This window comes from Oncorhynchus kisutch, linkage group LG25, assembly GCF_002021735.2.
Source record: "Oncorhynchus kisutch isolate 150728-3 linkage group LG25, Okis_V2, whole genome shotgun sequence".
Classification (NCBI taxonomy): domain Eukaryota; kingdom Metazoa; phylum Chordata; class Actinopteri; order Salmoniformes; family Salmonidae; genus Oncorhynchus; species Oncorhynchus kisutch.
Window position 1 is genome coordinate 17,884,752 of NC_034198.2, and position 288,358 is coordinate 18,173,109.

At 42.9% G+C, this 288,358-nt stretch overlaps 15 protein-coding genes, 1 long non-coding RNA gene and 1 pseudogene across 31 annotated transcripts in view; 9 read left to right on the plus strand and 8 right to left on the minus strand.

Annotated features, from left to right (window-relative positions):
* The first annotated feature begins 56,550 nt into the window (after positions 1–56,550).
* Positions 56,551–57,806, plus strand: LOC109869997 (urotensin-2 receptor). Its single transcript, XM_020460315.2, has one exon. It carries the CDS (start codon positions 56,674–56,676, stop codon positions 57,766–57,768), a length of 1,095 nt encoding a protein of 364 aa, XP_020315904.1. The 5' UTR covers positions 56,551–56,673; the 3' UTR covers positions 57,769–57,806.
* A 4,422-nt stretch (positions 57,807–62,228) lies between these two features.
* Positions 62,229–97,674, minus strand: ogfod3 (2-oxoglutarate and iron dependent oxygenase domain containing 3). Its single transcript, XM_020460636.2, has 9 exons — positions 97,116–97,674; positions 96,344–96,567; positions 95,795–95,870; positions 95,654–95,696; positions 92,105–92,169; positions 90,525–90,581; positions 84,123–84,276; positions 79,494–79,617; positions 62,229–63,432 (listed from the first exon to the last, which is right to left on the minus strand). The coding sequence occupies exons 1-9, from the start codon at positions 97,181–97,183 to the stop codon at positions 63,284–63,286; spliced, it is 960 nt and encodes a 319-aa protein (XP_020316225.1). The 5' UTR covers positions 97,184–97,674; the 3' UTR covers positions 62,229–63,283.
* Positions 97,675–102,495: 4,821 nt separating this feature from the next.
* hexd (hexosaminidase d) lies at positions 102,496–106,475 on the plus strand. Of its 2 annotated transcripts, none has more exons than XM_020460637.2 (13): positions 102,496–102,667; positions 102,941–103,042; positions 103,127–103,242; positions 103,395–103,482; positions 103,681–103,845; positions 104,022–104,205; positions 104,343–104,414; positions 104,515–104,713; positions 104,891–104,973; positions 105,068–105,146; positions 105,239–105,349; positions 105,530–105,619; positions 105,782–106,475. In XM_020460637.2, exons 2-13 carry the CDS (start codon positions 102,953–102,955, stop codon positions 105,981–105,983), a joined length of 1,479 nt encoding a protein of 492 aa, XP_020316226.1. In that variant the 5' UTR covers positions 102,496–102,667; positions 102,941–102,952; the 3' UTR covers positions 105,984–106,475. The 2 variants fall into 2 exon arrangements, with proteins under 2 accessions (XP_020316226.1, XP_031661132.1); XM_031805272.1 differs by having other exon boundaries at positions 102,528–102,667; positions 103,368–103,482.
* LOC109869998 (cytochrome b-245 chaperone 1 homolog) lies at positions 106,179–108,773 on the minus strand. Its single transcript, XM_031805273.1, has 4 exons — positions 108,256–108,773; positions 107,884–108,024; positions 107,490–107,632; positions 106,179–107,253 (listed from the first exon to the last, which is right to left on the minus strand). The coding sequence occupies exons 1-4, from the start codon at positions 108,341–108,343 to the stop codon at positions 107,251–107,253; spliced, it is 375 nt and encodes a 124-aa protein (XP_031661133.1). The 5' UTR covers positions 108,344–108,773; the 3' UTR covers positions 106,179–107,250.
* A 55-nt stretch (positions 108,774–108,828) lies between these two features.
* LOC109870233 (nuclear prelamin A recognition factor) lies at positions 108,829–121,300 on the plus strand. Its single transcript, XM_020460638.2, has 11 exons — positions 108,829–109,332; positions 110,792–110,875; positions 111,064–111,273; positions 111,505–111,637; positions 111,812–111,946; positions 112,467–112,585; positions 112,745–112,874; positions 117,044–117,116; positions 118,880–119,017; positions 119,137–119,294; positions 119,601–121,300. Exons 2-11 carry the CDS (start codon positions 110,819–110,821, stop codon positions 119,858–119,860), a joined length of 1,413 nt encoding a protein of 470 aa, XP_020316227.2. The 5' UTR covers positions 108,829–109,332; positions 110,792–110,818; the 3' UTR covers positions 119,861–121,300.
* Positions 121,301–122,747: 1,447 nt separating this feature from the next.
* On the plus strand, positions 122,748–127,629 carry LOC109870581 (uncharacterized). Of its 3 annotated transcripts, none has more exons than XM_031805275.1 (6): positions 122,748–122,879; positions 123,554–123,646; positions 123,820–125,008; positions 125,147–125,518; positions 125,987–126,117; positions 126,633–127,629. In XM_031805275.1, exons 3-6 carry the CDS (start codon positions 124,942–124,944, stop codon positions 126,720–126,722), a joined length of 660 nt encoding a protein of 219 aa, XP_031661135.1. In that variant the 5' UTR covers positions 122,748–122,879; positions 123,554–123,646; positions 123,820–124,941; the 3' UTR covers positions 126,723–127,629. The 3 variants fall into 3 exon arrangements, with proteins under 3 accessions (XP_031661135.1, XP_031661134.1, XP_020316737.1); XM_031805274.1 differs by having other exon boundaries at positions 123,554–123,622; XM_020461148.2 differs by having other exon boundaries at positions 123,554–123,622; positions 123,947–125,008.
* A 2,110-nt stretch (positions 127,630–129,739) lies between these two features.
* fdxr (ferredoxin reductase) lies at positions 129,740–153,057 on the plus strand. Of its 2 annotated transcripts, XM_020460436.2 has the most exons (13): positions 129,740–129,819; positions 130,292–130,501; positions 130,713–130,813; positions 136,166–136,261; positions 136,392–136,514; positions 136,622–136,735; positions 138,433–138,534; positions 140,333–140,440; positions 141,194–141,278; positions 142,219–142,418; positions 142,629–142,800; positions 143,138–143,311; positions 148,352–153,057. In XM_020460436.2, exons 2-13 carry the CDS (start codon positions 130,411–130,413, stop codon positions 148,480–148,482), a joined length of 1,497 nt encoding a protein of 498 aa, XP_020316025.1. In that variant the 5' UTR covers positions 129,740–129,819; positions 130,292–130,410; the 3' UTR covers positions 148,483–153,057. The 2 variants fall into 2 exon arrangements, with proteins under 2 accessions (XP_020316025.1, XP_020316024.1); XM_020460435.2 differs by having other exon boundaries at positions 129,806–130,501.
* A 60-nt stretch (positions 153,058–153,117) lies between these two features.
* On the minus strand, positions 153,118–160,719 carry LOC109869999 (39S ribosomal protein L38, mitochondrial-like; annotated as a pseudogene).
* Positions 160,720–161,353: 634 nt separating this feature from the next.
* On the plus strand, positions 161,354–187,025 carry trim65 (tripartite motif containing 65). Its single transcript, XM_020460812.2, has 8 exons — positions 161,354–161,456; positions 165,541–166,015; positions 166,290–166,385; positions 176,126–176,356; positions 181,004–181,172; positions 182,081–182,170; positions 182,397–182,614; positions 182,748–187,025. Exons 2-8 carry the CDS (start codon positions 165,581–165,583, stop codon positions 183,054–183,056), a joined length of 1,548 nt encoding a protein of 515 aa, XP_020316401.1. The 5' UTR covers positions 161,354–161,456; positions 165,541–165,580; the 3' UTR covers positions 183,057–187,025.
* On the minus strand, positions 176,696–191,382 carry LOC116357463 (uncharacterized). The gene is made up of 2 exons (XR_004205447.1): positions 190,839–191,382; positions 176,696–176,927 (listed from the first exon to the last, which is right to left on the minus strand). It is a non-coding gene; the product is annotated as an uncharacterized LOC116357463 (long non-coding RNA).
* An 18,738-nt stretch (positions 191,383–210,120) lies between these two features.
* wbp2 (WW domain binding protein 2) lies at positions 210,121–218,359 on the minus strand. The gene is made up of 8 exons (XM_020460816.2): positions 218,116–218,359; positions 215,135–215,243; positions 214,875–215,013; positions 214,240–214,332; positions 213,988–214,131; positions 213,718–213,840; positions 213,436–213,506; positions 210,121–210,875 (listed from the first exon to the last, which is right to left on the minus strand). The coding sequence occupies exons 1-8, from the start codon at positions 218,172–218,174 to the stop codon at positions 210,828–210,830; spliced, it is 786 nt and encodes a 261-aa protein (XP_020316405.1). The 5' UTR covers positions 218,175–218,359; the 3' UTR covers positions 210,121–210,827.
* Positions 218,360–221,025: 2,666 nt separating this feature from the next.
* LOC109870336 (protein unc-13 homolog D) lies at positions 221,026–236,039 on the plus strand. Of its 7 annotated transcripts, none has more exons than XM_031804895.1 (34): positions 221,026–221,186; positions 222,124–222,156; positions 222,280–222,330; positions 222,561–222,617; positions 222,767–222,871; positions 223,051–223,110; positions 223,204–223,270; positions 223,477–223,657; positions 223,844–223,888; positions 223,983–224,054; positions 224,288–224,357; positions 224,587–224,691; positions 225,031–225,123; positions 225,200–225,318; positions 225,402–225,519; positions 225,608–225,729; positions 228,868–228,958; positions 229,060–229,116; positions 229,257–229,354; positions 229,498–229,549; positions 229,633–229,763; positions 229,892–230,012; positions 230,870–231,022; positions 231,182–231,277; positions 231,469–231,675; positions 232,216–232,290; positions 232,416–232,501; positions 232,668–232,782; positions 234,347–234,418; positions 234,568–234,651; positions 234,734–234,854; positions 234,944–235,067; positions 235,243–235,460; positions 235,536–236,039. In XM_031804895.1, the coding sequence occupies exons 1-34, from the start codon at positions 221,124–221,126 to the stop codon at positions 235,643–235,645; spliced, it is 3,372 nt and encodes a 1,123-aa protein (XP_031660755.1). In that variant the 5' UTR covers positions 221,026–221,123; the 3' UTR covers positions 235,646–236,039. The 7 variants fall into 7 exon arrangements, with proteins under 7 accessions (XP_031660755.1, XP_031660759.1, XP_031660756.1 ...); XM_031804899.1 differs by having other exon boundaries at positions 234,613–234,651; XM_031804896.1 differs by having other exon boundaries at positions 232,416–232,495.
* unk (unk zinc finger) lies at positions 235,658–246,990 on the minus strand. 3 transcript variants are annotated; one of them, XM_031804902.1, is made up of 15 exons: positions 246,172–246,990; positions 244,504–244,828; positions 243,787–243,996; positions 242,877–243,053; positions 242,596–242,726; positions 242,349–242,484; positions 242,102–242,219; positions 241,836–241,923; positions 241,354–241,721; positions 239,467–239,680; positions 238,522–238,617; positions 238,251–238,436; positions 237,913–238,094; positions 237,480–237,740; positions 235,658–237,333 (listed from the first exon to the last, which is right to left on the minus strand). In XM_031804902.1, exons 2-15 carry the CDS (start codon positions 244,650–244,652, stop codon positions 237,181–237,183), a joined length of 2,469 nt encoding a protein of 822 aa, XP_031660762.1. In that variant the 5' UTR covers positions 244,653–244,828; positions 246,172–246,990; the 3' UTR covers positions 235,658–237,180. The 3 variants fall into 3 exon arrangements, with proteins under 3 accessions (XP_031660762.1, XP_031660763.1, XP_031660765.1); XM_031804903.1 differs by lacking the exon at positions 246,172–246,990 and having other exon boundaries at positions 244,504–245,156; XM_031804905.1 differs by lacking the exons at positions 244,504–244,828; positions 246,172–246,990 and adding an exon at positions 244,234–244,443.
* A 412-nt stretch (positions 246,991–247,402) lies between these two features.
* LOC109870335 (histone H3.3) lies at positions 247,403–249,717 on the plus strand. 2 transcript variants are annotated; one of them, XM_020460818.2, is made up of 4 exons: positions 247,403–247,554; positions 248,353–248,518; positions 248,671–248,824; positions 248,952–249,717. In XM_020460818.2, the coding sequence occupies exons 2-4, from the start codon at positions 248,391–248,393 to the stop codon at positions 249,078–249,080; spliced, it is 411 nt and encodes a 136-aa protein (XP_020316407.1). In that variant the 5' UTR covers positions 247,403–247,554; positions 248,353–248,390; the 3' UTR covers positions 249,081–249,717. The 2 variants fall into 2 exon arrangements, with proteins under 2 accessions (XP_020316407.1, XP_020316406.1); XM_020460817.2 differs by having other exon boundaries at positions 248,387–248,518.
* Positions 249,718–249,756: 39 nt separating this feature from the next.
* Positions 249,757–260,436, minus strand: si:ch211-250n8.1 (uncharacterized). The gene is made up of 16 exons (XM_020460814.2): positions 260,173–260,436; positions 258,628–258,735; positions 258,463–258,538; positions 258,158–258,314; positions 257,951–257,996; positions 257,427–257,485; positions 257,204–257,239; positions 257,035–257,087; positions 256,723–256,855; positions 251,929–252,146; positions 251,184–251,229; positions 250,949–251,014; positions 250,807–250,866; positions 250,603–250,688; positions 250,053–250,147; positions 249,757–249,909 (listed from the first exon to the last, which is right to left on the minus strand). Exons 1-16 carry the CDS (start codon positions 260,207–260,209, stop codon positions 249,875–249,877), a joined length of 1,311 nt encoding a protein of 436 aa, XP_020316403.1. The 5' UTR covers positions 260,210–260,436; the 3' UTR covers positions 249,757–249,874.
* Positions 260,437–260,716: 280 nt separating this feature from the next.
* On the plus strand, positions 260,717–285,299 carry LOC109870333 (butyrophilin-like protein 9). The gene is made up of 9 exons (XM_020460815.2): positions 260,717–260,874; positions 264,853–264,937; positions 265,466–265,564; positions 265,638–265,745; positions 265,929–266,087; positions 272,382–272,522; positions 272,864–272,915; positions 282,912–282,938; positions 283,039–285,299. The coding sequence occupies exons 2-9, from the start codon at positions 264,875–264,877 to the stop codon at positions 283,623–283,625; spliced, it is 1,236 nt and encodes a 411-aa protein (XP_020316404.1). The 5' UTR covers positions 260,717–260,874; positions 264,853–264,874; the 3' UTR covers positions 283,626–285,299.
* LOC109870234 (integrin beta-4) overlaps positions 284,758–288,358 on the minus strand; it is a 30,219-nt gene continuing 26,618 nt past the window's right edge. For 2 of the 3 annotated variants that reach the window (XM_031804893.1, XM_020460639.2), the window contains 5 exons: positions 288,241–288,358; positions 287,617–287,772; positions 287,315–287,479; positions 286,809–287,117; positions 284,945–286,706 (listed from right to left, as the gene is read on the minus strand). The exon at positions 288,241–288,358 is cut by the window's right edge and continues 71 nt beyond it. In XM_031804893.1, coding sequence (XP_031660753.1) covers positions 286,558–286,706; positions 286,809–287,117; positions 287,315–287,479; positions 287,617–287,772; positions 288,241–288,358 — 897 coding nt within the window. In that variant the 3' untranslated portion in view covers positions 284,945–286,557. Of the gene's footprint in view, positions 286,707–286,808; positions 287,118–287,314; positions 287,480–287,616; positions 287,773–288,240 lie in introns of all 3 variants that reach the window. The other variant, XM_031804892.1, reaches the window with a different exon arrangement.

Sequence of the window (288,358 nt, forward strand, 5' to 3'; positions counted from 1 at the left end):
GGACCTTCAAGGCTGCAGTAATTTGTTGGTACCTTCCCCAGATCTGTGCCTCAACACAATCCTGTCTCAGTGCTCTACAGACAATTCTTTAGACCCCATGGCTTTCCAAATCATGTCCAATAAATTGAATTTACCACAGGTGGACTCCAATCAAGTTGTAGAAACATCTCAAGGATGATCAATGGAAACAGGATGCTCCTGAGCTCTATTTCAAGTCTCATAGCAAAGGGTCTGAATACTTAAGCTATTCAGACCCTTTGCTATAAGGTATTAATAAGGTATTTCTATGTTTTTATTTTTAATACATTTGCATACATTTCTAAAAACCTGTTTTTGCTTTGTCATTATTGGGTATTGTGTGTAGATTGATGAAAAAAATAATATTGAATACATTTTAAAATAAGGCTGTAACGTAACAAAATGTGGAAAAGTCGAGGGGTCTGAATACTTTCTGAATGGACTGTAAATCTTTACTCTACCCTTCTCTAGAGCTTACTTAAGTGATGACCCCAAAACCATCTTCTTGTCTTCCTGCTCTGACTCCAGATCTTCATGACAGGCATTCCTGTTGAGTGTTTCCAAGTTAAATATACATGTTTCAAAACAATACATGAACACAAAAAAAAACTAAAATAGAAACAAGCCTCCATTTTTTAGCAGCTCACAGAAGCTAGCAAATGGATTGATCAAAGCTAGCCTGTGCTTGTACATGTAATGGGGAGGCGGCTACTTGCAGTCTAGATCCTGATAGGTGACTAGGTCATATGTCTTTGTGCGCTTGAGGACATAAGCGATGATTTGGCAGTCTTAGTACTACACTTCGGTCTTCTCAATGACGAAAACCTTCAGCTCATTGACAACAAGAATGACACTTCATCCACATATCCAAGTCTCAGACAAGAGTTTTTCAGGATGTCGTGGCCTATAGGACGCGGACAGACTGTCTGATAAATGCGAATGTTCTCGATTGCAGCAATTGCCTGTGAAAGAATGGTACCTAGTCTAGTCTGGAGGTCTAGGTATTCATCAGAAGAGGTGACGTCATGTCCCTCTCTCGTAGTGTCTCCAGAACACAGAACATTTAACGTGACGAAATGTCCGAAAGTTCCGTAACAGTCAGTACAAACATGTCAAACGATGTACTCAATCAATCTTTAGAATGTTGTTTACATATATCTTGAATAACGTTCCAACCGGAGAATTAGAATTACTTCAGATGAGCGATGGAACGCAGGTCCTTCATCTGTGAACGCGCCTAGGGAAAGCATGGTCCACTCATGGCTGTGGTTACTATTTCCTGTGTCAATCGACCCCCCTTCACATTAGAGTCATCAGACAAAGTTCTACTGACTGCTGACATCTAGTGGAAGGTGTAGGAAGTGAAAACTCATCCATATCTCACTGTAATTTCAATGAGACCTTGGTTGAAAATCTGCCACCTCTAGAAAAAAATACAGGAAGTGGAATTTCTCAGGTTTTTGCCTGCTATATGAGTTCTGTTATACTCACAGACATAATTCAAACGGTTTTAGAAACTTCAGTGTTTTCTATCCAACACTAATAATAATATGCAAATATTAGCAACTATGACTGAGGAGCAGGCCGTTTGATATGGGCACCTTTCATCCAAGCTACTCAATACTGCCCCTGCAGCCATAAAAATTTAAACTATTGTTGGAAAAAATACTTGTGTCATGCACAAAGTAGATGTCCTAACCGACTTGCCAAAACTATAGTTTGTTAACAAGAAATGTGTGGAGTGGTTGAAAAACTAGTTTGAATTATTCCAACCTAAGTGTATGTAAACTTTCGACTTCAACTGTATATAGGTCAAATAGAGGAGAGATGTTGCTTTATCTGTTTTTTAAAACCAGGTTTGTTGTTCATTTGAGCAATATGAGATGGAAGTGAGTTCCCATACAATAATAGCTCTATGTAATACTGTTAACTTTTTTGAATTTGTTCTTGATTTGGGGACTGTGAAAAGACCCCTATTGGCATGTCTGGTGGGGTAAGTGTTAGAGCTGTGTGTATGCTGACTATGCAAGGATGAGGGCTGCAGTAGATATGGAGGATGAGGGCTGCAGTAGATATCTCAGATAGGGGGAGTGAGGCCTATGAGGGTTTTATAAATAAGCATCAACCAGTGGGTCTTGCAATGGGTATACAGAGATGACCAGTTTACAGAGGAGTATAGAGTGCAGTGATGTGTCCTATAAGGAGCCTTAGTGGCAAATCTGATGGCCGAATGGTAAATAACATCTAGCCGCTCGAGAGCACCCTTACCTGCTGATCTATAAATTATGTCTCCGTAAACTAGCATGGGTAGGATGGTCATCTGAATCAGGGTTAGTTTTGCAGTTGGGGTGAAAGAGGAGCTATTACGATAGAGGAAACCAAGTCTAGATGTAACTTTAGCCTGCAGCTTTGATATGTACTGTCTAGCCATACTCCCAAGTACTTGTATGAGATGACTACCTCAAGCTCTAAACCCTCACAGAGGTAGTGATCACACCGGTGGGGAGAGGGGTATTCTTCGTACCAAACCACATGACCTCTGTTTTGGAGGTGTTCAGAACAAGGTTAACAGTAGAGAAAGCTTGTTGGACACTAATAAAGCTTTGTTTTTTATTTATTTATTTATTTCACCTTTATTTAACCAGGTAGGCTAGTTGAGAACAAGTTCTCATTTGCAACTGCGACCTGGCCAAGATAAAGCATAGCAGTGTGAGCAGACAACAAAGAGTTACACATGGAGTAAACAATTATTAAGTCAATAACACAGTAGAAAACAAAGGGGGGAGTCTATATACAATGTGTGCAAAAGGCATGAGGAGGTAGGCAAATAATTACAATTTTGCAGATTAACACTGGAGTGAAGAATGATCAGATGGTCATGTACAGGTAGAGATATTGGTGTGCAAAAGAGCAGAAAAGTAAATAAATAAAAACAGTATGGGGATGAGGTAGGTGAAAAAGAGTGGGCTATTTACCAATAGACTATGTACAGCTGCAGCGATCGGTTAGCTGCTCAGTTGTAGAGCATTCAACACAAAATCCGGGGAGGGGCCAGCTGAGTATAAGACTGTATTATCTGGATGGATGAGAGAGCTTCCTACTGCCAGAGCTATGTTTGTTGATGTAAATTGAGAAGAGTGTGGGGCCTAGGATTGAGCCTTGGGGTACTCCCTTGGTGACAGGCAGTGGCTGAGACAGCAGATTTTCTGACTTTATACACTGCACTCTTTGAGAGAGGTAGTTAGCAAACCAGGCCAAAGACCCCTCAGAGACACCAATATTCCTTAGCCGGCCCACAAGAATGGAATAGTCTACCGTATCAAAAGCTTTGGCCAAGTCAATAAAAATACCAACACTGCTTAGAATCAAGGGCAATGGTGACATCATTGAGGACCTTTAAGGTTGCAGTGACAAATTCATAACCTGAGCGGAAACCAGATTGCATACCAGAGAGAATACTGTAGACATCAAGAAAGCCAGTCCGTTGATTATTGATTATTGAAGTTTTTCCAACACTTTTGATAAACAGGGTAAAATAGAAGTAGGCCTATAACAGTTAGGATCAGCCTGATCTCCCCTTTAAATAAAGTATGAACCGTGGCTGCCTTCCAAGCAATGGGAACCTCCCCAGAAAGGAGAGCCAGGTTAAAAAGGTCAGAGATAGGCTTGGCGATGATAGGGGCAGCAACTTTAAAGAAGAATGGGTCTAAACCATCTGACCTAGATGTTTTTTTGGGGTGAAGTTGCAGGAGCTCCTCTAGCACCTCGGACTCAGTGACTGCCTGCAGGGTGAAACTTTGTAGCAGGGTAGAGGAAGAGGGAGAAGCATCGTGGATAGTCACATTAGGGCTGGGAGACGAGGAATTGTTGGACCGGCAAGGAGGCATGGCTGAGTCAAATAGGAATCCTGACTTAATAATGAAGTGGTGATTAAAGAGCTTAGCAACAACCACATCATCAACTTTAAGGGACATGGGCAGCTGTGAGGAGGAGGGTTTATTCTACAGGTCTTTAACCATTTTCCAGAACTTCTTGGGGTTAGACCCACAGAGAGAGAACTGCTCCTTAAAGTAACTAACTCTAGCCTTCTGGATAGCCTGAGTGCACTTATTTCTCATTTGCCTGAACGAGAGCCAGTCAGCCTGAGTATGCGCGTGCCGAGCCTTTCGCCAAATGCAATTCTTGAGGTGGAGTAACTGCAACATCACGGTCGAACCAGGGGCTAAACCTGTTTATAATTCTCATTTTCTTTATGGGTGCGTGTAACAATACCACTGAAAATATCAAAAAAGAAGATCCAAGCGTCTTCGACAGAGCTGATTCTATACCATTTTACAGAGGCCAGTTCATGAAGGAAGGCTTGCTCATTAAAGTTTTTTAGCAATCGTCTATGACAAATCAGGACAGGTCATTTCACTGAGCAGCCATTACGAACACAGTCTGTAAAACAGTGATCACTACGATCATTACAGAAAACCCCAGACTGATACCTATCAGGATTATATGTGAGGATAACATTAAGAAGAGTAGCGTTTTTCTGGATGTTTGGAGTCATACCTTGTGGGATTGGTAATAATCTGAGAAATATTTAGGGAGTCCCATTGCTTTGGGACTTGGTCAGGTAGTTTAACCTATCTAGGACTGGGGAACCCCCGCAACAGCTAGTGAAAGTGCAGGGCCAAATTCAAAACAACAAAAATCTCATAATTAAAATTCCTCAAGCATACAAGTATTTTACACCATTTTAAAGATAAAATGCTCGTTAATCCAGCCACAGTGTCTGATTCCAAAAACGATTTACAGCGAAAGCACCACAAACAATTATGTTAGGTCACCACCAAGCCACAGAAAAACACAACCATTTTATCCAGCCAAAGAGAGGAGTCACAAAAAGCAGAAATAGAGATAAGATTAATCACTAACCTTTGATGATCTTCATCAGATGACACTCATAGGACTTCATGTTACAAAATACATGTATGTTTTGTTTGATAAAGTTCATATTTATATAAAAAACTCTGAGTTTATATTGGCGCATTACATTCAGTAGTTCTAAAACATGCAGTGATATTGCAGAGAGCCACACCAAATTTACAGAAATACTCATAATAAACATTGATAAAGATACGACTATTATACATGGAACTTTAGATAAACTTCTCCTTAATGCAACCGCTGTGTCAGATTTCAAAACAACTTTACAGAGAAAGCAAACCATGCAATAATCTGAGTACAGCCTTTAGACAACAAAGCAGCCAAAAAGATACCTGCCATATTGGTAGTCAACATTACTCAGAAATAGCATTTTAAATATTCACTTACCTTTGATGATCTTTATCAGAATGCACTCCCAGGAATCCCAGTTCCACCAAAAATATTTTGATTTGTTCGATAATGTCCAACAGTTATGTCCAAATATCTTCTTTTGTTCTGTTATACTCACAGACATCATTCAGAGTGTTTTTTATCCAATGCTAATAATAATATGCATATATTAGCATCTGGGACAGAGTAGGAGGCAGTTCACTCTGGGCAACCTATTCGTCCAAAACTGAAAATGCTGCCCCTATCCCAAAAAGGTTAAGCATGTCCCAGTTTAGGTTACCTAGCAGGACACATTCAGACTTGGTGTAAGGGGCCAGGAGAGAGCTTAGGGCAGTTAGGGTACAGGCTGGTGCTGATGGAGGACGATAGCACCCAGCAACAGTCAACAAAGAGCTATTTGAAAGTTGTATACTTAAAACCAGCCAATCAAATTGTTTGGGGGCAGACTTGGTGGAGACAACCAAGCTCTGAAATAGCAAAATGCACAATAAGAAAAATTAAATGTACTGTATAACGACTTGGCTAGCCATTGTAAGTTCAGAGTCATTCGCCCCAACAGTGAATGTGGACTGGAAGTGAGTGTTCGCTCGGGGGAGAGAGAGAAGATGGGGGTGGGGGGGGTACCTGTTCCAGAGAGGGAGAGGGAGACAGGCCAAGGCAGACGGTGAACAGATCGCCAGGTGGAATCCAAGCAGCAGTGCAGCAGGCAACAGGAGTAGGTGTCACCCACTTGGGAGAAGCTTTTATTTCTGGAGGCAGATTTCTTGTAGAAAATGCCAGTGGATGGTCTTTGAACAGCAGGGGTGGGGTTACCTGCCAATTGTTGGTCTCAAAGGCTTCGACACCTCTCGTTTCACACGTCAGTGCTAATTGAAGTTGTATCTCTTTGTCCTGGCAAAACTTGGAAGCCTGAGCATTCAGTCATTATTAAGTAAAATATATCATTGTAATGTATTTTTATTCTTGGCTTTTGAAAGTTACATTTTTTTTGCTTCGGACTAAGCATTAATCACTCAGCTCCAGGTTGGATGGGGTTTTCAGGTCTCTGCTTGTTTGCCAGAGCATTTGATGTATAGTTTGAGAATAATAATCCTTGAATGGAGGAAGCCTTCCAAGAAATTCTGTCAAAAATCAGGTTGTAGGTTTGGAGTTTCGATTTGGAGTGAAGGTTATGTTGATTAGGGTAGCATCCTGTCCATCTCAAAAACTCTAAGTTTGTCTAACTCTAAATCTATCTATTTTTAAAAACATGGTGAAAAATGTGGGAGCTCATCTGCTCATGACCGGTCTCTCACACATGTCATCTGACTCCCTCTTGGTGCACCTTTCCCTTTAGCGGGATAATTGTCATCAACTTCCGCTGAATTGCAGAAGGCTTCTAATGTTAACATGCATGAAATCAAGGCTTTTACGGTTACAGAAGTCAACAAATGAGAGCACCTGCTGAGTGGGAGTGGAGCTAGGCACTGCAGGACCTGGATTAACCTCCACATCACCAGAGGAAGAGGAGAAGTAGGATAAGGGTACGGCTAAAGGCTATAAGAACTGGCCGTCTAGCACGTTCGGAACAGAGAGTAAAAGGAGCAGGTTTCTGGGCACGATAGCATAGATTCAAGGCATAGTGTACAGACAAAGGTAAGATAGGATGTGAGTACATTGGAAGTAAACCTAGGCATTGAGTAATGATGAGAGAGATATAGTCTCTATATGCCAAGGGGGGTGAGACGTTTAAATCAGGTGATGTCATCGCATATGTAGGAGGTGGAACAACATGGTTGGTTAAGGCATATTGAGCAGGGCTAGAGGCTCTACAGTGAAATAAGACAGTAATCACTAACTAGGACAGTAATGGACGAGGCATATTGATTATTAAAGAGAGGCATGAGTAGCCAAGTGAACATATGGGTCCAGTGAGTGTTGGGCTGACTGGGGACTCGTTGATTCAGACAGTTAGCAGGTCGATGCTAACAAACTAACAGTTAGTTGGCCGGGGCTAAAAAAGCTAGCAGTTAGCAGACCGGGGCTGGCAAGCTAGCAGTTAGCAGGTCAGGGCTCTGTGCAGGCCAATCTGGACCTTGCTTTGTGCACGGGGGGATTGTCGTGCTAAAAAAGGAAAGGGCCTTTCCCAAACTGTTGCCACAAGGTTGGAAGCACAGAATCGTCTAGAATGTCATTGTATACTGTAAATCAAGTCAAATCAAATTAGCATTAAGATTTCCCTTCACTGGAACTAAGAGGCCTTGCCTAATCCATGAAAAACAGCCCCAGACCATTATTTCTCATCCAACAAACTTTACAGTTGGTACTAAGCATTCGGGGCAAGTAGCACTCTGCTGGCATCCACCAAACCCAGATTTGTCTGTCGGACCGCCAGATGGTGCGGCATGATTTATCACTCCAGAGAACTGGTTTACACTCTTCCACTGCGCATGGTGATCTTAGGCTTGTATCCGGCTGCTCGGCCAAGGAAACCGATTTCATGAAGCTCCCGACAAACTGTTATTGTGCTGATGACGTCTTGCTTACAGAGATAGTTTGGAACTCGATAATGAGTGTAGCAACCGAGGACAGACAATTGTTTTCACGTTGCACACTTCAGCACTCGCCGGTCCCGTTCTGAGAGCTTGTGTGGCCTACCACTTTGCGGCTGAGCCGTTGTTGCTCCTAGACGTTTCCACTTCACAATAACAGCCCTTACAGTTGACCGGGGTAGCTCTAGCAGGTCAGAAACTTGACAAACTGACTTGTTGGAAAGGCGGCATCCTATGACGGTGCCACTTTGAAAGATACTGAGCTCTTCAGTAAGGCCATTCTACTGACAATGTTTGTCTATGAAGATTGCATGGCTGTGTGCACGATTTTAAACACCTGTCAGGAATGGGTGTGGCTGAAATAGCAAAATCCACTAATTTGAAGGGGTGTCCACATACAGTGTATGTGGTCCATGTTTCTGACCAATACAGTAGGGTGAGGAGCACTACTGCTTTGTAGACCAGGATTTTAGTTCTGGATGGATGTTGCGATCATCGAAGACTCCTTTCCTCAGTCTTGAGAAGGCTCCACTGGCACAGCTTAGACTGTCGTGTATTTCCGCATCAATGCCAGCTTTGGAGGAGAGCAGGCTTCCAAGGTAGAGAAAGTGGTCCACATTTTCAAGAGAGGTATTGTCAACCTGTATTACAGGGACCGGTATATTTTTGTCAGGTGGTGGTTGGTGGAGGATTTGGGTCTTTTTTATGTTAAGGGCCAGTCTCGGGAGCATGTATGCCTTTCCAAAAGCATCCAGGATGCACTGAAGGCCATCTTCCGAGTGGGCAGGTGTGGCATTATCATCTGCATACTGAAGATCCACGATGAACGTTGAAAAGTTTGCTGTGAAGGATTTGGACTCCCTGAGGCAGATTTTGGCTTGTGAGGTGGAAGTCTCCAGTGATGAAGATAGAAAACAAGGTGGGCGCAATGATGGTGCCTTGTTCAACTCCAGTGTACACCTTGCAGGGTTCCAATTCAGCGCCAGTGTTACAGCGCACTGTAGCTGACATGTTGTCTAACACACACACACACCAAATGTCAGCCACACATTGAGATAGAAAACCAGTGGTAGTCCAGAACCTCGTAGGGTAAGATTTGAATACCCCTGCTCTAGAGAATAGCATGTCATGACTTTGACTCTGTTCTACCGGATTATTAATTGCATACACCTGGTGTCCCACGTCTAAATCCGTCCCTAGTTAGAGGGAAAGAATTAAAGAAAATCAGTGGAACTGGCTTCTAAGGTCCAGATTTGAATTTCAGGTCTGTAGACATACAAAAGGTCTGTCCTTTTATTCTAAAAACAATTATTTATATTAGTGCTCACTCTGGCCTAAGGGTACATGCACATGCAATGTATGTGGGACAAAATCATTTTCAACCCATTTGCCTGAAGACACACACTGTGCCCAAACCAAAGTGAGTTAAAATCAAACAGAACTGAGATGAAACAGGGTCCAGGGATGACAACAGATGGGACAGGAAATGAACTGGACATTCAGACAAATCACCCAGACTTTCCATCTCACGTCGAGACTTAGTAAAGGTAGTTAGTTAGTTAGTTAGTTACACTATTTACCATGTCAAATTCTCTCACCCAAATAGTGGGTGCACAAGTGGTAACTTAAATACGGCATAACTTCCTTATACTTGATAATTACATAGGCTATAATTCCACTTGATTTAACTATTGTATAAAGGCCTATTAAATGGATCAAACGAGCCAAAGACTTGACCACACATTATTTTATAGGTTTTTATCTGAAAGCACACTTTGTACCCAAACACAGATGTGTGGGTGTGATGAGAGTGAGAATAGTAACACACACATACAGGACTAGAAGCACTGTTTCCAATCAACTAAGAACTGCATATTAGCTAGAAACTTCACCACAAACTTCAGACATCTGCTTATAAATTTGGAGCTGGGTACCAAATAGTTGGGAAAAAGATTTTATCCATGGCTGGAACAATTTTTTTCCAAATACACACCCATATATGCACACACCCACATGCAAATGCACACACACACACACACACACACACACACACACACACACACACACACACACACACCTCATCCATAATCACCACAAGATAAAGGGAATGTGTTCCTCCAATGAAAAATATTATTACAAGTGCTATCGGTTTTGCCATGGAAGTAAAACATTTTTGTCTTGCAACTCTTAAAGTCACAGACCAGGCATGCAATACTCAGGCCCTTGAGTTTCAGTTATGCTGTTTTTTTCCCTCAGCATGTACCTGATGTTACTGATTAGCAGGGGTGTAGGAACATCTGGTTTCATAGGTAGAAATCTGTCTCTGGGTAAAAAGTGTTGATGGAAATCAGCACGACTGTGGCCTTACACTTACTACACTCTTACGTGATCAGCACCCTAAATTAACAATTGAGATCCGCTTTTTTATGTTGTTTTGGTCCACCCATAATTGCCCTCTTCTTAGCTACAGTGAATTGCTTGAGAACACAGCTATTTTGCCTTTAATCATTGAGGCAGCGTTTTAACCTAAATAGATATTGGAGATACATTTTTCTTAATAATGATTTCCTCTTCAATTAAGACCATGACAGTAGAAGAAAAGACTTGGACATCAACTTTCTTCACTCTCCAATAAGAGCTGCCCTAGGTTGATTAACTTTGACAAGGTCATCCATTTTAGACAGCTTTCTGGCTCCTCTTCAAAATGGACAGTCTGTTCTCCAACTGAAATATATATTATTGTAAAGTCCAATGGGAGAATCATCATTTAAAGGGTAACTAGTTGAAAAGCCTTATGTGGCATGGATATGAGTCAGATTTTTTTTGTTCTGGTGTCAAAATTTACTACAAAGTGTAAGTAGGATAATTTTGGGCATAAAGTCAGTCTAGAGCGATGATTAGGATAAATTGTAATCCGGTTTGTAGGCTACCTATCCCTCCCCCCTCCGAAGCATAGGCTACAGTAGGCTACTGACGTTACAAGTATTAGAGAGATTTTTTATAAGATAAGAATGGATTAACTTTTTCAATGCTAATTAAGGATACTATAGTTATCACGTTTCACATTGGCTTTATTCAGAGACATCATGCCCATGGGGGGCATAGGGGCGCGGCCCCATCAGATTTATCCTGTTTAAATCAAATTAAATAAAAATATATTTAATAATACTATTTGGGTTGTTGTTTCTCTGTAATGCTACTAGCCACGTGGCACTTTTATGAAGTTGAATTTAGCCAAACTAAATAGGTTCCCAATCGCCCAAGATCATAACTAGCTTCCAAGAAACCACATCAGGCTATCAATCAAGTTAGAGTGGCTAGCTTGTCTAACTATCTTAGCTGGCATGCCTGCTGGCAAGGTTGGTCGACTTAAGAAAAACAAGCAATATCTACATGTACTGAATGAGACAACCTTTTACCCAGATTTTAGCAGAGATGCAGAGAAGCATAAAGCTGAGAAGAAATCCAGAAATCTGAGGTTTGTCGATTTTTCAACCCAGGCCCTATTGAATTCACAGTGGGATGTGGATGAAATTGCACTTCCTAGGGCTTCCACTAGATGTCAACTGTCTTTAGAAACGTGAATGAGGCTTCTACTGTGTTGTGGGCCTGAATAAGAGCTGAATAAGTCAGGTTACTGGCAGAGAGCCATTTCCTGGTCATGCGCATTCCACATGATATTGACCTGTGTTCCATTGCTTCTCTAGACACAAAGGAATTCTCCGGTTGGAACTTTATTAAAGATTTATGATAACAACACCCTAAAGATTGATTCTATACTTAGTTTGAAATGTTTCTTCGACCTGTAATATAACTTTTTGAAGTTTTTGTCCAAAGTTATGCGGGACCTGCACGAGCGTTTGGATATGTCTACCTAACGTGCTAACAAAAGTAGCTACTTGGACATAAATAATGGACGTTATCGTACAAATCAAGCATTTCTTGTGGAACTAAGATTCGTGGGAGTGCATTCTGATGAAGATCATCAAAGGTAAGGGAATATTTATAATGTGATTTCTGGTTTCTGTTGACTCACACATGGCGGAATGTTTTTGTTTTTTTCTGAGCGCCGTCTCAGATTATTCGATGGTTTGCTTTTTGCGTAAAGTTTTTTTGAAATCTGACACAGCGGTTGCATTAAGGAGAGGTATATCTATAATTCCATGTGTATAACTTGTATTGTCATCTACATTTATGATGAGTATTTCTGTTGAATCGATGTGGCTATGCAAAATCACTGGATGTTTTTGGAACTAGTGAACGTAACGCGCCAATGTAAACTCAGATTTTTTTATATAAATATGAACTTTATCAAACAAAACATACATGTATTGTGTAACATGAAGTCCTATGGGTGTCATCTGATGAAGATCATCAAAGGTTAGTGATTCATTTTATCTCTATTTGTGCTTTTTGTGACTCCTCTCTTTGGCTGGAAAAACGGCTGAGTTTTTCTGTGGCTTGGTGGTGACCTAACATAATTGTTTGGTGCTTTCACTGTAAAGCCTATTTGAAATCGGACACTGTGGTGGGATTAACAACAAGATTACCTTTAAAAAGGTATAAGATGTTTGAGGAATTTTAATTTTGAGATTTCTGTTGATTTGAATTTGGCGCCCTGCACTTTCACAGGCTATTGTCATATCATCCCGTTAATGGGATTGCAGCCCTAAGAAGTTTTAAGAGTCTATTGATGCACCTGCGTGTCAATCTACTGTAAGTAACATAATAAAAAATCCACATCAAAATCTGTCAGTATAAGCTGGAGAGATCTGCTCATATAAATGTTTTGTATGAGCTGCGTCTCAATCCACCGGTCTTCCGTATCTGCGGTGGAAGCTGGCCAAGCTACAGAGGTGTTTGTCAGACCAAGAGACATCCCGGTCTTCTCATGGAAACGTGTGCAGCGTCCGAACAGTTTGGCTTACAACCACTCTATGGAAAATGAGACTTTCACAAACATGATAGTGCTCTCCGTTTTGCTCTACGACTCCCACAACTGTCACGGAACTCGTCTGAAGGTAACCCATACAAATGAATGGGATTATGGAGGTAGTTTTGTTTCCAAAAAACTTTAATATTTCGTGAGCTTTCTTATATCTCCAAAATATAGGTCAGACACATCAAAACCTTATTCCTTTTTACTGTCTTTTTTTGTCATTAATGAAGGTGTTATTCAATGTATTTCTATGGGTAAAGGACAAATTCAATATTTAATCAAATATATTTAAAACATATTTTTTAATACCTATATGGGTCCTAAAATTCCAAATAAAGTGCCTAAATGATCCATGGTACGACCATCTTAAAATAATTCCATATGTTAGCTTAACTCCGCCCCTTTATTAACTATAAAAATGTAAGACTTGATTTTAAATCTGGTGTGCTGCTCTGCACACACAAGCTTGTTAGCTATCATAGGTTTGAAGACATTCAAATTTCCTCCATAGAATCTGTTAGTAGCGTATAAATTCTGTGGGCCTAATTCAGTTAATGCATGTCATAACAAGATGCCCTGTGCCTCAAGCAGCCTCCACCCTTTCTCACTCTCTCCCAACCCACCAAATTTCAGTCGCATCTTACGCCCTACACTTGTCTGTCCATTACGTATGTGAACAACTAGCTTGCCCGCTCCATAGTAAGCTGCTATATCTGCAATGATTGGTGTAGTAATTTAATGAGCTAAACGTAAAAAAAAAATGTTGATTTCATAGGTTAAAAAAGGAAAAGAAAGGAACGATATAAACTGTTAATTATTTGGGTTCGAACTGGTTCAGAACTTTATATTGCAGGTCGGAACAGTGGAACGGAACAAAAAATGTTTTGGTTCTGAACAGAACTAAATTACTAAAAGTAATTTTAGTTCCAACCCTTGGGTGTGATGTTTGAGTTTGAGTTTCTTTTTGTTTTTTTACGGGGACAGTGCACATTAATCAATGTTTCAGTAAAAGTGTCAGTTTTAGCCAGCAGGGTAATTTTCAACCGCAGTCCCTGTACATTTCACTTGTGAAAACGGGCGTCAATAAAGTTTGTGCAAACTTCCAATGAATTTCAACAATATTGGCAGATGGCCAGGAATCGATTATATCTGACGCTACCACTATCTGTCAACTGTCAAACCTGTGAATGGTGTTAGTGAGTAGTTAAGTCGATAGCTATCAGCAAGTTTTGGTTATACATTGTATTTGATAGTTAATGCTAGCAAGCCAAGCTAGATATGATACCACAGATGAAAGTAGAATGATACTTTAGCTAACTAAATACATCAAGCTAACATGAATGTGAAAGGAATATGTGCATAGCTAACATTAGCTAGCTACCTTGCTAACAACAACTAACTGTAGCCTAGTTTCCATTGGCATTTAGGGTAAATGCAAGGTAGGCATTTGGATACTAGCTAAAGATAGCTAACTAATCATAGGATGTAGCCAGCTTGCTTTCAATGATGTTTAAAGTCGAACTGGCTAGCTAAGATCCCTAACGTTATTTCAACCGGACAAAGATATTAATAGCACACTTACCACGATTTTAATTCGGGGGCTTTGTCTACTAACCCAAAACAACATTCCTTACTGTTTTCATAAAAGTGTATTGATCATTTTCTAAGGCAAAAATAAATGAAGGATGGTACTTGCCTACTAATAACATTATGACTCTGGCAGCAAAGAGCAAAATGTGTCAGCAAGCATTCAGTAACATATACAGCTGGTTCCATAGTAACAGCTTCACCGCATGAATCTATTCTGTAATTACAGTCCTTCTACAACAGGGGTTTTCAAACCTATCCTCGGGGACCCCAGCCATTCCATGTATTTTAAATATTCCACAGCTAGCACACTTGATTGAAATGGTCAATTAATCATTAGGTCCTTGACTAGGTAAATCAGGTGAGTTAGTTCAGGGCTACAACAAAATTGTGAAACGTATGGGGTACCCAGTGCTCTACAATGCATATAATTACTTTCAAACTAGAGCTATATGTTTTTTTGAGTGATGATATTACATTTAATTCACAGGCTACGTATAAAACCTTGTTCAACGGTGTTGTGAGAACCCCCCCTACTATATTAGGACCTGTTACAGAAGATGAGGCTAATGCAGTGGCCAGACACCAGTCCCTCTTCAGAGTAATGAAGGACACTTGTATCAGGTTGGTCACATTTGATTTGGTCAAAATACTCACTTGTCTGTCCAGGAATTCACCTAACCACCATTGATAATGTAATGTGTGTGTGTATTCGTATGTATATCTTGAATGTTGTAAGGAGGTTCCCCCTTACTCCTCCTAGGGCAGAGTGAGTAATGCCAACCAGTCAGTGCCATGCTGTCACGTGCCCCTTGTGAATGACCTGTGAATCAGGATCTCTGATTGGATATGTTCAACTGTGTATTTACTGATGGCTTCCATGACTGTATGGTGACAATCTTTCTGTCTCTCCCTACCTCTGTAAGAGCTGAGTCAGATCTGTAAGTCAGGCTCCTTCATGACCAGTATCAGTGATGAAAGAGGCCTGGAGCCGATCTACACTGCCATGCCCATCAGACGCTTGCAAACACCTCAGAAGGGACAGGAGGTGATTACTGATAAGACAGTACATCACAAGTGTTTAATAATATACCTGTCAATCATCATACATGTCACTTTTCTAAATCAAAACCAATTGTATTTGTCACATGCTTCGTAAACAACAGGTGTAGACTAACAGTGAAATGCTTACAGGTCCTTTTCCAAAGATGCAGACTTAAGATTAAAATACAACATTTAAATAGAAATAGTGACACGAGGAATAAATACACAGTGAATAACGAATAACAATAACGAGTAAATGTAGCTTGGATATTAGCCCTGTCGATAACAAGGCTTATCTAAATGGGAAGCCTGGGGAAGTCCATGGCACAAAATCAGCTAAAAACAGGTGTAAATCAGTGATGCCTCGCAACATTTCAAACCAATCAAATGCCTTGTGTGGGCGGAGCATCAAAGGTGCTCACTAGATAAGTGTCGTAGGTGCAACAGTGCGTGAGAATGGCCGTGAAATTGCCATTTAAAACCCAGTGGTGGAAAAAGTACCCAAAAGTCCTACAGCCTCACATTTGTAGGCTACATTTAATTATACAGTATCTTAAGTTGATCATAGTGAATTGTAGCCTAGATCATTTATACATAGTTTCTTTTTTCCTTGACAATGAAGTAACCGATAAAGTTCATTTTATGTGGCACATACAAAGTTTATCATAGCAAATTTGTTGCATAATGCAGGGATGACAGTCTCAGATATTAAAACCTTATTTTCCTTTTATTTCAGGTGATGGTTACAACTATTTCTGGTACAAAGTCACGAATACTTAGAGGTCCTTTGGAAAGAAATTTAGCAGAGCATATTCAGAAAGGAAATCCTTTTCAGAAAGGAAATCCGCCTCAGCTGACGCATCAGCTGAGAGAGAGCACCAATTAGAGGCTAGTATCAATCACACCTACCTTATTGGGTGGGTATTTAAGCTTTATGGATCTGCTCTCTCATCCTGCTGCCGTTTGCTGCTACTGCTACTATGCGCTGGCTTCTTGCTCTGCATCAACGCTTCTGTGTAACTAGATGTTTCTCGCTATGGTGCTGTGTTCTGATATAATATTTTTTGCAAATGCTCGCTAGCTGTGTTGAACCTCCTCTGTGTCGTTCAATATGCTCATGTTGCAATGTGTGGCTGTTGCGAGGATGTCACTGATTTCACTGCACTTCATGCAGCTCATGAGAACGCTGGAATTATGCATACTATCAGTGATGGGCTATATTTTACAGCTCATCCCAGTCACATTAGTAGTGACTTGCGCCTGCAGTCACACCTTAAATGTTGTAAAAATCGTTATTATTACTATGGTTATTAGTATTGGAACCCTATTCCTTCACATACTGTAGTTTAAGATAGAATGCATTCAACTTAACTTGCAGACTGTTCTGCATTATTGCGCTTGTATAGCTACACTCCTGCTGGTTTCTGCTCTGAGCAATCAGGGTATCTGCATTCATTAGTGCATATTTGTTGCATGAATCACACTATTAACATACATTTACCATTGGAGGCTCCTCAGAGGAGGAAGGGGAGGACCATCCTCCTCAGTGAATTTCATACAAATAAAATAGTGAACATAAAAATTAAAATAGTGAAAAATGAAAAAGTTATCTTTTTAAGATACAACTATACTAAATATATTTACGTCACCAAATAATTGATTGAAACTGTTTTGCAATGAAGGTCTACAGTAGCCTCAGCAGCACTCTGTAGGGTAGCACCAAGGTGTAGCCGGAGGACAGATAGCTTCAGTCCTCTTGTGGGTACATTGACTTCAATACCAAACCTAGGAGGCTCATGGTTCTCACAACCTTCCATAGTCTCCATAGAGAGTAATTATGACAACTTCAGGAGGATGTCCACCAACCTATCGGAGCTCTTGCAGCATGGACTGACATGTTGTCCACCCAATCAAAAGATCAGACAATGAATCCATTACTGAAAGAATAAGCTAGCTAGCTAGCTAGCACTGGAGTGCATACATTTTGGTGAGTAGTTGACTCAAAGAGAGAGAAAGATGTTATATAAATATTCATACACATAGCTCATATATTATACAGCGCTAAGCTAAACCGCCTGACTCAAGTCATCTTACGTACCCTTGCTAAAACTAGCTCACACAGCCAGCAATAAAACTACCCCCCTAAAACTATCCCCTCAGCTTGGTTGTCTCCCGACCCCAGGAAACAAAGACATTCCATCGCATGAACACATACACCCAGCCATAAAAACTGCCCCTCTACCTCACGAACCCCTGACACAAACATCTCCTAGTATAAACACACATCTCACCCCCTCTACTGGTCGGGAGGTCAGAGAACAGGACTTTGCTGTGCATCAATGGGGCCCGCTCTGGCTAGAGCAAGGCCCGCCTCCAACCCTTTGTTACCAGTCAGAAGACCAAAACGACAAGACTCCACCTACTTTATTCTATGTATAAAAATGAATGTAACCTTTGTATAAGGCCTCTTTTTCACCTGACTCTTTGCCGAGTTGTATGAACTAGATCCGTGCACGTAAAACTGCGGGACAAGATATCATTGACTCATTAAAACTGCCTTTTGTTACTGAAATCAACTCTGTCCAGAGTCCGTGATTTGGTCTCAACTCTCCAATATATAAACACTAACAAAGACAATAGTTGAACAGTTTTGAAAAAATGTATTTCTTCCAAAATTAGCAAACGAGAGAGAGAGAGATATTTGGTTGTATATGGTTTATTTTCACTTAGCTAGATAGTTTACCCTACTCAAACACCCAGCTCAAACAGAGAGTGATGATATTTTGGTTTTATTAATTTATTGCCATCAGGGCCCACCGGTGTAACTGTGAAACTGCTTTCTGACTGTACTCTGTACTGCATGATTGTGTCAGGTTTACTAACGCGTTAGTTCTAGTAGCTATGTTTACTATGACATGACAACACTGTAGGCAGTGTGTAGCGGTCATGATATGAAGGTTTGGCTTGGAAAGGTTTGTTCGCCTGGTTACAGACAGCTGATCTGTTGTGCACTGAAGTCCACAAGCGAAGGGAAAGGTGATACAACGAGCAAAGTGATCATGCAGTTTTTATGTGGATGCTATAAAAGTGAACTGTGTCTTTGTGTATGATCAGGGGTGTATTCATTCTGCCGATACTTTAAAAAAAGTTTCTTAAATGGAAGCAAATGGAATGAAATTGGGATAAACATAATTGAATTTGTCCAAAAGTAACTCTCGTTTGCAACTGTTGGACTAATGATTACACCCTAGATCAGCTAGATGCAGACGAGAGTGTGCAAGAAGGTATTGAATGTGGCACTGTCTTTCATCTTGATTAATCAAAATTATCTCAACTTTCATTCATGGGCTTGTGTCACAACTTCCGCCGAAGTCGGTCCCTCTCCTTGTTCGTCATCGGCTTTCTAGCCATCGCCGATCCACTTTTCATTTTCCATTTGTTTTGTCTTTGTTTTCTACACACCTGGTTTCTATTCCCCAATTACATGTTCATTATTTAACACTCTGTTTCCCCCATGTTGGTGTGCGTGTTTGTTTATTATGTTCAGGTTGTATCTTTATGGCAGGTATTGTTTACCGGGTGCGTTATTATGCCCGTTATTTACGAGTGACAGGTATTTTCACGCATATTTAGTATTTGTTTTATACTGGTACAGTTCGTGGAATAAACTACCTTGTACACTCATCTCTGCTCTCCTGCGCCTGATTCCATACACCAGTTACCCACAGCCTGACAGCTTGGTTGTAGCAACCTCATGATGCGTACAATTCGAGTGGGACCAAGTCTCAAGTCACAAGGTCCGAGTCTCGAGTCCCAAGTAGAACGGATCAAGACTCCAGTCAAGTCCAAGTCGTGGATTCTATGAGCAAGCAACTCAAGTCACAAGTTTTCAAGTGAAAATATACATACAACGACTTGTTCAACTACAAATCTTTGTCCTTTTATTGAGGCTACCAGACAGCCCTTTCACACATTTTGATTAGCCTATGTAATTGTAAAATAGGGACCTTGTAGCAGTCATAAGGGCATGACATCAGCAGAGTGTAGATGTATTTACAGGTCTTGGTGAGCCAATGGTGAAAGCGCCATATCATCCAAAATATACAAGTATATTTATCAAATATACATGGGAAATAGCCCAAAAGAAGTAGCCTCTGTATCAGGCTTAACCTGTCCTATCTGAACGGACACAGGTAGAGGGCAACACTGTACAGCCTTTCCCCATCCATTGGTACATTTGTCTTAATCAGACTTAATTATTGTTAATGATATTTCAACACCATGCCTACATGAAACAATCATTTTCTCTTATTCAATGTCCTGACTCCAAATTGTGTAGCACAGGCTATGCAGCCTATTTCTATATGCACTTTTAATGCAAGTTAGTGCTAGTTTGACCACCAGAGGTCATCTTTGAGAAGCATTTGATAGCCTTCAATAGTGGCTGTATCAGAGAATGCAGGTACGTGGGAGACCGGGGTTCAATTCCCCGACAGGGAGGAAGGAGTAGGCTGTCCTTGAAAATAAGAATTTGTTGTTAACTGATTCCATGTGTGTTATTTCATAGTTGTGATGTCTTCACTATTATTCTGCAATAGCAAAAATAAAGAAAAACCCTGGAATGAGTAGGTGTGTCCAAACTTTTGACTGGTTCTTGCTTAAAACCTCTTAGTGCGGAAATCCCGTTAACGGGATCAAATACGACAACATCCGGTGAAATCGGAGCGGGCCCAATTCAAAATACAAAACCGTAATATTAAATATTCATGAAAATAAAATTGTCTTACATCGTTTAAAATCTTAACTTCTTGTTAATCCAGCCGCTTTGTCAGATTTCAAAAAGACTTTACAGCGAAAGCATACCATGCGATTATCTAAGGACAGCGCCCTGCATACAAAAGCATTACAAACATTTAGCAAACAAGTAGAGGCGTCACGAATGTCAGAAATAGCGATAAAATAAATCACTTACCTTTGAAGATCTTCCTCTGTTTGAAATCCCAAGGGTCCCAGCTACACATCAAATGGTCGTTTTGTTCGATAAAGTCCTTCTTTATATCCCAAAAAAATCAGTTTAGGTGGTGCGCTTGATTCAGAAATCCTCCTGTTTTCGTCGTTCAAAATGCATACAAAGGAATCCCAAAAGTTACCAATAACCTTTGTCCAAACAAGTCTTACAACGTTTCTAATCAATCCTCAGGTACCCTAATATGTAAAGAAATGATCCAATTTAAGACGGAGAATAGTATGTTCATTACCGGAGATAAATAACGAAGTGCGCACCCTCATCCTAGCGCGCCACAATACTACAGTCAAAATGGGAGCCACCTAGAAAAACTACAAATTCTAGCTCATTTTTCAAAAAACAAGCCTGAAACTCTTTCTAAAGACTGTTGACATCTAGTGGAAGTCCTAGGAACTGCAATCTGGGAGGTATTCCTTTGATTTTCCCAAAAAGGATTTGAATGTGCAGACACCTAAACATTTTTTATTCCGGATGGATTCTCCTCTGGTTTTTGCCTGCCATATCAGTTATGTTATACTCACAGACATTACTTTAACAGTTTTATAAACTTCAGAGTGTTTTCTATCAAATACTACCAATTGTATGCATATCCTAGCTTCTGGGCCTGAGTAACAGGAAGTCTACTTTGGGCATGTCAGTCATCCAAATTTCCGAATACTGCCCTCAAGAAGTTGCTTAATTTGTATATGGTGTTTCTATTCCAAGAAAAATGAAAACCCCTCTGGGTTTCACGCTGTACAACATGACAGTCGGGAGTACAGAACTGGCCTATTTAGCTAAAGAATCCCTGTTTCATGTGCGCACAGGGGAGGGGGAGGAAGGAGTAGGCTGTCCTTGTAAATAAGAATTTGTTCTTAACTCACTTGCCTAGTTAAATAAATAAGACCTACACCATTTTTAACAGCATATTACTCAACACTAGTGAGACTCATGTTCCCTACGGTAGGCCGAGAGTATATCGAAAAATATGACATGACGCTCCACCAATAATTATATATAGAGGAGTAGAGGATGTTTCTGAAATTCAGTAATATTTATTCCCATGGTAATTCATTATGGATCCATAACTAAATAAACATCAGCATTTTGAAAGAGTATTTTTAAGCATTATTTTATTAACGAAAGCATAAAGATGCCATTATTAGTTACATTGTTTTAGTTTGAACGTGCAGACTGGCACTAAGAATAGAACAGGGGGAACGTTTCCCTAGTCAGCGCCATTATTAGTGCAATGCCCCTTAAAGTGTTGCCAGTGTGGTGGCGTGGGGATCCACGCCCCTCCCCCTTCCTCCTACACCATTCCCCCTCCTCCCTTCCCCATGAACTAGGTCAGTATTCTGTGCACGGCTCTGCGACTCACCTTTTGCCCCCTGCCCTCCCTTAAACCTCGTACGCTTTCAGTGGATACAGCTGGAGAACTGCAAGGCAATCCCATTGTGCGCCACTTGCGAGCCATGAACAATATGACTAATATATATTGTCCTGCTAATAACAGGGTTAATAATATATCTGTGAAAATATCGAATGGGCTTTTATATAATTCTACATTAATCACAATAATAATCGCTTTGTTTAAAAAAATAACAATATTTTGGAGATTATTTCGTTTTCAAATAAAGTAAAATTTGTGAGAAAAAGGCCATTCTTGAACACGCGGTGAGACATTGTTACTAATTTGTAAATAAAGCCAGTTTGTTATTTAGAATGATTTATTTATGTTTTTAGAGGGAGAGAAACCAAAAACCTACAATCATCTCATGGGTCTCCCAGTCGAGGGTGGCACGGGAATTAAACCAGCATCTGTAGCAACACAGCTTGCACTGTACAACGTGACCGGTTGGGAGTGGCCTACAGTACTACAGTAAAACCAAAATAATACTATCATAATCAAATAATAAAAACCTCAGTGTAACAACAGTTTTAGTAAGTAATACTGAAGTCGTGCACAATTATCTGTTTCTATTTAGGTTTATGTCGCCCATTGTCAGTTAGAGACACAGTAGGACCCAAAAGCATAACCAGTGCTCTAACTCCCCCTTGTGCTGGTCTGAAGCAATGAAGTGGTAACGCAGGGTACCGTATCAAACCCCCAATTACCTCTATGTCCCGCAGCATAATCGCAAAACTTTTAGTGGAGCAACCACTGTATTGTAGTATTAGATAGAATATATATTTACCACATAGGGCCTATGGATTTAAACATGGGAAAGCAAGAGCAAACATTTCAAAAAGAGAAAAAATGTATAAATAAATCTCCACTCCACCTATGGTGCGTATTTGCCACAGTAATAATTCATTTTAAACAAATTCCAAATGCAAGCTTCATACAGGGGTTCTTCCTTTGAAAGTTGCAGCATACTACAGCACAGCTTGTGGGGTGCAGCAGAATTCTATGGCACTTCATTTAAGTGTCAGCCATTGTTGCCAGAATGACGCTATTTCCCACAATCTGCCACCATCCACCACAAACGGTCGAGGCATAAGCTCAAAACATTTAAAGGAAGAACCACTGTAAGTAAATAATACATTTCAAGCTATTGTTACAAACCAAAATACCAATAGGCCTATGCTAGAGGTAGATTTAGGCTGTTTATTATCATATCTAATCATATGTCATGCATTTTACATAGGATGGTCCTCCCTGTCAGTTCATCTTGTATTGTAGTAGTTTTATCTAGTGACAGGTCTTTTATATCATATGATATTGTATTGTATGCTATAGCAATCACTTCATTCTAGTCATCATGTATTAGTACTGGTATTAATTAATTTCCCATTCATTTTGTTATTTTACATACTGTTATTTTACATACTAGCTATATTATGTGTTGACTCACAGCCGTGCGAGTGGTTAATACCATCAAAGTTAATAACAATGGTTTCAATGGCCAAGGTGAGAGAAAGAAACGGAGGGAAAAGTAGTGAAAAAACATCAAAGGTTAGGGCAACAGTAGGGTAGTACTGGAGCCTACAGCACCTGCTGCATTTGGAGGGAATGCTGTGATGCAAGCGTTTGCATTTTTGACAAAAGAACAGCAGAAAATACTCTTGAAAGCAGCAGGGCAGGAAACTTTCGTTGTATGGCCTCGTTTCGATCAATAGTGGTTCACAGAGATGACAGTTTCCATGTGGAGGGAGACGTAGGAGTAAGGTGACCAGATTTCTGAAATGAAAACTGGGGACATTTCCAGTTTGGAGGACAAAATATAATTAAAATATCCAATGTTATTGTTTATGAAATAAGAAAGGGGGATAATTCCGGAGTTCATGTATTTCGTCAGGCACAGGCACACTGTGACAGACACAAAACAACTATATGACATAAACACTACAGGCAAGAGAGAACTGTCCAATCTGAACAGCCACTCGGTGGTCCTGGTAGTCTGGGTAGATTACGAGCAGAAGAGAATATGAGCAAAATTGAAAAAACAGAGACCATAGTATATGTGAAATACTTAACAACATAATAAAGAAATAAGATGATGATGAGATTGGTAACTACATAATATACATATACCAACATATTCTGTATATTTCTCAGAAGAATGTAATTTTCTTCAGGATTGCTCTGTCTTTGGTCAGCTTCTCCATGAACTCCTGGCAGGGGAGGTTGAAGTTTGTCTTCACAATAAGCATGGCCTTGATGGTAGGAACAGTCAACCTATTTCTTGCTGCTGTCCATATGTCATTCATTTGGGAGAACACTCTCTGACGGTGAAAATATGAAAATATCCAAATATCTTTGTGAGCAGGTACTCAACATCAAGGGGAATCATATCCAAAGCTGTTCTGGCCATGTTATGAATGATGTGGTCAGGACAACCTAAGCCAATCGCCTCCCGCTGCAGAGCATTTTTGACTTTGGTATGGACATTGACCCTCCCCAGCCTATTCAGTTCTCCGAAGTTGGTATTTGTGTTGTCGGCAGAGAATTCCACGACTGTTTTCCAGGTAAAATTTTGGGATGACAACCAGGACCTCAGCTGCAATTTCCTCTGCTGTTTCTCCGTTCAATTCAACAAAATCAAGCAGTTTTGTTTCCACAGGTGTGCTGCCATCATACATCTTACAATATGTAAGATATGATGTGTCCATGATTGGACGCATCAATGGACAGGGACACAAATTCAACCTGGTCTAGGTCCTATGTTACCAACATAGTAGCCCATGGTGCTAACACGTTACTCACTATGGTGTCACATTTTGTCCTAGCACATGTAAACTTTGGCTCATAAGCTTCCGTGTCAGTTGTGCTACCACTGTTGTGTCATCAGAAAACTTAATGATGGTGTTGGAGTCGTGCCTGGCCGTGCAGTCACGAGTGAACAGGGAGTACAGGAGGGGACTGAGCACGCAACCCTGAGGGGCCCCTGTGTTTAGGGTCAGCGTGGCGGATGTGTTGTTACATACCCTTACCACCTGGGGTCATCCCATCAGGAAGTACAGGATCCAGTTGCAGAGGGAGGTGTTTAGTCCCAGGGTCCTTAGCTTATTGATGAGCTTTAGTGTTGAATGCTGAGCTGTAGTCAATGACTAGCATTCTCACATAGGTGTTACTTTTGTCCAGGTGTGAAAGGGTTAGTGTGGAGTGCAATAGAGATTGCATCATCTGTGGATCTGTTGGGGTGGTATGCAAATTGGATTGGGTCCAGGGTTTCTAGGATAATGGTGTTGATGTGAACCATGACCAGCCTTTCAAAGCACTTTATGACTACAGATGTGAGTGCTACGGGTCGGTAGTCATTTATGCAGCTTACCTTAGTGTTCTTGGGCACAGGCACTATGGGGGTCTGCTTAAAACATGTTGGTATTACAGACTCGGACAGGGAGAGGATGAAAATGTCAGTGAAGACACTTGCCAATTGGTCAGTGCATGCTCGCAGTACACGTCCTGGTAATCCATCTGGCCCTGCAGGCTTGTGAATATTGACCTGTTTAAAGGTCTTACTCACATCGGCTGCAGAGAGAGTGATCACACAGTCTTCCGGAACAGCTGGTGCTCTCATGCATGTTTCAGTGTTATCTGCCTCGAAGCGAGCATAGAAGTAGTTTAGCTTGTCTGGTAGGCTTGTGTCACTGGGCAGCTCTTGACTGTGCTTCCCTTTGTAGTCTGTAATGGTTTGCAGGCCCTGCCACATACGACGAGCATCAGAGCCGGTGTAGTACGATTCGATCTTAGTCCTGTATTTACGCTTTGCCTGTTTGATGGTTCGTCGGAGGTCATAGCCGGATTTCTTATAAGCTTCCGGGTTAGAGTCCCGCTCCTTGAAAGCGGCAGCTCTAGCCTTTAGCTCAGTGCGGATGTTGCCTGTAATCTATGGCTTCTGTTTGGCGTATGTACGTACGGTCACTGTGAGGACGACGTCATCAATGCACTTATTTATGAAGCCAATGACTGATGTGGTGTAATCCTCTTGCCATCGGCGGAATCCCAGAACATATTCCAGTCTGTGATAGCAAAACAGTCCTGTAGCTTAGCATCTGCGTCATCTGACCACTTTTTTTTATTGATCTAGTCACTGATGCTTCCTGCTTAAATTTTTGCCTGTAAACAGGAATCAGGAGGATAGAATTATGGTCAGATTTGCCAAATGGAGGGCGAAGGAGAGCTTTGTATACGTCTCTGTGTGTGGAGTTTTTTTTCCTTTGCTTGCACGTTTAACATGCTGATAGAAATTTGGTAAAACGGATTTAACTTTCCCTGCATTGAAGTCCCCGGCTACTAGGAGCGCCACCTCTGGGTGAGTGTTTTCTTGTTAAATTATGGAGGAATGCAGCTCATTCAATGCTCTCTTAGTGCCAGCCTCTGACTGTGGTGGTATGTAAACAGCTACGAAAAATACAAATGAAAACTCTCTAGGTAGATAGTGATGTCTACAGCTTATCATGAGATACTCTACCTCAGGCAAGCAATAGCTCAAGACTTCCTTAGATATCGTGCACCAGCTGTTATTTACAAAAATACATAGTCCACCACCCCTTGTCTTACCAGATGCCGCTGTTCTATCCTGCCGGTGCTGTGTATAACCAGCCAGCTGTATGTTGATAGTGTCGTCATTCAGCCACGACTCCGTAAAGCATAAGATATTACAGTTTTGAATGTCCCGTTGGTAGTTTAATCTTCTGCATAGGTCATCTATTTAATTGTCCAAAGATTGCAGATTTGCTAGAATGTAACGCTCTGGGCGTAGTGGGTGAGAAGTCAGGCGCAGGAAGCAGAGAGTACAGGGTAGTGCTTTTAATTGCACACATGGCGAACATAAGCAACCCCACGAAACACAGGGCGCTCACACAACAAATGCCCCAAACACGGGGACTCAAACAGTCCGGAGAAAAACCCACGAACGAAAACACGTCAACCTCAAACGTGCACAGTAGCAACACAAAACAATCCCGCACAAAGAGCAGGCGGGCCTACTGGCTAACATAGCCCAACTAATCAGCCTACACACAAAACAGGTGAAATCAATAAACAGAAAGGGGGAAAGGGATCAGTGGCAGCTAGTAGGCCGGTGACGACGAGCGCCACCCGAACAGGAAGGGGAGCCACCTTCGGTAGGAGTTGTGACATAGAAAGAATGGAATGAAGTGTGTGTTTATTCGATCGGCTACGAATTCTCAGAAGGCAGCCCGCCTTCTGGACCCTTTGTCTCCGCCTCCTCTTCACACAAATCACAGGGATCTGGGCCTGTTCCCAAGAAAGATGTATAGCATTCGCATGAGGCTCGTCAGTCTAATTAAAGGAAAAAAGGATTCTGCCAGTCCTTGGTGCGTAATGGGAGTCCTGATGTCCAGAAGTTATTAACGGTTATCGGAGATGGTAGCGGCAACAATATGTACAAAATACGTTTAAAAAAGAATTTACAAACAACGCAAATAAACAAACAAAGAAACATAATCGGTTTGGGGCACGTAAAATGTCTGCCTTCTTCTCTGGCAGCATTTTACAATTTTAATTGTTAATAGAAGTATTTGTCAGTTAGTAGTAGAATTCTTAGTAGAGTTTTGAAAAAGCTATTCTGTCGAGCGACAGAATTGGGGTAACCGAACTAAAAATGACCTTTTAACATTTTTGTTCATGAACATGAAGGGCATGGTAGGACAGTGGTCTTATCATTATCATGTTTTGTTTGTAATTAAAACATTTGTGTTGCTGATTAAGATTAGAATAGTGAATGCTAACGAAATGTATACTTTCTCGTCCAGGAAAGGATGCGGTGTCATTATCTATCTCTTTGAAATGTTTACAGAGACTGTTGTCTTGGGAGAGCAGTTAGTGAAATTCTGCAGTTTTATAAAGGGATCCGGACGTGAAGGGAGCTCCCAGATAAGTAAGAGCTGGCCACTTGTGTGTTTTTGCAGCACATTTTTTTCACACATACCAGCGTGCACACACACACCCAACAGTTGAATACTTGTTAGTGGTGTTAATACCATGTTTGATTTATTATGTGGGGTCGTTTGAATTTCGTTGTAAACCGGGTAAGCAGAATGATGGAAATGTTTGAAATGGTTTGAAAAGGTTTCTGAAGTACAGTTAAAGAAAAGGGAAAGAAAGACTTATTGAGGGAATGACCTTTGTCCTGACTTTCTGGTGAAGCCTGGTCAACCTCACTAGAAAGGATAAGAGACATTGGGTGAGATTTACATATAATATGAAGAAGTGTGTAGCTGTTATTGTTCTTGTTTTTGTCTTTGTTCCAATACAAATCTCGCCAGATTGGATCTGCCGTATATTCTGGATTTCTCCCTAAGGGTTAGTTCTCGATCTCCCTTACCCGGTAACTCTGCGGTGAGGTCGGCAGTATGATAAGGGAGTTTGGAAAATGGAAAATGGTTTCAACAGTGTGTTGGTATGCTCTTTGACATTTGTCTTAGGAATTGTGTATTAAGAAAATTGGGAAGGTAATAATTAATCATACGGTAAATAGTTTGGATTTTCTGAATTAGACATTCCTTTAACTGTTGTTTAGGTCTGTCCTTTCTCAAAGTTATGGCGATAGTGACTACAGATGGTATTTTGATACATGGAAGGAATAAATCAATGTTAGCAGTGTGAGCTTCACCCACTAACTGGCTGAAGAAATGGAGGAAATGGTGTTCATTACGGCCCTCTCCTGCACCGCTTCAACTGAGACCTGAGTCCGAGCCAGCAACCTGTACACAGCATCCAGTCTAAGCTACCAACTGCCTTTTCTCTCATGCCTTTTTATTCTCAGAGGTGCGACATGAGTCCACGTGGAGTGAGCATGGAGAGAGATCCCGAACTTCTTTCATGCAGCTGGTGTACTGGTAGGAAAATGGACAAGACATAATGGATTGTAAAGGACAGTGGGGGGCTCAGGTGAGAGACATTATCAAGGGCCAGCCACTTTGAACATGTGCCATTGGGAGGACAAACTGAAACACTATCAAAAGCAGAACATGAAGAAACACCAGAAGAAGAGCGCCGGGAAGGAGGTAGTCAACTGTGCCGGTAAATTGATGTAGGTTTGCCCTAAACTGTTCATTTGGGGTATCATGTTGATTTTGGAGGTCTACACACTGGGAAGCTTATTGTAATTTAGATTCAAATGCTTTGAGATACCGATATGTCATTAACATGCCACTCGCGACAGTAAAGCAGGAACAAACAGGGGCTGTAATGAGAAAAGATAATACTTTTTTTTACAATCTATCTGCAGTATTAAAGCTGATCTACCCCCTAAACATTTTTTTTTAAATAATTGTCTGTGGACTCTCTTCTGAAACACATGAAAGTGTTGGCAACCGATGAATGGATTAAAACCGGGGAAAGGCTGGCCGTGTTCTCAAATGGGAGAGGAGAGGTCGCGTTTGATTAAGGATTAAACATCAGCAGCAGGCTAACTGCATCCCCTTACCTTCTATAATCCTTTTGAATGGGCAATCCTTGAGGAATAAAACATACCAGTTGCAGGCAAATTTTAATCATCTCCATGAGTACAGAGGTACCTGTTTTATGGCTTTTACTGAGACTTGGCAGACTGACTCAGACATGGACTCGTCTTTGGAGATAAACGGATTTGGGTGTCCGTTCTGACTGTACCAGGGACAGTGATTCGACTGGGAAATCACAGGGGAGTCTACTTGCACATCAATCACCAATGGTGCAACAATGTAACTGTCTGTGAGGATAACACAGTACCACCGACACAGCCCGCTCCCAAGGACTGTGGGCTCTCTTTCTTCGTGGCTGACATGCGTAAGACATTTAAGTGCGTAAACCCTCACAAGGCTGCCGGCCAGACTATATTTTTGTTTACGGCCCCAATATTTATTTATTAAAAAAAAAAAAAAATTACCGCCCCAATAGATCCACAGATGATGCCATCGCACTGCACACTGCCCTATCCTATCAGGATAAGAGGAATACATATGTAAGAATGCTGTTCATTGACTATAGCTCAGCCTTCAACACCATAGTACCCTCCAAGCTCATCATGAAGCCTGGGGCCCTGGGTCTGAACCCCGCCCTGTGCAACTGGGTCCTGGACTTCCTATGGGCCGCCCCCAGGTGGTGAAGGTAGGATACAACACCTCCATTTCACTGATCCTCAATACAGTGGCCCCACAAGGGTGCGTGCTCAGCCCACTCCTGTACTCCTTGTTCATCCATGACTGCATGGTCAAGCACGCCTCCAACTCAATCATCAAGTTTGCAGACAACACAACAGTAATAGGCCTGATTACCAACAATTACAAGACAGCCTAGAGGGAGGAAGTGAGGAACCTGGCGGAGTGGTGCCAGGAAAATAACCTCTCCCTCTACGTCAACAAAACTAAGGAGCTGATTGTGAACTTCAGGAAACAGCATAGGGAGCATCCCCCCTATCCACATTGATGGGACCGCAGTGGAGAAGGTGAAAAGCTTCACTGACAATCTGAAATGGTCAGACAGTGTGGTGAAGAAGGTGCAACAGCGTCTTTTCAACCTCAGGAGTCTGAAGAAATTCGTCTTGGCGCCTAAGACCCTCACAAACCTTTACAGATGCACAACTGAGAGCATCCTATCAGGCTGTATCACCGCCTGGTAGGGCAACTGCACCACCTGCAACCGCAGGGCTCTCCAGAGGGTAGTGCGGTCAGCCCAACGCATCACCTGGGGCACACTGCCTGCCCTCCAGGACATGTACAGCACCCAATGTCACAGGAAGGCCAAAAATAATCAAGGACATCAACCACCCGAGCCACGGTCTGTTCACCCCGCTATCATCGAGAAGGTGAGGTCAGTACAGGTGCATCAATGCTGGGACAGAGAGACTGAAAAACAGCTTCCATCTCAAGGGCATCAGACTGTTAAATAGTCATCACTAGCAGGCTACCACCTGGTTACTCAACCCTGCACATTAGAGGCTGCTGCTCTATACACATAGACATGGAATCACTGGCCACTTTAATAAAGAAACACTAGTCACTTTAATCATGTTTACATACTACTCATCTCATATGTAAATACTGTATTCTATTCTACTGTATTTTAGTCAATGCCACTCTGACATTGCTCGTCATAATATTTATATATTTCTTAATTGCATTATTTTACTTTTAGATGTGTGCGTATTGTTGTGACTTGTTAGATACTACTGCACTGTTGTAGCTAGGGACACAAGCATTTCTCTATACTCACAATAACATCTGATAAATATGTGTCTGTGACCAATACAATTTGAGAGACTATGTCTAGCTGATATTGAACTTCTGTCAGTGTCGGTAAGACCTATCTCCCAAGAGAGTTCCCCCAAATATTTATCTTGGTTGTTTACATTCAGGCCAATGCGAAGAAGGCTGCTGATCTTATTTATTCTTTGACACAGAAACTGCAATCTGTGTCTCCTGATACCCCCAATATTATTTTACGAGATTTGAATCACTGTAACACAAAGAAAACTCTGAATAACATATTTCAGTATGTCACCTGCCCAACACACTTCAACAAGGCCCTGGACTATGTTATGGCTCCATCAGAGGGGGCTACAAGTCTATAGCGAGAGTCCTGCTCGGCTCATCTGACCACAACACAGAACATCTTCTACCTCCCTACAGGACTGTGATGAAGAGCGAGAAAGTGCAAAAGTGGGAAGTGAAGGTTTAAAGCAATCCGGTGTTACAGGGCTGTTTTGACTGCACAGATTGGGCTGTGTTTCAAGACTCTCCCGACAACATCGATCAACTCACTGATGTGGTGTGCAGTTATATCTCCTTCTGTGAAAGTACAGTGATCCCTAGCAAAAATTGAACTATTTATCCCAACAAGCCTTGGGTCACCAAGTCATTGAAGGGCTTATTGTATAAAAAAAGAATACTGCTTTCTATGAGGACAATGTGACTGCTTAAAGGGAATCTAGAATTAAGGTGAGATCAGAAATCAAGAAGGCCAAACTGAAATATAAGGAGAAGATTTGGGGTGAATTCAGTAGCAATAATCTTAGGGCTGCCTGGAATGGAATGAGAACTATGGTTGGGCTACAAGACAAGGGAAACAAGATGATACACGTTGATGGTTTTAACTCAAGCAAAGGACTGGCTGATGAGCTAAATGGTTTTTATCTCTAATTTGACAGAACAGTCAGAAATGACTGAGATGCGTATGAGGACAATTGCTACTCCCAAGATGGAATTTAGCACCCAGTGTCACCAGCCTATTCAGAGACACCAAAGTTAAAAAGCCCAGGACCAGACAACATTGGAGGACAGGTACTTAAGTAATGTGCAGAAAAACTCATTGGCATTTTTCATCACATTTTCATGCTGTCATTACTTTAGGCTAGTGGCACTGACATCCTTGGTGATGAAATCATTTGAGAAGCTAATCAAGAAGGATGTACTGATGCTGAGAATTCCATGGACCCCCTGCCGTTTGCCTACAGGGCCAAGCGGTGAGTGGAGGACGCCACTCTAACCCTTCTCAACTTCCTCCTTAAGCACCTGGACAGCCCAAAATCCCACGCGATGCTTCTGTTCATCATCTGCCTTTAATACTATCCAGCCTCACATACTAGCAGAGAAGCTCCTATCCCACTTCAAGCTGAACATGAGTGTTTTGGGCTGGATAGTGACTTCCTTACCGACCGGTCCCAGCCAGTTCGAGTAAATGGTGTCATGTCAAAGCAGCTATGCTCCTCCACCAGATCCCCACAGGGGTGTGTGCTCTCTCCTGTACATACTAAACACTAATGACTGGCGTAGCGAATATGAAAACATGCACATCATCACGTTTTCTGATGACTCTGTCATCGCCAGTCTACTACAACTACAGGATGGAGAGTCGGTGGCCAGCAAGGTCATCGGAGTGCAACAGGCACAGCTCTCAGTGACATTCAGAAAGCAAGTGGTGAGGAGAGCTAACACTATCCTAGACTCTCCGGATCACCCCCTCTTCAACGATTTTGCTCTTCTCCCCTCAGGTTGTCATAGACTTCCCAAACTCAATAGCAACAGATACAACAACTCTTTTATCCCAATGAAATGTCTATTTATTGCTGCACTTTCGCACAATAATTACTCCCTTTTATCGATCTCATTGTTTCATGTTATGTGTATATCGGTTGTAGGGTTGTCACTGTTTTTAACGTTGTTATTTTATATTGTTGAACCCTGACTGCACAACAAATTTCCTAATTGGGACAATAAATATAACTTGAACTAATGGCTTCCCACAACAAGTCAAAAACTTCTGGTGAAAAAAAATGGGATTAATAGATACAACAGCTAGAACTTCACAGACGTTTAGTAAAGGCTGGTCAGGTGCAGCCAACGGACATCTCCAAGTGTCCCCTCAACCTCTTCAAATTGTATGTAGATGAGGTAATTCCACTGCTATTACACATTGAATAAACCTAAAGTTATGGGTCATGATAACATTTCTACAATATCAACCGCTCTCAAACATTGTGGTGGTGTCAGGGGACATCCAGGGGACATCCAAGTGTCCCTTCAACCTCTCCAAAGTGTCCTAATTTGGCAATTCCACAGCTATTACACATTGGATAAGCCTAAAAGTTATTGGTCCCACATTAATAAGAACTATTTGCAAGACATTTATAAAAACAGATATATATTAGCAATGTAACCCAGACTCTTGCGAGACGTGGAAGCCATCGTACCCTGCAGTCTCTTTCTTGTCATTCTCCTCATCCTTTTGTGGGTCATGTCGCAATTCCCCCCCCCCCCTCCTGCTTTTTCTAAGCCCGAGTCATCTTGGCTCAGGTCGCTCCCAGCATCTGTGTCTGACTCACTAAGAATTTCCTCCAAAGCCTCTTTCTCAGTATATCTGGATTTTGTCATCTTTTTACCCCCTGTTGGTTAGTTGGCTTGGTTTTTCGATATCTTTTTACCCCCTGTTGGTTAGTTTGCTTGGTTTTTCGATATCTTTTTACCCCCTGTTGGTTAGTTTGCTTGGTTTTTCGATATCTTTTTACCCCCTGTTGGTTAGTTTGCTTGGTTTTTCGATATCTTTTTACCCCCTGTTGGTTAGTTTGCTTGGTTTTTCGATATCTTTTTACCCCCTGTTGGTTAGTTTGCTTGGTTTTTCGATATCTTTTTACCCCCTGTTGGTTAGTTTGCTTGGTTTTTCGATATCTTTTTACCCCCTGGGTGGTTAGTTTGCTTGGTTTTTCGATATCTTTTTACCCCCCTGTTGGTTAGTTTGCTTGGTTTTTCGATATCTTTTTACCCCCCTGTTGGTTAGTATCGATATCGATATCGAAAAACCAAGCAAACTAACCAACAGGGGGTAAAAAGATATCGAAAAACCAAGCAAAGTAACCAACAGGGGGTAAAAAGATATCGAAAAACCAAGCAAACTAACCAACAGGGGGGTAAAAAGATATCGAAAAACCAAGCAAACTAACCAACATCTTTTTACCCCCTGTTGGTTAGTTTGCTTGGTTTTTCGATATCTTTTTACCCCCCTGTTGGTTAGTTTGCTTGGTTTTTCGATATCTTTTTACCCCCTGTTGGTTAGTTTGCTTGGTTTTTCGATATCTTTTTACCCCCTGTTGGTTAGTTTGCTTGGTTTTTCGATATCTTTTTACCCCCCTGTTGGTTAGTTTGCTTGGTTTTTCGATATCTTTTTACCCCCCTGTTGGTTAGTTTGCTTGGTTTTTCGATATCTTTTTACCCCCCTGTTGGTTAGTTTGCTTGGTTTTTCGATATCTTTTTACCCCCCTGTTGGTTAGTTTGCTTGGTTTTTCGATATCATTTAACATCCCTGTTAAGCCATTTTTATCCCAAAGCGATGAAAGAATGGTAAAAAATACTATGATGCGTTCTGAGTGTGTCCTTTCACAATGCAGGTAGCAATGGACCGCATTATGCAAAAGAGCTACTCAAGTCCTAGTTAGTCCCACTTAGGTCATCTGAGGTGACTGTAAATCTTATCTTATTGACACTTAAGTAAATGTAATATTTGAAGTGGAAACAGTGTGCTTCATACATTATTTTCTCAGGGCGAACATTACAATTTTTTCCAAATCAGAATCCCAGTCACACATTCCAGTCACAAATATCTCCTCTTATCATTACCATTTCATAATAGATTTCAAAGCCAATTAGAAGCCAATGCACAGAATCCCCACAAATATTTTGCCAATGTTTAACAAAATGCAGTAACAAAATACTGTCAGAAAAGAGAAAGGAAGAAAGAAAAGCATTTATCCATCCTATTTGCATGAAGCCTAATTGATGTAATAAGCGTTTATGAATGGAATTCATGCCCAACAAAACACACACAATGTCCTGTTTATTTGATTCCATGAGTGTTGGAGGAAAACAAACATGGTTAAATAGATTCCTAATATCTTTCCCCAGGGCTTTTGTTTGCCTGTTTACTGCTATTTGTTTGTGTGTACAAACAAACACGCACGCGCAACACAGAGACACGTGCGCAAACGCGTGCACACACAGAGACACGTGCACACACGCGTGCTCACATGCAGACACACACTTTACAAAACAGTAGTGTAAGCTGGGTTCGCTCCTGGAAGCGTACCATGGTTTAGACAGCTTAGGGAGGATAAAGGAGGAAATTATTTTGCCAAATGCGAGTGTTTAGAGAATGTATGAACAGAAGTCTGTTTAGCAAATGAATGCCTGTATCTATATAGATAGATCAATTCATGAACCAACCAATGGACAGAAAAAGTGAAAAATAAAAAGGTCAGTTACACCTCACATGATTAGGGCACCCAACAATGAACCAATCACCATCCAGCATAGCAGGATGTGTCTCAGAGTGTGAGCCCAATGAACATCTAAATAACCTCTTTCTTATCCCTTCATTCCAGCTAATTTAGCTTATCGCCCTCTGACCTCGTCCCTTTTATTATACAGTATATAGTGCACACTCCACATAGGGTCATGTTTATCCCTGCACCCTAAATAATGATTAAATGACCTCAGACCACATATCTCTGCTTTGATCATGTTTAACCACCCGTATTCCCCTGTTACACAGCTATTATGCAATATCTTTTAAAAAGACAGCACTTAACCCCACCTTGTAACTATCCTATCATTACTGTCATACCGTCAGTACAACTGTACTCTGTGTCACATGCATAGGATTGGAATGGGAATATTTCTGCATCACTAATGCTAATTATGGAATAAATAAAGGGAATGGGAATATTTCTGCATCCCTGATGCCAATTCCAACCTTCGGGCATTTTGTCTGCATAGTTCTGTAAGAAATGGCACTGTATTTTTCTCAGTACGTCTGTAAGAAGTTGCATCATCTTTCGGTAATGATACACTAAGGTCATGAAAGGTGCGTGGTCTGACGGGAATGGGGTAAAATTATGAAAAGAAAGTACATGCCTTACAAGATCTTTTAATGAAAGCTGGTGTCACAGCAACAAGGTTTTGACCATGACAACCGACCATCATTTTAATCATCTTTAAATCATTTCATTTCAGTCTTAATGACCCATGTTCACCTCTTCATTGGTCACCAGCCCACCAGATCAAGAAGGGGTGTCGTAGCTCTGCCTGTGTAATCTGTTACGGCTTCTTTATCATGGGTGGGTGGGTGGCATGAAGTGATGGGAATTATTTTGTACCTCACTCCAGTCTCATTGTTATTATCACAGAGTAGGAACCACTGCTTTCGGATTCAACTGTAATTAATGGAGATGACATTAAAAAAATTGACATCATACTTTTAGAGGCAGAATTACTGTACAAGTACATGCTTAGCAGGGGCTGGCGTTTGGCTCGACTTGCAGAGATGCCCTTACTTGCCAGCGGCTTGAACTTTGCAACACGCACCACATTAAATGTTCTATTTCTAGGCTAACGTGTGAATAAGTGGAGATTGCGAATGCACGACATGAAGCATGTTTGCAAACTACTGTGAACAAAATCTGATCTACTAGTCAATTATAATTGACAACCAGAAGAGAAAGCCAGAGTGAGCTGTCAATGTTTAATACCATAGCTTCTCACATTGTCAGTTTCCCCCCAGCAGTCAAACAAACAATGTATAGATACAGATCTCAGTATACCACCAGTACACCAGGATTAGGGTTACAAAGCTACCAGTAATTTAACAAAGTTACCGGAATCTTTGGTCATTTTCATAGTTAACAGTTCATCAATGTTATCTTGGGTAATAAATATTTCAATAACTTTTTTAAATGCATTGCATTCGGATGGTATTCAGACCCCTTGACTTTTTCCACATTTTGTTATTTTACTGACTTATTCTAAAATGGATTACCATGTTTTTTTCCTCATCAATCTACACACAATGCCCCATAATGACAAAGCAAAAACAGTTTTTTAGATATTTTTGCAAATTTATAAAAAAATAAAAACATTTACATCAGTATTCAGACCCTTTACTCAGTACTTTGTTGAAGCACCTTTGGCAGTGACTACAGCCTCTAGTCTTCTTGGGTATGACACTATAAGCTTGGCACACCTGTATTTGGGGAGTTTCTCCAATTCTTCTCTGCAGATCCTCTCTGCACAGCTATTTAAAGGTCTCTCCGGAGATGTTAGATCGGGTTTAAATCTAATTGTATTTGTCACATGCGCCGAATACAACAGGTGTAGACCTTACAGTGAAATGCTTACTTACAAGCACTTAAAACCTCTTCAGGATTTGCCCCTTTTTTCCCACTTTCGCCTAAAATTACATACCCAAATCTAACTGCCTGTAGCTCAGGCCCTGAAGCAAGGATATGCATATTCTTGATATCATTTGAAAGGAAGCACTTTGAAGTTTGTGGAAATGTTAAATTAATGTAGGAGAATATAGCACATTAGATCTGGTAAAAGATAATACAAACCAAAAAACATGTGTTTTTTGTACCATCATTGTCACGCCCTGGTCTAAGTATTTTGTGTTTTTTCTTCATGTATTAGGTCAGGCCAGGGTGTGGCATGGAGTTTTTTGTATTGTGGTGTGTTTTGTCCTGCGGTTTTGGTGTGTAGATATTTGGGATTGTAGCTAGTGGGGTTTTCTAGCAAAATCTATGGCTGTCTGGAGTGATTCTCAATCAGAGGCAGGTGCTTATCGTTGTCTCTGATTGGGAACCATATTTAGGCAGCCATATTCTTTGAGTTTGTCGTGGGTGATTGTCCTATCTGTTCAATGTGTACTCTTTGTTAGTTTTACACAAGTATAGGCTGTTTCGGTTTTCGTTTCGTTCTTTGTTTTGTAGTGTTTGTGTTTATTTCGTGTTACGTTTTGTAAATAAATATGGATCGCAATCGACACGCTGCAGTTTGGTCCAACTCTCCTTCATCACCACTAGAAAACCGTAACAATCATCTTTAAAATGCAAGAGAAAGGCCATAATGTGTAATGCCAGCCCACGTGCAATTTAGATTTTGACCACTAGATGGCAACGTTTTAGACTGATCCAATGAACCATTGCACGTCTGTTCAAAATGTTCTATCAAGACTGCCCAAATGTGCCTAACTAGTTTATTAATGCATTTTCAAGTTCATAACTGTGCACTCTCCTCAAGCAATAACATGGTATTATTTCACTGTAATAGCTACTGTAAATTGGACAGTGCCGTTAGATTAACAAGAATTTAAGCTTTCTGCCAATATCAGATATGTCTATGTTCTGGGAAATGTTAGCTCCTGTAGAGGTTTTAAAATCTGTCACTGTTTAAAGTCACCATTGTCCTCATGTGAAATCGCTGAGCGGTTTCCTTCCTCTTTGGCAACTGAGTTGCTGTATCTTTGTAGTGAATGGGTGTATTGATACACCATCCAAAGTGTAATTAATAATGTCACCATACTCAAAGAGAAATTCAATGTCTGCTTTTACATTTTTACCCATCTACCAATAGGTGCCCTTTGTTGCAAGACATTGAAAAACCCTGCTGATCTTTGTGGTTGAATCTATGTTTGCAATTCACTGCTTGACTGATAGACCTTACAGATAATTGTATTTGTGGGCTACAGAGATGAGGTAGTCATTCAAAATCATGTTACTGTAGCATAAAGTAATGAAAATGCTATTGTGTTATTTGAAAGAATACATTGTAGGGATTCTAATGATACCCTAGACCTTCATAAACATAAAGGATCATTTTTTCAATAACATGTATTATATATTATATATTTATTAGACTGTTAAAATGTTGGAGTCAAATGTTTGGGTCCAACGCGGCCAGGCCATCCTAGTGTTAAGGGGGTAAATGCAAACTAACCTTAGATCAGTCCATAGGGGCAGCTCCATCCTAAAGTATGATGCAAATAGCTGTGCAAACTGCCTCCAGCCTCCCTGTGAGGAGAATATAATTAGCAGTGGTGTTAATGTGATTGATGTATCCCTGCGAACAGACTGTTCCCCCGGTGTGGACTGTTAAAGTGATTACCTAATACACCTGCTGACCAGGAAGAACATCACCAAGGAGACAGGACCCCGCATGACTCGGGATATAGGGATGGAGAGAGGGAGAGAGGGCTAAGAAGAGAGAGGAGAGAGAGAGAGTTGACAAGGAGGAATATGAGGTAGCTGGTAAGAGAAAGAAAACTAAAGTAGATGAAGAAGAGAAGGAAGTGATAGTGGAAAACAGATTAAGAAAGAGGAACACGTTATTTGTATGATGAACTTCACAAAGTACAGAAGGAATATTTCCAACCCACTGCAGAGCAAATTCATACACACAGAGTACAGTAGAGAAGGACGAAGGCATTTAAACCAACAGCTCACCCACTGTTCAGCAACCACTGCTCGCCGCTATTAAAAGAATCGCCTTCATTCCATCTCCATATGTAAGCATTTGAAAAATATAAAATATACATGCTGTACTTGTACTGCTTCACAATGTGGAGCACTTTGAAGCCGGACCTTGTTTGAAGCCTGACCTTGCTCAGTCCTTATCCTCCTCTCCTCCTTCCCAAGCTAAAAGTTCAGTCATTAAATGTCAGTTGGTTATTTCAACGCATGGCAGAAACTACTCATTACCCATTGAGACAAGTCTCATGTGGAGTGATTATGCAAAAATAATCTCACAACTTCCGTTTGTAGAGCTCCCATTATAGGCCCCGACTTGTTTTCGGATTCACAATAGTTTTAAAGTGTTTAAACTTTTCAAAGCCAGCAGCAGCAAATAATACATACTGAGTTTCTAAAAAAGAGGCAAAAAAGTCACTATCTCCCATTGATTTGCTGCCCGAAGCAAAGTGTTCACACGATGTGAGAGGTTGAGTCCTTGTTCAGAAATCCATAGTCTAATCGTCCACTGGAAAGAGATGAATGGTCACCTTAATCATCCAGGCGAATATAACACTTTGTGTGACAGTGATAGTGCCATTGAAAGTTGACAGGCATAATGATTAGATCTAGTCAATTTCACATTAGTTCCACATACTGTGTATCCAGGCTCAGACCAACAGACTCCTAAACAGCTTCTATCCGCTGGCCATAAGACTGTTAAATGGCTAACAACTACAGCTCTCCCTCTCCCACAGTCTATTCACACTGACATACTCATCCACAGGTCTCTACCCACTCTGACACACACACACACACACACACAAACCTCCACTGTCACTCTTACTCACAGACACACACATACTCACTCATTACTGATGCCACACACTTACACCCACAAACACACACCCTAATGATTATTGATTAGATGTATTACTACCATTATGCTGCTGTTCACTGACTATTGATTGCCATCACCATTACTGTCTATTTATCCTGCTACTGGTCACCATTACTCCTGTTTACATTAGTATATTACCATAAGTATTTATATATTCCTGCTACCAGTCATTGTCAGCCTTGTTTACATGTATATCCTACTACCTGCACATTGAATAAGGTAATGGCACTGACCTGTATTGTAGCGTATACGCTTGGAGTCAGAAAGCAGGTGCAGAAGGTAAGTTTAATGATAAGAAAAGGCAGAGAAACAAAACAGGAGAAGTGTACTGAACGTGAACAAAATCAATGCTGCCTGATGCTACTGAGGGCTAAATAAAGGGAGAGTAATCAAGGTGATAATGAGGTCCAGGTGTGCGTAATGAAGATTGCCAGGACCGGTGGTTAGTAAACCGGCGATGTGGAACGCAGATTCGGGGGAGCGGAAGTAGGTGTGACAGTACCCCCCCCTCCCCCACGAGGTTGAAGAGCGGGCTGGTCCGGACGGCTGGGATGGATATCCTGGACGATGTTGGGGTCCAGGATGTCGGCCGCCGGGACTCAACAGCGCTCCTCTGGGCACATACGGAGCAGGAATTGACATAGCAGGCAACGTCCTGCGCCAAGGTGGGCCACCAGTACTTTGTGGATATGGATTGAATGGTGCGGGTGATACCTGGGTGTCCAGTGGCAAGGGATGTGTGCGCCCAGGTCAACAACCGATCCCTTACATCTGTGGGGATGTAGGTGCACTCCGGAGGGTAGGTAGCAGGTGTGGGTACCCTCCAGAGCCTGGCCGATGTCTACGTCCCAAAGCACGGGGCAATGATTCGGGAGGGCGGAATAATGGCGCACTCAGGACAGGATCGGGACAGGGCATCGGCTGTGATATCCTTTGAAACTGGGCGATTTGATTCGGTGAAGTTGAATCTGGTGAAGAAATGGGCCCTGTCCGTATGTACTCCAGTTTCCGATGGTCAGTGAAGATGAGAAATGGATCCTTGGCACCCTCCAGCCAGTGTCTCCACTCATCTAATGTCAAATTCACCGCCAGGAGCTCCCAGTCACCAACGTCATAGTTCCTCATAGTTCCTCTCTGCAAGATACAGTTTCTTAGAGTAGTATGCACATGGGTTACCTTAGTGTTGGGACAGGACGGCCCCCATGCCCACTTCTGAGGCATAGGATCTTGGTGTTTCAGCATCAAGGCGGAGGTGAAATGTCCCTTCAGTAGGCGGAAGGAGCAAAGTACAGAGAGATCCTTGATGAAAACCTGCTCCAGAGCAAAATGTCTAAATGTCCTTGAGTAGCCCAGCCAAAACCCAGACTTGAACCCGATCTAACATCTCTGGAGAGACCTGAAAATAGCTGTGCAGAGACGCTCCCCATCCAACCTGACAGAGCTTCAGAGGATCGGCAGAGAAGAATGGGAGAAACTCTCCCAAATAAAGATGTGCCAAGCTTGTAGCGTCATACCCAAGAAGACTCGATGCTGTAATCGTTGCAAAAGGTGCTTCAACAAAGTACTGAGTAAAGGGTCTGAATAAACTCAGCAAAAAAGAAACATTCTCTCACTGTCAACTGCATTTACTTTCAGGAAATGTAACGTGTGAATATTTATATGAACAACACAAGACTCAACCACTGAGATGTAAACTGAACAAGTTCCACAGACATGTGACTAACAGAAATTGAATAATGTGTCCCTGAACAAAGGGGAGGTGTCAAAATCAAAAGTAACAGTGTGGCCACCAGCTGCATTAAGTACTGCAGTGCATCTCCTCCTTATGGACTGCACCAGATTTGCCAGTTCTTGCTGTAAGATGTTACCTCACTCTTCCACCAAGGTACCTGCAAGTTCCTGGACTTTTCTGGGGGGAATGGCCCTAGCCCTCACCCTCCAATCCAACCGGTTCCAGACGTGCTCAATGGGATTGATATCCGGGCTCTTCGCTGGCAATGGCAGAACACTGACATTCCTGTCTTGCAGGAAATCACCCACAGAACAAGCAGTATGGCTGGTGGCATGGTCATGCTGGAGGGTCATGTCAGGATGAGTCTGCAGGAAGGGTACCACATGAGGGAGGGGGATGTCTTCCCTGTAACACACAGCGTTGAGATTGCCTGTAATGACAAAAACCTCAGTCCGATGATGCTGTGACACACTGCCACAGAACATGACGGACCCTCCACCTCCAAATTGATCCCGCTCTAGAGTACAGGCCTCGGTGTGATGCTCATTACTTCGACGAGAAACGCGAATCCGACCATCCCCCCTGGTGAGACAAAACTGTGACTCGTCAGTGAAGAGCACTTTTTGCCAGTCCTGTCTGGTCCAGAGAGAGTTGGTTTGTGCACATAGGTGACGTTGTTGCCGGTGATGTCTGGTGAGGACCTGCCTTACAACAGGCCTACAAGCCCTCAGTCCAGCCTCTCTCAGCCTATTGCGGACAGTCTGAGCACTGATGGAGGGATTGTGCGTTCCTGGTGTAACTCGGGCAGCTGTTGTTGCCATCCTGTACCTGTCCTGCAGGTGTGATGTTCGGATGTATTGATCCTGTGCAGGTGTTGTTACACGTGGTCTGCCACTGCAAAGACGATCAGCTGTCCGTTCTGTCTCCCTGTAGCGCTGTCTTAGGCATCTCACAGTACGGACATTGCAATTTATTGCCTTGGCCACATCTGCAGTCCTCATGCCTCCTTGCAGCATGCCTAAGGCACGTTCACGCAGGTGAGCAGGGACCCTGGGCATCTTTGTTTTGGTGTTTTTCAGAGTCAGTAGAAAGGCCTCTTTAGTGTCCTAAATTTTCATAACTGTGACCTTAATTGCCTACCGTCTGTAAGCTGTTAGTGTCTTAACGACCGTTCCACAGGTGCATGTTCATTAATTGTTTATGGTTCATTGAACAAGCATGGGAAACAGTGTTTAAACCCTTTACAATGAAGATCTGTGAAGTTATTTGGATTTTTACGAATTATCTTTGAAAGACAGGGTCCTGAAAAAGGAACATTTCTTTTTTTGCAAATGTAAATGTGTATGTGCTTTGTCATTATGCGGTATTGTGTGCAGATTGATGACGGAAAAAACAATTGAACCTATTTTAGAATAAGGCTGTAATGTAACAAAATGTGGAAAAAGTGAAGGGGTCTGAATACCTTCTGAATACTTTATGAATGCTCTGATTAGTTAATAGGACAGGGATCAATGTCACAGACATCTATTACGCTCTACTGAATCTGCACAAAACAGAAGAGAAAAAAAGAAAGGGGTTAAAAGGTGAGTTAGCGTGTGAACGTGGGTCAAAGAGACGGAACGGAACAAGACTCTAGAGAGAGGGAGTGTGGGTGTGGATTAGAGAGAGGGAGAAAAAGTGTGTGATTAATCTGGTCCACAAGACTGTAAAACAACAGTTTCAAATACCACCTCATGGTCCGATCTCATATACCTTTTCAAAGTGTATCAAATAAGACATCTCAGTCTTAATTCTTAATCCCCCCCCCCCCCCCCCCCCCCGCCCCAACTTCCTTATTGTGTAAACATTTACTTACTACGACTGTGATATGTGGTTGTCTCACCTAGCTACTGTATCTTAAGAGGAATTAACTGACTGTAAGTCGCTCTTGGATAAGAGTGTCTGCTAAATGACACATTTGTAAATGTATAGCTGATTGATGTCCAATTTCAAATAATCCGCTCCTTTCCCAATTTGGCTCGGAAAAATTAACCATGGCAAATCAAAACACTCAATATTGGATTGGAGAGAAACCCATTTCTTTGAGATATACTGTATGGAATATTAATGACACATGCATAACCTTCACAATCCAGTACGCCGTGCTATTTTCCTGGTTGGATAAGGGGTCTCCCAAGGCTGGATTCCCAGTGTAGCTGTTCTCCATGGTATAAGAACGGAGAAGGAAACCCAGAAATAAATATTAGTGGAGGAATGAGAAAGAGGAAGATGGAGAGAGAGAAAGAGTTTTGTCTTGTCTTCCATCAAACCTGGTTCCAATTCCATCAATTCCATGTTGTGTATTTAACCCTCTGTTCCCCCCCCATGTCCTTGTCGGTAGTTGTTTTCTTGTTGTGCTTGTGCAACGGTATGCTGGTATTACCGGGTTTTGTTTGACCCATTTATTTGTATTGTTCTGTTGACGGTGGTTTATGGATATTAAACGACACCGTTGTGAATCAGTTTTTGCTCTCCAGCGCCTGACTGCTCTGCCACCAGTACGCACCACACTACAAAGACATTACAAATGTCCTATTATGTATATATACAGTGTTGTAATGATGTGCAAATGGTTAAAGTACAAAAGAGAAAATAAATCAACATAAATATGGGTTGTATTTACAATGGTGTTTGTTCTTCACTGGTTGCCCTTTTCTTGTGGCAACAGGTCACAAATCTTGCTGCTGTGATGGCACACAGTGGTATCTCTCTCTCTCACTCTCTCCAAAATGTAATTCCTTCATGCGGACAGGATAGAAGAGAGAAGGTCTTCAGGTCCTCTTCAGCTAAGCCCACTGGGCTACAGTATATTGTATGAATCAGAAGGGAGAAGAACGCACTTCATGCACTTGCATTTTTTTCTCTCGAAATGTCGTCTTGAAGAATAATGAAATAAATCTATAAACTGTCAGGAACAGGAGATCTTGCATGTGTATGTGTGTACAAAAACAGTGTGTGTGAAAACTGTGTGGAGTATGATAAAACGTACAGGAAGCACCTCTACTCTCCTCCTTACTTTCCTTCTCGCCTGAATTCCCAAAACAGCCCTAAGCTATGTCATTGTGCTGTCCTTACATCACCCCTACTATCGGCCCTTCATGTATATCAGGGCTACTCAATTGCAGTACTGCGGTTGTCAGTCTCTGGGTTTGTACAACTCTGATTTTTCTACACCCCTAAGTAGTGGTTCCCAAACTTTTTATAGTCCCATACACCTTCAATCAACCTCCAGCTGCGTACCCCCTCTAGCCCTAGGGTCAGCTCACTCTCAAATGTTTTTTTTTGCCATTGTAAGCCTGCCACACACACTATACGATACATTTATTAAACATAAGAATGAGTGTGAGATGTTGTCACAACCCGGCTCGTGAGAAGTGACAAAGAGCTCTTATAGGACCAGGGCATAAATAATAACATAATAATAATCAATCATTTTGCTCTTTATTTAACCATCTTACACCATAGTTTAATGGGAAAGTTGTGCTTGAAAGGATGCACATAACTCTGTAACACATCTTGACCACCAAAGCCTATTTGATGTCACAAAGCTGTCCAGCACTTTAAGAATATCCTCTCCTGTTGTCCTGGTTTCCAGTGGTTTGCAGAAGAGGATGTCTTCCTTAATTGACCCCCATAAACGTCTTAATTCTCGCTCCAAAAACTCCCATGGCTTATTTTTCAAATTGGCTTGTTTTGTTTCTAAATGTCTCCACAAGGTTTCATTGAGTTATGAGACAGTACTTTTTCACATACATGTATAACACACTGTGGCTGAGGAAAGGCACTACTCACAATATAGGTGAACCCCAAATCAATGTAGTTCTCATCATATTGGTGCCTCTTCGATGGTCCAACGTCCCTGTCTGTTGTTCGGTGCTTTCCCGGGTAAGGGGGCAGTAGCTCTTCGGCTGCATCAGATTCACAACTGTCAGTGTCAATGCTTGCTGGGCTAACAACAAATGTAGAATTACTGATGCTAGCATTGGATGTGCTCGTGGAGGCAGAACAACTTGTGTCATGACAGGTGCCGGTGTAGTACTGCTGGTAGTAGCATTACTACCAGTGGGGCTGGTATGTGTTTCTATGGATGCGGGCCTTACTTTTTCAAAACAATTTATCCATTTTCGAATCATTGGAATGAGTAGCAGCTACGTTTGGCTACACATGGATTGTTAGTGGAATTTCCGTGATAGAGTAACGGTTAATGTGATTGGATGTTAATTATTTGACCAGGCTACCTGTATTTGACTTTGCTGAATCCAAATCTATTTCGCTGAACCCAAATCTATAGCCCTGTTGGAAAATATAAATGGACCGTTTGAAAATGTGAAGATTTAAAAAAATATTTTTAAACATGACTCACATTTTTTTCTACCTGCTGTAGAATAAAAACATTCTGAATGTTCTTTTCAATCTCTGCAAAAAGCTCCCTAGGTTGAAGAGCTGTTATTTCAAAGGTCATGATTTTCAGTAAGAAGTTTAGATTTTTAAAGGCAGGTGAGAAACTTCCTGGAAAGCATCAGGTGAGAAACTTCCTGGAAAGCCTCAGGTGAGAAACTTCCTGGAAAGCCTCAGGTGAGAAACTTCCTGGAAAGCCTCAGGTGAGAGAACATGACATGTCCTCCAACACAGTACAACTAACAGAGTTAAGAATGTACCATAAGCTCTCTCCACCGCTAGTTTGTAATATCGCAGTTGGAGCTTTCCAACTGGTACCTTTCTTGTACAGCTCAATCGGTTTGCACGTTGTCAAAGAGGGCGGTCACGTGTGTTGTGAAGCAGAGGATCACTGATTTGAGCCAGGTATGGGGACAGGGACAGTGGAGGAAGCTAAACTGTTTGCAGCACACTAACATCGGTTGCACAAGCACTTGACATTCAGATTGTAAAAGGCATGAAGGCAGCCATGCCAGGCCTCTGCCTGTCTGCGTGTTGTGCTCCTGTAACTGGCTAAGCCTGCCTGCTTTCTGGTTTACTGCTAATGATCTTCACAAAGGGTTTCCAATAGGTCGATGGAGATGCTCTCAGCCCACCTAAGAGTAGCTTGCCAAACAGCATGTATTTTTCACGTGTTCCTCCACAAACTGACATAAACCAATCTCGCAGGTATCAGACAACTCAAGGTCCCGTCTACTATCCATTCAAATCCACATTGACATTATCCCACCACTAGTTGGGCACAATTGGCTTCAAACGCCAAACGTACCACAATACCTGCCATTTCATTTCCAGCTAAATTGGCACTGTATCTCTGTGTGGTACCCGCGTTTGTCTATCATTCACTTTGTGTAGCCAGTTAGTTACACACATTTATGTATTTACATTTCAAAATGTTAACTTCAAAGTAGGCTTTGCTGGCAGAATTATATCATGATTATGTATCAATTAAGGTAGCCTTTGTTTAGCAAACTCTGTCATTACGCCAGCAAAAACATTGCTAGCACAAAAGAGATATTACACAAAAAAAGATAAATGTTATAGATATTTTTCTTCCAGCCCTCAAATATTGTCTTCTGATGTCATTTAAGCATTGACACGGATTCAGAACATCCAAATTCATTGTTTCTCTATGAATAATTGTAATTTAGTAAATACATTCCATAAATAAATCTGGGAAAATAAAACTGAGAACCAGATTTCTGGAAAATACAAAGAGTGCCTATTTGAAAGCTAGGGGGGGGGGGGGGGGGGGGGGGGGAGTATGAGAATTTAAAAGTAGCTCTCATGCTAGAAAAGATTGGAGACCTCTGATCTACACCATGGCTACCTGGTGATTCTGAAAAGGCATTTGCACTTAATAAAAGCTAGAAGGTTAGATATGAGACATTTCAGTGAATTTTATAACTCACGCACAGGTACGCGTTCCCACACATGCACACGCACACACTCACACATTCTCCCGAGTGGCGCAGCGGTCTAAGGCACTGCATCTCAGTGCTATAGGCATCCCTACTACTACCCTGGTTTGATCCTGGGCTGTATCCCAACCGGCCGTGATTGGGAGTCACATAGGGCGGCGCACAATTGGCCCAGCGTCGTTAGGATTTGGCCGGCGTAGGCCGCCATAAATAAAAATGTGTTCTTAACTGACTTGCCTAGTTAAATAAAGGTGAAATAAAAAACACAGAACATTTATTCTGAGACTGTTATCATTAAGCTGATTTCATCTTCATCTCCCCTCTCTCCCTCCCTATCCTTTTTTCTTACCACTTTAGTAGCGAGAAACCGTGAAGACTGTGCAAATGTAAATGTAATTATCTTTATTATGAAGATCAGTAAGGTCGCTTAGTCATTTTCCATATTGCATATTAATGGAGGCGGATGTAACAGTGCATTTTGGAAAAAAATGGCATACAACCATAGGAAAAGCATAGCGTTAAAATGTAAAAACAAATCAATTAGGTAAATGTTCATTCCAGTCTGACCGCTGCATGTGGTTGATATCAGATCTCCATAACATCCACAGGCTTCATATACTGTAGGTATCACGTACCTGATATACAAAAGTATGATTAGTGGAGGCTGTTATAGCAGCAAAGGGAGACCAACTCCATAATAATGCCCATGACTTTGGAATGAGATGTTTGATGAGTAGGTATTCACGTCATATAGTAAGCCTTTTAGCTACGTCAAAAACTTCAAAGAACACAACAAAAAAACAACACTCAGGTAACCTTGACTCTCTGTCTGACTCATCTCATTTCAACATCTAGATGAATAAATACAAAACAATGCCCACAAACCATGTGTAAGCGAAATACATCTGACAACTCTAGGGGCATAGGAAGATGAAAAGAAAATGCTCGATATGCACCAATAACAACACGTGCGGACACGTGAGTAAACTAGATGAGAACACAGAGGGGGAGTGCAAAGCATGCTCTGTACAAGTCACTGCTCCTCAATATTCCTGAACAGCCAGCTACATGCAGAACTGATAGAGAATCAGAAAATGACAGATCATATACACTGAGTGTAAAAAAAAAAACGTTAGGAGCACCTTCCTAATATTGAGTTGTACCCCCTTTTGCCCTCAGTACCGCCTCAATTCGCCGGGGCACGGGAAACTGTTGAGCGTGAAAAACCTAGCAACATTGGAGTTCTTGACACACTCAAACCTTACCCAATTGAAGGGCACTAAAATATTTTGTCTTGCCCATTCACTCTCTGAAAGGCACACATACACAATCCATGTCTCTCTCAATTGTCTCAAGGCTTACACGTTGTTCGTTAACTGGTCTCTTCCCCTTCATCTACACTGATTGAAGTGGATTTAACAAATGACATCAAGAAAGGATCATAGACTTACCAGGTGAAAGCTATGTCATGGAAGGTTTTGTACACTCAGTGTATAATAGGTATATCACGACTGAGGATATTACCCAGTCAGACACAAGAGGCGGATAGTATGATTATCAGAATATTTATTATAACAAAGGGGCCGGCAAAGGGCAGGCAGAGGTTCGTAATCCAGGGGAGAGTCAATCAGGGACAGAACGGAAGGCGAGCTCAGGGTCAGGACAGGCAGAAAGAGCAAAACCGGGAAGACTAGAAAATAAAACTTGAGAACATGGAAACACACTGGTAAGACCTGACATTACTAGACGAACTGTTAACAGACAAACAGAAAACACAGGTATAAATACACAGGGGATAATGGGGGAAAATAGGAGACACCTGGTGGGGGGTGGAGACAAGCACAAGACAGGTGAAACAGATCAGGGTGAGACACAGAACTTTAATGAAATTTAACTGTTTTACAGAACATTTCATTGCTTTTTGCTTTTAACCTGATGTGTTAGTATTATGTCCTGTTTCTATTGATTTAAACTCAATAATTGATCTTGGGGTGATTTGTTTTCATGAATATGGTTTTCATATTTTCAAGGCAAACTTCCTCCCAGAGGGGAGAGGCTTTTTCAATTCAACTTTCTGTCTTTCTCAAAGAGTGTAACTTACAATAATGCATTTCGTGGCCTTTTATTCCATTTTATATCCATCGGATTCATACTTGGTAAATGTTGAGGATACCATTGATCAGACCAGCCAATCTGACTAACAAAAGTCGAACAGTGACTAGTAACTCTTGACTATAATAATGTTTCATCAAGTGTTGAGAACTGATCTTCCTGCCGTTAACAAATAATCATGTTTTGTTGAGCTTGGTTGAAGGAATGTGTACCTAGCAACATTTGCATGTCAAAAGCACATTTTTAACGCTCCCCGGAAGACACTCCTGATGTCATAGGACCAAGAACTAGAAGTTGGGTTCCATTAGTTGGACTGAAGACTCAAGAAGGAACTCTCTTATGGTACGGGCTGTTTCTTCCTATATTGGACACAGGCTGTCATGTACAGCTTCTGTCCAGGGGGGATTTGTAGGCTCAGCCCTAGTTTATGTGCACAATAGTGTCTCTACTTCCTAAGGCGGCTGATGAAATGTGTCATGCCGCCCTGAGTCCTCTCCAAATACTACCGCTGCATCATCAAGAACATCCTGACTGTTTGATTCACAGCCTGGCATGGAAAATTGCTCCGTAAACAAACGCAAGGCCCTCCAGCGGGTGGTGAAAATGTACTGGGACCGTGCACCCACCCATCTGGGACATCGCCTCGAAACGGTGCCTGAGGAAGGCACACAGCATCATCAAGGACCCCACACACCCCAGCCTCTAGCTGTTCTCTCCCTTACTGTCAGGCAGACGGTATCGGAGCATGAGGTCTGATACCAACAGGGTCAGAGAAGGTTTCTATCTACAAGCTATCAGACTGCTGAACACTTGAACTGGACTGACCACCTGCTCTGATTCTCCACAACGTAGCACACATGCACTCACTCATGCACACCCCCACAGAGACACACACACATACATATACACTCATGCTACACGCACATCACTGCTGCTAACAAACTCTTATTATCCTGCTCAGTTTATACATTTTGTTACGTTACAAACTATACACAATTCCCATAATGGCAAAGCAAAAACAGGTTTTTAGTCATTTTTGCAAATGTATTAAAAAAATATGGAAATATTATATTTACAAATGTATTCAGACTTATTACTCAGTACTTTGTTGAAGTACCTTTGGCAGCAATCACAGCCTCAAGTCTTCTTGGGTATGACGCTACCAGCTTGACACGCCTGTATTTGGGGAGTTTCTCCTATTCTTCTCTGCAGATCCTCTCAAGCTCTGTCAGGTTGGATGAGGAGCGTTGCAGCACAGCTATTTTCAGGTCCTCTTCAGAGATGTTAGATCGAGTTCAAGTCCAGGCTCTGGCTGGGCCACTCAAGGACATTTAGAAACTTCCGAAGTCACTCCTGTGTTGTCTTGTCTGTGTGCTTAGGGTCGTTGTCCTGTTGGAAGGTGAACCTTCGCCCCAGTCTGAGGTCCTGAGCGCTCTGGAGCAGGTTTTCATAAAGGATCTCTCTGTACTTTGCTTCGTTCATCTTTGCCTTGATCCTGACTAGTCTCCCAATCCTTGCCATTGAAAAACATCCCCACAGCATGATGCTGCCCCCTCCATGCTTCACCGTAATGATGGTGCCAGGTTTCCTCCAGACATGAAGCTTGGCATTCGGGCCAAAGAGTTCAAACTTGGTTTCATCAGACCACAGAATCCTGTTTCTCATGGTCTGAAAGTCCATGAGTCCTTTAGGTTTCTTTTGGCAAACTCCAAGCGGGCTGTAATGTGCCTTTTACTGAGAAGTGGCTTCCGTCTGGCCACTACCATAAAGGCCTGATTAGTGGAGTGCATCAGAGATGTTTGTCCTTCTGGAAGGTTCTCGAATCTCCACAGAACTCTAGAGCTCTGTCAGAGTGGCATTCAGGTTATAGGTCACCTCCCTGACCAAGGTCCTAATCCCTCGATTGTTCAAGACTAGGAAGAGTCTTGGTGGTTCCAAACTTATTTTGGTACCCTTTCCGAGATCTGTGCCTTGACACAGGATGTGGAACTGGAGACAAGTGGGAGTGGAGTTGCTAGGCAGGGGATAAATGACGGTCAAAGATAAAAGTACTAAATAAATTCAAAATAAACACAAAAGAAGTTAGTTTGAATGACACTGTTGTTTCAGCTAATGCCTGCTTGCCTGAGGCTGATGCCGTGGAGGTGTTTGTGCCCGTGTACACATGCATATACACACACTCTCATTCAAATGCAGACACGTGCTCATACACGGACACACACACACATCAAATCAAATCAAATCAAATGTATTTATATAGCCCTTCGTACATCAGCTGATATCTCAAAGTGCTGTACAGAAACCCAGCCTAAAACCCCAAACAGCCACAGCAATGCAGGTGTAGAAGCACGGTGGCTAGGAAAAACTCCCTAGAAAGGCCAAAACCTAGGAAGAAACCTAGAGAGGAACCAGGCTATGTGGGGTGGCCAGTCCTCTTCTGGCTGTGCCAGGTGGAGATTATAACAGAACTTGGCCAAGATGTTCAAATGTTCATAAATGACCCGCATGGTCGAATAATAATAAGGCAGAACAGTTGAAACTGGAGCAGCAGCACGGTCAGGTGGACTGGGGACAGCAAGGAGTCATCATGTCAGGTAGTCCTGGGGCATGGTCCTAGGGCTCAGGTCCTCCGAGAGAGAGAAAGAAAGAGAGAAGGAGAGAATTAGAGAACGCACACTTAGATTCACACAGGACACCGAATAGGACAGGAGAAGTACTCCAGATATAACCAACTGACCCTAGCCCCCCGACACAAACTACTGCAGCATAAATACTGGAGGCTGAGACAGGAGGGGTCAGGAGACACTGTGGCCCCATCCGAGGACACCCCCGGACAGGGCCAAACAGGAAGGATATAACCCCACCCACTTTGCCAAAGCACAGCCCCCACACCACTAGAGGGATATCTTCAACCACCAACTTACCATCCTGAGACAAGGCTGAGTATAGAGCCCACAAAGATCTCCGCCACGGCCCAACCCAGACAGGATGACCACATCAGTGAATCAACCCACATACACACATGTAAATAGTGCCATACTGTACATGCACTCAAACATATTCAGTTGGCCTTGCTGTTGTGATTTTTGTTGTCCTTGATGTTCTTTGCTTTGTTGTTTTCTGTTTTCCTTTGTCTTTTTTCTCTTTTGTTCATTTAGTTGGTTGTTGGTGCATTAGGGGATAGGTGCTTGGGGGGGGGGGGGTGGAATTATTTAATTTTATTATGATTTGTTATAGCAAGCCTAAATAAGTTCAGGAGTAAAAATGTGCTACAAGTCACATAATAAATTGCTTGGACTCAATATTTGTGCAATAATAGTATTTAGCATGATTGTTGAATGACTCTCTGTTACCTATACATACAATTATCTGTAAGGTCCCTCAGTCGAGCAGTGAATTTCAAACACAGATTCAACCACAAAGACCACGGGGGATTTCCAATGCCTCTCATACAAGGGCACCTACTGGTAGATGGCTAAAAATGATATACAGTAGACAGGTGTGTGCCTTTCCAAATCATATCCAATCGATTGAATTTACCACAGGTGGACTCCAATCAAGTTGTAGAAACATCTCAAGGATGATCAGTGGAAACAGGATGCACCTGAACTCAATTTCGAGTCTCATAGCAAAGGGTCTGAATACTTATGTAAATAAGCTATTTCTGTTTTATAAAAAAATGTTTTTGCTTTGTCATTATGGGGTAGTGTGTGTAGATTAATGAGAAATGTTTTTATTTAATCATATTTAATTTAATATTTAATTTAATTTTAGAATAGGGCTGTAACGTAACAAAATGTTAAGGGGTCTGAATACTTTCTGAATGCACTGTATACTGTATTCTAGTCAAGGCTCATCCTATATAACTACTGCTGTACACAACTTTCCTATTCATATACTGTCCCTACTGTCTATACACATCATTATATATATGTGTGTATATACTGTACCAGTCAAAACTTTGGACACACCTATTCATTCAAGGGTTTTTCTTTATTTTTACTATTTTCTACATTGTAGAATAATAGTGAAGACATCAAAACTATGAAATAACACATATGAAATCATGTAGTAACCAAAAAAAAAAGTGTTCAACAAATCAACATATGTTTTATATTTGAGATTCTTCAAAGTAGCCACCTTTTGCCTTGATGACAGCTTTGCACACTCTGCACACTGGCATTCCCTCAACCAGCTTCATGAGGTAGCCACCAGTTTAAAACCGAATGACCATGCTTTACGAGAGAGAGAGAGAGAGAGAGAGAGAAAAACACAGAGAGAGAGAGAGAGAGAGAGAGAGAGAGAGAGAGAGAGAGAGACAGAGAGACAGAGAGAGAGAGAGAAAGAGACAGAGAGAGAGATGGAGAGAGAGAGACAGAGAGAGAGAGAGAGAAAGAGACAGAGAGAGAAAGAAAGAAAGAAAGAAAGAAGAAAGAAAGAAAGAAAGAAAGAAAGAAAGAAAGAAAGAAAGAAAGAAAGAAAGAAAGAAAGAAAGAAAGAAAGAAAGAAAGAAAGAAAGAAAGAAAGAAAGAAAGAAAGAAAGAAAGAAAGAAAGAAAAAGAAAGAAAGAAAGAAAGAAAGATGGAGAGAGAGAAAGTTCCCCAGTCCCTGCCTTGAAGTGAGTTCCTCTCAAAGGGTGATGTCCTCCTCACTGTCTCTCTACTCTCTGTGACTGGGGCAGACCTCATGACACATTAACAGTGACACAGTAACTTCTGTTAATGATACAGTGACTTATGAAAGTGTTCACCCCCTTGGCATTTTTCCTATTTTGTTGCCTTACCAGCTGGAATTAAAACTGATTTTGGGGGGGGGGGGGGGGGTTGTATCATTTGACTTGCACAACATGTCTGCCACTTTGAAGACGCTAAATATTTTTTTATTGTGAAACAAACAAGAAATAAGACACAAAAAAACAGAAAACTTGAGTGTGCATAACTATTCACTTCACTGGGCTTTGACTAGGCCATTCCAAGACATTTAAATGTTTCCCTTTAAACCAGGTGAACCTCCGTCAAAGGGGGTGAATACATATGCACTCACTACTTTTAAAAATTTCAGTCATTTTCTTTAATTTCACTTCACCAATTTTGACTATTTTGTGTATGTGCATTACATGAAATCCAATTAAAAATCTATTTAAATTACAGGTTGTAATGCAACAAAATAGGAAAAAACGCCATGGGGGTGAATACTTTTGCAAGGCACTGTATGCTTCCTCTATTCTGTTCCCCTCCCATCTTGCAGACATCTTTTATCTCACATAACACAGTCTCTCTTGTGTGTTTTCTCTTAACACACACATACATACACACACACACACACCTCCTGTGCACTTGTTATTGCACTCTCTATCCCGGAAAACAGCATGGCCCACTCTCATCAGAAGAATTACCCATACAGACACCTGGCCTGTCTGCCCTTTCCTGAAGGAGCTTTTAAAAGAGGGCACTACTTGGAAATGTAATAATAACAATTTATCAATTTATCAAATCTATACTTTGGGACTGGAATAAAGACGTTACACCTGTGCTTCTTCAATGGGGCTGTATCTGCACACACTTTTTCCGTAAATTGCTCACTTAATCTATTTCTCAAACCTCAACAACTTCTTTATGCACAAAATCGAGAGAGTGGTATATTATTATATGGCCTGTGTAGCGTCATTAGTCTAAACGTTTTTGAGGAAATGGAAAATATATTTTCACCTCTTAGATTATACAAGGGAATTAAATCGAACGTTTTTTTTGTGCCAGAAGCAGGGACGTTTGATTTTTCCTAATACCTACGCTTGTGTAGGTCCAGGTGAGAAAGATGAATATCACAATACCCTTTTTATGCGTAAAAGTGTCCCGCTCTCTTTCCTTGAAATAACGGGAATTCTAAAATTTTTAAATTAACATATTAATCTGTAGGAAATCCATACTCAATCTTTGTTCATTTTTTTGCAGGCAAAGTAAATTATTTATGTAAGAAACGCACCTTCTTATTTCTCTCAGTCCCTCTTGTTTGGCATGTGACTTATTTTGTCACAGCTCAAAATTAATGAGTTCATGAATAAATTCAGAATTAATTAAATATAGTGTACTATATATAGTGTTATGTTTGTATATGTTATGCAAGATCCATGAGAGTGTGACTGGGGAAGAGTTCAGTGACTGACGTCAGGAGAAGCTGAGAGGAGCAGCGGCAGCGCGCGCAGACAGATATCGCTAAAGTCAACACACAACCTGCACTGGTGCGCTTCACTGACCAGTGACCAACTAAACCTAGCTGCATCTTTTAGAACTTCTTCACCATAAACAATACATCGGAACAAAAACGGAACGACACCAGAGAGGCTCCACACAGACAGTGCGATGAACCACAACAAGACTGTTAACCATAATGTCAGTCTGCCAGCTCCAAACAGCGGCTCCGGGAGCAGCGTGGACGAGCTGGTTATCACCTCCACTTTCGGGACCTTGTTGTCGGTCGTCTACATAGTCGGCGTGTCGGGGAATGTGTACACTCTAGTAGTGATGTGTCATTCTATCCGCTTCGCCACCTCCATGTACATCTCCATCATTAACCTAGCGCTAGCGGACCTCTTGTACCTCTCCACAATCCCGTTCGTGGTGTGCACCTACTTCCTCAAGGACTGGTACTTCGGAGATGTGGGCTGCCGCATCCTCCTCAGCCTGGACCTGCTCACCATGCACGCCAGCATATTTACCCTCACTGTGATGTGCACGGAGCGCTACCTGGCCGTCACCAAGCCCCTTGACACGGTACGGCGCTCCAAGAGCTACCGAAAAGCCCTGGCCTGGGGGGTATGGCTGCTCTCTCTGGTCCTCACCTTACCCATGATGGTCATGGTCACAGAGACCACTAAGAGTGCGCCCAACGGGGGGGTGAAGAGGATGTGCGCGCCCACCTGGGCGCCCCGGGCGTATAAAATCTACCTGACCGTTTTGTTTGGCACGAGCATCATGGCACCTGGGTTGATTATCGGCTATTTGTATACGAAGTTAGCCCGGACTTATTTAGAGTCCCAGAAGAACTCAGTCATCAACAAAAGGAACAAGCGATCCCCGAAGCAGAAAGTCTTGGTAATGATTTTCACTATAGTTCTGGTGTTCTGGGCGTGTTTCCTTCCGTTCTGGATATGGCAACTGTTCCCGTTGTACCAGCACAAACCGTTAGGCCTGGCATCTCACACACACACCTGTATTAACTACCTGGTGGCCTGTCTCACCTACAGCAACAGCTGCATTAACCCCTTCCTCTACACCCTCCTCACCAAGAACTACAGGGAATACCTGAAGAACAGACACAAGAGTTTCTACCGCTACACCTCGTCTTTTAAGCAGCGCGCTCCCAGCTTGTATTCCTGCGGGAAGTCGGCATCCTCATCGAATCAGTTTGAGTTTAACTCGGAGACGCTGGTGATGGGGACTCTGCAGGGACAGTGAGCCCGTGCAAAGAGAGAGTGATTCTGGAACTGCAACAGGTAACAGGTAATCATTATCCCTTTTACGCATCTGTCAAATGCACAAAAGTAGATTGCTAAGATATGCATTTGTCATATGGCTGGGTATATTATTCTTGTATTATCCTTCCTTCCTTCTTCCTATCCCTCAAATTAGATATGACTTGACAGTGTACAGGTCAATCAGGGCTAGTTTCAATTCATGGCAGAGCAATGAAGTGTGTGGAGGAGAAACTGGTTTGACTTCTGTTTGACTCCGAGTCTCCTGTGCTATATTCTACTACACTTGTATAATCTATCTGACTCCCACCTGCTGTCTTTCAGTGTTTAGCATCCGTGGCTACAGTGAATGGCAGGTAGACTCTAATAACGACGTCCACTGAATACCACAGCAGGTGGGAGGAAGATTCGCCATGGAGGTGGAAAATATAGCAGACAGATGTGAAAGTTACACAGTAAAAGCATCTCTTCCCTCTGCCCTGGTTTGTCACCGTCTGGATGAGAAGAATGGGTTATCAATAGTCCAAAATATACTTTCCTCTCCTTCATTTGCACTGCGGTGAGGAAACTGTGTAGGCCTTCCGGTCTTTATCCTCCGAGTGCAGAGTTACTTCATTCAGTGTAAGCACCTGAGTGATGGTCGCTATCTACTGTCATGTGGTGCTGACGGTCGGAACTTTGGAACACTAGTATGACCGCTGGCCATGGTGCTGAAATCTCTGCTATTAGCTTGGCTTGTTTACATCGGGCCTTCTACAAGTGACAGTCACCACAATTCTCATTAATCCTGATCATATATCAGTGTTTCATTGATCATTAATGGAAACCTATCGGTGTGTGATCCATAATTAATCAGACTGGATCAATATCATAGTTTGATACAGATAACATTATATATTTGTTATTTTGGACAGGAATGTCTTTTCCGGTTGTGCTGTCCTCTTGGCGGCTAATGAACTATCGCTAAATCAGCCCTCATGTTTTATGTAGAGTCTATAACGGTGATTAAGATGGCCTCCTGTGCTGGGCAGAAGCTTGTTTAGTCTAATCTGCTCCAACGGGAACCGTATCAGTGTCACGTCAGACCACCATCTGCCTTCACATCTCCACCTCCTCAAACTCACCTCTCACCCACGCAGATAAAACACAGCCAAATGGCAGGAAATTGGTTTTATACACTTCCTTTCACACACACGCACCCGGGCACACACCAAGTCCCAGGTGGCCTGCGCATATCCGTAACATTGACATTTGCCGGTGAAAAAGCTTAGACGGTGTACCTCGCTCTCTCTCCTAATTAGTCCCAGATAATAATAAATGACTCCAGCAGATAACACCGGAGCCTAGTTGAATATTTCACATTCTCTCTGATGTTCATCATACTCTCAGATTGCATTCTGGGTCTAAAATGGCACACTTCTCCCGATATAGTGTACTACTGTTGACCAGGGCCTATAGGATGCCATTTGGAATGCACAGCTTGTGTGGAGCTGAGCAGAGCCGAGCGGATTCCTATCCCCATCTGTTTTTTTCAAGGCGGAGGATGGTAAATAGGCAGTTTAAGGAAATTATAACGCAACGCAGCCTCTTCAAGTGTAAACACTGGGCTGCGGTTTATCAGCCAATGAAGGCTTGTATTACTCAGAGCGCTCCAACAGGCGCTGGGCTATGCCCGTTACGTACGTGGAGCAGGAATGAGAGACAATTGGAGGTTTAACCGTTTGAAGTTTGTTTTAACGAGGGATGACATGTTAGGAAAATTAGGTGAATGGCACTGGACCTTGACTTTCCATTTGCGTCAAGTAACCGCAAGAAAGTCTTCATGTGCCGTTTTTAACTACGGAACTTCTTTAATAGTGAGGAAGCGGAAGACAGTGTTCAGCTAAATCTACCAATTCATTTGATATTTCACAATGGAAAAATGATGTGATCAGAAGAGATCAGCAATGTGGACAACTGATATAGAAGGGTGATCGTGCTAGTAGGTGAGTGTCGCTTTGGAGTTGAGACTTGGTCCTACAAGGTCCTCTTTGAATGGTCAGAACTTGTTCAAGGCACTCTTATCTAAAGGAGGTGAGAAAAAAAGTTTGTTTATCAAGCCTGTATTTTCTTGGTATTGATCGGAGTCCCTGTGACTCATTGTACTATTTTTGAAGAAATCTCAAATGATTTTCAATACACACAAACAAGAGTGCCTCGAATCCCACAGGTTTCCTGCGTTTCAACGGTTTTTGTTACCCAAAAGATCGGTCCAACAGCTTTGAATTAAACACTTCCCGTAGTGGGAACCAGAACTCTTATGCACAGCACTCCACCAACACGTGTAACAGACTTTCCACCGTTTCTTGCACAGTTTATTTTACATGTGTGCTCCATCGTGTGTGTTCCATTCTGTTGTTTCTACCTCCCCTCTCCTAATTTCACACTCTTCCATCCTCCCACCCACTCCTCGTCTCATCCCTTTCTTCTCCTCCTCCTCCTCATCCTTCTCTCCTCAAAGATGAAAGCTGTCTAACAGGCCCCATATGAAGTGCCTGAGGAGATGATCTAGGTAACACACTTGTACTCACATGCACTTCTGAAAAGTTCATTTCTATCCTCACTAAAGATAAGCTATTGGGCTCACTCACAACTAATATTCCCCCTCCAGACAGAACTGAAGGGAGGGATTTAGTTCTGTGTGTAACAGATACTGAAGCTAAAACAAATGAACGGAACATACACAGACTCTAACAGGACTTGTCATGCATTACAATCGCTCAAGGCATGCTGTTCTTGTCAATCATCACTTTGATGTTTTCAACATGGCTTCCTGACAAAAGACTCAGTTATTAATATGCATCCGATGTCCAAAAAAAGACTGATCTGATTGAGGGTGAAATAAACTGACCGACATGGAGCTGACTGAGGCTTTAAAGATCAGGTAAAGACATAATAGGATTTCAACTCTGCCAACTCACTGGCATGGATTACAGGGCACACTGGTCCTGTGTGCCAGCCGTCTGATACCCAACCCAACAGATAACAGTCCCTAGGGCTACCTCTCCTCGTGTCCTTTCCTTCGCCAGCACTGGAAAAAAATAGCACAGGTGAAAGCAATATGGCGATGCCTTATTTTGAATTGGTGTGTACAAAGGAGAAGAAGCCACTTTTGACTATTGTGATGCAACCCCTGCTCCAATATGTAATGTGGTTCCCTCCCACAACCACAGAATCTAACCACTCAATTGTCATTCTGTGACAAAAGTCAGTTGATAATCAATGCATTGGCAATTTAAATATACACTGAGTGTACAAAACATTATGAACACCTCTTTCCATGAGACTGACCAGGTGAAAGCTATGATCCCTTAGTGATTTCACCTGTTAAATCCACCATCAGAGTAGATGAAGGGGAGGAGACTGGTAAAAGAAGGATTCTGAAGCCTTGAGACAATTGAGACATGGATTGTGTATGTGTGACATTCAGAGGGTGAATGGGCAAGACAAAATATTGTAGTACCTTTGAACAGGGTATGGTAGTAGGTGACAGGTGCACCGGTTTGTGTCAAGATGTGCAACGCTGCTGGGTTTTTCACACGCAACAGTTTCCTGTGTGTCAAGTTGGCTGGATGTCCTTGGGGTGGTGGACCATTCTTGATACACATGGGAAACTGTTGAACGTGAAAAACCCAGCAGCGCTGCAGTTCTTTACACACTCAAACCAGTGAGCCTGGCTCATACTACCATACCCCATTCAAAGGCACTTACTGTAAATCTTTTGTCTTGCCCCCTTCACCCTCTAAATGGCACACATACACAATCCATGTCTCAATTGTCTCGGGGTTTAAAAATCCTTCTTTAACCCGTCTCCTCCCCTTCATCTAAACTTTTGTCTCGCCCATTCACCCTTTAAATGTGGTAAGCATTGGAGTCAACATGGGCCAGCATCCCTGTGAAACACTTTCAACACCTTGTAGAGTCCATGCCCCGACAAATTGAGGCTGCGCTGAGGGCAACAGGGTGCAACTCAATATTAGGAAGGTGTTCTTAATGTTTTGTACAAAATAAAACACTGTACTTGCTGCAAGGGGGAACACGCTCATTCATTTTCTACCAATAATATTTTATTTAAAATTGTTTGGGAGTAAGTGGGTAGAGAGGTTAAGAATAAAAATGCATTTGTCACAGTATGGATGCCATGAGCATCCTCCCGATTCGTTTAGGGAAGCAGGCTTCATAAGCAGACGCATGGACCATGTCCTTAGCTAGAAATTGCAAACACCATGCCTTATCCTGAGTATCAGGGCGTAAAATGGCTGAAGGCTCGTACAATGACTTCCTGAGGGGCTTAGTGTGTTTCAGACAGCCAGAGGTGGTGAGGTGATGCCACAACTTTCTAAGTCATAAGCCCAATTCTGCACTTGCCCCCCCCCCCCATTCAATGATTTTGTTGTCCAAAACTAGGTTACTTCGGGTTCTTTTATTTCTTCCAAATCCCACAGACAATCTTCAAATAATATCCCATTTGATCAAATGATAAAGCTTGACACATAAAAATACTAATTACTTTTCAACTGTGGGGTTTCTTCTCAGAAGAAAACACATTGTCACATTCCCTATGTAAGTGAGAGTGAAGAAAACACATTGTCACATTCCCTATGTAAGTGAGAGTGAATGGCATGGAAGTGCCCTTTGGTGCTTCGACAGGTTGATACTTTCACATGAGGGAATAGGAAAGTTGTCAAGAGGTGTACAAATACCACCACTCCACCTCTCCAAAGCCCATTTCTCTGAGACCCGTTTGTGTTTTGAGCCATTCAGTTTCTAGTGGGGCAGAAACCATTGGCGCACAAATATTGAAAGAGAAACAAACAGAGGAATAAACAAGGCAAAGTTGAAATTAGATAGAAATAGAGGGCACAGGCATTTGACCTAAGCTTAAGTACCGGTCTCTTTCGCTAACATTCCACACCTTGACACTCTTTGTCATTGCCAAGGAGGAGTGGCGAGGAGTGGAATGGTAGCTGAAGAGACTGGTACCCGGACTACATTTGACAGTATAGAGACAACCATGGAATGGAAATGTGACAAAGAAAAGAAAAAAGGCTAAACATTGTATCAAAACAATTTACTTTTAAATCACTTAATTTATATTGTGAAGAACACACTGTGTAGTAAGTGGAATCCTATTGTCAGAAAGCAGTACACGCTGTTTACTTTGGCACTGATAAAACTGATCTTAGACCAGTGTGTATTATCCTTTGTCCTTCTCCTTGCCTCTACCATCAGTGATGTGATCAGCACCACATAGAAAAGTAAAAAGCATTCATTTCTGTTTAAGTATAAGATGCTGATATAGAAAATATTATTTCAGGTGTTGCTGAATTATCAGGGAAAAATCACGTATCTGCCCCCCCTTTTCTCTCCTCACCACCCTTTTCTCTCCTCACCACCCTTTTCTCTCCTTCCCTTTCCTCCCCCATCTCTGGGTTGCAGGAGTCCTCCGGGCGACACTGTCACACAGAGGTAATGGGCATGGCGGGGTCTGAAATGGCATGGGCGGGGTCACAGGTGAAGGAGACTGTGATGGCGTAGCGCGTTCCCCACGAGACCTGCTCTACGCGGTGAAGGTTTTCCGACCCTGAGGAAAAGAACGACACTCGCCCTGGAAGAGAAGAGAAAGAGGGGTCAGAAGATGGGTTGACGTCTCTCTGACCCTGGAGGGGAAGAGAGGTTAGGAATGAGGGGATCGATATGGGGTGGTGATCATCAGACCTTGGAGGGACCTTGGAGGGAGAGAAGAGAAGATTGGGGGTTAAAAAGAGGGAGAGCACAGAGAATGTACAAGTGTTCAAATCTCGGTGTTGAGGTAAAAAGTGTTGAGTATTATATCAGAGTGTTGATTCTAGTGGGGTTAACACCAGTGGGATTGAAATGGAAGCTATCTGCAGTGTTATTTGAATCACAGTGGAATCAACACGGTATGGTGTTGTTACTCAACTGTGTGGAGTTAATTTCCGTTAACTCCGAGTGCTTAGTTTGTTGCTGGTGGATTTTCAGAATAGATTGTTTTAACATCTATGTGTCTGCATGAACATTGATTGATGAATTGATCTTATGCTATACAAAGATAAATTACTGAAATTGTTCTAAACTTATCCAAAATGGAAGTGGTTGGACTCCTTGCACCTATTACTGAGATAGTTTAGGTAGTCTTATTTATCAAGTTCTTTACCATAGCAGTCATTTTGAACGCAGGTTGTAGGTGATACAATTGTTGAATATCCTCCCTTTGGCTGGATTCCAATAGGAATCACAAATCACTTTGGGGCAGCAGGTAGCCTAGTGGTTGGAGTGTTGGGCCAGTAACCAGAAAGGTTGCTAGATCGAATCCCTGAGCCAACAAGGTTAAATATATATATATAAAAAATAAAAAAATAAAAATCGGTCGTTCTGCCCCTGAACAGGCAGTTAACCCACTGTTCCTAGGCCGTCATTGTAAATAAGAATTTGTTCTTAACTGACTTGCCTAGTAAAATTTACACATTTTTGAAAGCCAGCATATTGTGACTTGCAGGTCTGATGTGGCCCATGAGCCTGGACTTTAAGTCCATATCATTAAGGAATACTAGGCCATAACTATTCATTCAAACACGTTCACTTAGGCAGTCACTTGGTGAAGGTGTCAGCACTAGAAGTTAATTAATGCACAACCATGTCACTGTCACTAACAAACACAGTCATGGCTGGATAACTAACATCCAGTCAAAAGGCACTCTGGGAAATATGCAAATATGGCTTTACACCCTATAGTGTTAAAACACCCAAACAAATTACTGTGACACTACATGGTTATTCACTGAGAAAGTGTAACAAAGTCTAATAAAAAGTGTTACTTTAAGTCAGAATTAGAAACAACCACGGTTTTAGGGACCAAACACCCTGGGGGTGTTAAACTAACACCTTTTTCTTTCTCGGTGGGTCACAGACACACTAAGAAAGTGTTACATTTAACACTGTGGTTGTTAAAAATCTGATTTCAAAATTGCTGTGAGGAAAGAAGAATGGAAGAAGTAGTGAGTTATAAGGGAAGGGAGAGAAATCGAGATAAGGGTTGAGAGGACAAGGAGACATGGGCTAGGTAAAAGATGTTATAGGAAAAAAGAGTTAGAGAAAGACGCAGCGGAGCCAGATATATACAAAAGAACCGACAAGGTGAGAGAATGAGAGATAGAGAAGTGAGGGAAAGAGACGAGGTGACACGGCGTAACAGAGAGGAGAGAGAACAATCAAGGGACAGTAACACATTGGCAGTATGGAGACACAAGAGCTGGTGCAGAAGTGAGCTCCAAAGCCAACAGACAGAGATGTTATTGAGATATCGGAACAAAACAAATATTAATAGGCAGTCACACAAACTGGTTTAAACCAATGAAGCATACAAACCCTGGATTTCTGATGCTATGCATTGGCCAATAAGAGGCTTTGAAGCCACCGGGCAGCCATGTTGGCACTCCCCAGAAGGAGCAGTCCTCCATAGGAATGAATGGAGTGCAGTGGGGACAGTAACAATAGAACTTTAAATGATACTTTAAGGATCATCTTTGTATATATATATATATATATATATATATACACACACATATATATACACACACACACACACACACACACACACACACACACAAAGAATATGTTTAGCACACATAATATAATGGTGTCTGTAATCAAATGTTGACATTAATAAATGCATTTCTATAGCTACCAAAATATTTGTTACAACAGTGGGGGTGCCAATATGGAGGTGCGGTGGCTTCAAAGCACCGCCACAGTGTATATATGAATCATTGGTTGTAACCAAGTTCTTTGCCTGACGACTCACCCCGAATGAAATTCCGTTGCTGCTATCGATCGCTACATCCATTCGGTCTGAAACTACCATCCTAGAAGTCGTTTGTGTGACTTCAAAATGAGGGGCGTTGTGCGAAACAAAACTCATCAGCGATTCGATCGATAAGGATGGGTAGCCAGGCAACCAGGTTCTAGTGTCTAAGGCCAACTTTTTTACTTAGACATGACTGTTGAGATTGGCTAGGTCAGCTAAGAAAAAGTCGCTGCAGGATAAAGTAAAAGGATTCAAAAGCTCCTTAAAAAAAGTATATCCACTTCTACACCATTTCTGCTACGCACTGCTGTTCCAATAAGCCTTCAGTATTACGCTCAACTGCAATAGCAACGTGTCTTTCTAGGGCAGACCCCCCCCCCCCCTTTTTTTCTGTGAGTGTTTTTGTCATACCATTTAAATATAAAGCTGGAGTTGTTGTCTGTTTTTTTTATAGAGCATTATCTGGGAGGAAAAGTTGTGTGTGATTTATATAAGTCCCCCTAGCTGTCTGCTAGCAGAGGATGGCAGGGGAAATCAGCGTGAGGCGGTAATAGAATTTACACTTTGAAAAACTAGACAATGGGGGGAGAGAGAGAAACAGTAGGGTGACAGCTAAACAAAAGACAGAGAGAGCGCTAGTGGAAATGACAAGAGCTATAATAGACAAACGGTTGCTTTTCCCTTCACTGAAGAGGAGGGTATTTCAGGTATTAATAAATTAATGGTATTAGTCATTAGGTAACGGTAAAGAACACTTCATTGGAGAATAATTCTTCTCGAGCCTGGGAAATGTCAAATATTTGAAACGTTTATTGGGAAAAGGCACTATTGTTGATAATGTGAATGTCAGCTACTACAGTCAAGTTCAAATTTATTGACACCCTTGATAAAGATGATCAAAAAAGACACAAAAAAGAATATAAATACTGAGCTATATTGTATGCAACAAAAAAAAGCTAATTATATTATTTTATACTAATAGAATTGCCCAGAGAAAGAGATTTAATATTTTCTACTCAAAAAGATAGGGGTCAAAATGATTGCCCGTGTTTTCAATACCTCACAAGTATAAAGACACAGCCTTTTTCTCAAATGTTTTATGAGACTGAAGAACACTTTGGGAGGGATCTTAGACCATTCCTCCTTGGTTTCCTTCGTCTGAGCTTAAGGACATCCCTCTTCAATTTAAACCATGTATTCAATGGGGTTCAAGTTCAGAGACAGATGGCCATTGCAAAATAATGATTTTGTGTTTAACTACCCAATTTTTTGTGGATTTGGGGCCTCAGGACCAGCGTGAGCAAAATAACCACATAAAGATCCACCACCATATTTTACAGTAGATATGGGGTTCTCTTCCACCATCTCTCACCACTGGTGTGCATGGCCAAAGAGCTCTATTTTCATGTCATCTGACCATTGGTTCAAATCCAAGCACCGGTTTGAATCCAAGTGCCAATTAGGGCTGTTAATGGTGACCGTATTACCACCACACCGATGGTTACGAGTCATGACTGCATTCAAATTCTACATGACCGTTCAGTAACTAGGCTTCTCCAAGCTCTGATGCTGTTGATGGTAATTAGTAGCCTACCAAACTTGCTAACTGCCTGGTACTCCGCTCTCTATTCTCCCTCTAATCACTCAGACATTAATGCAAATATAATCGAAAATCAAATCAAACACAGTGCCCATAGCTCATGTTGCGTAACATTTCAATAGGCTATGCAATTGCGTGAGAAAGTTGAGATTGCCTGTATTACAAAGAGGATCCCATCCACTTTCTATAGGCTAGGTTTACAATATTTATTTCTCACCTTTTCTAATAGACCATTCCTTCGCTTCACACATTGCTTCGCTTTACAACAGCAGTATAGCCTACCTGGCTAGAATGAAAATGAACCTTGGCAAAAGCATCCTCCATTCCCTATTTAACGTGAACTCACCCCATTCCGTACAAATGTGCGCAACCGCAACATTCAAACGAGGCTGTAAAGAAAACTAATGGGACTGTAGCGACTGTGTGGACTTTAAAATCTGGGGTGTGAACTACGTTTCTATTCAGGCGCTATTTCTGTCTTACAATCTCTCTCCACCAGGTGTAGCACTTCTCTCATCCTTTAAAAACAAGAAATGGACAGTGATAAGGGGGGGATACCTAGTCATTTTTTGCATCATCACTGCAAGCTATCATGACTCTCAAAACCACTGTTACTTCTGAAGATCACTTTAGCACCGCCCTAAAAACCAGATTCAAATTCAGCACAAACCTTCCAATAGGTATGTAATGACACATTATATAAACTCTTTATAGTGTTTTATTTACATTTTAGAGGCGATAAGGTGATAAGTTGGACAGATCGAGTGGAAAAAAAGCAGTTTCCCCACACATCTCCTCTCCTTCTCACTATCACGCATTAGTTTCACTTCCCCACCCGCCATTTATAAAAAGACCCGACGGAGCTCATTGCCTTGTTGAATTATGCAGAAACGGGCAGCGTGGAGATCTCGGCATGGATTTTGGTGGAAAGTGGAGAAAATGTGCTTTACATTGGTAATGACATTACAGTTGATTTGGAAGTATTACGTTTTGGGGGCGCTAAAATAAGGTCAATTGTACAGACCAAGGTGATGTGCAAAAGTGAGTGAGTTTACGTTAAGTGCATAGATGACATGTATTGTTTCCCCTGCCCCTGTTCTGAGACAGATGCATGATAGTGGTCCATTCTAAATCAAAAACTAATTTCACACATATAATATTTAGTACATGTAAAGACAACATTAAATTAAGAATAGTCTGATCACTTGTGAATGATGCCCGATGTGTGCAGTAAGGCAAGAAACAGCACATGCCTTTTCTTTGCGCCTTTTTTAAATCATAGTCGCACACCTCACGTAGCCTAGCCTATAGGCCTATATATTTTGATACGGCTTGTATCACTACTAAATTGGCCAAATCTACTCCTGTTGACCAGAAGGGGGGGTTTGAGGAGGCCCAAGCGAACAGGGGTGCAAGTCCACCATTTTGAGCACAGTTACTCCGGCCCGCCATCGCTGACATTCAATGCAAGTGTATTGGTGCTTGCAAAGGACTCCTTGTCCTCCAAGTATCCGATGCTACGAAATCTCTACTGAGCCAACAACAGCTCTCCCTGACCCAGCACAATCCCAAACACTGCAGGATCTGATCACCGCCACCAACCAGACCTCAGATGGGGTGGCTTCCATACCCACCTCCCTCACTGCAGAGACACTCCTCCTGTAGTATGCCCAAGCAGTCAGCTTCCCTGAGGAGCTAAAACCTCTGAAAGCCGGTAAGGAAGTGGCTAAGGACAGCAGTCTTCTCTCACTTGCCCCAGAGTACGACCAAATACCCGGAATGATCAGCGTTGGAGGGAGGCTGCGCCAAGCATAAGTCTTGGATCCTGATGCTATCCATCCAATTATCCGAGACTCCAGACACCCTCTCACCAGCCTCCTCATAAAGAGTTACGAGAAGCTTCTCCACCGGGCCAGAGAGAGTATATGGGGAGATGAGGTGGAAGTACTAGATACTTGGAGGATGAGGAGCCCTCGCAAGCACCAATAGCGGCCGGAGCAACTGTGCCCAAAATTGGGGACTTGGCACGTGCTCGCTTGGCCTCTTAGCTGACCATTTCTGGGCCCAATTCATTTGGGATTACTTACCAATCCTACAGCACAGAGGGAAATGGAGGAGGGAAATGGCCAGCCTGGACATTGGCCAAGTAGTAATGATAATGGACCCTCTACTCCCTTGAGCCTCCTGGGTGGTGGGCCATATCACCAAGACCATGCCTGAGACCGATGGTCGTGTTCGTTCAGGGGAGATCCAGGTAAAGAACCTGACGTATATCTGGTTATTTGCCCAGATAATTCCTCTCCCTGAGATAACAGAGGACGTGGAGGGATGAGCTTTATGAGGAGTGTGGAATTCAACAAGATCCCAAGGTGGCTGTGGAAAAGGCCAATGGAGTTGGTGGAATCGCCCTTTAATTCATGGCCGCTTGCGCAGCTGGGCAAGAGTTCTTTAATTAGGTCGGGTGGAAATGTCAGACAGATCTCAACTCATTAAAAGGAGAAAACGGCCACCGCCACGACCTCGCTGCTTTCTCTCCCCCAACTCCTTCTAATCCAGACATTATGTGTGTTGACAAATCAACATAACAGAGTCGGGAGAGCGGACCATCAGATATTGTTTATAGTTATTATCGCGGAGCGCAGATTGCCGAGCACGCTTCAAACCTATTGTGTTATATCAATGGACAATGATCACGGCCGTACAAATCATCACGGCACAATTAAACCATTGATATATGATCAAATGTAACGGAGTCATACAGTATGTACGTAAGACAAATCTGGAAGTATGAAATATGAAATGTAATTATTATTTGCAAAATTGATCATCCTGAGATCAAATTGATTGAGATTATAGATTGAGTAATTGATCGATTTATTTGCATTATGATTATGATGAACGGTTATGATCCTAAATGACTCAATCATGCTTCATATTGAACTGAATTGCTGAACTAATTCATTATGTAAATAATGAGAATGATTGTTATTATGATTTGACTTTGGGATTATGAATTTGATACATGTTGTTCTGTTTCCTTTGTTATGCAGCAAACAAAAAACTAACCATTAAATATACCACTTTGTGGTTAACGTAATTTCTGCTTCAGTCTCCTCAATTCCTCTCAGTCATCTGACCCGTGACCACCTGTTCACCTTCACTATTGTCAGCCACCCTACCTGTCGGCTACACACACAGATTCCAATAATCTTTCAAACTTCTTCAATTTAAGCACATTAATCCACTTTACAACCGGTGTATAGCCTAACTGGCATACATACAGTGCTGTGAAAAAGTATTTTCATATTTTTCTGCACATTTGTCACACTAAAATGTTTCAGATCAAACAAATTGAAATATTACACAAAGATAACCCAAGTAAACAAATAAATGCAGTTTTTAAGTGATGATTTTATTTATTAAAGGGAAAAAAAATCTATCCGAACCTTCATGGCCCTAAAAAATAAGATATTTATATGCATAACATTCACGTGAAGAAATATCCTAATAGTTTATCAACATTTTAAGAAACATTCTGATCGGTTGCATCAGCCTAATTGCTTTTAAAATGTTGGTTGTTTTTATGCGAGTGGTTGTATTCATTTGGGATCTATCGCATCCCACAACTGTCCCAGAGTATGTTTGGAATATTTATTTATTGCACAGAAGGACAAGTTGACCAATAAAAATGTCAACTTTTGTACTATGGGGGATAGTAGATTGACAGAGGCTTTTGCTGTTCGTTAGTCCTATTCATCTTGTTGGCTGACAAAAAGTAGGCTAAATGTGGAGAGTTCTTCTAACAGCTTCAATATGAAACTCGGAATTCGATGAGGGACGCACGCAGCTGCTTCCCGGATGCATTTGTCTTCACTTGTAGCCTACTTCGGAACTGAGATTCCTGTGAGAGGGACCCGATCACCTGACAGGCATTTGCTAATAACAATTGAGATATCTGAGAGAGCCATGTGAGTGAGAGGCGCTTCGGAACACAGCAGCCGGGAGAAGTGAATTCTGATTATTATATTCAGCCCAAGGGCCCAGCGGCCACTTTGGTCACAAAAGGCTCCGAATTCTAAGCAAATCTTGTCTGCTAAATTAACTAGTGTAGCCCACAGCCATATGGCATGGCCATATCAGGGCCTAACATAAGATAATGCTATTCTGTCCTTCTGAAAAATACTATATTTTCTTCATATCATGTTTATTTAGACCCGACTTAAATAATGGGTTTATTGTGATAGTGTAGGCTATAGTAAATGGATTTATTACACTTTTTAAATCGAATTTCGAAAGGTCTGCATCAATGGCTTGTAGGCTGTGCGTGGAAGCCAGGAGATACCAAATGTGTTTATATTAAATAGCAGTTATTTGCTTGACAATCACTGGCTGACAAAAAAAAATAAAAAAAAGACATGAAAATAGTTATTTGGCCACAGTGGTGGGTTTGGCTTAGAAATCAAGGTTCTGAAAATATTCTGTACGAAGGAATGGTCAAAGATCTCTCCCAATGTGTTCTCCAATCTCATAAAATATTTTAGAAAAAGGCTCAGTGGTATTGAAAACAAGGTATTGGTATTGAAAACAGGGGAGCCAATAATTTTGTCCCCTATCTTTCTGAGAGAAAATAATTTTATAAGTACACATTTTTATTAAAATCTTACTCTGAGCAATTGTATTAGTATAAAATACAATATAGCTCAGTATTCGTATTATCGATTGTGTAGTTTTCTTTGCTCATCTTTATCAATGGTGCCAATAATTTTGGACCTGACTATATATCAAGCCAATGGATTAGTGATACAATAAGAGACGGTAGAAAAAGTATCTAATCTGAGAAAGCTTTAAATCAAATCAATTATAACATGGATAGTTCCAGTCTTGCCTCACAATTGGTCAATGAGTATTCCAACCATTCATGTTCTTCATGACACAGTCTCAGTTGAATGAATAGAATTCACATGCCCCTGCTCCTCCTCTAGCTTAGCGGCTTACAGATTTATGGAGCAGTGCCAACATTCAGGAGGATATACAGCAAGTTATCTTTGCATGCATAATCACGTCAGTGAAGCTCAAGCGTGGCCATGCACATTTCTCCATGAGACCAGATACAAAGCTAAGACGCTGCTAGTGAGCAAATCCAAATCAGACTCCTATCCGCCAGACTCCAAACCAACCCACTGATATTGCTGTGCCCATGGCCCCACAGGCTATTGTATTTTATGAGGCTATTTAAACCTCGGCTGAGTTTCAGTTGGTAGAGGGGAAGGGAGGGAGAGAGTTAGGGTTAGTAGCTTTTGCTAGTCTGCCCTGGCTACAAAGGCAGGCCAATTGTGATCTTTTGCCAAATATTTGTCAAAGATCTGATCTGATTTGTCAAATGACCAATAACTGGGCAAAATATCAGAATTGGGCTGCCTGTGAAAATGGAGACAGAGAACACTTATCTCTAAGTTAAAGTACATCTCAATCATGTTTGCAGCTCAATAGTGGCTGTAGTGGCATTCCCTCCTTAGTTTCCTCTCCTTTATCTACACTCATATGAAAAAACAGGATAGGAGAAAGCAGTGTGGTAGAAAAATAATGGATGAAGCTTAATCAATTCTTTGAAACAGCCGTGCAGGGCTAGAACAAAAGCCTGCACACACAGTAGCTCTCCAGGATGTGAGTTGGAGACCATTGATGTAGAGAGAGATGAGGCAAGAAGGGGAGGAGGAAAGGAGGCTACCTCAGACTATTAATAGATGCAGGTGTATGACTCATCCAGCCCTGTAGACAGTAGAAGCTGCTTAGCCTACAAACTTTACACCACCCACTCTCTCATCAGCAGAAAAGCATCCCTATCCTCCAGACCATTAATCTACTCCTCCCACACCAACATAATTAATGATCCACACTGTCACTTTCTTTCTCCCCAAACTGCCAGGTGTGTTATGCATGAATTAGTAATCTGATTTTAAACTGTATATCTCGGAGTTTCATAAATATATTAAAGTGCCTGGGTTGATTTCTGTGCAAAGCCCTAGTGTTAAAGTAACAAACTCCTGCGTTGTGGATGTAAAGAACCCTTTGTGTCTGTAAATATTCCGTTTGTACATATTGATATATCCTTGTATGATCTGCTAATAGGAGAACAATGGAGATCGTCTACAGCAGGGGTAGGCTGAATCACATCCGATAGGGTGGCACATAATAATTTGTTCTTAACTGACTTGCCTAGTTAAATAAAAGGTCAACATTTTTTTTTGAGATATTCACCTGGTCACCTGGGGGTCCGCAGCCCGCTTAGGGGTCCACATAGGTACTGCAGGGAGGTCCAAAAATATTTAACACAAAATTATTTAAAAGAAAAATAGTTATGTTTTTAGGAATATCGCTAGAAACAACTAAATATTTTTTGATTTCATAAACTACCTACTGTAGAAAATATGAGAATATCTTGCGGCAAGTGCTGCTTTGTAACCTTTCTTGACTTTGACATAGATTTTTGTCAACACACGGCTAACCTTTGTTAAACCAGCTTAACAACTGCTCTGAGCAAAAATGTGTTTGGAGTTACCTTCTAGCTAACAGGCTGGTAAAAATTACACTTCCTCTTCCAACTATAATGTAGGAAGGTCAAAATAATGAAAAACTATCTACCAAATCTATTAATTAATAAAAGTACAAAAAAGATTACTTCTCCTTGCCATTATCATTCACACGAGGTTGGCTAATATATGATGGTGGTCCCTGGGTCACGGTTTGCCTGGGAGGGGGTCCCTGGGCAAGAAACAGTTGAAGACCCCCAGTTGAAGAGCCACAGAGGGACGACTGGGATTCGTGGTCTTAAAAGCACCAATCAGACGAGCCACCTGTATAGAATCCCCCTGGTCCTACAGGCCCATTAATTCCTGTGACTTGACAGACATGCCCTTTTCGCCACTTCCTCCGATCCCTAGATCTGCATCTCTCCTCCTATGCCTCTGCCTCAATCTCTCCTTTCCTTCCTGATCGGTTTCTCCCCTTTCAATCTCTCTCTCCCTCCCTCCCTCTTCAAAATATTTGTCTCTCTCCCTCTCCCCACTGCTATCTCAAACAGCCCTAATTATCTCAGTGTGGGGTTCACTGCATCATTAGACCACAGAAGCGGGGTGATCTTCATTCAATGATACAGTGCACACGTCTCTCCCACGTCTCCCACTTGGCTGCAACCTGGAAATAACTTCTCCTGAATAATATCATGAATTATGCCGGAGTTTCTTTCACTCAATCTTCATAAGCAACTGATACTGATACTCCAAACCCCAGCGGATCAGTTTTAAGCTCTGCTCCGTCTTCTCTCTCATATAATAATGTAATGTGGCTCAGCGGAGGACTCCGAGGGCTCTGAAAATGGACACATGTTATTCCCCTTTTTAAGCCATTCAGGCTCACCCTCTCCTTCTTTCTTTTTTCATCACCTGCCTCCCTGTCATATATACAGTACCAGTCAAATGTTAGGACACACCTACTCATTCAAGGGTCATTCTTTATTTTTACTATTTTCTACATAGAAGAAATAACACATATGGAATCATGTAGTAACCAAAAAAAGTGCTAAACAAATCAAAATATATTTTATATTTAAAATTCTTCCAAGTAGCTACCCTTTGCCTCGATGACAGCTTTGCACACTCTTGACATTCTCTCAACCGGCTTCATGAGGTAGTCACCTGGAATGCATTTCAATTAACAGGTGTGCCTTGTTAATTTGTGGAATTTCTTTCCTCCTCCCAGTTGCCCACTGCACTGAGGCTAGGAAACACTGTTACCACCGATAAATCTACAATTATTGCGAATTTCAATAAGCATTTTTCTACGGATGGCCTTGCTTTCCACCTGGCTACCCCTACCCCGGTCAACAGCTCTGCACCCCCCACAGCAGCTTGCTCAAGCCTCCCCATTTCTCCTTCACCCAAATCCAGATAGCTGATGTTCTGAAATAGCTGCAAAATCTGGACCCCTACAAATCAGCTGGGCTAGACAATCTGGACACTCTCTTTCGAAAATATTCCACCGAAATGGTTGCAACCCCGATTACTAGCCTGTTCAACCTCTCCTTCGTATTCTCGGAGATCCCCAACGATTGGAAAGCTGCCGCGGTCATCCCCCAAGGGGGAGACACTCTAGACCCAAACTGTTACAGTATTATATCCATCCTACCCTGCCTTTCTAAGGTCTTAGAAAGCCAATTTAACAAACATTTCGAATCCCACCGTACCTTCTCCGCCATGCAATCTGGTTTCCGAGCTTGTCATGGGTGCTCCTCAGCCATGCTCAATGCCCTAAGCGATATCATAATCGCAATCGACCTGGCCAAGGCTTTCGACTCATTCAATCACTGCATTCTTATCGGCAGACTCAACATCCTTGGTTTCTCAAATGACTGCCTCGCCTGGTTCACCAACTACTTCTCAGATAGAGTTCAGTGTGTCAAATCGAAGGGCCTGTTGTCCGGACCTCTGGCAGTCTCTATGGGGGTGCCACAGTGTTCAATTCTCGGGCCGACTCTTTTCTCTGTATACATCAATGATGTCGCTCTTGCGGCTGGTGATTCTCTGATCCACCTCTATGCAGACGACACCATTCTGTATACTTCTGGCCCTTCTTTTAACATTGTGTTAACTAACCTCCAGATGAGCTTCAATGCCATACAATTCTTCCTTGGCCTCCAACGGCTCTTAAATGCAAGTAAAACTAAATGCATGCTCTTCAACCGATCGCTGCCCGCACTTGCCCGCCCACCCGCCTAGCAACACTACTCTGGACAGTTCTGACTTAGAATATGTGGACAACTACAAATGCCTAGGTGTCTGGTTAGACTGTAAACTCTCCTGTAGGTGATCAGGCTGCTGTGTCATCGGCAAACTTAATGATGGTGTCGTGCCTGGCCGTGCAGTCCTGAGTGAACAGGGAGTACAGGAGGGGGCTGAGCACGCACCCCTGAGGGGCCCATGTGTTGAGGATCAGTGTCGCGGATGTGTTGTTACCTATTCTTTCCACCTGGGGGGTGGCGCGTCAGGAAGTCCAGGATCCAGTCTCTCCTTCCAGACTCACATTAAGCATCTCCAATCCAAATGTTTTATCTAGAATCGGCTTCCTATTTCACAACAAAGCATCCTTCACTCATGCTGCCAAACATACCCTCGTAAAACTGACTATCCTACCGATCCTTGACTTCGGCGATGTCATTTACAAAATAGCATCCAAAACTCTACTCAGCAAATTGGATGCAGTCTATCACAGTGCCATCCGTTTCGTCACCAAAGCCCCATATACTACCCACCACTGCGACCTGTATGCTCTCGTTGTCTGGCCCTCGCTTCATATTCGTCACCAAACCCACTGGCTCCAGGTCATCTAAGTCCTTGCTAGGTAAAGCCCTGCCTTAGCTCACTGGTCACCATAGCAGCACCCACCCGTAGCATGCGCTCCAGAAGGTACAGTAAATTTCACTGGTCATCCCCAAAGCCAATTTCCCCTTTGGCCGCCTTTCCTTCCACTTCTCTGCTGCCAATGACTGGAATGAATTGAAGAGAGAAAAAAAAAAAAAAAAAAAAAAAAAAAAAAATCGCTGAAGCTGGAGACTCATATCTCCCCCTTAAGCATCAGCTATCAGAGCCACTTACAAATCATTGTACCTGTACATAGCCCATCTGTAAATAGCCCATCCAACTACCGCATCCCCATATTGTTATTTATATATATTTTTTTTATATACACAAACACATAATTTATTTGTATTTATTTTGCTCCTTTGCCCCCCAGTATCTCTACTTGCACATCATCTTCTGCACATCTATCACTTATTTTGCCACTACGGCCCAATTGCCTTACCTCCCTAATCTTACCACATTTGCACACACTGTATATAGTCTTTTCTATTGTGTTATTGACTGTATGTTTGTTTATTTCTTGTGATTGTTTATTCAATGTGTAACTGTGTTGTTGTTTGTGTCACACTGCTTTGCTTCATCTTGGCCTGGTGGCAGTTGTAAATGACAACTTGTTCTCAACTGGCTTAATAAAGGTGAAATAAAATAAAAATGTATTAATTAATGCATTTGAGACAATCAGTTGTGTGACAAGGTAGGGGTGGTATACAGAAGATGGTCTTTTACCAAATAGGGCTGTGTCCATATTATGGCAAGAACAGCTCAAATAGGCAAAGAGAAATGACAGTCCATCATCACTTTGAGACATGAAGTTCAGTCAATCCGGAACGTTTCAAGTGCAGTCGCAAAAACCATCAAGCACTATGATGAAACTGGCTCGCAGGAGGACCGTCACAGGAAAGGAAGACCCAGACTTACCTCTGCTGCAGATGATAAGTTCATTAGAGTTCCAGGCCTCAGAAATTGCAGCCTAAATAAAAGTAATATACACATCAACATCAACTGCTCAGAGGTGACTGTGTGAAATCAGACCTTCATGGTTGAATTGCTTCCAATGAACCACTACTAAAGGACACCAACAATATAGACTTTCTTGGGTCAAGACACATGAGCAAAGGACATTAGACCGTTGGAAATCTGTCCTTTGGTCTGATAAGTCCATGTTTTCGAGAGACGCAGAGTAGGTGAAAGGATAATCTACGCATGTGTGGTTCCCACCGTGAAGCATGGAGGAGGAGGTGTGATGGTGCTTTGCTGGTGACACAGTCAGTGATGTATTTAGAATTCAAGGTACACTTAACCAGCATGGCTACCACAGCATTCTGCACCGATACACCATCCCATCTGGTTTGCACTTAGTGGGACTATCATTTTTCAACAGGACAATGACCCAACACACCTCCAGGCTGTGTAAGGGCTATTTGACCAAAAGGAGAGTGATGGAGTGCTACATCAGATGACCTGGCCTCCACAAATCACCCGACATCAACTCAATTGAGATGGTTTGGGAAGAGTTGGACTGCAGAGTGAAGGAAAAGCAGCCAACAAGTGTTCAGCATGTGGGAACTCCTTCAAGAGTGTTGGAGAAGCTGGTTGAGAGAATGCCAACAGTGTGCAAAGCGGTCATCAAGGCTACATTGAAGAATCTAAAATATATTTAAAATTTGTTTAACACTTTTTTGGTTACTACGTGATTCCATATGTGTTATTTCATAGTTTTGATGTCTTCACTATTATTCTATAATGTAGAAATGGTACAAATAAAGAAAAAACATTGAATGAGTAGGCATGTCCAAACATTTGACAGGTACTGTATATTCCCTATTTTAAAAATAAAGGGCTTCGGTCGTGTGCTGAGAAGATTCACAGCAGTCCCTCTTCAAAAGCCTTCACGGTCTTTCCTTCCTTTCTTCCCCTTTCTCTCAGCAGTCACATACAGTCATACGTGTCATTTGCATATCTTCGGTCATGTGTATTCTGAAGGTCTGTCAGATGAAACACTGAACTCAATTCCATGAGACCACAGAACTCAATTCCATGAGACCACAGAACTCAATTCCATGAGACCACAGAACTCAATTCCATGAGACCACAGAACTCAATTCCATGAGACCACAGAACTCAATTCCATGAGACCACAGAACTCAATTCCATGAGACGAGAAAGAAAAATACATAGTAGAGGAAAGAGAGAAGGCCACAAAATAGATCTGAAACTACAAGAGGCGGATAAAATCCATAGCCAGAGAGCCAGAACAGAGAAAAAGTGAGAAAGGGTGAGCCCAGAGTCTCATGTGGAGAGGACTGAATATGGACGTCATACACTTCCACTCAACCAGTGGTGTCAAACACAAGGCACAGAGAGATAATATGTAATCCCATCACGTTTCTCTTGAAACTAAACAGTTTACACATAATCACCATACTTTACAATCATCTATAAATAAATGCAGACTATTAATTACCAAGAGGATAAGAGTGAGAGTTAACATGATCAACAGTGTTACCTAATACAGCGACTGACAACAGCATTAGCCGAGGCCCCCCAAGGACGATCGCGGCTAATCCTGCAGCATTTACGGCCTTACTTCCACACAGTCACCCATTTACAGGGGATTAGAGCTCATTTAGACTACACATAAACACTACTTTAACCAGAAAGAGAGTGGACACTTAAAAAGAACTGCTAAACGCTGATTACAATGTACAGCCAAAGGCAATAGTAATAATGTTATAAATAATAATAAAGGGATAGTTAAAATGAAAATCATTTACAAAGAGTTTTCCACTACATTTTGAACTGTTTTACATTGTATGGAGACGTACCTGCTCGCGGTTCCACAGTGCGGTTGCCATTGGAGTCCATGAAGATGAACCTGCCTCCGGTGAAGTCTGTTCCGTAGTCAGAAAGGTAGAGCAGAGAGGTGTAGTCAAAGGATCCGTAGGTTACCTGTTATGTTGGTAAACACACAACAGGTTTTTAAATCTCTGCAGACAAAGTATACACTCACTTGTTGGCAGTAATACCGAGTGGGATTATGTTTTTGTTCATACCTATATGCCTTAAATTTTCTCAGCACCACATGACAATTTGGGAAGTTTTGTCTTATTCAAGTATTTTCATCAAACAACATGTCCCGAAAAGGAATAATGCCAGCAAGGGAGATTTAAGGAGCTAAAAATCAATACAATCTAATTGGGTGATGTTTGATTAGACTATATGAAAGATTAACTGTTGCGAGTTGTCATGTCAAGTCTACAATAGTGCTTGTTTAGCCAAGGGGTTTGATGAAGAAAAAAAAAAAATCAATATATATATATATATATCCTTTATGTATTAACTAGGTAAGTCAGTTAAGAACAAATTCTTATTTACAATGACGGCCTACCAGGGAACAGTGGGTTAACTGGCTTGTTCAGGGGCAGAATGACTGATTTTTACCTTGCCAGCTCGGGGATTCGATGCAGCAACCTTTTGGTTACTGTCCCAACGCTCTAACCACTAGGCTAACTGCCGCCCCGAAACACAAATAAAACATCTAAAAACCATCTAAATCAGAACAAATTACATCAGGGACATAACTACAATTTTCTTCAATTTGGGAACATACTCCCACAATAGTGTTTCAGTCCTCACTGGGTGAGCATGGCCATGGCAAGGTTATTTAGCACTGTTTTACATAGCAGTTTTTCCCCTTATATGCATTTAACAGTGGCACACTAGCGCTGCAAAACAGTATATAAAAAATATCTAACTTTATTTGGATAGTTCATCTGTAGATGGTCATACTATCAACAAACCAGCTGTTGATAAGCAACTGCTAAGGTTACGGTTAGGTTTAGAATATGGGTTAGGCTAAGGGTTAGGGTTAAGTTAAGGGTTAGGATAAGGGTTAGGGTTAAGTTAAGGGTTAGGATAAGGGATAGGGCTAGCAGAAATGTTACTGGTAGTCTGTAGAGCATCTACAGATGGGCTACCCAAATAAAGTTACCAAAGAATCCTAGGGGAAACTGCATTAGTTTCCCACGTCTTCATGCCAGACATTATGCCGATTCGTCCTGGGCGGTACAGAGAACAGACACGTTGCAGCAGAGGCCAATTGTGTATGAAACCATCTCGGCAGTATGATTGATGGGGTGGAAACCAACCCCAGACACTTAAAACAATTTACATTTAAATGAGGGCCTGGTTGGGCCAATTAATCCTGGTGGAGGGGGAAGGGGCAGGGTGGAGAGGACAAATGGGGGAGAGAGCTGGTGTTTTTGGATTACATTTTCCCAGCTGTCGAGGAACCGAGAGACAGAGGATAAGGTGACATTAATTTATATTGTGGAAGACTCAGAGGAGATATGATGAGCTTTTGGGGCACTGTAAAATAAATCATGATCAGAGATACCCAGAATATCTAATACGTGCACAGGCACAGGCAGAAGGCGCACACACACACACACACACACACACACACACACACACACACACACACACACACACACACACACACACACACACACACACACACACGATGGAGCATCAGCAAATGAACAATGCTCAAAGATACGAGAACACACACACCTTAGCGAACAGATAAGATTCTGACATATCCTTTGGGACCTTTGTCTGCAGTGTTCAATGTGTACAAACATCTCTTACAGTCTTAACGTCTCTTACAGTCTTAACGTCTCTTACAGTCTTAACGTCTCTTACAGTCTTAACGTCTCTTACAGTCTTAACGTCTCTTACAGTTCCAAAAAGTCTGCTTTGCCGAGGTCCACAGTCGAGACATCACAGGAAGATGGAATGGGAGGAATCATAGTCTGGTATGAAATAATCACTACATTCTATTGCCCTGCTGGCTAAACAATAATGAGATATATTCATGTGTGATCAAAGCTGCATTCAATCTCACAGAAAATACGCAACTTTCAATTAACCATGAACTTACCCTCAAGACTATTTCAAAATCACTTTTTGGAGAGAAAAAAAGTTTTACTTGCCCCAATGTACATCCAATAGGTTTTCCTGTTCCATACTGTACTTTTTATGGAGTCATTGATGTATAACTACTGTACAAAAGTTTCATACTTGAATATGAAATCTTTTTCATAAATATTAAAGGGGATATTTAAACACAGATGGGAGGAAGTGTATGCTTTACACGATTCTGACTACAGTCAGAGGGTCTGCTGCACTGTGAAACAGGAGAAGGGGATATTCATTGCATTTGGTAAGCTAGGAGGCTTCAAAACATCTTGACTACACAACTAAAGTGAGGTGAGTAAGACCTTTAAAAAAACAGGTAAACATTCACAAGGCCGCAGGGCCAGACGGATTACCAGGACGTGTACTCCGAGCATGCGCTGACCAACTGGCAAGTGTCTTCACTGACATTTTCAACCTCTCCCTGTCTGAGTCTAACCAACATGTTTCATGCAGACCACCATAGTTCCTGTGCCCAAGAACACTAAGGTAACCTGTCTAAATGACTACCATGAAATGCTTTGAAAGGATGGTCATGGCTCACATCAACACCATTATCCCAGAAACCCTAGACCCACTCCAACTTGCATACCGCCCTAACAGATCCACAAATGATGCACTCTATTGCACTCCACACTGCCCTTTCCCACCCGGACAAAAGGAACACCTATGTGAGAATGCTATTCTTTGACTACAGCTCAGCATTCAACACCATAGTACCCTCAAAGCTCATCACTAAGCTAAGGACCCTGGGACTAAACACCTCCCTCTTCAACTGGATCCTGGACTTCCTGACGGGCCGCCCCCAGGTGGAAAGGGTAGGTAACAACACATCTGCCACGCTGATCCTCAACACAGGGGCCCCTCAGGGGTGCGTGCTCAGCCCCCTCCTGTACTCCCTGTTCACTCATGACTGCACGGCCAGGCACGACATCATCATTAAGTTTGCCGATGACAACAGTGGTAGGCCTGATCACCGACAATGACAAGACAGCCGATAGGGAGGAGGTCAGAAACCTGGCCGTGTGATGCAAGGACAAGGGTAGTGAGAGGGTAGTACGTATGGCCCAGTAAATCACTGGGGCTAAGCTTCCTTCCATCCAGGACCTCTATACCAGGCGGTGTAAGAGGAAGGCCCTAAAAATTGTCAAAGACTCCAGCCACCCTAGTCAGACTTTTCTCTCTGCTACCCCATGGCAAGCGGTACCGGAGTCAGTCTAGGTCCAAGAGGCTTCTAAACAGCTTCTAACCCCAAGCCATAAGACTCCTGAAGATCTAATCAAATGGCTACCCAGACTATTTTCATTGCCACCCCCCTCCTAACCGGTGCCCCAGCACATTGATTCTGTCCCTGTACCCCCTGTATATGGTCTCGCTATTGTTATTTTACTGTTACTCTTTAATTACTTGTTACTTATTTCTTATTTTTTAAATGCATTATTGGTAAAGGGCTTGTAAGTAAGCATTTCACTGTAAGGTGTACCTGTTGTATTTGGTGCATGTGACATAACATTTGATTTAATTTAAAGGTAATCTCGGTGCCCCTGTAAAATGTATCACACAGGATAATGCAGAAAGAGGAAAAGTTTAAACGTTTGTGTGTGTATACTCTGTGTATATGTGTATATTTAAGGGATAATCAACGAGAGGCTATGCGTTCTATAGAAAAAAACGAGGTGGAAGGTATGTTCCGCGACGCGCTAGTGCAGTGGAACTGACCTTCCACCTAGTTGCATTATTTTCCAGAGAACGAATTGAGCCCCGAGTTGATTATCCCTTTTATGCTATGGCTATAATTTAACAGATTTGCCAGTAGAAATGTGTTCATTTGCTGGTAGAAATGTGTTCAACATCCACTGAAGTAGCTAGGAAGTTTACTAGATAGATACAGTAGTTGCCGTGGTAACCACACAAACAGACTTGCTAGTTTAGCTAACCAAACCATCAGTCCTAGCTTGCTATTATGAAAATCGAATTCAACAATACCAATACTGTTTTCAATTTGACTGTTGCTTTCAAAAGCAGCTGAAAACACAACATGTAAAAATGAACTATAGCCATTGAATTCAACCGTGCAAATATACCATGCGTTATAGGGAAATAATGCACGTTCTAGAATGCCCTTCAAGCCAATCAGAAAGCAGTATTCAACACCATAGCATAAAACATATGACACCTTTCTTGATGTAATATTAGAAACTGGGTGGTTTGAGCCCTGAATGCTGACTGGCCGAAAGCCGTGGTATATCAGACAGTATACCACGGGCATGACAAAACATGTATTTTATTTTTACTGCTCTAATTACATTGGTAACCAGTTTATAATAGCAAAAAGGCAGCTTGGGGGTGGGGTTGTGGTATATTGCTAATATACCACGGGTAAGGACTGTTTCCAGGCACTCCACGTTGTGTCGTGCGTCAGGGGCCTTATTGCTTAATTATATTATGACACCTTATCTTTTATAAAATAATCTTACCTTGTCTATGTGAGGGTGCCAGTACTCATCATGCTGTGTCTTGGCCAGTGTGCTGTTGATGCGTGAGAAGAAGGTGGGCTTGGTGAGGTACAGAAGAGATGGGTCCAGGTCAAATGTCTCCGCGATCACTGCCTGAATACGACCACGTACCTCCCTGGAGGGTGGAAGTAATCAATCAACCAATTCATCAATCACTCCATTATTAATGAATGAAAATTGAGTCACAGAGGGCATCTTACAATTGTGCTCAACAGTAACTTGGGCCTGTAAATATAATTCACACAGAGAGAGAGAGACACACACGATTAATACAAAATATCTAATAGCGATTTTTTTGGGGGGACAGATATTGCAATTGCGATTACGAAGTGAAAACTTGGTAATTCCATCAGACATGGTTAGAACATCTGTCAGGGTAGAGAACGTCACTTCTAAAATGAGATTGTAGAATTAATACATACTGTGCTAACTGAATAAAAAACCAAGTGAAAATATTTTTCAACATATATATATATATATATATATAACAGTGATAGGATTATTACACCTACATATTAACAGTGATAGGATTATTACACCTACATATTAACAGTGATAGGATTATTACACCTACATATTAACAGTGATAGGATTATTACACCTACATATTAACAGTGATAGGATTATTACACCTACATATTAACAGTGATAGGATTATTACACCTACATATTAACAGTGATAGGATTATTACACCTACATATTAACAGTGATAGGATTATTACACCTACATATTAACAGTGATAGGATTATTACACCTACATATTAACAGTGATAGGATTATTACACCTACATATTAACAGTGATAGGATTATTACACCTACATATTAACAGTGATAGGATTATTACACCTACATATTAACAGTGATAGGATTATTACACCTACATATTAACAGTGATAGGATTATTACACCTACATATTAACAGTGATAGGATTATTACACCTACATATTAACAGTGATAGGATTATTACACCTACATATTAACAGTGATAGGATTATTACACCTACATATTAACAGTGATAGGATTATTACACCTACATATTAACAGTGATAGGATTATTACACCTACATATTAACAGTGATCGGATTATTACACCTACATATTAACAGTGATCGGATTATTACACCTACATATTAACAGTGATCGGATTATTACACCTACATATTAACAGTGATCGGATTATTACACCTACATATTAACAGTGATCGGATTATTACACCTACATATTAACAGTGATCGGATTATTACACCTACATATTAACAGTGATAGGATTATTACACCTACATATTAACAGTGATAGGATTATTACACCTACATATTAACAGTGATAGGATTATTACACCTACATATTAACAGTGATAGGATTATTACACCTACATATTAACAGTGATAGGATTATTACACCTACATATTAACAGTGATAGGATTATTACACCTACATATTAACAGTGATAGGATTATTACACCTACATATTAACAGTGATAGGATTATTACACCTACATATTAACAGTGATAGGATTATTACACCTACATATTAACAGTGATAGGATTATTACACCTACATATTAACAGTGATAGGATTATTACACCTACATATTAACAGTGATAGGATTATTACACCTACATATTAACAGTGATAGGATTATTACACCTACATATTAACAGTGATAGGATTATTACACCTACATATTAACAGTGATAGGATTATTACACCTACATATTAACAGTGATAGGATTATTACACCTACATATTAACAGTGATAGGATTATTACACCTACATATTAACAGTGATAGGATTATTACACCTACATATTAACAGTGATAGGATTATTACACCTACATATTAACAGTGATAGGATTATTACACCTACATATTAACAGTGATAGGATTATTACACCTACATATTAACAGTGATAGGATTATTACACCTACATATTAACAGTGATAGGATTATTACACCTACATATTAACAGTGATAGGATTATTACACCTACATATTAACAGTGATAGGATTATTACACCTACATATTAACAGTGATAGGATTATTACACCTACATATTAACAGTGATAGGATTATTACACCTACATATTAACAGTGATAGGATTATTACACCTACATATTAACAGTGATAGGATTATTACACCTACATATTAACAGTGATAGGATTATTACACCTACATATTAACAGTGATAGGATTATTACACCTACATATTAACAGTGATAGGATTATTACACCTACATATTAACAGTGATAGGATTATTACACCTACATATTAACAGTGATAGGATTATTACACCTACATATTAACAGTGATAGGATTATTACACCTACATATTAACAGTGATAGGATATTACACCTACATATTAACAGTGATAGGATTATTACACCTACATATTAACAGTGATAGGATTATTACACCTACATATTAACAGTGATAGGATTATTACACCTACATATTAACAGTGATAGGATTATTACACCTACATATTAACAGTGATAGGATTATTACACCTACATATTAACAGTGATAGGATTATTACACCTACATATTAACAGTGATAGGATTATTACACCTACATATTAACAGTGATAGGATTATTACACCTACATATTAACAGTGATAGGATTATTACACCTACATATTAACAGTGATAGGATTATTACACCTACATATTAACAGTGATAGGATTATTACACCTACATATTAACAGTGATAGGATTATTACACCTACATATTAACAGTGATAGGATTATTACACCTACATATTAACAGTGATAGGATTATTACACCTACATATTAACAGTGATAGGATTATTACACCTACATATTAACAGTGATAGGATTATTACACCTACATATTAACAGTGATAGGATTATTACACCTACATATTAACAGTGATAGGATTATTACACCTACATATTAACAGTGATAGGATTATTACACCTACATATTAACAGTGATAGGATTATTACACCTACATATTAACAGTGATAGGATTATTACACCTACATATTAACAGTGATAGGATTATTACACCTACATATTAACAGTGATAGGATTATTACACCTACATATTAACAGTGATAGGATTATTACACCTACATATTAACAGTGATAGGATTATTACACCTACATATTAACAGTGATAGGATTATTACACCTACATATTAACAGTGATAGGATTATTACACCTACATATTAACAGTGATAGGATTATTACACCTACATATTAACAGTGATAGGATTATTACACCTACATATTAACAGTGATAGGATTATTACACCTACATATTAACAGTGATAGGATTATTACACCTACATATTAACAGTGATCGGATTATTACACCTACATATTAACAGTGATCGGATTATTACACCTACATATTAACAGTGATCGGATTATTACACCTACATATTAACAGTGATCGGATTATTACACCTACATATTAACAGTGATCGGATTATTACACCTACATATTAACAGTGATCGGATTATTACACCTACATATTAACAGTGATAGGATTATTACACCTACATATTAACAGTGATAGGATTATTACACCTACATATTAACAGTGATAGGATTATTACACCTACATATTAACAGTGATAGGATTATTACACCTACATATTAACAGTGATAGGATTATTACACCTACATATTAACAGTGATAGGATTATTACACCTACATATTAACAGTGATAGGATTATTACACCTACATATTAACAGTGATAGGATTATTACACCTACATATTAACAGTGATAGGATTATTACACCTACATATTAACAAGATCTTCAAAATATAGTGTGCTATAAACGCAACACCAATTAATTAACATTATTAGATCATATTTCCTATGTTACCATTATGAGTTGTTAAATAGCCTAAGTTAATTATGTATTCAGGCAGCCATGGACTGCAAATGGAATCGGAAGCTTATGATTGTGCAATTATGTATAGGTAGGTTCAACCCTTATTATAATTGAAATTAAAGTCAAAGTGCCTTAAAAACACGACATCTAGCCTACCGATTGCAAGGTGCAAACTGTTTCCAAAACATTGGAGTCTGGTCCAGTCAATCAACGCGATGGCCTTTACCACGTTTGCACCATTATCGTTATGCACACTTGCTGCTCCTCATCCAGGGTTTGCACTAGTTACCACAGTCACAATTGGATATATCGTAAAAAATGTATGGTCGTCATTTAAAGTAAGGGTTAGGTATAAAGTAAGGAGTTAAGTTTAGGGTTAAGTTTAAAAATCACATTTTAAAGAAGATAAATTATAGAAATATGTGGGGTTTAAGACTTTGTGTCTGTGGTAACTAGTGACGACCCTAGTTTCATCAGACCAGAGAATCCGGTGGCGCCGTTATGATGGTTATGTGCATAATGGTAGTACTGGCGTCTCCTGATAACAGAGGCAGGCTCAGTCTGTGGCCTTGTACGTGGGCCAAAGCTCATCCCTGCTGCCTGCTCCAAAGGGGGCTGGTAGTGGGTCGGAGCCCTTTTTGTCTTCTCTGATGAGCACTGGACACGTGAGCCAGAGATATGCGAGTCTGACATTACGCGCAGGAAAAGGGCCGATACACCTCTCCCCGAGACAGAGAGCAACCTGAGAGATCATATGTTTGTCATGGAAAAAGGTCTCCTTTGTGGAATAGGGTCTCCTCCAACAGGAGCGTGGGGAATCGAGGTAAAACTGCACAGAGTCTGTTCCCCTATCCGCTCCCCCGCGTTGTGTCAAACACGGCGTCGCATCTGGGTCAGCTGGCGGCGCAGGGGTAGCTGGGACAGCAGGAGTGTTGGTTGGAGCCTGGCGCCGGGCTCGGTAATGGACTGTAGACCCTGGTCTCTGAGATGAGGATGACAAGATGGCCGTCAATGCTGTAAGGCTGACGTCGCCAAGGGCAGATGTTTGGCCAGTTGCTTCCTCCCCTCCACCGATTTCCCAATGCGCTCCATCGCCTCCACCACAGCAGCTCCGAAAAGAGCCTTCTTGGAGATGGGTGCGGTGAGCAACTCGTTCCGCTCTAGCTCCTTCATGGCAGTAAGAGAGAGCCACAGGTGCCGCCCAGCACATATTGCAGAGACTTGAGTCAAATGAAGGACAGCGCCAGAAATCCAAGCCACTTAATCCACCTTCCCCGTGAGAGCATCCTTCCCCGTCAATGACTTAGACAGCAACGCTGCAAGGAGTGCCACATTGCTGGTCCTTTGGACTCGGTAGTGTGGGTTTTTATTATAGGGTCAGGAGCCCAGAACAAGATGAACATGGTGTCATTGAGCTTAGGAATCTCCATTGAGCTCACTGACACGGAACACTGAGGGCCCGAACTCCCATCGTACTCATGACGACGTAGGGTGACTTGATATCCTACGACGGTTTCATCAACTTCTTTTCTTCTATGGCTCTACAGCATCAAGTCGCGCTATAAATAACTGGGAGGCTGACTGAAGGGAAGTAGCCTCAATATACACAGAGTATATAAAACATTAAGAACACCTGCTCTTTCATGACAGACTGACCAGATGAATCCAGGGGAATGCTATGGTCCCTTATTGGCGTCACTTGTTAAATTCACTTCAAATCAGTGTAGATGAGAGGTTAAAGAAGGATTTTTAAGCCTCGAGACAATTGAGGCATGGATTGTGTACATGTGCCATTCAGAGGGTGAATGAGCAAGACAAAATATTTTATTGTCTTTGAATGGGGTATGGTAGTAGGTGCCAGGCTCACTGGTTTGTGTCAAGAACTGCAATGCTGCTGGGCTGTTCACACTCAACAATTTCCTGTGTGTATCAAGAATGGTCCACCACCCAAAGGACATCCAACCAGCTTGAAAACTATGGGAAGAATTGGAGTCAACATGGGCCAGCATCCCTGTGGAACGCTTTCGACACCTGTCAGAATCCATTGGGAATGCAACTCAGTATTAGGAAGGTGTTCCTAATGTTTGCTATACTCAGTGTATAGGGGCACATGTACTCTCATAGTCTGAAGGTGTGTGCATAATTACATTTTCTCAGGCGATGCTGCCTTGGCAGCACGGTAAACCAATAGGGGCGGAGCTCTACAATATAGAACTGCGCGCTCTAAGCAGGGACAGTTGTGATTGGCCAGTATGTGCATGCCATGCAGTGTGATTGGTCAGCTTCCTCTGTGCATGTAGAGAATGACTGAACGGCGTCTAGCGCATCTCATTGGAAGCGGTACCATAGTGTAGTTTGTGTTGTATTAATGGAGTGTTAATGAAAGGAGAATATGGATATTGCACATGTCAATTTAGATCTGGAATTGACGAATCATGCAGCCCTAAAAACACGCACACAAGCACACACCTACCTGTAGAGTCGGAAGTCCTCTTCAGAGAATACATCTGTTATCTGCTCCCCAAAGTACCTGTCAGCCGCGCAGGCATAGAGAGCAGAACAGAACCGGGCCATTAGCATACATTACGGTCCAGCAACACAGACAGCACAGTACACTGCACAATTACCCAAGAGGCCATGACAGAGCAGCTTTCCAAAGAGGGCAGGATAAAGAAGCAGGCGGATTGCAGGAGATGCCACAGTTTCAGAAGACTGATGGAGCGAGAGAGTGAGATTAATGGTTCAGTTAGTAGTGAATGGGCTTTCTCTGTTCGGTTGGTTTTACACTCAACCAAACTAGGACAAAACTGACAGTGAAGTAATTACATTGGTAGAACTTCACATTTATTTAGCATTGTATCAAAATACCTTTATAGACGGTACATGGATCTGGTAAAGAGCTCAATGGAACTCAACCCAAAAATGTGAATGCCATGGAAACAGGTGGGAGAAAGACACCGTGGGGGAATGATACCGAATCTCCTCATTGCCCCCCAGCAAAACTGTGCCTAAACATTTGGGCTACTGTTTATGTGTATTTCACACTATGTTGAGGTAAAACAAGGTACAAGGCTTGTATGGATGTCAACCCCAACACATGTTCATGTCATCGTCAACAATCAGCTGCATTGCAGTTAAAAAACGACTTTGACAACCTCCACTGATTTCTGTACTTGTAGCTATGCTACCAGCTTATAAGAAAAGGGAGTTAGCATTTATCAGTCACTTCTTCTAAACCTGAAAAGTAACCACTTCTAAATGTTATGGAGCGAAATCAGCCAAATACTGTATATCCAAATTGGACTTTAGTGACCACATTGTGGGCCTGTTATAATACATCAATCACTACGGATTTTTACAAAGATCCACTTTGTTCAATTAGATGTGTTGAATGTACGCCAATCCGGCGTCCTTCTTCTATCCCATTGACCTCTTTACCGCATATATACCAGTATGTGGATCCATACCGGTATACCCAGGGGTTCTGTGGTTGCCATGGCGCCATGAGGTCGCCTGGGCAGAGAGCTCTGTAAACATTTCTGGAAAGATATGGACTGCGGTTTGAAGGAATGGCAGAGGCTCGCCACATACGGGACTGTTCCAGACTACTGTCGAGGTGTGGTGGTCTTTTCTGGCACTTTTACAGCCACCAAAGTATCAGCCAGGTGGGTGCTGCACTTTGATAGTGGATAATCCAGGGTGTCTACGGAGGAGATGGCATGCCTGATGAAGAGCTCTGGGCTTGTCTATCTGACTGACATTTCTCCCTGCCTGTCTGTATCATCGATACTCCCTCCGCTCAAGCTGCTGACTGCCTTTCTGAACTGCCTCAAGACATCTGAAGCTGTGGAAGACGACCAACCATGAACTGCCAGATCTATACATTTGTTTCTGTTTTCAAAGTGACTTTGAAATTCTTGTTTGTAATGAAAAGTGCTATTTAATTAGGATCATTAGTATGAATTTAAAAGGGAAAAAGACACTGGATCAGAGAGAGAGCGAGATAGCGAGAGGGAGAGAGAGAGAGAGAGAGAACTGTTCACTCCTCCTCACCTGTAGATGTTGACAAACTGCTTCCCCATCGACAGAGCCCCAGAGTGCAGGTCCAGGATGGAAGCCTGGAGAGGTGCAAAAAAATTAGAATAAGCAAATTATTAGAACTTATTTCAGTCTACTTCTCTGCCCTTCATTTGTTATTGTTGTTTATTGGTTTATTCGGATCCCCGTTAGCTTTTGCAGAAGCAGCAGCTATTCTTCCTGAGGACCCCAACCAGCCAGCGCACTTCCCACAGTTCTCTTACTCCGCCAGCATACGAGAGTGACAGTCTCCACCATACACACACGGGAGAGACACATACCGGCATCAGCTCACACTCGCATTCACACTTATAAAAAAAAAAACACAAAACATGACAAGTAACAACACACTGATAGACAAGGGCAGTCAGACAAGGACAGTCACACTACATTAAAATACAATGAGAGATATAGGTATATATATCTAAAAAACAACAATATTTATAGGCATGGGTCTGTGTGTCTCCCCTCACAGTTCCTGACATGACATTTTGTTTGATTGTTGTTGTTTTTTAAAGTAATTTGGAGATTTGTTTCCATGGGATCATGCCTCTGTATAATACTGTGCGTTGCAGTAAATTCGTTTTGGACTTGGGGAGTGTGAAGAGACCCCTGGTGGCATGTCTTGAGGGGTATGTCTGGGTGTCTGAAGAGACCCCTGGTGGCATGTCTTGAGGGGTATGTCTGGGTGTCTGAAGAGACCCCTGGTGGCATGTCTTGAGGGGTATGTCTGGGTGTCTGAAGAGACCCCTGGTGGCATGTCTTGAGGGGTATGTCTGGGTGTCTGAAGAGACCCCTGGTGGCAGGTCTTGAGGGGTATGTCTGGGTGTCTGAAGAGACCCCTGGTGGCATGTCTTGAGGGGTATGTCTGGGTGTCTGAAGAGACCCCTGGTGGCATGTCTTGAGGGGTATGTCTGGGTGTCTGAAGAGACCCCTGGTGGCATGTCTTGAGGGGTATGTCTGGGTGTCTGAAGAGACCCCTGGTGGCATGTCTTGAGGGGTATGTCTGGGTGTCTGAAGAGACCCCTGGTGGCATGTCTTGAGGGGTATGTCTGGGTGTCTGAAGAGACCCCTGGTGGCAGGTCTTGAGGGGTATGTCTGGGTGTCTGAAGAGACCCCTGGTGGCATGTCTTGAGGGGTATGTCTGGGTGTCTGAAGAGACCCCTGGTGGCATGTCTTGAGGGGTATGTCTGGGTGTCTGAAGAGACCCCTGGTGGCATGTCTTGAGGGGTATGTCTGGGTGTCTGAAGAGACCCCTGGTGGCATGTCTTGAGGGGTATGTCTGGGTGTCTGAAGAGACCCCTGGTGGCATGTCTTGAGGGGTATGTCTGGGTGTCTGAGCAGAATGTTATTTGATTATGCACACAATCTGGAACTTTCATTACAGTAATTTTCATCATAAAAACTAGGAGAAGAAGTTCCTTTCTCATCAACCTTCAACCAGGAAAGACTGGCATGCATGTTGCTGATGTTAGTTCTGCATGTGCAGTTAAAGGCAAGGTGTGCTACTCTGTTTTGAGCCAGCTGCAGCTTTGCTAGGTCTTTCTTTGCTGCACTTGACCATGTTACTGGACAGTAATAAAGATGGAACAAGACCAGATCCTGAACAACTAGTACAGTAGATGTGTCAAAAAAAGCTGAACATATTTTTATAATATACATACCCCTCCCCATCCTCACAACAGCTTTGTCAATATGACTTGCCCATGATAATTGACCATCCACTGTTATACATAGGAGTTTAGCTTCCTGAACTTGCTCAATGGTCACACCCTTTATGTACAACTCCAGTTGACGTTTAGGTCTTTAGAGAAAGTACCAAATACAATGCTATTAGTAGATGTGTTTAAGACCAGTTTATTATTAATCACCCATTCTGATTGAACTGTAACTCCCTATTTAGAATTTCAGTGAGCTCACTGACTTTGGGTGGTGACATGTAGTGTGGAATTATCTGCATACGTAGTCGTTCTAATTTTGTGTAAGACCAGTGGCAAAGCATTTGTAAAAATAGAGAAGAGTAACGGCCCAAGGAAACTGCCCTGGGGGACACCGCACTGTACACATCGGATGTTAAAGAAGCTTCCACTGAATAACACTCTCTGGGTTCTATTGGATAAATAACTCTCCAACCATGTGATGGCAGTTGATGTAAAGCCATAGCATTTACAGCAACAACCTGGGGAATAGTTACCGGGGAGAGGAGGGGGATGAATGAGCCAATTGTAAGCTGGGGATGATTAGGTGGCCATGATAGTTTGAGGGCCAGATTGGGAATTTAGCCAGGACACCGGGGTTAACACCCCTACTCTTACGATTAAGTGCCATGGGATCTTTAATGACCTCAGAGAGTCAGGACACCCGTTTAACGTCCCATCCGAAAGACGGAACCCTACACAGAGTAGTGTCCCCAATCACTGCCCTGGGGAATTGGAATACATTTTTTTTAGACCAGAGGAAAGAGTGCCTCCTACTGGCCCTCCAACACCACTTCCAACAGCATCTGGTCTCCCATCCAGGGACCAACCCTGCTTAGCTTCAGAAGCAAGCCAGCAGTGGGATACAGCAGCATACCATCCTGGCATTGGATTTGGTCAAACACAATTCTCCCAGCAAACTGATTGGGTGGCTGTTAGATACAGCAAAGGGTGCTTTACTATTTTAGGCAGGGGAATTACCTTAGCTTCCTTCCACACCTGTGGACACACACATTCCTTTAGGCTTTGGTTAAAGATTTAGCAAATAGGGGTGGCAATAGTCTGCTACCATTCTTAATACTTTCCCATCAAGGCTGTCTATACCTGCTGGCCTAACATTATTGATGGATAACAATAGTTCACCTCTCCCGCACAAACTTGACCAGATTGAAAATAGCAATCCTTTTCTTTCATATTAGATCTTACATACAAAAATATGATGTTTCACTGTTGTCATTTCACTTCTGAGTTTCCACTTTACTAGTGAAAGTCATTGAACTGCTTGGCAATATCAAAAGGTTTTGTTAGGCTAGACTTTTAGGGTATGGCAGTATCCCAGGACAGATAGTAGCGGTCCCAGCAACTGAGGCTAACCACGTCGCGGGATACAAATTAAACAGTTGTGTCAGCTACCCAGGGATACTCAGCTCTCTCTTAGCCAGTAAATAAATCATGTTAATTTTTTCAGATGTCCCCTGTTTCTTCTACTACCCTCACTACAGTATCTTAACAGGCCATTAACAATAATTTATTATGGCTGTGGACCTGATCTACATGAGGTGGAGGGAAAACTCAATGGTGAGGGGTCAACTAAACAGCCTGGTACGATAGCATTACACACTAATAACTGTATCAGCCTGTCTGAACTTAACTTTGGATGTTGTACCCATAGAATTAGGAATTAGAATTTAATAAGATATATGGTTGTACCACCCTGACCTCTAGTGGAGACAGAGGGAAGCTACAACTGAAATCTGAGCAACAGTCTTCATGCTAGCTTTAGGTCCTGTTTAAGTTCAAATATACATTACTAAAAGTAGATACTCACCCCTCCATCTGAACCAGCTAGGGCCAGACCCCTCTCTGCCAACCTGCAGGAGTAGAGAAATAAGTTACAGAGAAATGGAAAGAGGGGGGGGGGGGGGTAGGAGCTATGGACAGAGACGAAAGATAGTATAGAATCCCTCACCGCCTGAGGGCCATGGCCTCCTCCCTGGTCACCGAGTTGTCTGTGACGGCTCGGCCACATGTTTTGGGAGTGCATCCTGGGAAAAAGAGTCTCTCACATCATCTGCAACATCACAGTAGAAACTTCAGCCTACCTCATACCTACTTCCTGGATCATGTCCTATACTGTTTTTAATGGAATTCAAGATTAAAATGTACTTTGACCCAATGGCTTTTATAAAGGTTTCCAATTACAAAAAAGCAATCTAAAACATTAATGAAGTAATGTAAAAGTAAAAGTAAACTAATCCACAAATACAAATATAATATTAAAATGACCATGTTCTAATGAATTTCATTATAATCTTAAAAACTCATTCAAAAACAGTATGGGACATGATCCAGGAAGTAGGCGGGAGTTTCATAGGGTATTCCCCAACTAGGGAAAGGAAGTGTGCAGGCTTTTATTCTAACTGTGCACTAACGCATCTAATTCAACTAAACTCTTCATATGGCATGCATCATTTTTAGATTGTGGCTTTAATACAAATATGTGTTGTTTTAAACCCACCTGGGTAGCGTTTGTAGTTCTCATAGTCCTCAGAACAATCCACAGTGTAGACCCTGGTCTGAGCAACCACCTCAGCCTGTCTGACCAGGGTCTCTGTGGTGTAAGGGTCCCCTGAGGCCAGGTAGAGCCAGGTGAGGGTTCCTACCACAGCCAGGGCCACCACCACTACGAGCAGAGAGCCACGGGACACCCGCCATGCAGACGCCTGCCTCAGAGCATTACCCCTGGGAGAGGACAGGAGAGAGGAAGTTTGGTTTGATTGTCCAGCAGTGAAAGGAGAACAGAAAAAAAGACTTCCCTCTTCCACCCATCTTATTATCACACACAACACACACACACACACACACACACACACACACACACATATATATATATATATATATATATATATATATATATATATATATATATATATATATATATATATATATATATATATATATATATATATATATATGTCTGCCGAACGAATAGCCAATAAAACTAATTTTACCTCGGTGCCGAACGGAACCAAAACCTACTGGCTCTCTAGGAAGTTGGGTAAACAATATAGTACTTTCCTGGGGATATTTTGTCTCAAATTTAGAACAAACCGCACAGACAACCGGTAGAGTAAATTCAAATGTAATTTTATTCAATATTCTGGTGTGTAAGGAACATTTACACGATTTTGCACTCCAATGTTTCAGGATGTGTATATATACCAATTAATTGTGTATTACACAGCCTGTTTAATCAGACTAGCACTGGCCATGCATGTCGTTGACGTTACCTTTTGATCTTTTTCTCAATCCCGTTGGCGTCTGGGACTTTTGGATTTCCTCGCCGTTGTATCGTCATTGTATAATGCAAAGCCTTTTTCAGTGGACATTCATAAAGCTATATAGCTAGCTACTTCTTTTCATGCAGAAATAGTAGAGGATTTCAGATTACCACTACTCGGCATTGCTTCCTGGTCAATGCGTAACAGTCCATCTGGTTGGCTCCTGAAGAATGAAACCTGCGTTTTAATTGGACCACATCACGAAAGTCTATTGCTCTGCAGGCCAAGTCAAAGTCAATCAACTGACTATCAGCACCTCAATCTGTTTACATTGATGGGTGTGTAGTCGCTGGTGCGATGTAGCCTGGGTGCGTTCATCGTTTGCTATGTTGCGCGACGGTTTGTACTGAACAACACGTTTCCCCAAAACGGTGCACACTCTTCAACAACTTTTGAGGTACGTTTGCTCCCGTTTCGTGGGTGTGGTCAAATACGAACTATTATATTGACAAGATAGTCGAGTGACCGCTCTAACAATGCAAATACATGTCCTCAAAGATGGAAGGCGGAGGAGAAAAGATCAGGTGGGACCATTCTAGCCAATGAGAGGGCAGATACCACGGACGCAAGACTGCCCTCTCGCATTCAGGATTTTAATTTGATGGCAGATCAAGATACTGTAAGCATTACTTCAAGAACACGATCCCCCATGATAGAGAATCGAACCCAGTCATGGTACCAGTAGTGGCATATTTTCCACCAGATGTATATCATTGAACTGATTACTTTAAAATAACACACAGACGAAGTTAAAAGCATAATTAAGTTGCTAATGGAAGGCTGCAGTACCTCGGTCGGCCTTCAATTTGAGATACTCATACTCAATGAGAGGGAGTGGCACCGCTATGTTCTGACTGGGTCAGAGATGGTGATGGAGAAGAAATTGAAGTGTGGAGCATAGCGGAAAAAATAAAGTGGGGAGTAGGAAAAAGAAAGGGAGTAGGGGTTTGAAGGGGAGCGAGAAGCCTATGGAGGCAGAGATGAAGAAAAAAGGAAGTTTGAGGAGAGCAATATAGTTGAGGTAGAGAGTGCCAAAGAAGGAAAAGATAAATCGCGAGAGGAGCATGGGGTGAGGAAGATCATAAAGTGATTCTGAAGTTTAGGGAGAACGGGAGAGTTTGGGTGATGAGGCTGATAAGGTTAACGGCTGTGATAAAATATTTGATTGGGGGAGTTGTCAATGCTAAAGTGTTAAGAGATGGGAGCTTGTTGGTGTTCTGTAAGCAGGGTTGGGTAGGTTAATTTCTAAATGTTAGTTACCTGTCAAATTGTAGTCAGTAATGTAACTTTTACCCAAACTCAGTAATGTAATCTGATTACATTGTTACTTTTAGATGACTTTCCCCTTAAGATGCATTAGAAGAAGACACACATGTATGTTCCCAATTGAATGACATCTATTGCAGGATAAATCAATGTTAAAGTTTACATAGCTGGCCATATATGGATGTTTGCGCTTAGTGGGACTATCATTTGTTTTTCAACAGGACAATGTCCCAACACAACTCTAGGCTGTGTAAGGGCTATTTTAACAAGAAGGAGAGTGATGGAGTGCTGCATCAGATGACCTGGCCTCCACAATCACCTGACCTCAACTCAATTGAGATGGTTTGGGAGGAGTTGGACCGCAGAGTGAAAGAAAGCAGCCCACAAGTGCACAGCATATGTTGGAACTCCTTCAAGACTGTTGGATAAGCATTCCAGGTGAAGCTGGCTGAGAGAATGCCGAGAGTATGCAAAGCTGTCATCAAGGCAAATGGGTGGCTACTTTGAAGAATCTAAAATATATTATGATTCTTTTAACAATGTTTTTGGTTACTACATGATTCCATGTGTTATTTCATAGTGTTGATGTCTTCACTATTATTATACAATGTAAAAATAAAAAATAAAATGAGTAGGTGGGTCCAAAGGTTTGACTGGTACTGTGTGTGTGTGTGTGTGTGTGTGTGTGTGTGTGTATATATTTATATATATATATATATATATATATAAATGGATGTAGCAACTACATATTGCCCCTTTTAAGTCTATGAAAAGTGTGTGAGTTTGAGCATGTGTCCATTAGGCCTATGGCTTTTTTTTATCAGCATGAATTAGATTGAGCAATAAAGGGCCCACTTTTATTCCATAGGCTGTCCACTGGTTTCAAAAACAAAGATTGGTTTCCGAAAGCAGTCGCACCATTGGAAGACATAGCTTGGTCTGTAGCCTACGAAACCTATTCGTGATCGTTTTCCCGCGATCAATCAAACACATTTGGTGTGTCATCATAGTGATCTCTGACTTGTGGTCAGACTCACTCAGGTGGAACAAACTTAAACTTGTGCATTTTTTCAATGCTGATTTGAATGCCATTGAGAAAAGAGTGTAAAATATTATTTTTGCTCGCTAAAAAGTCATTTACAATTGAAAAGTAATCCTCAAAGTAATCTAGTTTTTCAGAAGTATCTGTAAACTGATTACAATATTTCTGCTGGTAACGTAACGGATTACATGTAATCCGTTACTCCCCAAACGTGTCTGTAAGGACACGGCGCAGAGGAAAAAAGATCTCCAGATTGAAGAAAATAGGGAAGTGTAAGGTGGTGTCGAGCAGCTGGACTGATCAAGCAGGGAAGACGTGGATTAAAGGGGTGACAACAGGAGTGCCTCTGAGTGTTCGCATTAAAGAGGTAAGCGGCATCTTGAGTGGAGGCGTTCTAGTGAATGTTCGAAGGTCGCAAGCAACAAGGGGTGGAGTTAGGGTAGACAGTCCATCTATTCTGTTACATTTCAAGGACAGGGTACTGCCAAATAACGTAGCCATAGGATATATAAATTATGTGAGGATTTACGTACCAAAGCCTTTAAGATGCTATAACTGCCAGATGTTAGGGCATGTTGCAACAGCCTGTAAAGAGAAAAAAGTGTGGAGGGGAGCATGAGAATGGGCAGTGTGGGGATGGTGTACAACCAACGTGCTACAGCTGAGTTTATCATACAGGAATATTTAGTGGTTTGTAGGGGTGCTAGTGGTAGTGAACTACTATAATCCAGGTCAGATATTGGACCTGGAAGTGCTGGAGAGGGTGGAGGGCCAGGATAGAAGTAGGGTAATGTGGTGTGGGGAGTAGGCAGGTAGGTGTTTGGAAGGGCAAAGTGGGATCCATTTCAGGTGCGGAGTGAGCAGGTGATGGCTCGTGTGAATATGAAAGGGGATGTGGATAGTATGAATAACTGGGTGAGTTAGAGGGGGCAGCTACTGAGGCTATACCTAAGAGTTCAGGGAGGAGAAGGAGGAAAGCAGTCCCATGGTGGACGGAGGAGTATGGGGCTATGGTGAGGAGTAGTAACAGGGCATTTAGAGTACTGCAAAGGACGCACAACTTCCAACACCTGATTCAGTATAAGCAGGCCCTGGTGAGGAGAACTATCCGTCAGGCAAAGAGGCCATGTTGGCGTCGGTTCTGTGACGCCATTGGGAGGGCGTCAATTGTGGGAGAAGTGTGGGGGATGAGTGGGGTCAGAAGGGAGTGGGATTATCCAGTGTTGACGAGTGGGGAGGAGGTGGCAGTAACAGATAAGGCAGAGATGATGGCCAAGGCATTTGTCCAAGTGCATATTGTAGCTCTGCAAATTTGTCAGAGGAGGGGCAGAGAGAAAACGAGAGAGGAACACCATGGAGTGCTGGATGGGAGGGAGGATGTAAATTATGTGTGGAATGCACCATTTACCATGGCAGAGGTGAAAAGGGCAATAGGTAAGTCTTGGTTAACTTCACTTGGGAAAGATGAGGTTTGCTATGTTATGTTGGCCCATCTTAGTGATGAGGCACTGGGTAAAGTATTGGTGTTGTACAACAGAGTGTGGGAGGAGGAGAAACCCACAGGCAGCTGGAAGGAGGCAGTAGTGGTACCAATCTGGAAGCCAGGGAAGGACCCAACGAGGCCAACAAGCTAACGGCCAATAGATTTAACATCACATGTACAGTACATTTGGAAAGTATTCAGAGACCTTGACTTTTTCTCAATTTTTTTAACGTTACAGCCTTATTCTAAAATTAATTTAATTGTTTTTTGTCCCTTATCTACACACAATACTCCATAATGACAAAGCAAAAACAGGTTTTTAGAAATAAAAAATGGAAATATCTCATTTCCATAAGTATTCAGACACTTTATTCAGTACTTTGTTGAAGCACTTTTGGCAGCGATTACAGCCTTGAGTCTTCTTGAGTATGACTCTATCAGCTTGGCACACCTGTATTTGGGGGAGTTTCTCCCATTCTTCTCTGCAGATCCTCTCAAGCTCTGTCAGGTAGGATGGGGAGCGTTGTGCACCTCTATATTTTAGGTCTCTCCAGAGATGTTTAATCGGGTTCAAGTCCTGGCTCTGGCTGGGCCACTCAAGGACATTCAGAGACTTGTCCCGAAGCCACTCCTGCATTGTCTTGGCTGTGTGCTTAAGGTTGTTGTCCTGTTGGAAGGTGAACCTTCGCCCCAGTCAGAGGACCTGAGTGCTCTGGAGCAGGTTTTCATCAAGGATCTCTCTGTACTTTGCTCCATTCATCTTTCCCTCGATCCTGACTAGTCTCCCAGTCCCTGCAGCTAAAAAACATCCTTAAAGCATGATGCTGCCACCACCATGCTTCACCATAGAGATGGTGCCAGGTTTCCTCCAGACGTAATGCTTGGCATTCAGGCCAAAGACTTCAATCTTGGTTTCATTAGACCAGAGAATCTTGTTTCTCATGGTCTGAGAGTCTTTAGGTGCCTTTTGGCAAACTCCAAGCGGGCTGTAATGTGTATTTTACTGAGGAGTGGCTTCCGTCTGGCCACTCTACCATAAAGGCCTGATTGGTGGAATGCTGCAGAGATAGTTGTCCTTATGGTATGTTCTCCTATCTCCAAAGTGGAACTCTAGAGCTCTGTCAGATATTGAGCTGCAGATACCCAGACTTGGAAGATGGTAGCATGCTGAAATGGCACTTCCTGATCTTCAAGTGCGCTACTAAGTATTCTGATATGAGACGCAATCGTATGGGGTGACGTCATCGTTCATATTTTCTACAGTCTATGGCAGATAAGCTTGTGAACAACAGGTGCCTGGTTTGTACTTGCAAAACAGGTCTACCAGTAAATAAAAATGTACAGGCAACCGACAAAAATTAGAAAGTCTGGAAAGAATCTGTATTATTTTTGACCAAGTCCACCTCTTCGGCACCTCCATCAATAAAATCAGTCGTTACTGCCGCGCACAGAGTAGTTTACGGAGTTTCCTTTTTTACCCCGGTTGAGTTGGTGGCGGTAATGCACGATCAATTTTGGATGCCAACCGCCGTTAAACTTAATCGAAGAAGAAAACTTCCCTACGATGGATTTGGCGCATGAGCACTTGGTCAAAAACAAGAACGATTATTTCCTGACAAGACATATTTTCGGTTGCTTGTACATTTGTATTTAGATACAGGGCGGGACTGCAGTAAATAAAGATAGTTGCTCAGCGAAACGCCATATTTTGTGAGTAACAAACGTATTTTGACATTATATTGCTTTCAGAGCTGTCTAATGGAAACAAACATGGTAGCTTTCTGGGCTAGAAAGGCGACTCGTCAAATTCATCGTCTTCTCTGACCAGACCTGACCTAGTTCAGCTTAAATGCAAATTGTATGAATGTAAAGGCAACGTTTGTATAGTAGGCTACTCCTTTCATTATCAAAAGCCGAGCATTGTATTGTAATGGTAATTTATGCATGATCATTGTACATAGTAATTTACTTGCTGCTCTCCAGATTTCAGCTACAATGGATGCTTTACCAGCATGGCCCAAGGGGAAGAAGCTGGTTCACCTGGATCTGAAAGGAGCACCTCCTAGAATTGATTACCTGCACAAGGTAATAGCACTGCTCACCTATCTCTTCCTTATTTGTGTGTTGAATGCAAGAGGTCTGTCTGACATGACCGTTCCCTCTCTCCAGCTGATTGGTCTTTTTTCTGGTCTGGGTGCTGACGGTATATTGGTGGAGTATGAAGACATGTTCCCCTATGAAGGCGAGCTGAAGGTGCTGCAATCCACTCAGCATTCACCATACAGGTTGGGCTATACACATCCACCATACAGGTTGGCCTAAAGCCAATCACTGATATCAACTCTTATCCTCGAACATCACTATCTTGGCCTCGCTAGAAAGTGAGAAAAAAAATGGTTCTTCCTGACAGGTAATGATTCTCCTCTCTCTGCTGCAGTCGTGAGGAGGTCCTGTCCATTCAGGAAGTGGCCAAGTCCCAAGGGTTAGAGGTCATTCCTCTGGTGCAGACGTTTGGACACATGGAGGTGAGAGAGGGGGAACACATATCTGCCTCCCACCTGTTCATATCATACCCCATTTAATAATCAGAGAGATTGAGGCCAATTTATGTTGTTGCATGTGGTTGTATTGTCTTAGTATCTTTGATATTCTTGTCTTTCTTTGCCTCCTTTATCACTCACTCTCTCACAGAACTTCTCACCCCCACCCCCCCCCTCTCTCAGTTTGTGTTGAAGCACAAGTCGTTGTGGGGGCTGAGGGAGGTGGGCCACTGCCTGGGCACTCTGAACCCCCACAGAGAGGAGGGTGTGAGGCTGGTAGAGGAGATGCTTCGCCAGGTGGTGGAGCTCCACCCAGGCAGCACCAGCCTGCACATTGGAGCTGATGAGGTGAGGCCTGGTATTTTGATCCTTTTGGAATAAAAAAAAAAGTGCAGACGAAGGGGAGGAGATGAGGAAAGGAAGCTATATTGAGATGTATACAAGATTGAAATAGCTTTCTAATGATGAACAATGTATGACCCCACTTTAATTGTAAGCCCCCCCCCCCCCCCATGCGTCCTCAGGTGTACCTGCTAGGTGAGGGAGAGGAGTCTAGATGCTGGCTGAGCACACCTGGCCGTACAGTACAGCAGCTGTTCCTCAGTCATGTGACCAGGGTAGCAAAGGGCGTCAGGGAGGCGTGGCCAAACCTCAACATGATCATGTGGGACGACATGTTGAGAGGGATGGACCACGACACACTGAAAGGTCAGGGTACAGGCTCTTAAAGTGATAGTTCTGCAAAGTTACACAAACAATCATTTCAATGTTTTAGCCTGAAAGTAGTCTATGGGCCAGAAAAGTTTGCAATCCACTAACATTTGCTGCTTTTACCTGTTTGCCAGGCAGTGGTTTAGTAGGATTGGTCCAGTTGATGCTGTGGGACTACAACCCCACCCTAGATGTGAAAAACACAGGTAAGAACTAGTGGTTTTACTAGAACAGTTTCACTATGCACATAGACAAACACTATTTGTGCTTAATGTCAATGTTTCCCATCTCCTTTCCCCTCTCCAGTATATCTATTGGAGAGGTACAGTGGTGCAGGGCTGTCAGAACTGTGGGCAGCCAGTGCCTTCAAAGGCTCTACTAATGTCCACACCTGTGTGACCAGCACACAGAGACATGTGGACAACCATCTACAGTGGCTACAGGTGGCAGCAGCCCTGCCTGAAGGCATACACATGCTGGGCATCGCCCTCACTGGCTGGCAGAGGTGAAACGGAGAGAATTCACTTGTTTTCATCTAAATTATTGTGTCATGGGGCAAAATCAGACTTGTCTAAATCATACAATGCGTCAGACTTTTGCGTAAATCATGGGATGTTTGTGCCGAAATGTATGATGTTATGATTTAGCCATAATCTATTTAATAATCTTATTTCAACAATAGATATGACCACCTGTCTGTGCTGTGTGAGTTGCTGCCCCTAGCTCTGCCCTCCCTGGCCTCCAGTCTACAGACACTCACACATGGTCAATACTTTTCTCCATATACACTTTGATGTGATCCTTGAGGTATTGTAATGGCACCTGACCCATGTTGATGGTGGTTCTGTGTGTGCTACAGGCCAGTTCAGCCCGGAGGCTCAGAGCAGGGTGACAAAGACTTTGGGCATCTCTTCTGTAGAGGTAGAAACCATGGAAAGGTGAGACCCTTCATAACAGAAAATGCTCCTCTGTTATAAGGGGATTGTGTTTTTAATCCTAAAAGTGTCTGTCTCTCTGTGCCCTGCCCTAGCTCCACTACAGGTGACTCTGTGCTGTTTCCAGGGAGGAGGTTGGCAGAGCTGGTTGTGGAACTAACAGCAATACTGCAGTCAGAAGAACTCCGCCATTTTGAAGACAACATGTGAGTGAAGCCAGCAGCCACATGGGCTGGAACTAAAGCCTGCACACACTGTAGCACTCTAGGAAGAGGCTTTGTGACCACTGCAATAATGGCACACTTAATGATTTCTTGATTACTCCTATAAAATCCTTGAATTAAAGAGCTCTCTAACCTTGACACATATTGCTCTGTGGTTCTCAGGTTTGTGAGAGGCTGGTTCACTCCTTACCACAGACAGAGAAAGATAGTCAGCCCACTTATTGCTCAGCAGTTACAGTGTCAAGCCATGACGTAAGCATCTGAATGTTTGTTTTCCACCACCGTTTACACGCTAAGAAAGGTTTTTCACTCCCTCATATAGTTGTTTTTTTAAATGAACCCGAACAACCCTCCCCCTAAACAAAAAGAAATGTGCTCACCCGTGTTTCTTTCAACCACCCTCCTCTCCCCCAGATTGTTGGCTCTTGTGGAGCAGAGAGTGGCGATGGTGAAGAAGGAGATGGTGCGTCTGTACCCAGCCTCCACAGCTCAGGAGTGGGTAGAGCAGCATGTCAGCCCCGTGGTGGCTCCCCTCCAGAGGGTCCTGGAGGACACCAGAGCCAGCCTACTAGAGATGGTACCCCAGAACGTCTCAGCTTCTATGGTTGGGCAGTAAGGTTTAGCCTGGGTCCGGAAAGCGATCTATCCGTGCAGACTTCATACAGTGAGGTCCAAGAGGTAGTGAGAAAATTATTCCATGATTTTCAAAAAGCAACTTTTATTTAATTCTGTTTGTTAACAAAAAAAGCAAAAAGAAATGTATAAAAGTTGTTTTTTTAAGTAAAAAAAACACAAAAAAAGACTAGGCGAACCAGTACCTGAAGTCATCCAGCAACACACACTAACTGGACACAAAATATCTCATGCATTCTTTCTTTCAAGCAACAGAAGGCATCTACACTCACCTTCCTCTTGCCAACAGATGCAGTAACTTAGTTAATACAGTCCAGATACAATGTAATACAGTTTATTTGTCAAACATACATATTGTTATTAACACATTTGTCTATGGACAGGAATGTTACCTGAGACTGGTCTTTCGTTTTGTGTATATAAGGCCAGACGAAATCTGTAGTTTACCCTATGAATAATAAATCAATCAAATGTAGTTATTACACCCTTTTTTACATCAGCAGATGTCACAAAGTGCTATACATAACCCAGCCCAAAACCCCAAACAGCAGGCGATGTAGAAGCTGTTAGGTTCATTCTAGAGGTTTTGCCTCCCCAGATTCTGTCTGACCCTAGTGATGGGACCCATCAATGCTGAAAGACATGCAAGTATTTACCTTAACATAAAAACAGGCAAACATTCTTAACTGATCCCTGGAAATCCATGCTTGATTATAGTTTACAGTCACATGCATTCAGATGGATGGATGGTTGCAGTGAGTAGAGACAATCCTACTAGACCAAGATTATCACTTGGGAGGTCTCAAACACACTGTGTTCCCTAAACTGTGGGAATGTTTTGAATGAGTATTTCACACATACTGATTACATTTAAATAGAAAGGTACTGTAATTATAGGGTTGAGTCTAATACAGTAATGATTGTTTTTGAAGAACAGGCAACACAAACTATGAATTTGTTTAAATATTCTGTGGAAAACTCTACCATTGAAGTGTATTTAAGGCGATTTATAGTATCAGGGATACTACAAAATGCTGTAAAATATATTTGGGTGCATTTCAAGTCTGCTGTGGCTTCCCCTCATCTCTTCTCCTTCTACTGCACTGAGTCCCCCTCTTCTCCGGAGTCAGTGCTGGGGTTCAGTTTTATCTTCCTCCCTGACTGCCTCTTCCTCCTGCTCCTGCTCCCAGTGACACTGGAGCTCCTCCAGACCCAGGAAACGCTTGAGCAACGAAGCCACTGCCTCCACATCACTGATGGAGAGGGGGAAAGAACAGGATCAAACAACTAGTTGTGATCAAAAATAGACAGCAAGAATATTTTGACAATCAAAACACTAAATACATTTGTCTAATTTTACTTCTGTTCCATGCCATTCTTGAACTGTTATAGTAAATATTCTACAATGTTTTCAGATTCTGGGAAACCTGTGTTCTGATCCTTTAACACACATCTTCCATGTTAGGTCTATTATAAGACCCTATCTCACCTGTGTCCCCCCCATGGTGGTGCTCTGTGTGAGGGGGTAGGAGAAACCTGTGGCCAGTCGCAGCACCAGCAGGTAGCCCTTCCCTAGGTAGCGCACCTTCTCCTGAACACATACGTCACGCAGGTGCCTCATGTCCATCACCACTGAAAGACCGAGACCGGAGGAGAGGAAGGGTATGGGGCAGGTGACGGAAGGGCGACAACAGGAGAGGGAGGGTATGTGAGGGAGATGGAAGGGAGCAATAGAAGGATGGAGACAGGGAGAGACCCCGTTGGAAGACCCCTGCGCTAACTGGATTCCAATCGTAAAACTCATCCCATCTGATCTACCCTTATTGGTAAAGGAGGTTCCATGTGAAAGTACTGTACAGGACACATTAGGTGATGTTTCTCACCTTTCTCCTGGCCTCTCCTACACATGGTGAGAATCAGAGCATACAGACTGAAGGTCTTCACTGCCTCCTCCCACTCCTCCATGTTCTGCATGGCCACGAACAGACAGCCCGTCATGTAGAAAAGCTTCCACAGGATACTGTCTGGAAAGACCAGAATATGGGGACGAGAGACAGGCAGACATTTTTTTCCATTAATTCTGTAATGGTGATGCCTGTAAATCAGGTTGTACCGGAGCTGTAGTATGCAGCAGCCAGGCCAATGGACGCAATACCTGAAATCAGAAAAAGGACCAAATGCTGGGGCAATTTATTTTCTGACATTGCATTCAAAGAAATAAACTCAGTAAATATACACACACATCATGATCCTACCTATGAGCAGCGACCAGGAGCGGATGCCAGGCGACCTCTTCAGGTGTAACATGTTGGTGGTGTGCCCCTCTACCTGCATATACCCCATCTTACAGACCGACAGGCAGACATGAACAAATTGTATACAATATGGATAGGCAAAAGCTATATAATATAAAGAACCATTGCTTACTCTTGTAATTCTGTGCTTTAAGGAAAGGGGGAGGATGTATGTCAGAAGTAGAACATGAATAATGATCACAGATGAATGGAAACCAGGATGTTTAAACAGGGAAATTGTCAGTGTTGAGGAAATGGGGAAACAGATCTGAAATACAAAATGCTATGTTTTACTTCTGACAGATATCCCCCTTCTCTCTAAGAGCAGGGTTGCCAGGTCAAGCAACATTTCCAGACCAATGACAACTCAAAAAGTGCAATGTATGTCACGACGTGCGCGCGTGCCAATAGCTGTAGTGCTCTCTCAACTCACACACACACACACACATGATTTCTTCCGGGTTACGTCTATGCTGATTAGATGATGACATGAGCTACAGTTTATCCACCCCCTCATGATAAAACATGTAGAGGAAACAATATTTCTAACAACTTGTCTCGGATATTTTAATAACACAAACCCATAGAAGAAGAAAAAACGCATCTCAATCATATTTGATTTGAAGTGTCTTACAGTACTAGAATATAGTCATTGATTTACACCAAAAGTGTGGCGCGTGACGCATCCAAAGGGAACCGGGTTTTACGCATGCGCCCTTGATTGACCGGGGCTCAATGGATTCACTCATGTTCTTTTATAGTTCAATGTTCACGAATTCTGATGTCAAGCCGTCTGGAAAACCGGTCTGGAACCCCCGACTCATTTCTACATCAGACGGTCTTGTGACAGAAACCGTCGCGGAGTCGCATATTGTCCATTATAGCCTTTCAGTGGTATCGTAATCGCTTCAGATATTGCTGAGTAAACATCGCTACATATTATCCTGGCTCAAACTCCCCATTTCTCCTTTACGAAACAGCTTGAAAGGTGTCTGAAGTCATTTGTATAAAGTCAGACTAGTAGAAAACGTCCAACGGGTGAGTGAGTGTGTGCGTGCAGTCATGTAATAAATACGGGAAAATCGGATGTCATTGAGTTCAAGAATTGCCAAGAACGTGAAAGACACACAAAACATAACAAGATAATTCGTTATAATAATGGACTTTAGATGATCTTTTCTTATTATTTAGTATTTTAAGACTCAATTAAAACAAATTATATCAAAAACACGTTAAAGCAGGGGGCTGATTTTTTTTATTTAATTTTTTATTTAATATGGTTTTGTGGATATAACGTTGACCAAAATCATGACGTTAGTTCTACATTTCAAAGAGTTCAAAGTATCAATAAAGTGACTAGTTTTACTCGGTATGTACTCCTTCATATCTCTCCGAAATCTAATAGTGTACGAACATCTGTAAAACAAATGTGTCAGTGTTTCCGGTTCATCATTGGAGAATGCACACTTCTCATCAATTTCTGTTAACATTGACACCATTGTTTTGGAGGGGTACACATTGTGCAAAAATATTTAGGTGCACCTCATCTTATTAGAAATACCACATTTTGAAGGGACAAAGCCAAGACTTTCGACATTGAATGTTTGTTTTTCCACACAGTAGGTCAATTAATTGTTCATCTCCTTACATGTGGATTCATGTTCAAGAAGAGAGCGAGCTGGATAAACAAACCAAGATACACCCTCAGCCTTTGTTAATAGAACCATTCTTAACTAATACATTTAATGGCTTATGATGGAGCCTGGTATAGGCGTCAGGTTATCTGAGCCATGCCAGACATTGCACATTAGTTGCCAAGCAAGGAATGTTTTTCTCCCTCCAATTACTGTTTAGAGATTTAAAGCATAATCATAGATAATTAACCCTTACCAGGATATAAATAGCTAAATAAATTGCTGTTTATATTGGGTCCTGATAATAGGCCTATATGTTCTAACAGAGGCTTCAGCCTTTATTTAACATTTATTATATCAATTATGATGAATGATGTATAATAATAATTTATGATTCGTTTTGTCTTTATTTACTGTATACTATGTAATCCCATTTTGAATACAGTAGTCTTCTCGGAGGACACACACAGATGGTTTGGGTCCATTCTTTGGCTCTCCGTCAACATAATAGTTATCATGGCATAGCCTATACAAATAAAGCTTTATTGCCTGCCTATTGAAACACTTGGTGCAATTATGTATGCTTTGTTGTGATATGGAAGCTGTTTTGTCTGCAGTTTACCATCTTTATTATTATGCTGCTGTTGAGATAAGAAGAATGATCCTGATTGGTTAGGACAGGGCTAATGTTGTAGAAGTTGGGTGGAGTTGAGTCACACACCCACACACAAATACTAGCATTTTAGTTTGGATCGTAGAGTAGTTGGCACCACAGTTGTCCAAGGAAAATGTGTAGAAGTGTTGTGACGATTCCAGGTCTATTCCAGAGTTGGATGGCTTACTGATCCTGTGTTTGTGTGAAGTCCAACCCACAGCCATTTCACAGAAAAATGTCAGAAGAGAACATCAGAAGACGCAGGGAGAAGTGTGAGAATTGCACTAAACAGGTGAGCCCATGGAATGTTTGTGGTTTCAGTGCGCAAGTGTCTCTGCAACTGAAATTGTCCATCCAGTCGTATCTGACCGAGTTGTTTGAGGTCATTACTTTTTGCCCGTTACAGTCAAACATCATATATTCTGTCCAATTCTAACATTGATTAATTTATAGATTTTTTGGTTGATTGGTAATTTCCAGTGCAACAAGAAGCCGAGTGATGAAGACCGTAGTTCCCTTCCGGAGGAAGATGTAGCCAACGGAAAGGTCCCTGCCTCCTCCCATCTCCTCAAGCAGCAGGTGTTGCTGAGTGCCTGTCTGTCCTGTGAGGGCTGTGTGTCCGAGGAGGAGAGCCTAAAGATCTCCCAACAGAACCTGGACGAGGTGGCCCGCGTCCTGGGTCTCAACAAGGTACTACTGGACCACTGACCAAGCTACCTTGGTCGTCTTCAATAGCCACCAAATGCTGTACTTAGTTTCCAGATGACCTCATGCCAGATCTGTTTTAATGTGGGTTGTTATTGCTGGTCTCTTTGCCTGGCATGCAGACTGATTGTTTTATTTCACTTCACTGAAATGTATGGGGCATTTAGTGTTGATGCCAGGTAAATGGTCTCTCTCTCCCTCTTTTTGTCATTGCAGAAGTGTGATGTGTCCAAACACCAGGTCCTGGTGGTGTCGGTGTGTCCCCAGTCTCTGCCTTTCTTCGCTGTCAAGTACGGTCTGGACATTCCTGAGGCCACACGCAAGCTCTGTGGCTTCCTCAAGAGCCTGGGTAAGTGAGCATGTACAGTATCTATGTCTCTGTGTTGACTGGGAATTCCAGACAAGCCCTGTAGTTTCCTCAAAGATATGAGAGAGAGAGAGAGAGAGGTACATTCATTGGCATCTACCATAACAGATTAATCATTCTCTTCCCTTCTTCTCTCTTCTCTCTCTCTGTCTGTAGGAGTGCAGTATGTCTTTGATACCACTCTAGCAGCAGGCTTCAGTATTCTGGAGAGCCAGAGAGACTTTGTCCAGAGGTACAGCAGGAGGCACCATGATAGCCAGGCCCTACCCATGTTCACCTCCTCCTGTCCAGGTAATATTTACACAATCTCCTTGTTCCTCCCACTCTTTCCCTCTGCGCGCACACACACACACCACAACCTGAGTATAAAATATTAAGCAGCTTTGTTGTGTTTCAGTTTAACATTTGTGTGTGCTGTTTGAGGGATGTGTGGCATTATTAAGGTACGGGTATTAAGGGTTGGACCTAGCTCCTATTTGAAAGTAGAGATAGCGGAGCCGGGCTGGGAGAGAGAGATACAGACACAGCCTCACACCACTCCCTTCCCTGGAGATAGGCCTTTCAGGAGGGGAGTCGCCCTCCCTCCCTCTCCTGCTCTCTCATTCAAATCAAATTGTTTTTGTCACATGCACCGAATACAACGGGTGTAGACCTTACCGTGAAATGCTTACTTACGCTCTCTCGTGTACTCGTTCTCTTTTTTTCAGTTTCAGTCTTGCTCGCTCTACACCTTTCTCTGACCCCATCCCTTTAGATAATAAAACCATAAGCTTAGGACTCAAGTCAATTTCATTATTCTATTTCTGTTCAGGGTGGATCCGGTACGCTGAGCGTGTTCTGGGCAGTCTGGTCACTCCTCACATCTGTACGGCCAGGTCTCCTCAACAGATCATGGGCTGTCTGGTCAAAGACTATTTCACCAAACAACAGGTCAGCGCTATTTGTGTGTCGTAACAACCCATCCCATACAATTACATGAAACTCATGAGAACATGTGAATAGTGATTGATGCCACACTATTCATGTGTTTTAACCATGTTACTCATCTCACACAGCAGGTGAATAGTGGTGTCTGCTTTGTGTTTGTAGAAGCTGAGCCCAGACAAGCTTTACCATATAATGGTGGCTCCATGCTTTGATAAGAAACTGGAGGCAGTGCGAGAGGAGTTCTACAACAGTCTCCTGGAGAGCAGAGACGTGGACTGTGTCCTCACATCCGGTACTATGCTCTCATTACCTCTACCTCTACACCCGTTGACTTTTTCCACATTTTCTGGGATTAAAATGGATTTGTCTTTTTTTTTTGTGTCAACAGTCTACACAAAATACTCTGTCAAAGTGGAAGAATAATTACAACTTTTTTAGTAAAAATAATTATGACAAATAAAACACTAATGTGCATTCGGAAAGTATTCAGACCCCTTGACTTTTTCCACATTTTATTACGTTACAGCCTTATTCCAAAATTGATAAAATAACACACAATACCCCAAAATGACAATGTGAACATTTTTTTTTTTGCAAATGTAGCAAAAACTAAAAACATAAATACATTATTTACATAAGTATTCAGACCCTTTGCTATGAGACTCGAAAATGAGCTGAGGTACATCCTCTTTCCATTTATCATCCTTGATATGTTTCTAAAACTTGATTGGAGTCCACCTGTGATGAATTCAATTGATGGACATGATTTGGAAAGGCACATACCTGTCTAATAAGGTCCCACAGTTGACAGTGCTGCAAGCCATGAGATCAAAGGAATTGCCTGTAGAGCTCAGAGACGGGATTGTGTCGAGGCTCATATCTGGGGAGTGGTACCAAAACATTTCTGCAGCCTTGAAGGTCCCCAAGAACACAATAGCCTCCATCATTCTTAAATGGAAAAAGTTTGGAACCACCAAGACTCTTCCTAGAGCTGGCCACCTGGCCAAACTGAGCAATCTGGGGAGAAGGGCCTTGGTCAGGGAGGTGACCAAAAACCCAATGGTCACTCTGACAGCACTCCAGAGTTCCTCTGTGGAGATGGTTGTCTTTCTGGAAGGTTCTCCCATCTCTGCAGCACTCCACCAATCAGGCCTTTATGGTAGAGTGGCCAGAAGCCACTTCTCAGTAAAAGGCACATGACAGCCCGCTTGGAGTTTGCCAAAAGGCACATAAAGACTCTCAGACCATGAGAAATGAGATTCTCTGGTCTGATGAAACCAAGATTGAACTCTTTGTCTTGAATGCCAAGCGGAAACCTGGAGGAAACCTGGCACCATCCCTATGGTGAAGCATGGTGGTGGCAGCATCATGCTGTGGGGATATTTTTCAGCGACAGGGACTGGGAGACTAGTCCGGATTGAGGGAAAAATGAACGGAGCAAAGTACAGAGAGATCCTTGATGAAAACCTGCTGCAGAGTGCTCAGGACCTCAGACTGGGGTGAAGGTTCACCTTCCAACAGGACAACGGAGAGGCTTCGGGACAAGTCTCTGTATGTCTTTGAGTGGCCCAGCAAGAGCCCGGACTTGAACCCGATCGAACATCTCTGGAGAGACCTGAAAATGGATGTGCAGGGACGCTCCCCATCCAAACTGACAGAGCTTGAGAGGATCTGTAGAGAAGAATGGGAGAAACTCCCCAAATACAGATGTACTGAGTAAAGGGTCTGAATCATATTTTTGTTGACAAGCAGACCCATAACATGATGCAGCCACAACCATGCTTAAAAATATGAGGAGTGCTACTCGGTGACGTGTTGTGTGGATTTGCCCCAGACATAACGTTTTGTATTCAGGACATAAAGTTAATAAATTCTTTGCCACATTTTTTTAAGTTTTACTTTAGTGCCTTATTGCAAACAGGATGCATGTTTTGGAATATATTTTATTCTGTACAGGCTTTCTTCTTTTCATCCTGTTTTTTTCCCCATCACAGCCATTAAACTGGTGAAGTCCCTGAGCGGTTTCCTTGCTCTCCGGCAACCGACTTAGGAAATACACAGTCACTACAATGTATCTTTGCAGCGACTGTTTATTAATACACCATCCAAAGTTTAATTAATAACTTCACCGTGATCAAAGGGATATTCAATGTCTGCTTTTTTGTATTTTTACCCATCTACCAATAGGTGCCTTTCTTTGCGACCCATTGGAAAAACCTCCCTGTTCTTTGTGGTTGAATGTTTCAAATGCAATGCTCGACTGAGTGACCTTACAAATAATGTGGGGTACAGAGATGAGGTCGTCATTCAACAATGATGTTCACCACTATTATTGCACACGGAGTCCATGCAACATATTATGTGACTTGTTAAGTACGCTTTTACTCCTGAACTTATTTAGGCTTGCCATAACAAAGGGCTTACTCATTGACTCGAGACATTTCAGCTTTTCATGTGTAATTAACGTGTAATCCCCTCCCAAAAAAAACAAACAACGTCATTCCACTTTGACATTATGAGGTTTGTGTGTAGGCCAGTGAGGCAAAATCTCAATTTGAATACATTTTAAATTCAGGTTGTAACACAACAAAATGTGGAAAAAGTCAAATGTTTTGAATACTTTCTGAAGGCACTGTATAAATCAAATGTTATTTGTCACGTGCCGAATACAACAGGTTTAGACCTTACCGTGAAATGCTTACTTACAAGCCCTTAACCAAAAATGCAGTTTTAAGAAAATACCTACAACTTGTTGAAGAGATAAGAATAACAAATTATTAAAGAGCAGCCGTAAATAACAATAGCGGCGTTATATACAGGGGGTACCGGTACAGAGTCAATGTGGGGGGCACCGGTGTCGAGGTAATATGTACATGTAGGTAGAGTTATTAAAGTGACTATGCATAGATAATAACAGAGAGTAGCAGCAGCAGTGTAGAAGAGTGGGTGGGGGCAATGCAAATAGTCTGGGTTGCTATTTGATGTTCAGGAGTCTTTTGGCTTGGGGGTAGAAGCTGTTTCGAAAGCCTCTTGGACCTAGACTTGACACCCCGTCCGCTTGCCGTGCGGTAGCAGAGAGAACAGTCTATGACTAGGGTGGCTGGAGACTTTGACAATTTTTAGGGACTTCCTCTGACACTGCCTGGTATAGAGGTCTTGGATGGCAGGAAGTTTGGCCCCGGTGATGTACTGGGCCATACACGCCCTGTGGTCAGAGGCCAAGCAATTGCCATATCAGGCAGTGATGCAACCCGCCAAGATGCTCTCGATGGTGCAGCTGTAAAACCTTTTGAGGATCTGAGGACCCATGCCAAATCTTTTCAGTCTTCTAAGGGGATATAGATTTTGTAGTACCCTCTTCACGACTGTCTTGGTGTGCTTGGACTATGTTAGTTTGTTGGTGATGTGAACGCCAAGGATCTTGAAGCTCTCAACCTGCTCCACAGCAGCCCTGTCAATGAGAATGGGGGCATGCTTGGTACTCCTTTTCCTGTAGTCCACAATCATCTCCTTTGTCTTGATCAGGTTGAGGGAGAGGTTGTTGTCCTTGCACCACACGGTCAGGTCTTTGACCTCCTCCCTATAGGCTCTCTCATCGTTGTTGGTGATCAGGCCTACCACTGTTGTCATCAGCAAACTTAATGATGGTGTTGGAGTCGTGCTTGGCCATGCAGTCATGAGTGAACAGGGAGTACTGGAGGGGACTGAGCACGCACCCCTGAGGGGCCCCCGTGTTGAGGATCAGCATGGAGGATGTGTTGCTACCTACCCTTACCACCTGGGGGGCGGGCCGTCAGGAAGTCCAGGATCCAGTTACAGAGGGAGGTGTTTAGTCCCAGGGTCCTTAGCTTAGTGATGAGCTTTGAGAGCACTATGGTGTTGAACGCTGAGCTGTAGTCGATGAGTAGCATTCTCACATAGGTGTTCCTTTTTTCCAGGTGTGAAAGGGCAGTGTGGAGTACAATAGAGATTGCATCATCTATGCGAATTGGAGTGGGTATAGGGTTTCTGGGATAATGGTGTTGATGTGAGCCATGACCAGCCTTTCAATGCATTTCATGGCTACAGTGGTGAGTGCTACGGGTCGGTAGTCATTTAGGCAGGTTACCTTAGTCCCTGTGCCCAAGAACACTATGGTGGTCTGCTTGAAACATGTTACTATTACAGACTCAGACATACCTCTCCCTGTCTATCTGCTTTACCTCTTTCTCTCTCTCTCTTTTCATCAACAATTTTCTTCCTTTCAGCATTTCCAGCCACCTCCTCTCACACAAGATGCCTCAATGCCAGTTATTCTTTCAATTCCCTGTCTCCTATACCTAGACCCACTTCATTACCCCTTCTCTATCCCCAGAAATTGAGAAACATCAGACAGTGTCATTGTCATTCATGTTTATACTATAAACCTGTAGGTTTTATAATTTGTCCATTGTTTAATGTAAATCTGTGTGTGTGTTCCAGGGGAGGTGTTCCACATGATGGAGCAGATGAAGGTGTCACTAGCAGACCTAGACTCCGTCCCTCTAGACCACGTGTGAGTGTTTCACCTTTCACTGGCCTCTTATCAGGAAGTTTGTGTCATTGCGCAATGTGGGGCTCATTGCTCAGTGAGGCGGTGGTGTGTGTGTCCTTCCTCCTAATCAATTAAATCAAATCAAGCTTTATTTATACAGCACATTTCAGACATGGAATGCAACGCAATGTGCTTTATAAGAATCAACAAATAAAATAATAAATTAATAAAAGCTGAAATGTTTTACTACACAACAAACATTAAACAAAAGAGAGACACAAACTGAACAACTAAAAAGCACCCTAAGGAAAAGCAAAGCTAAAAAGATGTTTTAAATATGTCCACAGTTTCAGCCCCCCTCAGGCTATTCCAGAGGCGGGGGACATAATAACTAAAGGCCGCCTCTCCATGCCTCTTGGTCCCAGGCGTTGTGATAGTTAAAAGGCCAGTGTCAGAGGAACTGAGGGACCTACTGGCTACATAACTTAAAAGCATGTCTGACATGTATTGAGGTGCACAATCGTGGATTGATTTAAAAACCAATAGAAGAATCTTAAAATGAATTCTAAAACTCACAGGCAGCCAGTGCAGAGACCTTAAAACCTGTGTAATGTGTGCTCTCCGTCTGGTCAGTACCCGTGCTGCAGAATTCTGTATGTTTTCAGAGGACCAATGGCTTTCTTGGGTAGACCAGACAGGAGAGCATTACAGTAGTCACGCCTGCTTGTAATAAAAGCATTGATGAGTTCAGAATCTAAAATAACACCTAGGTTTTTTACCTGGTGTTTTATCTTTATTACCCATTAATTAAAATATGCGTTTAGAGTGCGGGCTCCCGAGTGGTGCAGAGGTCTAAGGCACGGCATCTCGGTGCAAGAGGCGTCACTACAGTCCCTGATTCGATTCCAGGCTGTATTACGTCCGGCCGTGATTGGGAGTCCCATAGGCCTGTGCACAATTGGCCCAGCGTCATCTGGGTTTGGCCGGGGTAGGCCGTCGTTGTAAATAAGAATTTGTTCTTAACTGACTTGCTTAGTGAATTAAAAAATAATTATCTCTCTGTGCTTTGGCTCCAACAATAATTACCTCTGTCTTGATTTAGCTGGAGGAAGTATTTAAATCACTAGTACAGTCTAATCGTTTGTCCACGGAGCTAAATTCCTCTGGTGACACAGAAATGTAAAGCTGTGTATTGTGTGCGAAGCAGTGAAAATCAATGCTTTCTGATAATGCTGCCAAGGGGTAACATATATAAACTGACCAGTACCGGACTCGAAATCTAACCTTGGTACGCCACATGTGATATGTATTCTCTCTGACTTATGTTCACCAAGGGTGACAAACTCTCAACCGGTTAAATAGGTCCTACACCAATTTAGAAGTGGACCGGAGAGGCCAACTCACCTCTCCAGTCTGTCCAGAAGGACATCATGGTCACCAGTGTCTAATGCAGTACTTAAATCTAAGAGTACAAGGACCAAGGGAAAAATACTGTTGGCACTTAACTCTTTTAGCTATTTGAAAACCAATTTCTCCAGAATTTTGCTCAAGAATGGAAGTTTGGAGATTGGCTGAAAATTGCTAACAACTGAATAATCTATATTTTGTTTCTTTGTTAGCACTTCTGTTTTGTTATTTTATGATATGAAGTACGTATTTAATTGTATTGAAAGCCCTAAACAAATAGTTTATTATTATTATGTGTGTGTCTGTGAGTGTATTTCTGTGTGTTTGGTTCAGTGACTCGGTTCAGTGTGTCACGTTCTTCTTCGTCTCCATGTTAGCCTGGGTGAGGCAGGGGATCCAGCCTTGGTGAGACACCAGGGCAGAGGATCGGAGGGCTTCCTGGAACACATCTTCAAATATGCTGCTTCTGAACTGTTTAGTCTGGATGTAGAGGAGATCACATACAAGACTCTCAGGTAAGTTGCAAGAGGGATGACTGGGACAGAGAGAGAAGTTGAAGACCTTGAACTGAGAAAGATGGAGAGGGAAAGTTTAAATATCCCTCTCATTCTGTCTCCCCCCTCCCTCCCTCTAGGAACCGTGACTTTCAGGAGGTGTGTCTGGAGCGGGATGGGGAGGTCCTGCTGCAGTTTGCATCCGTCTACGGCTTCAGGAACATCCAGACCCTGGTCCACCGCATGAGGAAAGGACACGTCCCCTACCAATTGGTGGAAGTGCTCTCCTGCCCCGGAGGTAACTCATTGGCCCAGCCACCTGTCAGTCACATCTACTTCCTAGTTCTGATTTGGTTTTGGGTAAATGCGACGAGGCAATTGTGAAAACCTGTGTTAGAAATTTTTACAATTGAGTAACCCCAGACTAGGCTGCCATTGAACTTAAATCCACCGTTGCAAGTGTAAAAAATGTAACTGAGGAAGCTGAATTCATGTAGTAATTTAGTGTGATCTTTATTGTCCCAATGAATGTTGACCCTTCATTCTCCCATCCTCTCTCCTCTCTGCCTCCCCCTCTTCTATTCTCTTCCCTCTCTCTCCCCAGGTTGTGTGAGTGGTCGTGGGCAGGCGCAGGGAGAGACAGGAGGCCGGGTGGACAAAGCCTTGGTTCAGCAGATGGAAGAGGCCTACAGCAGTCTACCAGTCAGGCTGCCTGACACCAACCCTGGCCTACACTTTCTCTACCAGGACTGGCTGGAGGGACAGGAGTCAACACACGCCAACACACTCCTACACACACAGTACACACAGCAGAGCCCCAGCCAGACACTGACACACACAAAGCCCCCGCACATACAGTGGTGAGAGACACACACACACCTCTTGTACACACACGCGCACAAACACAGACAACTCCAACACACCTCAACATCCAAAAGCCCAATATGAGGGGTAATCAGGACACTGACCCTTTCTTTTCTAAGGACCATTACAATGCTTCCCATAGGTACCATTGTATAGGTGGGGACAGCCAGAGGACCAGGATGTTGCTTTTGTGGTCTTTTTCACCCTGCCTAAAGAATAATCTATGGAAAAGACTGGACCAGTATATCCCAGAAAGACTTTATTCTGGACTTCAATATGCCACAAGGTGGTGCTGTTGTTCCATCTGTTTCACTGCTCTAGACTGCTGTGGAGGCTGGTCCACTGTGCTCTCACACCATGGAGTGGGAAACAAAGATATGGGAAAAGGACGCTAGTGCCAAATATGTGGGCTAGATTCCAGCGCGAATCAATTATGTGACGGACCACAACATTTAATCCAGAGGGACACATTTGCAGGATGGACAACATTTCATCTGCCAGCCAAAGGAGCAGTAACCCTGGGAGGAATAATATTCGATCCAAGGGGATGAAGCTGAAAAACTCACACAAATGTGTCCTGTTAACATGTACTGAATGTTAAGCCTGTAAGAAGATCTAGATGCCTTAGTAGTATTGCATTTCAGAGGGGTAAAAATACCCAAAATGTTCAACATAAAACCAGGTGTAATTGTTTCAACTGTGAAATGTACATGTTGTTTTGTCTCCTGTGATTCCAAAATGATCAATCAATTGATTGAAAATGCTAGATCTTCTCACTAATAATGCGGATAGTGCTGTTGTGACTGCCATTTGCATTGCGTGTGTTCATCCATGTAATAATCACTACAATCAATTTGGTAAATGGCTGTGGGATAGGGATGGAGAAATATAACCACTCTCAAATTCATAGACAAAGCTATTGAGACTTTTTCATTTATTTGTATTTTGTTTAGCCTTTATTAATACAGGTTATTTTTCTCATTGAGATAACATCTCTTTTTCAAGAGGGACCTGGAGAGAGACTGACCATTTATGATTTAAAAATGATAGTTTGGTGTAGACAAACAGTGAAATGCTTACTTACATGTCCTTTTCCAACAATGCAGAGTTAAAGATATAAAACAGAATTAGTGACACGAGGAATGAATACACAGTGAATAACACTTTCTTTTTCTTTTTTTCATATTCACATTGTTTACAAACAAATGAATAAAACAAGCTCATATTTAGGGTTCTGATGGGGTACAACAGTTGATCTAAGCATGAGGCATTTCTAAGTTCTATTTTTCAATAGTTATTGGGTACACATCAATCCATTTATAAGTCCAAAAGTGAATGTACCAATCACAGATTGGCCCTTTTAAGGTTATTGTTTTATTTGACCATATAGTGTCTGTGTCATATTGATTGATGAGCATTAAAATAATTCTAACCTGGAAATCAGTCTGATTTGAATCAATTCTGAAATGGGACTGAGAATATATCCCTTAGCCCCTCTCTCTCTCTCTCTCTAGAATGCTATAGACACTAGATCCTAGAATTTTGAAAATGTGTGGAAAACCCAACAAATCATCCACCTCTGTTCTGACAAAAATAAAGTGATGCAAAGGTTGCATTTTAGGAGTGCAGGCTAGGGCTCTTTCACCTCTGTAAACTATAGTTGCACGTTTTAATGTCACAAGTACAGTTGAATGCCTTTCTTGCAAACTCAAAACCCAACAATGCAATAATGAATAATGTATTACTAGGAGAAAGAAAAACATGAGAAATAAGAAATATGAAACACACTAAGTAAGCATATAATATACAGGAAATATTTAAAAAATCAGATCCAATACCATATTTGCATGTGCAGGGATGCTGGTGTGATCGAGGTAGATATGTATATGGGTAAGGGGAATAGGCAACAGGATATAAGATGAACAGCGTAGCTGCAGCTTGCACGTGAGTGGGTGTGTAGAGTCAGTATAAAATGTATGTGCATAGTATGTGTGAGTGAGCAAATGAAGGAGTGAGTGTTTGTGTTGGAGTGACGATGTCTGTGAGTGTGTATATATTGAAATAAAAATGCAACCAGAGGATGGCAGTGAACCTGTAAATAGTATGCTGCTGTGGCTGGATATTGGAGCAGGGCCCAGATCTACCCTCTTTCTTGTACAGTGTGTATTCTATTTTGGGAATCAGGAAAGTCTGGTTTAGTTTATTTTCCATTCAAACTGTAAACAGATTTGACCATATATAAGTCACATGTTTGCTTTTACTGTTTGATGCTTTGTCTCAGCAGTGCATACTACATATTGTTTCTGTTGAGTTTGTCATGAGCTTTTGTTTTCATTCACTACACTAAAGCTGCTTGTGTTTTCTTTTTCATTGATGCAGTAGTAGTTCAGATGGGGAGAAGTCTGTCCCTAGTAAAGTGATGCTCTGCATTCTTAACAACACTATCAACAGGGCAGGTCCTACAGGCCCTAGTTTTGTCGACCTTGACTCTTCATGGATTTAGTACTGTAGATATGTGGTAGTGTTGGAGTAGGGGCCTGAGGGCACACCGTGTGTTGTGAAATCTGTGAGTATTGTAATGTTTTTAAAATGGTATAAAGTGCCTTAATTTTGCTGGACCACAGGCAGAGTAGCTGCTGCTTTGTCAGGATGCAATAGAAATACAGCCCCTACAAACATGTGATTGGGAATGTTGATTGAGCCCAACAAAAAGTCTAGTGAAAACAGGAAAAAACTATTCAGGCTTTGTCCACCCTCAGTGCTCATCTTAAAACCTGTCGAGACCTGTCAGAGAGAGACATCGTGACAGTGTAATACTGCATCCTGTTGGCATTTGATTTGTTTAAGGTACCTCCTCCAATGAGATCCATATCATTTGCAGATTGCCTCAGTAAAGATAGGGAAAGTTAAAAGTGGAATATCCACTCTCTCCACCCACTCACTTCTCCCACAGTTATAACCTGGGACACTGCATTGTATGGATTTATTGGACAGAAGAACCTCCAGAGGCTGTGAGCTTGTAAGTGCATTATATGTACTATTTAGAACATTGTGTGTGTGTGTGTGTGTGTGTGTGTGTGTGTGTGTGTGTGTGTGTGTGTGTGTGTGTGTGTGTGTGTGTGTGTGTGTGTGTGTGTGTGTGTGTGTGTCAGGATGTATTAGTCACCTGACTTCGAGGTGACATCTCATGGTTACGCTCAGGGTCTCTTTCTCAGAATGACCTTTAGAGTCTGTGTTTGATGGTAAATTCAGCTGAACTGTGGGTGTTTCTTTTGGCACTGAGGCTGTGGAGAGGTGAAGCTGGTTGAGAGAATGCCCATTGTGCAAAGCTGTCATCAAGGCAAAGGGTGGCTACTTTGACGAATCTAAAATCTATAATATATTTTGATTTGTTTAACACCTTTTTGGTTTTAGTTTTGATGTCTTTACTATTATTCTACAATGTAGAAAATAGTACAAATAAATAAAAACCCTTGAATGAGTAGGTGTGTCCAAACTTTTGACTGGTACTGTATATATATTCCACTTTGACATGACAGAGTATTTAGTTGTACAATTAAATCAATTTTAATCCCACTTTGTAACACAATAAAATGTGAAGAAATCCAAGGGGTATGAATACTTTTGCAAGGCACTGTACATATACTCTTTAAGTTAGTAATGTGTTGTGGTCTTTATTCTTTGTGCTTTAAGACAGATAACTCACTGGCAAAATGCTTCTGTTGTTTCTGTCTCTGGTTTTGGGAACTCCACAAGGACAAGGTACATTTCAAACTGCAAACTTAGGTGAAATTATGTTTGTTTTGGTACAATATAATACAATATAATACAGCATTGTTATATATGATAATGAACATGTGAATGTCCACTTTTATCATTGTATATATATGAGCATATTTATCATACTGATGTCATCCATTGATATCCTTTTATTCATTGATATCCTTTTTGTTTTCCAGGGGTTACAGTAACGTGTGACAATATATCGGTTTTTAATATTCCTGTATAAATTCAATATAGGGCTTTGTACTGTGACGTTTGTGAATATTCAGTGTGTTCACAGCAAACGTATCTTTATTTTCTCAGCGAAACGTGTTGACAACTGGAGAGAGCAACAAGCTCCTGTATGGTTAGCTCTGGTTGTTATCATCAGCGTCATCGCTGTTCTGGGCGTTCTATTGTTTCTAAAAACTTCTCGTTCTGGCAGAAGATTGATGGAACGACTCAACAGTTCTATGACCCAGAGCAACAACAACACTGATGAGAGCCCTGAATGTTCAAGAGAGGCCGTTACCCTGGTGCCTGCATAACATTCAGCGTGAGCCAGTTGTCTTGTTGGTTATTTCGAAATGAACTCCACGTTGACCTCTGCTATGTTGCTGTATGTCAGATGCATTCTATACCAATAAAACACTACTCACTTTTGCACCTAAATTAGTTTTGCACCAACATTTGTGGAATCAGTTAGTGAAATCACTAATAATCGTCTTTCACAGAAAAAAAGGGTGCTATCTAGAACCATCCCCATAGGAGAACCCTTTGAATAACTCTGGTTCCAGGTAGAACCCTTTTCATAACCCTTAAGCTTGTTTACAAAGGGAGTTGGTTTTGGTCTATATATACATTGATGTTGTAATATTCTGTAATATTCTCACAAGCATTGTTTTCATAACTACTAAGCTAAACTTGTTTTTAGTTTTAGCCTAAACTCTGACGTAATTTTCTGGGACTCAAATTAATATAAAATGTTATTGATTTGTGTACAAATAAACGTTTGGAAATAACCAGTCTTCAAAATGTTATTTCTCTCATATAGAGCTTGTTGTCTTGTGCCTAATTATTATCTCCAACAATAATATACATTTCAGTTATCACAGCACATAGAGTACCCGTCAGCAGAAAATAACCACAACACTTCCTGTGAACAAGTCAACAGAGGAAACTCTTCTCTATCCATTTATTCAGTTGTTCACCATTTTACCCTGCCAAAAGACAGTTCACCAGTCAGTTGTGAGTGTTTTGCGCGTGTGGAAGAGTGTGTGGAGCTCTCTGATAAATGCAGCTGGTACCTAGTCGGCAGGATGGATGTTCTGTTGTGGAGATGTGTGCTGGGACTCCTCTGCAGCCCTGCAGTGCTCACCTGGACAGGTAAGTGAGTTTTTAGTTGACCCTAAATGGACAATTAACCATCAGAAAAAAAAGGAGGACCAAGGTGGCATTCTTGTCTTCATAATAACAATATGTCTAAATCCTGGGCCCCTGTCTATCTATCTCTCTCCCTGCAAGTTTCCCAGAGCCCCAGTGCCGTAGCTCTGATGAAGGTCAACTCCTCGGCCGAGATCCTCTGCTCCACATCGCTACCGGACCCCACAGGCCTCTACCTCAGGGGTCGATTCCACAACAACAGAGATGTGCTGTACTTGTCGATAGCTGACAGAGCAGTCGGTAGGACCACAATCCACAATGGGTTCAGAGGTCGGGTCACAGTGGTGTCAGACCAGGACCAGGAGGTCAAGCGGGGCTGTGAGTTCACACTGAGGCTGTCCCAGCTTGGGGTGGAGGACACAGACAGTTACTACTGCAGCTGGAGGTACTACGATACCAAAGGGAAAGTGCTGGTACAGCGGCACAGTAATGGCACCATCATCATTGTCAGAGGTACAAATATTATTATTTTTAATCAAGAAGAAGAAGAAATGTTATTCATCAGGGTTAGGGTGAATTCCATTTTTCATTCAGATTGCCTTTCTCTTCCTGGATTAACAAAGACTTGGTATCCAATCATTATTCTAGAACTGTCTGTTCCACACTTCTTTATGATGCGGTGTGAAAATATCAATCTCTACTATTTCAACGACATACCACAACTGATGTAAGTGGTTTTAATGTGCTAGTACTAGCTATGATCATGATTAGTGCACAATATGTCAGGTATTGTGTTCCAATATGTGCAATATGGACTCACCATATTCCTTTGACTTTCTTTTGAATGAGTTTTCCCTGAGCAGTTGACCAGGCCAGGAAAAACTCTGGGTCAGAGTCAAAGGGCTATAATGAGGGCCCAGAGTTTTTCAAGAAGACATGAAGCTGAACCACTTCTTCTAATTCCCTCTCCCCTCCATACAGAGAGAGATCCAGAGAAGGGCTGTGGCGGCGGTCAGACCAACATTGAACTCATCTTGATTGTGCTGAGTTGGACGGCCTTCATCGTCATCTTCTTCCTCTTCATTGGAGCTCTGATGTGGCGATGCACACGGGTAAGTCAATGTTTCCCTTACATTTGCCACTGCAAAAACATTCAAGTAGTAATTATAATAATTTTCGGGATGGTAAAAACGTTTTCAGTGTAACATTAAACATATTGGAGCAATATATTTTTCAATAAATAAGATTATCTTTGAGAACTAACAATCACCATTTTCAGGGAGAATCTGAAATTCCAAAGATGTCATGGGCTGGGTCCCCCGAATGATTTCTTTGTCATGTTTGAGTCATTCCAGATAGCATAAGAACAAGGCATAGGTCAAGGCTAAATGTATATAATTGCAGGAAATTATCTTTAAAACTGAAAATTCTCTCAGTCCCATGACAAAATGTGTAGAATTGCAGGAAATTAGCTTTAAAAAACAGCAACATTTTTGTCTCTGCAGCCAAGAGGAGGGCCTATAAAACCGTGCCTTTGCCCATGCCCACGCCCACTAACCCCACCATTTTGGATGAAGTCTAAGATGAGTGTGAATATGAATTTAAACATCTCTATGTTTTCCTACAGACCAAAAAGCACTACACACCAGCCAGGGACAATAGAAGACACCACCATCACCACCACCAGCATGTGTCCACAGCACAGGCCTACTGCTGACCCACAGTTCATCTACTCGAGCAGCTCTCCAGGCCATGTCAACTTTAAAGGGATACTGTAACATTGAAGGGAATGGAAGAAGTGATTCTGCAATTGCGGTAATGATTTACCTTTAGAGTGTCTACGCAGTTAGGCCTACTGTCTGTTCTCACTAATGGAATGTTCGTTACTTACTGTTTTTGGCTAGATTTCAGATATATTTTCAGACGTCTGTCTGAGCAATCCATTGTTTGCGTTTATTTGCCAAGTTGGTAGTTGTGCATTTCTGTTCATTGCATCTGACAGAAACATCAGTGCAATTAAATAGTGTGCAATTATGTGCATTTTGTAGGCTACTGTTCTCATGAGCTCTTTCTCACCAAATGTCTGTTTTTCTCTTATTTTGTGTCTCCACTTCCGATTGTTATGGGAATTGTTTATGTTAACAGAAAGACTCTTTCTATGTGACTCACTGATACTAACAGCAACGTACCATACCACATCCTGCAGTTTGATGTCTGACATGCTTTCAGATCATATATCGGCTGCCTAATGTGTGAACGGGTCAATTGTTTTGTTTTTTGCACATCCTGTAGATTTAAGTGTTTCGACAATGTTGTGCTAATCTGTTAGATTATCCTGCTCTTCATCTAACATGTCCTAATGTGACCAAGCTGAATATACATTCCACGCAAGTGAGAGATATAAAATAGGCATGTGTCAGTCAAGTCAACACATACTCATTTAAAGAGATATTGCTGCATTACTTTGTATTTATGGATTCCCTGGTCTCACTGACAGACAGCGGCGAGTCCCAGCTGTTTAGTTGATTTATATATATATTTTTGGGGGGTTGCGTGTTATTTTGGCATTAATACGTGTCACAAATCAGTTTGCAAACAATGTGAAAAAAATAAAGCTGCATACAGACATGGTCTCTTTTTGCTTTCTTGAGGCAGCTTCAAAATGCAGGTGTTTCAGCCTAGCTCAGTGATTTCTGTGGTGGTGGAGCAGCCAGTGGAAAATACGGAGCGTCGAGGTTGGTAATGTTCTTTAGTTGCACCGTGATTGGCTCAGTGTTCTGTCACTCATGGGGACACTACATCACTACAAAATCTACAGGGAGAGCTCAAAAATTCAAGCCCTTGGGTGCTGCCATAGATTTACATTAGAAGTGCGCAACCAAGCAGGCTCAAGGTCATTGGCACAGATAGAATGATGTCAAATCACATTATATCTACCATAGCTTTGATTGTCGTCAATCTAATGGCAAATCCTTTTCAATCCTTGTCATATGAAGAGAAATTAAAGATAAAACGTATCGGTGCTCATCGGCCATAAACATTACACAATAAGTTGGAAATCGCAAATTCAACAATGAGTGGTTGAGAAAGAATCAATGGCTAAGTGAAAGCTTCGCAAAGCAATCACTAGCCTGCTATTTAGTGGAGTGGGTGTGTGGTCTGGGTTTAAGGGTCTCTTTTCCAAGCTTAAAAGGATAAACATTCACAATAACACACCATGGGCCAGAAAAGGTTGAATACATTGACCATGCTGTCAGTCCAGCATGACTTCTGACGTGTTCAAAACAACTGGGAACTCTGAAAAAAAATCTCAGACTGGGAAAATACTTTTTGAACGGTCATCCAACTCAGAATTCCAAGTCAAACTCAGGCCTCTTTCTAGACCTCTGACCTGAAGATCACTAACGTCGTGAATGAACATTGTTTTCTTGGAGTTCCCAGTTGTCTTGAAAACACCATAAATCCTGAGAATTCCAGACTTTGATGACAAAATATTCCCACAAGAAGAACCGCCATGCCACCTTCCTGTTCAAATGAACACAGCACAACAAGGTGAGTCCAAAAATGTGTTGTATGCTGCTGCATAAATGATGTAATATGTCAGGGAGATATGTATACTGTAGCTAAGAAAGTAATACTAAGTGTATGTTGGTAGTAAGCTCTTAGTAGCCCATGTGCGTCACCCTAATAATCTGGTCCCTTTCCCCCTCATAACTTAGCCTACTTTTCTGACTTGGTGGTGCACATGTACCCTATAGCCTGTTTTAGAGAAATATCATCATTGAATATTGTAAGAGCTTTCCTTGTCTGCTTATATGCCCCCTTATTTATCCTACGGTTCTGACTTGGTGTACAGGGACAATACTGTAAGAATGGACCATGTTCTGAATTCTGTTGCTGAACATTTGAAAAATGCTGAACAAATTCATATTGACTTTGTCCATCTTAGCTCGCTTACTAATATCTTAATCGGAATTACGGATTGCCTTTTATCTACTCATCGTTCCCTTATGCCATAGTTTGTACATTTCAATTGTCAGTAGAAACCACATTTGTTAAAGCAAGTCAGCCATATCAGCTATGTTTTTTTTTTAGAAAGGCAGTAAATTATGCTGAATGAACTGTTTCGCTGCCAGACAGGGCTCCGCTGATAGCCAGGTGGAACGGTGGTAAGGATTCACTCCATGGTGCTGAAAAGAAAGCTCTGATATTGGGACATCTTTATGTAGGCCCTAACAGTTTGTGGGCACCGTTTGTCACCCTTATAGTGCAGTTGATGTATTGTTTAGTGTTGTGTAGTGGCTTTGCTGGCATGCATCTAAAAAATACATGTTTTGTTTGCCCCACCAAGATTTATATGCTAACATTGCCACTGCTAACAGATATTGTAGAGTTTATGAGAATTTGGCACTCTACAGGGGAATTTCATGAGGCAATTATCTAGGGCTCGTCAATGTCTAATCTAAGAATACATTATGGTGTCTGAAAGAGAGGACATAGTAATTCATTTAAACTTCTAAATAAAACATGGTGCAGAAGCTATTGAATTTATTTGATGTAGAAACCCAACAAAAAACACAGTGATGTTCATTCAAGGGCGCCAGAAATTCAAAAGCAAGGTCTTGTTATGTAACTGTGCGTGTGTGTACCCTGGGGTCCTGATAAATCCAAGACATTGACCCACTATTACCTTGGGTTTAGAGATTATTATCTCTATAATGCCATTTGTCAAGGTGCAGTTAGCTTTAACCCGGAACTATGTATGCAGCTGTATTTTCAGGACGAGACACTTTGGACGGAACACATGATAAACGGTTAGTTTTTGACATATGATTTACATTTGTTTCAAGTCTTCCACTATTGTTTTAAAATGTAATCTGCCTTCATGCATGGCAAGTGCCACATTTTTCAGAATAGCTAGCTAACTTAGTTTGTCTAGTAATTAACTCTAAATCGCATAAACCTAACCAGTTGAGCGAGGTAGCTAGCTAATCCTGTTGAATTAATTTGTCAACAAACACACCCACGGTCATCTGCAGCACTGTGGCTAGCACACTCACGTAGCTACTACACTGTGGATGGTTAACTATCTAGTAGGGGAACAATTGTACTTTTAATGAATGACTGTGCCTTTATTTAGTTACTAACGCTAGCTAGCTACCTATTTGCAATGTACCAGCTATCTGATTAATTGTGTTTTCATTCATGTGTGACAACTGGAGAGCACACGCCGTCGGAAGAGATGAAGTGATTGATAATCCCGCCCGTAATCCATTCCTGTTCTAGTGCCTTGTCTCTTCTGCATTTAACGTTATGACCAAAGATCAGTCTGGACCAAACTACAAGCTAGTCTCGCTAGCCGCCTACCAAAGAGACATTTCCTGGACGATTGATGAGTTGTGAAGATGAGCACTCATAAAGCTGCGTTGTGCAAGGTCCAGATTTTAAAGTTATTTCTGACTTCGGCAAGGTGCGGGAGGATCACACGATTCCATGGTAAGAAGGGGGGCAAACAATGGACACTGCTCTCCAAGTGCATGCAGTATTTCACCCTGCTTAGAGTAAAACGACACGTCTACAGGTCTGGACAGAATAGTGATTTAGTAACAGATATTTATATGACAGATAAAATGACCATGTAGTGACATAGAATGAGTTAGCTACATACATGGGTCGTCATTGCTCATTCTGGCTTGTGTCTATACAGGTGTGTGTGGACTTTCCACCTCCACACCTGCCTCCAGTGCCAAGGTGTGCATAGTTGGAGGTGGCCCAGCTGGCTTCTACACTGCACAACACCTAGTCAAGGTGAGTGATGTCTCAGTGCTACCGTCCCCAAGATTTGAACCATCGGGTAGATGCTTCCCTTAGGCACAAATCTTGGATCAGAGCTTTCTTTCCCAAAATCCTGTTCCAATTTATTGCCCTTTCCCCCGAAGTGTAAACTAGGGAGTCCATTCCATGAGGGGAAGTTAACAAGTGCAGACTTCAGGAAGGATAGAGATTAGATGAAAGGGACAGCAGCCAATGTGTACTTTACACCCAGAGTTGACCTAATTCCCCACCTACAGTAATCCACCAGACCCAGGTCTTTGTTGTGCTACAGCTCTGTATTGTTTACATAGCTGAGAATTTGATCCTTTGGCCAAAAAAACACATTTATAAACAAAAGTACAGTCAATAGGAATCTATACCGTGTGTGCAAATGGAGTAAGGAGGTAAAGGCAATAAATAGGCCATAGTAATCAAATCTATTTATTTATTTACTTTTTTCTCCCCAATTTCATGGTATCCAATTGTTAGTAGCTACTATCTTGTATCATCGCTACAACTCCCGTACGGGCTGGGGAGAGACGAAGGTTGAAAGTCATGCGTCCTCCGATACACAACCCAACTGCTTCTTAACACAGCGCGCATCCAACCCGGAAGCCAGCCGCACCAATGTGTCGGAGGAATCACTGTGCACCTGGCAACCTTGGTTAGCGCGCACTGCGCCCGGCCCTGCAGTACAGCGCCCTTAACCACTGTGCCACCCGGGAGGCCCTTATCAAATCAAATTTATTTGTCACATACACATGGTTAGCAGATGTTAATGCGAGTGTAGCGAAATGCTTGTGCTTCTAGTTCCGACAATGCAGTAATAACCAACAAGTAATCTAACCTAACAATTCAAAAACTACTACCTTATACACACAAGTGTAAAGGGATAAAGAATATGTACATAAAGATATATGAATGAGTGATGGTACAGAACGGCATAGGCAAGATGCAGTAGATGGTATTGAGTACAGTATATACATATGAGATGAGTAATGTAGGGTAAACAAAGTTGAATAGTTGAAAGTGGCTAGTGATACATCTATTACATAAAGATGCAGTAGATGATATAGAGTACAGTATATACATATACATATGAGATGAATAATGTAGGGTATGTGAACATTATATTAAGTAGCATTGTTTAAAGTGGCTAGTGATTTATATTTTTACATCAATTCCCATCAATTTCCATTATTAAAGTGGCTGGAGTTGAGGCAGTGTGTTGGCAGCAGCCACTCAATGTTAGTGGTGGCTGTTTAACAGTCTGGCCTTGAGATAGAAGCTGTTTTTCAGTCTCTCGGTCCCTGCTTTGATGCACCTGTACTGTACCTTCTGGATGATAGCAGGGTGAACAGGCAGTGGCTCGGGTGGTTGTTGTCCTTGATGATCTTTATAGCCTTCCTGTGACATCGGGTGGTGTAGGTGTCCTGGAGAGCAGGTAGTTTGCCCCCGGTGATGCGTTGTGCAGACCTCACTACCCTCTGGAGAGCCTTACGGTTGTGGGTGGAGCAGTTGCCGTACCAGGCGGTGATGCAGCCCGACAGGATGCTCTTGATTGTGCATCTGTAGAAGTTTGTGAGTGCTTTTGGTGACAAGCCAAATTTCTTCATCTCCTGAGGTTGAAGAGGCTCTGTTTCACCTTCTTCATCACACTGTCTGTGTGGGTGGACCATTTCAGTTTGTCCGTGTCCGTGTACACCGAGGAACTTAAAACTTTCCACCTTCTCCACTACTGTCCCGTCGATAAGGGGGTGCTCCCTCTGTTGTTTCCTGAAGTCCACAATCATCTCCTTTGTTTTGTTGAGTATGCGGTTATTTTCCTGACACCACACTCCGAGGGCCCTCACCTCCTCCCTGTAGGCCGTCTCGTCGTTGTTGGTAATCAAGCCTACCACTGTAGTGTCGTCCGCAAACTTGATGATTGAGTTGGAGGCGTGCATGGCCACGCAGTCGTGGGTGAACAGGGAATACAGGAGAGGGCTCAGAACGCACCCTTGTGGGGCCCCAGTGTTGAGAATCAGCGGGGTGGAGATGTTACCTACCCTCACCACCTGGGGGCGGCCCGTCAGGAAGTCCAGTACCCAGTTGCACAGGGCGGGGTCGAGACCCAGGGTCTCGAGCTTGATGACGAGTTTGGAGGGTACTATGGTGTTAAATGCTGAGCTGTAGTCGATGAACAGCATTCTCACATAGGTATTCCTCTTGTCCAGATGGGTTAGGGATTCTGAAACTAAAACAGGAAACCCCCGTGCTCTGGTCTGTTCACCGCTGGTCCGACCAATCTGATTCCACGCTTCAAGATTGCTTCGATCACATGGACTGGGATATGTTCCGGATAGCATCGAACAACAACATTGATGTATATGCTGAGTCGGTGAGGGAGTTTATTAGCAAGTGCATCGGTGATGTTGTACCCACGGCTACTTTTAAAACATTCCCCAACCAGAAACCGTGGATTGATGGCAGCATTCGCGCAAAACTGAAAGCGCGAACCACCACTTTTAATCAGGGCAAGGCGACCGGAAACATGACCGAATACAAACAGTGTAGCTATTCCCTCCGCAAGGCAATCTAACAAGCTAAGTGTCAGTATAGAGACAAAGTAGAGTCGCAATTCAACGGCTCAGACACGAGAGGTATGTGGCAGGGTCTACAGTCAATCACGGATTACATAAAGAAAATCAGCCCCGCTACCAAAACATGCAGGCTCTCCTTCATCGCAGCCAATGTGAGTAAAACATTTAAACGTGTTAACCCTCGCAAGGCTTCCGGCCCAGACGGCATACATAGCCGAGTCCTCAGAGCATGCGCAGACCAGCTGGCTGGTGTGTTTACGGACATATTCAATCAATCCCTATCACAGTCTGCTGTCCCCACATGCTTCAAGAGGGCCACCATTGTTCCTGTTTCCAAGAAAGCTAAGGTAAATGAGCTAAATGACTATCGCCCCATAGCACTCACTTCTGTCATCATGAAGTGCTTTGAGAGACTAGTCAAGGACCATATCACCTCCACCCTACCTGACACCCTAGACCCACTCCAATTTGCTTACTGCCCCAATAGGTCCACAGACGACGCAATCGCAATCACACTGCCCACTGCCCTAACCCATCTGGACAAGAGGAATAACTATGTAAGAATGCTGTTCATCGCCTACAGCTCAGCATTTAACGCCATAGTACCCTCCAAATTCGTCATTAAGCTCGAGACCCTGGGTCTCGACTAGAGGTTGACCGATAATCGTCCATTCCGATTAAAACTCCCCCATACAGAAGACGCCTTCGTCCAATTACTTTTATGTGTAATGTATTGGGCTAACCTTAACCACACTGCTAACCTTATGCCTAACTTTAAATTAAGATCAAAAAGCAAATGTTTTTATGTTATGATATTGCCCATTCTAACTTTGTGGCTGTGGTAACTAGTGACCACTCTTTTTACTAGAGTAAATGTAAAATATGGGTTTGAATTTGAATTCAATCACTAGTTTTTTTTGTCAACTTTTTAAAAACTTTTTTAACATCAGTTATCTAAAAAGGCATCAACTAAAAAATATTGCATACGTTGTAGCTTACTTAGACCCTACTTTACATCATTTTAGGTTTTTGTGTTGTGCCCACTATCAGTTGAGACACTACATGCTCTTGAATACCGGGTGGGTGTCATTTCAATCATAGAAATAGAATGGACCAATCCCTTCAGACCATTGCAATTTACCTGGTACACCATTGACATAAACATTTAATTGAAATGTTAAGTTCTAATTACTACCCCAAAGATGGCTGCCGGCCCACCTATTGTCGAATGTCAACTTAAATGGTCATGTCTATTCTATTATCCATATTCCTATGATTTCATTAGGTTTGCTATGGTATAATTTAACCCTCAGTCCCGATACCCCATAAAAAATGGGCTTTTCATTTATCTGCCTGTTCAGCCCTTATATTTAGCATCACAATGCAGTGATTTACCATTTTCTTTTCAGGACAACCAGGGGCTACAAGTAGAACACAAACCAATTTGACATAAACAGTTGCATTCATGAGTTTTTGTGGCAAAAATCAATAATAAAAAAAGAAAGTCAGCCAAAGCAAAAACCTGATTAAAATTGAATTTAGGAATGCTGTAAGTACAAAAAACTACAAATGGTTTGCTCACTGGGGAATGAATATCCAACTAGTCCGTGACAACCGTGTAGAGTTTGACAGCAGCTGTGAGCTTATTACAGTATTCTAGGCACTGTCCTGAGATTGTCTACCTTACCTTTCAATAACTTTTGTATAAGCTTGTGATCACCGCTCTAATCACACAGTTTTGGTATCTATGGCTGCAGAAGAAATAGACATATCCAATGGTATAACGCAGAAGTCTGTAGACACACAATGTGTTTTCCAAGAGGTTAGAGGTCCAAAACGTGCTGGCGTTACGGTGGGACTCATTGGGTTAAAACAACAGACGAAACAGACGGGAAAAAATCTTGAGTTGAGGTGTTTTTAGATCATTGACGTGTATACGAAAGTATACAATAGTTTGACAGCCCTGTTTGTAAGCTTTTAAATGATAGCAATCTCAACTGTTTATTTTCCAGTGATGAAGAAATGGATGTCTCATGGTATGGTAGGGTAAGCAATATAGGTCAACTTTGAGCACCTTCTATCTCTTGAATGTTCTGGCATTCAAGTTTTAAAAGTAGCTTTCTGACAAAAAAGTAACTTCGACAATGGGAAAATATATATATGGAAGGTTTTGTTCATATCAAAGTGATGCTGTCAAAAAGTGATTGAATTCAAATGGATTTACCCATACTTGGTGATATTAAGAGATCATCTGAGAAATTGTATGTGCACAATTGCCTAATTTGCTTGGAACATATTTTTACAGGCAGCTACCGAGCCTGCTCGGAAATTGCTCATCAATTGCTGATTACTCTATCAATAGCTCTCATTTGTATTGTGGTACATACAGTATATAGCGACTGGCTGCTACTTGTATATTTCCCATGTGTAAAGATAGCATTATTTGTGGTCCGCGGTTGTTAAATGGCATGAATACATTTCCTGCACTTGCACACAAAGCCCTTATTTTAAAATAAAAGCCTACCAAGTCTGACAGTACCCGACAGTGTTGCTCTAGCAATACTGTCGGGTCAAATATAGCCCTGCATACGTCAATAGAGTCAAACTAAAGTAGTACGCAGGCCTGGGCAACGCCAATCCTCAGGGGCCTGATTGGTGTCACACTTTTGCCCCAGCCAACATATGTTTGGTTCATACTGGCATGTTTTTAAGTGTAAGCAAGGCTTTTTTTGTTTGTGTGTGTGTGTGTGTGTGTCTGTAAAAGACTCGGACAGATGTTCAGGTGGACATCTACGAGCGTCTACCCGTCCCCTTCGGGTTGGTCAGATTTGGGGTGGCCCCCGACCATCCAGAGGTCAAGGTCAGTATTGATTGATTAAATGATAGCCAGACAGAAGCAGACAAAATGCATATCATTGATTGAATCATGGCATCTCTCCTTCTCTCTCCTCCCTCTTCTCCTCTCTCTTTTTTTCTTGTTGTCTTGTCAGAACGTCATCAACACCTTCACCCAAACGGCCCAGCATGCCAGGTGTAGTTTCCATGGCAATGTGAGAGTGGGGAAGGACGTCACTGTGGAGGAGCTTCAAGAAGCCTACCACGCTGTGGTGCTGGTGAGACTACACCCCAAAGATCTACACCCCTAAATCACTGTGTGTGTGTGTGTTGGTTTTGTGTCTTTTAAGTGTGAGTATTTCTGTGTGTGTGTGTTTATCCGTAGAGCTATGGAGCGGAGGGGAACAGGACAATGGGTGTACCAGGGGAAGACTTGGCTGGGGTGTACTCTGCCAAAGACTTTGTCGGCTGGTACAATGGGCTGCCTAGAAACAGTGAGGTAATGTTGTCCTAACTATTTACAGAGGTGTAAGGAGAAAGTACTGAGCTTTTAAATCACAGGCTTCGACACACATTTCAGTGATATACAGTGCCTTCGGAAAGTATTTAGACCCCTTGACCTTTTCCACATTTTTCCACATTCCACATCCTTATTCTAAAATGTGTTAAATATTTTTTCCCCCCATGTCAATCTACACACAACAACCCATAATGACAAAGCAAAAACAGGTTTAGACATTATTGCTAATTTATAAAAAATTTAAATATCACATTTACATAAGTATTCAGACCCTTTACTCAATAACTTATTGATGCACCTTTGGCAGTGATTACAGCATAGAGTCTTCTTGGGTAGAAGCTACAAGCTTGGCCGCCTGCATTTGTGGAGTTTCTCCCAATCTTCTTTGCAGATACTCTCAAGCTTTGTCAGGTTGGATGGGGAGCTTTGTTGCACAGCTATTTTCAGGTCTCTCCAGAGATGTTTAGATCGGGTTCGGGCTCTGGCTGTGCCACTCAAGGACATTGAGACTTGTCCCGAAGCCATTCCTGCATTGTATTGGCAGTGTGCTTAGGGTCGTTGTCCTGTTGGAAGGTGAACCCGAGTGCTGATGTCCTGAGTGCTGTGGAGCAGGTTTTCATCAAGTAGCTCTCTGTCCTCCATTCATCTTTCCCTCGATCCTGACTAGTCTCCCTGCCGCTGACAAATGTCCTTACAGCATGATGCTGCCACCACCATGCTTCACCGTAGGGATGGTGCCAGGTTTCCTCCAGACGTAATGCTTGGAATTCAGGCCAAAGAGTTCAATCTTGGTTTCATCAGACCAGAAAATCTTGTTTCTCATGGTCTGAGAGGCTTTAGGTGCTTTTTGGCAAACTCCAAGTGGGCTGTCATTTGCATTTTACGGAGAAGTGGCTTCCGTCTGGCCACTCTACCATAAAGGCCTGATTGGTGGCGTGCTGTAGAGATGGTTGTGGAACCTTCTGGAAGGTTCTCCCATCTCCACAGAGGAACTCTAGAACTCTGTCAGTGACCATCGGGTTCTTGGTCACCTCCCTGACCAATGTCCTTCTCCCCGATTGCTCAGTTTGGCCCGGGGGGGGGGGCAGCTCTAGGAAGAGTCTCTGTGTTTTCAAATGTTTCCATTTAAGAATGATGGAGGCCTCTGTTCTTGGGGACCTTCAATGCTGCAGAATTGTTTTGGGTACCCTTCCCCAGATCTGTGCCTTGCCACAATCCTGTCTCGGAGGTCTACGGACAATTCCTTTGACCTCATGGCTTAGTTTTTGCTCTGACATGCACTGTGAACTGTGGAACCTTATATAGACAGGTGTGTGCCTTTCTAAATCATGTCCAATTAATTGAATTTACCATAGGTGTACTCCAATCAAGTTGTCGAAACATCTCAAGGATGATCAATGGGAACAGGATGCACCTGAGCTCAATTTCGAGTCTCATAGCAAAGGGTTTGAATAGTTATGTAAATAAGGTATTTCTGTTTCTAAAAACCTGTTTTTGCTTTGTCATTATGGGGTACTGTGTGGATTGCTGAGAATTTTTATTTAGTCAATTTAAGAGTAAGGTTGAAACGTAACAAAATGTGGAAAAGGTCAAGGGATCTGAATACTTTCTGAATGCGCTGTACATAAATCTGTTTATCTCGGTCCCTCTCCATTTCTCTTTCTCCATCCTACTAGCTTAGGCCGGATCTGAGCTGTGAGACGGCTGTCATTCTGGGGCAGGGTAACGTGGCACTGGATGTTGCGAGGATACTGCTATCTCCTGTAGATATTCTGAAGGTAAGATATGCTTGCCTGACGACTCACCCAAAATTTAATTCCACTGCTCTATCGCTCCAAACATTGTCTGAAACTGCCATCCTATAAGTTTTTTGTGTTGACCTCAAAATGAGGGCCCTTGTACAAAACTAATTAAACAGCAAATGGGTCATCTCTAACAAATCTAACGAATCACAATATCAAAGTTGATAACATCATCATGTAGGCCAGCTCTGGGCCAACCCAATCGGAACGCTCAGAATGTGTTTGCATTCTAGAGAACGGTAATGGAGGAAAGCAAACCCGGACTCATTGTGGAGAAGAAACGCTAGTTTGGACAGAGCGATGTGGATGGGTAGTCAGACTAGAGATATGCTGCCACGCATCTACCCAAATACATTCTATATCTGATCTCTCTCTGTCAAGGCCTAAATCCTACCATTGTGTATAAAATGTTAAAGCACACAGAAAGAAAACAATCCATATCTGCATATCTCTGGATTAGAGGTCGACCGATTGTGATTTTTCAACGCCGATGTCGATTTTTGGAGGACCAAAAAAAGCCGATACCGGTTAATTAGTCTCAAATAAACAATCAATCATGTTCAATTTGGTTTAAATAATGCAAAAACACAGTGTTGGAGAAGAAAGTAAAAGTGCAATATGTGCCATGTAAAAAAGCTAACGTTTAAGTTCCTTGCTCAGAACATGAGAATATATGAAAGCTGGTTCCTTTTAACATGAGTCTTCAATATTCCCAGGTAAGAAGTTTTAGGTTGTAGTTATTATAGGAATTATAGACTATTTCTCTCTATACCATTTGTATTTCATATACCTTTGACTATTGGATGTTCTTATGGGCACTATAGTATTGCCAGCCTAATCTCGGGAGTTGATAGGCTTGAAGTCATAAACAGCGCAATGCTTGAAGCACCGCGAAGAGCTGCTGGCAAATGCAGGAAAGTGCTGTTTGAATTAATGCTTATGAGCCCGCTGCTGCCTACCACCGCTCAGTCAGACTGCTCTATCAAATCATAGATTTAATTATAATAACACACAGAAATTCGAGCCTTATGTCATTAATATGGTCATATCCGGAAACTACCATCTCGAAAACAAGACTTTTATTCTTTCAGTGAAATACGGTTGAGCCAGGCGGCCCAAACTGCTGCATATACCCTGACTCAGCTTGCACAGAACGCAAGAGAAGTGACACAATTTCCCTAGTTAAAATAAATTCATGTTAGCAGGAAATATTAACTAAATATGCAGGTTTAAAAATATATACTTGTGTATTGATTTTAAAGAAAGGCATTGATGTTTATGGTTAGGTACATTGGTGCAACGACAGTGCTTTTTTTTGCGCTTGTTAAATCGTCACCCGTTTGGCGAAGTAGGCTGTGATTCGATGAGAAATTAACAGGCACCGCATGGATTATATGCAACACAGGACACGCTAGATAAACTAGTAATATCATCAACCGTGTGTAGTTAACTAGTGATTATGTCAAGATTGATAGTTTTTTATATGATTGTTTTTTATAAGATAAGTTTAATGCTAACTAGCAACTTACCTTGGCTCCTTGCTGCACTCGCATAACAGGTAGTCAGCCTGCCCCGCAGTCTCCTCGTGGAGTGTAATGTAATCGTCCATAATCGGTGTCCAAAAATGCAGATTACCGATTGTTATGAAAACTTGAAATCGGCCCTCATTAATCGGCCATTCTGATTAATCGGTTAACCTCTACTCTGGATATATAATTATTGCTAAGTGTCAGGTGTCTCCATGTAACCCCTTCTTTGTCTCATTCCCGTGTAGAAGACTGATATCACCCAGCATGCACTAGATGCCCTGGCAGAGAGCAGTGTCCGCAGGGTGCTCATTGTGGGGCGCAGGGGACCCCTACAGGTGGCCTGCACTATTAAGGTGAGGCTCTGACCCCTAACACTTAACCCCTGACCACTACAGGTGGGCTGCAGAACACAGGGAGCACACAGGTTGATGTCTCACATTTGATGATTCATATTTGATGATTAACATTGTATGTATTTTTATTGTCCAAACACGAAATGATGAAGTCATATTTATGAGGGTTTAAAGTTCCAAGTGCAATTGTTTTGTTCTGTATATCAGGGACTATTTATTACTGCATAGTATTTGTGTTGGTTTTGCATAGTGTGATTCTAGATTGTGGGACAGTTTCCATTCACAACATACAATTGACTGTGACGGTTTGCCATGTGAGTATACGTGCCAAAGGTTTAGCCTTTTATCTGCCTAAACATCCCCACATCTTTATAAATGAACTTTCCCTCAGATCAGGTCAGGGGTAATGTGTTGAATCCACCGTGCCTCCAACTTGACAATCCCCTATCATTGTAACAAATATTTTGGAAGTTATAGAAATGCATTTATTAATGTCTTCATTTTGTTTTTTTCCCACATTTATTCGATTTAAAGAAAAATGTATGCATACTGTTAAAATGATATGTGAGCTAAAAATGTAAAAACATGAAACACAAACTTTTTCTACTTCTAATTTGTTCTACTTCTTTGACGAACACTTAAGACAACTAGATTACAAAGCGTTAAGAGTTGCGTTCATAACCATCACCTTGTATGTGGTTAAATCAACATTATTTTTCCAAACACTCATGGGTGTTTATTTGTTGTGTCTAGGAGCTGAGAGAGATGGTGAACCTGCCTGGCACCAGACCAGAGATGGAGGCGTCTGAGTTTGAGGGCATAGCAGAAACTCTTAAATGTGAGACACGGCTGTTTAGTTCCTCTTAAGGTTTCTCTCATTAAAATCTTCTGCTATTGACTTGTATCCTTGTCCTTAGTAATGTGATGTCACACACTGCCCTTCACAGGCCTCAACAGCATCTGTATTCCCTTCCCCTTCCCTAAGGCCTCCATTGCGACCATCTATCTGACAAGGAACATGCTCCAAACCCCCCCCTCTCAATCATGTCGGAACTCTGCAGACCAGCAGCAGTATATGTTTGCTCTACCATAACCCAGATCGTCAATGGTTACAGAATCAGATTAACATCCATTTGTAAATTCTCCCTTGTCTTCAAACCAGCATCTCTCTCTCTCTCTGCCTTCCCATCAACCTGTTCCCCATGATAAACTGTCTCTAATCTAGACTGTCCGCTCTGCTATCACAGTCTTGCGAGGGCGTTTCAGAAGTCTGAATTATTTACTCGATTGTCAGTCACATATTCACAGTATTTTCTTAACCATATTGAGTATAGGACTATGGATTTTCATCTTACATTTACATTATGAGTCATTTAGCAGACTTACAGGAGAGCAACTTACAGGAGCAATTAGGGTTAAGTGGCTTGCACATCGCAGATTTTTCACCGACCCAGCAACCTTTCGACTAAGGGGATGACATAATGGAAATTATCTATTGGAACGGTGCTTCTTCAGACAGCCTGAGGGATTCTTTTTGCACGGAAAAATAAATTGAAACAAGTTTGACGTGTAGGAGCTGGTTTGGCAACATATGGTGTCTCGGAAAAGTACCTGAAAGTTTCAACCAAGGGTTAGTGTAGATTCCTATGTGTGTGGGCTGTCTTATTTGGGTTTATGCCTGAACTGTAGGTATGTGTTGATACTTCCCCCCCTAGCTTTTGTTCAACTTGTTTATTTTTGTCAGTATAATTTGACTGTAATTGTGTGTGTCCTCTCAGCGCTGGCCAGGCCCAGGAAGCGTCTGACTGAGCTGCTGCTGAAGGCTGCAATAGAGACTCCAGGGGAGGAGGAGTTGGAGAGACGGAACAGGGCAGAGCGGGCCTGGGGATTCCGCTTCCTCCGGAAGCCCCTGGAGGTCCTCCCCTCCACTGACCTCATCAGGGCCGCAGGGATACGATTGGCTGTCAATCGGCTGGAGGTGAGCCGGGTGCTTTAGGAATAGATATACTGTGGGATCATCTCTTGAGCTTACCCTCTTACTCTCTGTTGTAATTGATTGTCCCTACCTTCCCAGATAAACCCAATAAAACCTTTTTCATTAAACACAAGACAAGGCCATATTGTCTGAAGCTGGAACAGAGAAGCGCCTAGGTTAAGCTGGCCCCGGCCTCTCTCTGTCTCTCCCCAGGGCGACGGTGAGGGGGTGAGGGCAGTGGCCACCGGTGAGGTGGAAGATGTGGAGTGCGGCCTAGTCATCAGCAGCATCGGCTACAAGAGCCTTCTCATCGACCCCGCCGTCCCCTTCGACGCCCGAAAAGCCATCATCCCCAACACTATGGGCCGCGTGCAGCAGACTGCAGGTGTGTATGGGTGCGTTCGTCTGCCTGCCTTAAACACAAGCTAATTGGAAAGATGGGCCCCATTTCCCCCCAAAAGGTGTATATATGTAAGTATTTTCATTTGTTTTTAATTCAGATAGGGCTAACATGAAATGAGAGTGGTGACCCAGAGAGAGAGGGAGATACAGAATAGCAGTGGGGTCGGGATTCTTACCCACGCTAGGGTGGTGGATATATGCCGCAGGCGGTGGGGTTTCGATGATCGACCTCAGACCACTATTGAGGTCTGAGAAGAAAGTCTATCCCTTTTGGATTGAACTGTCCCCTTTAACCTGTGTGTGTGTGTGTGTGTCGGCAGGTCTGTACTGCAGTGGCTGGGTGAAGAGGGGTCCCACGGGGGTGATAGCCACCACCATGAACGACAGCTTTGACACAGCCAGGACTCTGCTACAGGACATTGGTAAAGGAACACTGGATGTATCCACTGTCAAGCCTGGCTCACAGGGGGTCTCCACCCTCCTGGAGAAAAGAGGTACTGCAACTCTTTAGCACTGTGTTGATTATTAAAATGATTCAATTCACTTCAAATAACAACATTTTTCCTGTGAGGAAACTTCTTGTGTGCAATAGTACGTACAGTAAATGCAATACAGCAGTGTACCGGTGTTACGCCTGCAGTGCTGTATTTGTGTTTTAACTTCTCTCATGTACTATTTACATCAGGGATAGGCAACTTTGATGGGAGTGGGGGCCACAAAAAAATCTGAATTCATCATGAGGGACCACAGATCCTCTCGGGTCGGCGTACCCACATGTGCATTTCTGTTTTACAGCTAATTACCTGCAATTATACACGTAGATGATGTGAGCAAGACCTCTAAACAGGTCAGCGTTCACAAGGCCGCGGGGCCAGACGGATTACCAAGATGTGTACTCCAAGCATTCGCGGACCAACTGACAAGTGTCTTCACTGACATGTTCAAACTCTCCCTACATACATGTTTCAAGCAGACCACCATAGTTCCTGTGAAGAAAGCGAAGGTAACCTGCCTAAATGACTACCGTTGGTAGCCATGAAGTGCTTTGAAAGGCTGGTCATGGCTCACATCAACAACAACATCCTAGATACCCTAGACACACTCCAATTAGCATAATGTCCCAACAGATCCACAGATGAAGCTCAATCACACGCCACTCTGCCCTTTCCCACCTGGACAAAAGGAACACCTATGTGAGAATGCTGTTCATTAACCTCTTGAAACTAGAGGGCACTATTTTCAATTTTGGAAAAATAATGTTCCCAAAGTAAACAGGCTATTTTTCAGGACCAGATACTAGAAAATGCATATAATTGACAGCTTAGGATAGAAAACACTAAAGTTTCCAAAACTGTAAAAATATTGTCTGTGAGTATAACAGAACTGATTATGCAGGCGAAAGCCTGAGAAAAATCCAATCAGGAAGTGACTCTTATTTAGAAACCTCTGCGTTCCTATGTGTCCCTATTGAGCAGTGAAAGGGATATCAACCAGATTTCTTTTTCTATGGCTTCCCTAATGTGTCTAGTGTCACAAGACATAGTTTCAGGCTTTTATTTTGAAAAATGAGCGTGAGCGACAACATTGCGTCAGTGGTCAGCTGGTGGCTCAGTGATGTGTGCGTAATAGACAAATGCGGCCATTGTTTCTCTCGCTCCTACTAAGAAGCCAACTGACCCGGTTGATATATTATCGAATAGATATTTGAAAAACACATTGAGGATTGATTATAAAAAAAACGTTTGCCATGTTTCTGTCGATATTATGGATCTAATCTGGAATATTTTTCGGTGTTGTCGTGTCCGCAATTTCCGGTCGATTTCTCAGCCAAACGTGAAGAACAAACAGAGCTATTTCGCCTAACAAAAATAATCTTTATGGAAAAAAGGAACATTTGCTATCTAACTGGAAGTCTCGTGAGTGAAAACATCCGAAGCTCAAAGGTAAACAATTTAATTTGATTGCTTTTCTGATTTTCGTGACCAAGCTGCCTGCTGCTAGCTAGGCATAATGCTATGCTAGGCTATCGATAAACTTACACAAATGCTTGTCTTGCTTTGGCTGTAAAGCATAATTTCAAAATCTGAGATGACAGGGTGATTACCAAAAGGCTAAGCTATGTTTCAATATATTTCACGAATATGAATATTTTCAAGTAATATTTTGTCCATTGTGTTATGCTAATTAGTGTCAGTTGATGACAATTCTCCCGGATCCGGGAGCGGTAGTTCCAAGAGGTTTTAACTATACCTCAGCGTTCAGCACAATAGTGCCCACAAAGCTAAGGACCCTGGGACTAAACACCTCCCTATGCAACTGGATCCTAAACTTCCTGACAGGTTGTCCCCAGGTGGTAAGGGTAGGCAACCACACATCTGCCACTGTGATCCTCAACACTGGGGCCCCTCAGGGGTGCGTGCTCAGTCCCCTTCTGTACTCCCTGTTCACCCACGACTGCGTGGCCAAGCACGACTCCAACACCATCATTAAGTTTGCTGACAACAACGGTGCTAGGCCTGATCACCGACAATGATGAGACCGCCTATATGGAGGAGGTCAGTGGCAGTGTGGTGCCAGGAAAACACCCTCTCCCTCAACGTGAGTAAGACAAAGGAGATGATCATGGACTACAGGAAAAGGAGGACTGAACACGCCCCCATTCACATCGACGCAGGTGTAGTGGAGCGGGTCGAGAGTTTCAATTTCCTTGGTGTCCACATCACCAACAAACTATCATGGTCCATACACGTCAAGAAATTCATGAACAGGGCACGACAATGCCTTTTCCCCCTCAGGAGACTGAAAAAATTTGGCATGGGTCCCCAGATCCTCAAAGTTCCACAGCTGCGCCATCGAGAGCATCCTGACCGTTTGCATCACCACCTGGTATGGCAACTGCTCTGCAGTTGGGGGTAGTGCGTACGGCCCAGTACATCACTGGGGCCAAGCTTCCTGCCATCCAGGAAAAGTTGAAGTTGGAGTTGGAAGTTTACATAGTTTACACAATTCCTGACATTTAATCATAGTAACAATTCCCTGTCTTAGGTTAGTTAGGATGACCACTTTATTTTAAGAATGTGAAATGTCAGAATAATAGTAGAGAATGATTTCTTTCAGCTTTTATTTCTTTCATCACATTCCCAGTGGGTCAGAAGTTTACATACACTCAATTAGTATTTGGTAGCATTGCCTTTAAATTGTTTAACTTTGGTCAAATGTTTTGGGTAGCCTTCAAGCTTCCCACGATAAGTTGGGTGAATTGTTGGCCCATTCCTCCTGACAGAGCTGGTGTAACTGAGTCAGGTTTTTAGGCCTCCTTGCTCGAACACGCTTTTTCAGTTCTGCCCTCAAATTTGCTATATGATTGAGGTCAGGGCTTTGTGATAGCCACTCCAATACCTTGACTTTGTTGTCCTTAAGCCATCTTGCCACAACTTTGGAAGTATGCTTGGGATCATTGTCCATTTGGAAGACCCATTTGCGACCAAGCTTTAACTTCCTGACTGATGTCTTGAGATGTTGCTTCAATATATCCACATAATTTTCCTACCTCATGTAGCCATCTATTTTGTGAAGTGCACCAGTCCCTCCTGCAGCAAAGCACCCCCACGACATGATGCTGCCACCCCCGTGCTTCACGGTTGGGATGGTGTTCTTCGGCTTGCAAGCCTCCCCCTTTTTCCTTCAAACATAACAATGGTCATTATGGCCAAACAGTTCTATTTTTGTTTCATCAGAGCAGAGGACATTTCTCCAAGAAGTACACTCTTTGTCCCCATGTGCAGTTGCAAACCGTAATCTGGCTTTTTTTATGGCGGTTTTGGAGCAGTGGCTTCCTTGTCCGAGCAGCCTTTCAGGTTATGTGGATATAGATACTTTTGTACCTGTTTACTTCAGCATCTTCACAAGGTCCTTTGCTGCTGTTCTGGGATTGATTTGCACTTTTCACACCAATGTAAGTTCATCTCTAGGAGACAGAACACGTCTCCTTCCTTGAGCGGTATGACGGCTGCGTTTTTTTTCTGATGTCTTGGCTGATTTCTTTAGATTTTCCCATGATGTCAAGCAAAGAGGCACTGAGTTTGAAGGTAGGCCTTGAAATACACAGGTACACCTCCAATTGACTCCAATGATGTCAACTAGCCTATCAGAAGCTTCTAAAGCCATGACATCCTTTTCTGGAATTTTCCAAGCTGTTTTAAAAGCACAGTCAACTTCGTGTATGTAAACTTCTGACCCACTGGAATTGTGATACAGTGAATTATAAATTAAATAATCTGTCTGCAAACAATTGTTGGAAAAAATGATTTATGTCATGCACAAAGTAGATGTCCTAACCGACTTGCCAAAACTATAGTTTGTTTACAAGACATTTGTGGTTGGAAAATGAGTTTTAATGGCTCCACCCTAAGTGTATGTTAACTTCCGACTTCAACTGTATAAACTAGGCAGTGTCAGAGGAAGGCCCTAAAAATTGTCAAAGACTCCAGCCACCCTAGACAGACTGTTCTCTCTTTTACCGCATGGCAAGCGGTACCGGAGCGCCAAGTCCAGGTCCAAAATGCTTCTTAACAGCTTCTACCCCCAAGCCATAGGACTCCTGAATAATTAATCAAATGGACACTATTTGCATTGTCCCCCACCACAACACACACAGTCACTTTAGCCCTACTTACATGTACAAATTACCATGACTAACCTGTACCTCCACACATTTACTCGATACCGGTACCCCCTGTATATGGCCTTATTATTGTTATTTTATTGTGTTAGTTTCTTAACTCTATTTTCTAAACTGCATTGTTGGTTAAGGGCTTGCAAGTAAGCATTTAAGGTAAGGTCTACCTACACCTGTTGTACACCTGTTGTATTTGGCATATGTGACAAATACTATTTTATTTTATTTTACCATAGGGTGGAGAGAAATGTTTGCGGTTTTTAATGATATCTGGGTGAGACTGAATAACAAAATAAATGGAGCCCCCCCCAGACTGTAATTGGACCATGATAACAAGTTTAAATAGCTGTAGTAAAAAAATTTATTAAAAAAAGTTTGCTCTGAGGGCTTTCAAAAGTGCCCGCGGGGCGCCAGTTGCCCATCCCTGATTTACATGATAACAAATCATGACGGCTGGAAATGGCCTAAGGCAAATGGTAATCTTGCCGACTCCATACAGACCATTCTCTGTCACTAAGATGCCATAAATGGAGCCTGACTAAAGAGAAAGGGATAATAATAACAATGTATCTCCACTGTAATGTAAACTCGGCAACAACAAAAAAGAAACATTCCTTTTTTAGGACGCTGTCTTTCAAAGATAATTTGTAAAATTCCAAATAACTTCACAGATCTTCATTGTAAAGGGTTTAAACGCTGTTTCCCATGCTTGTTCAATGAACATGTACCTGTGGAACAGTTGTTCCTTTTTTTGCTGAGTTTAGGTATGTTGAGGACTAAGTATCAGCTTCCACAAGTGTTAGCGTCCACCTTGATATTTTACAAAAACGACCTACCTCCCTGTGCATGACTGTAGGTGTGAAGCCAGTTTCGTTCTCTGACTGGGAGAAGATCGACAGTGAGGAGACGAGGAGGGGAGAGATCAAGGGAAAGCCCAGGGAAAAGATGCTGGACGTGGGAGAGATGCTGCAGGTAGCCCGGGCATAGGGACAAGGGACCACACACACAGGTCATATGGATCAGAGGACTCGACAACCAAGAAGTGAATAAGAACCACTGACCACACACACAACTCTGGTCCAACCCCACTTTTTATGCCACCTACAGGCCACGAACTTGTCTGTCTACGCACACGATCAATTTAGTCCCTGACCATGCAATGCCAGTCATACAATACCCAAGTTCCAAGTTGACTTGCCATATGTAATAAATACACTTTACATCTTACTCACCAGAGCTCTCATTGAAACAATGGTGGTGTTTCACTGCAGTACTAGTGATTTTAATGGTTGTGGCTTGGCGCTAATAAAAACAGTCAGGGCCTGGTTTCCCGATAGCGATGGAATTTAGGCATACAAGTGTTTTTAATGATGCATCCATATTTCTGAAGATGTAGTATGTGTTTCTCAATACACCACAGAGAGAACGTTCGCTAAGTGCGTTGTTGAGGCATGTGTCGATACAGATAGGATCGAGACAAAAAAAAGGCAGTGCTGCTCTTGGATCAGCGTTCTCCGTTCAAATAACACCTTAAACATTACAATTATTCCACAATACTGTCGATGGATCAGCTCATGGAGAGATTATCGCCTATGGCTCCAAATCTTAAAACACTGGATTTGGCACATCATTGTGCACATTAGGCTACACATCATGAAATATATTGAGTAAAAAAAATAGACAGTAGCCTAATGGCAAACTAAAACTAAATTGAATGAACATTGAAGTTTCGTATATAGGCCTATGTAGCTGTAGGTCAACTATTTATCTTTTAATGCACTCGTCTGGGTTTTCATTTGAAGCATATTTTTATCCTTTACTTATTGTAAGAATTTTAAAGACATTGGCAACTTTATTTGTAGTCAACTTCGTTGTGAAGTTGTCGACCGTCACAGAGAGACAAATATCTTGATTTTATGTTTAGCGGTAATCTTCTGTGTATGAAGTGACGCGGTAGGAAAAAACGCATCTAATTACGCACTTAGCTGTTCTACGAGTGGTCTGAGGGAGACGCTAAATAACAAGCGTTTAAGTGCAACTTTAGTAACAATGGATTTGGGAAACAACTCTGAGATTTAACGATGCCCCGTGAAGGTTCTAACAATGAATTTAGCTTTAAGATGCCTTATGAAAACTGGGACCTAGTCTCTGTTGCATTTCCATGAAGACTTACATCAGTGTTCCATGAAGACCCCACATCAGTGTGTCACTACTGTTTTATGTTAATGTAACTAGTGTAATTGTGTTTTCATTAAGAGTGTGACACTAAAAACTTGGTTAGACCTGAATCAACAACCTCTGCATCATCAAAGCAAGTTAAAGGTGTTAAAGTTCAGTTAGCCATATACACTGAGTGTACAAAACATTAGGAACATTTTCCTAATATTGAGTTGCACCCCCTTTTTGCCCTTGGATCAGCCTTAAGTCGTCAGGGCATGGACTACAAGGGGGATGCAGGCCCATGTTGACTCCAATGCTTCCCACAGTTGTCAAGTTGGCTCGATGTCCTTTCGGTGGTGGACCATTCTTGATACACAGGGGAATGTGAAAAACCCAGAAGTGTTGCAGTCACCTTGTATTTGAGTTAAAAAAAAATACATATCTGTTTTACTGTTTTGAAATTAATGCACTTTATGTACAGTGCCTAAAGAAAGTATTTAAACCCCTTGAATTTTTCCACATTTTGTTGTATAACAAGGTGTGATTAAAATATTTTTGTCAAAGATTTACACAAAATGCTTGAATGTCAAAGTGGAAGAAAAATGTTAACATTTGTAAAAAATACAGTACCAGTCAAGTTTGGACACACCTACATTTCTTTATTTGTACTATTTTCTACATTGTAGAATAATAGTGGAGACAAACTATGAAATAACACATGGAATCATGTAGTAACCAAAAAAGTGTTATTTTGATTTGTTTATTTTATATTTGAGGTTCTTCAAAGTATCTTCTCTTTGCCTTGACAGCTTTGCACACTCTCGGCATATACTGAGCACTTGTTGGCTGCTTTTCCTTCACTCTGCGGTCCAACTCATCCCAAACCATCTCATTTAGGTTGGGGTTGGGTGATTTGTGGACATTCAAATCAAGGCCGGTCTGGCTAGTCCAGACAGGACCAAAAAAAGACGTTGGCGTCGGTCCGTGCTTACTAGGGTGTTACAATTCAATTTTATGAATGCCCATCCATGTGTTAGGCCCACATTTGTAAAACAGACTGTTGCATTGGCTTTATTAGTCCCGATACCTGTGACTAATCTATTTTGCTCTGAATATCAGCTACCCAACTTTATCAGGAGTTATCCTGATCCTATTTGGAATGTGTTTACACAGCGGGAAATGCATGCGTTTAACACAAAATCCGGGGAGTGGCCAGCTGAGTACAAGTCTATCATCTTCATATAAATGGATGAGAGAGTGTCCTACTGCCTGACCTATGTTGTTGCTGTAAATTTAGAGTGTGGGGCCTAGGATCGAGCCTTGGGGTACCCCCTTGGTGACAGACAGTGGCTGAGACAGCAGATGTTCTGACTTTACACATTGCACTCTTGGGGTGGCAGGTGGCCTAGTGGTTAGAGCATTGGAAAAGTAACCGAAAGTTTGTCCGCTTGGGGAGTCGATCTTGCAAGGTAAAAATGTTGTTCTGCCCCTGAACAAGGCAGTTAACCTGCTGTTCCTAGGCCGTCATTGAAATTAAGAATTTGTTCTTAACCGACTTGCCTAGTTAAATAAAGATAAAATAAATTAACTCTTGAGGTAGTTAGCAAACCAGGCCAAAGATCCCTCAGAGACACCAATTCACCTTAGCTAACCCACAAGAATGGAATGGTCTACCATATCAAAAGCTTTGACCAAGTCAATAAAATAGCAGCAGGTAGCCTAGAGGTTAGAGCATTGTGCCAGTATCCGAAAGGTTGCTGGATCGAATCCCTCCGAGCTGACAAGGTAAAAATCTGTCGTTCTGCCCCTGAACAAGGCAATTAACCCACTGTTCCCCGGTAGGCCGTCATGTTCTTAACTGACTTGCCTAGTTAAATAAAGGTTTAAAAAAGCCAGTCAGTTGATTGTTGACAAGTTTTTCTAACACTTTTGATAAACAGAGCAAGATGTATATTCAAATCAATGTATTAATCACAACTAACTTTAGCCTTCTGGATAGCGGAGTGCACTTATTTCTCAATTTCCTGAACGAGAGCCAGTCAAGCGGAGCATGTATTAGTCACACGCACCGAATACAACACCTTACAGTGAAATGCTTAGTTACGAGCCCCTAACCAACAATGCAGTTTAATACTTTTATTTCTATACATTTTAAAAGAAAATTAACAAGTAATTAAAGCGCAGCAGTAAAATAACAATAGCGAGACTATATACAGGGGGGTACCGGTACAGAGTCAATGCAGGGGCACCAGTTAGTCAAGGTAATGTGTAGGTAGTTATTAAAGTGACTATTCATAGATAAGAGAGTAGCAGCGGTGTATATTGGCCTATAACGGTTAGGATCAGTTTGATCTCCCCCTTTAAATAAAGGACACACCGTGGCTGCCATCTAAGCAATGGGAACCTTCCCAGAGAGGAGAGACAGGCTCGGCAATGATAGGAGCTGCAATCTTAAAGAAGAAAGGATCTAAACAATTTGACCCAGATGGTTTTTGAGGGTCAAGTTTAAGGAGCTCCTTAAGCACCTAAGACTCCCTGCAGGGAGAAACTTTATAGCGGGGCAGGGGAAAAAGAGGGAGGAGCATCGGAGCTAGACGCATTAGAAGGGCTGGGGGAACTGCGCCTTAAAATAACTAACTTTAGCGTTCTGGATAGCTGAGTGCACTTATTTCTCAATTTCCTGAACGAGAGCCAGTCAAGCTGAGTATGCATGTGCTGAGCCTTTCTCCAAATAACTCTTGAGGTGCTGAACCTGTTTTTAATTCTTATTTTCTTTGTGGGGTGTGTTGGTTAACAATGCCACTGAAATCATGTTATAGGTATACTTGGAATCATTAAGGATGAGAAAGTTTCCAGGATACAAAAAATGCAGGCACACTCGCTTTCCACTGCTTTCCACTATACACTGGGAGATACATTTCTCAACAGCACAATAATCTAGAACGAAGCCAAATCTACACTGGAGTTGTTTACCCTGACGTTGAATGTGGCCGAGTTAGTTTTGACTTAAATCTACTTAAAATATGGCAAAACCTGAAAATGGTTGTCTAGCAATGATCAACAACAAATTTGACAGAGCTTGAAGAATTGTTTTAATAAATGGGCAAATATTACACAATCCAGGTGTGTAAAGACTCCCTGCTGTAATCGCAGCCAATGGTGCTTCTACAAAGCATTGACTCTGGGGTGTGAATACTTACATAAATGAGATCTGTATTTCATAGAATAAATTTGCTCAAATGTTTTCATGTGTGTAGATCAATTTAATCCATTTTAAACAATGTGGAATAAGCCAAGGTGTATAAAGGCTTTCTTTAATTGATCCTTATATTCTGAACCAGTTCTCTCAATGTATTCTAGTGAGTCGGTCAACAATTCTAATAAAGGTACACCATATTTAAAGGGATGGCTTAAGAGTGTTATGTTGTAATTCTCAGTAAAAAAAACTCAACGGACACTATGAACGCTTAACCAAGTTTATTCTGCCTAGTGGGTCGATACAGCTGCATTCAGACAAAAAATGTTTCCACCACCACAAGTGTATATATACTCCAATGTGGGAACTTCTCCAGTCCTTCCAATCCTTACATATTTTATGGTTCAACAGGAAGACGAAGTGATAGTGTAAAACCATTGTTTCTCCCTTGACCTCAACCCCCTTGATGCCTAATCCAAAGATCTCCAGCCCTACAGCAATCCTGTGACTTCCTACCATCCTGTAAAGCATGACTCTCCAACCCTGGAAGAGAGAGAGGCCTGCTGGAGTCATGCGGTCCTGGTGCTTCCTGTAGAAATCTACAGTCTTAAATATCCGCTGTGACAGAGATGCACTCGAGGAGCAGAGAGGGGGGAAGCGTGTTAGTGTGAAATGAACAGATGGATGGTGGTCATGGAGCACAAATGATACTTGTATGTCCTGTTAGTCACCATGGTGATGGTCAGATGTCTTCATGGAAGTTGATGGTTCCTTCCTGTCTGAACATGATGTAGACAAAGCGGTTAAAGCCAGTAGCCTTGGCAGGGATCGGGGCCAGATATTGACAGGTCCTCTCCTGCCGTCACAGCCCCACCTGGGATGTTCCCACTGGAAACAAGGAGAGGATGTCAATTGCTCGCTTTTTTTTTTGTCGTCATTTTCTGATGGTAATTAAACTAATCTATATAAATTAAAAACAGATTATCATCATATTGGTGGTGGAAGGATTTCATTACGGGCAATTCCACAGTAACAGAGTGATGTTGAGACACTGCAAAGTTAAACAAACCATACAACTATGCACAAGGATTACTTTTAACAATTTTCACCAACATTTTTACATAAACACATGAAGGACAGTGCAGATGCAAAGTTTGATAACAGAATGACAGTTTGTGCTGTTGGTACCGCCATAATGTTACCAAACTTTGCATCTGCACTGTTCAAGTAAATGTGTTTTTGTAAAAAAAAAAAATGTGGAAATTAAGTCATACTTGTGCATAGAATTGTATGGTTTGTTTAACTTGCAATCATGGGTTTTTGTTTGGCAATTTTTTTTTGAAAGTGTAAAATCAGTCTCCACATTATTCTGTTACTGTGGAATTGCCCTTACCCCCAGAAAATGTAAATCCCTTACAAGTTTGACCATAGCACAATACAATAATCATTATTGCAATACTCACACCAGCCAGTGCACACACTCCCCTTCACTATCCAGCAGATGCTCATCTGAAATGAAGGAATCATTCAGTAAATATTTCTTTATTCATACATTTGTATGAGGACACAGTGTCACCATGTGGACATGTTAAGAACTGGATTACAAAACTCGTATTCTCAAATGGTGTATGAGTGTCTTGCCTGGGCTGGTGCGCAGCAGTGTCCATAGGGAGCCCTACTCTGCCACAAAACTGACCTGAGGTGCTACAGAAGCCTGTCACACACAGAGGAGGGCAGGTGAAATAGAAGAGCCATGCAGGATTCAGAGAGCTAAAAACTGATCTGAACAAAGATACGGCAACAGTTATTGTATCTTTCATAAAAACTACTGTATGCCCTATGATCCATTTATCTTACCTCTTTGGGCATCAAGTGATTCCCATAATGTACTTGTGCTGAGCTGTCTTGGTCGTAGCTGACGCGCAGTGTGACCCGGGGGACGAAGTAGGCCATGGGGAACAGATCCTTGAAGATCCCATAGTGATCCACAAGCCTCGACGTGGTACGGGCAACTTGTCTTCTCCCAGCCTGCTTGCACCCGATCCAGGTGAACGTTGACTGGAAAAACAACAAAGACCACTCATAAGGTGAATTGCTGACACCTACTGTACAGGGTAGTAAAACATTCCCCAAAAACTAAATGTTTTGGATTAACAAATTCATACTAATTATCAAAAATCTTTTTTTTTAAATCACTAAGCAAATTCACACTACTACCCTGAATTTCAAACAAAAACACAAAAAAACTCCTTCAGTCGGATTTAAATGTCTATTCAGATCCCAACACAGGCTTGGGAAACTGGGAGAGGGGAACCTCTTCATTCAGTACTCCCTATAACATTTCAGCTGTAAAATCCTGGAGATCCAGAAATCTATTTGTCGCATTCACAATGTCTAGCTAATAAGATTGTTTTTATTAGTTTGACTAGTGCAATGTATCACTTGCGCTATAAACGCAAAAGTCAGTCTTCACTGTTAGTGTGTCGGGATCCTTCTCCTGCATTGCATTAACTGCAAATTGTGGGGACATCCAATAGCATCTAATCTCTACTCACTCCTTCAGCTATTTTCACTGCCTTCACATAAGAGACCTGCTGGATCGCCCTGATCCTAGCTACTGCAACCTCCATCCTTACAGGGCACTCCGGGAACGTGATTCCAATCACAATTACAGCAGCATGGTTCATCTGACCCTTCAACTACTGCATATTTATTCCTTAGACAAAACACTTGCCAAGTGTCCAAACTTTTTACAATTGTAACAATGCAGCGGCTTCTGCGCATATGGTGTCTCCGCATATTCCTCATACATAATGTAAAACTTAAGTCGGGAGAACCACTTCGTCAAATGACAGCAAAACTGATAAGACAGAAAAAAAGCCTATCGTTCGATTAAAGCGACGTGAGTCTACCAACTCCTCGAACGTTATTCTTAAACCACACATCCTCTGTCAAACGAGAACCAATGTAAAGACAGTTTCAAGTCGGATATTCGCGCTTTCAAACCACTTGAGCCACAGACTCCAAATAAGTGTCATGATGTTAGAAAAATTGCACACAAAATAGCACACAATTTGGACATTAATTCACTTTCCAAAGCTAATAAAAATGTGGAAATGTGAACAGCATTTTGTATTCCTAATTGAATTAGTTAGAGTGTGTAAACAAAGTACAAACTTCTTTTTACATTTGAATTTCAATAGCTCCTTGGTCATGTGACCTAACTTCAAACAAGATTCAGAATATACCCTCAGTGGGCCTACACATTGCACACCCTTTTGTTTGTCCATTTTCATAACTCACGTTTTTACATTTTTTCTAAATTCAACATTTCAATAACTCCTTGGTCATGTGACCTACTGACTTCAAACAGTTCAGAATGTACACTCAGTGGGCCTACACATTGCACACCCTTTTGTTTGTCCATTTTCATCTCACACGTTTTTACAAGCTTTCAATGTTTTTCAATGTTTCTAATTTCAATAGTTCCTTGGTAATGTGACCCACTGACCTCAAACTACTTTCAGAATGTCCACAGTATAAGGGCACAAGGTGAGACCCAAATACAGACATAGGAGGTGGTTGAGCGCCGATAATTATTATGGCAAAGGCAGGTCGGGGACAGGCGAGAGTTCATAAACCAGGTCAGAAACCAAACAGTACCAGGCAATAGGCAGTCTCGAGGTCAAGCCAGGCAGGGGTCAGAAACAGGCAGAGTGGTCAGGCAGGCGGGTTCGGAGTCAGGACAGGCAAGGGTCGAAACCAGGAGGACTAGAAACAAACAGAGACTGGGAAAAGTAGGCGCAAGGAAAAACGCTGGTTGACTTGGCAAACAAGACGAACTGGCACAGAGAGATAGGAAACATAGGGATGTATACATTGGGGATAATAAGCGACACCTGGAGGGGGTGTCGCTTATTATAGGATAGGTGAACCAGATCAGGGTGAGACACACGGACTGGCGCCGCGAGGCATCCAGTGTGGTAACGCGACCGATCCCAGAGAATCTGGCGGGTGCCCCGGGGAGAGTTCTCTTTTCTTTGTGAAGGGCAGGGCGTCCTGGAATGGGTTCGCCCCGAGAGAGGGGCCCAAGCCCTAGCAAGCGTTGTGGTTTCGGCGGCATCTGGTGAGCTCTCCCTGGCCCTTGAAAATCCGGGGGATAGGGTTTAAATCTCATGCCGGGCAGTACCCATATCCGCAGCAGGTCTCCAAGGTGAACAGCCTCTGGCATGTAGCTCTAACTCCAAAAAGTTTTGGGACACTGTAAAGTCCTTGGAGAACAAGAGCACCTCCTCCCAGCTGCCTACTGCACTGAGGCTAGGCGACACGGTCACCACGAGATAAATCCATGATAATCGAAAATGTCAGTAAGTATTTCTCTACGGCTGGCCATGCTTTCCTCCTGGCTACCCTAACCCCGGCCAACAGCTCCGCACCCCTCGAAGCTACTTGCCTGAGCCTCCCCAGCTTCTCCTTCACCCAAATCCAGATCGCAGATGTTCTGAAAGAGCTGCAAAAAGTGGACCCGTACAAATCAGCTTGGCTAGACAATCTGGACCCTCTCTTTCTAAAATTATACGCCGCCATTGTTGCAACCCCTATTACCACTCTGTTCAACCTCTCATTTTGTCCGAGATCCCTAGAGATTGGAAAGCTGCCGCGGTCATCCCTCTCTTCAAAGGGGGTGACACTCTAGACCCAAACTGTTACAGACCTATATCCACCCTGCCCAGCCTTTCTAAAGTATTCGAAAGCCAAGTTAATGTACCTTCTCCACTGTGCAATCCGGTTTCCGAGCTGGTCACGGGTGCACCTCAGCCACGCTCAAGGTACTAAACGATATCATAACCGCCATCGATAAAAGACAGTACTGTCCAGCCATCTTCATCGACCTGGCCAAGGCTTTCGACTCTGTCAATCACCACATTCTTATTGGAAGACTCAATAGCCTTGGTTTCTCAAATGACTGCCTCGCCTGGTTCACCAACTACTTCGCAGATTAAGTTCAGTGTGTAAAATCGGAGGGCCTCTGTTGTCTGGACCTCTGGCAGTCTCTATGGGGGTACCACAGGGTTCAATTCTCAGGCCGACTCTTTTCTCTGTATATATCAACAATGTCGCTCTTGCTGCGGGTGATTCCCTGATCCACCTCTACACAGACAACACCATTCTGTACATCTGACCCTTCTTTGGACACTGTGTTAACTAACCTCCAAACGAGCTTCAATGCCATACAACACTCCTTCCGTGGCCTCCAACTGCTCTTAAACGCTAGCAAAACCAAATGCATGCTTTTCAACCGTTCACTGCTCGCACTCGCCCGCCCGACTAGCATCACTACTCTGGACGCTTCTGACCTAGAATACATGGTCAATTACAAATACCTAGGTGTCCAGTTAGACTGTAAACTCTCCTTCCAGACTCATATCAAACATCTCCAATCCAAAATCAAATCTAGAGTCGGCTTTCTATTTCGCAACAAAGCCTCCTTCACTCACGCCGCCAAACTTAACCAAGTAAAACTGACTATCCTACCAATCCTCGACTTTGGTGAAGTCATCTACAAAATAGCTTCCAATACTCAAGACTGCATCCGTTTTGTTACCAAAGCCCCATATACCACCCACCACTGCAACCTGTATGCTCTAGTCGGCTGGCCCTCGCTACATATTCGTCGCCAGACCCACTTGCTCCAGGTCATCTGCAAGTCTATGCTAGGTAAAGCTCCGCCTTATCTCAGCTCACTTGTCACGATAACACTCGCGCTCCAGCAGGTATATCTCACTGGTCATCCCCAAAGCCAACCCCTCGTTTGGCCGCCTTTCCTTCTAGTTCTCTGCTGCCAGTGACCGGAACGAATTGCAAAAATCGCTGAAGCTGGAGACTTATATTTCCCTCACCAACTTTAAACATCAGCTATCTGAGCAGCTAACCAATCGCTGCAGCTGTACATAGTCCATCTGTAAATAGCACACCCAATCTCCCTACCTCATCCCCATATTGTTTTTATTTACTCTGCTGCTCTTTTGCACACCAGTATCACTACTTACACACCATCATCTGCTCATCTATCGCTCCAGTGTTAATCTGCTAAATTGAAATTACTTTGCTACTATGGCCTATTTATTGCCATTTCACACACTGTATATAGACTTTTTTCTATTGTGTTGACTGTACGCTTGTTTATTCCATGTGTAACTCTGTATTCTTGTTTCTGTCGCACTGCTTTGCTTTATCTTGGCCAGGTCACAGTTGTAAATGAGAACTTGTTCTCAACTAGCTTACCTGGTTAAATAAAGGTGAAATTTAAGAAAATAACAATGTAGGTAAGGGAAGTTGACAAAAAAGATCCGTAACTTCGGGAGAAGGATTGGCTCTAAGGGCTGGGTCAGTCGGGCTGGGGTGCGAAGCGGGGCTGGGCTTAAGCCGAGTCTAGGGGTGCAGTCGCTCTGTCGCCCTCCTCGGCACCATTGGAAGTTCATTGTGCGGCCTCTCTCGCTGTCTCTCGTGTGTGGAGGTTGGGGACTTAGTCTCTGAGCGGATAAAAGCAGGAGGGTCACCAGGTGCACAAGGAGGCCTCTAACAAGGTGGAGGGCACTCTGAGTCCAAGCAGGGGCGGTCAGACTCGGGGGCTAGGGGCAGCACTCAGGCCATGGAGGTTGGAGTGGGGACTTAGTCTGTGAGCAGAAAAAAGCAGGCGGGTCACTAGGAGCACAGAGCTTGTTTCGGTTTACCAGGTGCACGTGGTTCCTAACAGCGGGACTATAGACGTCTTAGTAATTCCAAGGAGTAAGCTATACTCTAAGGCCAAGGGAGAGGGGTGTTGACCGGGTAAGGAGAGTAGGTGTGGAGGCCTGGAGGTCTGTAGTTCCAGGGAGTAAGCGAAACACTCTCAGGCCCAGGGAGAGGGCAAGCAGGCGGGAAGGGAGTGTAGGCCTAGAGGCCAGGAGTCAGAGGTCACCAGGTCAATGGGGGCCTCCCTGGAGGTTAGGAAGGCCCCAGTGAATAGGTTTGTTAATGACACTGGCCTTCAGGGGGGCAGAGCAGGCAAATTAATGTAAAATCGTGTGAGATGAAAATGGACAAACTAAAGGGTGTGCAATGTGTAGGGCCAATGAGTGTGCATTCTGAACCTTATTTGAAGTCAGTAAGTCATATGACCAAGGAGGTATTGAATTTTTAAATGTTTTAAAATTCATGTAAAAACGTGTGAGATAAAAAATTTACAAACTAAAGGGTGAGCAATATAGAAGTGTAGTCAGTGGACATTCTGAACCTAGTTTGATGTCAGTAGGACACATGACCAAGCAGCTATTGAAATGAGAAACATTGAAAATTCATGTAAAATTGTGTGAGATGAAAATGGACAAACTAAAGGGTGTAGGCCCACTGACTGTACATTCTGATTCTTGTCTGAAGTCAGTAGATCACATGACAAAGAGCTATTGAAATTCAAAAATGTAAATAAATAATATAAAATAGTGCAAGATTGACAATAAACTAAATATATAAAAATCGACCAAAAAAGTGTGCAGTGTGTGTCTATGCCTTCGGGTTAGCTAGAACAAGTTTCTAACATTTTAGGAGTAATTTAAAGTTTACATGTTTGATTTGTCACCATGTTGACGGTCCCTAACTGCTGTTCAACCTGAAACTGTCTTTACCTCGGTCAAACGAGACACCAGAGACAACACCTTTAACCGGTGATATACTCTGAAAGGCAAAGCTTTGCACATCATATGTCGACATCTTGAAGAGCCAGAGAGCTTTCCTATTTTGCGATTTTGACACACGAAATCAACATCATACCGCTCATGAGTCCTGATCACTCTGACCGATTCCACTTTACCTAATTCGTCATTCACCATCTTCGAGACCGTAAACTGGGTCAACCAAAAAATATATAATTGCTCGTGAATAGCACTCACACCATAAACTGCTGTTCATTTCCAACTTTAGCCACTTTTACTCTACTCTTCTTCTCCACCGTTCACACATTTTCACCAACTGTACTCGCGCCAAGAGAATCGCACAAAACTTCCACCGGGCGCTGTCTGACTTTGGTGAATGAAAAAACGTAAACTGTAACATCCGGTAAGTGGGAATAGGTATGTGTATGCGTACTTCGTCATCATGTGGAGCGTCTGCTGCGTTCAAACCAACTCGGAAATCTCTGTCTTCCGACTTTAAAAAATATATTTCTTATTTAAACTTTAATTAACTAGGCAAGTCAGTTAAGACCATATTATTATTTACAATTATGGTATAAACTGACCAAACCCGGACGACGCTGGGCCAATTGTGCGCCGCCCTATGGTACTCACAATCACGGCCGGTTGTGGTACAGCCTGGACTTCAGTTTATTCAAGACAACTGGGATCTCGGAAAAACAAACTACGACTGAGAAAAATGGATGAACATCCAACTAGGAATTCCAAATCGGGTCTTTTTCCAGAGCTCCGACTTTCCGACCTGCAGATCACCGACGTCGTGATTTTACCTCGTTTTTTCCGAATTCCCAGTTGTCTTGAACGCTGTATTTCGGCAAGGCGGATTCTCAGCAACTGTATTTACGTCAGATGCCCTAATTTATTATATTGCACTGGTGAGCTACATTTACTTTTAAGTGGAATGTTAGCTAGAATTATATATGTGAAAAGTTGTACCTTAAATCCGTTTGGCTAGTATCATAAAACTGTAATGTTACTCATATTTCGACTTGATAGCTGTCTTTTTACTGTAATCATGGTTACAAAGTAACGTGAGCTAGCTACATTAGCTATGTGTTAACGTTAGCGCCATGGATAGTATCTACTGTGATGTCATTCATTTGATATAGCTAGGCTAGCTACAAACTGCTGGCTTTGCTATAGCCTATGTAGCATCGTTTGACCCACTCACCGTATGGCATCAAATGACAACATCTCATAGTGTATAACGTTAATTCCTTTGTAATGGTCGAGTTGCTCATAATGTCCAACTGTCACCATGGTCATTCTCCTAAATATACAGTATATATACCGTGTATATATACAGTATATATTAGGTTATATATATATGTATATATACAGTGGGGCAAAAAAGTATTTAGTCAGCCACCAATTGTGCAAGTTCTCCCACTTAAAAAGATGAGAGAGGCCTGTAATGTTCATCATATGTACACTTCAACTATGACAGACAAAATGAGAGAGAAAATCCAGAAAATCACATTGTAGGATTTTTTATGAATTTATTTGCAAATTATGATAGAAAATAAGTATTTGCTCAATAACAAAAGTTTATCTCAATACTTTGTTATATACCCTTTGTTGGCAATGACAGAGGTCAAACGTTTTCTGTAAGTCTTCACAAGGTTTTCACACACTGTTGCTGGTATTTTGGCCCATTCCTCCATGCAGATCTCCTCTAGAGCAGTGATGTTTTGGGGCTGTTGCTGGGCAACACAGACTTTCAACTCCCTCCAAAGATGTTCTATGGGGTTGAGATCTGGAGACTGGCTAGGCCACTCCAGGACCTTGAAATGCTTCTTACGAAGCCACTCCTTCATTGCCCGGGCGGTGTGTTTGGGATCATTGTCATGCTGAAAGACCCAGCCACGTTTCATCTTCAATGCCCTTGCTGATGGAAGGAGGTTTTCACCCAAAATCTCACGATACATGGCCCCATTCATTCTTTCCTTTACACGGATCAGTCGTCCTGGTCCCTTTGCAGAAAAACAGCCCCAAAGCATGATGTTTCCACCCCCATGCTTCACAGTAAGTATGGTGTTCTTTGGATGCAACTCAGCATTCTTTGTCCTCCAAACACGACGAGTTGAGTTTTTACCAAAAAGTTATATTTTGGTTTCATATGACATTCTCCCAATCTTATTCTGGATCATCCAAATGCTCTCTAGCAAACTTCAGACGGGCCTGGACATGTACTGGCTTAAGCAGGGGGACACGTCTGGCACTGCAGGATTTGAGTCCCTGGCGGCGTAGTGTGTTACTGATGGTAGGCTTTGTTACTTTGGTCCCAGCTCTCTGCAGGTCATTCACTAGGTCCCCCCGTGTGGTTCTGGGATTTTTGCTCACCGTTGTTGTGATCATTTTCACCCCACGGGGTGAGATCTTGCGTGGAGCCCCAGATCGAGGGAGATTATCAGTGGTCTTGTATGTCTTCCATTTCCTAATAATTGCTCCCACAGTTGATTTCTTCAAACCAAGCTGCTTACCTATTGCAGATTCAGTCTTCCCAGCCTGGTGCAGGTCTACAATTTTGTTTCTGGTGTCCTTTGACAGCTCTTTGGTCTTGGCCATAGTGGAGTTTGGAGTGTGACTGTTTGAGGTTGTGGACAGGTGTCTTTTATACTGATAACAAGTTCAAACAGGTGCCATTAATACAGGTAACGAGTGGAGGACAGAGGAGCCTCTTAAAGAAGACGTTACAGGTCTGTGAGAGCCAGAAATCTTGCTTGTTTGTAGGTGACCAAATACTTATTTTCCACCATAATTTGCTAATTAATTAATTAAAAATCCTACAATGTGATTTTCTGGATATTTTTTTCATTTTGTCTGTCATATTTGAAGTGTACCAATGATGAAAATTGCAGGCCTCTCTCGTCTTTTTAAGTGGGAGAACTTGCACAATTGGTGGCTGACTAAACACTTTTTTGCCCCAGTGTGTGTGTGTGTGTGTATGTATATATGTATGTGTTTTTTTTTTTTTTACTATTTTCTACATTGTCGAATAATAGTGAAGACATCAAAACTATGAAATAACACATATGGAATCATGTAGTAACCAAAAAAGTGTTATTCAAAGTAGCCACCCTTTGCCTTGATGACAGCTTTGCACACTCTTGGCATTCTCTCAACCAGCTTCATGACTTAGTCACCTGGAATGCATTTAAATTAACAGGTGTGCCATGTTAAAAGTTAATTTGTGGAATTTATTTCCTTAATGTGTTTGAGACAATCAGTTGTGTTGTGACATGGTAGGGGTGGTATAGAGAAGATAGCAGCCATATTTGGTACAAGACCAAGTCCATATTATGGCAAGAACAGCTCAAATAAGCAAAGAGAAATTACAGTCCATCATTATTTTAAGACATGACGGTCAGTCAATCTGGAAAATTTGATGTTTTTTTGCAATCAAGTGCTATGATGAAACTGGCTCTCATGAGGATCGCCACAGGAAAGGAAGACCCAGATTTTTTTCCTCTGCTGCAGAGGATAAGTTAATTCAAGTTATCTATCTGCACATCAGATTGCAGCCCAAATAAATGCTTCACAGAGTGCAAGTAACAGACACATCTCAATATTAACTGTTCAGAGGAGTCTGCAAGAATCAGGCCTTCATGGTTGAATTGCTACAAAGAAACCACTACTAAAGGACACCAATAAGAAGAAGAGACTTGCTTGGGCCAAGAAACACAAGCAATGGACATTAGACCGGTGGAAATCTGTCCTTTGGTCTGATGAGTCAAATTTTAGATTTTTGGTTCCAACCGCCCTGTCTTTGTGAGATGCGGTGTGGGTGAACGGATGGATGATCTCCACATGTGTGGTTCCCACCCTGAATCATGGAGGAGGTTTGCACTTATTCCCACTATCATTTGTTTTTCAACAGGACAATGACATGAAACACACTTCCAGGCTGTGTAAGGGCTATTTGGATGAGGGATGGAGTGCTGCATCAGATGACCTGGCCTCCACAATCACCTGCCCTCAACCCAATTGAGATGGTCTGGGATGAGTTGGACCGCAAGTGAAGGAAAATCAGCCAACAAGTGCTCAGCACATGTGGGAACTTCTTCAAGACTGTTGGAAAAGCATTCCTCATGAAGCTGGTATAGAGAATGCAAAGAGTGTGCAAAGCTGTCATCAAGGCAAAGGGTTTGAAGAATCTAAAATATATTTTGATTTGTTGAACACCTGTTTGCTTACTACATGATTCCATGTGTGTTATTTCATAGTTTTGATGTCTTCACTATTATTCTACAATGTAGAAAATAGTCAAAATAAAGAAAAATTGTGACTATCGCTAATAGAATAAACACACCTTGAATTACATACCCATAGTAGAGAAGAGGAGAACATCTTTCTCACGATGTCAACTTTACTTCTCAACTCCTAATATCTAATAGGCTGTGTTCACAGGCGGTTGGTGGCACCTTAATTGGGGAGGATGGGCTCGTGGTAATGGCTGGAGCGGAATTGGTGGAATGGTATCAAATACATGGTTAGCCAGCCATTAGTATGAGCCGTCCTCCCTCAGCATCCTCCACTGGCTGTGTTAGAGTTTACACTTCCTTTTCCAATTGTAGTGTGGGGAGGTCAGAATAATGCAAAATCTATTCATTTTAAAATGTTGATTACATCTCCTTGGCATTCACCTGATGATAAGATGTGAATTATATATTTTTTGCTAACATATGATGGGGGTCGCCGGTTTGCCTGGGCGGTAGTCCCTGGGCAAGAAAGGTTTAAGACCCCTGTCCTAATTGGCTCTTTGTCTAGGGATGCTGTCGATTAATAAATAAATGAACATGTTACAGTAGGCCAGTACACAATAATGTGACAGTATCATGGCTAGCTACAGCATGAAGCAATCTTAGAATCAAGATTGAAATCCTTATGCATGTTATGTAGCTACTGTATCAGCAACCTACATCATGTCCAACTTCTCCCATTCATTTCTCTCCACAGATCTGAAGAGGTGTGTTCTGTTTACAGATCTACTGGAGGGATGGAGACCCATAATTTGTCCTGTGCCATTTGCTTGGACCGCTTCAAAGTCCCAGTCACCATCCCATGCGGTCACACCTTCTGTCGAGACTGCATCACGACTCACTGGGACACCAAGTCCAAGTCCGACATCGGGCCGCATTGCCCTATCTGCAATGAGAAATTCCCCACTAGACCCATCCTAAAACGCAACGTGTCCCTGTCCGTCCTGGCTGAGGCCACAGCGAACAGTGCCGGTGCATTCGGTAGAGACACTGTACCGGTTATGAGGGGCGACATGGCCAGAGCCACGCCCCTGATTCTGTGTGACCGACACAAGAAGCCCCTGGTGTACTACTGCCGGAAGGACAACATGTGTGTGTGCTGCGAGTGTGCCATCTCCGAGTGTAAGAACCACGAGAAAGTGCTGGTGGAGGCTGAGAAGGAGAACCGAGAGGTGAGTGTCAGACAGACCGTAAGTGGCTCCTATGTTCTTGTGACTGTCACAGAGATGAACAAAAACAAAATCTGCCACAGCCCCATTGGCTGCCTGTGACCCAACACTAACTCCTGGAAAATACTGATACTATATATATATATATATATACATATATATACACACTATATTCTCTCTGATAGGTCAACATTTGTGTGCTGCAAATGTCATGAAATTGAATTCATACTCTGCTGCATATCCTACACACTCATTGTGGTATTGTCTATCTGAACAGTTACTACTGAGGAGGAAGAGTGTGGAGGTGGGAATATGTATGGAGAAGACTGAGAGGAGCATCGCTGAGCTGACGGAGAACATCACCAAAGCCAAGGTAAAGTTGATTTTTACAGTGACTGTCCCTACATCTTCATATTGAAAGTACCATAGTCAATGGATAGGCCTTATGGTTCATTGTGAAAAGGTTTCCTCTACTTCCAAAGTAGATTTGCCGGATATTAGTCGCATTGTTTCAAATTAGGGCTGTGACGGTCATGGACATTTGGATGAAGGTTATTTGTCAGCCATATGACTGCAGCCACTTTATAATCATTCAGTATATATTTTTTAAGACGCATATTTTGTCCTCTACTCCTGAATGCAGGTGCTACTGCTGAACGGGGTGCGTTGTCTAGGCAGCCTCAGACTCGTTTTCTACAACACCTTGCTTGTTTCAGCAAAGTTTAATCACGTTGTAAATGGGGATGTAACGATTCACATAGGCATCTGTCCATGATTCAAATGTTTAAGATACAAGTGCATCAGTCTGCGGACACCAACCCAATCCAAATGTAGCATGCATAGGTCAGAAAAATTAATTCAAAATGTTCACAAAAATCCCGGTTCACAAAAATGTTTGGTACATTTTTCTACCTTCTGAAAATACCTCATCTTTTGTGACAACTGTCAAAGACTCCAGCCACCCAAGCTATAGACTGTTCACTCAGCTACTGTTCGGCAAACGGTACCAGGGCATTGGCTCTCGGACGACCAGGCTCCGAGGCAGCTTCCACCCCCAAGCCATAAGACTTCTAAAGAGCCAGACTGCTAAATAGTCAATTAAGGGTACCCAAACTATCTTCACTGACTCTGTCTTGGACTGACCCTACACACACTCACTAGACTATATAAACACAAACCATATACACACACACAACATTGACAGCCCACACTATGTTAGGTTCTAAATAACAGGGTAAAAACAGACGGACAACTATAAAACCTCAAACCAAGTTTATTCACCCAAAGGGTCAGACAGCTGAACAGACAAAGATGTGTTTCCACCAGCACAAGTGTATATACCTCAATTTGGGTGAAGACTCTTCCTTCCCTCTAAACATTACATCTTTATTGCTAGGCAGGAAGTTAAGTAAATGCGGGTAAAAAAAATAAAAAATCCTTCTCCCTTAATGTGACCTGGCCTGACCTAAACCACAGCTCTCCACCCTTAGTGACTGCAACCATGTGATTGCCTTAACTTTACTCAGTACATTCCAAGCTTAATTGACTCCACCATATACATTCCTCCTACAGATTAACTTCTGGTGTAGAAACCAGACTGTGGCACTCATTTCAATAGGATACCTGATGATTAACAATATTTCAAGTTTAGAAATCAGAACCCATCAAATATATATGCACACACTTTTATAATCATAATTTGCTGCTGCTGCTCTGTTCTTTATTTTACTCTTATTATTATCTATCCTGATGCCTAGTCAGTTTACTCTGCTTTCTGGCCTCAAGTACCTCGTACCTTTGCACATATACAGTGGGGAGAACAAGTATTTGATACACTGCTGATTTTGCAGGTTTTCCTACTTACAAAGCATGTGGAGGTCTGTAATTTTTATCATAGGTACACTTCAACTGTGAGAGACGGAATCTAAAACAAAAATCCAGAAAATCACATTGTATGATTTTTAAGTATTTCATTTGCCTTTTATTGCATGACATAAGTATTTGATACGTTTCCTGTAGTTCTTAACCAGGTTTGCACACACTGCAGCAGGGATTTTGGCCCACTCCTCCATACAGACCTTCTCCAGATCCTTCAGGTTTTGGGGCTGCCGCTGGGCAATACGGACTTTCAGCTCCCTCCAAAGATGTTCTATTGGGTTCAGGTCTGGAGACTGGCTAGGACACTCCAGGACCTTGAGATGCTTCTTACGGAGCCACTCCTTAGTTGCCCTGGCTGTGTGTTTCAGGTCGTTGTCATGCTGGAAGACCCAGCCACGACCCATCTTCAATGCTCTTACTGAGGGAAGGAGGTTGTTGGCCAAGATCTCGCAATACATGGCCCCATCCATCCTCCCCTCAATACGGTGCAGTCGTCCTGTCCCCAAAGAATGATGTTTCCACCTCTATGCTTCACGGTTGGGATGGTGTTCTTTGAGTTGTACTCATCCTTCTTCTTCCTCCAAACACGGCGAGTGGAGTTTAGACCAAAAAGCTATATTTTTGTCTCATCAGACCACATGACCTTCTCCCATTCCTCCTCTGGATCATCCAGATGGTCATTGGCAAACTTCAGACGGGCCTGGACATGCGCTGGCTTGAGCAGGGGGACCTTACGTGCTCTGCAGGATTTTAATCCATGACGGCGTAGTGTGTTATTAATGGTTTTCTTTGAGACTGTGGTCCCAGCTCTCTTCAGGTCATTGACCAGGTCCTGCCGTGTAGTTCTGGGCTGATCCCTCACCTTCCTCATGATCATTGATGCCCCACGAGGTGAGATCTTGCATGGAGCCCCAGACCGAGGGTGATTGACCGTCATCTTGAACTTCTTCCATTTTCTAATAATTGCGTCAACAATTGTTGCCTTCTCACCAAGCTGCTTGCCTATTGTCCTGTAGCCCATCCCAGCCTTGTGCAGGGCTACAATTTTATCCCTGATGTCCTTACACAGCTCTCTGGTCTTGGCCATTGTGGAGAGGTTGGAGTCTGTTTGATTGAGTGTGTGGACAGGTTTCTTTTATACAGGTAATGAGTGGAGAACAGGAGGGCTTTTTAAAGAAAAACTAACAGGTCTGTGAGAGCCGGAATTCTTACTGGTTGGTAGGTGATCAAATACTTATGTCATGCAATAAAATGCAAATTAATTACTTAAAAATCATACAATGTGATTTTCTGGATTTTTGTTTTAGATTCCGTCTCTCACAGTTGAAGTGTACCCATGATAAAAATTACAGACCTCTACATGCTTTGTAAGTAGGAAAACCTGCAAAATCGGCAGTGTATCAAATACTTGTTCTCCTCACTGTACCTGGTACTGGTACTCGCTGTATGTAGCTCCATTCTTGTGTATTTTAGTTTATTCCTCGTGTTACTATTTTATTTTTAAACTCTGCATTGTTGGGAAGGGCTCATAATTAAGCATTTCACAGTAAAGTCTACACCAGTTGTATTCGGCGCATGTGACAAATAAAATTAGATTTGATGCGTCCTCCCCTTCACTGTCAGAACTACATGTAACTGTGTTGACAGTCATTTATCTACAAGTCATTTTGCATGCCGAACAACCCCAGGCAATATCGGTAGCCTAGTCAAACTGCGCACTGTGCCCAGCATCACTCACTGACCGGCGCGAGGTAGGAGGCCTGTTCCTGATCTTGCACATATGAGTGGCACCTTTATGATTCAAATGCTAAAATGGCATGCCTGATATTAGGTTTTATTTTTAAAATTACAACCTATGTAATTTGCTAGGTTATTATCTATGCGCTGTTGAAAATTGTGTTTTGCCGAAATAAAAGTAAGATACTGGAGACAACTCTCATCTGGCTATACTCAAAGATTGTCTATTATATTGACAATATATTTGAGTGACTGCTCTAACAATGGAAATACATGTCCTCAAAGATGGAAGACATGCGGGAAGAGGCGAGATCAGGTGGGACCATTCTAGCCAATGAGTGAGCAAATACGTGTGTCAACAACAGACCATGGAGATGACATGACAGCATGGGCAGCGCCATTGAGCCCATCTCAATTTTAAAGTAATAAATGTTCACATCACTGCACTCTGTACTCATCTGTAAGCTGGTCATCTCTGTATACCCATCGCAGACCCACTGGTTGATGCTTATTTATAAAACCCTCATAGGCCTCACTCCTCCCTATGAGATATCTACTGCAGCTCTCATCCTCCACATACAACACCCGTTCTGCCAGTCACATTCTCTGAAAGGTCCCTGAAGCACACACATCCCTGGGTCGCTCGTCTTTTCAGTTCGCTGCAGCTATCGCCTTGAACGAGCTGCAACAAACACTTAAACTGGACAGTTTTATCTCAATCTCTTTATTCAAAGACTCAATCATGGACACTTACTGACAGTTGTGGCTGCTTTACGTGATGTATTGTTGTCTCTACCTTCTTGCCCTTTGTGCTGTTGTCTGTACCCAATAATGTTTGTACTCCGTTTTGTGCTGCTGCCATGTTGTGTTGCTACCATGTTGTTGTCATTTTGTGTTGCTACCATGCTGTGTTAGCATGGCAGCAACACATGACATGTTGTTGTCTTAGGTCTCTCAACAAATGTAGTGTTGTCTCCCTTGTCGTGATGTGTATTTTGTCTTATATTTTTATTTAATTTATTTTTATTTTTAATAATTTTGCCGTCGTTGTAAATAAGAATTTGTTCTTAATTAACTGACTTGCCTAGTTAAATAAAGGTTGAATAAAAAATTGGCTGATTGCTCCCAACTTGTAGGAATCCCCACCCAGTTGACTACTTTCAAATGGTGGATGCCCTCAATGTCCATGCTAAAACAGGTTATATCAGTGATGAGTCCTTCATGTCTGTGACAACAGGCATAACTCTGATATAAAGTTGTTTTTGGGTAAGTTACATAGATTCTTATATGAGTGCATTTATAACAACCTAACCATTACAAAACTTCTATTAGATCAAATAAGCCTCATGTAGCAAATTAGCTATTATATTTTTTGTTGACCAAATTCGACACTAACCTCCATACAAAAATTCAGGTTTCAGGTTCACCATCAGCAATAGTTTTAGTAGTTTTAGATATACAGGGTGGAGTTGATGATTTCATAACGAGGAAAGCAATCACTTCTGCGAGGTGCACTGCATGGTGAAGCGAGAGGAGGAGAGAAGAGCACTCTGTAAAAACATCCAAATGGTCAAAACCATTTGATTTTGAGATGGGGGGAAATCCAAAGTGCTTTATATTCATTGACTATGTCATTACTAATCAAATCAAACTTTATTTGTCACATGCGCCGAATACAATAGGTGTAGACTTTACCGTGAAATGCTTACTTACAAGCCTTTAACCAACAATGCAGTTCAAGAAAGAGTTAAGAAAATATTTACCAAATAAAGTAAAAAATAATTATAAAAAGTAACACAATAAAATAACAATAACGAGGCTCTATACAGGGGGTACTGGTACCGAGTCAATGTGCGGGGAGGTACAGGTTAGTCAAGATAATTTGTACATGTAGGTAGGGGTAAAGTGACTATGCATAGATAAACAGCGAGTAGCAGGAGTGTAAAAACAAATGGGGGGGAGGGGGGGGGGGGGTGTCAATGTAAATAGTCTGCGTGGCCATTTGATTAATAATTCAGCAGTCTTATGGCTTGGGAGTAGAAGCTTTAAGGAGCCTTTTGGTCCTAGACTTGGCTCTCCGGTAGCGCTTGCCGTGCTGTAGCAGAGAGAAAAGTCTATGACTTGGGTGACTGGAGTCTATGACAATTTTTTGGGCTTTCCTCTGGCACCGCCTAGTATATAGGTCCTGGATAGCAGGAAGCTGAGATACTGGACCGTACGCACTACCCTCTGTAGCGCCTTACGGTCAGGTGCCAAGCAGTTGCCATACCAGGTGGTGATACAACCGGTCAGGATGCTCTCGATGGTGTAGCTGTAGAACTTTTTGAGGATCTGGGGACCCATGCCAAATCTTTTCAGTCTCCTGAGGGGGGAAAGGTGTTGTTGTGCCCTCTTCATGACTGTCTTGGTGTGTTTGGACCATGATAGTTTGTTGGTGATGTGGACACCAAGGAACTTTAAACTCTCGACCTGCTCCCCTACAGCCCCGTCAATGTTAATGGGGGCCTGTTCGGCCCTCCTTTTACTGTAATCCACAATCAGCTCCTTTGTCTTGCTCACATTGAGGGAGAGGTTGTTGTCCTGGCACCTCACTACCAGGTCTCTGACCTCCTCCCTATAGGCTGTCTCATCGGTGTCTGTAATCAGTCCTACCACTGTTTGGTGTCAGCAAACTTAATGATGGTGTTGGAGTCATGTTTGGCCATGCAGTCATGGGTGAACAGGGACTAAGCACGCACCCATGAGGGGACCAAGTGTTGAGGATCAGCGTGGCAGATGTGTTGGTGCCTACCCTTACCACCTGGGGGCGGCCCGTCAGGAAGTCCAGGATCCAGTTGCAGAGGGATGTGTTTAGTCCCAGGGTCCTTAGCTTAGTGATAAGCTTTGTGGGCACTATGGTGTTGAACGCTGAGCTGTAGTCAATGAACAGCATTCTCACCAAGGTGTTCCTTTTGTCCAGGTGGGAAAGGGCCTTGTGGAGTGTGATTGAGATTGCGTCATCTGTGGATCTGTTGGGGCAGTATGCTAATTGGAGTGGGTCTAGGGTATCCGGGATGATGCTGTTGATGTGAGCCATGACCAGCCTTTCAAAGCACTTCATGGTGTTACAGGGTGGTAATCATTTAGGCAGGTTACCTTGTCTTCCTTGGGCACAGGGACTATGGTATTCTGCTTGAAACATGTAGCTATTACAGACTCGGTCAGGGATAGGTTAAAAATGTCAGTGAAGACACTTGCCAGTTGGTCCGCACATGGTTTGAGTACACGTCCTGGTAATCCATCTGGCCCCGCGGCTTTGTGAATATTGACCTGTTTTAAGGTCTTGCTCACATCGGCTTCCAAGAGTGTTATCACACTGTCGTCCAGACCAGCTGGTGCTCTCATGAATGCTTCAGTGTTGCATGCCTCAAGGCGAGCATAAAAGGCATTTAGCTCGTATGGTAGGCTTCCGTCACTGGGCAGCTCGCGGCTGGGTGTAGTAGAATTCAATCTTAATCCTTTATTGATGCTTTGTCTGTTTGATGGTTCTACTGAGGATGTAGCGGGATTTCTTATGAGTGTCTGGATTAGTGTCCCACTCCTTGAAAGATGCAGCTCTAGCCTTTAGCTCAATGCAGATGTTGGCTGTAATCCATGGCTTCTGGTTGGGATATGTACGTACAGTCACTGTGGGGACGACATTGTCAATGCACTTATTGATGAAGACGATGACTGAGGTGGTGTACTGCCCAATGCCATTGGATGAATCCCAGAACATATTCCAGTCTGTGCTAGCAAAACAGTCCTATAGTGTAGCATCCGGGTCATCTGACCACTTACGTATTGAGCGAGTCACTGGTACTTCCTGCTTTAGTTTTTGCTTGTAAGCAGGAATTAGGAGGATAGAATTGTGGTCAGATTTGCCAAATTGAGGGCGAGGGAGAGCTTTGTATGCCTTTCTGTGTGGAGTAAAGGTGGTCTAGAGTTTTTTTCCCCTCTGGTTGCAAATGTGACATGCTGGTAGAAATGAGGTAAAACGGATTTAAGTTTGCCTGCATTAAACTCCCCGGCCACTAGGACCTCCACTTCTGGATGAGCATTTTCTTGTTTGCTTATGGCCTTATACTGCTGGTTGAGAGTGGTCTTAGTGCCAGCATCGGTTTGTGGTGGTAAATAGACAGCTACGAATAATATAGATGAGAGCTCTCTTGGTAGATAATGTGGTCTACATCTTATCATAATATACTCAGGTGAGAAATACCTCAAGACTTCTTTTATATTAGACATCACGTACCAGCTGTCATTGACAAATAGACTGGCCCTCGTCTTACCAGACGTAGCTTCTCTGTCCTGCTCATGCATGGAAAATTCCGCCAGCTCTGTATTACCCGTGTCGTCGTTCAGCCACGCCTCGGTGAAACATAAGACATTATAGTTTTTAATGTCCCATTGGTAGGATAGTCTTGATCATATATCATCCATTTTGTTTTCCAATGATTGCACGTTGGCCAGTAGAACGGATGATCGTAGGAGTTTACTCACTCGCCTACAAATTCTCAGAAGGCAGCCTGACCTCCGCCCCATTTTTCTCCTTCTTTTCTTAAGAAACATTAGCAGCAACATTATGTAGTGAATAAGTCAAAAAATAAGTTACAAACAAAATAGTACAGTTGGTTAGAAGCCCATAAAATGGCAGCCATCCCCTCCGACTCCATTCTAGTGGAAATTAGAATGTTCATCTGTAAACAATACATGTTATACAACACTAGCTCAAACACTTAATCTGCAAAAATGTATTAGTGGGTGATGGTGATTTCCGAACCAAAGTGGCCGGACCAACAAAAAAAACACCCCCTTAATCTGAGGGGGTGTTAGATGGGGGGGTGGTAGATGTTTAGTCTCGTTTTATGGCACAGCTCAGGTCCTTACATAGTACATACATCATTTACATACACACACACTTTTTATTTTATTTAACCCTCATTTTACCAGGTCAGTTGACTGAGAAAACATTCTCATTTACAGCAACAACCTGGGGAGTAGTTACAGGGGAGAGGTGGGAGATGAATGAGCCAATTGGAAGATGGGGATGATTAGGTGGGCATGATGGTGGTGTGGGCCAGATTGGAAATTTACCCAGGACACCGGGGTTAACACCCCTACTCTTATGTCCATTGGTCCTTTGGTTACCACAGAGTCAGGGCACCTGTTTAATATCCCATCCGAAATACAGCACACCCTACACAGGGCAATGTCCCGAATCACTGCCCTGGGGTATTGAGATATTTTTTTAGGTCAGAGGAAATAGTTCCTCCTACTGTCCCTCAAACACCACTTTCAGCAGCATCTGGTCTCCCATCCAGGGACCGACTCTGCTTAGCTTCAGTGGGAAGCCAGCATGGGGATGCAGGGTGGTATGCTACACGCGCGCACATGCACACAGTCTTGTGACACACAATTCAGTCCCATTCAAAATCTTATTTTCCCTAACCCATACTCTTAACCTAACCCCAAAACCTAACCTTAACCCTAAACCCTAAAACCTTAACCCTCCTAATTCTAACCCTAACACTAATTCTAATCTTAAGCCTAAATCCACTAGAAATAGCATTTGACTAACAAAATGTCCAGAGTTGGTCAAATCTTTGTTTACTATTCTTGTGGGGACTTCTGATCCCCAAAAGAATAGTTAAACACTTCCACCTCCACAAACACACACACACACACACGAGGCCCTTGTCTACATTCCGAGAGTCACATGAACTTGTGGATACCATTTTTATGTCTCTGCGTGCAGTTTAAAGGAAGTTGCTAACTAGCGCCAGTTTAATTGCTAACTAGCGTTAGCGCAATGGCTGGAAGTCTATGAGTTCAACTGACTCTGGTGAAGTAGATAAAGGGCCTCATTGCCAAAATCCCGAAGTGTCCCTTTAACCCTGAAACTTTAAACCTAAAATAGCTGGTCCTGACAAGATAGGAAAACAAGTTCACACACACATCAAATCAGACAAATCCAGCTCAGAGAGGCCCAGCTCATGAGCTCCATCAGCAGCAGATTTGAATTGGAAAGTGAATGTGTCTATGCAACAAATGTTTGTTCATCGAATCGCAACTAATCGCATCGATTAGTTCTCTATTCAAACCGGTTCACTTAAAACTAAAACGTATCATTCCTGTATCGTATCGGAGCCAATGTATCTAGGTACGAATTGAATCCACTTGAAAGGGAAAGATGCACATGTAAAAAAATATGTAACTGTGGAAACACTCAGCCGCACGAATGCATTCAGCTGTTCGTTTAAAACATAAAATAAAAGTTTTTTTTAAATTTCATGACGGTCTTCATCTATAATCTGCAGCTACACAAGCCAGCCCTAATTTCAATATTGGTTTATTGGAAAGTTGACACCTCTCACTGCAGTCAAAACTACAATCCTAAATACGTCTACTATCCTTGTCTCCATATGGTAAATGTTTCCCCTCTTACTGTTCTCACTTCCAACTTCTCCCCCTCTGTAGGTGACACTGCAGCAGACCTCCCACTGGGTGAATGCCAAGTTCTCCATGCTGTTGAAGGTGCTAGCAGAGAAACAGGAGTCTACAGAGAACTTCATTGAGCAGGAGGAGGCAGCTTCCCTCTCCCAGGGGGAGGCTAGGTTGGAGGAGCTACAGGAGAGGGCCAAGCAACTCGGGGAGCGCCAGAGCCAGATCGCAACTCTTCGCAACCTGCCCGACATCCAGCTAATACAGGTTAGCATTGACATATTTTCCCAAATAGATTGGATTTTTACCGGCATACAGAATGACCTATCCCCAAAAACAATATGCTGATCATTTATCTCAGAGCTGGTATTCACTGCTATAAAACTTGCCGGTTAGGAGACTCAAGCCTAGTGTGCACAGAGCAGAGTAATAGAAATGTTTAAAAAGATTGATAATCTTGATATTTAGCACTGACGCCGTTCCCTCCTGATTCAGGCAGCATCCTCTTTTTACAGACCATTGATATATTCTACTCCCCAGTAAACAAATCACATCAGGATATAACAAGATTGAACCCAAGTGCAGACTCAGACGAGGAGACAGCGATAAGGTTACCAAGGTATTTATTGAAAAGCTGGGGGAGATGGGGTGCAGGCCAGGGGGAGCTCGGGCGGGTAGCAGTGAACCAGGAACTGAGGCTGGGGTAAGGGGAGTAGGGGCAGGGTAAGCAGGTCTGGAGCGGAATCCAAGGAAGCAGTAGAGCAGGGGTCCAGGGCAGGGAAGCAGGATTGACGAGACGAGGGACTGGCGACAGGGACCAGAGTCAGAGCAGACGGAACTGTAGAGTAGAGAAAAGCATCGTTAGGCTAGGGAAAACAGGCACCACAGGATAATAAGATCTATGCAGAAACAAACGGCTTGAAATGCAGACTGACTGAGCAGAGGCTACAATCTGGCAGCGTGGAAGTGGCAGTCCTGAGTATTTGTAGAGGTCTTGATTATGGAACAGGTTGCAGCTGGTGGGGATCTGCTCTGACTCCAGCACACCTGTCTCCACTCACACAATCAGATACACCCACACAGAGAGAGCACTGGAGGGCTTGTGGCAGGTTAGGGAGACACAAGATGAGAAGTAGAGGGCGTGGCAGGGGCAGATGTAACACTACCATTGTTTGGGGAAGCCTGGGACTGTACTTCATTAGTCTCCAAATACTCTAGAGCATCAACTAGATTCAGGCGCAGGTAATAGAACATATTTACTTATAATTTGTAGACTGCAAAATGACAGCAAGAAGCCCAAACATATAAAATATTTGACTAAAACAATCATTTCAAGCATGGTTTACGATCACATTTGTCTATTATGTGTGGGAATAATTGGAGCTGGAGCACTTGGAGCTTATTTCCTGGTGTTTTTACAGTCTTACAGTGCATTCAGAAAGTATTCAGACCCCTTGACTTTTTCCACATTTTGTTACATTACAGCCTTATTCTAAAATGGATTAAAACAAAAAATATCTTCAATCTACACACAATTCCCCATAATGACAAAGCAAAAACTGTTTTTTATTTTTTATTTTAGCAAAAAAATAAATGAAAAACTGAAATAGCACATTTACATAAGTATTCAGACCCTTGAAGCACCTTTGGCAGCGATTACAGACTTGAGTCATCTTGGGTATGACGCTACAACCTTGGCACACCTGTATTTGGGGAGTTTCTCCCATTCTTCTCTGTAGATCCTCTCAAGATCTGTCAGGTTGGATGTGGAGCGTTGCTGCACAGCTATTTTCAGGTCTCTCCAGAGATGTTCAATTGGGTTCAAGTCCAGGCTCTGGCTGGGCCACTACCATAAAGCCCTGATTGGTGGGGTGTTGCAGAGATTGTTATCCTTCTGGAAAGTTCTCCCATCTCCACAGAGGAACTCCAGAGCTCTGTCAGTGACCATCGGGGTTCTTGGTCACCTCCCTGACCAAGACCCTTGTCCCCCGATTGCTCAGTTTGGCTGGGCGGCCAACTCTAGGAAGAGCCTTGGTGGTTCCAAACTTCTTCCATTTAATAATGGAGGTCACTGTGTTCTTGGGGGCCTTCAATCCTGCAGATTGTTTTTAGTACACCTCCCCAGATCTGTGCCTTGACACAATCCTGTCTCGGAGCTCTACGGACAAGTTGTAGAAACATCTCGACGATGCGCAATGGAAACAGGATGCACCTGAGCTCAGCTTCGAGCCTCAAAGCAAAGGGTCTGAATAATTATGTAAATAAGGCATGTTTTTTATTTTCAATACATTTGCAAACATTTCTATAAACCTGTTTTCACTTTGTCATTATGGGGTATTGTGTGTAGATTGCTGAGGATTTTTATTTTTTTAATCCATTTTAGAATACGGCTATAACGCAACAAAATGAGGATAAAGTCAAAGGGTTTGAATTCTTTCCGAAGGCACTGTATACGGAGTATACCAAACATTAGGAGACCCTACTAATATTGAGTTGTACACCGCCCTTTCGCCCTCAGAATAGCCTCAATTCGTCACGGCATGGACTTTACAAGGTGTCGAAAGGCACAGGGATGCTGAACCATGTTGACTCCAATGCTTCCCATAGTTGTGAATCATTCTTGTTACACACAGGAAACTGTTGTGTGAAAAACCCAGCAGCGTTGCAGTTCTTGAGTCAAACCTGGCACCTACTACCATTCCCGTTCAAAGGCACTTATATCTTTTGTCTGGTTCATTCACCTTCTGAATGGCACACATACACAATACATGTCTCAATTGTCTTAAAAATCCATCTCGATCCTTCATCTACACTGATTGAAGTGGATTTAACAAGTGACATCAATAAGGGATCATAGCTTTCACCTGGACTAACCTGGTCAGTCTGTCATGGAAAGAGCAGGTGTTCTTAATGTTTTGTAAGCTTAGTGTGTGAGGATGTATTGTGGCAGACCAGGGGGTTTGGTCAAGACATTTACACAGATCAGACACGGACAGTATGATTAGCTCGGTTTCAAGGGTGTTTATTTAAATAATAAATCAAAAAAGAAAAGGATAGGTCTCCCCCATGAGACCCTCTCCGGGATACCGTCTTGCTGTATCCTGTCTGGCACAAAAACTGAACTCCCGCCTCATACCTCTGCAACCGTCACCAACTATACAGGAGTCCTTTCTTCCCCCACTCTCTCGTGTGCTGCCCTTCTGGCAGCTTTATGGGCTTTGCACAGCTGGTGAGCAATCAGCCCTTGATTACTCACCAGCTCCCAATCAGCCCTGGCACCTCCAGCAGATGGAGCCATCGCCTCGTGATGTATACTCAGTCTTTCACCAGGCATCGACCAGGCCTCGACGAGTCTCCCCCTGGTGGCTGACCTGCTGTATGCCACAGTGTATATGCACTACCGTTCAAAAGTTTGGGGTCACTTAGAAATGTCCTTGTTTTTGAAGGAAAATAACATTTTTTTGTCTTTTGTCCATTAAAATAACATCAAATTGATCAGAAATATAGTGTAGACATTGTTAATGTTGTAAATGACTATTGTAGCTGGAAACGGCCGAGAGACCCCCGGCGAACCCAAGCATGTCATGAAATACATTCATGATTTCTTTCTCAATGCGGGCGCAGGTTCGTGTGCAAAGTATATAGTTATTATAGGTGAGAGTAGTTTCTGAATGTGACTGTTAAGTGTCTGTCTCTCACTCTCTCCCCCTCTCCATCTCTTCTTTAACAAGCATCCATGTTGTTGTCAATCCGCTAGGGACCTGTTTTCAGCGTATTAGGTCTCCAGTCAATAACCGGTGCAGAGTGTATGTTTATCCTGTGTTCCCATTTAATTAGCTAGTAAATAAATAATCTAACCAATTTGTGTCGCGCTTGTTTTTTTGTGAATTTTACCCCTTTTTCTCCCCAATTTCGTGGCATCCAATTGTTTAGTAGCTACTATCTTGTCTCATCGCTACAACTCCCGTACGGGCTCAGGAGAGACGAAGGTTGAAAGTCATGCGTCCTCCGATACACAACCCAACCAAGCCGCACTGCTTCTTAACACAACGCCATCCAACCCAGAAGCCAGCCACACCAATGTGTCGGAGGAAACACCGTGCAACCTTGGTTAGGGGGCACTACGCCCGGCCCGCCACAGGAGTCGCTGGTGCGCGATGAGGCAAGGATTTCCCTACCGGCCGAACCCTCCCTAACCCAGACGACGCTAGGCCAATTGTGCGTCGCCCCGCGGACCTCCCGGTCGCGGCCGGTCACGACAGAGCCTGGGCGCGAACCCAGAGTCTCTGGTGGCACAGCTGGCGCTGCAGTACAGCGCCCTTAACCACTGCACCACCCGGGAGGCTACGGCTCGGCTTTTTGCAGTTGCAAGGAGGTTACGACTGTTCAAAATGATGATATGATACGAGGTTATGATTAATAAGTTGTCTGGTTATAGATGTGATAGCTAAGAGTTGAATAGAGTTGAATTCAGGAGATGGTAACTCTTTAAATAACCACTGTCGTGGTGCCCCAGATCCTAATGAGTTAATTGTTACTTGGTTCATTCAAATCAGGTAACAATGACACATAGTTGGTTAATTAGTTGAATAACAGTCTTCAGATTAATATTAAAGTTAAGTCACGACATTATCATAGTAGCCTATCCAGTCCCAAGTGAAAATACCAGTCATCGGAAGGCAAGTCCGAGTCCCCAATGGCCGAGACCAAGTTTAGTCAAAATACATTTTTAAAAAATAATAATAAATAAATAAAAAAATTGGGATTCGAGTCGTACTTGAGTACTACAACATTGCATAAATCACATACATAAAATATATGTACATGTTAACACTATGTAGCTTTGGGATAAAATTCCCATATTGTATTATTATTGACAATCAAACTATATCATTTTCCTCCTTTGCTCTGTAGGAGTCTCGGCTGGTGGAGGTCCCTCGCATGAAGGACATTCCAGTGGATGTGACCCCTAACCTGCAGGAGAGGCTCAGCGGGGTGACAGACGTCCTCTCACGGATCTCCAAGCTAGTGTCTGAGGACCTGGAGAAGGCTGTGTCTACAGCTGTGGGGCAGGACAAGCAAGGTAACCTAACCTCACTGTATGAAGGAGGAGGCTGTGTGTAAGGTCAGGACAAGCAAGGTAACCTAACCTCACTGTATGAAGGAGGAGGCTGTGTGTAAGGTCAGAACAAGCAAGGTAACCTAACCTCACTGTATGAAGGAGGAGGCTGTGTGTAAGGTCAGAACAAGCAAGGTAACCTAACCTCACTGTATGAAGGAGGAGGCTGTCTGTAAGGTCAGAACAAGCAAGGTAACCTAACCTCACTGCAGGAGGAGGCTGTGTGTAAGGTCAGAACAAGCAAGGTAACCTAACCTCACTGCAGGAGGAGGCTGTGTGTAAAGTCAGGACAAGCAAGGTAACCTAACCTCACTGTATGAAGGAGGAGGCTGTGTGTAAGATCAGAACAAGCAAGGTAACCTAACCTCACTGTATGCAGGAGGAGGCTGTGTGGAAGATCAGAACAAGCAAGGTAACCTAACCTCACTGTATGAAGGAGGAGGCTGTGTGTAAGATCAGGACAAGCAAGGTAACCTAACCTCACTGCAGGAGGAGGCTGTGTGTAAGATCAGAACAAGCAAGGTAACCTAACCTCACTGTATGAAGGAGGAGGCTGTCTGTAAGGTCAGGACAAGCAAGGTAACCTAACCTCACTGCAGGAGGAGGCTGTGTGTAAGGTCAGGACAAGGTAACCTAACCTCACTGTATGCAGGAGGAGGCTGTGTGTAAGGTCAGGACAAGGTAACCTTATTGTATGAGGAGCATATTGTCTTACTTTGCCGAGGTAAATGCTCTATATTTAGCTGCTCTATATTTAGCTGGAGCTGTGTGTGTTGTTTTAATGGATAGTCATCTCTAAACTTTTAAAATGTCTGTCTGTGGATCTCCCTCCTTTTCCCCATCCCCATCCCCCCACCTCATCTCTTCCCTAGGTTCTCCCCAGGATAAGCGCCCTGTCCTGGCTGTGGTCCCCAGTCCTGCTGCTCCATGCCACCCCGCTGGGAAGGAGGGCCTCAGTGAATGTATGTGGTCGTTCCTTACTTTAAGATAAAACGTTCAGATACCAACACAGTAACTGTAAATAACAACATCTATTTTCTTTCTGGAATCTATAATTAGTAACCTGAATGATGTTCAGAAGTTTACCAACATAAGTGATCTATCACCTACCCTTTGTTTTAGAGCTAATTTAGACTAATAAACTCTACACCTAAATGTCTTCTCACATGCTACCTCCCACCTCCTCAGACCGCTGCACCCTGACCTTTGACCCTCGCACAGCCAACAGTCACCTGCTCCTCTGCCAGGAGAACCTACGGGCGGAACACCTGACCTCTGGGCCGCGCCCTGTCCCAGCCCACGAGGCTCGCTTTGACCACACCTGGCAGGTGCTCTGCTTCCAGGGCTTCAAACACGGAAAGCACTACTGGGAGCTGGAGTTGTCCAAGCCATGGGCCTACCTGGGGGTAAGAAGATGTGAAGGCCATGGCAGCCAAATGATGTGTAAATATTTGTATATACTGTATAGAATTGTGCCCGTGTCTTTAGAAATTTTGACTGCACCTCTTCCTACCTTTGACCCCTGCATCTCTCCCCCAGGTGACTTACGAGGGCATCCCCAGGAAGGAAAAGGGGAAAAGGTGCATGGTGGGAATGAACGATCTGTCCTGGAGCCTCCAGCTGGATGAGCGCCAGCTGAGTGCCTGGCACAACGGCCGCCGGGAGACGGTGGCTGGCCACTCCCACCACTCCCGCATCGGAATTCTGCTGGACTACGAGGCTGGAACACTGACGTACTATGGAGACGGGCATACGCGGCTGCATGCCTTCCACTGTGCCTTCACTCAGGAGCTGTTCCCCGCCTGTTGGATAGGGGAGGGCGTGAGCATCACCCTCTGCTCGCCATGACGACAACACGAAAGGGAATGACCGTGATCTAACAATCTCTTATAGGACTAGTCTAGAAACTATAACCCTGTTTATACCTGGTGCTAACATGGGTCCTTTGTCCTGATCTTGCCTACATTCTGATTGTGCCTACATTTCCAGAAATGTGTCAGCATACAGTACGCTATTAAAATGTGCCTGTGGTTGGTCCATTGTGTCTCCATTTTGATCGGATTTCCTTGTCCCTTTATGCAAATTATTTCACAGCTTTCAAAATAATATTTATTTAAGACACATATTGATGTAATCAGTCTATAATCAGTCAATGGTGCCACCTGTCAATGATTTTAGAGAGTGGAATAATTATGATTTAAATGGTTTCTCTGTCCGGATCTGTCTACACTTGTAAAATATCCAGACACTATGTGTCTGACGACCTCCAGTCACAATCAAATTACAATGTGTCTTGATTGTCAACACCTGTCTAAAAATGTGGGCACAATCAGGATGTTGACAGGATCAGGACAAAGGACACAAGTTAGAACCAGGTAAAAACGGGGCTTATGGCAACAGGTTCAGTTATTTTTTGGGAACCATAGACATTGCATCATTGTATCTGTCCAATTATGGCGTCTGTGAGAGCACGGAAAAGTCTAAACAGGATCCTAGGGATGTCCCAACTCTGACATCATCCCATTGAAGTTGAATTTGAAACATTTTTAGTTAGGGTTGGGGGGTAGATCGTTTTCAGCTGTTCGTGCATACATATTTTCTAGAGACAAGCCTGAAGTTCGAAGCCGAAGTTTACACCCCTTTGTCGGTGATTGGTCAACAGTAGTGATTTTTCAATTAAGTGTATGTTGTCATTCAACGAGAGGTTAATAGTTTTCATGTACACCACCGTTCTAAAGTTTGGGGTCACTTAGAAATGTCCTTGTTTTTGAAGGAGAAGCACATTTTTGTCCATTAAAATAACATCAAATTGATCAGAAATACAGTGTAGACATTGTTAATGTTGTAAATGACTATTGTAGCTGGAAACGGCAGATTTTGAATGGAATATCTACATAGGTATCCAGAGGCCCATTATCAGCAACTATCACTCCTGTGTTCCAATGGCACGTTGTTAGCTAATCCAAGTTTATCATTTTAAAAGGCTAATTGATCATTAGAAAACCCTTTTGCAATTATCTTAGCACATCTGAAAACTGTTGTCCTGCTTAAAGAAGCAATAAAACTGGACTTTAGACTAGTTGAGTATCTAGAGCATCAGCATTTGTGGGTTCGATTACAGGCTCAAAATGGCCAGAAACAAATAACTTTCTTCTAAAACGTATCAATCTATTCTTGTTCTGAGAATTGAAGGCTATTCCATGCGAGAAATTGTCAAAAAACTGAAGATCTCGTACCATGCTGTGTTCTTCTCCCTTCACCGTACAGCGCAAACTGGCCCTAACCAGAATAGAAAGATGGTGAGGCCCCCTTGCACAACTGAGTAAGAGGACACGTACATTAGAGTGTCTAGTTTGAGAAACAGATGCCTCACAAGTTCTCAACTGACAACTTCATTATATAGTACCCGCAAAATACCAGTCTCAACATCAACAGTGTTCCTCTGTCCAGTGTCTGTGTTCTTTTGCTCATCTTAATCTTTTCTTTCTATTGGCCAGTCTGAGATATGGCTTTTTCTTTGCAACTCTGCCTAGAAGGCCAGCATCCCGGAGTCGCCTCTTCACTGTTGACGTTGAGACTGGTGTTTTGCTGGTACTATTTAATGAAGCTGCTAGTTGAGGATTTGAGAGGCGTCTGTTTCTCAAACTAGACACTAATGTACTTGCCCTCTTGCTCAGTTGTGCACCGGGTTCTCCCACTCCTCTTTCTATTCTGGTTAGAGCCAGTTTGCACTGTTCTGTGAAGGGAGTCGTACACAGTATGTCCCAAGGATCCAGGATAGGATGAAGCAAAGATCTCAAAAGGCAGCTCCGTTGAAGCCATCTAATTTTCATCTACTACTACTTCTGTGAGTTGGTAAAACAAACAGAGGGTGCACACTGCCACCTAGAGTGTATCGTTTGAACCGGTGTGAAGCCAAGGTTGGTGATTTACTGCCACCTGCAGTTATGGAATGTTTCCTAATGAGTATAATTAATTGACTAGGTTGTAGTGTTAGATAGAGGACTCTAGATGGATAAAACCTGTTTTGTCATGGGTATTGCCATTGAGGGCTTCCACCATTTTATAGTAGTCAACTGGGTGGGACTTCCTATGGGTTAAGGACAGATCACATGATTCCATCCAGGTCATCAGGAGGGTCAGCCAATTAATTATAGCCTACTCGTGAACATTCCACAACTGTAGGTGACAGTAAATCACCAACCTTGGCATTATAACTGTTCAGACAACACACTCTAGGTGGCAGTATGCACCCTTTCTGTTTGTTTGTCAACTCAGAAGTAGTAGAACAAGAAAATATACTACTTCAAAATAGAGATTGCCTCAATGGCGCTGCCTGTGCACGCACAGACGCCATTATGGGACATGTATAAATATGATATCTCTATCATTCTCTATGGCCTAGGTAGAGCCAGAACCATATTGTCTATACTTGTGATCACTAACCTTATTCTTAGGGAGTCATCACATATAGAGGGAAGAAAGGGAGCTTTTTGGATTGAATTCCAGCCGCTGTCCCAGTTGGATACTAGGACACTGATGCCTGGATGGGTGAAAGCAATATGGTTTCCATTATGCTCAGCGGAGTTGCCTCCATATTCTGTTCACCTATCCAGACTTTTAAGATGCGTTGGTTTGGGAAGGTACTAGGATGTATGTAGGAAAGTAAAAAATAAAATGTGTATTAGGGACCTATCCCATGTGAGACCTTTCATTCTCCGACTGTAGTCTGCAACCCTCATTTTCCCATAGTGAGATAATGTAGCAGTCAGCATTTTATAATCAAAATCCTTAACCTGGTGAGACCCCCGGTTGCAAAAATGTAACAGACCCTAAACTCATGTCAAACACGACATAGTTAATCTCCTTAGATCCAGATGTATATCTTAGTAGCATTTGTTGTATGTCCAGTCTTCTCTAAGATGTATTGATTACATAGAAGAAAAATAATCAAGAAAAACATTCTAGGCCAGAGCTAGATGTTAATTAAATCTAGTTGTGTAGTTGCCAAATGTTGTGAGTTAAGAGACCGCTCCTAATTGGAACCTTAACAAGAATACAAACCACTCTCCCTCACATTGCTGTCCCTAACATGTAAAGCTGATGATAGTGCTGTGATGTCACCTTACTGTACAGATGTTTAGTACAGTCCAGTTGTGGGACACTGACTTAAAATGGGAGAGATTAGTAAGTACAGCTGTGTCACAGGAATCTTCTGGAATGTTAATGTTCAGAGAACATGGGATCAGACTCGGTAAAGCAGACTAGTCTTTGGGATATTGATGTGGACAACCAGAAGCACCGTTAGGAACTGGAAAGGACTACTATACGAGAAACCGGGTTTCTGTGAGAGAACGGAAAATCACATCTCTAGGGCTGCTAGAGGCTGAGGAAATGTCTCAAAAGTTCCTGTTGGAATTGAACTGGAGCTGATGTTAAATGTTTAGAACAACTTTGTGTTGGAAGTTGGAGCTGGACATAAATCTGGTATTAATGTAGACATGGTGCCAGCCTGTTTCTGATTTAGCCAACTTGTCATTTTGTCAAACAAGGCAATGATGTAGCACATAAATGCAGATATAGTCAGGTACCCAGGTTAGCATCACAATGTGTACAGAAAAATTCAACAGTCAAATTAATAAAATGGACACACTTCACATCACACAAGATCAGTTTGATAAAACCCAATTCAATGCATATTAGTTACAATTGAGACCATGCTTTGCTTTTGTTGTCTTTTCAATATTATATTTGAACATTTTAATTACTCAATAAATTAATGTGAATTTGAAATAAATACAGTGCATTCGGAAAGTATTCAGACCCCTTGACTTTTTCCACATGTTACTAATCCTTATTTTAAAAAATATTAAAATTGTTTTTTTTTTAAAAAGCAAAAACAGGTTTTTAGATTATTTTTTTTGCAAAGAAACTGAAATATCACAAATATTCAAACCTTTTAACTCAGTACTTTATTGAAACACCTTTGGCAGCGATTACAGCATCGAGTCTTCTTGGGTATGATGCTACAAACATGGCACACCTGTATTTGGGGAGTTTCTCCCATTCTTCTCTGCAGATCCTCTCAAGCTCTCAGGTTGGATGAGGAGTATCGCTGTACAGCTATTTTCAGGTCTCTCCAGAGATGTTCGATCGGGTTTATGTCCAGGCTCTGGCTGGGCCACTCAAGGACATTCATAGACTTGTACTGAAGCCACTCCTGCGTTGTCTTGGCTGTGTGCTTAGGGTCGTTGTCCTGTTGTAAGGTGAACCTTTGCCCCAGTCTGTGAAGTCCTGAGTGCTCTGGAGCAGGTTTCCATCAAGGATCTCTCTGTACTTTGCTCCGTCCATCTTCCCTCGATCCTGACTAGTCTCTGAGTCCCTGCCGCTGAAAAACATCCCCACAGCATGATGCTGCCACTACCTTGCTCCACTGTAGGAATGGTGCCAGGTTTCCTTCAGACGGGACGCTTGGCATTCAGGCCAAAGAGTTCAATCTTGGTTTAATTAGACCAGAGAATCTTGTTTCTCATGGTCAGAGTCCTTTAGGTGCCTTTTGGCAAACTCCAAGTGGGCTGTCATGTGCCTTTTACTAAGAAGTGGCTTCCATCTGGCCACTCTATCATAAAGGCCTGATTGGTGGAGTGCTGCAGAGATGGCTGTCCTTCTGGAAGGTTCTCCCATCTCCACAGAGGAACTCTAGAGCTCTGTCAGAGTGACCATCGGGTTCTTGGTCACCTCCCTAACCAAGGCCCTTCTCCCAGATGGCTCAGTTTGGCCGGGTGTCTTGATGGTTCCAAACTTCTTCCATTTAAGAATGATGGAGGCCATTGTGTTCTTGGGGACCTTCGATGCTTCAGACATTTTTTGGTACCCTTCCCCAGATCTGTGCCTCGACAAAATCCTGTCTCGGAGCTCTACGGACAATTCCTTCGACCTCATGGCTTTGTTTTTTGACATGCACTATCAACTGATGAGACCTTATATAGACAGTTATGTGCCTTTCCAAATCATGTCCAATCAATTAAAAACTTACCACAGGTGGACTCCAAACAAGTTGTATAAAATCTCAAGGATGATCAATGGAAACAGGATGCACCTGAGCTCAATTTCGAGTCTCATAGCAAAGGGTATGAATAGATATGTAAATGTGATATTTCCAGTCCAAAACATTTTTAAACCTGTTACCGCTTTGTCATTATGGGGTATTGTGTGTAGATTGTTGAGAAAAATAATTGTATCAACGTAACAATGTGGAAAAAGTGAAGGGGTCTGAATACTTTCACGAATGCACTGTATGTAGCCATATATTACTTGTTAACTTCACCAAAAGATCCGTTACGTTACATTTGTTTACTCTGAATTGCACTGCGGCCGGAATGCCATCACGGTTAGATTAAGAAACCACGGAGTACTCCAAATTTGACCTTTATCCAAACTGTACATCGAGAAGATTGAAATACTGCTACTTTTCTGGAAACTGCCCTTTTCGTCATTTTGTGGAATGGCACGTCACGTTTAACAACAAAGGAGCTGATTGACTGACAAAATGGCTGTGGTGGCTACTGCTAGATAGCATGAGGACGAAAAGGGCCGTTTTCAGAGAAAACAAGCAGTATTTCAATCTTCTCGATTGAAAATAGTTTGGATCAGTGATCTAGTCAGTTAGTGTTAGTCTGGAACACTGCAGAGTGATTTGATGCAAGGATTCTTTATTTTAAATTCCTTGATGTTGATGGATTCTGGGTTCTGACTCCTAAACTTGGAATATTGTTAAATTATCAGGTATATTTTTGAAATATTGAGTGCTATAGTCTAGGGCAGGCCTAGGCAATTATTTTCCATGGAGGGCCACGTTAGAATATATTTTTGCCATTGCGGGCCAGAGTCATATTACAGGTTTGTACATCATGTGTATAACTGTGTTGACAGATATATCTACTGTAAATGACATCCAGCTTTGCTACTTACTGTTTTAACATGAAAAGAAATCAACCACATCCATGTTCTCCTTTTGGTAGGCATTTTCATTATTAAACATGCAATGAACTACACAGAGGGAAAAGTACATTGTGCATTCAGCACCACAGACTGAACTCCTGTTAACGGGTATGCACAAAAACACAAAAAAGAGAGAGCTCAACATTGCATTTAAACTACTCAATCAGTGTGAGGAGTGAAGTCTCTGATGGGCATTGACTAGAGAGGTGATGTCAGGTATAGTTTCTGACGTCGCGATGCGCAGGATTGCTGAGAGGTGAGAGACAGTAAGAGATGATCTGTGCCTTGACTTGTTATATTTCATCAATGAAAATGTCTGTTCACATACATAGGTTGACCCAAACAGTACAAACATCTTCTGAGCATGACTCCTAATCTGAAGATCGATAAACTCAAGTTGCAGGTCAGTGGGAACGTGAAAGGAGAGGAAACCAACAGCATGTCATTTTCCAACACTTTGAAATCCTCAAAACGACGAGAAAACTCCCCGTTCAAAGCACGCGGCAGCAACGTATACTTCTCCCCACTGGTCATCTGATAAGGAACAGACTAGTTGTGTCGGAAGGTGGGTGAGATTGTTGTCATCTGATAAGGAACAGACTAGTTGTGTCGGAAGGTGGGTGAGATTGTTGTCATCTGATAAGGAACAGACTAGTTGTGTCGGAAGGTGGGTGAGATTGTTGTCATCTGATAAGGAACAGACTAGTTGTGTCGGCAGGTGGGTGAGATTGTTGTCATCTGATAAGGAACAGACTAGTAGTGTCGGAAGGTGGGTGAGATTGTTGTCATCTGATAAGGAACAGACTAGTAGTGTCGGAAGGTGGGTGAGATTGTTGTCATCTGATAGGGAACAGACTAGTAGTGTCGGAAGGTGGGTGAGATTGTTGGCTTCTACTTGGAGTAATTTTCCCTTGAAGGCTTTGACAAGGCTGTACATCTGATGTGCAAAAAGGCCCTTCCCTTGTAGTTTAGAATTCAGTTCATTCATGAGGGCCATGATGTCAACGGTGAAGGCAAAATCTTGCAGTTGAGGGAAATCCACATATTTTCCTTGAATTTACAAAAATTCAATAATCTCCGACTTCAGGTCCCACACCCTTTTAAGCACCTTCCCCAAACTCAACCATCTCACATTTGTATGGTAGGGAAGATCTGCATGACCCGACAGTCTCTTCCAACAGTGAGACAAGCTGCCTGTGGTTTAAAGATTTTGCTCTTATGAAGTTTACCACTTTAGTGGCTGTATCCACAGCATGGCTAATTTTCAGAACACATTTACAGAGCACCTCCTGATGAATAATGCAATGCAGGAAAATCATTTTCTGATCTGGGTTCAGCTCAGCTACTTGATCTTGTATCCTTTTCAAAATGCCAATGTTTTTTCCTGTCAAGTTTGGGCACCCATCAGTGGTCGCAGTGAATAACTTTTCAAAACTCAGTCCCAGCTTTGACACACACTTATTAACCTCCTCCAATAAATCTTTCCCTGTGATTGTGCTCTTCATTGACTGCACTGAAGCAAGCTCCTCTGTATTTTCAAAGTCTGGGAGTTATGCCTCGTAAGAATATCAACAATTGTGCATCACTGCTCTCATCCAGGGCCAAGAAGAAATAGGTGAAATCCTTTACCTTGTCTTTCAACTGTTGTTCCATATTCTCTGCGATGTCCTCAACACGCCGGGTCACTGTTCGTCTTGACAGGGAAACATTTTCAAACAGCTCTTTCTTGTCGGGGCAAAGTATTGCTGCGGAGTGAATTAAACATTCTGTATTTAATTCGCCCTCAGTGAATGGCTTGCTATGTTTAGCAATTTTGTGGGACAGTACATAGCTATCTCTCGCATTTCCGTCGTTTGCTGAATACAGTTTTGTGAAAAGTCCGTGCTGCTTTTGCAACTGAGAAAGCAAATCTTTCGATGCACTTGCCCTCTGCTCAGAAGACATACTCCTAAAATTCTCTGCATGCCTCATCTGGAAGTGTCGGGACTATTGTAGTTTTTCTTTTCAGTTGTAGTCTTTCAAGGCAACAATGCTCTCTTTGCACACAGCTTTCCCTGATACCTCAATAAAGAAAATATTTTGATGTCCACTCATGCTGGAACACCATTCATTGTCTACTTTCCTTTGAAATCTTTGAAAAAATATTTTTTGCGCAATTTCTAGCTAGCTACTATTTGTAACTGTGACGTGTATGTCAGCCTGTCAGTCACTGTCTGTCCTCGTGCAGTTGTTATTTTATACGTGCCTTCAAAATAAATGTCCCACAAGCGGTGGGGAGTTAAATCATTACACAAAGGCGAGTATACATTGGGCTTTTAATTTGAATAACAAATACGTTTTTCAAAACTTTATATATATATTTTACCTCTTGGGGATATCATTCGAAAACATAATGTTAACTTTCACTGCTATGCGGATGACACACAGCTGTATATTTCAATGAAACATGGTGAAGCCCCAAAATTGCCCTCACTAGAAGCATGTGTTTCAGACATAAGGAAGTGGATGGCTGCAAACGTTCTACTTTTAAACTCGGCCAAAACAGAGATGCTTGTTCTAGGCCCCAAGAAACAAAGATATCTTCTGTTGAATCTGACAATTAAATCTTGATGGTTGTAAAGTTGTCTCAAATAAAACTGTGAAGGACCTCAACATTACTCTGGACCCTGATCTCCCTTTTGACGAACATATCAAGACTGTTTCAAGGACAGCTTTTTTCCATCTACATAACATTGCAAAAATCAGAAACTTTCTGTCCAAAAATGATGCAGAAAAATTTATCCATGCTTTTGTTACTTCTAGGTTAGACTACTGCAATGCTCTACTTTCCGGCTACCCGGATAAAGCACTAAATAAACTTCAGTTAGCGCTAAATACGGCTGCTAGAATCCTGACTAGAACCAAAAAAAAGTATCATATTACTCCAGTGCTAGCCTCCCTACACTGGCTTCCTGTTAAGGCAAGGGCTGATTTCAAGGTTTTACTGCTAACCTACAAAGCATTACATGGGCTTGCTCCTACCTATCTCTCCGATTTGGTCCTGCCGTACATACCTACACGTTTTCTATGGTGACAAGACGCAGGCCTCCTAATTGTACCTAGAATCTCTAAGCAAACAGCTGGAGGCAGGGCTTTCTCCTATTGAGCTCCATTTTTATGGAATGGTCTGCCTACCCATGTGAGAGACGCAGACTCGGTCTCAACCTTTAAGTCTTTACTGAAGACTCATCTCTTCAGTAGGTCATATGATTGAGTGTTGTCTGGCCCAGGAGTGTGAAGGTGAACGGAAAGGCTCTGGAGCAACTAACCACCCTTGCTGTCTCTGCCTGGCCGGTTCCCCTCTCTCCACTGGGATTCTCTGCCTCTAACCCTATTACAAGGGCTGAGTCACTTGCTTACTGGTACTCTTCCATGCTGTCCCTAGGAGGGGTGTGTCACTTGAGTGGGTTGAGTCACTGACGTGATCTTCCTGTCTAGGTTGGCGCCCCCCTTGGGTTGTGCCGTGGCGTAGATCTTTGTGGGCTATACTCGGCCTTGTCTCAGGATGGTAAGTTGGTGGTTGAAGATATCCCTCTAGTGGTGTGGGGGCTGTGCTTTGGCAAAGTGGGTGGGGTTATATCCTGCCTGTTTGGCCCTGTCCGGGGTATCATCGGATATGGCCACAGTGTCTCCTGACCCCTCCTGTCTCAGCCTCCAGTATTTATGCTGCAGTTTTTATGTGTCGGGGGGCTAGGGTCAGTCTGTTATATCTGGAGTACTTCTCCTGTCTTATCTGGTGTCCTGTGTGAATGTAAGTATGCTCTCTCTAATTCTCTCTTTCTTTCTCTATCTCGGAGGACCTGAGCCCTAGGACCATGCCTCAGGACTACCTGGCATGATGACTCCTTGCTGTCCCCAGTCCACCTGGCCGTGCTGCTGCTCCAGTTTCAACTGTTCTGCTTGCGGCTATGGAACCCTGACCTGTTCACCGGATGTCCTACCTGTCCCAGACCTGCTGTTTTCAACTCTCTAGAGACAGCAGGAGCGGTAGAGATACTCTTAATGATCGGCTATGAAAAGCCAACTGACATTTACTCCTGAGGTGCTGACTTGCTGCACCCTCAACAACTACTGTGATTATTATTATTTGACCATGCTGGTCATTTATGAAAATTTCAACATCTTGGCCATGTTCTGTTATAATCTCCACCCGGCACAGCCAGAAGAGGACTAGCCAGGTTTCTTTCTAGGTTTTGGCCTTTCTAGGGAGTTTTTCCTAGCCACCGTGCTTCTACACCTGCATTGCTTGCTGTTTGGGGTTTTAGGCTGGGTTTCTGTACAGCACTTTGAGATATCAGCTGATGTAAGAAGTGCTATATAAATAAATTAGATTTTCAGGTATATACCGAGTGTGTATAAGTTTAAGGAGCGTTGTTTTTCTTCCTTCCGTGAGTAACTGTGTTCTCTTTTGTCGTGGCCGTTTATTTTGGTATTGTACCTGATCCTGTTCTTGTGGACTTGCCTATTAAAAGACGCTGCTTGGACATCTCTGCTCTCCTGTGCTTGACTTCTTCACCTACCTCTAAATACAATATCGCAACAGTGGGGCTGTTGGTCATTAGAAAAGGGAGTGTAAGGTGGGAATGGAGCCTGCTGCATTCGGAGGAAATGCTGCCATGCAAGCGTTTGCATATTTGTCAAAAGAGCAGCAACAAGGGCCTCCAGTGATGCAGTGGTCTAGGGCACTGCATCGTAGCGCTAGCTGTGCCACCAGAGACTCTGGGTTCGCGCCCAGGCTCTGTCGCAGCCGGCCACGACCGGGAGGTCCGTGGGGCGACGAACAATTGGCCTAGCATCGTCCGGGTTAGGGAGGGTTTGGCCGGTAGGGATATCCTTGTCTCATCGTGCACCAGCGACTCCTGTGGCGGGCCGGGCACGCTAACCAAGGTCGCCGGGTGCATGGTGTTTTTTCCGACACATTGGTGCGGCTGGCTTCCGGGTTAGATGCGCTCTGTGATGGCCCCAGTGATGTACCGGGCTGTACGCACTACCCTCTGCAGTGCTTTGTGGTCAGAGGCAGAGCAGTTGCCATACCAGGCAGTGATTTAACCAGTCTCTCGATGGTACAGCTGTATAACTTATGAGGATCTGGTGACCCATGCCAAATCTTTGCAGTCTCCTGAGAGGAATAGGCTTTGTCATGCCCTCTCCCTGACTTTATTGGTGTGCTTGGACCATGATAGTTTGTTGGTGATGTGGATACCAAGAAACTTGAAGCTCTCAACCTGCTCCACTGCAGCCCCATCGATGAGAATGGGGGCGTGCTCAGTCCTCCTTTTCCTGTAGTCCACAATCATCTCCTTTGTCTTGATGACGTCGAGGGAGATGTTGTTGTCCTGGCACCACACGGCCAGGTCTCTAACCTTCTCCTTATAGGTTGTCTCATCGTTGTCGGTGATCTGTTGTGTCATCGGCAAACTTAATGGTGGTGTTGGAGTCGTGCCTGGCTGTGCAGTCATGAGTGAACAGGGAGTACAGGAGGGGACTGAGCATGCACCCCTAATGGGCCCCCATGTTGAGGATCAGCGTGGCAGATGTGTTGTTACCTACCCTTACCACCTGGGGTCGGCCGTAAGGAAGTCCAGGATCCAGTTGCAGAGGGAGGTGTTTAGTCCCAGGGTCCTTAGCTTAGTGATGAGCTTTGAGGGCACTATGGTGTTGAACGCTGAGCTGTAGTCAATGAATAGCATTCTCACAGTGAGGCCTAATCAACCTCACTAGAAATGATCGAGACAGGTGGGATTTAATTATAACATGAGGGACACCAGTCTCTAGTCTAGTTTACCATTACGTTATGGGATACCATTATTTCCTTATGGAGTTATTGAGAGTTGTAATTCTAACTTTATTGATTTAACCTGCAGTCTTGTTTGTTTTTGAATCACGATGTGAGACGTGTTCAAAGTAAAAAATGACCTGTTACCTGTGGCCCTGGCCCTTCGGTAAATATTTAGTTCAGTCTGCATATAAAAGGAAAAATGTATGTTAATAATGGTTGAGAGTTATTCCAAATGGATGTGTGTATTGCTGTTGTTCTTCTTCTTTTCTTTGTTTCGATACAAATCTCACCAGACTGGGTCTGCTGTATTGTTGGGAATTCTCCCGATGGGTTAGCGCTATAACTCCCTGACCCGGTAGCTCTTCGGAGAGGTTGCCAGTATCATGAGGGTGTATAAGCTAATTGTGATAAAATGGTTACAACAGTTGTGGTTATGCTCTTTGACATTCGTCTTAGAGTTTTTGGGAATATTAAGAGGTTTGGGAATGTAATAATTTGTCATACGGTGAATGGATGGTCTTGAGTTCCAGATTCAGAAGTGTCTTAAATTGTTGTTTTGCTCTCTTCTCACTCAAGTTATGGCGAAGGTGACCACAGATGGTGTCTTGATGAATGGAAGGGATCATTTGACCACGAATAGTGTGTGAACCTCAAAAACCCTCCCTAACTGGCTGATGAAAGAGCGACAAAGGTGTTCAATATGACCGTGACTTTTAACACCTGTGACCTGAGTCCAGGCCATCAACCTGGGTACGGGCTGGCAGGAGTGCGCCATGAGTCCTGAGACCACGCATGTGGAGTGAGCATGGAGAGAGATCACGTTCAAACTTCTCTCATGCTGCTGGTGTACTGGTGGGGGAAATGGACCAGACAGAATGGTGGTGGCGGCTCAGGTGAGAGACTTGTGTACTTGGATTAATTTCTTTGTATATTGAAATCGGGACATTATCAAGGGCCATCAACTGTGATAGGCATGAGTTACATATGTGCCGATGGGAAGATGTAACACTGTCTGAAGAAGAACCAAATTAAGACACGCTGAAAGGATGAGTGCCGCGTGAAGGGGGGGTGGTCAACCGTGCCTTTAATAGTTTAGTAAGGAATGTCAGGTTTATTGAGGAAGTTTGCACACTGTGAAATCTATAGTAATGAAGACTAAGACAGCATTGAGATACTGATCTGTCACTAATTACCAGTCCACCCACGACAGTAAAACAGGGATAAACAGGGGTTACAATGAGAGGAGTTATTACCGGTAGTATATGGTCCCGTTTGTAAATGTACATTCTTACCGTGATGATGTGTGCTAGGTTGAGGGGCTTTAATTTGAGTGAAAGACTCTGTTACGCGGAGTGGAAGGGGGAACCTAAGAGCAGACTCAGACAAGGAGACGGGGATGAAGTAACCAAGGAATTTATTGGAACACAGGGGGAAGATGGAGTGCAGGTCAGAGGATACTCAGGCAGGTTGCTGGAAACTAGGTGCAGAGGCTGAGAGGTTGAGACAGGGTAAGCAGGTCAAGGGGGAATCCAGGACAGAGTAGCAGGGTGGCGAGACGTGGGACAGGAGACAGAGACCAGAGTGGACAGAACTGTAGTGGAGAGGAAAACAGTGTCAGGCAGGGAAACAGGCTCTAACAGTAACAAACAGCTAGAAGCGTAGACTGACTGAGCAGAGATTACGATCTGGCAGCGTGAAAGTGGCAGGGCTGAGTATTTGTAGAGGTCTTGATTATGGAACAGGTTGCAGCTGGTGGGGATCTGCTCTGACTCCAGCACACCTGTCTCCGCCCACACAATCACACACACACACGCAGAATGAGCAGTAGAGGGCGTTGCAGGAGCAGATGTGACAAACTCAATGTAAAGCACTATGGACTGTCATTCTAAATTTGGGTTGGATAATTTATCAAATTTTTAAATTATGAATCGGAAAGGAGAGAAAGAGAGAGAGAGCGTTGCTCTCAAACTGTGAGGGGTGAGTGCATTTATTTGGTCTAAGGAAGGTTTTTTTCTCCCTAGAAACCTTTTCTTTACGTGTCCTCCGAGAGTGAGGTTATTAGAGAACACTAGGTTTTTTTTGTTTTACCATGTCATCAGAATTTTTATATTAAATTGCATCAATACATCAACATTTCTGGATGATACGGTACAATTAATTGCATACAAGGCTCATAGTCTGTGTCTTGCGTCAACACCCAAGGATGAAAATGAAGGAGACGCGCATGAAGACTGGCATCCCATGGGCATAGAACCGAACGGATGGACATTTTTTCCCCCTGTCTTGGTCGCATCAACGGTGGTGTGAAATTATTAAACATGTATCGTCTCTCTTCCCTGTCCAACTCCATATGTGTTTAGGTGTGGTGGAACATAAGAGGGATCATTGTTCCAGAGGAGGGATTGGTGTGTATTGACTAATTGATTTGAGATCGTTTTACTATGGTTATAACTATAGTAGTGACTCATGTGTTATGGGTTAGATGGAATGATTTATGTGCAGATGTATTTGTAGCAGGAGGCGAGGTACACACGAGGCCTGTGGTTGAGACAGAATGTTTACATAAGGGTGTGAAGCGGAGTGGAATGTGAATGTGGAGCTCATAAATGAAGGACGGGGTGATAGTCTGTGGGGGATGATACCACTCCTCTATGTATATTGCTACAGGAGATAGCTCGTAGGAGAGAGACGATAGCTAACTGTGCACTTTACTATGACGTTAAATTGAACGTCACATCACGGTGAGAGCAGCAGAGATAGTGTTGTCATATCAGATTTCAGACACTGTTTTCAAATTTCAATTATGGGTTTGTCAAAGAAGACAATGCTTTGAAGATTAGCCACCGATTCCTGTATAAAGGAGGCCACGTCACCGGAAGGCTGTAATAATAGCAGCACATCTCCTGCATAGTGGGAATAAGAAACATGTGACTCAGAGTTGTGTAAAGGTTGGATACTCTTCCAATGTCACTAATCTCTCACCCATTTCTAACAGCCAGCAAACATTTGACATCTCTCCCAGAAGACTGGGACCAAGTGACGGTAAACAGAAAGTGTCAGAAGGGTGGCTGTTTATCAACTGTTGGGACACAAAGTTGACACTATAAAGAGGGTGTTCACAAAGGGGTGGGGGTGTAGATCGGCCTTGGGATGAGCGATGTGTTCATAACCTGAGCACAAGTCGCTGAAGTTGGAGACTTTTATTTCCCTCACTAACTTTAAACATCAGCTATCTGAGCAGCTAACCGATCGCTGCAGCTGTACATAGTCCATCTGTAAATAGCCCACCCAATCTACCTACCTCACCCCCATACTGTTTTTAATTTACATTTCTGCTCGTTTGCACACCAGTATCTCTACATGCACATCATCATCTGCTCGTTTATCACTCCAGTGTTAATCTGCTAATTTGTCATTATTCGCTACTATGGCCTATTTATTGCCTACCTCCTCATGCCTTTTGCACACACTGTATATAGACTTTATTTTTTTCTACTGTGTCATTGACTTGTTTATTGTGTTTTTGGCTTGTTTATTGTTTATTCCATGCGTAACTCTATGTTGTTGCCTGTGTCACACTGCTTTGCTTTATCTTGGCCAGGTCGCAGTTGTAAATGAGAACTTGTTCTCAACTAGCCTACCTGGTTAAATAAAGGTGAAGTAAATCAAATTAAAATAAAACAGACTGTAGCAGAATACAGGAGGTCATTGGAGATGTTAGTGGCTAGGGGACAAATATGAGTTGGGAGATACGTAGGGAGTATATGAAAGGGTCAGTCCTAAATCTATTAGTGAACCACGAACAGTAGAAGAGCAGGAGACAGATTCCATGCAGTAGTTGTTCTCACGGCAGTCACTGTAGGGACAGTAAATGAAGGATGCTAGAGTAACGACATGGAATGGGGCTATGGTGCAAATGAGGGATTTTGATGTACACGTCATGGGCAGTGTTAGTAGTAGCAGGGGTTACTTTAGTAGCATTGTTGGGATATCATTTTCTGAAGGCAGTGAGGTTGAAACGTGTAAATACAGTGCCGAGTTACCTCAAGATGAGGTAAAGTGGATTAAGGCTACTGCATGTGTATATTGGGTGGCTATGGAGGAAGGAGGAGAAGGGCAGGAAAGTGAAAATAACATGGCTTGGGAACACCTCTCTGAAGACTGGGTGAAAGCATAATGTTTTTTAGGGCCTTCATTTTTGTGGAACCCAGCTGAAAAGTATCCCGAAGGCATAGAGTCAGGCAAAGAGAGAGTGGGAATCATCATGTTATCAGACATTGTTTTTTTCTTTGCACATGTAATTATGCATAGTGTCACAGGTGTTGAGAGGAGTAGGCAGGAGGCAGTCGCAGGTTTAGAACTACTGAATTTATTTAAGCACCATAGAACAAAGCAGGATGAAACATAAACACTGTTGTGCTCAAAATATATCTTCATAAACAAAAAGGCACAGGGTGAACCTAAAGTGCAAAATATAAAGTACTCAGGAAATAGTAGGAGAGATTCCTCTCAGGAAAACAAGTAACATTTACAGTGACCGACAAAGATAAATGGCGGAGGGAGTATATATACAGTGATAGAGTGGGGATTGGAACCGGGTGTATGTACTGATGACGAGACAAGTCCGGGGTTGATGAGTGAAGGGCGTTTGCCAGCAGTGGGTTCGGCAGCAGCTAGTAGGCCGGCGATGTCCGAGACACTGCACCAGCAGCAGAGCACCGCCACCTTAGGGATGACCCCGGAAACACGGTGCGGGTCGATCGGGACAACGTGGAAGTCCCGGATGAGAGAACGATCCAGGACATCCTGCACCGGCAACCAGCACCGCTCTTTGGGACCGTACCCCTCCCAGTTGACCAGGTACTGGAGAAGCCCCCCACGACGCAGTGAGTCCAACAAGCTGCGGACACAGTACGCCAGGGCCCCCACGACGTCCAAGGGAGAGGGAGGTGCATTGTGGGGTCCAGCATTAGCCAAGGGACCAGCTGCCACCGGCCTGAGGAGAGATACATGAAATGAGGGTAAGGCACGGTAATTGACAGGGAGTTGAAATCTGTACGTCACCTCATTGACTCTCCTCGGGACCTTGATTGGCCCCACAAACCGCGGGCTCAGCTTCCGGCACGGAAAGCGGAGGGGCAGGTCCTTCATAGAAAGCCAGACCCTGTCACCGGGGTGAAAGACCGGGGCCACACTGCTGTGTCGAACGACCTGCGCCTTTAACCGGAGTATGACAGGTTGGAGACGGGTGTTCCATAACTCCTCGGCGCGCCGGAACCAATCGTCCACCACAAGAGCCTCGATCTGACCAGGGCCGACCAGTGCCAGGGCCGGCTGATAGCCTAGAACACACTGAAAGGGTGTGAGGTTAGTGGAGGAGTGATGGAGGGAGTTTGGTGCGTATTCTGCCCAAGGCAGAAATGCAGCCCACTCCCCCGGCTGGTCCTGACAGTAATTATGAAGGTACCTATCCAGTTCCTGATTTACCCATTCCACCTGCCCATTTGATTGGGGACAGTACCCGGAGGTGAGGCTGACCGTGACCCCCAGTCGTTCCATGAAGGCCTTCCAGACACGGGAAGGGAACTGAGGACCATGGTCAAACACAATGTCCTCTGGGATACTGTAGTGCCAGAAGACGTGAGAGAAGAGAGCCTTCGCGGTCTGCAGGGCCGTAGGGAGGCCAGGCAGAGGAATCAAACGACAGGCTTTGGAAACCCGGTCCACAACAACCAGGGTGGTGATGTGTCCCTCCGAGGGGGGAAGGTCTATGACAAAGTGTGTGCCCAGGCGAGGAGACGGTCTTGCACATCAGAGGGCACGTAGATATGCCCCTCGGGACAGTGGGCAGGTGAGGGCTCCTGTCGCAGGGCTCAATGGATGTCCGCGTCCACATTCCACATCACAGGAGCCACAATGTGCGACAGGGGAATAATGGGTGTCACTTTCTCCCTCCAATCCTCTGTGTCATGCACCCGGGACAACGCATCGGCCTTAACGTTCTTTGATCTCGGCCGGTAGGAGAGGGTAAAGTCAAACCTGGTGAAGAATAGGGCCCACAAGGCCTGACGCGGGTTCAGCCTCTTCGCTGCTTGAATGTACTCCAAGTTCCTGTGGTCCATCCAGACAACAAATGGGTGTTTAGCACCCTCCAGCCAGTGCCGCCATGCTTTCAGCGCCTTCTTGACGGCCAACAACTCACGTCGTAATTCCACTCCACTGGAGACAGCTTCCGTGAGTAGAAGGCACATGGATGGAGTTTAGGCAGCGATCCAGTGCGTTGGGAGAGAACAGCCCCTACTCCAACCTCAGAGGTGTCCACCTCCACGATGAAAGGCAGAGACGGTTCAGGGTGAGCCAGAACAGATGCGTTAGTAAAACGTTCCTTGAGCGCACGAAAGGCTTCGTTGGCCTCCACAGTCCAGCACAGCTGTCGAGGACCTCCCTTCAGGAGGGGGGTAAGAAAGGGAATGACCGTAACCTAACAATCTCATATTCATGGTTGGGTAGGTTACCGTCTCAATGTAATATGTTACAGTTACTAGATACCTGTCCAAAATTGTAATCAGTAATGTAACTTTTTGATTACTCAAACTCGGTAACGTAATCTGATTACATTCTGTTACTTTTAGATTACTTTCCCCTTAAGAGGCATTAGAAGAAGACAAAAATGTATGTTACCAATTGAACTACATCTATTGCAGGATAAATCAATGTTAAAGTTTACATAGCTGGCCATATATGGATGTTACATTTGACTTTATGGGTTGTTATGTAGGCTTTGTTAAATCTCCCTAACCTGCCGCCACTCCCCCAGTGCTCTTTCCCTCTCTCTCTCTCTGTGGGTGTATCTGATCGTGTGAGTGGAGACAGGTGTGCTGGAGTCAGAGCAGATCCCCACCAGCTGCAACCTGTTCCATATCAAGACCTCTACAATTACTCAGCCGTGCCACTTCCACGCTGCCAGATCGTAGCCTCTGCTCAGTCAGTCTGCATTTCAAGCCGTTTGTTTCTGCATAGATCTTATTATCCTGTGGTGCCTGTTTTCCCTAGCCTAACGCTGCTTTTCTCTACTCTACATTTCTGTCCGCTGACTGCTTCCCTGCCCTGGACCCCCGTTCTACTGCTTCCTTGGATTCCGCCCCAGACCTGCTTACCCTGCCCCTACTCCCCTTACCCCAGCCTCAGTTCCTGGTTCACTGCTACCCGCCCGAGCTCCCCCTGGCCTGCACCCCATCTCCCCCTGCTTTTCAATAAATACCTTGGTAACCTTATCCCTGTCTCCTCGTCTAAGTCTGCACTTGGGTTCACCTGCTCTGCCCCACGTAAAAGGCTTCTTCTAACCCATCGCTTTCTACTACATATAATAATACGATTGAATGATTCACATTAAAAACCAAAGTCTATCAGAATTCCAATCATTCCAATACAAGTTATACCCCTTGATCTTCAAGGATAGAACTTGGAAATATGGAAGTATCGATTAGCCAAATTGTTTTACCTGAGCATGACCCCAAAACTAAGGATTTATTAGCCAGTCCTACTCTGTTGTTTATGATTCTGTTGTCATGGACTGATTGGGTTCATTGATTCAAGTTGGAAAAATAAGTGCTGCGCTCATGGAATGGCATGCTTTGAGCATTAATGAAAAGTGCCATTTACATGGGTAAAAAAGAATACCATATATGCTGCATTTGCTATAGGCCTGTTGTTTACCTTTTTGTTGGTGACACTTTGATATATTGATCATATGTAGCTGTTTAAAAGGCACATCCACAGATGGCCCACCTCTATTTTAGTCCAAAAAACTGAGGGATGAGCCTGGAGAAATGTTACCACTCCCAGATGAATAGACAGAGCTACAGATGCAAGGACTGACCATCCATGATATAACAACTGTTGTTTTAACCATGTTTTTGAGGCTATAAAGTGTTTGTTTACATTTATAATGTTTACAAACATTGGAGAAAAACAAGCTTATATTTTGGGTTCTCATGGAGTGTGCAGTTGAACTAAACTCAAAACTAGGGCATTTATAAATTATATTCTTCAAGAATCAATGGATGTATATCATTTATAAGTCCAAAAATGGATGTAGCAACTACAGATTGCCCCTTTAAGTATATCAAAATTGTGCAAATTTGAGCATGTGTCCATTCAATTTTTTTTCCCTGCAAACATCCTTTCTGAATTTAAAAGTAATCCTCGAAGGAATCGAGTTTTTGAAAGTATCGGCAATCTGATTAGCCTACAATATTTTAGCTGGTAACGGAACGGAACATTTACCGTTTTTTGTAATCCCTTACATGTAACGGATTACATGTAATCCCTTACTCCCCAACCCTGGCTATTGGTTGCTTTAAGACACGAGTCACTCGTTTTATTGATTTCAGTATGTCATTGACAGTGTATCTTGTCATTGTGGTCATTTGTGTACCTCTAAGAATAATGAATGCTGAGTGTAGCAGTGCAAGGTCTTTTTAAGGAGAATATTTGGATTATTAGTTTATGAACGATTTGCATTTCGATTGTAGGATAATCGAAGCCATCCATCCAAACCATTTATTCAGATCTGGCAGTTCAAAGAGGATAGTTTCAAGGGTAGTTGGGCCTAGTTATTGTTCATTAGCAGCATACATTTGCATTCATTCTCTTAAATCACTTAAAATAGCCTGTACTCTTCATGTGCAGTGTATAGCCTACTGTACTGTTTGTTAGTCTGAACTGTCAGCCTGTCTTGGTGAGAATCTTAAGTTAATAAAATACTATACTGAACAAAAATATAAACACAACATGCAACAATTTCAACAATTTTACTGAGTTACAGTTCATATAAGGAAAGCAGTCAATTGAAATTAATTAATTAGGCTCTAATCTATGGATTTAACAACAATTAGCAGGGGCACAGCCATGGGTGAGCCTGGGAGGCCATAAGCCCACCCACTGGGGAGCCAGGCCCAGCCAGTCAGAATTAATTGTTCCCCACAAAAGGGCTTTACTACAGACAGACATACTCCTCAGTTTCATCAGCTGACCGGGGGGTTGGTGTCAGATGATTCTGCAGGTGAAGAAGCCGGATGTGGAGGTCCTGGGCTGGTGTGGTTACATGTGGTGTGCCGTGGTGAGACCGGTTGGACGTACTGCTAAATTCTCTAAAACGATGTTGGAGGCAGCTTATGGTAGAGAAATGAACACTCAATTCTCTGGCAAATCAAATCAAATCAAATTTATTTATATAGCCCTTCGTACATCAGCTGATATCTCAAAGTGCTGTACAGAAACCCAGCCTAAAACCCCAAACAGCAAGCAATGCAGGTGTAGAAGCACGGTGGCTAGGAAAAACTCCCTAGAAAGGCCAAAACCTAGGAAGAAACCTAGAGAGGAACCAGGCTATGTGGGGTGGCCAGTCCTCTTCTGGCTGTGCCGGGTGGAGATTATAACCGAACATGGCCAAGATGTTCATAAATGACCAGCATGGTCATATAATAATAAGGCAGAACAGTTGAAACTGGAGCAGCAGCACGGTCAGATGGACTGGGGACAGCAAGGAGTCATCATGTCAGGTAGTCCTGGGGCATGGTCCTAGGGCTCAGGTCCTCCGAGAGAGAGAAAAAAAGAGAGAATTAGAGAGAGCATATGTGGGGTGGCCAGTCCTCTTCTGGCTGTGCCAACAGCTCTGGTGGACATTCCTGGAGCCAGCATGCTAATTGTATGGTCCCTCAAAACTTGAGACATCTGTGGCATTGTGTTGTGACAAAACTGCAAATGTTTTGTCTTTTTATTGTCCCCACCACAAGGTGCACCTGTGTAATGATCATGCTGTCTAATCAGCCAGACTTGTCAGGCGGATGGATTATCTTGACAAAGGAGAAATGCTCACTAACAGGGACGTAAACAAATTTGTACACAACATTTTAGAGAAATAAGCTTTTGTGGGTGGGTTCTTTAATTTCAGCTCATGGAACATGGGACCAATACTTTACACTTTACTCGCCAGCCAGGGTAGGGCAGGACAATATTCCAGTGTTATAGTCTTGTGAATCTCTCCGGCAAACTTTTTTCATTTAAAGTGGTAACAATCGGAGCGATGGACAAATACTGATTTCAAAATGGACTTCATTCCCATTCATATTATCAAGACGTGAGGTGAGTATCAAAATAGTTTAAAAAGATGCCCTTGCCTTAAAGTTGAACCTCAGATCTTTAGTGTAATAGCCTATAGAGTCAAGTCAAACTATGTTCTGTTCTTTTGAAATAGCCAAACATGTTCAGTATCAGAATGAGACTAAATGAACCGACATAGGCCAAACGGATTTGCTGATGTTGTCCTATATTGTATGGACTTATTAGACTGTTAAAATGTAGGGGGAAAGGCAGACATTATATAAACATTGAATTTCTGTGGCTCAAATGTCATAATCATTTGTTGTTTTCAGACGTTTTCCTTTGGAAGGCCTACCCATGATGTCAATACCAAAGCTGATCATTTTGAATCAGTTTGAATTGGAATGATGTTAATAATAGTGATGACGGTGAGAGCCCAGTATAACCTAACCCTTTAATCTTAGGCTATTGTTACTTTGTCTCTCTTAAATCATTGTATCAATTTCTATAGTCATGTGAATCTTTTTTTAATTGAAACGTCCAAATTGCGGCCATATACCAGATATATTGTTTTCGGCATGGACTGTTCTATTTTCATTATTGATCCAAATTCAGTATGCTATAGCCTATAGATCACATTCTGCCCATATGAACACATTTATTTTAGGTCACATAAAAGAACAGCTATGCATGATTGGATGAAAAGCAGCAAACAGACATGGTCTTTTATTAAAGAATGTAAAACAAACAGAAACAGGCAATACAGCTGGCTTCACAGTTTCCCTGCCAAAAAGCCCACCTACAAGGAAACTTGGCATATCTCTATGACTTTGAGTGTGTGAGGTGGTCTGTGCGTCCAGTGGTACCTTGCTCTACAAAAAGACATACAGTGCCTTGCGAAAGTATTCGGCCCCCTTGAACTTTGCGACCTTTTGCCACATTTCAAGCTTCAAACATAAAGATATAAAACTGTATTTTTTTGTGAAGAATCAACAACAAGTGGGACACAATCATGAAGTGGAACGACATTTATTGGATATTTCTAACTTTTTTAACAAATCAAAAACTGAAAAATTGGGCGTGCAAAATTATTCAGCCCCCTTAAGTTAATACTTTGTAGCGCCACCTTTTGCTGCGATGACAGCTGTAAGTCGCTTGGGGTATGTCTATCAGTTTTGCACATTGAGAGACTGAAATTTTTTCCCATTCCTCCTTGCAAAACAGCTCGAGCTCAGTGAGGTTGGATGGAGAGCATTTGTGAACAGCAGTTTTCAGTTCTTTCCACAGATTCTCGATTGGATTCAGGTCTGGACTTTGACTTGGCCATTCTAACACCTGGATATGTTTATTTTTGAACCATTCCATTGTAGATTTTGCTTTATGTTTTGGATCATTGTCTTGTTGGAAGACAAATCTCCGTCCCAGTCTCAGGTCTTTTGCAGACTCCATCAGGTTTTCTTCCAGAATGGGCCTGTATTTGGCTCAATCCATCTTCCCATCAATTTTAACCATCTTCCCGGTCCCTGCTGAAGAAAAGCAGGCCCAAACCATGATGCTGCCACCACCATGTTTGACAGTGGGAATGGTGTGTTCAGGGTGATGAGCTGTGTTGCTTTTACGCCAAACATAACGTTTTGCATTGTTGCCAAAAAGTTCAATTTTGGTTTCATCTGACCAGAGCACCTTCTTCCACATGTTTGGTGTGTCTCCCAGGTGGCTTGTGGCAAACTTTAAACAACACTTTTTATGGATATCTTTAAGAAATGGCTTTCTTCTTGCCACTCTTCCATAAAGGCCAGATTCGTGCAATATACGACTGATTGTTGTCCTATGGACAGAGTCTCCCACCTCAGCTGTAGATCTCTGCAGTTCATCCAGAGTGATCATGGGCCTCTTGGCTGCATCTCTGATCAGTCTTCTCCTTGTATGAGCTGAAAGTTTAGAGGGACGGCCAGGTCTTGGTAGATTTGCAGTGGTCTGATACTCCTTCCATTTCAATATTATCGCTTGCACAGTGCTCCTTGGGATGTTTAAAGCTTGGGAAATATTTTTGTATCCAAATCCGGCTTTAAACTTCTTCACAACAGTATCTCGGACCTGCCTGGTGTGTTCCTTGTTCTTCATGATGCTCTCTACGCTTTTAACGGACCTCTGAGACTATCACAGTGCAGGTGCATTTATACGGAGACTTGATTACACACAGGTGGATTGTATTTATCATCATTAGTCATTTAGGTCAACATTGGATCATTCAGAGATCCTCACTGAACTTCTGGAGAGAGTTTGCTGCACTGAAAGTAAAGGGGCTGAATAATTTTGCACGGCCAATTTTCAGTTTTTGATTTGTTAAAAAAGTTTGAAATATCCAATAAATGTCGTTCCACTTCATGATTGTGTCCCACTTGTTGTTGATTCTTCACAAAAAAATACAGTTTTATATCTTTATGTTTGAATCCTGAAATGTGGCAGAAGGTCGCAAAGTTCAAGGGGGCCGAATACTTTCGCAAGGCACTGTATGATATAACCCCACCCACTTTGCCAAATTACAGCCCCCACACCACTAGAGGGATATCTTCAACCACCAACTTACCATCCTGAGAGACGACAGAGTGTAGCCCACAAAGATCTCCCCCACCAACACCCCCACCGCACAAACCCAACGTTGTGACTTAAAAGGACCACTCCTTTGGGAACCTTAACCTCTACAGGATTGGTGGATCCCCCGCAGACGGTTGAGCTAACGTAGGCTAATGTGATTAGCATGAGGTTGTAAGTCACAAGAACATTTCTCAGAGCATAGACATATCTGATATGGACAAAAAGCTTAAATTCTTGTTAATCTATCTGCACTGTACAATTTACAGTATCTATTACAGTGAAATAATACCATGCTACTGTTTGAGAGTGCACAGTTATGAACTTGAAAATGTATAAATAAACCAATAAGGCACATTTGGGCAGTCTTGATACAAAATGTTGACCGATGCAATGGTTCATTGGATCAGCCTAAACGTTGCACATACATTGCTGCAATGTAGTGGCTAAAATCTAAATTGCACCTGGGCTGGAATAATACATTATGACCTTTCTCTTACATTTCAAAGATGGTACAAAATAATGTTTTAAACACTTTCTTCGTATAATTTTTTACCAGATCTAATGTTATATTCTCCTACATTAATTTCACATTTCCAAAAACGTGTTCTCTTTCAAATGGTGTCAAGAATATGCATGTCCTTGCTTCAGGTCCTGAGCTACAGACAGTTAGATTTGGGTATGTCATTTTAGGCGAAAATTGGGGGGGGGGGGGGGCAGTGTTGTGATGTCTCCTGTACAGATGTTTTTACGGTCCTGTTGAGGGACACCGACTTGAACGGGAGGCAATTAGTAAGCACAGCTGTAACACAGGAATCTTCTGGAATGTTAATGTTCTGGAACATGGGATCAGACTCTGCACAGCGGGCTTGTCTTTGGGATACTGATGTAGATTTGCACAAGTTCTCCGAACTTGTCATTTTGTCAAACAAGGCAATGATGTAGCATATAAATGCAGAAAAAGTCAGGTACCCAGGCTAGGATCACACACACATAAAAAGACAATTAGTTGCAATTGAGACCATGCTTTTGTTTAGTCTTTTCAAAAAAAATATTTGACAATTTAAAATAAAATACTCAAATGAATGAGAGTTATAAATATAGTCATATGACTTGTTTACTACATACAGCCATAGCAGGAGCGAAGAAGCCTGATGCATAGTTTTTTTTTTAAGTGCAAAGAATCAGGTGACTGCCTTGTGTAACAGAGGGAGAAAGAGAGTGGCCAAAATATTAAGGTGCTCAGATCCGATTCAGAGATTGACCTCAAACATGTCAGTGAAGAACACATCACAAGAGAAGTACAGCCATTACTGTTGTCATAAGACAGAGAACTGACCTCGTCTGTTAGCTAGTGCAAGTCCGGAACACTGCAGAGTGCTGTGACGCAAGTACGACAGCACTTATCCTTGATCTGATGTGGTGGGTGAATGAGTTCTAGAATGTTCAGAAGAGTGACACAGGACATTACATCTTAGGGCAACTGCTCTATATACACACACACACACACACACACACACACAGAGAGGCAGTAGCAGATAGCTATTTCTCTCAAATTTTGGGCACAAATTTGTTAACATACCTGTTAGTGAGCATTTCTCCTTTGCCAACGTAGTCCATCCACGTGACAGGTGTGGCATATCAAGAAACTGATTAAACAGCATGATCATTACACAGGTGCACGTTGTACTGGGGACAATAAAAGGACACTCTAAATTGTGTGTTAAAGTTTTGTCTCACAACACAATGCCAACAGATATCTCAAGTTGAGGGAGCGTGCAATTGGGAAATTCCACCAGAGCTGTCGCCAGAATTTTATGTTCATTTCTCTACCATAAGCCAATGTCATTTTAGAGAATTTGGCATTACGTTCAAATGGCCTCACAACCACAGACCACGTGTAACCACGGCAGCCCAGGACCTCCCCATCCGGCGTCTTCACCTGCAGGATTGTCTGAGACCAGCCACTCAGAAAGCTGATGAAACTGAGGAGTATTTCTGTCTGTAATAAAGCACATTTGTAGAGGGAAAAGTTATTCTGATTGGCTGGGCCTGGCTCCCAAGCGTGTGAGCCTAGGCCCTCCCTGGCACATCCCTGGCCAGTCATGTGAAATCCATAGATCAGGGCCCAATTTATTTATTTAAAATGGACTGATTTCATTATATGAACTGTAACTCAGTCAAATGGTTGAAATTGTTGCATGTTAGGTTAATATTTTTGTTCAGTACAGTTCGACTAGGATCAGGGATTCACTAGTATTCTAACTAGCTGTCAACTATAGCTGACATTATGGTCCCTATCAACACAAAGGGCGAGTCTTAAATGACACCATATTTCCTATATACACAAGGGTTTCATTTCAGATTTGTACCATATATGTCAAACTTCAACTGTTCTGTTTTTAACCTTTTTTTATTCAGGTTAGTCTCATTGCAATAACATTTATTTTTCAACAGAGACCTGGTCCAATGATCTACTGCTATGCTCTCATATTTAAAGTAGTCACATTAAAATCCTGTACAGAAAATAAATAAATAAATAAATAATCGACGATACAGACTTTCGCTAGCCACTGGATAGATTAGCAAAGAAAAAAACTTCATTCAGTCCAGTTTGATAGGTCGTCTTAGAAAACAAATCCCTTTCCCATCAAAACAACCTGCTAAACCTTCAGCCTGCCCGTTTCTACTTCAGCCAACTTGCCGTTGTCATGTCTGGCAAGAAAATGTAGGGTTGGCTAACACAGAAAAGGGAAGGTACCCAAGACTAGTACTAAACCTCAACTTCAACCTAATATCCCCTGTTTCCTGACAGCTTAGGGCCCAAACAAGCTACAATCATATCATCAACCACTCTAGAAGAGCTGTACGTTACACTGTTTAGTTAAAGTCAGCTGGGTATGATATAATTGTTTAGTGGAACTCAGGTAGAAGGGAACAGCCTGTACACAAGCTTGAGAAAGCTGGGATGGATTCAAAAGGGAGCCAGGTAGACAGGAGGTGTTGGCAGAAGAGACAGAGGAGGAGAAAGGAGGAGGAAACACATCATAGGGATGGAGAGATGGAGCGGTAGAGGCCGTGGGAGCTGAGATACCGATGCTCTACTTGGTCTTCTTGTCCTCAGTAGGAGAGTAGGGGGGAGGTTTGTCCTGGAGAAGAGGAGAAAAACACAGCGTTATTACAGATAGACACAGTACGGAGGACAAAATCAACTCTGAGTTAAACCCATTTGATTAAAGTGCTACATTTGATACTATGCTAATCTGATACCCTGTCAGTTCCTGCGCTGGATATAAGCAGGATAACATTTGGCATTTGCTTTGCCTGGTTTCTCCAATCTGTCTGTGTCTGATTTCGGGCTGTAGCCGTCATTACATTCTGTCCGCTGGTTATTGTCATGCAAAAGATGTGCAGGTCTCACAGTAATTGACGGCTAATTAACATAAACGTTTAGCATCTCCAGGCCCTCAACTCATTAGGATATGAAGAAATTGTATTTCAGAAGAACAGAATACGAGTTGTCCTACTGTATGTTATCTGGCTATGCTCCGTGCCGTAGGCTGTAGGATTGTTCATTTAGCAGACGATATATGCTTATAAGTCACATGCCGTTATTTTACATGATTTTATTTTAAGAATAATATCATTGAACTTAAATAAAATACAAAGGCTATTTTTCTTTCTGGACAGAGTGTACATATGAAGTGGCTATGTTCAGCATAAGTGATCATTTGAAACAAGTCCTATACACTAGATTTAGAGGTATTTGGCAACTTTAGCTGTGAATGATACAAACCTTAGATCTTTGAAATCAAACATATATGGGCTACATGATGCGACCCATGGGCTATTGATGATTTGAGAAAGTCATAAAAAAAAGCTTAACTCTGTTCCTACAGCTCCCCCAGTGCTCTGTACGCCATGGGCTCTCCAACCCTGTTCCTACAGCTCCCCCAGTGCTCTGTACGCCATGGGCTCTCCAACCCTGTTCCTACAGCTACCCCAGTGCTCTGTACGCCATGGGCTCTCCAACCCTGTCACTACAGCTCCCCCAGTGCTCTGTACGCCATGGGCTCTCCAACACTGTACCTACAGCTACCCTAGTGCTCTGTACTCCATGGGCTCTCCAACCCTGTTCCTACAGCTCCCCCAGTGCTCTGTACGCCATGGGCTCACCAACCCTGTTCCTACAGCTACCCCAGTGCTCTGTACGCCATGGGCTCTCCAACCCTGTCACTACAGCTCCCCCAGTGCTCTGTACGCCATGGGCTCTCCAACACTGTACCTACAGCTACCCTAGTGCTCTGTACGCCATGGGCTCTCCAACCCTGTTCCTACAGCTACACCAGTGCTCTGTACGCCGTGGGCTCTCCGACCCTGTCCCTACAGCTACCCCAGTGCTCTGTACGCCATGGGCTCTCCAACCCTGTACCTACAGCTACCCTAGTGCTCTGTACGCCATGGGCTCTCCAACCCTGTTCCTACAGCTCCCCCAGTGCTCTGTACGCCATGGGCTCTCCAACCCTGTTCCTACAGCTCCCCCAGTGCTCTGTACACCATGGGCTCTCCAACCCTGTTCCTACAGCTCGCCCAGTGCTCTGTACGCCATGGGCTCTCCAACCCTGTACCTACAGCTCCCCCAGTGCTCTGTACGCCATGGGCTCTCCAACCCTGTACCTACAGCTCGCCCAGTGCTTCATTTGGGAAACCAAGTGAAATATGTTTGGGAACATCGATAGTATTACGTTTTCACAAGGAAACATTTAATTTGACTGTTGACAGTCCAACTCTCTGCTTGCTTGAGAAAGGAATGTAGGAGAGAGAGGAGATGGAAATGCACAGTATAAAGCTAAAAAGTCTTGCTTCAGCCTATTAATTATGAAAATATTTTTTTAAATCCCTATTACTAGGGAATTTGCAATTTCACTATAATTGTAAGCTAACGCTGTAAGCCTGCCTCTGCCTTTATGTTCTTCCCCAGAATCATATGTAGAATGTTTGGAGCGTAGCATAAGGTAACCAGTCCATCCAGTATGCATGATAATACAGTCCTCACTCAAAGAAGATTACTAGAATTTGTTATATTTTGGAGTACAGACTCTACCAATTATGTACCAGACATCTTAAATCAGTTTTTATGTTTCTGTGCCATGTGTAATATGCAGTAGGCGATGTATTATAAATAGAGCCCTGAGTACCAGGCCATTAGCAGCCTGATGGTAGTTAGCAAATTGGGTACTACCAAATCATGTCCAGAGTGCATAAAAGGAGATTACGTGACTCAAAAGGCTATGTGGAATTTGACTGTGGTCATGACTGCCGGTGTGGCGGTAATACGGTCACAACAGCCCTAGTCTGGCTACTCTCCACCTGAGAGGAAGTGAGCACATGTTCTCTGGTTGCACTGTAAGTGGGATGTCTCTCATAGGTCTCTGTACCATTGGATTGTTTCTCTCTCATTGGTCCTGTGCTGCATCCTGCATGGCATTAATTGGCTGTACTCTAACCTGCTCTTTGTTTATTGGGTCAGGCAGCTGTCTGCATTGACTTGTCCTGATGACCCTGCCTCTCCTACCTGCTACTGGGCCAACAATTTAAATATAAATGGGGAAAATCCATACCCTACTCAAGTGAAATGTTATCTATGTGCATTTGATAAAGTCAGATTTACAGTGGTAAAATGGTAAAAAAGGTGGTAAACAGGTATACCTGTGGTAGGTAGACGGGAGGGAGTGTGGCACAGCTGGCACTGGCTGCTGCCTCTGCTGCCTTTGCCTCGGCTGGGGGAGGAGAGAAGCAAGTTAATTAATTGTCCTATTATTTAATGCTTTGGCAGCATGGGATCGCTCACATCACGCCAATTAAAACGATCACTGATGAAGGAACTTTGCAAGAGTGAGTTAGACAGAAAGAAAAGGAGAGTGTGAGCGAGGGGAAGGAGAGAGAGCACGAGAGAAAGGAGAGAAAGCGAGAACCCAAATGTATTCTGACCTGCAGGTGTGGAGGGCAGGTCAGGGTTGTGGGGGGCCTGCTGTCCCAGGGGGGCGGAGTAGGGAGGAGGGGGCATGTAGGCCGCAGGGCCATCAAACTGGGCGGGGTTGGGGTAGAATGCATCTGGAAAGAAACAACAGACAGTGGTTAGATATGAGATGCAATAATACATGGACTGTTTTTTGTGATTAAACTATTTTTCAAAGTTCAATTGAACAAGTACAAAACATTAAAAGGGGGACAACAGTCGGCTTCGTGTCTGGTCAGTACCTGGCGGAGGGGGGTTGGGGTAGGAGTACCCGGGTGGGGGTCCTGCCGGGTACCCATTGGCTGGGGGAGGAGGGTAGGCATATGCCCCGTTGGCCATGTACGGACAGCCCCCAAAGCCACCACTCACAGGCTGCCCTCTGGATGCTGCACAGGGGAAGAGGAGAGGGGGAAACATCCATTTAAACTAGCTATTTCAAAAGGAGCTAGTCACTGGGTAAAATGGTCAAAGATTAAAGCTCCAAAGTTCTTCACCTTGTGCAGCGACCTGTAACATGCACTGTCCAAACTCAATGGCTCCTCCAGCAGCAAACACCAGCTTAAAGGTGGCACAGCCTTCCCAGCCTCCTGAGATCGTGATAGAAGTACAGTTAACTCTTTCAAAAAATTAAATATTAAAATCTGGAATATGTTTTAACTAAAGCGAGCCTGTTCCTCCAAGGTTTGGCAGGGAGATCAAGAAGACTTTCCTTCTAAGTCCATTTTAAGCACAGAAGTGGTCCTTGGCTAGGTATGTCTCATAAATGTACTTATCATAGTCACTTTACCTCTACCTACATGTACAAATTACCTCGTCTAACCTGTACCCCCACACATTGACTCGGTACCGGTACCCCCTGTATATAGCCTCATTATTGTTATTTTATTGTGTTAATTATTTTTTACTTTAGGTTTACTTAGGAAAATAGTAACGAAAATATTTACTAACAGCATTGTTGGTGAAGGGCTTGTAAGCAAGCATTTCACGGTAAGGTCTACTACACCTGTTGTATTCAGCGCATGTGACAAATACAATTTGATTTGATTTATGTTTCTCTGCTACTGACAGTGTGAAGTTCTTTTGAGGTGTGGTGGTATACAGTCAGTCTCATCCTCTCACACACACACACCTCCGGGCTCTGCGCTGACTGTGCCTTTGATGTAGTTGGCCCCCAGGACAGGCTGTTTGACCTCACAGCCCTTCATCAGGTAGAAAGGCATCATGAAGGACAGCAGAGCATCATGACCCCCCTTCGCCACAAAGATCACCTGGGGACAGACAACCTGGATTACACCCATCATTTTCTTTCATATCTAGTGCCGATAGGGTTAGGGACTGGGTTGGGGTGTTTGAAAAATTTGCACGGTAAAGAAGTGTGTCTCCTCTTACCCTGTAGGGGGTCAGGAAGATGCTCCCCTTCTTACTCTTCCTGAAGGCATCAGGCAGGCACTCAGCTTCACAGAATACAAGCTCCACGTTCTCATAGCTCATCAACACACTGATGACACACACACACACTTGTCAACATATCATTTTGAAGTTGCAAGTCAATTCAGTGTTTATTTACCTAAATCAACATGAGAATTATTATTTTCCATAACCACAGATAAAAATAAAACATTTAAAAAGAGCATGCTTATGAGATCAGGGGGGCATTGTGCAACTGTCCGAGTTGGTCAGTTACCATAAGTGATCCATTGCTCATCTCCAGTAAAGAGCTAGTAGGCTGTAATAGGCTTAGGCTTGGTGACACACTAGTGGCTGGCTAGACAGTTAGTTACAACACCTTAATACGTTTACCTGCCATGTCCGCATGACAGATACATAGCGCGTATTTACGGGAAAACGGCATGATTAGTGGAGTAGCGTTGAGTGTAGAGGTGGATCAAATGAATATTCTTAGTGATTGTGACACCCGCCGTTTGGTGAGAAGTAAACCCGGTGGCAATGGCAAGACGGAGAATACCCAGTCTGTCTTGTTGAGATTTGACAGTGTTTCTTCCTGATAAGGTCAGGTTGTAGTTGCTATTCTGTGAGGGCCTATGTTCCAAACCAGCTTCGGTGCTTTAGGTGCCAAGGATTCGGACATGTTGCAGCAGTGTGTAGACAGGATATCCCACGATGTGAGAAATGTGCAGGAGGGAAAGGAGAGAGAGTGTACAGTTGCGATAGAGAAAGCCCGATGTCAACCGTGGGGGTGCCCATGCAACTAGGGATCCAAAATGCTCTGTGAGGGAGACAGGTTGAGATTGCCAGAGTTTGAGTGGGGCAGAAAACATCCTATGCTGAGGCAGTGAAGAGAGTAGAGGATAGCCCAAGGGTGAGTTAGGCAACTCCGAGCCCCCAATTGAGTAGGCCTGAAGAGAGAGAGCCAGAGAGGATGAGTTTTAGTAAGGTTGGATTTCTTGCATTTATAGCCATGGTGATCAACTGCAATGCACTGATGGAGCAAAAATCACAGAAGATAGATCTGGTAGTTGCAGCAGCAAAGATATTTGGGTGTGAGAGATTTTAGTGCAGAAGATCTACAGGAGATTTTGGGAGAAGGGGTTCCATTCTCCCAGGCTGACAGCCTACTGTAGGATCGTTTAGGGCCAAGTAGTGGAAGTGGTGGGAAAAGTACCCAATTGTCATACTTGAGTACAAGTAAAGATACCTTAATAGAAAAGGACTCAAGAAAAAGTTAGTCACCTAGTAAAATACCACTTGAGTAAAAGTCTAAAAGTATTTGGTTTTAAATATACTTAAGTATCAAAAGCAAATGGAATTGCTGAAATATACTTAAGTATCAAAAGTAAAAGCATGAATAATTTCAAATTCCTTATATTAAGCAAGCCAGACGTCACAATGTTTTTGTTTTCTTAAATGTATAGATGGCCAACAATCAGACATAATTTACAAACAAGGCATTTGTGTTTAATGAGTCCGCCAGATCAGAGGCAGTAGGGATGACCAGGGATTTTGATAAGTGTGTGAATTTGACCATTTTCCTATCAAAATGTAATGAATAATTTTGGCTGTCAGGGAAATGTACAGAGTAAAAAGGAAAGTAGTGAGGTAAAATATAAACAATAGAGTACAGTTACCCCAAAAAACTACTTATGTAGTACTTTAAAGTATTTTTACACCCCTGAGTAGTGGGATGGGGTTGTGGGTTTTTGGGGACAGTGTATAGGTGCAGGATTTGATGGTGCTGCAATTTAAGTTTTTGCTATTTCCTTTATTTTCTTGTTTTGTCACAATGTGGAATGCACATTCCAAACTGAGAAAGGCAGCAACATGCCAAAAAGGGTCTAGTCTGCCAGAAATTCACAATAGGAAGAATAAGACTAGGTCAAATCATGACTTCAGTGATCTTCAGGTCTTCAGTTCTAGAAAGATGCCAGAGTTGGATGACCGTTCAGAGGTCGTTTTTTTTTCCTTCTCCAGAGTTCCCAGTTGTTTTGAACGCGGCATAAACTCAACCTAAACTGATGAGCTGAAGTGACACTGACACAGTCAACACACGATTTGATTGTCATCATTATGCAAGAGTTAGCTTCTGAGTCCTGGCCAAGTTGTTGACAAGGCAAGATCTATTAGCTAGTTTGCTAGGTGCCTGAAAGAATACGCAATGTCAAAGCTACAGTAGCTACAATACATTGAATGGCTAGCTGGTAAAATTCACAGAAAGCTAACTAACGTTACATAGCTAGACATTGCCTAGCTACATAGGGAGAATCTCAATTGCATACTCCTAGGTTCTTCCCCTCTGGCCTTCTCCTCCAAATGGGTTTTGAGGAGGTGAAGAGAGGACGAGGAGATTCCCCCATAGACACAGCTAACTAACGTAACTCTACCAAAGACGGTACAGTATGAAGACATGAAGGAATTGCTTCTTGGATAGAAATTCCGGATGACGCTTGAAGGCGATGTCATGGCGATGTTGGCTAGCGAAGCTCATGCGCATAGACACGTTAGGCTCGTCTCACGCTGAACTGCGCATGTGTAAACCGTCAACTCAAAGGCACTCCTTCGATATAAAGTCGTTTTTGACGAAAATAAAAACGTGTCAGTTTGTCACTTTCACGAGGTTGGAGTAATAACATGTTCAAATACTTAAGACATTGGCACGAATCTAGGTGGTGCCTTTACATTTCATGAAAATTAACAACCAATTCATATTTTTTCAATTCTCTCATTGACTTCTCCAACCCCCAAACCCCGGCCTGGTCTGTTTAGTCTGCTTCGCAAGCGTTCACAGAAGTCTAGCGATGTTCCGTATCTGTGTTAAGAAACTCTGTGCGTCTACTACGGCTGGCTTGCTCAGGTTGACTGAAGCGCATTAGCTAGCTAGTGTGACCAAGCTAGCTCTAGCTATCCAACGTTACCTTTCACTGTTGGTGATAATGACGCCTCCGGATTCTGAATTGTTCTTGTTCAAAGCCATTGCGATGTCGCTTCGTAACTACCGAGTGGAATGAACAAAGTAAAAGACTGACAAATGCAGTCTCAAATGTGAACTGGATAAAATCGTTGTGTAGTTTCACTAGTCCGCCTGCTTCACGGACCACTTTTGTTGTGATGCTGATGCGCCTGCACTTTCTGGCATGTTACGCCCACACGGCGGTGTCATCTCAAAGTATCTCTCTGGCCATTTCTAGAGAGAGAGAGTGGACGACTTTAGAAAAATGTAATTAAGCTACACAGTGAAGTGGTTTACCATACTGTATTTTGTTAAACATATTAGCAGTTGAATTTGAAAGAGCTCTACAGTACCCAATATTTAGGCTACTTATTGACTATGGGTGCAAGCATAGCTGCTGGAAATAGTGGTGCTGAGTAGGGGTGTGCCAAGTAGTCAGTTATTGTAATAGATATATGGGCAGGTTTCTGGATACAAATATGATCCGAGTATTTTTTTTATTATCCGTGATTTTTTTGTTCTTGATTTTTTTTCAGGTGTCAGCAAAGTTTCTAAATAACTCAACTGGCTAGTTTGCCTGTCTGTAAAGAGATGGACGGGCTGTACTTGGATCCTGCTGCTCTGACAGAGCCTATTTCTGAGTCCACTCGCTTCCGATCACTTTTCCTCACATGATCATTTAGATTGCTGCTGCCTGATACTAGGATTTAACTTTAATTTATTTTGAATCCCTTTTTTGTTGTATCCAATTGGTAGTTACAGTCTTGTCCCATCGCTGCAACTCCCGTACGGACTCGGGAGAGGCGAAGGTCAAGAGCCGCGCATCCTCCGAAACACGACACTTAACACAATGCCCGCTTAACCTGGAAGCCAGCCACACTAATGTGTCAGAGGAAACACTGCGTGTGCCCGGCCCACCACAGGAGTCGCTAGAGCGCGATGGGATAAGGGCATCCCGGGTTAGCCAAGCCCTCCCCTAATCTGGACGGCGCTTGGACAATTGTGCACCACTCCATGGGTCTTCCAGTCGCAGACTTGAACTAGGATCTCTAGTGGCACAGCTAGCAATGTGATGCAGTGCCTTAGACCACTGCACCTCTCGGGAGGCCCCTGATTTGACTTTTTAAACATTATTAGTCATTTAGCAGACACTCTTATCCAGAGAATGAGTGTATCCATTTTCCATTTATACTGGTCCACCTGTGGGAATCAAACCCACAACCCTGGCATTGCAAGTGCCATGCTCTACCAACTGGGCCACATGGGACTAAGCATATCAAGCTAACAATATGCATAATATCAAAAAAATCGGGACAAGGCTAGAGAAAGTAATATGAAATGCTGATGCGGATGCGGATTCTGACCAGTGGAGGCTTCTGAGGACGGCTCATAATAATGGCTGGTATGGAGTCAATGGAGTGGTATCAACGACATATAAACCATGTTTTTGATGTGGCACATTCACCTTTACTGTGAAATGCTTACTTACAAGCTCTTAACCAACAATGCAGTTTGAAGAAAAATACGACTTTAGAAAAGATTTTCACAAAAAACTAAAGTAAAAAATAAAAAAGTAACATAAAATTAAAATAACGAGACTATATACAGTTCAGGGGGTACCAGTACAGAGTCAATGTACGGGGGTACAGGTTAGTTTAGGTAATTGCGGTAGTATGTACATGTAGGTTAGGGTTTAGTGACTATGCATAGATAATTAACAGAGAGTAGCAGCAGCATACTTTTTTGTTGTTAAATTTAGCGAAGGGGAGGTCAATGCAAATAGTCCAGCCATTTGATAAGCTGTTCAGCAGTCTTATGGCTTGGGGGTAGAAGCTGTTAAGAAGCCTTTTGGACCTAGACTTGGCCATTCCATTGACTTGGTCATTCCATTGACTTGGCCATTCCATTGACTTGGCCATTCCATTGACTTGGTCATTCCATTGACTTGGCCATTCCATTGACTTGGCCATTCCATTGACTTGGCCATTCCATTGACTTGGCCATTCCATTGACTTGGCCATTCCATTGACTCCATGTATTCTTATATCTTGTGTCAAGGGCGCAATTTTGGTTTAAGAAGTGTATGGGGGAGGGGGGGGGGGGGGGTTGCTTCCGCATGGTCTTAAAGCACAACATTGCCTCGTTTTGCATCACATTCCAATGATAAAACTGGGGGGAACAAAAGTGCAATTTCAGAATGTGGGGGGGACATGTTGCAAAAGTTGCGTCCCTGTCTTGTGTTATATTTTTATTGCTACTGTGGACATTTCAGTGCCGAATGCAAAGCAACCATGTTCAATATTTACATTTTATTGCCTTGCCTAATCAACACATAACAGGAGATTGCCATGTGGCATGTGTAAGGCACTGAGAGCCATAGTTATAGCCTTCTTGGTCAGGCAAGTCTCAGACCCCTTACATTGTGTTGCACACTGAGCTTAGACCAAGCAAAGTTGCCTAAACCAAGATGTTGATGAAGTCACCGAGGTTCACTGTAGCTTCTAGAGGAAGCTTGGTGTTGATGGGCTTATGAGTTTTGTTGAAACAGAGACAAATGAGAAGAGAACACCATGCAGGGGAGAGAGAAACATGCCATGTTCTTGAAAGTGATGGATGGTGTGTGTGTGTGTGTGTGTGTGTGTGTGTGTGTGTGTGTGTGTGTGTGTGTGTGTGTGTGTGTGTGTGTGTGTGTGTGTGTGTGTGTGTGTGTTTTATGCGTTTGAGTGTGTGTACACTACTGTATACAGTTTGCAAGAGAAAGAGAGAGATGGCATTTGGACAAAGATAAAGAAACGGTTGCAAGTTACAGCAACCACCTTCAACAGGAAATGATGACTTCCTGTTGCTAAGCGATAGCACAGCTCTCTCGTATAGCCTCTCATCCACTAGACACAGCAGACAACACACAGCCACACACACTCAGTCATACAGTCTCACCAAAGACGGGCATTTGGCTGTCCGTCCACCCCAACCATGATGACAAGCCAGGATGGATTCTCCAGAACGGAAGACGGCCTACTACAACCTCCCGATCAAGCAAGTACCAAACTTTGTCATGTAGAAAATAAGTGAATTTAATGTGTTCATATTTGTAATACGCAACGAAATAAATCCAAAGCATTGGTCTTCTGTGAAACACCTTTATTGTACTGGCATTGGCCCATCTTATTAGAAAGGGTTTATATTGCGTGTTTGGCACTATGTTTATCATCAGGCTCATGTGTGTGTGTTTAGAGTTCGATGTCCTCTTAGATAACAGTTTGGGAGGATGGTTCTCTACGGATGCTGAGGTCAAATTGGTTTGCAAAACTTTATTTCCCGCATCAGTTAAGTTTTGAGTGACTTCAAAATACCTTTTGTATTGAGAAGAAATGTGTCATGATCATTGATGTTTTAATAACACTTTAATTATCGTTAATGTACTCGTTGTGTAAGCATTACATGCAGTCCATTTGGTATTTCTAGATAAGATGTGACCATGAATCATACTTCGGTACTACTCGGTACTACATGAGGTCAGATGATACTGTATGGAGATGGATGTGTTTTCACTTTTCATAAAAGAACCACAGACAAGACATCCATAGTTTTAATACCTGTGTGTGTGTGTGTGTGTGTGTGTGTGTGTGTGTGTGTGTGTGTGTGTTCATGTTTTATATGCATCATTTTTTATCCAATCCTAAATTTGTGTACAGAGACTGGAGTAGTGTAGTTACTTTATCGCCTTCAATGAGGAAGTCCCTGCCAGAATCGATGCCTATCTGACTTGTGTCACCCTGACTATGCATGGGATTGTTTCACATTAAAACTCAAACATTTCTCAAGCTCCCCACTATTGCATAATTGCTATGTCCCAGCAGGTACATTTGGCCTATCTATGGCGTGGATTTCTAGGATAAGTATAGTGCCAGGGGTTTCTTGACCACCAGTGGCTAAACTTTGTTGTTTCCCTTCCACATTTGCCTCCACACAGACTCGTGGCTCAACTTGGAACAGACAGAGACAGGTAGAGTGAGAAGAGACTCTATTTTAAATATGCACAAAATATGAATGCTATTTTGCGATACATGCTTCCCACAACCAAGGTTTCCTGTATTACGGTATTGTGTGTAACCCCTCTGTCTCTCAGAGCTCCCCTGCCCGTAAACTGGGGATGACCAGGAAAGAGAAGGACACAAGGGTAGGTCCAGCTCCTTTTTTCTCCACATAGGGACACGGGTGGTTAATCAGTATGAGCTAAAGCCTCGTGCTGCAATGAATATCATACTCAATGATGTTGTGTCTTGATTGTATTTGCCATTATCAAATAAACTATTAAGTACGTTTGTACACCATCACTTTATGAACTCTGACTTCAGCATTTCCTGAATACAGCACACACAGTAGATAACAGGATCAATGTACTTTCAGGACTTTAAAGAGAATGAGAACCCAGAAGAAAAGGAGAAAAGACATAAGGAACAAGAGGTACCCTCGCTGCAACTTACAGGAATTGTGCTTGCTTTCATTGGCTTTTTCTCTACAGCAGGCTGCATTAGTAGTCCTTTTAGAGTCCCTATTGAAGGTTCATGTTTGTCCATCTTCTCTCTCTTTCTCCCACATCTTCTCCCTCCCAGCTCAAGTCGCTGTATAAAGAGCTGCTGTACACTATCACCCACAAGCTGGGGAAGCCAGCCTCAGAGGTCTTCACTGACAACCAGCTGCACCAATACATCCGAGAGGTGATCATCTAAACGAACAAACTCAGCTAACCCTATAATGTACTGACCCTCTCATTTACATGACATCTAACCACACTCTCTCTGTCCTCAACCTCTCACAGACCAAATCCTGTGCTCTGATTATTTCATTGTCCCAATACTAATACCTTGTTGCTATTAAACTACCCCTCCCCCTTTAGGCTTTCTCTATGGCAGTGGATGAACACCAGAGTCTGACAGAGAGGGTCCAGAACACAGAGGTGAGTTAGCAGAAGAGTTTCAATGGTCTATGAGAAGCCATTTGACCCAGCAGTATTTACCTATACAGTATCTAAGGGGGATCTTGTCCACAGCCTCCAATCTACTGTCTGATGGCCACTGTGAAGGAAGCCAAGGGCATCCTGGGAAAAGACGTCAGTGGTACGTCATCCTCACCTCAGATCTGTGAACACAATTCATTTCACTTAGGGTTAGAGTGAACTATTTTGATTATCTGGAGTTGGTAAGAGATTTCTCTATTTTGGTTGGTCCCTTTAGGAACTACAGATCTGGCAGAAGTTTTACTATTGTGGCATGCGAATCCAACTATAGCTGACCTCCAGTGGGTTTTGTTATGTTGTCCCCAGGTTTCAGTGACCCATACTGCTTACTGACCATCCTGGAGGATGAGAAGGAGAGCAGGACACGGCGGTCCAGACCTAAACCCCGTAAAGCCGTGGTGAAGGACGCCGTCTCAGACGAGAAGGTTTACACGACAGACACAAAGAAACAGACCCTCAACCCCATCTGGAACCAGACCTTCGTACTGTGCGTGAAGGAACATTTACATAGAACATAGAACCTATAAATATAACAAATCTATGAGTTTACTTTACATAGGGTGCCTTGAAATAGCCTGGTCCCTTGAACATCCTGGCAAAGTGAACACTGAAGCTTCTCCATGTGGTGTCTCTCATGGAGATTTTAAACATATTTCTTCCCCTGGGCTGGTAGGGAGTTTGAAGACACTGCAGTGGCCAGCTTCCACATTGAGATGTGGTGAGTTTCCAGTAAACCACTGTTCTGTTAGGTTGAAGTAAAAGAAACTCAATCTGTTACTTCATATTCATTCTGAACAATCTCTCTCTCATAGGGACAAGGATGAGGAGTTGTCTCTGGCACAGAAGCTGGAGGAGATCCGAACCAATTTTCATGGACTGAGGAGGTAGAGCTTGCATACACACATGCACTCGCTCGCTCACACACACACACACACACACACACACACACACACACACACACACACACACACACACACACACACACACACACACACACACACACACACACACACACACACACAATAACACACACACACGCACACACGCACACGCACGCACACACACACACACACACACACACATTATCCCAATGTTGATTGTTTCTGATCGCATTCAGGATGATCAAAGATGCTAAGAAGGAGAAAGGCCAGGATGATTACTTGGGAAGCATTGTGCTGAGACTGGAGGTAAAGCAGTTCCAAAACACACATGCTCCCCCACCCTGATGCTCACCAAGCAACACTCCTAATGTGTGTGTGTGTGTGTGTGTGTGTGTGTGTGTGTGTGTGTGTGTGTGTGTGTGTGTGTGTGTGTGTGTGTGTGTGTGTGTGTGTGTGTGTGTGTGTGTGTGTGCGCGCGCGTGCGTGCGTGTGTGTGTGTGCGTGTCTGCGTGTGTGCGTGTGTGCATGTGTGAAGGACCTGCATTGTACAGAGGATAACTGGTATGTTCTGGAGCCGAGGACAGAGACTTATCCAGATCGGGGCCAGTGTCATATGCAGCTCAAATTCATCCATAAAGAGGTATGGAGCTCAAGTCCCTCTACAGCTCTCTAGTGCCAAATTATGTTTAATAATAAAGCAAAATTGGTCAACATAATGAACACACCAAACCAAAATGGTCAATCTACACATCTAGTCAGATGAGAGAAACACCCAAGGAGCAGGGTGGTCTTTCTCTTACAGTAACTGTGAGATATATATTTTTTTAAACAATGTTTTATTAACAGTTAGTAATAGTTGTTGATCTATAGTAAGCTCCGGTTATCACTTGTAATTGGTGATGTGTCTGCTGTACAATTGTACTTTATTGTATGTGAAGAAAGAAACAGACCGATTATAGTGTTTGTTTGTCTGTGACAGAGAGACGGGACATTGAGTGCTGGTCGTAGTGCTTACGTCAACTACTGTGGGATCCTACTGCAGTTTGTCCAGTCACACATCTCTAAGCAGCAGGTAATAAATGTTCAGTTCCAACATTTGACAGTCATACATACATACAGCCTGTAGATCTAGTGGTTAATATGTGAAGGTAATACACCTGCCTCAGGGTAGTGTTCCATGGAAGGGGGAGTTGTGTGGGGAGGGACAGACCCTGTTGCACCTCTACGCCACTCAGTGTAACCTCTCACCTTTCCTGCAGGACCTGGCGTAAGTAGGCTACCACACACTCAAAACACATACACACATCTACACTCGTTTACATGTTCAAATTGACACTATATGTTTTATAGGAAGTGGATGGCCTACAGTAAACTATACCAGAGTTTAGAGGTGGACTCCTCAGTGCTGCTCCAGCAGCTGACCAGTATAGAGTACCACTGGCACCAGCAGGATCTGCCCTACCAACAGGTAAGACAGGCTTTACTTTGCTTTGATTGCATATTATATACTGTGTATATCATTTACTAAGGAAATAAACACAAACATATGTGTTCAGAAACAGGAGCTAGGGGACTCTCTCCGTGGTTTCCTGCAGTACGGACTGTGTCTCGTGGCCAAATACAGAGACATCTTTCCCCCAACGCAGGACGCTACCCCTCGCTTACACAGACTGCTCAGGTACCCTGCTGTATGTGTGTGTTTGTATTTGTATTTATTATGGATCCCCATTAGCTGCTGCCAAGGCTACTCTTCCTGGGGTCCATCAAAATTAAGGCAGTTATACAATTTTTAAAACATTACAATACATCCATAACAGATTTCACAACACACTAAGTGTGTGCCCTCAGGCCCCTACTCCACTACCACATATCTACAACACAAAATCCATGTTATCATGTGTGTGTGTATGCATGTGTCTGTGTCTATGTTGGTGTAGCTTCACAGTCTGCGCTGTTCCATTAGGTGTATTTTTATCTGTTTAAAAAAATCTGATTCTACTGATTCTACTGCATCTGATTCTACTGCATCTGATTCTACTGCATCTGATTCTACTGATTCTACTGCATCTGATTCTACTGCATCTGATTCTACTGCATCTGATTCTACTGCATCTGATTCTACTGATTCTACTGCATCTGATTCTACTGCATCTGATTCTACTGATTCTACTGCATCTGATTCTACTGCATCTGATTCTACTGCATCTGATTCTACTGCATCTGATTCTACTGCATCTGATTCTACTGCATCTGATTCTACTGCATCTGATTCTACTGCATCTGATTCTACTGATTCTACTGCATCTGATTCTACTGATTCTACTGCATCTGATTCTACTGATTCTACTGCATCTGATTCTACTGCATCTGATTCTACTGCATCTGATTCTACTGCATCTGATTCTACTGCATCTGATTCTACTGATTCTACTGCATCTGATTCTACTGCATCTGATTCTACTGCATCTGATTCTACTGATTCTACTGCATCTGATTCTACTGCATCTGATTCTACTGATTCTACTGCATCTGATTCTACTGCATCTGATTCTACTGCATCTGATTCTACTGCATCTGATTCTACTGCATCTGATTCTACTGCATCTGATTCTACTGCATCTGATTCTACTGCATCTGATTCTACTGCATCTGATTCTACTGCATCTGATTCTACTGCATCTGATTCTACTGCATCTGATTCTACTGATTCTACTGCATCTGATTCTACTGCATCTGATTCTACTGCATCTGATTCTACTGCATCTGATTCTACTGATTCTACTGCATCTGATTCTACTGCATCTGATTCTACTGATTCTACTGCATCTGATTCTACTGATTCTACTGCATCTGATTCTACTGCATCTGATTCTACTGCATCTGATTCTACTGATTCTACTGCATCTGATTCTACTGCATCTGATTCTACTGATTCTACTGCATCTGATTCTACTGATTCTACTGCATCTGATTCTACTGATTCTACTGCATCTGATTCTACTGATTCTACTGCATCTGATTCTACTGCTTGCATCAGTTACCTGATGTGGAATAGAGTTGTAATCATGGCTCTATGTAGTACTGTTCACCTCCCACTGTCTCTTCTGGATTTGGGGATTATGAAGAGACTCTGGTGTCATGTCTTGTGGGTTATGTATGGGTGTCTGAGCTGTGTGCTAGTCATTTAAACAGACAGCTATGTGCTTTCAACATGTCAATACCTCTCACAAATACAAGTAGTGATGAAGTCAATCTCTCCTCCACATTGAGCCAGGAGAGATTGACATCCATATGTTTTTCTCTCTGTGTACATCCAATGGCCAGCCGTGCTGCTCTGTTCTAAACCAATTGCAGTTTTCCCTCTTTGTGGCAGCTGACCACACGACTGAACAGTAGTCCAGGTGTGATAAAACTAGGGCCTGTAGGACCGGCCTTGTTGATAGTGTTGTTAAGAAGGCAGAGCATCGCTTTATTATGGACAGACTTCTCCCCATCCTAGCTACTGTTGTATCAATATGTTTTGACCATGACAGTTTACAATCCAGGGTTACTCCAAGCAGTTTAGTCACCTCAACTTGCTCAATTTCCACATGATTTATTACAAGACTTTGTTGAGGTTTAGGGTTCAGTGAATGATTTGTCCCAAGTACAATGCTTTTAGTTTTTGAAATATTTAGGACTAACTTATTCCTTGCCGCCCATTCTGAAACTGACTGCGGCTGTTTTAATAAACACATTATATATGGAACAATTCCTGATTCTACCTGGATTATGTTGGAGAGGCTTCCATTAAAGAACACCCTCTGTGTTCTGTTAGACTGGTAACTCTTTATCCACAACATAGCAGGGGGTGTGTTGGTTCTGTTTTTCTGTGCTCCGTTTTATTTACTTACCAAATAAGGAACCCTCAAAATGTGCACTTATAAATCATAACAGTTTGAATCAAAATACAGCTGTAGACTGAAGTCAAAGATCAAACATCACATATACAACTGATGCCTCTCATGAGATCTGCCCCATAGGAAAAGTCCAAGTTGCTTTTATCATGCTTGTAGTCAACCCCCTGTGATGTCACTGCATATGTCATTACCTACTACTCCTCAGACCAAGCCCATGCATACACGGCTATACTAACTGGCAAGAGATACAATAGTTCCAATCTTTTCTAAGGCCTCAGCAGTAAATGTCCACTCCCCCAAGTTGATTTATAGAGGTATGTCTGACTAGCCTTTTATCTCTTCTACTCCCCTGCAGGGCTCTTTGTTTATCTTTGAAATGCTTTCTCACAGACCCCATTTCTTTATAAGAGGCAAAGACTGTGTAACAATTCTAAAACCTTACAATGCATATATATAATGTTAATCTGTAGTCTAGGATCCTATAAATGTAGAGGAGGAGGGGTCCCATAGCCCCTCCCCTTCTATTAATACAACATAAGCATAATCAATTATTACAATTCATCAATCATTTGGTGCAGCCACTATCATGACCCCAATTTGACCCATCAGGTGTAAAGCCATAAGCCACTTACATTTTTCCGACAGCAGACCATGATCGATAATGTCAAAAGCCGCACTGAAGTCTAACAAAACAGACCCCACAATATTTTTATCATCAATTTCTCTCAGCCAATCATCGGTCATTTGTGTAAGTGCTGTGCTTGTTGAATGTCCTTCCCTACACGCCTGCTGAAAGTCTGTTGTCAATTTGTTTACTGTAAAATGTGCGTGCGTGCGTGCGCGTGTGTGTGCGCGTCGTATATTATGTGTTTATTAAAACAGAGCTAATGAACAACCTGCGTGTTGTTTTGCTCTAGGATCCTGTCTCAGGTCTGTAAGACGCAGGCCTTTCAGAAGCTGAACGCAGCTCAGTTTGACCTACATGACGAGGTCATCGAGGCTGTGCACGTAAGTACACATAGAAAGACTACTATGAAGTGTACAGTTAATACTGTGAACGATCCACAGAGCTATTACTCTGTAAGACTAAACGTCCTTGTTTGCCTCAGTCTGGTACACAGGAGTGGTTCGCCATAAAGAAAGGACCACACCAGCCCATGACCAAGGTAGGCTACAGACAAAGGAAGAGAGACCCCCTCCCACATATCAATTTCAAAGCACATCATGCACTTCTTTACACACTTTCCCTTTACACACATTCTGTAACTTTATCTCTCTTCCCCCCCCCCCATTTCCCTCTTCCCAGGACCTGACAGAGACTGTGACTGCTCTCTCTAGGCTGATAGGTGAAGTACAGCAGGACATCAAGCACAACAAGGACAGCTGGAATAGAGTGTTTGTCAGGTAAGAGACAGACAACCATACAGAATATAAGTATGGTGGGAGGTGTCATTATCTGTCTTCAGTACGAAGAAGGTCTGGTTGTTTGACATACGAATGGACTTGAATGGGGTTGTTTCTCTCTCTCTCTCTCTCTCTCTCTGTAGTGCTGTGCAGGTGGATGTGTTCACTGTAGTCTACCAAAAGCTGGACTTCCTGGTAAGTGGAGTCCAGCGTTTTTTACTCTCTACCTCTCTCTCTCCTCTGTATAACTCACACCTTTCCCCCTCTCTCTCCTGTAGCTCGCGGGGGAGGTGAGACACACTCTAAGCCTGTTGGAGGGTGAGATGGAGCAGAATCTAGCCAATAGCCTGTTCCCTCTCTACCTAAGTCTACAGGTCATCCACAAAGACAAGGCCTTCCTACAGAAAAGGTCAGAGATTACTCCCTTATGCTACATACTCAGTAGTACACACTACTTATACACTACTCCCTTATACATACTCAGTACTTCACACTACTACACTATATAATAGAGCTAAGGCTGTTGTGTTGTTTCAGGGGTAAACTGTTGGAGCTGACTAACTTCCATGAGGGCTTCCGGGAGGCGCTTCCCTATTGGTTGAACAAGGCCTTCAGCACCACTCAGGACAGGGTGGAGAGAGCTGTACAGGTGGACCAGGTAACATACTGTTATAACACAGCACCTAGAATAGAATGGAATTCCACCCACTCCTCAGTCAAAACTACCATTATCCCGCCCATTCTCCCTCCAGCAGATGCGGGACTTCAGGCCCTTCGCCAGGTTAAATACACACACCTGCAGGCAATTAGTGGCAGCCTGACAAACCTCCAGTTGATACCTTTCGGTGTTGGTAGTAGTTCAGTAGGTTATACCTTTTACCTGTTGATGCATTTATTGAAAATAAATCATCTGTACCATCCTGTCATCCCTGCTATTACATTCTATGATTAAAATAGGCTATAGCCTTTTGGACTGTTCTCCATCTCTCTGTGTGTTCTTACCGACACAATTTCCACGGTAGCCCATACCAACATCAGCAATTCAACCTATACAGTTATATTATTCAATTGAATAATATAATAAAGTAGAATAGATACCAGCTACAATATTCACTGTACACCTTAAAGTTGCACTCCAGTCTCCTTTTTCACCTGATATACTCAACAAAGGGCACATCTCGATAGGTGGTCGAGGTATCCTCGTGATTTGGCACAAGTGGGAGGATTGGACTTTCCTATTTTGTTCTCTATTGCTCCTCTACTTTTCCCTCCAAGCAAGGGAGGAGACCGATGACATCAGAGGGCACCGTCAGACCAACTCCCTGAATGGCCTACATCTTGAAGTTTGCAACAAACAAAAAAAGCACTATTTTCCTCACAACATATTTGTCTACATTACTGTATTTATATACGTGGGATATTTTTTTTCAACAGGAAAAGTAAAAAAAAATGTCTGGAGTGCGTCTTTTAAAGCCAGGTAAGATACTTACTCACTCCCTCCCTCTCTCCCCCAAGCTCCAGCCGCTGCAGTCGGGCCCGGTACCCATAAAACACAGCTCGTCAGCAGTAGACCTGGTGACCTGTGTCCAGCCCATCTGTCAGCTGTGGGAGCAGCTCTCCTGGCCAGACCCCGAGGAGGCCTTCATGCTCATGGTCAAACTCACTGAGGTACTGCATCATAAACATGCATTGTCATGCAAGTACACATAGTATCTCATCATAAGTAGACAAGGACATGCTCTAGCATACATTATCATACACACATTTACTATTGTTGGCATACACGTTTTTTGCTCATTTTTGTGTGTGTGCGCGGTGTGCATTCAGGACGTGTGTAAGATTGTGATGAACTACTGTCGTATCCTGAAGGAGCGGGTCAGGGAGCTGTCTGAGAACTCAGACCCCGGCAGGGCTGTCAACATGGTGAGGGGAAGAACACTCCTCCCTCTATCCGCTTCCACTTTCATTTATTTTCCCTTCTCTCTTTCTACTTGTGTCCATCTCGATCACAATCTTTGTGTGTCTATCTCCTCTTCTGTCAACTACATTTAAGTGAATTATGTTCATGGCCATTACTCTGTGTCTCTCCCTCTTTCACCCTCCCCCCACCCCAGCTGTGCGTAGTAGTGAATGACTTGGAACACCTGAGGTCAGTGCTGATCCGCCTGCCCCAGCAGCTGAACTGGGCAGGGCTTCGAGAACGTACCCATCACGTGATAGGGGACCCTCAGTTCCACAACGTGCTCCCCTCACAGCTACTGCATGCACAGGGGGTCCTCAACAAAGAGATACGCTCTGCCTTAGAGACCGTTGGACGGAAGGTAGGGGCGTAGGAGAGAGGGGTGGGGTTCAATGGAGGAGAGTCAAAAGAGACCTAGACCAGGGCTGCGTTCAGCACGTTTTTACGTTCTGGAACGTTCAATTGAACGGAAACGGTGCTGTACTGAACGACCAGGTAAAAAACGGGGAGGATGTGGGTTGCGGAACGCTGTCAGCATGGCCACTTCCCTTTAAATACATCACTCAATGCTTCAAGCCACACCACGCCACACCCACCAAACGGGAGCAAAACATACCTCAAAGTCTGTTCAAGAACTTACAAGAACATTTTGGGGAAACGTGTCGTTCAGTACAAACCGTTCCGCAACGTAGCAAACGTTCAGGCGAACTGAACGCACCTCAACTCACATTTTGAATACAGTCTTGGCCTCTAGCATTTCTTAATGAACCAAATCTAAAACAAGGCCAAACCAGGAAGTTCAGCCGCCCTTTATAACCCAAACGCTTCAGAAATTGGCCTATAGTCACCTTCATTAATATAGTTTATAGTTATTGAAGTAGCTCTCTCTCGCTCTCTCCAGCTGAATTCAGACATTGCGATGTACGTCCGCAGCATGTCTACTCGATGCAGAATCCCCTCCAAGTCCACGGAAGAAGTAAGAAACTGCCGTCAGCCATTTCCGATTCAGCAATACTGAATTTATAGACAAACATTTCCTTGACTTATGAAGAGCATATTACTGTAACTGACACAAACTGTTCCATGTGTCCCCTACCGTAGGCTGTGGTTCCCCTGATAAAATATCTGGAGAGAGAACTGCAGTACATGAATGAGAACCTAGTCCAAGAGAACTTCAACAGGTACAGGTACACACACCTGTAGCGCCAATCACACACTCTTTCTGGTTCAACTGGTGCTGAACATGTATCACCCTCTTTGTTCCAGCATGCCTGTATGAATATCTTAGAGTAGTTAGTAGTTGCCAAGCCTTTCAAATATTCTCGTCATCTCCACTCTTCCTTCCTTCCCCAGTCTGTTGACTCCGTTGTGGACTAACTCCATAAGGACCTTATACCAGGTAGCTACACAGCAGAAGCAGGAGGATGGACTCATGGTGTTCTGTCAGCGACTGCAATTCACACTCCAGGTTAGTATGGTACTGAGTACACACTCCAGGTTAGTATGGTACTGAGTACACAATCCAGGTTAGTATGGTACCGGGTACACACTCCAGGTTAGTATGGTACTGAGTACACACTCCAGGTTAGTATGGTACTGAGTACACACTCCAGGTTAGTATGGTACTGAGTACACACTCCAGGTTAGTATGGTACTGAGTACACACTCCAGGTTAGTATGGTACTGAGTACACACTCCAGGTTAGTATGGTACTGAGTACACACTCCAGGTTAGTATGGTACTGAGTACACACTCCAGGTTAGTATGGTACTGAGTACACACTCCAGGTTAGTATGGTACTGAGTACACACTCCAGGTTAGTATGGTACTGAGTACACACTCCAGGTTAGTATGGTACCGGGTACACACTCCAGGTTAGTATGGTACTGAGTACACACTCCAGGTTAGTATGGTACTGAGTACACACTCCAGGTTAGTATGGTACCGGGTACACACTCCAGGTTAGTATGGTACTGAGTACACACTCCAGGTTAGTATGGTACCGAGTACACACTCCAGGTTAGTATGGTACCGAGTACACACTCCAGGTTAGTATGGTACTGAGTACACACTCCAGGTTAGTATGGTACTGAGTACACACTCCAGGTTAGTATGGTACCGGGTACACACTCCAGGTTAGTATGGTACTGAGTACACACTCCAGGTTAGTATGGTACTGAGTACACACTCCAGGTTAGTATGGTACTGAGTACACACTCCAGGTTAGTATGGTACTGAGTACACACTCCAGGTTAGTATGGTACCGGGTACACACTCCAGGTTAGTATGGTACTGAGTACACACTCCAGGTTAGTATGGTACTGAGTACACACTCCAGGTTAGTATGGTACTGAGTACACACTCCAGGTTAGTATGGTACTGAGTACACACTCCAGGTTAGTATGGTACTGAGTACACACTCCAGGTTAGTATGGTACCGGGTACACACTCCAGGTTAGTATGGTACTGAGTACACACTCCAGGTTAGTATGGTACTGAGTACACACTCCAGGTTAGTATGGTACCGGGTACACACTCCAGGTTAGTATGGTACTGAGTACACACTCCAGGTTAGTATGGTACTGAGTACACACTCCAGGTTAGTATGGTACCGAGTACACACTCCAGGTTAGTATGGTACTGAGTACACACTCCAGGTTAGTATGGTACTGAGTACACACTCCAGGTTAGTATGGTACCGGGTACACACTCCAGGTTAGTATGGTACTGAGTACACACTCCAGGTTAGTATGGTACTGAGTACACACTCCAGGTTAGTATGGTACTGAGTACACACTCCAGGTTAGTATGGTACTGAGTACACACTCCAGGTTAGTATGGTACTGAGTACACACTCCAGGTTAGTATGGTACTGAGTACACACTCCAGGTTAGTATGGTACTGAGTACACACTCCAGGTTAGTATGGTACTGAGTACACACTCCAGGTTAGTATGGTACTGAGTACACAGTCCAGATGAATACATTATTCTTAAATACACACTTCAGAACATTTCTGACTGTGTGTTGCAGTGTCTGGAGCAGTGTTTTCATGCTGAGGGGAATGGACTGCCACTGGATACTCTTCACGTTGACAGCTACAAGGTGAGTTCATGTTGGTTACATTTCACATTATATTGTTAGAAACATATATGGTTCTATAAGGACATGTAGAAACATGAAATGGGGGGGGGGGCCTTGGGTTATAAACACTATACAATAACTCCCTTTCCTCTCTCTACTCATTCATTGAGATTCTGAAAGCTCATCTGACACACAACTCTCTCAACTGCCAGCAGCTCATAGAGAAATTCCTGGATAGAAAAGTATGGGAGCAGGTAAGAGACTATTTTATTTTTGTTGTATAACAGTAAAAAGCATTGCTATAGAGAATACATTGAATCTGTGTTTGTGTAACAGAAGGTTTACAGTGGAGAGAAGTACGGCGCAGTCACACTCCTAGCATCCTACAGGAGGTCTGACCATAGACTTAGAGTGGAAGTGTTGAATGCAGCTAACCTCCTACCTATGGACTCCAACGGTAATTGGTTTCCTCTCCTTGTCTCCTTCTAGACAGGTCAACTAGACAGGTCTTCTTACAGATCAGATATGTCTCCCGTCTCTCTCCAGGTTCCAGTGATCCGTTTGTCCAGTTGCGTCTGGAGCCTGGTCATGTGTTTTCTGAGGTGGAACCTCGCACCACCCAGATCAAGAACTGTGACCTCAACCCCCTGTTCGACGAGGCCTTCGAGTTGTAAGCACTAGCTCCAACTGCTGCCCTTCCGTCGCTACATTGGTGTCAACGGATAATCCAAGTCTCTCAGATCTTTTCCACTTTAACCTTGCCTCCTACTCATCCCTGCCCTTAGGACCCATACAAGTAATTCTCTCTCATTCTCCTCTTCTTCTTTATGTACTCCCTCTGTCAGTCTGGTGTCAGTGGAGCAGTGCCAGGCTGCGGGGGCGTGTCTGGTGGTGACAGTGTTGGACTATGACACCCTGACAACAGATGACTTCGAGGGGGAGGCCTTCCTGGCTCTGAAGGCAGTGCCGGGGGTCGGAGGGGGATCAGGGGACAGACAGGGGCACCAGCCAGACCCCTCCCCGGCCCAGATACGCCTGCCGCTCATGCACCCCAAACCAAACGGTATGATTTGGAATTCAATTCTGTGAAAATTAAACACAAAGGTGTATGATACTGAAGTGTGTGTGTTCTCTCCAGATGACAGTATCCTGAAGCTGTTGGAGTCGAGGAGAGGAGAGAGGGAGGCTCAGCTGTTTGTGAAGAAACGCAGACAGAGAGAGAAACAGTCACAGGAGGGGAAACAATAACACACAGCTTCATCCAAAAATATACATTTGTTTTATTTTTTTATACCAAAACACACAAAAATGAATCACTGTTGGTGGATGCAGTAGGACAAGGTGTGAACTTTGTGCCAGGTCTATGTATAGTAGTGATCGTGTCTTTTCATTGGTTATCAACACACCCACACCCCCCTGCTGTTTCCAAAGCCTGACACCTGGTGTAGTCAGTGCATGTAGCAAGTATGACATACAAGAACTGTGTATATTTGACATGAGTTTGACATACTGTGAAATATCAAAATGCTTACAAATGTAAATTATGCCCCAAAAACATTATACATAGATTTTTATAAAAAGAAAAGGCTGGTATTTGAGTTAACGTGAAGCGCCTTGTTATTAAAATGAAAAATCGGCATCATTTCAGACTACACAATTGAATAGTACATTTTTCTTGATTGTGTTAACATGCTCCCATCTTTCCGGTTAACAAAGAATAATAATATTAGACTGCAAACCTGAGTCAGTCACGCACAGAAACTATCTGTAAGCAACACAGACTGAGTCAGTCACGCACAGAAACTATCTGTAAGCAACACAGACGGAGTCAGTCACGCACAGAAACTATCTGTAAGCAACACAGACTGAGTCAGTCACGCACAGAAACTATCTGTAAGCAACACAGACTGAGTCAGTCACGCACAGAAACTATCTGTAAGCAACACAGACTGAGTCAGTCACGCACAGAAACTATCTGTAAGCAACACAGACTGAGTCAGTCACGCACAGAAACTATCTGTAAGCAACACAGACTGAGTCAGTCACGCACAGAAACTATCTGTAAGCAACACAGACTGAGTCAGTCACGCACAGAAACTATCTGTAAGCAACACAGACTGAGTCAGTCACGCACAGAAACTATCTGTAAGCAACACAGACTGAGTCAGTCACGCACAGAAACTATCTGTAAGCAACACAGACTGAGTCAGTCACGCACAGAAACTATCTGTAAGCAACACAGACTGAGTCAGTCACACACAGAAACTATCTGTAAGCAACACAAGACTGCAGCGTCCAAATAGTTTAACATGGCTTTCCTTCCTTAATCTGCAATTTCTTTGTAGGCTTCCACCATATGTCCTTCCTGTAGTTTCAGATCAGTGTGAAGGAGACGAGGAGAGGAAGCCTTTTTATACTATTGAGATGCAGCCCTATTCTTCCTCAGACTATAAGTCTCCTTAGCAAAACAATAATAACTAATGGTAAAAACTAAAACCTTGTACTCCTTCAAATGGTGGCCCACTTAGGCTGCATCATGAGATGGCTGTCTGGATCATACATGCCTTTAACAACTGAGTCAGATTTGTGATTTAGCTTGTAATGGTTAAAGCCAGGTCTGTGGTTAAAGCTGATCCTGAATCATTTCTTATGGACGGGTAGTGCATGTAAAAAAAAAAATCTGATCTTGAATCAGTGACTATATGGACCGGAGGCTGGTCTTTGGGCTGGTCTTTGAGTGAGGATACCATATCTATATATGGGCTATAGATAGTAGAGTTAGGTCAGGATAACTGATCTAGGTTCTGTTCTGGGCAAAGGGGGCACTCTGTAGAGCTGGTGCAGCTGTCACACAGTAGACCATGTCCACAGGGCAGCGAGACCGATCCCTGCTCTCCACACGTCACACAACATTGACACTGCTTTCTATACACCACCTGGATAAGGGGAAAGAAGTGGGGGAGAGGAGAGGTAAAAGAAATGTCTGCTGGTTAGTTGGGGAATGTTTCACATCAACAAGCATAGCTCTGTGTGTATGTGAGTTTGCATGTGTATACTGCAAATATCAGTGTCTCTCCTTTACCTGTTCCACAGTGTGTAGACATGTACAGAGCTGGGCCTGCAAACTGAGGACAGACTCTAGAGGCAGTCTGTGGAGCAGCTGGAGCTGGTGGAGGCCCAAGTGAGGGTTCTCTCCTGTCCTCATGCTCTCCAGCGCCTCCTGGAGAAGGGAGGTCTGTCTCTTTGCCGCCTCCTCAGCCTGCCTGGCCCGCTCCGCTTCAAGAGCTGACCGACCGGCTGAGCCACGAGACTCCTCTGCATCAGACTTCAACACCGCCCACGACTGGAGCGAGAGCGGGATGTAGAGTAGGGGAGGGTGATGAGTGAAAAGAGGGAGAGCGCAACAGAGGGAGAAAATGGGAAGGAAGAGAAAAAATGTTTTAGTCTGACCCATCTGTTGGTTTATGTGTACACTAACATGCGCGCACACACACACCTACTCCCACTTCTCGTACCTGTGCTGTATGTCTCCAGGTGTGGTCCCAGTGTTTCAGTAGTCTGTTAGCATCGTCTAGTTCCTGTCGGACCCGGGCTGTCTCCATGCTCTGGCCCATGGTGGGTATCAGGGCCGGGGGCGTACCGGGAGAACCCTGGCCTGATGGGTGCTCCCAGATACTACTGCTCATACCATTCAGACCTGCAATACAGGAGACATGGAACACATGAGACATGTATTTAGCTGAGGTGTCTTTGGAATGTATGGGAGAATTAAAGAATTATACACATTTTAAAACCCTCTAATTTTGTAGGATTTGGGCAGAAAAACACATGATCTAAAAAGATATCCACAAACCTAAAGAGCTATGCGATGGCCCCAAGAAGCTGCTTTCTGATTTGCTGGGCTGCGATAGATGGGAGGAGAAGAATGGCGATTGGTGGGCTCTGATTGGTGGAGAGGGCGAGGGGGAGCTGAAAGGGGCAGAGCTGCAGAGGGTTCCTGGAATGTTGACAGGAGCAGAACTCTGGAGCTGATTTCCTCCTGCAACATAAATCAATAATTGAATTAATCAATCAATCATGAAATTCCACTCAGGTGTGTGCGTGTGTCTTGGCTCCATACTCACCCAGCATGGCTCTGGGGAGAGCCGAGCTGCTGTCCAGACTTCTCTGCAGGGCAGACATGCCAAAGTCATTCAGGTCCAGGTCATCCAGAGCTGACTCTATACAACACATTATCAACCAAAACATCAGTCTGTCAGATCTGTCCCACATTATCAACCAAAACATCAGTCTGTCAGATCTGTCCCACCTTATCAACCAAAACATCAGTCTGTCAGATCTGTCCCACCTTATCAACCAAAACATCAGTCTGCCAGATCTGTCCCACCTTATCAACCAAAACATCAGTCTGCCAGATCTGTCCCACCTTATCAACCAAAACATCAGTCTGCAAGATCTGTCCCACCTTATCAACCAAAACAGTCTGTCAGATCTGCCCCACCTTATCAATCAAAACATCCGTCTGTCAGATCTGTCCCACATTATCAACCAAAACATCAGTCTGTCAGATCTGTCCCACCTTATCAACCAAAACATCCGTCTGTCAGATCTGTCCCACATTATCAACCAAAACATCAGTCTGTCAGATCTGTCCCACCTTATCAACCAAAACATCCGTCTGTCAGATCTGTCCCACCTTATCACCCAAAACATCAGTCTGTCAGATCTGTCCCACCTTATCACCCAAAACATCAGTCTGTCAGATCTGTCCCACCTTATCAACCAAAACATCAGTCTGTCAGATCTGTCCCACCTTATCAACCAAAACATCAGTCTGTCCCACCTTATCAACCAAAACATCAGTCTGTCAGCTCTGTCCCACAGCAATCAAGTGGCAATATTCTTCAGCGATATCCCATGTAATTGCCCCTCAGGGATAAATCCTGTTTTTTGTAATTGAATGGAATGTTAGGAAGTGAACTACAATAGTTAGCTACTTCTACAAATGGCTAGCTCCTCTGTGAGTAATAAGAGTTTAAAAGTCTACTGTGCCTGTGTGACTGACTCACCCACTACAGACTCCACGGTGTCGCTGGTGGGATAGAAGGGCAGTGCGTTGGCATTCATGCCCGGGAAGAGGCCTGGTGCTGGGGCTCCATGGTGGTGGTGGCCCTGGTGGAGGGGTCCAGGAGGGGCAGGGCTGGGAGGGGTGGCTGCCAGGCTGGAGGGAACACTGGAGGACAGACTCAGAGGACTACCCACTGGGAGGAACACCAGCAGGTCCTAGAGAGAGCGAGAAGGGTGGTGGTATGTTCTATACAGACTAGTGTAGATATAGTACAATAAGCAATGTTGCCTAATAGTTTCTGCATTCAACAATGTGATATTACTGCCTTACAGAGACATCAAGACAATGAATGACAAGCTGGCTGAAGCAGCAACAGACACCCAAGCCAATAATGTGTAATTATCAAAATGAAAGGAGGACCAAGGCACTCTTCATATAATTAATTAAAATGCCTTTATTTGTATGGCGTGTTCAATAGAAACAAAGTTCTAAAAATCAGACGTGTTTCGGCTGCATGGCCTTCGTCAGGAAGTACAAAGAAATAATACAATGTGCTCTTTTGAACAGCTTTTCCAATTAGCCCTAATTGGAAGAGGGAGTGGTTACACAATTGATTGGACACACCTAATAAGCAGTACTATACACATTAAAAAGTGAAATACAGTAGCTATGTGATCATAAAAATACAACTCCAAGCTAGAAGTATTAGAACACTTAGAAAGGTAGTTCTAACCTTAAATATGACTGGGAGAAGTGTCAAAAATAAGTAAGCAATATATTCCATAGTACACAGAAAAACATGAACAGCTGAAGGCAATTGAGCAAAATGTCCACTAGATGACAGCAAATGGACCTATCACAAACCTACAGGAAGGGTGAGAAATCCATATCTTCATTTAAACCAGGGTATTTAGTGGACTGTAGTGTGTAAATCCATATCTTCATTTAAACCAGGGTATTTAGTGAACTGTAGTGTGTAAATCCATATCTTCATTTAAACCAGGGTATTTAGTGGACTGTAGTGTGTAAATCCATATCTTCATATAAACCAGGGTATTTAGTGAACTGTAGTGTGTAAATCCATATCTTCATTTAAACCAGGGTATTTAGTGGACTGTAGTGTGTAAATCCATATCTTCATTTAAACCAGGGTATTTAGTGGACTGTAGTGTGTAAATCCATATCTTCATTTAAACCAGGGTATTTAGTGGACTGTAGTGTGTAAATCCATATCTTCATTTAAACCAGGGTATTTAGTGGACTGTAGTGTGTAAATCCATATCTTCATTTAAACCAGGGTATTTAGTGGACTGTAGTGTGTAAATCCAAAAACGTTATGTTTTGCGGTGTTCTAGTGTACTATGGAATATATTGCTTACTTATTCTTGACACTTCTCCCAGTCATATTTAAGGTTAGAACTACCTTTCTAAGTGTTCTAATACTTCTAGCTTGGAGTTGTATTTTTATGATCACATAGCTACTGTATTTCACTTTTTAATGTGTATAGTACTGCTTATTAGGTGTGTCCAATCAATTGTGTAACCACTCCCCCTTCCAATTAGGGCTAATTGGAAAAGCTGTTCAAAAGAGGACATTGTATTATTTCTTTGTACTTCCTGACGAAGGCCATGCAGCCGAAACACGTCTGATTTTTAAAACTTTGTTTCTATTGAACACGCCATACAAATAAAGGCATTTTAATTAATTATATGAAGAGTGCCTTGGTCCTCCTTTCTTTTTGATGACCAATTTACCCCTTTTACCAAAGAGCACCTTCGATCTACCAAAATGTACTATTGTGTACCTTAGTAGCGCTTCCCTTCCTCCTCTTTCTAATGTGTAATTATAGTTCGAAGCTGGTTGATTTTGACAACAATAAAAAGGTACCTGTTTGCTGTGATGAGACGCCATTTCTCTGTTGCGCTGGTCCATGGTAAAACTCTTCTGTTTGGCATGATCTTCCCTCTCGTACCCCGGTGCCCTACCGTACCCCCCTTCCCCAGCCCAGGGGGAGAGGGGTTCGCCTCCCCCACACACGTCCTCACACAACGACAGCACCCTCCCTAACAGGCCCTGTTCTGCCACACACACCCCCCCTGATGGGGAGAACGGACCTCCAGACAGAGACCCAGATCTTCCACCTCGGCCCCCAGGGCTGGAGCATCCTTCCTGGGCAGGGTGAGGGTCTTGGGGTCCTGGGTGGAGAGGTGGGGAGCTGGGGGTCTGAAACGACGGTTCTTCACTGATAGGGGGCTCTAGGAGACAGGAGGAGAAAGAGTAGATCAGTTACTTACTTGCTAACTATCATTTTACAACACGATTTTGCTAACTTTCATTTTACAACACGATTAGGGTGTTGAGACACTTACTGTTGTCAAGGTGTGCAAAGGCACAGAAGGGGCCCCGGGGGCAGCTGCCACACTGCTGCATATCGTTACACTTCGTGGACTTATAGATCTGGGGAGGCACATCAGACAAAACACACCGTCAGTTAATATAGAGTTCTAATTTGTGTTAAGCAAATGTAGCGAACTCGAACTTTGGCACAAATCTGCCAATGATATAAACGGATGACCTAGTTATAATTTGAGACAAGGAGCGTGTTTCTGAAGTTAGGACGGACCGCATCACGTACCTCAGGGTGAAACTGCTGCTCTGTGCGTGTGTGGCAGTACTGGCATCCCTCTGCCACCTCACACTTACTGGGATCTCCCCACTCCTCACTGTGCTTCACCGCTGGGCACGGCAGCGCTCTGGAGAGGGAGAGAGAGACCCCACACACTTTAGTGTTGTTTTTGGGACACAAGTAAAAAAATCTATATATTTTTAAACAGGTCATATGACCTGTGTGTGTGTCGAATGGATGTGTGCATGTTTTGTACCTGTATTTGTGTTTGTGTGGACTACGCCGCCTGTCTTTGCTATTGTGGTAGTACGGACAGGCGTAACCTTGGCGACACAGACGAGGAGGCTTTTTACACAGATCTGTCTTGTAGTGGGACAACACATAGGTGTTATCTACAGAGAGAGAGAAAGGGAGAGAAATGTAGTAGCATTGGAATCATGGCCTTCACATGGAACAGCCATTGATCAGTTAAAGGATGTGCATGTGTATGTGTATATTCGTACCCTGCCAACGCGGTTCCTCACTCAGGATCTTCTCAATGAGGGCGGTACTGGCCGCCAGCCCCGACTGGCCCTCCCCCCCTCCTCCCTCAGCAGCCCCCGACCCCCCCTGAGACTCCATCACCTGCACCTCCCTGGAGAGTGGAAGAGGGGCGGACATGGCAACGAGACCCGTTAGAAAGTGGAACAATGAAACAGAAATCTCTGGCTTTGGGTCATTAAACTAAACCTTAATTTGAAGATGAACAGAAGATATGTCTCCGCTGCACTGTATACTCCTGTACCTGACGTCGTAGACGGGACATCGTAGGTCATGTGATCCGTGTGCAAAGGCGCAGTGGGAGCCGTTCTTACTGCAGTGGCCCTTCCCGTCCGTCTCGTGGATACAGGAGCCCGTCTTATAGTACCTCAGGTGGTACCGCCGCTCTGTGTCGCCCGCCGTACGATGCAGGTACGGACATCTGGAAATCACAAATTGGGAAAACAAACTACACGTCTTGCTGGGTCATGTGATACTGTCTCAGAGCCACAGTCTTCCACATTAGCGTTCCCCTTGTGTGTGTTAATAGGCTGAGTGTGTGAAAGTGATAATGTGTCAGCACTTCTCCTGATCTGCCTGAGGCATGGCCCAGAAAGGGGGGGGGGCTGTTTTCAGCTGCAAATCACAGCAGTCAACAACAATCACCTCAGCTATTCAACTGAATGGGTACATCTCATTGATAAACAGTACCCTCAATCTGAAAAGAAAACTCAATCTCAGATTCTTAGGTGCTGTATTATGCAATGCAGAGCATGTTCTGTGTATCTTTAGGATGCAACTCATCACACCGATTGTCAGTCTGCACAGTACGGGGCCGTTTGTTCACTTGGTGTCGGCGTGGTGTGTTTATAGGGACCACCCGCTGTTGGCCATTGACGGTCAAACTTTTCGCCCGTTTCTACATGTACAATCGGTTTGCAAATTACTGCCGGCACTCTGATCAGGTGCAAAGTACTCTCAGCCGGGCAAATCCTACCAGTCTGTCCATGCCTTTAATGTGGGGAACTCAAGAATTGACCCAATAGGGCAGATTTGAGACCCACAAAAAACATTGGTTTTAGTGCACCATAAAATTGTGAAGAAAACAAGTGTCTGTCTACTATACCAATAGATAAAATCTAAAATCTTTCTCTTCCTCTCTCACACACACTTACTCATCCCCGTCAGAGCAGGTGCCTGTGCCCTCGTCGTATTTGGTGCAGTAGACGTCTGGACTGTAGTTGAAGGTTCCGTCCCGCCTGCGGATGGGCCTGCGGCGCCGCTGGTTCAGAAAGTGCCAGTGGAAGCAGGCAAAGGGCCGGTGCTGGGTACACTTGTGCTGCACAAACAGAGGACACTGTTCTGTCCTGAACTCCTTCAGATACCTGCATAGGGGGGACAGAGAGGGAAAGAGAAGAAATGGGTAGAGATATAGGAGTAGGACATTAGTGCATGCGGTATATTTAATACCAAAAAAATAACAATAGCAAGCTGCACTTCTTAGTTATCACAACTTTTCACCTATGTTGCAGATGTAAACATGCACCCTCCGACTCGCTCTCAAAAACACACTGACACATAAAGGCAACTTATGAACCATTAGACCAATTAAAGTGTCTTACACTGTAATTTGACGGCATATTATCATATCCTGACACAAAATGCCCCCAAACAGTCCAAGGCTACTGTACAAATCCAAACCACGCCAACTCAGTCAACAGTAGGCCTCTCACTTATATTGCCTAACTAGAATTGGTACACACTAATGCAGACCAGCGATAGCTGGTAAAAAATACTTAAAATCAAACCCGACAGGAGCAATTTAACTAATTATCCTAACGTCAGTGGTTTTTGGGTGTGTTTATACACGTGAGGTTGTGTGGTCTACGTACGTGTAGTGTTGAGGCTTCTCAGGCTGTACGTGCAGGACGTTGGCGGGAGACGTCGTGCCACCTGCGGGCGAGGAGGATGAGGAGGAAGAAGGTCCACCGGAGGTCGTAGCCCCCGACGAGGACGGGGGCTTTGTGTGTGTTTTCGACATGTTTTCCTCTTTGAAGCTTTTGTACCAGCGTTCTGTTTCCAGTGTGCGACAAAGTCCGCATTCTTTACCGATGCGCGCTTGCGCCTGGTACGAGGAAGTGGAAGCGTCAGTTCGAAGGGTTTGCTAAGAACTGTGGGGCATGTAGTTCAACATCGTCTGTCCCCTTTGCCTTTAAACTGCAGTCAGTGAAAGACATATAAATATAATTTTGACATAAAACAATTATCTTTATTAGATGGAGCATACATAAAGTTGTACTTGACGTTTGAGTCACACATATGAAATGTGTTATGTGCAAACCAAAGCACTTCCCTCAAACCCTGTGCAAATAATAAATAACAATATTACACGGTTTCCCACCTGTGTGGTCATTCATTAACTATTAGTTACAAAACATGCTCAACTTTTTATTTCACTTTCAAAACAGAATGTTGCTATTACTACTTCCAAGATACCACAGTCGACTGCAGTTACTACACTTTTCCTGCAGTTTCAAAACTGTAATCTTTTTTTACAAATGGAAATATGTACAATTGTGTGATATTTAATATTTTCCTGGTCATTCACGAGCAATATGGTGATAAGAGTTATAGCGATCTCTCGAAAACTCTAGGGGGTATTCTGCCTTCTCCCTAGAGTTCTCAAACATTAGCTTCGCACAGGACTGCCTCATGTGAACTACAGTCCCGACGCTGTGTTTTAGCGTCTAGAAACGTCAATAATCATTACTTGTGATACGGCCTTTGAAACGTATGGCCCTTATTACAGGGCCGGCTCCAGCCTTTTGGGGGGCTTAAGCAAGATTTGGTTCCTGCAATTCTACACATTTTTCCATTGGGGGAAGTAACATTTTAGCAATTTTATAAAAAAATATATATTGCAATTCTACTTATGTTGGCATGGGGTAGAGATTAATAAAAAAAATCTGTTTTACAGCTAATTTCATACAATTCTAATCCATTTTGGATGGAGACACATTTTAGCAGTTTTAAAGCTAATTTCCTGCAATTCTACACATATGTGACTGTTTATGCCTGGAGCCAAACATGCCCTTATCTTTCATCAGTGAGAAAGAATAATTATTTAAATAAAAAATATATACACTTACTATAGGAGTTTTTAACAGATCCATACAACTATGGTATGAGTGCCTCCACCCATCGAAACTACACTTCCCAAGTTACGCTTACACACAGGTGTTCGGAGCATGCTAAATGGCTAATTAGCACAGGTGGTCGCTTCTTGTCTGCCGTCTGTTCTCCGTAAACAAGCGCTGTAACATGGAAATATGGTCATGTGGGAACACCAAAGGTGTCAGCATGCTTCAGTTCAGCTGGTGCCTAGCTGAACTCGGCTAGCCGAACAAATGTGCTTGCATTCTCTCAAATTCCATGATGATCTGGATGCGATTTCCAAATAGATGGAAAGGTAATCCCTGGATTAATGTTAGCTAAATGTAGTAATAAATAATTGACAATTCTGTGAACTGTCTTGGGCAAGTTTTAATTTGATACAGTACCTGTTAGCAAAGGTGTTAACTAGAGAGGCTGTGCAGGAGTTGCAGGGATTTGTAGTCTTGCATGATGTGGTCCAAGGCACTGCATCTCTGTGCTAGAGGCGTCACTACAGACCCTGGTTTGATTCCAGGCTGTATCACAACCAGCCGTGATTGGGAGTCCCATAGGGCAGCGCACAATGGGGCCCAGCCTCGTCCTGGTTAAGGTTTGGCCAGGGTAGGCCGTCATAGTAAATAAGAATTTGTTAACTGACTTGCCTATTTTTTTAAAAAATTGAACCTTTTATTTAACTAGGCAAGTCATTTTAAATAAAGATGTCTACTTTTGATGCTAATGAACATTTTTTTTTTTTAATCTTAGAGTAAATAGAGCCTAAATGTCACCTTGTCCGAGAGAGAATCAAATGATTATCAAAACGTCACGCCAGGGTAAGCATACACAAGACACAGCCCTGTTTCTAAAATCGCGTATGAGAAAGATGAATGGTGGAAAAACAATTGGAACCATTTCCCTGTTTGACCGCTAGATTTTATGGGTATTTTGACACCTCCACTGTGTGGCTCTATTGAAGAATAGCTACTGTTGACCAATCTCCAGGATCCGAACTTCAGTTTGCCTCCAGAAAAATGCGGTTTGCCCGAACAGCCCCTCAAAAAAAATCACACAATTCAAAAACGTACTCATAATATATGCACGAACTCTACCGAACTATTTCGGCTGTGAAGCATATGGACGCCTTAACCCTATCAAGGTGTATATCAATTTAACCTAACATGTTTTCCTTGTTCTTTCTCGCTGATATGAAAGATAAGGTCCTTATGCTTCCAAAACCATACCGCAAGCGATGGATGTTAATGTTTAGACCGAACCCCTGGGATCTTAACAAAACTCCCCCCCCCCCCCCCCCCCCCCCCCCGATCTAAAGAAGTATTTTTTAATGACTCTTATGTGTCTTTTAATGGAACTGAGAGACATGATCAAGAGCTATAGTGATGTCCTTCAAATTGCACAGAATTGTTAGAGCATGTTGAGACATGTTATGAATCCCATTTTGTTAAAAAAAAGAACATTGAAATGGCAATATTTTCAACCAAAGTAGTTTCCTATAATGTCCCGGCTGCTGATTGGCTACAGAGGACAGACAACAACCAATGGGAGGGTGACTTTGTTAACCAATGAGAGATACGTTTTGATGGAGTTTAAACCAATGGTCTCACGAGTTTCTAGTTCTCAACCAACTGGATTTATAAATGGTTAGTTGACGTCATGGGGAAATATAACGTTTGACTCACTTCCCCAGTTATCTTATTCGTGGTGTGTGTCTGGAGGAAACGGAGTCACTTTAATTTCGTTCAGTTTTGGAATAATCCAGCAGTTACCAATCGGTAAGTAACTTTTGCGGTTTTGGTAGTTTTCGTTTTACCAATCACAAATATTTGAAGTTGTCGGTTGACGCTCTTCAATATGGAACAATAGAATCTGAGATGGCTGGAGGCTAAGCATACTTGGTTGGCTACAGTACTGTAGGTAAATTACGTTAATTAATTGGTTTATTGCATTTTCTCGAATGTGACTTTCGATTCAAGCAGGCGCGTGAGTTTTAATGAACGTTAGCTAGCAACATGCCATATAGCAACGTTAGCCATGGTGCTAATGCGCTTGGTTGGTTAGTGGTCGATCAGTGTTGTAGCTTTACGTTTTTAACCTTCTCTTTTCTACAGTAAGTGTTTACGTCTTGCTGGCGTCATACCCACAATGACTCGTTAAATTGATAGCAAAACGTTCTTGACGTGTGTTTTACACCTAGCTTATAGCGTTTGCCCGCTCAAACGAACAAAGGTACGCAGTGCAAAAATACGAAATGTTGGAGGCAACAAGTTAAGGCGGGGAGGTTTGTTCATAATCAAGCGCGCTGCTGGGACCAAGACTCTTCTCCGAGCGGTACCTAGGGGCGGGGGAGAATTCAAATGAACCATTGTTACAATGTTGCTTAATTGTTGCAAGCTTAGCAACAATCGTCACTACCTTGCAAAGGTGACGAACACTTTTAAGCTTTTTCGGCTGCAACATTTGAACTGTTGGTTTGAGGCAACTGAACTTGCAGCATATAGCCCAGGCTCTTAGACCTTGTGCCTCGTTTTGAAAAGCTATTTCATGTCCGTATTGCCCTCTTCAAATCCTAGACGGACCATAATCGCCGTTATTTAAATGTTCTAGTAAAATGGCTCGTACCAAGCAGACCGCCCGCAAGTCCACCGGAGGAAAGGCGCCAAGGAAGCAGCTCGCTACAAAGGCAGCCAGGAAAAGCGCGCCATCCACCGGAGGAGTAAAGAAACCCCATCGTTACAGGTACTGGGAGCAGTTCAACCGGTTTTCCAACATTATTTTGTTTACTTTGTCTAGATTTAACCTGCAGATGTGTCAGTAACAGTTCTAGTTTCTCACATTTTTAGGATTAATATCCAATTAACCAATCTAACACTACTGTTTTTATTCCCCAGGCCAGGAACCGTGGCTCTGCGTGAGATCCGTCGTTACCAGAAGTCAACTGAGCTGCTGATCCGCAAGCTGCCCTTCCAGCGCCTGGTTAGAGAAATCGCCCAGGACTTCAAGACAGACCTGCGTTTCCAGAGTGCTGCCATTGGAGCTCTTCAGGTAAGAGCAGCAGTCCGCATTGATATCACACTAATATTATGAGGGCTATTGGCCAGGGCACAATTAGAAAGAACCATTTTTATTATTCCCCTATTTTGTGATTTCCAACTTTTCTTCTCAACAACAGGAGGCCAGCGAAGCATACCTGGTGGGTCTGTTCGAGGACACCAACCTGTGTGCCATCCACGCCAAGCGTGTCACCATCATGCCCAAAGACATCCAGCTGGCCCGGAGGATAAGGGGAGAGCGGGCTTAAATGGCATTCAACTGCCTGCTCCAGACATAGTCCTATTTATCTTACTTAACAATTTCATATGTTTTTTTTATTTCCTTTTTTTTTGTATTTTAGAATGATAAGAGATCAGTCATTCCACAAACCTCAATTCAGATCTGGCCAATGTGAGGGCAGAGGAATGTAGGAATATCTGCTTCAATTGCAAATGAGGCTTGTTTTTACATTGAGTAGAGGATAGTGTATTACTTGACTGTTCAGTCAGATGCCCTCTTCAAATGTTAACTGTCTCATTTTGGATCCTGGTGGATAGTATAGGCTCCAGATGAGGTTGGAGCTCTTGCTTGGGGGGGGGGGGGGATTCAAGATGTCTGATTTCTTCTCAGCTGCCAGGGGAAGGAATGGTCTGGGTCCTTCATCAATTTCCACCCTTTGTCTGTCAGCATGTCTTACACAACACCTCACTACTACACAGTGGCAGCGGGATTGACCTCTTGACACTGTCTGGGATGGCCAGGAGCACGACAAAGCCCCCCTGTATATTCTGAACTGCTTTTTACATGTTTCCCAACATGCAAAACCTTGGCAGCTACATTTAATACTATTTATGGAAGTGTTGTCACATTGTAGTCTTTCTATTAAATGTCTTTATGAATAAATGCTCATGTGTTTGTGGTTCTTGTTCTGAGGATAATGTCTCTAGCCACTAGGGGCTTTAACATTTGGTGTTCACACTTGAATTTTTCAAAACACGTGTTTATTCAATTACCACAACATTTTGATGTTTAGCACATATCCAGTTGTCAAGGGATTTCTTTTCATACGAACCACTCCGTGTGCTTGAAACCAACAGCTGTGGAATTGGGGGAAAAAATCTGATTTTGGAATGGGATTTTAATTAAGACTCGCAATATTCAGAATGTTTATGGTCTTGATGGCATCCCACAACAGGAACTGCTCATACCAGAGATTTTAATTATCTTCAATTATACTCACCGATTCGGTTGACGATCTCCTCACATTCTTTGACCGCACTGGCTCTAAGTACCACACAGCAGAATCCTGTTGACTGAGGAGTTTCTGGGGATTCTCTGAAAATGGAGCCAATTACACATTCTGACATGTGCTCTCAGGCAAAGGCGTTGTAGCAGCTCAAGGTGCTTCATCGCTGCTGTTAATGGTTTTCTCCAGAGGCGCGCTTTAGAAATTCAATGAGGTTGCCCCTAGATGCTGATCTAAGAACTGTTCTCTCTTTCCCCGCCTGAATGTTATTGTTAGGATGGGGATAGTGTAAACTGATCCTAAATCTGGTTACGGACATTTTATAGATGGGGAGGTGTGAGCGACAGGAAAATAGGATGCTACTCTTCCTGTCCAGTTATTTGGTCTACTGTACAATGAATAACTCAAGTGTGCTTTTGCACAAACGATGTTAAAATGTCTTAAGGTTGTAACATTTGTAAATCTTGGAATATCTGCAATGGTGAGAAGGCCTGGGACTATTCTCTGATATATATATATAATGGCTGATAATAAAAATACTCACACTACGCAGAAGGCAAAGATGGTATAGTCTGGCTGGCCAAACCGCCCTACACATGAGATCTCTGGATAATGGTGCTGGAACAACTCCTAAACATAACACACAAGGGTGAAAATTGTGAGAATTTCAACCAACAACCCTATATAATAATTTTGATCTGCTGGACAACACCTGTTGCCAACGTTGTGATATGTTCCAGTTACTCACTGTCATATTGGATTTCTCAGTGCAGATCAAGTGGGTTTCCTTAAGATCTAAAAGTACTTCCTGTTGGGAAAGTGAGAGGATATGTTAGTAGTCAGATTACAACAAACTAGTCAGGTGTCAGCATGTCTCTATTTGTCAGTACCATGCTGGGCTGGTTTTGCTGTATGACCAGGGGGATTCCATTTTGAAGCACCTCCTTGCCTCCGTACTGTCAAGAAAATAGATGAAACATCAACACAGTCACACACAATAACCACAAGTACACAACAAACCACAATTGTGGTGCAAATAGTACAAAATAAAAATCTTCTCAAACAGCGAAGCACTAAGACAATACACACCAACATGTAATTATAATGTTCAAATAACATATCTACCATTCCAATGTTTGTCTTTCCCAAGAACTGCACAATGTACACAATTCTGCGGGGGGAGAGGGGTTTAGTGCCTCAGATTAGGTAAACATGCCAGTGTACTATTTTAATATAAGAGATTAGAAACAGATTTCAGTGTGAAACTACAAATAGCCCTACAACCTGAACACTAGATCTGAATGGATAGGATCGGTATAAGCAATATGATAGTACCCAATAATGTATATTTTCATTAGATGACTAACAGCCACTGCTGACAACACCGCACCTCCATCTTGGAACTCCCCACTGTTGCAAAAAAATATTTTGGAAGCTATAGAAATGCATTTATTAATGTCTACGTTTGTTTCGTTACATTTATTCTATTACAAATGAATGCACATTTTATTAATTATATTATGTGAGCTAAAAATAAAAACATGAAAAAATAATATTTTTTCCTTAAAGTAACATTTGCAGAATGTACTAATGTTACTGTCCCCACAAAAAATACTAAATACATGTCATTTTGTCCTTGAAACATTTCATTGAAATTCTGTAGAATTCCATTCATTCCTATGGAGGACTGCTTCTTCTGGGGAGTGCCAATATTGCCGACCGGTGGCTTCAAAGCCTCTCATTGTCCAACCAATACATAGCAATCCAGAGTTTATATACATCATTGGTAATAACACCATATTGCTTTCTTATTAGCAGGCTGCAAACCAATAACAGATGCATTACCGCAACAACAATCGCTCAGACTTGCCTTCCCTCTTTGAGGCACTGAGAGGGTGTGGGCCTCTCGCCCTGATTGGTGGGTTCTTGGGAGGAAGGGGGGGGGCCTAGCTGCAGGGTGGGGTTCTCTTCTCTGAGAGCTCTTAGGAGTTTGATGATGGGGCGATATACACCCCCGTCCTGCACACACCACCGTAACACACGCAGGGACAGGGGATGCCCCTTAAGCCCGGAGAGGACCACACCTGCCTGAGAACACAAACACACAAAAGCACAATGTCTCAATTAAATATTAAAAGAGAAAAATGCCTTGTACAGCATATTAAAAAAATATATTGTTTGATTAAGGTGTGGCTGTATACAGCACCAATCATAAGATTAGACACACCTAGTCATTCAAGGGTTTTTCTTTATTTTTACTATTTTCTATCTTGTAGAATAATAGTAAAGACATCAAAACTATGAATAACACGTGGAATCATGTAGTAACCAAAAAAGTGTTAAACAAATCAAAATATATTTTATATCTGAGATTCTTCAAAGTAACCTCCCTTTGCATTGATTACAGCTTTGCACACTCTTGGCATTCTCTCAACCAGCTTCATGAGGTAGTCACCTGGAATGCATTTCAATTAACAGGTGTGACTTGTTAAAAGATTATTTGTAGAATAGATTTCCTTCTTAATGCGTTTGAGCCAATCATTTGTGTTGTGACAAGGTAGGGGTGGTATACAGAAGATAGTCCTATTTGGTAAAAGACCAAGTCTATATTATGGCAAGAACAACTCAAATAAGCAAAAAGAAACGAAAGTCCATCATTACTTTTAGACATGAAGGTCAGTCAATACGGAAAATGCCAAGAACTTTGAAAGTTTCTTAAAGTGCAGTCACAAAAACCATCAAGCGCTATGATGAAACTGTCTCTCATGAGGACCGCCACAGGAAAGAAGACCCAGAGTAACCTCTGTTGCAGAGGATAAGTTCATTAGAGTTACCAGCCTCAGAAAATGCAGCCCAAATAAATGCTTCACAGAGTTCAAGTAACAGACACATCTCAACATCAACTGTTCAGAGGAGACTGCGTGAATCAGGCCTTCATGGTCGAATTGCTGCAAAGAAACCACTACTAAAGGAAACCAATAAGAAGAGACTTGCTTGGGCCATGAAACACGAGCAATTAGACCGGTGGAAATCAAATGTTATATGTTTGGTTCCAACCGCTGTGTCTTTGTGAGACGCAGAATAGGTGAACAGATGATCTCTGCATGTGTGGATCCAGCAGTGAAGCATGAAGGAGGTGTGATGGTGTGGGGATACTTTGCTGGTGACACTGTCTGTGATTTATTTAGAATTCAAGGCACACTTAACCAGCATGACTATCATAGCATTCTGCAGCAATACGCCATCCCATCTGGTTTGTGCTTAGTGGGACTATCTTTGGTTTTCAACAGGACAATGACCCAAAACACACCTCCAGGCTGTGTAAGGGCTATTTGACCAAGAAGGAGAGTGATGGAGTGCTGCATCAGATGACCTGAATTCCACAATCACCCGACCTCAACCCAATTGAGATGGTTTGGGATGAGTTGAACCGCAAAGTGAAGGAAAAGCAGCCAACAAGTGCTGAGCATGTGTGGGAACTCCTTCAAGACTGTTGGAAAAGCATTCCAGGTGAAGCTGGTTGAGAGAATGCCAAGAGTGTTCAAAGTTGTCATCAAAGCAAAGGCCGGCTAATTTGAAGAATCCCCCCCAAAAAATTTTTTAAAATTTGATTAACACTTTTGTGGTTACTATATGATTCCATATATGTTATTTCACAGTTTTGATGTCTTCACTAAAAAGTAAAAATAAAGAAAAATGAGTAGGTGTGTCCAAACTTTTGACTGGTACAGTATATATATATATACAGTTGCAGTCGGAAGTTTACATACACTTAAGTCGGAGTCATTAAAACTCCACAAATTTCTTGTAAAGAAACTATAGTTTTGTCAAGTCGGTTAGGACATCTACTTTGTGCATGACACAAGTAATTTTTCCAACAATTGTTTACAGACAGATTTCACATAACTCACTGTACCACAATTCCAGTGGGTCAGAAGTTTACATACACTAAGTTGACTGTGCTTTTAAACAGCTTGGAAAATTACAGAAAATTATGTCATGACTTTAGAAGCTTCTGATAGGCCAATTGACATCATTTGAGTCAATTGGAGGTGTTCCTGTGTATGTATTTCAAGGCCTACCTTCAAACTCAGTGCCTCTTTGCTTGACATCATGGGAAAATCAAAAGAAATCAGCCAAGACCTCAGAAAACAATTGTAGACCTCCACAAGCCTGGTCAATCCTTGGGAGCAATTTCCAAACGCCTGAAGATACCACGTTCATCTGTACAAACAATAGTACGCAAGTATAAACACCATGGGACCATGCAGCTGTCATACCGCTCAGGAAGGAGACGCGTTCTGTCTCCTAGAGATGAACATACTTTGGTGCGAAAAGTGCAAATCAATCCCAGAACAACAGCAATGGACCTTGTGAAGATGCTGGAGGAAACAGGTACAAAAGTAATTCTATCCACAGTTTTAACGAGTCCTATATCGACATAACCTGAAAGGCCACTCAGCAAGTAAGAAGCCACTGCTCCAAAACGCCATAAAAAAGCCAGATTACGGTTTGCAACTGCACATGGGGACAAAGATCATACTTTTTGGAGAAATGTCCTCTGGTCTGATGAACCAAAAATAGAACTGTTTGGCCATATTGACCATCGTTATGTTTGGAGGAAAAAGGGGGAGGCTTGCAAGCCGAAGAACACCATCCAAACCGTGAATCACGGGGGTGGCAGCATCATGTTGTGGGGGTGCTTTGCTGCAGGAGGGACTGGTGCACTTCACAAAATAGATGACATCACGAGGAAGGAAAATTTGGTGGATATATTGAAGTAACATCTCAAGTCATCAGTTAAAGCTTGGTTTCAAATGGGTATTCCAAATGGAGAATGACCCCAAGCATACTTCCAAAGTTGTGGCAAAATGGCTTAAGTACAACAAAGTCAAGGTATTGGATTGGCCACAAAGCCCTGACCTCAATCATATAGCAAATTTGTGAGCAGAACTGATAAAGCGTGTGAGCAATGAGGCCTACAATCCTGACTCAGTTTACAACGGGCCAAAATTCACCCATCTTATTGTGGGAAGCTTGTAGAAGGCTACCCGAAATGTTTGACCCAAGTTAAACAATTTAAAGGCAATACTACCAAATACTAATTGAGTGTATGTAAACTTCTGACCCACTGGGAATGTGATGAAAGAAATAAAAGCTGAAATAAATCATCCTCTCTACTATTATTCTGACATTTCACATTCTTAAAATAAAGTGGTCATCCTAACTGACCTAAAACAGGGTTTTTATTACTAGGATTAAATGTTTGGAATTGTGAATGTAAACTTCCAACTTCAACTGTATATGTATACAGTATGTGATAACCAATGTGATAATGGCTGGGGAAATTTTTGCTTGTTTTTGTTGTTCTCCAAATAGCATTTTAGGGGTTTTAAATTGTATAGAAATGCAGTAAATGAGCTTCAACTTTCTTCAAATTTCCCCAGGACCAGTGGAAGCAAATTAGCCCCATATACTGTAGTATATGCCCCTGTACTGTAGTGCCTTCAGAAAGTATTCGCACATTTTGTTGTGTTACAAGGTGGGATTTAAATGGATTTAATTGTAATTTTTTGTCATCAATTCACACAAAATACTCTGTAATGTCAAAGAAGAAAAATTCTAACATTTGTTATAAAAATAAAAAAATCTTTCTGGGTAAGTCTCTAAGAGCTTTGCACACCTGGATTGTACAATATTTGCACATTGATATTTTTAAATTCTTCCAGCTCTGTCAAGTTGGTTGATGGTTATTGCTATACAGCCATTTTCAAGTCTTGCCATAGATTTTCAAGCTGATTTAAGTCAAAACTGTTACTAAGCCACTCAGGAACATTCAATGTTGTCTTGGTAAGCAACTCCAGTGTATATTTGGCCTTGTATTTTAGGTTATTGTCCCGCTGAAAGGTTTTCCTCTAGGATTTTGCCTGTGCTTAGCATTATTCTGTTTATTTTTATTCTAAAAAAACTCCCTAGTCCTTGCCGATGAAAAGCATACCCATAACATGATGCAGCCACCACCATGCTTGAAAATATGAATAGTAGTACTCATTGATGTGTTGTGTGGATTTGCCCCATAACGTTTTGTATTCAGGACATAAATGTAATTTCTTTGCCACATTTTTCTGCAGTTTTACTTTAGTGCCTTATTGCAAACAGAATATTTTTATGGAATATTTGTGTTCTGTACAGGCTTTCTTCTTTTCATTTTGTCATTTAGGTTAGTATTGTGGAGTAACTACAATGTTGTTGATCCATCATCAGTTTCCTCACAGCAATTAAACTCTAACTGTTTTAAAGTCACCATTGGCCTCATGGTGAAATCCCTGAGCGGTTTCTTTCCCCTCCGGCAACTGAGTTAGGAAGGATGCCCGTATCTTTGTAGTGACTGTGTATTGATACACCATCCAAAGTGTAATTAATAATTTTGCCATGCACAAAGGGATATTCAATATCTTTTTGATTTAATTTTTTAACCATATACCAATTTGTGCCCTTCTTTGTGCTGGTCTCTGTGGTTGAATATGTGTTTGAAATTCACTGCTTGACTAATTATTTTTTATACCTTGTCGGATGATTTTGCATGGTCCTGAGGAGCAGCTGGCTAAAAAGCAGGTGTGTTAGATTAGGGCTGGAGCCATTTTCTTTGTAAAGGTCTCCTTACCTGTCCATTAAAGGCATTCCGTAAGGAGACTCCGTTGATCTCATCAATGATGTCACCTGGATGTACACACTTGTCCACCTGAGCCTGGCTACCTGGCAACAGTTTCAGGACAAAGACACGGCCACTGAGATACCTGGGGGAAGAGAGAGAGAGAAAGGGGGAAGAGAGAGAGAGAAAGGTGGGAGAGAGAGAGAAAGGTGGGAGAGAGAGAGCGAGGTGGGAGAGAGAGAGAGAGGTGGGAGAGAGAGAGAGAGAGGTGAGAGAGAGAGGTGACTGTGTATTATGAGGAAGGATACAAGCACTGCCACTTACCTGAGCACCATCCCTAGCTCACGACAGGGTACTGCCTCATACATATCACACACCTGGAAAACACAGACATAGTCCTCACTTCAATAGGCAAAATATACACCGACTAACTATGAGGCAGGGAGGTCATACATAGATCTGAGATTGTACAGGGCTCATTTCAATATCTTACCGGTAGAAGCCAGCTCTCATCCAGAAAACTGCAGTTCTTAAGTGAAAAGGCAGACATTTTGCTGATGTGAGCAGTGACATTCTATGTTTTGAGAACTCTTTGTATTTGCAACATTTTGTTTTAGGCCAACAGTCTAAGCAGAGACTTGCCTCGTGCTTTCTGACACTGTGCATCAACCACATCATAGTCAGGCAAACAGGAGAGGGAAGGAAACATTTTGTACCTCCATGTCCAGTTTGAATTCCATTTCTGAGAGGACCATGAGCAGGGACATGAAAGGCTCTTAGAGAGGAAGGATATTTGACTCAGTCATCATGAGTGTTGTTGGACACTTCACAAGTTGAACTTTAATAATGGAACACTGGTCACTTTAATCATGTTTACACACTGCTTTAATCAACTCATATGTACAGTATATACTGTATTCTATTCTACTGTAGTCTTACTTTAGTCAATGTCACTCCAACATTGCTCGTCCTAACATTTATATATTTCTTTATCCCATTGTTTTACTTTTAGATTTGGGTGTATTGTTGTGAATTGTTAGATACTACTGCACTGTTGGAGCTAGGAACACAAGCATTTCTCTACACCCGCAATAACATCTGCTAAACATGTGTATGTGACCAATATAATTAGATTTGATTTGATCTGCTGTGATGAAAATTATTTCCTGATATTAAGGCCAATGCCAACACCAAACATTCAGTGAAAACAAAACAATCAGGAAGAGAAGAAAAGCCTCACCCACAAATTCCTCATTCCTAAGAAGTGAAATAGCTGGGTTGTACCACTGGAAAATGGAAACCAGTAAAACAAGTCAATGATATGATAGCCTATTCAAACATAACTGGAATATAGCTTCATTACTGAACATCAAAGAAATGTAAATTGTAATGTTACAGCAATGTAACAACAAGGTATTAGAGCCAATATGAGTGAGAGATAACAGACCTCTAGTACTTTGGGTGTGTGTAACAGGTGTTTGATGACTCCTTCTAGAACCCTCCGTCTGAGGGCTAGCCTAAGGAGGTAGCGTCCTCGTCCCTGAGCTGACAACAGCTTCCTGCAGGCTAAGGTCTGTTCAACCGCAAGCGACACAGCACTCAGTCTAGAATACACGCACAGGAACACACACACGCACACACATACACACACACACACACCAGTGAGGGAGCCAAGACAACAACAGGGGGGTTAGTAGTCACTGTATGTTATTTTCTAGAACACAATCTCTAAATGTGCTGTAGGTAGCTTACCTGCCGCAGTTGTCGTGTTGGAGGAGTTGCTCGAAACATTGCCAGTAGTCCCTGTGTACTAGACCAAGGACTGGCTCTGAGGGAGACACACACTAGTTAGAATGTAGGCAGGCTCTAATGTTCTGTACTCCTGTCTGTATGGCTTTGCTTTGTTATAATACTCACGTTGAAGGCCCTTCCTGAGGGTGAGCTCCAGTAGTTCACAGCAGGAGGAGAGGTGAGGGTTGACATCTGTCACTGTCCCCTCTTCTGTCTGCAGGTTCAGGATGCATACTGGAAGAGATCAAAAATATACACACAATGCAATATATGAGCGCACACATTACATGGGCCACATTGGGTAGATACTGTATGTGCACAGGCGTTGAGGGAACAATGCATGAATCATAATGGACAGACATAGACACAATAATAGACCGTACACAGTCAATTTAGACGTTTTAAATCAATAAGAGTTCATTTTAACACCATCCCAGAGAGCATATGGTCCTACTCTACAGAGTCTAAGAAGTACTTTGATTATACTGTTACATTTTGAGTGTTAATGCAACACTTTATAATGTAAAAAATGAACACCGCATTAGACTTGGCATTGTTACTCAAATGTAACACTATGGGGTAATTAACACTCACAGTGTTATTTATGTTCAACACTCGTGTTAATCTGGAGTTAACTCCTACTCCTATTCCGTTTTGGAATTTCTATTCACTTACATTCAGATTGACTACCAGGGTTAGGAACTCTGGTAAATGAGACTACCTAAACCATTTAACCCGGGAAACAAACAGTTCAGTAACAGTGCAATAAATCAAACTAACTGATTGGATTAGTTTAGAATAATGTATGTTGTGTCATTTTGTGTAGTATAAAGATGAATCAATCAATGCAAAAAACACAGGTATTAAAAACAATCCCCACCAAAAATCTACCTGCATAGCATACAGGGTAATCAGATAATGATGGGTGTGGATTGGATGGGAATATCTCTGGTTATTGACACCAACACTGGGGTTATTTTAGACCACTGAGTGTTAATTTCACTCTAACAGAGTGAACACTTAACTCCTTAATCAACACTAGAAATCAACACTGTAGGCTTATGATATATGCACAATACATGGCCAAAATATGGCAGACATGTGGGTGGTATCTTTGTAGTGCTGTATGGTGATGACTGACAGAGGGCACCTCTTCCACACTTGATGGCCAAGGAAGGACCCAGTTACTTGGCAACCTGGAAACATCCCTGCTTTTGTCTATTTGTGTTTTGCATAGTGTCTGATAGACTTCACCAGCCCTAGATTGCGTCAGGTGGTTGAGTGATAGAATAAAATAGTGGTGAAAGGTGCAGTGAAACTGCATGAATACACCAAAGATGCAGCTCCACTAGTAAAATCGGAAAGTGATCCTTCAATATATTTCATACAGATGATGATATGTCGAACATTCTGAGAGAAATAGATAGACTATGAGGCAATTTTCTGGTAGAAAAATGTACTTATTCTATAGTCCCTGCTGCGGCACATGAGCGTAACCTGAGCCGCCTATGTAGGAGCGTCTGTCTAATGATTGAGCTACACTAGGCTGAGTAAATATCTGCTGATACTCTCGCTCAGCCTATTCCTGTCTGTGTATCTACAAATGAACAATACATAACACCCATATGCGTGTTTCCATTCACTCGGTGTCCATTTGCAGTATGTTCTTACCTTTGAGGGTCCCGAGCAGCGGGTCTTTCGGAGGCATAATTAATATTATTAGCGCAGATATAGACGCACTGTACCGCCTGTCATTTAACAACGCGTCATAGCTTGAACACACTTCCGCATGTCTAAAACATACCGAGACACCCTTTCCCTTCGGCTGTTACAGATAGGGAAATGTAAACATGATATTAATGTCCAAATAGACTACATGAATCACATTTTGGGGAGGTTGGACTGAAAATATCAGTGACAGCTGCAATAAACCATTTTCTCTCAAAAACATTGTAGCTAGCCTACTCAGTTTCAGAATAGACTGCTTCATTTTGCACACACTGAATGGCTACATTGTTTCTGTCATTTAATCGCGGTCTCTCAAATTGACGCGCTGTAAATTAGATTCTATACTCTGGCGACCTCTTGTGGGAACAAAAAGTGAATTATCAAAACGCGTGAAGACCCAACAAAGATGTCTACCTGTTTCGTCTGTATTCGTCAATTTTTCGGAAACACCCGAACTTTTATTCGCACAGCGGGGTGCTAATAAGGTCACTCACTCACTCACTCAATGCAGTTGCAGTAGATAGAGCCTGGCGCATGTATAACGGCAGTGCGGTGCAGAGTAGGCTACAACAGTAGTTAGTCATAGGTCCTACTCCTACTGAAAACATTTTCTGGACTACATCCATTTCCTTGTGGATTCCCTAGGTAAGTATTTCTGCTCCAGACATCTTAATTTCAATGAAATGTTTTCTTGTTTGTTTATCTCACGATGTCTAAAATAATCCATGCAGGCTACTGTAGACGCAAGCTTTACGCATCAAATGATGGCCGCACTATCCAAGCTAGTCTTGCAACATTACGTTTGGATATGTTTGGAGAATTGTTTAACGTTCTGCATGCTGCGCCCTGAAAGTGGAATCGTTTTTATTACTTGATGTCTGTGCTGTGCGCTCTGGGGAAGGGTCGGGTCAGCTACAGAAGTATTGTGTAACATATTGTATATGTTCTTATTATATAGGCTTCATAATGGTATTACTCGTGTGATATTACGCGTTGGAACCAGTTCAAATGAAACCTCCAGCCCACTCTGTTGTGATAATCTGTTCTTACCGGCCAGAGGTGTTGTCGTGTGTGTCCTAGAATAGAAAGTCACTAAGGTTGTGGTCAGGGACAGGTGAGTTATAATCCGGGATCTCCTCTTATCTCAAATCCACAATACATCTAATGCATAGCCTAATAAACCTTTCATTTCATGTGCGTAATGATAAAGGTGTCCATTAACTAGAGCCTATGTTTTTATGTTTCGCCGGAAATTGCCTGTCGTGTTTACAAATTTGGCTTTATGTCTATTACAGTTTACTCAACTCCGTTTAATTCGTTAACCGGATTAATGGCACGGGTTCTGCCGGTGTCCTCGGTAGATTCTCCCGGTCCCTGTGTGCGCGCACGTGTCCCAGTCACTCGTTTTGGACATGCGCTAATCCCGCTTGTTGTTTTGACCACAGAAAAATAAGACGCAGGTTCACCTGTTGTGAAAGTGTTACAATAACGTTTAGGTTCGGTGGCTCAACTGCCTCATTCAAAACTCCCATCTTTGCGTAGTAATATGGTGCATAAATATTGGCGTGTAGGCCTAAATTCTTCTGTCAATTCTGATATAAATCTAAATGACAAGTTACAATTTCCGGTCTAAGGGGAAGGTGCTCTTACTGATCAAACTGTGTTAGAACAGTGGTGGTCAGCCCTCCTCTTGGAGAGATACGGGTTATGCAGGCTTTCGTTTCAACCCAACTATAACACACCTAATTAAACTAATCAAGTTCCTGAGCATCACCTTATTAGTAGAACCAGTTGTTTCAGGGCAGGGTTGGAACAACACCCCACAGGAGGGTAACTCCACCTGATTAAGAAGGATAAGTCCTTTCAAGGTGTTAATATAAGGTGATGGCACAGAGCCTTCAAAATAACCCTAACAACCAACCAGCTGTGAAAATCCTTTGTAGACAACATTTCCAAACACAAAGCATCATTGTTACTCTGCTGTGTTCTCCTTGGAAAGTTGATGAATTGCATCTTCTTTTGGCCAATTTCTCCTGCTGCCTCTGTCACAAAAAGTACAGAAAATGTACCCTCCTGTACATCAAACTAGGAGGTGCTGCTGATTCAACACCACTGGGGCCAAACGGTCGATCGGTGGGCTGTGTAAAAACGCTCTCAGCTGCTGCTCTACATCTCCATGGGATATCTGCCTGACACCAAGGCCCACACAAAACGTGTCATTCTGCAGTTTTTTTTCTCTCTCTCCCCATCTCTCTCACTCTCGCTCTCTCTCTCTCTGCAATTTATTTTATTTTTCTCTCTTTTCTTTTCTCTCTCTCTTTCTTTCCGTCAAGCCAGGCCAGTTTTAGGTGAGGCCGTTCCAATGAGCCCACAGAGGATATCAACTGCGATGTAGTGATATAAAAGTTGCACAGTATACACACACACACACACACACACACACACACACACACACACACAGAGTTTAGTGTTAGCACAAAATAACCCTAAGACCTTTAAACATAACAAGTGCAGGAAAATCAGTGGGCTAGTTATTGTTTTCGTAACAACAAACACACACACACACACACATCGATTTGAGGTGCTATTGGAGCCCAGTCAGCTGTAGATCAGGCCTAGCACTGACAGAGTGAGTGCCAGTGCGGTTAGGCAACACAATACCAGGATACACTTCTACACTCCATCCTCAGGTGGCAGCACCAATCGGGTCAATGGCTGTCCTCTGCCAGGAAGCCTTGATTAGCACAACAGGTGGTGGCAATCAGGATTGATAGGCAATCTGTGACCAGAGGCATCTAGGCCTGCCAGTTTCTGTAGTTGTCTTGTGTTAGTTAACCTCTTTATTTTAGGCATGCCTCTTTGTAGTTTTCTGCAAAGAGAAAACTTGAACGTATAGTAATCTGCTTGGACTGGCTGACCCTGGGAGTCATGACTGAGCTGACCCTGAACTAGCCCTTGATCATGTCTCTCAGTTCCATTAAATGACACATAAGAGTCATTGAACACAGACTTCTTTATTCGAGGGGAGTTTTGTTAAGATACCAGAGTTTCGGTCTAAACATTTACATGCATCGCTTGCGGTATGTTTTTTTAATTTTTTTTATCATATTTACTTAAAAAATATATAACTTATTTATTTACACCAAATACATACAAAAACAACGACGACATGTCCTCTGCCCCGACCCGCGTGCTCACACCCATGTCCCTAGTGCCTGCATTATTGTTTGCCACATGGCCTTAAATTGTACCAAATCGTTTCTTTAGCTCTGTCGCCCCCATGTTATTTCAATATTTATATATAATATAATATAATAAATCATTTGATTTTTCCATTGTGTTAATTATGGCGGATTCATTGATTTCCACATTTTTCATGTTTTTTCAAGATGAAGGAGAAGAGAATCGTCCAGCCCATTGGGTATCTCACTACACCCCCATATGTCATGTCCTATACAGACCTTATCTTTCAGGTTTAAACCGTGTACAGCAAGTGTGTATTTTTCATTTGTGAAAATATTTTGATAGGATATGAAAGTAGAGGGATTTATGTTTCTAGAACCGCACTGCAATTGAGAATCGATTCTTGTTTAGATGGAGTATTTGGCTGTTTTGACTTCCAGAGCCAATTCACCCTTTAAACAGAACATGTAAGGTCCTTGGACTAAGGAATAACATTAAGCTCTTTTAGTCCAATGTTGGGCTAGTACTGGACTTAAGTTAAGGTGGCTGTCTCCTAGGTACATGCATTGAACACCTGGTCACATATACCTACTTCTCACATTTATTCACCCATCAAATCAGGTTACAGACCGTGCAGTGTAGCTAGGCCTAAGACCTTCAAACATAACAAGTGCAGGAAAATCAGTGGGCTAGTTCTTGTTTTCGTAACAACACACACACACACACACATCGATTTGAGGTGCTATTGGAGCCCAGTCAGCTGTAGATCAGGCTTAGCACTGACAGAGTGAGTGCCAGTGCATAATAAAGCTGTGTATCACTGTGCCAGCATATTGAACCTGTGTATCACTGCCCCAGCGTATTAAACCTGTGTATCACTGTGCCAGCGTATTAAACCTGTGTATCACTGCCCCAGCGTATTAAACCTGTGTATCACTGTGCCAGCGTATTGAACCTGTGTATCACTGTGCCAGCATATTGAACCTGTGTATCACTGCCCCAGCGTATTAAACCTGTGTATCACTGTGCCAGCGTATTAAACCTGTGTATCACTGCCCCAGCGTATTAAACCTGTGTATCACTGTGCCAGCGTATTGAACCTGTGTATCACTGTGCCAGCGTATTGAACCTGTGTATCACTGCCCCAGCGTATTAAACCTGTGTATCACTGTGCCAGCGTATTAAACCTGTGTATCACTGCCCCAGCGTATTAAACCTGTGTATCACTGTGCCAGCGTATTGAACCTGTGTATCACTGTGCCAGCGTATTGAACCTGTGTATCACTGTGCCAGCGTATTGAACCTGTGTATCACTGCCCCAGCGTATTAAACCTGTGTATCACTGTGCCAGCGTATTAAACCTGTGTATCACTGCCCCAGCGTATTAAACCTGTGTATCACTGTGCCAGCGTATTAAACCTGTGTATCACTGTGCCACAGGGCCTCTCCCCCAACTGCCAACATGATGAAGGAGTGCCTCCAGTTCCTCATCGAGCCGGCGAAAAAAATTAAGATCCGCCTCAAGGTACAACCCTGGGACACCTCAACTCTCCGACACCTCGTAGCCCTTTCCTGCAGTCAATTGACCTAGTGGCCTCATGGGTGGAATGTTATTTAGTATTTTCCATATTTTCATAATTTAAAAAATATGGATGCAGAAAATCTGGTGTTTCTATGTCAAGCGGTTTTGTTATATTTCAGTCTTCTGTGAAGTATATAAAGTGTAATATTGGGACCCAAACTCAAAATGTAATACATTTCAACTCTATAGTATATCTGATATGGTACAGGTGCTTCGTTTTGTTAAGCCCATAACCATGTGTGTGAGGCTTATACTTTTGTTTTAAAGTAGATTTGTTTAAGATTACCAAGATTACTGCCCCAATGCAGTAAAAGGATAATAGTACTGATATTTCTCCTTGTCAAGATGTACTCAAGAGAAAGAAAGGATTGCTTCATTTCCTGATATACGGTGGTTTATCTGTGTAGCAGTGCTTCAGGTTTTTTTTACCATTTCCTTCTTCTCTCTCATCCATTGCTCTCTCTGTTCTAGGAGTCTCGTAAGAAAGTGACAAATGAGAAGAATGAACCTTTAGTGGAGAGTCAGCTGTTTATAATGGAGCTGGCCAGGGAACTCAACAGACTGTGCCAGGTACACACACACACACACACACATGCACACAACCACTCTCTCTCTACTATTAACTCTCTCTCTCTCATTGCAGAGGTCAAATGTCCTAGCCCACATCTGGACCAATGAAGACTCCTGGCCTCCCAGTGTGTGTAGAGAATACATAGTGGAGTGGGCTGCCGTGCTGGAGAATAGAGTACAGGTGAGCACTCGTATTTGAAAGAAGTGAAACTAAGTTTTACTTGAAAAGCCTTTATTTCTTGAAATCAATCCTTTGTCATTGTCCTCTTTGTTGATAAACTATTACCATGCCTTGATGTGAGACTTGTTAATGTTGTTTTTACTTAATGATCTCTTTATTGACCCATGTCCTTTGCTTTTGCAGCCAAGGAACATCCAGACAGAGCTGCAGGCTGACAGGCCAGAGAAGAGGGAGTGGAACGGTCGCCTGTTGTGTATGCTGGAGACAGGTGGAGAGTATGACATGGCATCCCACAAACGGGTCATCATGGACTGGACACACCAGCTCAAAAACAAACTAGAGGTATGGAAATAGGGGAGGGATTGGGTCACTACTACAAGAGGTTGGTGGCACCTTAGTTGGAAAAAACGGGCTTGTGGTAATGACTGGAGTGGAATCAGAGGAATGGTATCATATACATCATACACATTTCCAGGTATTTGATGCCATTCCATTTGATCCGTTCCTGCAGTTATTATGAGCCCCTCTCCCCTCAGCAGCTTCCTGTGAGTCCAGTGTATTACTAAAGTGGTTGTACTACACTACTACTTGTTGTTGACAAATTAACAAAGACACGTTGTCCTTTATCTAATTTTATCCTCTGGCACAGCGAGTAGTTTACTGATGAACTTGAATTAGAGTTGTTGTTATCCCTTGGCCTCCCCCTTCTTTCTCTTTCTCTGTATTCCTCTCTTCCTCTCCTTCTATTTCTGTTGCTGTCAGACTCCAAGGCTGCCACACCTATTTGATTAAAGACTTACTCTTGCTCCAAATTCCTATTCCTCTCGCTCTCTCGCTCTCTATCTTTATCCCTCCGTCTCTGACACCTCTGTAATTAAGGAGCAGCTCCCTGTCCCAGTTCATCCTTACCTCTCCTTCTCATATGACATGCTCTTCATTTATTTAACAATTTTATTGAACATTTATTTAACAAAAAACATACCATCAACAATTTACAGACACACAAACAATGACTACATCTCATCTGCCCAGTCCCGCATTCTCACACCTTCATGCCTAGTGCCTGCATTATTGTTTTCCACTTGGCCTTAAATTGGTTTTCTTGGTCGTCCATCCTATTTCAATAATTCAATAATAAATCTTTTAGTTTTTCCATTGTGTTCATTGACTTCCACGTTTTTAGCATACGTTTTTTTTCAAGATGAGTGAGGATAAAGGAATCGTCTAGCCCATTGGGTATCTCACTACACCCCATATGCCATGTCTTAAAATATGCAGACAGACGGATTAAAATAAAGTTTACATTGGGATACTTCTGACAGCCAACTTTCTAGCTCCGCCCACAACTTCCAGACTTAATGTCTTAAGGTATAGGGGGCAGCATTTTCACTTTTAAATAAATAGCGTGCCCAATTTCAACTTCCTGCTACTCATGCCAAGAATATAAGATATGCATATTATTAGTAGATTTGGATAGAAAACACTCTGAAGTTTCTAAAACTGTTTGAATCATGTCTGTGAGTATAACAGAACTTATGTAGCAGGCAAAACCCAGAGGACTAACCGTTCAGATTTTTTTTTTGAGGTCTCTGTCTGTTCAGTGAGTTCTCATTGGCAAACAATATTTCTTAGGAACTTGTTTTCAGTTCCCACCGCTTCCATTGGATGTCACCAGTTGCGCATTTCGGAAGCTGTTTTTTTCTGGATCAAATGTGCCAAATAAATTGATATATATGGACGGAATTAATCGAACAAAAGGACCAATTGTGATGTTTATGGGACATATTGGAGTGCCAACAAAAGAAGCTCGTCAAAGGTAAGGCATGTTTTATATTTTATTTCTGCGTTTTGTGTAGCACCTGCAGGGTTGAAATATGCTAACCTCTTTTTTTACTGTTGTGCTATCATCAGATAATAGCTTCTTATGCTTTCGCCGAAAAGCCTAATTGAGTATCTTACATGTGGGATTTAATGAAGTTTGATTTTTATATCGTTTTTCTTTAAATGCCGCGCTGCATTTTCCCTGGCTTTTGCCCAAGTGTCCCCTATACCATAAGTTAATAGCATTCCCAGAAAGCATAGATTATTGAGTCATTATTAGTTTTACACTTGAGAGACGATTCTGTCGTTGTCCTGTAGAATTTGTACATTTTGTCTCTTGTGTAATGCATTCTATACATTAGTTTATGTTGGATTAAGCGTACATTTTCATGAAATGTAATTTCATTAGTTAGGCTCCAACTTTCCCTCCATCTTGTGCCAACATCAGTTCTTTTAAAATATTTTTTCCAGTAGTTTATATTTTTTTTCTAAGAGATTGTCACTTAGATATATAAAACCTTGCAGAGATCATATCTTCCCTATCATATGAACATCCTTTTCTGACTCAAATAGGATTCCCTCAAGGTTACTCTAATGTCCAAAAGATTTTAAATGTACATTTTGTGATATGTAACTTTTAAGTTGCATGTATTTGAACGTATCTACATTTGTCAGTCCAGAATTACATTTGAATTCTGTCATGGAAATAAATGTATTTCCTGTTAACAAAGTCATTTACAGTTTCTGTGCCTTTTAGTTTTCCATGTGGGCCAATTTATTGATGAACTCTGGAAAGCTATTCAAGGATTGTTCCATAAGGTTGTGTTTCTAGGAAGTGACATTTTCTTCCATATCGTTATAGTGTTCTTAACTATGAAGTTGTTCATCTTCTTAGCTTTATCCTTTGTAAATAGACATGTAAAATATTCTGGGGGTGAGCTTGCGCATCTTCAATATGTACCCATTGTTCCTCTTTAGTGCATTTAACTATATGTCACAAGTAAAAGCCTTAGGTAGCGAGTTGATACAATTCTGGAAAGTCTGGAAGGTTAAAATCACCCTCAGACTTAGGAAGATGTAAAACTTTCCATTTTATTCTATGAATTTTATTGGCCAATATAAAGTCTGTTAGGACCGAGTATACTTTTTTAAAAGAATGTCATTGGTGGGCTAATTGGTATTACTGAGAATAAATACAAAAACATTGGCAGCCATGCCATTCTAAAGAGGTTTATTCTACCTGTAAGATTTATGGGAAGATTATTCTATTTAATTAGATCTGCTTTCATATTGTTGAGTAATGGAATAAAGATATATTTATATATTTGTTGTTTGTTGTCACTTATTAAGCATCCTAAGTATTTAATATTTTTGTGGTCCACTTAAAGGATTGCTGTAGATCGGAAGTTGTTTTTCTTTTTCCTATTGCCATTATTTTGTTTTTTTTCCACGTACATTTTATAGCCTGAGATTTTTGAGTATTCTGAAAATATTTTTACAAAGGGAAATTGAGTTTTCAATATTAGTCAGGTATATCAGGAGATCATCTGCAAATAATTGTATGTTTAACAATACTGATACCTGTTATATTTGAGTCCTGTCTAATTCTTTCTGCAAGGGGTTCATTTGCCAGTGCAAACAGGAGGGGGGAGAAGGGACATCCCTGTCTTGTGCCCATTTCTAAAACAATTGAATCAGATAATGTATTACAGTGGCTTGCGAAAGTATTCACCCCCTTGGCATTTTTCCTATTTTGTTGCCTGACAACGTGGAATTAAAATGGATATTTTGGGGGTTTGTATCATTTGATTTACAGACTGAAACAGGATTCCCTCAAGAATTTCCCTGTATTTAGCGCCATCCATCATTCCTTCAATTCTGACCAGTTTCCCAGTCACTGCCAATGAAAAACGTCCTCACAGCATGTTGCTGCCACCATCATGCTTCACTGTGGGGATGGGTTCTCAGGGTGATGAGAGGTGCGCCAGACAGCGTTTTCCTTGATGGCCAAAAAGCTCAGTTTTAGTCTCATCTGACCAGAGTACCTTCTTCTATATGTTTGGGAAGTCTCCCACATGCCTTTTGGCAAACATCAAATGTGTTTACTTATTTTTTTCTTTAAGCAATGGCTTTTTTTCTGGCCACTCTTCCATAAAGCCCAGCTCTGTGAAGTGTACGGCTTAAAGTGGTCCTATGGACAGATACTCTAATCTCCGCTGTGGAGCTTTGCAGCTCCTTCAGGGTTATCTTTGGTCTCTTTGTTGCCTCTCTGATTAATGCCCTCCTTGCCTGGTCGTGAGTTTTGGTGGGCGGCCCTCTCTTTGCAGGTTTGTTGTGGTGCCATATTCTTTCCATTTTTTAATAATGGATCTAATGGTGCTCCGTGAGATGTTCAAAGCTTCTGATATTTTTTATAACCCAACCCTGATCTGTACTTCTCCACAACTTTGTCCCTGACCTGTTTGGAGCGCTCCTTGGTCTTCATGGTATCGCTTGCTTAGTGGTGTTACAGACTCTGGGGCCTTTCAGAACAGGTGTATATATACTGAAATCATGTGACAGATCATGTGACACTTAGATTGCACACAGGTGGGCTTTATTTAACGAATCATGTGACTTATGAAGGTAATTGGTAGCACCAGATCTTATTTAGGGGCTTCATAGCAAAGGGGGCGTATACATATGCACGCACCACTTTTCCATGTTTTATTTTTTAGATTTTTTTTTGAAACAAGTTATTCTTTTAGTTTCACTACAGGTCTGTGAGAGCCAGAAATCTTGCTTGTTTGTAGGTGACCAAATACTTATTTTCCACCATAATTTGCAAATAAATAAAATGTGATTTTCTGGATTTTTTTCTCTCATTTTGTCTGTCATAGTTGAAGTGTACCTATGATGAAAATTACAGGCCTCTCTCATCTTTTTAAGTGGGAGAACTTGCACAATTGGTGGCTGACTAAATACTTTCCCCCCCCACTGTATATACATTTTCATTTTCAAACTTGTAAAATGATCATTCATCTCATTGTTGTTTCTAAATACTTTATCTTTTAAAATTATAACTGGTTTAACATGTATTCGTTTTATGAGAGCTGCGAGATGTTTGCCTGGTTTATTTGCCATTCAGTTGTATGCTTTATTTGAATTAAACCTGTAGTTATCTCTCTTCAGATGTAAAAGATTGTGTTCCTGCTTAAGTTCAGATACATTTTTTCTAAGATAGTGATTTATTTTTCTTTAAGTTTAAGTTTGAAATCGGATGTAACTTTTTTCAGAGTATGAGATTTTCATTCCCCTAATGTACACCTTAAATGCACCCCAGATTATATCGGGGGTCGGCTTTTTTCAGTCCTCTGTTTACATTTGGAATGGTAAAGTTTAGAATGTTTTTTTGTTTACGAATTTTAATAAAATTAATTCTCCAAATTCTGTCGCTAAATGTATTTTCTACGCTAAATGTATTTTCTATTACTGTGTTATTAAGCATAATACTGGAGAATGATCCAATATCACTATTTCATGGATGTTTTTATCCAGTAAATTGTTGAGTTGCATTTAAAAAAAGAAAGAAAATGTACTAAATTCTTGAATAGCTTTTCTTACTTTGAGAAGGAATAGTATTTTGTAGTTGGGAATAGTATTCTTGTGTTGTCCTGTAAATAATTTGTAGAGATGAAAATGTTCAGCCTCTTTGGAGGCTCCCTAAATTAACCGTCTTTATTACTACGGCTGTCAATCTCATCAAATGTCTGATTTAGTTCACCTGCTAAAATAATGGTTCCTGTCTGGATTTGATCTACTATAGCCTGAATTCTATCTAAAAACACCAGATGTGCCCCTGGTGAAATATACAATGAAATCAATGTGCATTTCTCACCATGTAAGGTACAATTCAACATTAGAAAACTGCCTTCTTGGTCCATATGCAGGGATATAAGTGAAATGGTGTATTCTTATTTATCAGGATGCCGACACCTCTGCTGTTACTACAGTAGGTGGCAGCATAGGCCTCTCCAACCTAGCTCCTCTTTAAATGTTCCATTTCTATTTTTTGACTATTTCTACTTTTGAAAAAAACCACATCTGCTGACAGTCTCTTTAGGTGTTCGAGAGCCATATGTTTTTTTCCCCATCATGGAGCCTGTGGACATTCCATGTGATAAGTGAGATTTGTTTTGGTATTTACTTGTATAGAATCAAACTTAACCTTATCTGTTCTCTCTGTCATTGAAGAACCAAGTAAAACATTTTAATAGACATGACATATGAGGGCGGTGGGCATTACAAAGAATGGGAGGATTATGGTATAAATACATAGTGATTGTATACATTACATATATAGAGCTTGTGGACATTTAACAAAAAACACTAGAATAAAGCAAAGTACGGACATGCTGACATGCTCTTCAGACTGATATTATAGGAGAGATGGGATCTAAACTTTTCAGAGTGGTATTGAATGGCAAAGAGATCTTGGTGTGCAGATCCCAATTTAACCGTTCAGCTGAGGAGCAGAGTTTAGTCCACTAGTGTTTGGGATGTATTTTACCTGTGAGCTCAAGAGCAAAGCACTAGGGGATCCTGGGACGGCCCCACAAAACGGGGGATGCCAGGCCCCAGGCCTCTCATCAAAGATGAACAATCCCCTATCCTGCGTGTGCCAATATAGTGGACTTACTGTATAATGTAGCTCTGAATTCAGAAAGGCCAGTAACAGAAGATGCCATCTCCCTCTAAATCCCACCTCTCCAACCCTCTTTTAGTTTCTTAGTATATAAAGTAATAACCATATTGACTTCCCTCCCTCCTCTCTAGCCCATTGTCTGGCCCGGTGAGCCCGTATTGATGATGTTGGATGATCTGGAGTTCCAGTGGAGGAGGGGGCGTCTGCCGAACCTTCTCCCAGCCCTGGAGCTGGTCATGTGGGTCGTGCTGAGTGCAGACAACCCTGACAAGGTGTGTGAGTTTCAATGAGTCAACAAAAAAAGAATAATACAAATAATTTAAAAAACGAACACCCTTGCCTGTCTTGATGTAAACACTCACACTTTTCCTGTCTTATTTGCACTGATTTGCTGATAGCTACTTATTGAGGCAACTATTTTCTTACTATGACTGTGATATGCAGTTGTCTGTCTTCGCTACCTTAAGATGAATACACTAACTCTTAAGTCGCTCTGGATAACAGCGTCCGCTAGATGACTCAAATGTTCATGTAAACTAACTGATTACCAATTCACATGCCTGACTAGACACATATCACACAGATAAACTCACTCAAGCCTCTGTGTTTGCAGGAGGACGTAACCAAGCAGTGGCTGATCAGAAAACAGAGGAGTCAGAAGATTGGTGTGTAGAGCTTTGACGTTTTGGAGTCATCAAGGAAGTGTTAGATTCAATTAGGTCAAGTGTTAACCCGCGAAAGCCGACGCCCGCATAGCTGGTGTTTTGGTGGTGCAGGAGGTGTAACTGCGTTGGAGCTGTCAAATCGGTGAGCGGGTGTTCGTGGTCATTATCATGAAGCCACACCCGTCCCAATCATGTTAGAAGTTTAGAACGAGAAAGTGTAGGCTATATAGAAATAATGACGCTCAAATTGAAAATTATAAAATGAAATAATACGGATTCTTATCAGCCTAATGGAGACGTAGATTATATTCCAGTGTTCAGATTTGTAAACACAGCTTCATGGGATTTCTAAATGTGACTCGGTGCAGCCAATGGCAATATCCACAATAGATATAATGTCGGCAGCCGCTTGTGGATTTGACAGCTCTAAAACCTGTCACATGCTTCCCAGTCGAAACAGTTTGCGCATGTATTATGATGACATTTTGTGACCTTTTGGTGTTCAGCAGTTATTTTTGTTGGGCTGTTTGAGCGCATCACATTTTTCCTTGAGGCAAGTCGAAGTTTGGTAGTCGGATTGGGAACTATGGACAGGATTCTTCAATGAAGTGTTTGTTGTCTTTCAACGAGAGACCACTAGTTTTCATGCACAATTTTTTACTTGAGAAATACTGCACCAAACATCTTTGTTAGATGTGAAATTGTGCGATTCAGACGTCAAAATGTATTAGAGTATTTTGAGGGAGTGTTATTGACTATGTTGTTGCTACAGCATCTAAAGAGGGACAAACAGTAATATTGATTCTGTAACTGCTTTCTTCTATCTCCTCCTCGGACGAGGAGGTGTAACAAGGATCGGACCAAAATGCAGCGTGGCTATTGCAATCCATGTTTATTAAATAAATAAAGAAACTCGAACTTTACAAAAACAATAAACGTAATGTGAAAACCGAAACAGCCCTATCTGGTGCAAACACAAAGACAGGAACAATCACCCACAAAATACACAGTGAAACCCCGGCTACCTAAATATGGTTCCCAATCAGAGACAACGGGAATCACCTGACTCTGATTGAGAACCGCCTCAGGCAGCCAAAACTATGCTACACCCCTACTCAGCCACAATCCCAATGCCTACAAAACCCCAATACGAAACACAACAAAATAAACCCATGTCACACCCTGGCCTGACCAAATATATAACGAAAACACAAAATACTATGACCAAGGCGTGACAGAACTCCCCCCCCCCCCCCCCCTAAGGTGCGGACTCCCGGACGCACCTCAAAACCATAGGGAGGGTCCGGGTGGGCGTCTGTCCATGGTGGTGGCTCCGGCTCGGGATGTGGACCCCACTCCATTAATGTCATAGTTCCTCCCCTTCGCGTCCTCGGATAATCCACCCTTGCCGCCGACCATGGCCTAATAGTCCTCACCCAGAACCCCACTGGACTGAGGGGCAGCTCGTGACTGAGGGGCAGCTCGTGACTGAGGGGCAGCTCGGGACTGAGGGGCAGCTCGGGACTGAGGGGCAGCCCGGGACTGAGGGGCAGCCCGGGACTGAGGGGCAGCCCGGGACTGAGGGGCAGCCCGGGACTGAGGGGCAGCCCGGGACTGAGGGGAAGCCCCGGGACTGAGGGGAAGCCCCGGGACTGAGAGGAAGCCCAGTACTGAGATGAAGCTCAGGCAGGTAGTTGGCTCCGGCAGATCCTGGCTGGCTGGCGAATCTGGAAGAGTCTGGTTGACTGGCAGATCTGGAAGATCATGGCTGACTGGCAGATCTGGAAGAATCTGGTGACTGCCAGATCTGGAAGAATCTGGTTGACTGACATATCTCGAAGATCATTTTCTGACTGGCGGATCTAGCTGCTCTGGCTGCTCCATGCAGACTGGCAGCTCTGGCTGCTCCATGCAGACTGGCAGCTTTGGCTGCTCCATGCAGACTGGCAGCTCAGGCTGCTCCATGCAGACTGGCAGCTCAGGCTGCTCCGAACAGGCAGGAGGCTCCGGCAGCGCTGTAGAGGAGGAAGGCTCTAGAAGCGCTGAACAGGCGGGAGACTCCGACAGCGCAGGAGAGGAGGAAAACGCTGGCTGCGCTGAACAGGCGGGAGGCTCCGACAGCGCTAGAGGGAAGGAAGGCTCTGGCTGTGCTGAACAGGCGAGGCGCACTGAAGGCCTGGTGCGTGGTGCTGGAACTGGTGGTACTGGATCGAGGACACGCCCAGGAAGCCTGGTGCGGGGAGCTGCCACCGGCGGACTGGTGTTTGGAGGTGGCTCTGGATAGACCGGACCGTGCAGGCGCACTGGAGCTCTTGAGCACCGAGCCTGCCCAACCTTACCTGGCTCGATGCCCACTCTAGCCCAGCCAATACGAAGAGCTGGTATGACCGCACCGGGCTATGCACCCGCACTGGAAACACCGTGCGCTCCATAGCATAACACGGTGCCTGCCCGGTCTCTCTAGCCCCCCGGTAAGCACAGGGAGTTTGCGCAGGTCTCCTACCTGGCATAGCCATACTCCCTGTAAGCCCCCCCCCCAATACATTTTTGGGGCCGACTCTCAGGCTTCCATCCGCGTCGCCGTGCTGCCTCCTCATACCAGCGCCTCTCCGCTTTTGCCGCCTCCAGTTCTTCTTTGGGGCGTCGATATTCACCAGGCTGTGCCCAGGGTCCTTTACCGTCCAATATCTCTTCCCAAGTCCAGAAGTCCTTTGATCGCTGCTCCTCACGATTAACAGGGAGAGTTGGCTCAGGTCTGACTCCTGACTCTGCCACTCTCTCCCTGAGCCCCCCCCAATACATTTTTGGGGCCGACTTTTGGGTTCCTTTCTGCGCCGCCGTGTCTTTCTCTTCGACTCCATTCTCCTATAGCCCTCTTCGCACTGCTCCAGCGAATCCCAGGCGAACTCCGGCACTCTCTCTGGGTCGACCGCCCACCTGTCTATTTCCTCCCAAGTCGTATACTCCTGCTGTCCATAACGTCCTCCCATGTCCATTCCTCCTTTCGCTGCTCCTGCTGTCACTGCCTGTTACCACGCCGCTCGGTCCGGGTGTGGTGGGTGATTCTGTAACGGCTTTCTTCTATCTCCTCCTCGGACGAGGAGGTGTAGCAAGGATCGGACCAAAATGCAGCGTGGCTATTTGCAATCCATGTTTATTAAATAATAAAGAAACTCGAACTTACAAAAACAATAAACGTAATGTGAAAACCGAAACAGCCCTATCTTTTTTTTTTTTTATAAAAAATAATTTATTATCTTCAATACCATTCATTCTTTACAACTCATAATTTTCATACATACTCAAATAATGGTATTTTAATTTAACTAATTTAACTAAACATAAACCCCAAACAAAACCTCAGGGGAGCATCTTCCCTCCCGTCACCCTACAAAATACCTTTCCCTATCTCCCCATCCCTAATCTATCCCCTTACAAATCTAAATGACACCCAGCCCTAAACCCCCCTTCCATCTCTCCCGAGCAGCATGCTGCCCCCACTTCCTCTCCTCCCTCTTCATCCTCCCCCTCAAATCTCCTTCCACCCTCCTCACTATCCCTTCCACCCCCCAATCTCTCCCTGTCTTCACCATGTTCTGCCTGGCTTCCCACAGCCCCCGTTTAAAGAGACTCATGAGAAGCCAGAGCAGAAACCTGTCCCTATCCGTCCCTCTCGCTCTCCCTACACCTCTCTCTAACCTGGCCCACGTCAATACAAAATCCCCCCTTACCAAACCTAACAACACCCGTGCCCTAGCCCATACTACTCCGGCAAAGGCACAGTCCCAAAAGACATGGCGCACAGTCTCCTCCCTGCCACAAGAGGATCTTGGACAGGTGGGGGATTGCACCAAACTATACCGGTACATGATGGAACGTACCGGCAAGCACCTATGGAGGCTCAACCAATTCAGGTCCTTGAGCCTGTTGTCCAGACCCCGCGTCTGCACTCCCTCCCAGACCACTTCCGAGATGCCCACTACAGGCACCGGACTCCCTGCCTTTCTGGCCTCCTCGTACAGGTGCCTGTGATCTAAACCTACTCGGGCAACTTCAACCTCAGGGTGCGCACGCAGCCACTTGGCCGCATGACCAAAGTGCCACGGCAGCTGTTCTGCCCGAGGACCCGTGTTAGACCACACCATTATGCTTCTCGCCTGATATGAGAAGAACACCCGCAGGAGGTAACCGGATGGGTGTATCACTGGATGAGCAAGCTCCGTTAACAAGAAAGAAACAAAAATTGTGTCCAGCTTGAGGGGGAAATGTGGTACCCCCCTACCTCCCTCCCCGATGGGACAGATCATGCGCGCCCTGGCGACCCACTCGCACCTGCCACTCCACATGAACTGAAACACAAGCCTCACTAGAGGCCTCCTCAGACAAGCCGGCAATGGGTAGATGTACGCCAAATACAAAAGAGACGGCAACACATCCACCTTTAGGACCAGGACTTTGCCCATAAAAGACAAATACCTAGCCTTCCACATTGCTAGCTTCCTCTGTACCACTGCGATACGCATGTTCCAGTTCAGCGTCGCTGAGCCGGAGGTCTCAAAATGGACCCCGAGAATCCTCAGGGCCCCCTCACAGAGAGATAACCCCCCGGGCACATCCGTTCTACCGCGCCATCTACCGAAAAACTTGACGGAAGACTTTGCATGGTTCAGAACCGCTCCCGACGCTCGGGTGAAATCCCCAAAGATGGCAAGGGACCTTGTCAGGCACGAGTCCTTGCACAGCAGCAAGGAAGTGTCGTCGGCGTACTGCGTCATCTTAACACGCAGCCCACCACTTCCAGGGATCAACAAGCCTTCCACCCCTGTGTCTGCCCTAATGGCAGCCCCCAGAGGCTCCATGTACAGAACGAAGAGGAGAGCCGAGAGTGGGCACCCCTGCCTGACCCCAGACGAGAGGTCAAAAACGTCACCCAAGTGACTATTTACACTAACTCGGCACCCCGCTCCGACATATAATGTACGAATCCATCCTATGAACTTCTCCCCAAATCCTAATCGACCTAACACTCTGAATAAAAAGGATCTATTCACGCGATCAAAGGCTTTCGCCTGATCTAGCGCTGCTACCATTAAAGGCAGTCCTCTATCTTCAACCCAAGCGATAGAGTCCCTGATTAACTGTAGGTTCCATCTAATAGAGCGGCCCTCTACCCCGCACGTCTGATCCTCATGAACGACGTAGGGAAGGGCTGTGCGCAACCGGTCTGCTAAAACCTTTGCAAGTAGCTTGTAATCTACGCACAGCATGGTCAATGGCCGCCAGTTGCCAAGGTCTGTTACTTCCCCCTTCTTATATAAAAGTGACAGCACACCAACAGCCATTGATCCCCCCGGGACCCCCGTCTCAAGGATGGCCTTCAAGACTTCGAGGACCACTGGTCCAAGTATACCCCAAAACTTGAGATAAAACTCAGCCGGCAGCCCATCCATCCCAGGCACCTTCCCTTTTCCCATCCTCCTAAGAGCGCTCTCAACCTCTTCTAGTGAAATCTGGGCCTCCATCACTTCTCTAATGTCCTCCGGCAACCGCCTGGACAAGTGTTCTAAAAACACATTTCCCTGCTCTACATCTATTTCCCTTTCCTTAAATAAACCTTGGAAATGATCAGTTGTCACCCTGACCATATCCTCTGGTTCTCTAACTATACTACCATTTTCTTCCCTAATGCCATGCATTACCTTCCTACTCTGTCTGGCCCTAACCGACTTAAAGAACATAGCGGAACAAGTCTCATTGTGTTCTAGAAAGCCACTATGCGCACGCTCCAGGAAAGCTCGAGCCTTCCGCTCCTGCAACTCCCTGAGCTGCGCCTTTAGGGTAGCGGATCTCTCCCAGTCAAACGACCCGCCGAGGTTGCCTGCCTCATACTCGAGTTCAATTAACCTTTGGATACGATCCACCTCCCTCCTCTCCTCCCTTTTTTTCCTCTTGCAATACCCTATTATAAAAGCCCTAATCCTCACCTTAACTAATTCCCACCACTCTAACACCCCCTCGCACATGGACCGGAGGCCTTCAAGCCTCCAAAAGAAATCATAAAACCTGTCAACAAAAGCCTGCTCCTCCAGCACATCCCGATCTAACTTCCAGTACCCCCTACCAAAGAGGCAGACTGGAGACCCCACCTGCAGGAGCACCCCGTCGTGATCCGAAAAGAAAACAGGCAACAGCCGCCCAGACAACTTACCCAAAGACCTGGGTACAAAAATATAGTCGAGCCTCCGCTCAACCCCCCTGGAGTTGCGCCATGTAGGACCGGCCATTTTCGGAGTAGTGTGCAGACCACCATCAACCAGACCATGGCAAGCCATTAGCCTGGTAATGGCGCCTGCACTGCTATCCCCCCCTATTCCTAAATCTGTATTAAAATCCCCCCCTATCACTAATTTCCTATTTGTGACACACAGGGGCGTCAGACAGTCCACCATCTCCCTCCTGTCTGCCACCACCTGTGGCCCATACACCACCACTAATCTAAATTTACAATCCCTTATCGTGACATCCACCCCTATAACCCTCCCCTGCATTACCACAAAAGAATCATCCACTTTTACCTCCCTGTGCCCACACAAAATCCCTACCCCCGATGAGTGCACCCCCCCAATACCCCAAACCGACTCCCCCTTGTCCCACTCCCTCTTAAACCTACTAACATCCCCTCCATCCCTCAGGTGAACCTCCTGTAAAAAACAAAAATCAAACCCCACACCCTCCAAATAACTAAAAACCGCCCTCCTCTTAACAAAATCCCTTAAACCCCTTACATTTAAAGTAACAAAAGTAAAATTAGACCCCATGAAAGAATCAAATAAAAACATGTAATACACTCAAATTCTAAACCCAGACAGAAAAAAACAAAAACAGGAGACTCACCCGATGCTCCCCTGCTCCATATCTACCGGTGAAAACACCATCCGTACTCCCGACATCCCCCCCACTTCCTCCATCTCACCAACCCAGGATGCAGGAATAGTGTTTGGCTCCGGGGTGCCCTGCACCCTGGGTCTACCCCCACAATCCTCCCCCTCCCCAGTGCTGCAGCTGGATTGGAAAAAAATCGGGGAGGCTGAGTCCCCAAACAAAAAACTCCCCACCTCCTCCTGTACCCAGTCCTGAGTCTTGTTAGGTGTGTCCCCACCCAACAGAAGTTGAGGGCCTGGGGAAACCAGCAGCAACCCAGAGGTTTCTCCCACCCCCATCACTCTCTTGGCCATCCCCTCCCTCTCACTGTCGGCCAATCGCACCCTCCTCTTCATTCTCTTCTTTGGTGATGGCGGTAGTGGAGAGATACCACCCTCCCCCCCCACCAGCTCCTCCACCATACCCCTCATCTCTTCCACCAGGGCACTTTCCCCCCAGTCCACTTGCTCTTCCACCGTCTCCTTCTCCAACACTCCTCCCTCGCTTTCTTCTCTCTCATGCTCCTCCACTCGGTTGCCTTCTTCCGCCGCTTTTCCTGGTTCTCCTACTCCCGTGCCTTCCGTTTCCTTCTCTCTTCCATCCGCCGCTTCTTGCTCCTCCTCCTTCCTTGCGGCCTTCCCCTCTGGACCTGTACTCTGGTCATGAGGCTTGCTTCCTTCCCCCCCTCTTCTTTCCCCATCCCCCGCTCCTGCTCCCCCCCCAGCCGCAGACGCATATGACCTCTGACGAGCCGGGCACCCCCGCCACAGGTGTGCTGACGAGCCACACCCGTGGCACGCCTTAGGCTTGTCACAATCCTTCGCCTCGTGTTCCTCAGATCCACAAAATCTGCATTTTCTTGTGCTGCACGAGGCGAATATGTGGCCGTAGGCCATACAGCGCCTGCAAAATGGGGGCTGACGTGTATAAAACAACGTCCCCCTGTCAGCCCCTAGGGAGAACATAGCAGGAGGATGGAGGTAGCCACCATGTCCCTTTGGGTCCTCTCTGAGGAGGGCCTGGAAGCCTCTCCTCCCATTCCAAAACCCAAGGGAGTCTTTGAGGTGCCTTGCTGAGGAGACGTTATCCATGTATCTCCCCAGAAAGGCCCTCACCTCTTCATCCTTAACGTATGGGTTGTAAATGTTGACAGTTACAACCCTAAAGTTATTCTTCGCCAGGCTTGTTATTTCATAGTGGCTCATCGGCCTCTCGCCTCCCACTGCTCTTGCCCTTCTCAGGATATCATCGTGTTTCTCCTCTGTATATAGTGCCACATCGTATGCTCCCTCCAACGAGTTGCCTTGGAAACAAAACACGTCCTTCACCGTCAGCTTTAGAATCCCCATCAATATTATCCTTCCAAAAGTTTCCCGTCCTAAAGGCTCCAACTCCTTTTCCTTCCAAGCAAAACGAATCGTATTGGCCAGCCCAATCCCAGGGACCGACCGTGTTGATGTATTTAGCACCATCTCCGCAAGGAGAATGGCGCTCGTTCTCTTCTCTTCCAAAACAATGAAAAAAGAAAATCCAAAGTGACTGAGCCTATTCTGGTGCAAACTAACACAGAGACAGGAACAATCACCTACAAAATACACAGTGAAACCCCGGCTACCTAAATATGGTTCCCAATCAGAGACAACGAGAATCACCTGACTCTGATTGAGAACCGCCTCAGGCAGCCAAACCTATGCTACACCCCTACTCAGCCGCAATCCCAATGCCTACAAAACCCCAATACGAAACACAACAAAATAAACCCATGTCACACCCTGGCCTGACCAAATATATAACGAAAACACAAAATACTATGACCAAGGCGTGACAGATGCCTTTTTCTCGTTTTTCAAGCTAAGGTCTTTGCCTAGCCGAGTTCCGCTAGGAGCAACCGAACGTAAAATGTGGGGCACCTTAACACCGCCAAAACAACAGCAACATGGTGTCACCTAGCACAAATCTGATTGAACCTAGCCCTTACACAAGTATAACAGCAATCAGTGACAAAGAGATGTTGGAGATCACAGGTGTGTCAATGTGTGACAATGAGAGATGGTGACTATTTTGATTATGCCACTAAGTATTGATGAAGGGTAATAATCGATCAGTGGTCAAGATATCAAATCAGGGCAAGGTGGGCACAGGCTAGCCCACACCATTCTCACTCTAGCCCAGCATGAGCTAGCCCACAGCAAGCCCACATCAGGGCTAGCCTACACCAGCCCAACACAGGCTACACCAGCCCAACACAGGCTAGCCCACAACAAACCCACACCAAGCCCAACACAGGCTAGCCCACAACAAGCCCACACCAAGCCCAACACAGGCTAGCCCACAACAAGCCCAACACAGGCTAGCCCACAACAAGCCCAACACAGGCTAGCCCACAACAAACCCACTCCAAGCCCAACACAGGCTAAAAAAATGAAATAAGTGCATATGAGGGACTTAGCAGTTTCTCTTGTAAAAATAGATGTATGATAGCTGTCATTCGCTAAATACCTTCGAGGGTTAAATAATAGATCAAATGTATAAGGTGGACAGCTCAAATAGGTCCATTATTTTAGCCCACATCGGGCCGACATCATGCCAGCGTGGGCATGTTTTCTGGGAAAATATGCGTTTATTTCAGGCAGTGAGGGCTGCCCATCGGCCCAGTGTGTGCAGCCTACATGGGGGCCAATATTTTTGCCCGCATTGGGCCCACATTGTGCCAATGGGTGTGTTTACACAGGCAGCCCAATTCTGATATTTATTTCCACTAATTGGTCTGTTGACCAATCGCATCAGACCTTTTCACATCAAATCTTTGGTGAAAAGACCAATTAGTCAAAAGAATGATCAGAATTGGGCTGCCTGTCTAAACACAGTCTTAGTGGGCATGTTTGCTGGGATGGTTGATGAATCACTTGAAGTGCTGCCAATTGGTACTGATAAAACATTAAAGAAATAACTCATTCCAGTAGACACCAGAGGAATGGACAAACATGCCTGAGTCCTTTGCAGTTACGTAACAGGAAATGAGTTAAGGTTGATCTTTTAACAGTATTTTAACCCCAGTTTTGTTAACACTTTCAGATGCAGCCCGCTACATCCCCCATAATGGTATGTGAAACTCATGCTGGACTCATGCTTTATTGAGGAGTAAAGGAAACTGTAAATACAGTCAACCCATTTCTCACCCTAACAACTTTTTTTTTCTCAGTATGGAACTGGATCTGTGATGCTGCAGAGGAAGTGACCCTTGACCCCAAGACAGCCAACCCTGACCTCATCCTCTCCAACGGCGACAAGCGCATGTGCTGTGGCCTGGAGCGGCGAGACATCCCTAACTGCACGTGTCGCTTCGATGGCTGGTGGTGCGCTCTGGGAAACGAGGGCTACATCTCTGGGCGCCATTACTGGGAAGTTGAAGTGGGCAACCGGGACTGGCGGCTGGGCGTGGCTAAAGCTTCTGCCCAAAGGAAGGGTTATAGTTCCCTCAACACAAAGACGGGCTACCTCACCCTGCGGCTGGAGAGGGGCTCAGACCTCAAGGCCCTAACGGTGCCTTCCACCCCGCTGGCCCAGATGCTGGTCCCCAGGAAAGTGGGGGTCTACCTGGACTATGAGCAAGGCCAGCTCTCCTTCTACAACGTGGAGAAGAGGTCCCACATCTACACGTACAACGAGACCTTCACAGAGAGACTGTTCCCTGTGTTTGGGACTGTAGAGGTGGTGAAGGGTCTGGCGATCAGGTCGGCACAGACCAGGGAACCCTGCCTCTGCCCTGGACCCTGTCTCTGGTGCTAAGCTAAGTGCTTAGATAACATATCACAGCATCTTTAAAACTGGTCCTGGAGAGCTAGCGTAGAATCCACAGTTAGAGCTCGAATTCAATCAGATTAAGCGTAAACCCGCGATAGCTGACACCCACATAGCTGATGTTTTGGTGGGGTCGGAGTTGTAACTGCGTTGGAGCTGTCAAATCGGTGAGCAGCTGCTCGTAGTCATTGTCATGAAGCCACACCCGTCCCTCTCGCGCTAGACGTTCAGAACGAGAAAGTGGAGACTATACATAAATAGTGACGCTCAAACTGAAAATCACTCAATGAATGATATGAGGATTTCTCTGAGCTTAATCAATGTGTAGATAACATCACACATTCCAGTGTTCCAACATCACACATTCCAGTGTTCCAACATGTAAACAAGGCTGCATTGGGATGGCAATGTTCACGATAGGTATAATACTGGGAGCCGCTTGTGAATTTGACAGCTCTAACACGGTTCCACCTCAGACAAATGTCAAAACAACAGCTATGTGGGTGTCGGCTAACGCAGACCTGATTGAATAGAGCCCTCAATATTGTGAACGTAGCTCTATTCCGTGTCAATTCCAGGCTAGTGGAGTGCAGGCGTTTTGCTCTACTCCAGCCCTAACACACCTTATGCAATGGTTTGATGATTAGTTGATTAGTTGAATCAAGTGTGTTCAAATTAGGCTGGAACAAAAGCCTACACTCCCCAGGACAAGGGTTGAAGAACAATCATTTCCCAACACTTTTTCTCTTAGTGTCTTCATACCAGTTTATACCATCTGTAAATGAAGTGGTAACTGTTTGTATTGGTTGTTAAATTGCCATAGTATTTCATGGTATAAAGACACTGTAAAGAAAGTGCTGGCCAAATTACCCAAAGATCCAATGTAGTTGAAATGCTGTAGTTCAGTGAGTTTGCACACAGATGAAAGACAGACAGCACGCAGTAGTCTCATAATGTGTGTCAGCATATGGAAGTTGCGGTCTGATATTGACCGTGTGCATAACGGCGTGAACAATGCTTTTCCCCCCCAGTCATCAATAAATTAACATTTTTCAAAGATCTGTTTGTCGGTTTGTGGTCTACAAAGGTTATGAGAATAGATAGAAATGCAACTATAGTATTGAGGTTCATATTCAATCTTTATTAAATGCCATAAAATGGACATGTCAGATATAAAAAAACAAACAGCAGATTATTGTATGAACGTTACACAAAGTAATTCATGAGTAGCTATGATGACAAAGTATAAACATGTCTTTTTGGTATATTTATGAAATATTACGACTTTTTTTATTTTATTTTTTTAAATCAAATTCAACTTCTACATTCAACCAGTATAATTATTTTTGCCATATATCTCACTAAGTGTAAGGACTTGTTACAATAGACAGTATTTAGAATTGAACCAAAGCACAGCATAGGTGTAAAAATACATTATAAAGAGAATACAATCTTTTTGTCACAAAACATATCCCTCTGAAATATCAGGACCAAGTTTTCTATTTATGCTAGAATATATTAGTTAGGCATAACATACTTGTAGACCGAAGTACTCTTTTTAAAACAATTATACAGTAATGAGATAAACATTTAAAGTATGAAATACTGTTACCTTATGATGTTATATCAACACTATGGATTTATTAAAGACATGCTCCAGAACTTTGGCGACTAAGTATTTTTTTAAAGCTCCTAATTTGGGCTGAATGTGTAGTTCATACAGGCATAATCTATGAGCAAAATTACTGTTTTACCTCAATTAGCCACCAAATTCCTAATTTGATAGCGACTGTTTTCTGTAAGCTGTACGGCTCCATTTTCTCTATATTTTGCCCCCGTGTGGGGCGAGTTTCAGCCAATGAGCTTCAGTCCCTCGCCATCTGAGTGACAGATAGCAAGATAGCGCACACACAGCATCGCGCGCGAGAGAGAGCAATGACGTGGTGCACATATCTGCAGACGTGTGACATAGTACGGAATGTTTGGGGACCACTTTTGGTTTGTGAGCGCTACCTTCGGAACTACTGGCTAAAACATATACACAAGTACCAGAGAATCTCTTTAACTTTGTTCAGCATGGAAAATGTACAAAAAAAAAGAAATATGCAAAACCATAGGAAATATATTTTTACACAAACAATACATCGCAATACAGTATTTGGCATCAACATTTCAATTCAATCTCTTCTGACAAAGAAAATACATCAGCCTAATATATTTCATGTTTGTAATAGTAATGACTGTGAGAATCACAAACAATCTAATAATACAATTCTCTATGAGCCCCTACAAAACAAACATAGTTAAGTGTACTGGCAGGCGGTTGCTACTAAGATGAGACAACCTTTGATATGTGGTTGTCCCACCTAGTTATCTTAAGATGAATGCACTAACTGTAAGTCGCTCTGGACAAGAGCGTCTGCTAAATGACTCAAATGTTTTAAAAAATGTAAATGTAATCAAATGAACAAACTGCAGTCATCTAGCAAGACATCTAGCAGCCAGCCGGTATAAACACTTGTACACTCTCCCTCCATTATCTCTCAGATAATCTCTGCCAAGAGATATTAACACCAGTGCGGGCTCTACTTTAAACTATTGTGATACGACCTCAGATTAGCGCAGTAGCCTAATCTAAAGTCTCTGGGCGTAATACCAGCTAGAACCAATAGAGGGAGCCATGAGTAGTGTGTATAAAAATGACAAACTTCCAACAAGACTGTGGGGGTGGTAGAGTTCTTTGAATGTAAAATGTTTCCAACAAAATAGAAACAAGAGACAAAACTATAAACAAAATAATGAAATTAATCCCATGTCAGACAGAGGGCAGGACAGGACAGGATCCACTGTAACAGACAGAAAGGTGAACATGGTGTGTTGGGCCCCAGGGACACCGCCATCTTGTTGTTGACCTTTGACCTCAAGCCTCATAGAACGACCTCTCGACCTTCTTGGTGACGCTGCTGGAGCCGGCCACCTGCATGCTCCTCTGGACCACCTCCTTAGTCACATGACGGGTTACCATGCCGCTGGTCTCTGTGTGCTGGGAAGTCATCATCATACCGTCCCCTAGGGGTAGGAGAGGGAGTTAGCGTGTGAGAGAGAGAGACACTGTGTGTGTCTGTGTGATGGAGAGAGAGAGAGAGAGAGATAAAGAGATTCAATTGATACCTGAGAAGTAGGGGTCGTTGATCATGGTGTGTGTGACGTTGCTGTGGGTGCTGACCTCTGTCGGCAGTTGGAACACATCTCTCTTGGTCAAGGACTGACTGCTGTACTGAGACATACCTCCTAGGCCTTCTATTTGGGACATACCACCTAGGCCTCCTAGTTGAGACATACCTCCTAGGCCTTGTATTTGGGACATACCACCTAGGCCTCCTAGTTGAGACATACCACCTAGGCCTCCTATTTGGGACATACCACCTAGCCCTCCTAGTTGAGACATACCACCTATTCCACCTATTTGAGACGTGCTACCTACAGAAGGGGAAAAAGAGAGACAGAGAATTCTATACACAACATCATTCCAAATGTACAAACAGAATATCGGCTTCTAAATAAGAAACCCAGTATGGTAAATTTAAAGTGAGTACCGACACATTATTCATTTCAATTTAAACACTAGATAAAAACCCTGGATAAAAAAAGAGTGTTGTAGGACTCTGTCCTCTTACCCCCATCCTGAGACTCGATGGTGATGATACCCTCCCTCTCGGGCCCGAAGCCCTGCGTCGTCCTGGCCTGAACTTTGAACTTGTATGGCATGTTCTCACTCAGGTCTGGAACCGTCAGACTGGTCTCAGCGCTGTCACCGCTCACCTGGAAGGAACGCATGTCACCTGGAGGGGAGAGAGAGAGAGGAGGTGGGGATTAGAATATGAAATGAAAGTGAATACAAATATAACTATGAAAGTGAATGGTCATTTGCTAGCGTTGTCCATAACAAATCTGATTTGGAGTCAGCGCTCAGTCTCACCTCCTCCGTGCAGCTGTTCACAGGTGACCACGTAGCCCAGGATATCTCCGTTGGGTTTACGGGGTTTGTCCCAGCTCAGCTGCAGTGCCTCGGGGGACAGAGCTGTGAATACCAGGGGGCCTGGAGCACTGGGGGTGCTGAGAGTGAAGGGAGAACCTGAGGGAGAGGGGGAGAACGGGAGTTAGAGAGGATAGAGGTAAGGGACGGAGCTGTGAATATTAGGAGGGCTGGAGCACTGGGGGTGCTCAGAGTGAAGGGAGAACCTGAGAGAGAGGGGGAGACGGGAGTTAGAGAGGATAGAGGTAAGGGACGGAGCTGTGAATATTAGGAGGGCTGGAGCACTGGGGGTGCTCAGAGTGAAGGGAGAAACTGGATGGGGGAAAGACAGAGTGAGGAAGAGAGAAACAGAGAGAAAGAGAGAGAGAGAGAGAGAGAGAGAGAGAGAGAGAGAGGGGAAGATAAAAAATAGGAAGGTGTAAAGAAGGGACAAAGGAAATTAAAGATAAAAAGAGGAAATTGGAGAGAGAAAGTAAATATAGAGTAAAACAGAAAGAGGTCAGGTGTGAATTAGCTAGCAAAGGAGTGTGGATAAAAATGGATCAACAGAGATGTATTGCTGATTACCTGGCATTGGACTGAGTGGGCTGTTGGGGTTGACGGCTGACTCTATGGTGATGACTCCCTCCCTCTCTGGTCCCCAGCCCTCCAGACTCTGAGCCTTCACCTTGAACAAGTAGGAGTG

Excerpts from the sequence above, each read along its gene's own strand:
- LOC109869997 (XM_020460315.2), top strand. The coding sequence starts at position 56,674 with ATGAACCACAACAAGACTGTTAACCATAATGTCAGTCTGCCAGCTCCA.
- ogfod3 (XM_020460636.2), bottom strand. The coding sequence starts at position 97,183 with ATGACGATACAACGGCGAGGAAATCCAAAAGTCCCAGACGCCAACGGG. Across the intron at positions 95,697-95,794 it reads GAGGCCATGGCCCTCAGGCG|GTTGGCAGAGAGGGGTCTGG; the intron begins GTGAGGGATTCT and ends CTACTCCTGCAG. Across the intron at positions 79,618-84,122 it reads GGCACCCTCACATAGACAAG|GTAACCTACGGATCCTTTGA; the intron begins GTAAGATTATTT and ends CCAACATAACAG.
- hexd (XM_020460637.2), top strand. The coding sequence starts at position 102,953 with ATGGATGCTTTACCAGCATGGCCCAAGGGGAAGAAGCTGGTTCACCTG. Across the intron at positions 103,043-103,126 it reads GAATTGATTACCTGCACAAG|CTGATTGGTCTTTTTTCTGG; the intron begins GTAATAGCACTG and ends CCCTCTCTCCAG. Across the intron at positions 103,483-103,680 it reads AGACGTTTGGACACATGGAG|TTTGTGTTGAAGCACAAGTC; the intron begins GTGAGAGAGGGG and ends CCCCTCTCTCAG.
- LOC109869998 (XM_031805273.1), bottom strand. The coding sequence starts at position 108,343 with ATGGGGTATATGCAGGTAGAGGGGCACACCACCAACATGTTACACCTG. Across the intron at positions 108,025-108,255 it reads CTCCTGGTCGCTGCTCATAG|ACAGTATCCTGTGGAAGCTT; the intron begins GTAGGATCATGA and ends TGGTCTTTCCAG. Across the intron at positions 107,633-107,883 it reads TAGGAGAGGCCAGGAGAAAG|TGGTGATGGACATGAGGCAC; the intron begins GTGAGAAACATC and ends TCGGTCTTTCAG.
- LOC109870233 (XM_020460638.2), top strand. The coding sequence starts at position 110,819 with ATGTCAGAAGAGAACATCAGAAGACGCAGGGAGAAGTGTGAGAATTGC. Across the intron at positions 110,876-111,063 it reads GTGAGAATTGCACTAAACAG|TGCAACAAGAAGCCGAGTGA; the intron begins GTGAGCCCATGG and ends GGTAATTTCCAG. Across the intron at positions 112,875-117,043 it reads GGACTGTGTCCTCACATCCG|GGGAGGTGTTCCACATGATG; the intron begins GTACTATGCTCT and ends TGTGTGTTCCAG.
- LOC109870581 (XM_031805275.1), top strand. The coding sequence starts at position 124,942 with ATGGATGTTCTGTTGTGGAGATGTGTGCTGGGACTCCTCTGCAGCCCT. Across the intron at positions 125,519-125,986 it reads CACCATCATCATTGTCAGAG|AGAGAGATCCAGAGAAGGGC; the intron begins GTACAAATATTA and ends CCCTCCATACAG. Across the intron at positions 126,118-126,632 it reads TGATGTGGCGATGCACACGG|ACCAAAAAGCACTACACACC; the intron begins GTAAGTCAATGT and ends GTTTTCCTACAG.
- fdxr (XM_020460436.2), top strand. The coding sequence starts at position 130,411 with ATGAGCACTCATAAAGCTGCGTTGTGCAAGGTCCAGATTTTAAAGTTA. Across the intron at positions 130,502-130,712 it reads GAGGATCACACGATTCCATG|GTGTGTGTGGACTTTCCACC; the intron begins GTAAGAAGGGGG and ends GTGTCTATACAG. Across the intron at positions 141,279-142,218 it reads CATAGCAGAAACTCTTAAAT|CGCTGGCCAGGCCCAGGAAG; the intron begins GTGAGACACGGC and ends GTGTCCTCTCAG.
- trim65 (XM_020460812.2), top strand. The coding sequence starts at position 165,581 with ATGGAGACCCATAATTTGTCCTGTGCCATTTGCTTGGACCGCTTCAAA. Across the intron at positions 166,016-166,289 it reads CTGAGAAGGAGAACCGAGAG|TTACTACTGAGGAGGAAGAG; the intron begins GTGAGTGTCAGA and ends CTATCTGAACAG. Across the intron at positions 182,615-182,747 it reads AGCCATGGGCCTACCTGGGG|GTGACTTACGAGGGCATCCC; the intron begins GTAAGAAGATGT and ends TCTCTCCCCCAG.
- wbp2 (XM_020460816.2), bottom strand. The coding sequence starts at position 218,174 with ATGGCTTTGAACAAGAACAATTCAGAATCCGGAGGCGTCATTATCACC. Across the intron at positions 214,333-214,874 it reads AGTCAGCGCAGAGCCCGGAG|GAGGCTGGGAAGGCTGTGCC; the intron begins GTGTGTGTGTGT and ends TCACGATCTCAG. Across the intron at positions 210,876-213,435 it reads CTCCCGTCTACCTACCACAG|GACAAACCTCCCCCCTACTC; the intron begins GTATACCTGTTT and ends CCTCTTCTCCAG.
- LOC109870336 (XM_031804895.1), top strand. The coding sequence starts at position 221,124 with ATGATGACAAGCCAGGATGGATTCTCCAGAACGGAAGACGGCCTACTA. Across the intron at positions 223,271-223,476 it reads CCTGGGAAAAGACGTCAGTG|GTTTCAGTGACCCATACTGC; the intron begins GTACGTCATCCT and ends TGTTGTCCCCAG. Across the intron at positions 223,889-223,982 it reads AGCTTCCACATTGAGATGTG|GGACAAGGATGAGGAGTTGT; the intron begins GTGAGTTTCCAG and ends TCTCTCTCATAG.
- unk (XM_031804902.1), bottom strand. The coding sequence starts at position 244,652 with ATGTCGAAAACACACACAAAGCCCCCGTCCTCGTCGGGGGCTACGACC. Across the intron at positions 241,722-241,835 it reads CTTTGCACACCTTGACAACA|AGCCCCCTATCAGTGAAGAA; the intron begins GTAAGTGTCTCA and ends CCTGTCTCCTAG. Across the intron at positions 238,095-238,250 it reads GCCATCGCATAGCTCTTTAG|GTCTGAATGGTATGAGCAGT; the intron begins GTTTGTGGATAT and ends CCTGTATTGCAG.
- LOC109870335 (XM_020460818.2), top strand. The coding sequence starts at position 248,391 with ATGGCTCGTACCAAGCAGACCGCCCGCAAGTCCACCGGAGGAAAGGCG. Across the intron at positions 248,519-248,670 it reads AAGAAACCCCATCGTTACAG|GCCAGGAACCGTGGCTCTGC; the intron begins GTACTGGGAGCA and ends TTTATTCCCCAG. Across the intron at positions 248,825-248,951 it reads CTGCCATTGGAGCTCTTCAG|GAGGCCAGCGAAGCATACCT; the intron begins GTAAGAGCAGCA and ends TCTCAACAACAG.
- si:ch211-250n8.1 (XM_020460814.2), bottom strand. The coding sequence starts at position 260,209 with ATGCCTCCGAAAGACCCGCTGCTCGGGACCCTCAAAG. Across the intron at positions 258,539-258,627 it reads CCTCAGGAAGGGCCTTCAAC|AGCCAGTCCTTGGTCTAGTA; the intron begins GTGAGTATTATA and ends TGTCTCCCTCAG. Across the intron at positions 257,486-257,950 it reads TAGGAATGAGGAATTTGTGG|AGCCTTTCATGTCCCTGCTC; the intron begins GTGAGGCTTTTC and ends TTCCTCTCTAAG.
- LOC109870333 (XM_020460815.2), top strand. The coding sequence starts at position 264,875 with ATGATGAAGGAGTGCCTCCAGTTCCTCATCGAGCCGGCGAAAAAAATT. Across the intron at positions 265,565-265,637 it reads AACTCAACAGACTGTGCCAG|AGGTCAAATGTCCTAGCCCA; the intron begins GTACACACACAC and ends CTCTCATTGCAG. Across the intron at positions 272,523-272,863 it reads GTGCAGACAACCCTGACAAG|GAGGACGTAACCAAGCAGTG; the intron begins GTGTGTGAGTTT and ends CTGTGTTTGCAG.